Below are 288,358 nucleotides of genomic sequence, written 5' to 3' on the forward strand. Positions count from 1 at the left end.
GCTCACCAAATGAGCGTGACATGAGGAGGTCCCCTAACATGGCAATATAAACACAACCTGAAATATCCCTTCACTGAAAAATCAATGCTGGTCCCTCCTAAAATAAGACCGGAATTGGGCAGAGTTCTTCATACAGACACTTTTAACTGCTGTTGACTGATAAGGAGCTCTGATATCTAATGCCTGTATGTTGCTGTAATGTCAAATCAAATGTTATTGGTCACATACACATGGTTAGCAGATGTTATTAAGAGTATAGCAAAATGCTTGTGTTTCTAGTTCCGACAGTGCAGCAATATATTACTTGTTAGATCTAACCATTCCACAACAAATACCTAATACACACAAATCTTAGTAAGGAATGGAATAAGAATATATAAATATAATTATTAACTGGGTGGTTCGGACCCTGAATTCTGATTGGCTGAAAGCTGTGGTATATCAGTCCGTATACTACGGCTATGACAAAACATTTATTTTTACTGCTCTAATTACATTGGTAACCAGTTTATAATAGCAATAAGGCACCTCAGGGGTTTGTGATATATGACCAATATACCACGGCTAAGGGCTGTCCTAGAACTCCGCGTTGTGTCGTGACTAAGAACAGCCCTTAGCCGTGGTATATTGGCCATATACCGCACCCCCTCAGGCCTTATTGCTTAAATATATGTATGAGCAATGTCAGAGCGGCGTAGGCTAAGATGCAATAGGTAGTATGGAATACAGTATATACACTGCATGTTGCTTTAATGTGACGTTCTACATACGGAGGTACTCACACTTACTGAATGCAAACAGCCTCATATGGAAATGACACAGGAGATGAGAGGTCAAAACATGAAAACATCACAAACATGACGCACACACACTATCAGACACAAACACACACGTAGATCAGAGAGTGAGTCTTACATGCACACCACTGCATCCAGACGACATCATATTTCCTGGAGGGAGGTGTTAGCTCCTGCAGGTTGTAACAGTAGTATGTTTCTATGCGGTCAGCGTCGTCTCCTAGGTACTCCTCATGGGCATGGAGCAGAAAGGCCTCGATCATGTCACACATCTCCATGGTCTCAAAGATGGGCAGGAGGACACCTTTTGATACCCGCCCAATCCCACAACCACAGTCCAGGGCACACTTAGTGTCAGCTTTACCAGGACCCTGTTTGAAGAATGGAATGATACACAAGCATGTACACATTGGTAAATAGACACACTACAGTAATGTAACAGACATTTTAAAATCCTTCCGCACAGGAAAAGTATACACAAACATCAGGCTACCTGGCGTCCTTTGCTATGATCACAGTAATACATATTATTTTTTTCTATACCAGATGTCTGGCCTCTGTAACCCAAAAGCCCAGAGAGCAGAAACAAGCACCATACCTCAGGGTAATGACACTATGAACTTTGACCTTACATAGAAAACAAAAAAATTACTTTGCTTGATTCATGCTCGTTTTAACTTCTTTGCATTTTGTACTCTGACCTCACTCCTCTCCCTCTCTTCCCTGAGGAATGAGGGGGGCCCCAGTCCGTGATTCGGTGAAAGATGGGGCCCGGAGGAACTCTATGGTTGTTGGAGGATGCTTCCTGGTTTGGTGAATTACTGCCATATTGCTCACATAGCTTGTTCTTCAGTTTAACCTGGTTGCATTCTACATCTCCCCACTGTGTTAGGTTTTAATGGAGTTGTCAGGATTAGAATCCAGACTCTGCACAGTAGAGTTTTAGGAGACCAAGGAGTATGACTGAAACATAGTGTTCTCTTCCTCTGTCTAAGCTAAGGATGTCCTTATACAAGAGAGCAGTTGAGCAGTACATGGAACGACGTACTATGAAATGTACATGTGTCTAGTACTATGAAATGTACATGTGTCTAGTACTATGAAATGTACATGTGTCTAGTACTATGAAATGTACATGTGTCTAGTACTATGAAATGTACATGTGTCTAGTACTATGAAATGTAAATGTGTCTAGTACTATGAAATGTACATGTGTCTAGTACTATGAAATGTACATGTGTCTAGTACTATGAAATGTACATGTGTCTAGTACTATGAAATGTAGCCAGCTGTATAACGTTTCGGGTGACCCTAATCTAGGACTGTGTGTGTGTTGCAACTAAATGGAGACTATGCTGTGCAACTAAAACTATATCTGTCATACACAGGGCCTTTGCCATTGTCCATTAATTATAATCCACATAATAGTTCACATTTTCTATTGCTTCAGGATTATTTTCCTGTTGTAGCAATCTGGCTCAAATTAAGATCCTATATCTGTATATTATGTCTGCTCTAACATACAGTGTTGGACAAATGACCTAATTGTCATACCTGAGTAAAAGTAAAGATACTGTAGCCCTTTCCTGCAGTCAAATGACCTTGTTGCCTCATAGGAAGAAAGTTCTTAATATGTTTCATGATATCATAATTAATAAATATGATTTTAAAAAGCCGCAGAAAATCCAGTGTTTCTATGTCAAACGGTTTTATCTTTCAGTCTTCTGGTACTGTATATAAAGTGTAGTATTGGGATGTAAACTCAAAATGTAATACATTTCATCTCTATATCTGACATGGTACAGGTATCTTCTTTTGTTTGAAAGTAGATTTGTTTAAGACTACCCAGAAACACTCTGTGTGACCCTGATTTAGCCAACTGCAGTAAAAGGTTGAATAGAAAATGACTCGAGTAAAAGGGAACTTCGCACAGTGAAATACTACTTGAGTAAAAATCTAAAAGTATTTGGTTTTAAATATACTTAAGTATCAAAAGTAAAAGTATAACTCATTTTAAATTCCTTATATTGATCAAACCAGACGCACAATGTTATTTTTTAATTTACGAATAGCCAGGGGCATACTCAACACCCAGACATAATTTACGAATAGCCAGGGGCATACTCAACACCCAGACATAATTTACGAATAGCCAGGGGCATACTCCAACACCTAGACATAATTTACGAATAGCCAGGGGCATACTCCAACAACCAGACATAATTTACAGACGAAACTTATGTTTAGTGAGTCCTCCAGATCAGAGGCAGTATGGATGACCAGGGATTTTGCTAAGTGTGTGTGTCACGTCCTGACCTTAGTTCCTTTTGTATGTCTCTATTTTAGGTCGGTCAGGGCGTGAGGTGGGGTGGGCATTCTATGTTTTGTTCTTGTGTTTATATTTCTAGGTGTTTGGCCTGGTATGGTTCCCAATCAGAGGCAGCTGTCAATCGTTGTCTCTGATGGAGAACCATACTTAGGCAGCCTGTTTTCCCACTGTTAGTTGTGGGTAGTTGTTGTCTCTGATTGAGAACCATACTTCGGCAGCCTATTTTCCCACTGTTAGTTGTGGGTAGTTGTTGTCTCTGATGGAGAACCATACTTCGGCAGCCTATTTTCCCACTGTTAGTTGTGGGTAGTTGTTGTCTCTGATTGAGAACCATACTTAGGCAGCCTGTTTTCCCACTGTTAGTTGTGGGTAGTTGTTGTCTCTGATGGAGAACCATACTTAGGCAGCCTGTTTTCCCCCTGTTAGTTGTGGGTAGTTGTTGTCTCTGATGGAGAACCATACTTAGGCAGCCTATTTTCCCACTGTTAGTTGTGGGTAGTTGTTGTCTCTGATTGAGAACCATACTTAGGCAGCCTATTTTCCCACTGTTAGTTGTGGGTAGTTGTTGTCTCTGATTGAGAACCATACTTAGGCAGCCTATTTTCCCACTGTTAGTTGTGGGTAGTTGTTGTCTCTGATTGAGAACCATACTTAGACCTTCTGTAGCACAGTTGGTAGAGCATGGCGCTTGTAACGCCAGGGTAGTGGGTTTGATTCCCGGGACCACCCATACGTAGAATGTATGCACACATGACTGTAAGTCGCTTTGGATAAAAGCGTCTGCTAAATGGCATATATTATTATTTATTATATTACTTAGGTAGCCTGTTTTCCCCCTGTTAGTTGTGGGTAGTTGTTGTCTCTGATGGAGAACCATACTTAGGCAGCCTGTTTTCCCCCTGTTAGTTGTGGGTAGTTGTTGTCTCTGATGGAGAACCATACTTAGGTACCCTGTTTTCCCACTCTTGTTTGTGGGTGGTTGTTTTCCGTTTCAGTGTCTTCACCATACGGGACTGTTTCGGTTTTCCTTTATTCGCTTGTTCGTTTGTTTTCTGTGTTCTGTGAAATAAATATGACGAACACTTACCACGCTGCATATTGGTCCGATATTTCCTACTCCTCCTCAGAAGAGGAAGACGACAACCATTACAGTGTGAATTGGAACATTTTCCTGTCCTGCAAAGCATTCAAAATGTAACGAGTTCTTTTGAGTGTCAGGGAAAATGTATGGAGTAAAAAGTACATAATTTTCCTTAAGAATGTAGTAAAGTAAAAGTTGTCAAAAATATAAATAGTAAAGTAAAGTACAGATAGATACCCCAAAACAGTGCTTAAGTAGTACTGTAAAGTGTTTCTACTTAAGTACTTTACACCGATGAGTGTATGTTACCTAAACGCATCATTGTGAAAGTCCCCTGCTTACCGCCCGGTCGAGGAGTAAAGCTTTTCAAGGATATTTTTCTTGTGACTTATTAAATGAAATGGCAGATTATTATAGTCTGGAATGAGTTCAGAACTCTACTGGCAAGGGGAGGTGCAGTAGACAGGTATAGACCAGATCAGAACTCTACTGGCAAGGCTTCCCTTGCAGTAGACAGGTGTGTGTGTGTGTGTTATCAATAATGAGAACCACACCAGATATGACTATCAATAATGAGAACCACACCAGATATGACTATCAATAATGAGAACCACACCAGATATAACTATCAATAATGAGAACCACACCAGATATGACTATCAATAATGAGAACCACACCAGATATGACTATCAATAATGAGAACTACACCAGATATGACTATCAATAATGAGAACTACACCAGATGACTATCAATAATGAGAACCACACCAGAAATGACTATCAATAATGAGAACTTCACCAGATATGACTATCAATAATGAGAACCACACCAGATATGACTATCAATAATGAGAACTACACCAGATGACTATCAATAATGAGAACTTCACCAGATATGACTATCAATAATGAGAACTTCACCAGATATGACTATCAATAATGAGAACCACACCAGATATGACTATCAATAATGAGAACTACACCAGATGACTATCAATAATGAGAACTACACCAGATATGACTATCAATAATGAGAACCACACCAGATATGACTATCAATAATGAGAACTTCACCAGATATGACTATCAATAATGAGAACCACACCAGATATGACTATCAATAATGAGAACCACACCAGATGACTATCAATAATGAGAACCACACCAGATATGACTATCAATAATGAGAACTACACCAGATGACTATCAATAATGAGAACCACACCAGATATGACTATCAATAATGAGAACTTCACCAGATATGACTATCAATAATGAGAACCACACCAGATATGACTATCAATAATGAGAACTACACCAGATGACTATCAATAATGAGAACCACACCAGATATGACTATCAATAATGAGAACTTCACCAGATATGACTATCAATAATGAGAACTACACCAGATATGACTATCAATAATGAGAACCACACCAGATATGACTATCAATAATGAGAACTACACCAGATGACTATCAATAATGAGAACCACACCAGATATGACTATCAATAATGAGAACTTCACCAGATATGACTATCAATAATGAGAACTTCACCAGATATGACTATCAATAATGAGAACCTCACCAGATATGACTATCAATAATGAGAACCACACCAGATATAACTATCAATAATGAGAACTACACCAGATGACTATCAATAATGAGAACCACACCAGATATGACTATCAATAATGAGAACTTCACCAGATATGACTATCAATAATGAGAACCTCACCAGATATGACTATCAATAATGAGAACCACACCAGATATAACTATCAATAATGAGAACTACACCAGATGACTATCAATAATGAGAACCACACCAAATATGACTATCAATAATGAGAACTTCACCAGATATGACTATCAATAATGAGAACCACACCAGATATGACTATCAATAATGAGAACTTCACCAGATATGACTATCAATAATGAGAACCACACCAGATATGACTATCAATAATGAGAACTTCACCAGATATGACTATCAATAATGAGAACCACACCAGATATAACTATCAATAATGAGAACTTCACCAGATATGACTATCAATAATGAGAACTTCACCAGATATGACTATCAATAATGAGAACCACACCAGATATAACTATCAATAATGAGAACTACACCAGATGACTATCAATAATGAGAACCACACCAGATATGACTATCAATAATGAGAACTTCACCAGATATAACTATCAATAATGAGAACTTCACCAGATATGACTATCAATAATGAGAACTTCACCAGATATGACTATCAATAATGAGAACCACACCAGATATAACTATCAATAATGAGAACTACACCAGATGACTATCAATAATGAGAACCACACCAGATATAACTATCAATAATGAGAACTACACCAGATGACTATCAATAATGAGAACCACACCAGATATGACTATCAATAATGAGAACCACACCAGATATGACTATCAATAATGAGAACCACACCAGATATGACTATCAATAATGAGAACCTCACCAGATATGACTATCAATAATGAGAACCACACCAGATATGACTATCAATAATGAGAACCACACCAGATATGACTATCAATAATGAGAACCACACCAGATATGACTATCAATAATGAGAACCACACCAGATATGACTATCAATAATGAGAACCACACCAGATATGACTATCAATAATGAGAACCACACCAGATATGACTATCAATAATGAGAACCACACCAGATATGACTATCAATAATGAGAACTACACCAGATGACTATCAATAATGAGAACCACACCAGATATGACTATCAATAATGAGAACCACACCAGATATGACTATCAATAATGAGAACTTCACCAGATATGACTATCAATAATGAGAACCACACCAGATATGACTATCAATAATGAGAACTTCACCAGATATGACTATCAATAATGAGAACTACACCAGATGACTATCAATAATGAGAACCACACCAGATATGACTATCAATAATGAGAACCACACCAGATATGACTATCAATAATGAGAACTTCACCAGATATGACTATCAATAATGAGAACTTCACCAGATATGACTATCAATAATGAGAACCACACCAGATATAACTATCAATAATGAGAACTACACCAGATGACTATCAATAATGAGAACCACACCAGATATGACTATCAATAATGAGAACCACACCAGATATGACTATCAATAATGAGAACTTCACCAGATATGACTATCAATAATGAGAACCACACCAGATATGACTATCAATAATGAGAACTTCACCAGATATGACTATCAATAATGAGAACTTCACCAGATATGACTATCAATAATGAGAACCACACCAGATATAACTATCAATAATGAGAACTTCACCAGATATGACTATCAATAATGAGAACTTCACCAGATATGACTATCAATAATGAGAACCACACCAGATATAACTATCAATAATGAGAACTACACCAGATGACTATCAATAATGAGAACCACACCAGATATGACTATCAATAATGAGAACTTCACCAGATATGACTATCAATAATGAGAACCACACCAGATATGACTATCAATAATGAGACCTTCACCAGATATGACTATCAATAATGAGAACTTCACCAGATATGACTATCAATAATGAGAACTTCACCAGATATGACTATCAATAATGAGAACTACACCAGATGACTATCAATAATGAGAACTACACCAGATATGACTATCAATAATGAGAACCACACCAGATATGACTATCAATAATGAGAACTTCACCAGATATGACTATCAATAATGAGAACCACACCAGATATGACTATCAATAATGAGAACCACACCAGATATGACTATCAATAATGAGAACCACACCAGATGACTATCAATAATGAGAACCACACCAGATATGACTATCAATAATGAGAACTACACCAGATATGACTATCAATAATGAGAACTACACCAGATGACTATCAATAATGAGAACCACACCAGATATAACTATCAATAATGAGAACTTCACCAGATATGACTATCAATAATGAGAACTTCACCAGATATGACTATCAATAATGAGAACCACACCAGATATAACTATCAATAATGAGAACTACACCAGATGACTATCAATAATGAGAACCACACCAGATATGACTATCAATAATGAGAACTTCACCAGATATGACTATCAATAATGAGAACCACACCAGATATGACTATCAATAATGAGAACCACACCAGATGACTATCAATAATGAGAACTACACCAGATGACTATCAATAATGAGAACCACACCAAATATGACTATCAATAATGAGAACTTCACCAGATATGACTATCAATAATGAGAACCACACCAGATATGACTATCAATAATGAGAACTTCACCAGATATGACTATCAATAATGAGAACCACACCAGATATGACTATCAATAATGAGAACTTCACCAGATATGACTATCAATAATGAGAACCACACCAGATATAACTATCAATAATGAGAACTTCACCAGATATGACTATCAATAATGAGAACTTCACCAGATATGACTATCAATAATGAGAACCACACCAGATATAACTATCAATAATGAGAACTACACCAGATGACTATCAATAATGAGAACCACACCAGATATGACTATCAATAATGAGAACTTCACCAGATATAACTATCAATAATGAGAACTTCACCAGATATGACTATCAATAATGAGAACTTCACCAGATATGACTATCAATAATGAGAACCACACCAGATATAACTATCAATAATGAGAACTACACCAGATGACTATCAATAATGAGAACCACACCAGATATAACTATCAATAATGAGAACTACACCAGATGACTATCAATAATGAGAACCACACCAGATATGACTATCAATAATGAGAACCACACCAGATATGACTATCAATAATGAGAACCACACCAGATATGACTATCAATAATGAGAACCTCACCAGATATGACTATCAATAATGAGAACCACACCAGATATGACTATCAATAATGAGAACCACACCAGATATGACTATCAATAATGAGAACCACACCAGATATGACTATCAATAATGAGAACTTCACCAGATATGACTATCAATAATGAGAACCACACCAGATATGACTATCAATAATGAGAACTTCACCAGATATGACTATCAATAATGAGAACTTCACCAGATATGACTATCAATAATGAGAACTTCACCAGATATGACTATCAATAATGAGAACTACACCAGATGACTATCAATAATGAGAACTACACCAGATATGACTATCAATAATGAGAACCACACCAGATGACTATCAATAATGAGAACTACACCAGATATGACTATCAATAATGAGAACTTCACCAGATATGACTATCAATAATGAGAACCACACCAGATATGACTATCAATAATGAGAACTTCACCAGATATGACTATCAATAATGAGAACTTCACCAGATATGACTATCAATAATGAGAACTTCACCAGATATGACTATCAATAATGAGAACTACACCAGATGACTATCAATAATGAGAACTACACCAGATATGACTATCAATAATGAGAACCACACCAGATATGACTATCAATAATGAGAACTTCACCAGATATGACTATCAATAATGAGAACCACACCAGATATGACTATCAATAATGAGAACCACACCAGATGACTATCAATAATGAGAACCACACCAGATATGACTATCAATAATGAGAACCACACCAGATGACTATCAATAATGAGAACCACACCAGATATGACTATCAATAATGAGAACTACACCAGATGACTATCAATAATGAGAACCACACCAGATATGACTATCAATAATGAGAACTTCACCAGATATGACTATCAATAATGAGAACCACACCAGATATGACTATCAATAATGAGAACTACACCAGATGACTATCAATAATGAGAATCACACCAGATATAACTATCAATAATGAGAACTACACCAGATGACTATCAATAATGAGAACTACACCAGATATGACTATCAATAATGAGAACCACACCAGATATGACTATCAATAATGAGAACTACACCAGATGACTATCAATAATGAGAACTTCACCAGATATGACTATCAATAATGAGAACCACACCAGATATGACTATCAATAATGAGAACTACACCAGATGACTATCAATAATGAGAATCACACCAGATATAACTATCAATAATGAGAACTACACCAGATGACTATCAATAATGAGAACCACACCAGATATGACTATCAATAATGAGAACTTCACCAGATATGACTATCAATAATGAGAACCTCACCAGATATGACTATCAATAATGAGAACCACACCAGATATAACTATCAATAATGAGAACTACACCAGATGACTATCAATAATGAGAACCACACCAAATATGACTATCAATAATGAGAACTTCACCAGATATGACTATCAATAATGAGAACCACACCAGATATGACTATCAATAATGAGAACTTCACCAGATATGACTATCAATAATGAGAACCACACCAGATATGACTATCAATAATGAGAACTTCACCAGATATGACTATCAATAATGAGAACCACACCAGATATAACTATCAATAATGAGAACTTCACCAGATATGACTATCAATAATGAGAACTTCACCAGATATGACTATCAATAATGAGAACCACACCAGATATAACTATCAATAATGAGAACTACACCAGATGACTATCAATAATGAGAACCACACCAGATATGACTATCAATAATGAGAACTTCACCAGATATGACTATCAATAATGAGAACTACACCAGATGACTATCAATAATGAGAACCACACCAGATATAACTATCAATAATGAGAACTACACCAGATATGACTATCAATAATGAGAACCACACCAGATATGACTATCAATAATGAGAACCACACCAGATATGACTATCAATAATGAGAACCACACCAGATATGACTATCAATAATGAGAACCACACCAGATATGACTATCAATAATGAGAACTACACCAGATGACTATCAATAATGAGAACCACACCAGATATGACTATCAATAATGAGAACCACACCAGATATGACTATCAATAATGAGAACTTCACCAGATATGACTATCAATAATGAGAACCACACCAGATATGACTATCAATAATGAGAACTTCACCAGATATGACTATCAATAATGAGAACTACACCAGATGACTATCAATAATGAGAACCACACCAGATATGACTATCAATAATGAGAACCACACCAGATATGACTATCAATAATGAGAACTTCACCAGATATGACTATCAATAATGAGAACTTCACCAGATATGACTATCAATAATGAGAACCACACCAGATATAACTATCAATAATGAGAACTACACCAGATGACTATCAATAATGAGAACCACACCAGATATGACTATCAATAATGAGAACTTCACCAGATATGACTATCAATAATGAGAACCACACCAGATATGACTATCAATAATGAGAACCACACCAGATATGACTATCAATAATGAGAACTTCACCAGATATGACTATCAATAATGAGAACCACACCAGATATGACTATCAATAATGAGAACTTCACCAGATATGACTATCAATAATGAGAACTACACCAGATGACTATCAATAATGAGAACCACACCAGATATGACTATCAATAATGAGAACCACACCAGATATGACTATCAATAATGAGAACTTCACCAGATATGACTATCAATAATGAGAACTTCACCAGATATGACTATCAATAATGAGAACCACACCAGATATAACTATCAATAATGACAACTACACCAGATGACTATCAATAATGAGAACCACACCAGATATGACTATCAATAATGAGAACTTCACCAGATATGACTATCAATAATGAGAACCACACCAGATATGACTATCAATAATGAGAACTTCACCAGATATGACTATCAATAATGAGAACCACACCAGATATGACTATCAATAATGAGAACCACACCAGATATGACTATCAATAATGAGAACTTCACCAGATATGACTATCAATAATGAGAACTTCACCAGATATGACTATCAATAATGAGAACTTCACCAGATATGACTATCAATAATGAGAACTTCACCAGATATGACTATCAATAATGAGAACTTCACCAGATATGACTATCAATAATGAGAACTACACCAGATATGACTATCAATAATGAGAACCACACCAGATGACTATCAATAATGAGAACCACACCAGATATGAATATCAATAATGAGAACCACACCAGATATGACTATCAATAATGAGAACCACACCAGATATAACTATCAATAATGAGAACTACACCAGATATGACTATCAATAATGAGAACCACACCAGATATGACTATCAATAATGAGAACTTCACCAGATATGACTATCAATAATGAGAACTTCACCAGATATGACTATCAATAATGAGAACTTCACCAGATATGACTATCAATAATGAGAACCACACCAGATATAACTATCAATAATGAGAACTACACCAGATGACTATCAATAATGAGAACCACACCAGATATGACTATCAATAATGAGAACTTCACCAGATATGACTATCAATAATGAGAACTTCACCAGATATGACTATCAATAATGAGAACTTCACCAGATATGACTATCAATAATGAGAACCACACCAGATGACTATCAATAATGAGAACCACACCAGATATGACTATCAATAATGAGAACCACACCAGATATGACTATCAATAATGAGAACCACACCAGATATGACTATCAATAATGAGAACCACACCAGATATGACTATCAATAATGAGAACCACACCAGATATGACTATCAATAATGAGAACCACACCAGATATGACTATCAATAATGAGAACTTCACCAGATATGACTATCAATAATGAGAACCACACCAGATATGACTATCAATAATGAGAACTTCACCAGATATAACTCTCAATAATGAGAACTTCACCAGATATGACTATCAATAATGAGAACCACACCAGATATGACTATCAATAATGAGAACTTCACCAGATATGACTATCAATAATGAGAACTACACCAGATGACTATCAATAATGAGAACCACACCAGATATGACTATCAATAATGAGAACCACACCAGATATGACTATCAATAATGAGAACTTCACCAGATATGACTATCAATAATGAGAACTTCACCAGATATGACTATCAATAATGAGAACCACACCAGATATAACTATCAATAATGAGAACTACACCAGATGACTATCAATAATGAGAACCACACCAGATATGACTATCAATAATGAGAACTTCACCAGATATGACTATCAATAATGAGAACCACACCAGATATGACTATCAATAATGAGAACCACACCAGATATGACTATCAATAATGAGAACTTCACCAGATATGACTATCAATAATGAGAACCACACCAGATATGACTATCAATAATGAGAACTTCACCAGATATGACTATCAATAATGAGAACTACACCAGATGACTATCAATAATGAGAACCACACCAGATATGACTATCAATAATGAGAACCACACCAGATATGACTATCAATAATGAGAACTTCACCAGATATGACTATCAATAATGAGAACTTCACCAGATATGACTATCAATAATGAGAACCACACCAGATATAACTATCAATAATGAGAACTACACCAGATGACTATCAATAATGAGAACCACACCAGATATGACTATCAATAATGAGAACTTCACCAGATATGACTATCAATAATGAGAACCACACCAGATATGACTATCAATAATGAGAACTTCACCAGATATGACTATCAATAATGAGAACTTCACCAGATATGACTATCAATAATGAGAACTTCACCAGATATGACTATCAATAATGAGAACCACACCAGATATAACTATCAATAATGAGAACTTCACCAGATATGACTATCAATAATGAGAACTTCACCAGATATGACTATCAATAATGAGAACCACACCAGATATAACTATCAATAATGAGAACTACACCAGATGACTATCAATAATGAGAACCACACCAGATATGACTATCAATAATGAGAACCTCACCAGATATGACTATCAATAATGAGAACCACACCAGATATGACTATCAATAATGAGAACTTCACCAGATATGACTATCAATAATGAGAACTTCACCAGATATGACTATCAATAATGAGAACTTCACCAGATATGACTATCAATAATGAGAACTTCACCAGATATGACTATCAATAATGAGAACTTCACCAGATATGACTATCAATAATGAGAACTTCACCAGATATGACTATCAATAATGAGAACTTCACCAGATATGACTATCAATAATGAGAACTTCACCAGATATGACTATCAATAATGAGAACTTCACCAGATATGACTATCAATAATGAGAACTTCACCAGATATGACTATCAATAATGAGAACTTCACCAGATATGACTATCAATAATGAGAACTTCACCAGATATGACTATCAATAATGAGAACCACACCAGATATAACTATCAATAATGAGAACTACACCAGATGACTATCAATAATGAGAACCACACCAGATATAACTATCAATAATGAGAACTTCACCAGATATGACTATCAATAATGAGAACTTCACCAGATATGACTATCAATAATGAGAACTTCACCAGATATGACTATCAATAATGAGAACCACACCAGATATGACTATCAATAATGAGAACTACACCAGATATGACTATCAATAATGAGAACTTCACCAGATATGACTATCAATAATGAGAACTTCACCAGATATGACTATCAATAATGAGAACTTCACCAGATATGACTATCAATAATGAGAACCACACCAGATATAACTATCAATAATGAGAACTACACCAGATGACTATCAATAATGAGAACCACACCAGATATGACTATCAATAATGAGAACTTCACCAGATATGACTATCAATAATGAGAACTTCACCAGATATGACTATCAATAATGAGAACTTCACCAGATATGACTATCAATAATGAGAACCACACCAGATGACTATCAATAATGAGAACCACACCAGATATGAATATCAATAATGAGAACCACACCAGATATGACTATCAATAATGAGAACCACACCAGATATAACTATCAATAATGAGAACTACACCAGATATGACTATCAATAATGAGAACCACACCAGATATGACTATCAATAATGAGAACTTCACCAGATATGACTATCAATAATGAGAACTTCACCAGATATGACTATCAATAATGAGAACTTCACCAGATATGACTATCAATAATGAGAACTTCACCAGATATGACTATCAATAATGAGAACCACACCAGATGACTATCAATAATGAGAACCACACCAGATATGACTATCAATAATGAGAACCACACCAGATATAACTATCAATAATGAGAACTACACCAGATGACTATCAATAATGAGAACCACACCAGATATGACTATCAATAATGAGAACTTCACCAGATATGACTATCAATAATGAGAACTTCACCAGATATGACTATCAATAATGAGAACTTCACCAGATATGACTATCAATAATGAGAACCACACCAGATGACTATCAATAATGAGAACCACACCAGATATGACTATCAATAATGAGAACCACACCAGATATGACTATCAATAATGAGAACCACACCAGATATGACTATCAATAATGAGAACCACACCAGATATGACTATCAATAATGAGAACCACACCAGATATGACTATCAATAATGAGAACTTCACCAGATATGACTATCAATAATGAGAACCACACCAGATATGACTATCAATAATGAGAACTTCACCAGATATAACTCTCAATAATGAGAACCACACCAGATATGACTATCAATAATGAGAACCACACCAGATATGACTATCAATAATGAGAACTTCACCAGATGACTATCAATAATGAGAACTTCACCAGATATGACTATCAATAATGAGAACTACACCAGATGACTATCAATAATGAGAACCACACCAGATATAACTATCAATAATGAGAACTACACCAGATATGACTATCAATAATGAGAACCACACCAGATGACTATCAATAATGAGAACCACACCAGATATGACTATCAATAATGAGAACCACACCAGATATGACTATCAATAATGAGAACCACACCAGATATGACTATCAATAATGAGAACCACACCAGATATGACTATCAATAATGAGAACCACACCAGATATGACTATCAATAATGAGAACTTCACCAGATATGACTATCAATAATGAGAACTTCACCAGATATAACTATCAATAATGAGAACTTCACCAGATATGACTATCAATAATGAGAACTTCACCAGATATAACTATCAATAATGAGAACCACACCAGATATGACTATCAATAATGAGAACCACACCAGATATGACTATCAATAATGAGAACCACACCAGATATGACTATCAATAATGAGAACTTCACCAGATATGACTATCAATAATGAGAACCACACCAGATATGACTATCAATAATGAGAACCACACCAGATATGACTATCAATAATGAGAACCACACCAGATATAACTATCAATAATGAGAACTTCACCAGATATGACTATCAATAATGAGAACTACACCAGATGACTATCAATAATGAGAACCACACCAGATATGACTATCAATAATGAGAACTTCACCAGATATGACTATCAATAATGAGAACTACACCAGATGACTATAAATAATGAGAACCACACCAGATATGACTATCAATAATGAGAACTTCACCAGATATGACTATCAATAATGAGAACTACACCAGATGACTATCAATAATGAGAACCACACCAGATATGACTATCAATAATGAGAACCACACCAGATATGACTATCAATAATGAGAACCACACCAGATATGACTATCAATAATGAGAACCACACCAGATATGACTATCAATAATGAGAACCACACCAGATATGACTATCAATAATGAGAACCACACCAGATATAACTATCAATAATGAGAACCACACCAGATATAACTATCAATAATGAGAACCACACCAGATATGACTATCAATAATGAGAACCACACCAGATATAACTATCAATAATGAGAACCACACCAGATATGACTATCAATAATGAGAACTTCACCAGATATGACTATCAATAATGAGAACCACACCAGATATGACTATCAATAATGAGAACCACACCAGATGACTATCAATAATGAGAACTTCACCAGATATGACTATCAATAATGAGAACCACACCAGATATAACTATCAATAATGAGAACTTCACCAGATATGACTATCAATAATGAGAACCACACCAGATATGACTATCAATAATGAGAACTACACCAGATGACTATCAATAATGAGAACCACACCAGATATGACTATCAATAATGAGAACCACACCAGATATGACTATCAATAATGAGAACCACACCAGATGACTATCAATAATGAGAACTACACCAGATGACTATCAATAATGAGAACCACACCAGATGACTATCAATAATGAGAACTTCACCAGATATGACTATCAATAATGAGAACTACACCAGATGACTATCAATAATGAGAACCACACCAGATATGACTATCAATAATGAGAACTTCACCAGATATGACTATCAATAATGAGAACTACACCAGATGACTATCAATAATGAGAACCACACCAGATATGACTATCAATAATGAGAACCACACCAGATATGACTATCAATAATGAGAACCACACCAGATATGACTATCAATAATGAGAACCACACCAGATATGACTATCAATAATGAGAACCACACCAGATATAACTATCAATAATGAGAACCACACCAGATATGACTATCAATAATGAGAACCACACCAGATATGACTATCAATAATGAGAACCACACCAGATATGACCGTTAATAGCCTAGTTTCCATGTAACACAAATCCCCATTCATGTAAGTACAGTACACACAGGCACGCACACACATTGACCCTCTCCAGTCTTGTGGACCAGGTGTAACATTGGGGATTAATGTCTGGGGCTCTGGACATGAGGGTGTTGTTACAGAGCCGGCCTGGCAGAAGGTCAAGATGACCATTAGTGACATGATGTGTTCTGGGCAGAGGTACAGCTCCCTTTGTAGATGAGAAGGGATGGACTCTTGGGAGAAGGTATTTTTATAGCAGAAAGATGATGCATTTCATGTCATAAACAGACACTGATACAAATATCAACTTGGGTTCTGTAACACGCTCAGGCTCCGAGGTCACTACCACTCAGTTTTCAACCAAGTCAAAGGTGTCATTTCAGTGACACACGTGTAATGTAGTGTAGACTTACAATAAACCTGCTCAGAAAGTTCCTGGAGCCTTCCAGGTCGATGTGGGAGATCTCAACGAAGTCTCCCATCATCCCCTCCTCTGACGGCTCCACGTCCTCGTAGAACTGCTGCGCCTTGTAGTAGAAGTACTTCTCCCCTTTGATTTTCTCACAGGTCACTGCGAAGAGCTTGACTGTGGGATACACACACACACACACACACACACAGCTGATTGACCTTTTTCCATGGCCATAGTCAAGTGCCATTGTCATGTTATGTCTGTGTGAATAACACTCTTCACCACACTACTGGGGAAGAGGACAAAGTCACGCAGGAGGAACAGGTGTGCTGAAGAACAGAACAGGACACTGGATCACTAACTATGGATAAGAGCTGATGATCTGCCCGAGAGACGCATGACGATAATTTGATTATAAGTCTAAAAATAAGGGTGTTTTCCAACCGCATGATCAGCTGTGGTATGGAGTAAGAGGACTACAGGTATGTGATGTAAACAATATATACGTTGGGACTGTATGCACCCAATGCTTTGATTATAAACTTTTACTGTTCATTTTGATATCCAAGTGCATGACCTTTGACACTGGGGTTCTACTTTTTTCTCACCAGTTAGTAAAATGATTCTATATGTTTCTATTTGTTTTGTAGGTCTTGTTGAGTACAGTATTTCCAGTGAGAGGGACCTTTGGTTAAAACTAGAAGAATCGGCAGACATTTCTCTGGGCTTAGGTGACAGGTGGGGGTCAGGGTGTGGGTCAGGGTCAGGGTGTGGGTCGGGGTAGGGGTCAGGGTTTGGGTCAGGGTGGGGGTCAGGGTGGGGGTCAGGGTGGGGGTCGGGGTGGGGGTCAGGGTAGGGGTCGGGGTAGAGGTCAGGGTAGGGGTCAGGGTAGGGGTCAGGGTGGGAGTCAGGGTGGGGGTCGGGGGAGGGCCGATGCATCTGTCAGCTGGAAACGTGTCACGTCAAAATTTATGGCAACATGATGCAACAATCGCACTCTCAGAGTCTCTGATGTCATTATAAAGTAATTTGCTTCCAATTGGACTCACGCCACAATGCTAAAAAGCACCCGACAGGGAAGAGGTCCAGGAGTGGGAAAATCCACTCCAGACAATCAGAGGTTAAAACCAAGGAGAAGAAGACAGAGGTTAAAACCAAGGAGAAGAAGACAGAGGTTAAAACCAAGGAGAAGAAGACAGAGGTTAAAACCAAGGAGAGGAAGACAATGAGAGGTTAAAACCAAGGAGAAGAAGACAATGAGAGGTTAAAACCAAGGAGAAGAAGACAATGAGAGGTTAAAACCAAGGAGAGGAAGACAGAGGTTAAAACCAAGGAGAGGAAGACAGAGGTTAAAACCAAGGAGAGGAAGACAGAGGTTAAAACCAAGGAGAAGGAGACAGAGGTTAAAACCAAGGAGAAGAAGACAGAGGTGAAAAACCAAGGAGAGGAAGACAGAGGTTAAAACCAAGGAGGGGAAGACAGAGGTTAAAACCAAGGAGAAGAAGACAATGAGAGGTTAAAACCAAGGAGAAGAAGACAATGAGAGGTTAAAACCAAGGAGAAGAAGACAATGAGAGGTTAAAACCAAGGAGAAGAAGACAATGAGAGGTTAAAACCAAGGAGAAGAAGACAGAGGTTAAAACCAAGGAGAGGAAGACAGAGGTTAAAACCAAGGAGAGGAAGACAGAGGTTAAAACCAAGGAGGGGAAGACAGAGGTTAAAACCAAGGAGAAGAAGACAATTAGAGGTTAAAACCAAGGAGAAGAAGACAATGAGAGGTTAAAACCAAGGAGAAGAAGACAATGAGAGGTTAAAACCAAGGAGAGGAAGACAATGAGAGGTTAAAACCAAGGAGAGGAAGACAGAGGTTAAAACCAAGGAGAAGAAGACAGAGGTTAAAACCAAGGAGAGGAAGACAATGAGAGGTTAAAACCAAGGAGAGGAAGACAGAGGTTAAAACCAAGGAGAAGAAGACAGAGGTTAAAACCAAGGAGAGGAAGACAATGAGAGGTTAAAACCAAGGAGAGGAAGACAATGAGAGGTTAAAACCAAGGAGAGGAAGACAGAGGTTAAAACCAAGGAGAAGAAGACAGAGGTTAAAACCAAGGAGAGGAAGACAGAGGTTAAAACCAAGGAGAGGAAGACAGAGGTTAAAACCAAGGAGAGGAAGACAGAGGTTAAAACCAAGGAGAAGAAGACAATCAGAGTATCGAATCAAACATGTCAAGAACATCCAAGACGCCTCAAGTCAGGTGTTCACTTGGCCGAGTAATGTTTGAAGGTCACAAGGCATCAGATGGTATTCTGATACAGTATTGGTGTGCACACTCGGGACGCCTACAGGAGAGAGGGATAAGTATAGTAACACGGTCAAGATGTCACAGAGGACGGGAAGACTGAGTGTGAAAGGTGTCATTCTGCCAGTCAAATGCCATTTTACGGCCAACTTCCCCTATCATCACCCACAATTAGTTCACCTCATTAGTGAAGGGAAAGAGTTTCCAGACTCTGTGACCTTTCATCTGTTTGGACAAACGTCTCCTTCACCAAAGGACTGAATTTCAAAACCAAGAGAATGTCATTAGTCAAGGTAACAATCTGTCGTTTATCAAGGCAGTTAACCCACTGTTCCCTGACATGCAAACCCACTTAACAAGGGTTAACCCACTGTTTGAACAAGGTAACCCACTGTTCTGAACAAGGCAGTTAACCCACTGTCCCTGAACAAGGCAGTTAACCCACTGTTCCCCTGATCAAGGCAGTTAACCCACTGTTCCCCTGAACAAGGCAGTTAACCCACTGTTCCCCTGAACAAGGCAGTTAACCCACTGTTCCCCTGAACAAGGCAGTTAACCCACTGTTCCCCTGAACAAGGCAGTTAACCCACTGTTCCCCTGAACAAGGCAGTTAACCCATATGTTCCCTCTTTCTTTCTCCCTCTCGAACAAGGCCGTGCCCCAGGACTACCTGACATGATGGCTCCTTGCTGTCCCCAGTCCACCTGACTGTGCTGCTGCTCCAGTTTCAACTGAACAATGCTGGTCATTTATGAACATTAACCCACTGTTCCCCGGCACAGCCAGAAGAGGCCTGAACAAGGCCTCTCTGGGTTTCTTCCTAGTTTTGGCCTTTCTAGCCCACTGTTCCCTGAACAAGGCAGTTAGATTTGATTTGATTTGAGTTAACCACTGTTCCCCTGAACAAGGCACCCACTGTTCCCCTGGGCAGTTAACCCACTGTTCCCCTGAACAAGGCAGTTAACCCACTGTTCCCCTGAACAAGGCAGTTAACCCACTGTTCCCCTGATCATGTCAAGCATAGGTGTAATAGGTGGCAGGGAAGTCAGGCGCAGGAGAGTCAAATGGAGTGTAAATATGGAGTCTTTTAATAAAGTTCCACAAGTATGCTCCATAACAATAAATGTACAAACAAACAAAACATGGGTACGAAGACCCGACGCGCACCTATACAAACAATAACACTACACTGACAACAAATCAATCTCTGACAAAGACATGAGGGGAAACAGAGGGTTAAATACACAACAGGTAATGAATGGGATTGAAAACAGGTGTGTGGGAAGACAAGACAAAACCAATGGAAAATGAAAAAAGGATCAATGATGGCTAGAAGACCGGTGACGTCGAACGCCGAGCACCGCCCGAACAAGGAGAGGCAACGACTTCGGCAGAAGTCGTGACAGTACCCCCCGACGCGCGGCTCCAGCTGCGCGTCGACACCGGCCTCGGGGACGACCCGGAGGGCGAGGTGCAGGGCGATCCGGATGGAGACGGTGGAATTCTGATAACATGGAAGGATCTAACACGTCCTCCACCGGAACCCAGCATCTCTCCTCCGGCCCGTACCCCTCCCAGTCCACGAGGTACTGAAGGACCCTCGCCCGACGTCTCGAATCCAAAATGGATCAAACAGAGTACGCCGGAAGCCCCTCGATGTCTAGAGGAGGCGGAGGAACATCACGCACTTCAGCCTCCTGGAGCGGGCCAGCCACCATCGGCCTGAGGAGAGACACATGGAACGAGGGATTAATACGGTAATGAGTGGGTAGTTGTAACCTATAACATACCTCATTCACTCTCCTCAGGACTTTAAACGGCCCCACAAACCGCGGACCCAGCTTCCGGCAGAGCAGGCGAAGGGGCAGGTTTCGGGTCGAGAGCCAGACCCTGTCCCCTGGTGCGAACACTGGGGCCTCACTGCGGCGACAGTCTGCGCCAATTTTCTGGCGCCTTATGGCACGCTGAAGGTGGACGTGGGCTGCCTCCCAGGTTTCCTCAGCGTGCCGAAACCAATTGTCAACCGCAGGGGCCTCGGTCTGGCTCTGATGCCAAGGAGCCAGAACCGGCTGATACCCTAATACACATTGAAAGGGAGTAAGGTTAGTGGAGGAGTGACGTAGCGAGTTCTGAGCCATCTCTGCCCAGGGCACCCGCCCACTCCCCCGGCCGATCCTGGCAATAAGACCGCAGAAACCTACCCACATCCTGGTTAACTCTCTCCACCTGCCCATTACTATCGGGGTGAAAACCTGAGGTAAGACTAACCGAGATCCCCAGACGCTCCATGAACGCCTTCCAGACCCTTGATGTGAACTGGGGACCCCGATCAGACACTATATCCTCAGGCACCCCATAGTGCCGGAAAACGTGTGTAAACAGGGCCTCTGCAGTTTGTAAGGCCGTAGGGAGACTGGGCAAAGGGAGGAGACGACAGGACTTTGAAAACCGATCCTCAACGACCAGGATCGTGGTGTAACCCTGTGAAGGTGGAAGATCAGTCAAAAAATCCACCAACAGGTGCGACCATGGCCGTTGAGGAACGGGTAGAGGTTGTAGCTTACCTCTGGGCAGGTGTCTAGGAGCCTTGCACTGGGCGCACAGCGAACAGGAAGAAACATAAATCCTCACATCCTTAGCTAAAGTGGGCCACCAGTACCTTCCTCCAAGGCAGCGCATCGTCCGACCTATCCCAGGATGACCAGAGGAGGGTGACGTGTGAGCCCAATATATCAATCGGTCGCGGACAGCAGACGGAACGTACAGACGACCAGCTGGACACTCAGGGGAGAAGGCTCTGCACGTGACGCCCGCTCAATGTCCGCGTCCAGCTCCCACACTACCGGCGCCACCAGACACGAAGCTGGGAGTATGGGAGTGGGATCCATGGACCGCTCCTCTGTGTCATACAGCCGAGACAATGCGTCTGCCTTAATGTTCTGGGAGCCTGGTCTGTAAGAAAGAGTAAACACAAAACGATTGAAAAACATGGCCCACCTTGCCTGGCGAGGATTCAATCTCTTCGCCTGCCGGATGTACTCCAGATTGCGGTGGTCAGTCCAGATGAGAAAAGAGTGTTTAGCCCCTCAAGCCAATGCCTCCACACCTTCAAGGCTTCTACGACAGCTAACAGCTCTCGGTTCCCCACATCATAGTTTCGCTCCGCTGGGCTGAGCTTCTTCGAAAAGAAAGCACAGGGGCGAAGCTTCAGTGGCGTACCCGAACGCTGAGAGAGCACTGCTCCTATCCCAGCTTCGGATGCGTCCACCTCCACTATGAATGGCAAAGAGGGATCCGGATGAGCCAGCACAGGCACCGAGGTAAACAGAGTCTTCAGGTGCTCAAAAGCCCTGTTCGCCTCAGCCGACCACTGCAAGCGCACCGGGCCCCCCTTTAGCAGTGAGGTAATGGGAGCTGCCACCTGACCAAAACCCCGGATAAACCTCCGGTAGTAATTGGAAAACCCCAAAAACACTGCAACTCCTTTACCGTGGTTGGAGTCTGCCAATTACGCACGGCTGTAATGCGGTCGCTCTCCATCTCCACTCCTGAAGTGGAAATCCGATGCCCTAGGAAGGAGATGGATTGTTGGAAAAACAAGCATTTCTCAGCCTTGACATATAGATCATGCTCCAACAGGCGACCAAGCACCCTGCGCACCAGGGACACATGCTCGGCGCGTGTAGCAGAGTATATCAGAATATCATCGATATACACCACTACACCCTGCCCGTGCAGGTCCCTGAAGATCTCATCTACAAATGATTGGAAAACTGATGGAGCATTCATCAACCCATATGGCATGACCAGGTACTCATAATGACCTGAGGTAGTGCTAAATGCAGTCTTCCACTCATCACCCTTCTTAATACGCACCAGATTGTTACAGTCATGTGTGCATACATTCTGAGATCCCCACTACCCTTTTGTCTACCAACTGAAAAAGGACGATTGCCCTCCTGGGATCATTAAACTCAATAACCGTATTGATCAGAGGTAGCGGGCAGCTATATTTCACTGTGATTTTATTAAGACCTCGATAATCAATGCACGGGCGTAAACCGCCATCCTTTTTCTTCACAAAACAGAAACTCGAGGAGACGGGTGAAATGGATGGCTGAATGAACCCCTGATGCAGGGATTCAGAGACATGTCTCCATAGCCTCCGTCTCCGCTTGCGACAGGGGATACACGTGACTCTTGGGATATGCAGCGTCTACCAGGAGATCTATCGCACAATCCCCCGTCGATGGGGTGGTAATTGAGTCACCTTCTTTTACAGAAGGCGAGAGCCAAATCGGCATATTCGGGGGAATGCGCACGGTGGAGACCTGGTCTGGACTTTCCACCATAGTAGCACCAACGTAAACCCCTAAACACCTACCTGAGCATTCTCGCGACCACCCCGTGAGAGCCCTCTGTGGCCAAGAAACAGTGGGGTTATGACAAACTAACCAGGGTAGGCCTAGCACCACAGAATACGCAGGAGAATCAATAAGGAAAAGACTAATCTTCTCCTTGTGACCCTCCTGCGTTATCATACACAAAGGTGCGGTAACCTCCCTGATAAACCCTGACCCTAATGGTCGACTATCTAAGGCATGAATAGGGATAGGCATATCCACAGGAACAATAGGGATCCCTAAACTATGAGCTAGACTTTTATTAATGAAATTCCCAGCCGCACCTGAATCAACTAGTGCCTTATACTGGGAATGCAGTGATAAATCAGGAAAAGAGACAGAGACAAACATTAGTGCAGCAGAGGGCTCTGGATGAGAATGGTGCCTACTCACCTGGGGTGACGCCAGAATGCCCTGCCTGCCCTCTCTATTCCCAGAGGAACCAACCCGGCACCGACCAGCAGTGTGCCCTCTGCGACCATGAATGGTGCTCCAGCGGGAACCCCCTCCGGTCTCCCTGCGCACCATCCCTCCCAATTCCATAGGTGGGAGAGAGGGTGCGGGAGGATGGAACAACCAGACCCCGATCTAGACGTCCACGAGTAGCCAGCATGTTGTCCAGCTTGATAGACATGTCCACCAGCTGGTCGAAGGTGAGGGTGGTGTCTCTACAGGCCAGCTCCCGACGGACGTCCTCGCGTAGACTACAACGGTAATGGTCGATCAGGGCCCTGTCGCGCCATCCAGCACCGGCAGCCAAGGTCCTAAACTCCAAAGCAAAATCCTGTGCACTCCTCGTCTCCTGCCTCAGATGATAGAGGAGCTCACCCGCTGCTTTGCCTTCAGGTGGGTGATCGAATACTATCCGGAACTGGCGGGTGAACTCCTCAAAATGGTCCAACGCCGCATCCTCCCTTCTACACACAGCGCTGGCCCATTCCAGGGCTTTCCCGGTGAGGCATGAGATGAGGGCGTAACTCTTCTCACGGTCAGATGGTACTGGGGAGGCCGTGGCTAGATATAAGTTTAGCTTGAGGAGGAAACCCTGGCAGCCGGCAGTATCTCCGTTGTATCCCGTGGGTAGGGATAAATGGATCCTCGATTCCGGAGAGGAAAAAAACATTCACGGGAGATTCCGGTTGTGGTGGTGGTGGCGCTGGAGAAACTCCCTGTCTCTCCCAGCGATCCATTTTCTGGACAATGTGCTCCATGACAGAGCTGATACACTCAAGCTCCTCGCTTGTTCCTGAATGCGTTCCTCCAGGTTCATGGGTATAGTGTCTTCTCCTGCTGACTTCATATATATTGGTCAGAGATTCTGTCAAGCATAGGTGTAATAGGTGGCAGGGAAGTCAGGCGCAGGAGAGTCAAATGGAGTGTAAATATGGAGTCTTTTAATAAAGTTCCACAAGTATGCTCCATAACAATAAATGTACAAACAAACAAAACATGGGTACAAGACCCTACGCGCACCTATACAAACAATAACACTACACTGACAACAAATCAATCTCTGACAAAGACATGAGGGGAAACAGAGGGTTAAATACACAACAGGTAATGAATGGGATTGAAAACAGGTGTGTGGGAAGACAAGACAAAACCAATGGAAAATGAAAAAAGGATCAATGATGGCTAGAAGACCGGTGACGTCGAACGCCGAGCACCGCCCGAACAAGGAGAAGCAACGACTTCGGTAGAAGTCGTGACAGATCAAGGCAGTTAACCCACAGTTCCCCTGAACAAGGCAGTTAACCCACTGTTCCCTTGATCAAGGCAGTTAACCCACTGTTCCCTTGATCAGGGCAGTTAACCCACTGTTCCCCTGAACAAGGCAGTTAACCCACTGTTCCCCTGAACAAGGCAGTTAACCCACTCTTCCCCTGAACAAGGCAGTTAACCCACTGTTCCCCTGAACAAGGCAGTTAACCCACTGTTCCCCTGAACAAGGCAGTTAACCCACTGTTCCCCTGATCAAGGCAGTTAACCCACTGTTCCCCTGAACAAGGCAGTTAACCCACTGTTCCCCTGAACAAGGCAGTTAACCCACTGTTCCCCTGAACAAGGCAGTTAACCCACTGTTCCCCTGAACAAGGCAGTTAACCCACTGTTCCCCTGATCAAGGCAGTTAACCCACTGTTCCCCTGAACAAGGCAGTTAACCCACTGTTCCCCTGAACAAGGCAGTTAACCCACTGTTCCCCTGATCAAGGCAGTTAACCCACTGTTCCCCTGAACAAGGCAGTTAACCCACTGTTCCCCTGAACAAGGCAGTTAACCCACTGTTCCCCTGAACAAGGCAGTTAACCCACTGTTCCCCTGAACAAGGCAGTTAACCCACTGTTCCCCTGAACAAGGCAGTAAACCCACTGTTCCCCTGAACAAGGCAGTTAACCCACTGTTCCCCTGAACAAGGCAGTTAACCCACTGTTCCCCTGAACAAGGCAGTTAACCCACTGTTCCCCTGAACAAGGCAGTTAACCCACTGTTCCCCTGAACAAGGCAGTTAACCCACTGTTCCCCTGAACAAGGCAGTTAACCCACTGTTCCCCTGAACAAGGCAGTTAACCCACTGTTCCCCTGAACAAGGCAGTTAACCCACTGTTCCCCGGTAGGCCGTCATTGTAAATAAAAATTTGTTCTTAACTGACTTGCCTAGTTAAATAAAGGTTAAATAAATAACCAAATAATGAAACTCTGACTGTCATGAATCAAACACCTCTTGACATGACACAGTGCTTATGCACTTCACATGCCATTGATGGGGCTATTCCTGGACAGGTTAGTTTGACCCACTGAAATCTCCAAGAAAATGAGGAAATCAAGTGTGCAGTCATAAATTCACTCTGGCGATCATCTCCGATTTCAGAGCACTCTCATATGATTGTGCCAGAGTGCAGAATAACTGCTACATTTACGAGAGCTCAACACCAGTTGAATATGCCCGGTGTTGGTAAACGTTGTTAAAAAGAAGTTATTACATTGTTGCCAGCAGCACAGTTACGGCCACCAATGCTCTGGATAACATGAAAACAGCCTAACCAGCTCTACTAGGGTGAGTAAAATGGTCAGAGTGAGGTTGTTCTCTCAGTTGTGTCTGGAAGCCAACGTTAGACAGTTAGCTTGGGTGCTTGACTGCCGTAGTGAGGTCAGAACTCTAGGATCAACCCTACTCCTTGGCCAGAGTATCCAGTGTGTTCTCTGAATTCTCCGAGAGCAAAACGCTCTGAATTTACAGGACAATCTGACAGCGCTCTGAATTTACAAATGCCCAGAGCGCACTCTGGTACTCCAAATTTAATTTGCGAACACACACCAAGGCCACTGGACGTACAGTACGAGTATCCTGTCTACACAGTTAGCGCTTCTCTCTCTTTACTATATCATCATGCATTGAGATGCATAGGTTCCACCTCTTGTTTAATCATGATAAATGGTCAGGATGCTGGGATGGTCAGTATGGTTAGATGGTGGGAACATTTTCAACTGATTATAGGACCTGAAATCAGGGTACACCGAGGTGATTGTGAGAGCTATTGATTAGATGAGAGCTATGGATTAGAGTAGGTGCTTGATTGCACATTCTCTCTGTTCTAGGAGCTGGCCAGTATGGTGCCACACCGGACAGCCAAAAAGCACATAGTGTAGTTGGATAATTGGTTTTATTAACGCAGGGAAGTCCCATTAACACCAGTGTCTCTCATATAGCATATTCCCACATAGATCATGTACAGCCTACGGTACAAACTGTATCTCTGCATGCATGTTAAGACTGATTTAACCCTCAAAAGTACACACATGCTCAAACACACCCGTTCCCCCTCACTTTTCCCAGAGCCCGATGAAGGCGGTTGGTGGCGCCCCTGTCCTTACCCAGAGGGATCTGCTCCAGCAGGTACAGGAAGCTGGCGAAGAACTCCATCCTCAGGCTGTGGTGCAAATGGAAGGACAGGCTGTGGCGACACATGGACACATCTGTGTTCTTCCAGCGGTCTCGATGGGCCTGGTGGAGGGCTTGGAACTCCATGTTAGGTGGAGAGCTTGGAGACACCACTGCCCTTTTTGTATCTTCCAGGCTCATTCTTGCCTTGTCCGTATCCAGCGAGGTGTCCATCGCAGAGATTCAGTGTGCGTGAACCGGATGGTCTGTGTGTGTGTGTGACCTAGTGTGCCTGTGGCAGTGTCTCTGCTCGGTGTCCAGTCCAGTCCAGCGAGCGAACAGCGTGTGTGAACCACGCGGTGTGTGTGACCAAGTGTGAAGGTGTTGTTGCTTCTGCGGTGCTGCTATATCTGTGGGTCTGGGGTCCCCTGGTACCTTCTCTGGCAGCAAGGGATCGGCTGTGATCCCATCTTGGGGCAGTGCTGAAAGCTGCACCCCGGCTGCAGGCACGCAGAGTGGCATCCGAGCTTTCAACCCACAAATACCAGCAGCACACAAGATACGTTCTCCCTGCCCCTTACAGCCATATAATGTAGCAGTTATTTTTAGCAGTCTTCTCATGTTTGTATCTATGCATAGCCACAGTGTTCTTGTCTTTGGATGCCTAAGTTACAAAGTGATAGGTCTGCAAAACGTATGGTAGACCATGCATGCATTCACTCAACAACATGTGAATATTTCTACCTATTTAAAGCGTTGAATGGAGACATTTGGACTTAGCTGTGCCTATGCACATGATAAGGCATGGCCAGTCTGTAAATAGTCAGATGCTGAAGCTTTGCCCTAGCCTCTCAGTTTTAGTAGTCGCTGCACTTCTGGTCCAGATATGTGTCAGGCTTATGGTTCAAGAATCTGCTTTGGTCATATGTCTCCAGGGAGATCCCCAATGCGTACGTGCCACTATGTCACTACGCTCAATCAACATTTCAGATCACAAAAAGAAGCCCTTGTGAGTGTTCACGTACTGTACACACACAAACTGTGTGGTCATCGTACACAGCCTTTAACGACCTGGATGTTGATGTACCATGCTCTCTGGAGGAGACCAGAAACAGCACAAGTCTCCATGGGGTCGTTACATCTCAAGAAGCACCAGAAAGAGGATTTCAACACCGACCATCTCAGATTGTTCTGCAATTGTTTCTGTAGTTAGTAACAGATATGATTAGCATTCCTGAAACATTATTTTGTTTAAATATAATTAGATCTCTGAGAAATTAAGCTAATTGATTGCACCCAAATCTTTCAATTAATAGAAGTCAGATAATATTCAATAAATATAGTAGACTACCCAACATCCAATTTGGAACAAACTTCTTCCTACCAATGAGTAAGACATGAGGAAAAAAATCAAACCCACTCACGAACCCCCCCACACCCGTCCCACCCCAGCAACCAGTATACATGATCAGTTCTCTATGTTTAAGCAACTGTATGAAGCTGGGGCTTGTAACAAAGAGATCTTCTAATGAATCTGACAATTCATCTTGATGGTTGTACAGTCGTCTCAAATAAAACTGTGAAGGATCTCTGCGTTACTCTGGACCCTGATCTCTCTTTTGACGAACATATTAAGACTGTTTCAAGGACAGCTTTTTCCATCTATATAACATTGCAAAAATCAGAAACTTTCTGTCCAAAAATGATGCAGACAAATGTATCCATGCTTTTGCCACTTCTAGGTTAGACTACTGCAATCACTGCTGTCTACTTTCCGGCTAACCTGATAAAGTTAGAACCAAAAAATGTGATCATATTACTCCAGTGTTAGCCTCTCTACACTGGCTTCCTTTTAAGGCAAAGGCTGATTTCAAGGTTTTACTGCTAACATACAAAGCATTACATGGGCTTGCTCCTACCTGTCTCTCTGATTTGGTCCTGCCGTACATACCTACACGTACGCTACGGTCACAAGACGCAGGCCTCCTTACTGTCCCTAGAATTTCTAAGCAATCAGTTGGAGGCAGGGCTTTCTCCTATAGAGCTCCATTTTTATGGAATGGTCTGCCTACCCATGTGAGAGACGCAAACTCGGTCTCAACTTTTAAGTCTTTATTGAAGACTCATCTCTTCAGTAAGGTCCTATCATTGAGCGTAGTCTGGCCCAGGAGTGTGAAGGTGAACGGAAAGGCTCTGGAGCAACGAACCGCCCTTGATGTCTCTGCCTGGCCGGTTCCCCTCTCTCCACTGGGATTCTCTGCCTCAAACCCTATTCCAGGGGCTGAGTCACTGGCTTACTGGTGCTCTTCCATGCCATCCCTAGGAGGGGTGCATCACTTGAGTAGGTTGAGTCACTGACATGATCTTCCTGTCTGGGTTGGCGCCCCTCCCCCCCGGGTTGTGCCGTGGGGGAGATCTTTGTGGGCTATACTCGGCCTTGTCTCAGGATGGTTGGTTGGAGATATCCCTCTACTGGTGTGGGGGCGGTGCTTTGGCAAAGTGGGTGGGGTTATATCCTGCCTGTTTGGCCCTGTCCGGGGGTATCGTCGGACGGGGCCACAGTCTCTCCCGACCCCTCCTGTCTAAGCCTCCAGTATTTATGCTGCAATAGTTTGTGTCGGGGGGCTAGGGTCAGTCTGTAATATCTGGAGTATTTCTCCTGTCTTATCCGGTGTCCTGAGTGAATTTAAGTATGCTCTCTCTTTTTCTCTCTTTCTTTCCCTCTTTCTTTCTTTCTTTCTTTCTTTCTCTCGGACCTGAGCCCTAGGACCATGCCTCAGGACTACCTGGCCTGATGACTCCTTGCTGTCCCCAGTCCACCTGGTCGTGCTGCGGCTCCAGTTTCAACTATTCTGCCTGCAGCTATGGAACCCTGACCTGTTCACCGGACGTGCAGAAGACAGCAGGAGCGGTAGAGATACTCTGAATGATCGGCTATGAAGAGCCAACTGACATTTACTCCTGACGTGCTGACCTGTTGCACCCTCTACAACCACTGTGATTATTATTATTTGACCATGCTGGTCATCTATGAACATTTGAACATCTTGGCCATGTTCTGTTATAATCTCCACCCGGCACAGCCAGAAGAGGACTGGCCACCCCTCATAGCCTGGTTCCTCTTTAGGTTTCTTCCTAGGTTCTGGCCTTTCTAGGGAGTTTTTCCTTGCCACCATGCTTCTACACCTGCATTGCTTGCTGTTTGGGATTTTAGGCTGGGTTTCTGTACAGCACTTTGTGACATCAGCTGATGTAAGAAGGGCTTTATAAATACATTTGATTTGATTGATTGTAGTATTGTTTTTTCATACAATGTAATAATGTCTCGAGATGTTTTTTTTTCTATTCAGAGAAATTAGTAATTCCATTCGCTTGCATTATTTACCTTAAAGTATTATATTATTATTATTATTAAAGTAGTGTGAAAGTACCTGAGTTTGACCACTAGATGCAGGTGTTCCAACTAAGCCACCACACATCCATTTCGATGGTTTATTAAATAGATCACAACATTTCCTTTGCAACATTGGGTAGAAAACCAATAGATTTGGCTTATCCTCACAATTTAAGCCAGTCCTCCATGAAAGCGATTCAGTTTGTCCATCTCTTAGCAACCTAATGTTTCAACCCAACTCAATCATCAAGTTTTCAGACGACACCACAGTGGTAGGCCTGGAAAATAACCTCTCACTCAACGTCAACAAAACAAAGGAGGTGATCGTGGACTTCAGGAAACAGCAGAGGGAGCACCGCCCTATCCACATCGATGTGACAGTAGTGGAGGAGGTGGAAAGTTTTAAGTTCCTCTGCGTAAAAATCACGAACAAACTGAAATGGTCCACCCACACAGACAGCGTGGGGAAGAAGGCGCAACAGCGCCTCTTCAACCTCAGGAGGCTGAAGAAATTTGGCTTGTCATCTAAAACGCTGACAGATTTTTACAGATGCACAATCGAGGGCATCCTGCCAGGCTGTATCACCGGTACGGCAACTGCTCCGCCCTCAACCGTAAGGCTCTCCAGAGGGTAGTGAGGTCTGCACAAAGCATCACCAGGGGCAAACTACCTGCCCTCCAGGACACCTACACCACCTACGTCACAGGAAGGCCATAAAGATCATCAAGGACAACAACCACCTGAGCCAATGCCTGTTCACCCCGCTATCATCCAGAAGGCGAGGTCAGTACAGGTGCATCAAAGCTAGGACCGAGAGACTGAAAAACAGCTTCTATCTCAAGACCATCAGACTGTTAAACCGCCATCACTATCACAGACAGGCTGCTGCCAATATACAGACTCAAATCTCTGGCCACTTAAATAAACAGACTTAATAAAGGTATCACGTGTCACTTTAAATGATGCCACTATAATAATGTTTACATATCCTACATTATTAATCTCATGTGTATATATACTGTATTCTACACCATCTACTGCATCTTGTCTATGCCGTTCGGCCATCGCTCATCCATATATTTATATGTATGTATTATCATTCTTCCCTTTACATTTGTGTATAAGGTAGTTGTTGTGAATTTGTTAGATTACTTGTTAGATTTTACTGCACGGTCGGAACTAGAAGCACAAGCATTTTACTACACTCACATTAACATCTGCTAACCATGTGTATGTGACCAAACCATTTGATTTGGTTTGATTTGAATAGTCCAATAAGTGGTAGCTTTCTCACATGAAGACTCAAAACTTTTGATGGAGAAATGGGCTAGGACCTACAGTAGTACCATTACCACTGCAAAACAGTAAATGTTTGGGCCGTTTACCATTGAAGAACATAACATTGAAACTGATGTAGCCTATTTTTTATTTTACTAGGCAAGTCAGTTAAGAACAAATTCTTATTTACAATGGTGGCCTTGTTCAGTGGCAGAAGAACAGATTTTTACGTTGTCAGCTCGGGGATTCGATCTGGCCCAACACTCTGACCACTAGGCTTCCCGCCACTCTGATGGTTTGTTTCTTCAACAAAAATGGTCTATCAGTAAGTAATCCAGACCTTTTTTGAAGGGAATAAACCACACATACAAGGGGGCTGTTTCATGCACACAGATTAAGAGTAAAGGAAGGACAAACTTTGCTTTCATGGAGGACTGGCTTGAATTGTGAGGATGATCATGAGCTAAATCTATTGGGTTTCTACCCAAAGTTGCAAAGGAAATGTTGTGATCTATTTAATAAAACACAAGATACCAGCAAAATGGATTTTAAAAAAGTGTGACGGTATAGCAGGAACAGCGGCATCTAGTTGTCAAAACCCGATACTTCCACAATACTTTATGGTAGATAATGCAGGTGACTTCAATTACTCTTTTCTCTGGACAGGGGAGAAAAAAACCATCACCAGATTCACAGGGAATACATTACTTAGTATGGAGAAGCAATACTCCAAGCCACAGCTTCATATTACTTGTCATACATAAAGAACTGATACTGTATATTGGTTGTTGGGGTATAATGTGAAACTAAATTTATTGAATATTATCTGAATTCTATAATAAATCCTATGAATGTATAGTTTCGTCCAAATTGGATGTTGGGTAGTCTACTATATTTATTGAATATTATTTGAATCCGATGAATTAAAATGGCCAATTTGGGTGCAATCAATTATCTTAATATCTCTGAGATCAAATTAAATTTCAACAAAATAATGTTTCAGGAATGCCAATCTTTCTTGTTTCTAACTACAGAAACGATTTCAGAACACTGAGATGGTGGTCCAAATGCCATGGAATGACTCCATGGCCAATCCTATGAGAATGCCTGCATGATCAACAGTATCAAAGACTCCTCCTTAAATACTCTACTACATAGATTTTACAGTGTCGCCCAGCACATAACCTTATTACAGCACATTGGGAAACTATAGTCCCTCCTTTCACGCAAACACTTCAAAACATGGATTACTTCACAGTAAAATATCTAGTGTAGCGCAATGCCCAGTACATTCTATTACAACCAGAAAACAGTTATGTGCCCGCCATGAGACGCATTCTAATTTGAGAGTGATGACATCACCCGTCACTTTGGAAGGCTAGCTTAAAATGTTGCTCTGACAAGCAAATTCACTTTTGAGTGAAAAGTGCAAATTGGGTAATACAACTTTCTGTCCCTTAAAGACATGTGCTGTCAATATTAATGACCTGTTGACTACAGACTGTATGCCAATTCAGACTGTTGAGGTGATATAGGGCTTGCAGTGTATCTCAACTATATCTCACATGCTTTCTGTACCCTTCATACACTATGTGCAATCATTATTGATTATCTGTGGACTACTTTCAGACTGTTGAATTGTTATACAGTGTATCTTAAACAGGGTTGGAGGCATCCATTTCAGTGCAATAGTCACATAAGGAAATTGATATAAATAAATTAAGACATTTTAATATATTTTAGTTTACTTTAAATGAATTGTCCCTAGTACTGAGCTGTTAGGCCTAAATAATGTTTAGCCAGTGAACTCAAGGGAAAGTTCACATATTTACACCCTGACCTGTAAGGTCCATAGTCAATGTCACCTGACCCTGTGACCTTAGATACCAGACTCTTCTCTTCTATTGGGACATCCATCATGTTTGCTACAGCACTATAAAAAGACAGTCTAAAACAGCCTACCAATCAATCACAACCGTGCTTCTACACTTGCATTGCTTGCTGTTTGGGGTTTTAGACTGGGTTTCTGTACAGCACTTTGAGATATCAGCTGATGTAAGAAGGGCTATATAAATACATTTGATTTGAATAGTCTCAAGGCAGAATAGAAAAGGTTTGAAAATTGATCACTTGCTGGTTCCAAGAAAGAGGGTCTCCGATTGGAATGGTGGCAGGTAGCCTAGTGGTTAAGAGTGCTGGGCCAGTAACCGAACCGACTAGGTGAACAATCTGTGCCCTTGAGCAAAGCACTTAAACATAATAGCTTATGTAAGTCGCTCTAGATAAGAGCATCTGCTAAATTACTGAAACGTATAATTTCAACAATTAAAATGGTTCCTGATAGGAAAGCACTAAACCAAGTCCAACAAAATAGTGAAATTGCAGAATCTGACTATGTCATAACAGAGACCGCATGATTGATGTCATGTTGTTCCTGCATTAGGTCCCTGGGACAACACTTCTGAACTCTGGACAATAGATCTGCTAAACCCATTATACACAGTTCTCCTCCAGACCTACAGATGGCGGTAGGGTGCTCTCTGGCCGACATTTCAACGTTCTATGCATTTGCTGCTTTGCATGCTGGGAAGGGAGTCTCACCCTAGCAACAGCAAGATTATAAACGATGAGAGTTCTCAATTTTAGCTAGGAAACCGTTTGACAATTCAGACGTTTTGTTTACATTTACAGTGAAATCAAATTAAATGTGAGTTTTCCATAATTCCCGAAATGGACAAACTGCAGGCAGAAGATGCACGGTACTTGAAAAGGTAACGTTAGCTAGCCAGCTGTGGCTAGAAAACAGATGCTGATGTTTTGACAATCAGCTGTGACTGATATGTGACGTCGTGGCTCATAATGTATTTTTAAATTATTATTTTTTAAATACATACTTGGTGTATTTTGAGTGCATTCTTTACAGGGACAGTTCACATTAATCAACGTTTAAGTAAAAGTGCCGGTTTTAGCAGTCCATGAGCAGGTTATTAAAAAAATGACAATACATACAAACAATGAGCACCAACAGAGCAACACAGGACAAGCTACAGACACGGAAAGCGGCGATAAACAGCTAGGGATTATGTTCACAAGTCTGATTGGTCTTTAGCCATGTCTTCATGTTTTTTGTGTAAAGGCGCGATAGGTGTTGCACTTGTGTGTGTCTGATGGCAGTGTGTTTTGAGGTATTCAAGCTTACTGTCTAGTAGTGTCTAATGATTTGGTTGTTGGAATTGAATGTTGTAAATCAAAACAGGTTTATCATCCAGATCTTCATCATCATTATCAATTGCCTGGTCATTTCTCTCCATCCATAGGAAAGTAAAACGGGGGAGTTTGGATGTCCACCCGACAGAGAAAGCCCTCGTTGTTCAGTATGAGGTGGAGGCGACTATCCTCGGCGAAATGGGGGACCCGATGGTTGGAGAACGCAAGGAGTGTCAGAAAATGTAGCTAAGCATGGGTCTAATGTAACGTTAGCGAATTACCTACGAAAATTAGATTAGCGTTGAAGTTGTTGTTTTTCCAGTCACTCTCACCTGCACAGTAAGTAGTAATGGGTCGTTCGCAAACGAACGGATCTTTTTGGTGAACGTCGGGAACCGAATTACATCGGCGAAAGAACCGTTCATTTGGCTCCCTGATTTGCATACTGCTACTACTGCTTTTTTAGTTTTCCTGTAGATAAATGACAAATTAAATCAATCCTAATTGCATAAACAATCAATAGTGGCTAGAGCGCGTCAAATCTTGTCCACGCTAAAAAAAAAAATCAGTGCGGAACAATAAAACGTACTTTTTTTGGCAGATTATCTAATACATTGGCCAGGTGAAAATGTATTTGAAATCGCATTTCACGATCAGGCATAATGGTAGCCTACATTTTGGTCTTTACATTGAAGATTAGCAATTGCTTCATGGTTCTAGATTTTTAAGCATTTTGAACGAAGAACCGTTTGGGAGCCTGCTCTTTTACAAAATAGAGCTAAATGAGCCGGTTCACAGAAAATACTCGATGCCCATCACTACTGAACAGGTCCAATGGGTTCTTTTATACATACCATGTTCACCACGAAGTAGAATCCCAGGGGAAACACTGACCAAAATAGTGGTCATTTAGAGTGGTTCTGTAGCTCAGTTGGTAGAGCATGGCGCTTGTAATGCCAGGGTAGTGGGTTCGATTCCCGGGACCACCCATACGTAGAATGTATGCACACATGACTGTAAGTCGCTTTGGATAAAAGCGTCTGTGAAATGGCATATATTATTATTATTATTATTTCCTACCCTGTTACATGATGCTTTAGCTTGAATTTTTGGGGCTTGATCTGTATTTTTTACTTTAGTTTATTTGGTAAATGTTTTCTCAACTCTGTCTTGAACTGCACTGTGGTTAAGGGCTTGTAAACATTTGATTTAGCCTTAACAAAAGATGAAGTCATTGAAAAGTTATTGGAAGGTTTTTTTTTTTTTCTAAGAAAATTGCTCAAAATATGTATTTTCTATTCACAGCATCCGCCTTAAAAGCTTAAACGCCAACACAGACATCACCACCCTGGCTCGCAGGGTGGTGGAGGAATGCAGGCTCATTCATCCATCTAAACTTCCAGAGGTGGAACAACTGCTGTTCTACCTGCAGAACCGCAAGAAGCCAGGTAATGGTTACATCATGGTAACGCCTGGTCCTGACAGGCCGCAGTTGCAGGCTGAATGACTCATTATGTAAATACACGTTCATCATGCTGACTAGTGTCCTTGCTGTGCTGTCCTGCACCTCACAGACAAACAAGAGAAACATTCGCCCAGAGACCTCACACCATTTGAGGGGATGGAGGTAAGGAGAGCGTCAAATATCTGTGTGTGTGTGTGTGACAGTGTGTGTGTGTGACAGTGTGTGTGTGTGTGTGACAGTGTGTGTGTGTGACAGTGTGTGTGTGTCCATTTCTGTGTATTTGATACCATGATTCATTGCATTATTTCTGTGTTATTAATCCTCCTCATTCCTCACCCATACTGTATCTGGGTTGTTGTCAGCTGGATGAGGAGGCCAACATCAACTGCATAGATGACTATGTGGAGCTGCTGTATGAAGACATCCCAGAGAAGGTCAGGGGAGCCACCCTCATTCTCCACCTCGCCCGCAACCCTGACAACCTGGAAGAGCTCCTGCAGAATGGTACGCTCCTTCCTTGAGTTCCTTCCTCATCTGTCACAATGGTATGCCCCAGAGTAATCATATGCTCTATGGACTGGGCATTTTAGAGAATGTCTGTGTTCAAGTATTTTCATGAAAGTAATTTTGAGTACTCGAATACTCACATATAAGCGTGAAACCAGGTTGAAGGCAAAACGTTTGCGGTATGCTATTTGTTGTTCCAATTACTGGTTATACTCGAGTACTTGCACCCATCCCTACTCTGCTCTGCTGGGTGTATGAAAGCTATACAGGCCAGATGCTAACCAAACTCTTAGTGTTATTGGTTGATATAATCCATTCTCTCAGCAGGCAGCCCATCCCATTCATAGGAAAAACACAGCCCAGCCCTTCCTATTCCCTTCCCTGATGACAGAGCTGTTTTCTCTCACAACAGCACAAGGCCATCATCCATTACAACTGTCAGAAGATGGCATGGCTTCATTTGTAACTGTCAATATGCATCACGGGTTCACTTTGTCGTAACGCATCAAGTGGTCAGATGTTGATAATGGTAGAACTGTGAGACCTGGGGTCAGTGAGGAAAGAGGAGAGGACCAGGGGAAATGGAACAACGTGATATGTGTCTTTACAATGAAGGTCACCCATAGCTCAAAGCCATGTGAGCCTGGAACCCCTTACATTCACCCAGGTTCCTTACCTTAACCTCCAACCCCAACCTGACTGTCATCTCTAATTGACTCTTTCCATCACCCCTACTCCATACTTCCCTTCCCAATCCTAACAGTCTGTCCATTTCCTTCAAATAATCCCTTCCCCACTTCCTCGATCACTTCCCTTTCTCCTTGCCCCCCTCTAACCTGACTGTGTGTCTGCTCCTCGTCAGAAACGGCCCTGGGAGCTCTGGCCAGAGTCCTGAGGGAGGACTGGAAACAGAGCGTTGACATGGCAACTACCATTATCTACGTCTTCTTCTGCTTCTCCAGGTACACAATTCCCTCTCTTTCTTCCCTCTCTTTCTTTCCTCTCTCTCTCTCTTTCTTCCCTCTCTTTCCTCTCTCTCTCTCTCTCTTCCTTCTCTCTCTTCCTTCTCTCTCTTTCTTCCCTCTCTTTCCTCTCTCTCTCTTTCTTCCCTCTCTTTCCTCTCTCTCTCTTTCTTCCCTCTCTTTTCTCTCTCTCTCTCTCTCTCTCTCTCTCTCTCTGTCTCTCTCTCTCTCGTGTGTGTGTTCTGACAGAAGTCACACAACTATGACAACATAGACCAAAACCTTACCCTTGAAAGGATGATATATAAACTACATGTCAAGAGCGATTTGAGTTGTGAGCGGATCTAAGCTGTTCTGAAAACTGATAGTCTTTCTTGATCTCGCTTCATGGCAGTGCTATGCTGTTGGGGTTTTACAATGATCTGGTTTGTGTCTGGCTGATTATGAGTAGGAGATAAGAGATACTGTTGGACTCGATGCTTTAAGGTTTTATTTTGGCACAACCTTTTGGGACTAAGCTCTCAGGAGATGGGATCATTTCAATCTGAGCTCCCGATTGTGGTCCAAATAGGTGTTGCATGATGATGAACGATGTGCACTTTTGAATAAGTGGAAGCCTTGTAAACCTTTCCTCTTCCCATCCCCAGTTTCTCCCAGTTTCATGGGCTAGTGACCCACTATAAGATCGGAGCCCTCTGTATGAACATCACTGAACACGAGCTGAAGAGGTACGACCTCTGGCAGGATGAACTGCAGAAGAAGAAGAAGGCTTATATCCTTCAGCTAAGGTCAAAGGTCACATGAAAGATGTTACAATACCTTGCTGCTTCACAGAGTGTCAACACCTCAGGGTCTCTGCTGTCCTCAGTGTTGGCATATCTCTTCATTTGAATCATAATCATAATTATCATAGTATAGAAGGAAAGGCAATGTATAGTTGTTATTCTTTGGACGTTGTAATAGACTGATATAAAACATGTGACTATATCAGTTCTCTATGGTGAGTTGATTGGATCAGTGTAGCAGCAGTACTCCTTCCTTGACTGTTTTCACATGAAGAGGACCCTGACAACCAGAATGTGAAGAAGGAACATGAGAAAGCCTTGAAGAAATACCAGGGCCTCCTGAGCAAGCAGGAGCAGCTTCTACGAGGTACAGTAAAAGTGGTACATTACCATGCCTAGCAGAAGGCCAGTGATGTGTTGAGCAGAAGGCCAGTGATGTGTTGAGCAGAAGGCCAGTGATGTGTTGAGCAGAAGGCCAGTGATGTGTTGAGCAGAAGGCCAGTGATGTGTTGAGCAGAAGGCCAGTGACGTGTTGAGCAGAAGGCCAGCGACGTGTTGAGCAGAAGGCCAGCGACGTGTTGAGCAGAAGGCCAGCGACGTGTTGAGCAGAAGGCCAGCGACGTGTTGAGCAGAAGGCCAGCGACGTGCTGAGCAGAAGGCCAGCGACGTGCTGAGCAGAAGGCCAGCGACGTGCTGAGCAGAAGGCCAGCGACGTGCTGAGCAGAAGGCCAGCGACGTGCTGAGCAGAAGCGCCAGCGAAGGCCAGTGTTGAGCAGAAGGCCAGCGACGTGTTGAAGCAGAAGGCCAGCGACGTGTTGAGCAGAAGGCCAGTGATGTGAAGGCCAGTGATGTGTTGAGCAGAAGGCCAGTGATGTGAAGGCCAGCGATGTGCTGAGCAGAAGGCCAGCGATGTGCTGAGCAGAAGGCCAGCGACGTGCTGAGCAGAAGGCCAGCGATGTGCTGAGCAGAAGGCCAGCGACGTGCTGAGCAGAAGGCCAGCGATGTGCTGAGCAGAAGGCCAGCGACGTGCTGAGCAGAAGGCCAGCGACGTGTTGAGCAGAAGGGCCAGCGACGTGAAGGCCAGCGACGTGAAGGCCAGCGACGTGAAGGCCAGCGACGTGAAGGCCAATGACGTGTTGAGCAGAAGGCCAGTGATGTGAAGGCCAGTGATGTGTTGAGCAGAAGGCCAGTGATGTGAAGGCCAGCGATGTGCTGAGCAGAAGGCCAGCGATGTGCTGAGCAGAAGGCCAGCGATGTGCTGAGCAGAAGGCCAGCGATGTGCTGAGCAGAAGGCCAGCGACGTGCTGAGCAGAAGGCCAGCGACGTGCTGAGCAGCACTGTTAGTGCTTGATAATGCAATGATGTAATAAGCAATAATATTACAATTAATAACATAGTGATTACATTGCATTGTATATTTGGTATATCAGTTATTACATGGTAATAACATGGTGATAACATGACAATATTACATGGTATAACTTCCTTTTACATGTATTATTATGATAATAACATGGTGATTATGTGATAGTATTACATAGTATTCCACATATTTTTTACATTTACATTATTACATAGTATATTTCTATTTAAAAAATGTTTGCAATGGTTATAACGTAGAAATAACAGGTTAGAGCAATATCTAATTCTCAAGTCCCAAGTCCACTCCCTGTGCTCCCCAGTGGCTCTGTACCTGTTGTTAAACCTGGCTGAGGACACACGCACAGAGCTGAAAATGAGGAACAAGAACATCGTCCACATGCTGGTGAAGACCCTGGACCGGGAGGACGAGGAGCTACTGGTGCTCGTGGTCTCCTTCCTCAAGAAACTCAGCATCTTCCTGGAGAACAAGAACGACATGGTGAGGGAGGGAGGGAGAGGGGAAGGGAGGGGGATAGAGAGGAAGGGAGGGGGATAGAGAGGAAGGGAGGGGGATAGAGAGGAAGGGAGGGGGATAGAGAGGAAGGGAGGGGGATAGAGAGGGAGAGGGGGATAGAGAGGGAGGGAGAGAGAGTGGGATAGAGAGGGAGGGAGAGTGGGATAGAGAGGGAGGGAGAGTGGGATAGAGAGGGAGGGAGAGTGGGATGGAGAGTGGGATGGAGAGGGGGATAGAGAGGGAGGGAGAGTGGGATAGAGAGGGAGGGAGAGTGGGATAGAGAGGGAGGGAGAGTGGGATAGAGAGGGAGGGAGAGTGGGATAGAGAGGGAGGGAGAGTGGGATAGAGAGGGAGGGAGAGTGGGATGGAGAGAGGGATGGAGAGTGGGATAGAGAGGGAGGGAGAGTGGGATAGAGAGGGGAGGGAGAGTGGGATAGAGAGGGAGGGAGAGGGGATAGAGAGGGAGGGAGAGTGGGATAGAGAGGGAGGGAGAGTGGGATAGAGAGGGAGGGAGAGTGGGATAGAGAGGGAGGGAGAGTGGGGGGGAGAGGGGGATAGAGAGGATAGAGAGAGGGAGAGGGGATAGAGAAGAGGGAGAGGGGATAGAGAAGAGGGGATAGAGAAGAGGGGATAGAGAAGAGGGGATAGAGAAGAGGGATAGAGAAGAGGGGATAGAGAAGAGGGGATAGAGAAGAGGGATAGAGAAGAGGGATAGAGAGGGGAGAGAGAGGGTAGAGAGAGGGAGAGGGGATAGAGAAGAGGGAGAGGGGATAGAGAGGGGGAGGAATGCAAGGAACGAAGGAGAAGCAATAAAGGCCAGGAGTCTCAACATGGTGAGGAAAATACATGCGAAGTCGCAGGTCCTCCGATTGAGGTCATCTCTAATGGTTTACATTTTGTTTGGGTAAGAGTATTTTTTTTAAATGTCTTCTAGTACAGACTTTAGTGAGTGTAGAGCAGAAGATTACTCTGGGGCATGCCATTGTGTCAGATGAGACTTTAGGCTGTGTAGAGGTGTACTTTCTACCGCGATGTGTTGAGTAACTAGGCTTTTCCCTGGTGTTCAGGCAGAGACTCATGCGGTGGAGAAACTGGCCAGGCTGCTGGCCTGTCATCATGAGAACCTACTGAACACTACCCTGCGTCTGCTCCTCAACCTCTCCTTTGACACAGGCCTCCGCAGCCAGATGGTTCAGGCTGGACTCATCCACAAACTCTCCTTAATGCTAGGTACTGACAGACACAACTCCCTGTGTGTGTTTGAGAGTGTGTATGTTTGTGTGTGCGTTTCAGTATGTCTAAGTAAGTGTGTGTCAGTGTGTGCAGGTGCAGGCTGTTGTAGAGCTGTGGACACAGCGAGGCTGGTTCTGGCTCTGGTGGCCATTAGAAAAATGACTTCCTGAAACAAGATCCAGTGTGTGATTGGTGCTTTAGCTCATCCAGGGGGTCATGTGGCACGGCTGGGAGCATCTGTGATGGGCCCTTTGAAGCCTCTCCAGGGAGGGTCGGGTAACTTGCATAATTAATATAATATATTTGTTAGAATAACACTCTGGGCCCCAGCATAAATGTTGTTTTTGTAGGAGCCGGCCGGAGAGGCTGAGGAGGGGTCTACAGAGATTTGGGAGGGATTTTCTTTCTTTTCTTTTAGAATGAGACATACACATGTGCGCGCGCACCTACGCATACACACATCATGTACAGGCGCACGTCCTGTCCACGCTTAGGCTAAACATAGCTGAATATATCTCATTTTCAGTGGAGGCTGCTGAGGGGAGGACGGCTCATAATAATGGCTGAAACGGAGCGTGAATGGAATGGAATGGCAAACTATGGAAACCATGTGTTAGATGTATTTGACATCATTCCGCTCCAGTCAATACCACGAGTCCGTCCTCCCCAAGATGCCACCAACCTCCTGTGCTGATTTTAGAGAGAGAGAGAGTGTGTGTGTGTGTGTGTGTGTGTGTGTGTGTGTGTGTGTGTGTGTGCGTGTGCGCGAGCGAGCATGCACGCGTGTGATTTCAATCTCAGAAGAATCGAGGCCTTATTAATCATCCTCTAGCCTCTGTGATGTGGTGTCCTTGCCTCTATGTTTGTGTCCAGAGATGCTCCTCTTATCTCCAGAGAGATAACCTGTCTTCTCTGCTCTGTTCTGCTGTGAGGGTGTGAGGTGACGTCTGCCATCCCTCTGATCCCTGTCCCATCAGCCCCCGCTATGGTTTCCCAACCTGGGCTGATAAGATGAAAGGGTGAAGTGTGGGTTACTCCTCCTCTTCACCTTCCTCCTGATCCCTCCATCTCAAGCAGGATTTAGGACCAACTACGACATCTCAATCCTTTCAACCCTTCACCTGACCACTGACTCTTTGTTGTTGACGTGACTATCTGTCATGGGTGCTGCTGAGGTACCACATTTTACAGTCAAGAAAATGCTCCTTATTTATTCCAGAATCATTCCATTGCACTGATTGACTATTGAAGGGACATTTTCTTTATGTTTTTTTTTTTCTTTGAAGATTGAACCAGTATTCTTATTTACTCAATACATTGTACTAACAACAATAGTATACGGTCCACAAAACTGCCCCAGAGACCACTAATGCATGGCGGTGTGATTTTATCAAGGTTGAGTGGTTTTAAATCAGAACAGGGTGTAATTGGAGTTTAGCTCTCCCACTAACTGCCTCTGAACACTCTAGATAATTCTTAACAGCTCCCCACTCTTTCTTTCACTGGGGCTCTAGTGGTGTTTTGAACATTTTTAATGGGGTCTCTCTCTTTCTCCATAAAGGATCCTCCATGTTTCTACCGGTGTAGTGAGGGAGTTTGCCAGGTCAGATGAGTGTGAGTGTGTATAGGTTGAGGGCAACACTAATGAGAAGCACATGTTTATGCCAATCGTGGCACTGCAAAGGCCTGAGCAGCGTAGCTTTATTAAAGGCAGTAAAATTGATGCTTCCTCCTGTTTTCCCAATGAAACCTCCAAGCCGTCTCTTTTCCCTTGTTTCCAGCAGTTCAGTGAGCCCATCTGGTTCCAGTAGGCTGCCTTCCCTGCATGATCCCTGACCACGGCTTAGGACCAGTTAGTACTGGACTGGGTTGCTCTGCTCTGTCAGATCAGTGGTCTCACCATCGCTAGTTCTGTTCTGACTCAATGTGGTCGGCCCCTCTACCTCTACAGACCAGTCTTAAAACTACTTAGGTCCTCAGACGTTTCAGTGACTCCATGGTGTTAGTTAGCTGCCTCTCTGGAGAGGCCTGCATTTGCCCTGCAGTGGTTTGGGTCAAACTCCTAAACACTCTGAGAGAGCAGAGCTACCTGACAGTTTAACACAGAGTCAGAGCCACGTCCTTCAGACTGCTGTAAAATAACCTCCTATAAACCTGCAATAAGAAAATGTTTTCATTGTCTTTGCATAGCTAGCTTTTCTACTACTAAACCATATCGTTTTAGAGTGGTGGTTAACTGTATGTTATTTAACCTGTATTGTAGTGGATGTGTGTGTCGCACACTAGTCTCGTCCCATGAAGCAGAATGTAAGTCTATAGCTCCTCATTCATTTATTAATTTACCTCTGTCTCTCTCTCTGTCTGTCTCTCTGTTTATGTCTCTCTGTCTCTGTGCTTCTCTTCTCTCTCTCTCTGTCTGTCTCTGTCTCTCTCTCTGTCTACGTCTCTCTCTCTGTTTGTCTCTCTGTCTCTGTGCTTCTCTCTCTCTCTGTCTCTGTCTCTGTCTACGTCTCTCGGTCTCTGTGCTTCTCGTCTATGTCTCTCTGTCTATGTCTCTCTCTCTCTGTCTATGTCTCTCTGTCTCTTTGCTTCTCTTCTCTCTCTCTCTCTGTTTATGTTCCAGCTGACGAGAAGCAGGGACAGCTGTGTATGTGCATTCTGTACCACATCAGTGTGGATGACCGATTCAAGTCCATGTTTGCCTACACAAACTGCATACCACAGGTAAGACTGGGTAATGTACACCCAGGGGCCAGGGCTGCAGACCAGACAGCATTAGCATCGAGGCTAACAACCCTGGAATTATTCATGAGAGAGAGAGAGAGGGAGGGGTGGAGAGGGATAGATGGAGAGCCGGGGATGGATGGACAGAGGGGAGGATGGACAGAGAAAGAGAGTGCTTGTGAGAGTGGGAAGAATGGAGAGAGAAAGAGCGGGATGGAGAGAGAGGGGGACGCAGTACATCTGCACCCAAACACCGGAGGACAGCTGACCAGCCTTCACTCTCACTGTGATGAAAGCTCCATTTATTCATACCACTTTTTTCTTTTTACTAATTGGAGCGCTGTATCTAGAAAATTGATTTTGAGTGTTCAACATTTGAGTGATGTCAGAATGGATTTGAGGAGATGTCATATTGATTATGTTATGTCTGATTTCCTGTCAATCTTTTACAGATTACTGAAATGTTTATTCTGTTTGTATTGTAAGATTGGGTGTAAATGCGGGCCAGATGCTCATAAACAGGGTTGTTTGTGTAGTGGTTCGTGTCGCCAGTAGATCTGCCCTGCGGGGTCGGAGTGTCAGAAAGGATGCTGGGTAGCAGCATGACCGGAAATAGACCTTTGACCCCAGGCCCTCTAACCCCCTCCCCTCTAGGGATGGTCTTTTTTTGCCCTTGCTCTTTGGCCATCTCACCAGGCCTATCCAGCTTCCCTCCCCTACCCCTCTCTCTACCAGGCCCTGACTCACCATCTTCCCTCTCTACCAGGCAGGCCTCCCTCTCTTCTGGACAGGTTTCTCCTCACCAGGCAGGCTGACAAGGCTACCTATTTTTTCTACCAGGCCTGACCTGCTCTTTCCTCTCTACCAGGCCATCTCAAGGCATATCCTTCCCTCCCCTGACCCAGCTCTTCTTCTACCAGGCCTGACCCAGCTCTTCTCTCCTGACCCAGCTCTTCTCCTCTCTACCAGGCCTGACCCAGCTCTTCTCCTCTCTACCAGGCCTGACCGAGCTCAGGCCTGACCCAGCTCTTCTCTTGACTCTTCTCCTCTCTACCAGGCCTGACCTAGCTCTTCTCCTCTCTACCAGGCCTGACCCAGCTCTTCTCCTCTCTACCAGGCCTGACCCAGCTCTTCTCCTCTCTACCAGGCAGGCCTGACCTAGCTCTTCTCCTCTCTACCAGGCAGGCCTGACCCAGCTCTTCTCCTCTCTACCAGGCAGGCCTGACCTAGCTCTTCTCCTCTCTACCAGGCCTGACCCAGCTCTTCTCCTCTCTACCAGGCCTGACCCAGCTCTTCTCCTCTCTACCAGGCCTGACCCAGCTCTTCTCCTCTCTACCAGGCCTGACCCAGCTCTTCTCCTCTCTACCAGGCCTGACCCAGCTCTTCTCCTCTCTACCAGGCCTGACCCAGCTCTTCTCCTCTCTACCAGGCCTGACCCAGCTCTTCTCCTCTCTACCAGGCCTGACCTAGCTCTTCTCCTCTCTACAGGCAGGCCTGACCCAGCTCTTCTCCTCTCTACCAGGCAGGCCTGACCCAGCTCTTCTCCTCTCTACCAGGCAGGCCTGACCCAGCTCTTCTCCTCTCTACCAGGCCTGACCTGACCCAGCTCTTCTCCTCTCTACCAGCAGGCCTGACCCAGCTCTTCTCCTCTCTACCAGGCAGGCCTGACCCAGCTCTTCTCCTCTCTACCAGGCAGGCCTGACCCAGCTCTTCTCCTCTCTACCAGGCAGGCCTGACCCAGCTCTTCTCCTCTCTACCAGGCAGGCCTGACCCAGCTCTTCTCCTCTCTACCAGGCCTGACCCAGCTCTTCTCCTCTCTACCAGGCAGGCCTGACCCAGCTCTTCTCCTCTCTACCAGGCAGGCCTGACCCAGCTCTTCTCCTCTCTACCAGGCAGGCCTGACCCAGCTCTTCTCCTCTCTACCAGGCAGGCCTGACCCCCCTCTTCTCCTCTCTACCAGGCCCAGGGGGAGCTCTTCTCCTCTCTAGGTGAGACCAGGAGGAGCTCTTCTCCTCTCTACCAGGCCTGACCCAGGGGCCTGGAGGGGAGGGAGGGGTTGGGTGATAGTGAGGGGGTAGAGGGCAGGAGGGATTAGATCATGAGGGGTGGACTGCAGTGAGTGGTTAGATAGGGAGGGGTGGAGGGCAGGGAGGGGTGGAGGGCAATGAGGGATTAGATCATGAGGGGTGGAGGGCAGTGAGGGGTTAGATGTGGAGGGCAGTGGGGGTGGAGGGCAGTGAGGGGTTAGATAGTGGGGGTGGAGGGCAGTGAGGGGTTAGATAGTGGGGGTGGAGGGCAGTGAGGGATTAGATCATGAGGGCAGTGAGGGATTAGATCATGAGGGGTGGAGGGCAGTGATGGGTTTGATAGGGAGGGCAGTGAGGGGTTTGATAGGGAAGGCAGTGAGTGGTTAGATAGGGAGGGGTGGAGGGCAGTGAGGGGTTAGATGTGGAGGGCAGTGAGGGGTTAGATAGGGAGGGGTGGAGGGCAGTGAGGGGTTAGATGGTGGGGGCGGAGGGCATTGAGGGGTTGGATAGTGGGGGTGGAGGGCAGTGAGGGGTTAGATAGCGAGGGGTAGAGGGAAGTGAGGGGTGGAGAGGTAGAGGGCAGTGAGGGATTAGATCAAGAGGAGTGGAGGGCAGTGAGGGGTTATATAGTGGGGGTGGAGGGCAGTCATGGGTTATATAGTGGGGGTGGAGGGGGATGAGGGGTTATATAGTGGGGGTGGAGAGCAGTGAGGGGTTAGATGGTGGGGGTGGAGGGCAGTGAAGGGTTAGATAGTGTGGGTGGAGAGCAGTGAGGGGTTAGATAGTGAGGGTGGAGGGCAGTGAGGGGTTAGATAGTGGGGGTGGAGGGCAGTGAGGGGTTAGATAGTGAGGGTGTGCTGTGTAGTATGGCGCTAGGCCTCCTCTGGCTGTGCTGTGGTAAATAAGCAGAGGCAGGTGCCAGAGAGTCTAGACGGGGCTGATTTGGGGTCCAGGGCCCCTGGTATGTGATACCCGACTCGGGGCCTGTGTGTGTGTGTGTGTGTGTGTGTGTGTGTGTGTGTGTGTGTGTGTGTGTGTGTGTGTGTGTGTGTGTGTGTGTGTGTGTGTGTGTGTGTGTGTGTGTGTGTGATTGCACACTGCTGACTCCTCACAGGGAGCGGGCCTGCAGTGCCCCTGCTTAAAGCCTTTCCTGTTTAATGTTAAATCAGAGAAGGAGAGCTGGGAGACGGGGAGCAGAGGGCAGGGGCTGTGGGCGACTCGTTTTTGAACCTGTGCCCGCCCAAAGTTGACCTCCAAGGCCGTTTCCTGGTGGCCCCTCTCTCTCTCTCTCTCTCCCTCCCCCTCCCTCTCTCTCCCTCCCCCTCCCTCTCTTGCTCTCTTTTTCTCACTCTCCTCGTTGTCTGTTTGCAAGCCCTTTCAGGTTTCCCCTCCAGGGTCTTGACAGGCACAGACCTGATTAGACAGCAACGAGTGTACTGTACCTCTACCTTTCTGCTCACCTCAGGGTGCCTGTTCCCGTACTCTGCGTTTAACCCAACATGTGTCACCATGGCGACCCACTAAATGACTGTATGGAAGCTATGTAGACCAGTGTCATCAACATGGTGATGATGTGATTCATCTACTCAGCCAATGATGTCGCCAAGCAAACATCCATACACAAACAGTAGAAAGAAAGGCTTGGCAACAGACACCCATAACACACTGACTGACTGCTGGCCAACTATAATGATTGATGATGAATTGGTATTGATGATTGATTGACAGTTGATGAAGATGCTGTTTGAGTGTGGTGAGAGCCACATGGAACCTGAGCTCATCTCCTTCTGCATCAACCTGGCTGCCAACAAGAGGAACGCACAGGTCATCTGTGAAGGTATAACACACACACACACACACACACACACACACACACACACACACACACACACACACACACACACACACACACACACACACACACACACACACACACACACTCACTCCTAATGCTGCTCTCCTGTGCCTAGGTAATGGTCTGAAGATGCTGATGAAGAGGGGTCTGAAGTTAAAGGATGTTCTTATCATGAAGATGATCAGGAACTTGTCACAACATGACGGGCCCACCAAGAACCTCTTCATAGTGAGTACTGAACTTACTCACACTCTTAACACTGATGAGCTTCAACATGCTTAGTATGGATATAGACGGATAAGGCTAGACAGGCTCACATGATCTGTGTTCTAATGCTAGTTACTGAATCCATAGCTACGTGTGTTCTTATGCTAGAAACTGAATCCATAGCTACACTATTAGAACAAATATTGTAGTGCTGAACCCTGCCCTGTGTCTCTATAGTAACCAACCCCCTTCTCGTACCTCATAAGGACTATGTGGGTGACCTAGCGGCTCAGATGGGAGCGGAGGAGAGGGAGGAGTATGTGATAGAGTGTCTGGGGACTCTGGCTAACCTCACCATCCCTGACCTGGACTGGGAACTGGTGCTGAAGGAGTACAACCTGGTGCCCTACCTCAAAGACCACCTCAAACCAGGTAGGCCTCAAAGACCACCCCAAACCAGGTAGGCCTCAAAGACCACCTCAAACCAAGTAGGCATCAAAGGCCACCCCAAACCAGGTAGGCCTCAAAGACCACCCCAAACCAGGTAGGCCTCAAAGACCACCTCAAACCAAGTAGGCATCAAAGGCCACCCCAAACCAGGTAGGCCTCAAAGACCACCCCAAACCAGGTAGGCCTCAAAGACCACCCCAAACCAGGTAGGCCTCAAAGACCACCCCAAACCAGGTAGGCCTCAAAGACCACCTCAAACCAAGTAGGCATCAAAGGCCACCCCAAACCAGGTAGGCCTCAAAGACCACCTCAAACCATGGAGGGAGGGAGGCAGAGAGGGGGATAAAAGTTGGGGGGGACTGATGCTGTAATTTACAGGTGCATTCACCCTGATGAATTTGAGAAAGATGACAAGATGGTGCCAACAGACATGGTTGCCCTGTTTCTAGCTCCTAGACAACTTTTTGTTTGTGTTATTTCTTAAATTATTTGCTCGGAATGTTTCTTGCATTATTACCTACAACCTGGAAATAACTTAGAGAAATTAGATCAGCGGTCACTCACCAGAATTTCAACCAGACGTTCTAATTCCCTGAATTGGATCCTTTGTTTGAACTTCCGAGGCAATTCCGTTCATGCCAGGGGCTGCTCCAAGTCGTCATCCCCGGAAAAGAGGAACAAGGAGTTGGTTCATAGTGAGACTCAGGAAGCATGCATACCATCCACCGCATCCGAGTATATTACGCGCTAACGCTCAGTCCCTGGACAATAAAGTAGACAGGTTTAGGGCGAGGATCTCCTTCCAGAGAGACATCAGGAACTGTTACATACTCTGTTTTACTGAATCATGACTCTCCGGATATGCTGTCCTCGTCCATTCAGCCAGCAGGGTTTTCCATATATCGCGCGGACAGGAAGAAAGAACTCTCAGAGAAAAAGAAAGGCAGAGGTGTATGTTTCATGATTAAGTACTCATGGTGTGATTGTGGTAGCGTACAGGAACTCCAGTTCCTTTGTTCTCCTGATCTGGAGTATCTCACCATCAAATGCCGGCCGCATTACCTCCTGAGAGAATTCTCTTCAGTCATCGTCACGGCCGTATATGTCCACCCCCAAGCCGACTCCGCGACAGCTCTCAAGGAACTACACTGGACTTTGTGCAAACTGGGAACCACATATCCTGAGACTGCGTTTGTTATAGCCTCCATTTTGCTATAGGCAGATACTTAAAAAGAAAATACCCGTAGTAAGGACAGTTTTAATATTGGTCTGACCAATCAGAATCTATGCTTCAAGACTGTTTGATCACGCAGACTGGGAATAGTATTAACGTATACACTGACTCAGTGACTGAGTTCATCAGGTACATAGAGGATGTTGTTCTTACTGTGATGATTAGAACTTATCCAAACCAAAAAATGTGGATAAATGGCAAGCAGCATTCGCTCAAAACTGAAAAGCGCTTAACCATCCCATTAAACCACGCCAAGGTGACTGGGAACACGAACGTGTACAAACAGACCAGCGATGCCCTCTAAGACAATCAAAGAGGCATAACGACAGTACAGGGACAAAGTGTAGTCACAATTCAACGGCTCAAATGCAAGACGTATGAGGCAGAGACAATCACGAATAATAAGGGGAAAGCCAGCCACGTTTTGGACACTGACGCCTTGCTGCCGGACGAGTTAAAAACAAGAGGAATACCTATGTAAGAATCCTGTTCATCAACTACAGCTCAGCCTTCAACACCATAATGCCCTCCAAGCTCATCACTAAACTCAGGGCCCTGGGTTTAAACCCCTCCATGTGCAACTGGATCCAAGACTTCCTGACGGGCCAACCCCAGGTGATGAAGGTAGGTAACAGCACATCCGCCACGCTGTTCATCAACACGGTGGCCCCACAAAAGTGCGTGCTCAGTCCCCTCCTGTACTCTACGTGGCCACGCACATCTCCAACTCAACAGTGGTAGGCCTGATTTGCTAACAACAACGAGACAGCCTACAGGGAGTAGGTGAGGGCCCTGGTGGAGTGGTGCCAGGATAATAACCCTTCCCTCAACGTCAACAAATGAAGGAGATGATATTGGACTTTAGGAGACTGCAGGGAGAGCTCGCCCCCATCCATGTTGAGAGCCCGCCCCCATCCATGTTGAGAGCCTGCCCCCATCCATGTTGAGAGACCGCCCGCATCCATGTTGAGAGACCGCCCGCATCCATGTTGAGAGACCGCCCGCATCCATGTTGAGAGACCGCCCCATCCATGTTGATAGCCCGCCCCATCCATGTTTATAGCCCACCCCCATCCATGTTTATAGCCCACCCCCATCCATGTTGAGAGACCGCCCCCATCCATGTTGAGAGCCCGCCCCCATCCATGTTGAGAGCCCGCCCCCATCCATGTTGAGAGCCCGCCCCATCCATGTTGAGAGCCCGCCCCCATCCATGTTGAGAGCCCGCCCCATCCATGTTGATAGCCCACCCCCATCCATGTTGATAGCCCGCCCCATCCATGTTGAGAGCCCGCCCCCATCCATGTTGATAGCCCACCCCCATCCATGTTGAGAGCCCGCCCCATCCATGTTGATAGCCCGCCCCCATCCATGTTGAGAGCCCGCCCCATCCATGTTGAGAGCCCGCCCCCATCCATGTTGAGAGCCCGCCCCCATCCATGTTGAGAGCCCGCCCCCATCCATGTTGAGAGCCCGCCCCATCCATGTTGATAGCCCGCCCCCATCCATGTTGATAGCCCGCCCCCATCCATGTTGAGAGCCCGCCCCATCCATGTTGAGAGCCCGCCCCCATCCATGTTGATAGCCCGCCCCCATCCATGTTGAGAGCCCACAAGCAAAAACAGGTTTTTAGAAATTTTTGGAAATGTATTAGAAATCAAAAAAACTTATCACATTTACATTATTATTCAGACCCTTTACTCAGTACTTTGTTGAAGCACCTTTGGCAGTGATTACAGCCTCGAGGCTTCTTGGATATGACACTACAAACTCGACACACCTGTATTTGGGGAGTTTCTCCCATTCCTCTCTGCAGATCCTCTCAAGCTCTGTCAGGTTGGATGGGGAGCGTTGCTGCACAGCTATTTTCAGGTCTCTCGAGAAATGTTTGATCAAGTACAAGTCCGGGCTCTGGCTGGCCCACTCAAGGACATTCAGAGACTTGTCCCGAAGCCAGTGCTGTGTTGTCTTGGCTGTGTGCTTATGGATGTTGTCCTGTTGGAAGGTAATCTTTCGCCCCCAGTCTGAGGTCCTGAGCGCTGTGGAACAAGTTTGCATCAAGGATCTCTCTGTACTTTGCTCCGTTCATCTTTCCCTCGATCCTGACTAGTCTCCCATCCCTGCCGCTAAAAAAACATCCACACAGCATGATGCTATGTTCCAAACTCTGATATTGCTTGTTCTGATATTTCTGGATTTCTTTTTTGTGTGTGTATTGTTAGATATTACTGCACTGTTGGAGCTAGAAACTTAAGCATTTAGCTACATCTGCAAAATATGTGTATGCGACCAATAAAATTTGATTTGACAAGTGAAAGCTTTTGGACCATACCAAGTTGAACAAAAGTAGACCCCCAACCTCTCTAACTGATAACCTTCAATAACACTCTCTGTGTCACTGACTGGTCCTACATCATGGGATGATGTTAGAGAGCACACGCACTGGGGCCTGTTACCTTTGACCTTAGTGACCTCTCCCTTCTCAGCTTTGATCTCTTTGAACCCTGACCTCTGCCCCCACCCACCACCAGGCTCGGCAGAGGATGACCTGATCCTAGAGGTGGTGATCATGATAGGGACGGTGTCCATGGATGACTCCTGTGCTGCCACGATGGCCAAGTCTGGCATCATCCCTGCTCTCATCGACCTGCTCAACGGTAGGTATTAGTTAGGACCCATGATCGGTTCCACTCTCTAGAGGGTTAATGTTAAGATAGAGCAGAATGGAGGTTATTCCAGTGAAATACTACATTTTTCAGGGGAGCTCTGTGTCCTGACCTCCATATGTCTGTGCCTGTGTGTCTACCCAACAGAAGGACGATCAGATTGTCTGTGTTGTTTCACCTCTCTCTCTGTCTCTCTCGCTCCCTCCCTATAGCCCAACAGGAGGATGATCAGATTGTCTGTGTTGTTTCACCTCTCTCTGTCTCTCTCTCTCTCACCTTCCCTATAGCCCAACAGGAGGATGATCAGATTGTCTGTGTTGTTTCACCTCTCTCTGTCTCTCTCTCTCACCTTCCCTATAGCCCAACAGGAGGATGATCAGATTGTCTGTGTTGTTTCACCTCTCTCTGTCTCTCTCTCTCACCTTCCCTATAGCCCAACAGGAGGATGATCAGATTGTCTGTGTTGTTTCACCTCTCTCTGTCTCTCTCTCTCTCACCTTCCCTATAGCCCAACAGGAGGATGATCAGATTGTCTGTGTTGTTTCACCTCTCTCTGTCTCTCTCTCGCTCCCTCCCTATAGCCCAACAGGAGGATGATCAGATTGTCTGTGTTGTTTCATCTCTCTCTGTCTCTCTCTCTCACCTTCCCTATAGCCCAACAGGAGGATGATCAGATTGTCTGTGTTGTTTCACCTCTCTCTGTCTCTCTCTCGCTCCCTCCCTATAGCCCAACAGGAGGATGATCAGATTGTCTGTGTTGTTTCACCTCTCTCTGTCTCTCTCTCGCTCCCTCCCTATAGCCCAACAGGAGGATGATCAGATTGTCTGTGTTGTTTCACCTCTCTCTGTCTCTCTCTCTCACCTTCCCTATAGCCCAACAGGAGGATGATCAGATTGTCTGTGTTGTTTCACCTCTCTCTGTCTCTCTCTCTCACCTTCCCTATAGCCCAACAGGAGGATGATCAGATTGTCTGTGTTGTTTCACCTCTCTCTGTCTCTCTCTCTCACCTTCCCTATAGCCCAACAGGAGGATGATCAGATTGTCTGTGTTGTTTCACCTCTCTCTGTCTCTCTCTCTCACCTTCCCTATAGCCCAACAGGAGGATGATCAGATTGTCTGTGTTGTTTCACCTCTCTCTGTCTCTCTCTCTCACCTTCCCTATAGCCCAACAGGAGGATGATGAGTTTGTGTGTCAGATTGTCTATGTGTTGTACCAGATGGTGGTCCACCAGGCCACCAGGGACGTCATCATCAAGGACACACGTATCCTTTCTCTTCCCACAATACAATTCATCTCAGAACTACGGCCCAAATGATCCTTCAATGTCCCACTCCTAAATTACTTCAAACTTCACCCCATAATTACCTCACTCTGTGCTGTATTATGTGTTACCGTGGTAACCAACAGTGCCACCCTATACCATGTCTCTGCTTCTTTCAATGTCGCAGTAAAAATCACCCTATCAATGACCTCAGTGCTCCACACAGTGTAATGCTGTACAGTTGGAATCGGAGGCGGTGTACGTAAAATTGACAAATGGCTTGCGGTAATATTTGCTAGAAGTTTTTCTTTCTGTGGAGAATATTACAGAGGGATCTCTACCAAGTGGTCTGCCTTGGGAGAGGCTTTCTGCTTTACAATATCTCTCTCATCACAGGAAATGTAAGAGTTGTTCATTTGGCCACAGGGCAACTGTCTCGTGTCTCCTTTCAAGAAATGAAAGAGAAAAAGCAGTCTTTCCTCGCTTCTTTCTGTCACTGTGATCTTGATTAAACAGACATCGTTGAATGACGTGTCTGAGGAGAAAGAACAGCAAAATTATAGGGTAAAGGGCTAGAAATGTAGAGAGAGTATCCCTCTCTCCCTCTCTCTGTTGTCCCCTCCCTCCATGTGTTGTCCTCTACTGGACTCCCTCTCTCTCTCCTTTCCTTCCTATGTTGTCCTCTACTGGACTCCCTCTCTCTCTCCTTTCCTTCCTATGTTGTCCTCTACTGGACTCCCTCTCTCTCTCCTTTCCTTCCTATGTTGTCCTCTACTGGACTCCCTCTCTCTCTCCTTTCCTTCCTATGTTGTCCTCTACTGGACTCCCTCTCTCTCTCCTTCCTTCCTATGTTGTCCTCTACTGGACTCCCTCTCTCTCTCCTTTCCTTCCTATGTTGTCCTCTACTGGACTCCCTCTCTCTCTCCTTCCCTTCCTATGTTGTCCTCTACTGGACTCCCTCTCTCTCTCCTTTCCTTCCTATGTTGTCCTCTACTGGACTCCCTCTCTCTCTCCGTTCCTTCCTATGTTGTCCTCTACTGGACTCCCTCTCTCTCTCCTTTCCTTCCTCTGTTGTCCTCTACTAGACTCCCTCCCTTCCTCTGTTGTCCTCTACTAGACTCCCTCCCTTCCTCTGTTGTCCTCTACTAGACTCCCTCCCTTCCTCTGTTGTCCTCTACTGGACTCCCTCCCTCCCTTCCTCTGTTGTCCTCTACTGGACTCCCTCCCTCCCTTCCTCTGTTGTCCTCTACTGGACTCCCTCTCTCTCTCCTTTCCTTCCTCTGTTGTCCTCTACTAGACTCCCTCCCTTCCTCTGTTGTCCTCTACTGGACTCCCTCCCTTCCTCTGTTGTCCTCTACTGGACTCCCTCCCTCCCTTCCTCTGTTGTCCTCTACTGGACTCCCTCCCTCCCTTCCTCTGTTGTCCTCTACTGGACTCCCTCCCTCCCTTCCTCTGTTGTCCTCTACTGGACTCCCTCCCTCCCTTCCTCTGTTGTCCTCTACTGGACTCCCTCCCTCCCTTCCTCTGTTGTCCTCTACTGGACTCCCTCCCTCCCTTCCTCTGTTGTCCTCTACTGGACTCCCTCCCTCCCTTCCTCTGTTGTCCTCTACTGGACTCCCTCCCTCCCTCCCTTCCTCTGTTGTCCTCTACTGGACTCCCTCCCTCCCTTCCTCTGTTGTCCTCTACTGGACTCCCTCCCTCCCTTCCTCTGTTGTCCTCTACTAGGCTCCCTCCCTTCCTCTGTTGTCCTCTACTGGACTGACTCCCTCCCTCCCTTCCTCTGTTGTCCTCTACTGGACTCCCTCTCTCTCTCCTTTCCTTCCTATGTTGTCCTCTACTGGACTCCCTCTCTCTCTCCTTTCCTTCCTATGTTGTCCTCTACTGGACTCCCTCTCTCTCTCCTTTCCTTCCTATGTTGTCCTCTACTGGACTCCCTCCCTCCCTTCCTCTGTTGTCCTCTACTGGACTCCCTCCCTCCCTTCCTCTGTTGTCCTCTACTGGACTCCCTCCCTCCCTTCCTCTGTTGTCCTCTACTGGACTCCCTCCCTCCCTTCCTCTGTTGTCCTCTACTGGACTCCCTCCCTCCCTTCCTCTGTTGTCCTCTACTGGACTCCCTCCCTCCCTTCCTCTGTTGTCCTCTACTGGACTCCCTCCCTCCCTTCCTCTGTTGTCCTCTACTAGGCTCCCTCCCTTCCTCTGTTGTCCTCTACTGGACTGACTCCCTCCCTCCCTTCCTCTGTTGTCCTCTACTGGACTCCCTCTCGCCCTCCCTCCCTCTGTTGTCCTCTACTGGACTCCCTCTCTCCCTTCCTCCCTTCCTCTGTTGTCCTCTACTGGACTCCCTCTCGCCCTCCCTCCCTCCCTCTGTTGTCCTCTACTGGACTCCCTCTCGCCCTCCCTCCCTCCCTCTGTTGTCCTCTACTGGACTCCCTCTCGCCCTCCCTCCCTCTGTTGTCCTCTACTGGACTCCCTCTCGCCCTCCCTCCCTCTGTTGTCCTCTACTGGACTCCCTCTCGCCCTCCCTCCCTCTGTTGTCCTCTACTGGACTCCCTCTCGCCCTCCCTCCCTCTGTTGTCCTCTACTGGACTCCCTCTCGCCCTCCCTCCCTCTGTTGTCCTCTACTGGACTCCCTCTCGCCCTCCCTCCCTTCCTCTGTTGTCCTTTACTGGACTCCCTCTCTCCAGAGGCTCCTGCCTACCTCATTGACCTGATGCACGACAAGAACGCTGAGATACGGAAAGTCTGTAACAACACCCTGGACATCATCGCTGTGAGTACCTGTCCTGTCTGTCTGTCCTGCCTGCCTGCTTCCCTTCCTTCCTTCCTTCCTTCCTTCCTTCCTTCCTTCCTTCCTTCCTTCCTTCCTCTCTAGGCATAATGTCTCATCCCCAAGTTACCCTATATCATGAATGGTTTTCTTCCTGTAATTCTTCTTCCCATTAATTTCTAAATGAAACTGACCTAGCCTATACCTGAGCCAAAATCCTGGTTTTCCTGATCCATTCCTACTTAATGTAGGTAGGCACAGAGGAAATAGTACTGTTCAGATTGCCTGGACTGGGAAACTAAATTCCTGGGTCAGATTTTGATTGACATGTGTGTTTTAAGTTCCAGTCATAGTGTGATCTGTCACAGACCTGAGATCAGTGTAATTAGCAGTAGACTACAGCAAGCCGGGCTGTGGAAGGTAGTGGGGGGAGAGGAAGTGTTTCATTGAAATTATCAGTGAGAACTATTAAGCTGTGAACCACATGAAAGACCAGGACAGGCTCTGGAGAATGTCAGAGCAGAACAGGGAAGGTGAGAGAGAAAGCAGACCCTGCCTTAGAGAGAGACACACACACACACATTCTCACACACTCACTCACACATACTCTCACACACAATCATCAGTCTTCAGAGCCGCAGGCTACCTTAGCAGCACACGCCATTACTGTGTGTTCTTGAATCGTTCCTCTTTGATCACACACACACTCCTCAGAGAGAGAGAGAGAGAAACTTGCGTATAGATGGTTCTTCTCGGTCAGACAGAAACATAATTCATGGGGATATTCTTAGATTCAGATTTTCTCTAAGGAACATTGAGAAATGCTCTGAACATTGTTTTATATCCGCTGACTCCTTTACTCTTAGACATCATGAGCTCAGCTTTCTGGTTATGATGGATTAGGCCTCATATCAAGCCCTTACTACAGACTAATAGTCCTGGGGAAATCAGCAGTGTAGTCATTAATCCACTTTAGCCATGTCATAAGTCTGCACTTTGACAAAAAGTGTCACTGCCACTTTGGGCCCTGCGATGCGACAATGGGTCCGTTTGAGGCCTGGAATGGCTGTCAGCAGGCTCTGCTCTGGGTCTGATGATTAATCTGCAGGGCCTGAACGCATAAGAAGTCCTTTAACTCCCACATGGCCCCCGCAGAGAAAGGAAAACAGAATCTGTGGATGTCCTCAACCTTCCTCAGCCAAGCTACACACACACACACACACACACACACACACACACACACACACACACACACACACACACACACAGCCCCATCGCAGCACCATCCATCGCACCACACCACATTTTTATTAGTAACAGCATCATAAGGGTGCTGGCACACAGAACAGTGCATTGTGGGATTCTTTAGTAGTCTGTGGGGGATCTGACAATCCCTGGATGGAACAATATAGCAGTCAGTGTTTTGGCCCATTCCCCAGCCCTCCCTGATGTCCTGCCAGCCACTCTCCTACAGCTAATTATACTGCTAGTTTAGTTTCCCCAGCCCTCCCTGATGTCCTGCCAGCCACTCTCCTACAGCTAATTATACTGCTAGTTTAGTTTCCCCAGCCCTCCCTGATGTCCTGCCAGCCACTCTCCTACAGCTAATTATACTGCTAGTTTAGTTTCCCAGCCCTCCCTGATGTCCTGCCAGCCACTCTCCTACAGCTAATTATACTGCTAGTTTAGTTTCCCCAGCCCTCCCTGATGTCCTGCCAGCCACTCTCCTACAGCTAATTATACTGTTAGATTAGTTTCCCCAGCCCTCCCTGATGTCCTGCCAGCCACTCCTACTAATTATACTTCTAGTTTAGTTTCCCCAGCCCTCCCTGATGTCTCCTACAGCTAATTATACTGCTAGTTTAGTTTCCCCAGCCCTCCCTGATGTCCTGCCAGCCACACTCCTACAGCTAATTATACTGCTAGTTTAGTTTCCCCAGCCCTCCCTGATGTCCTGCCAGCCACTCTCCTACAGCTAATTATACTGCTAGTTTAGTTTCCCCAGCCCTCCCTGATGTCCTGCCAGCCACTCTCCTACAGCTAATTATACTGCTAGTTTAGTTTCCCCAGCCCTCCCTGATGTCCTGCCAGCCACTCTCCTACAGCTAATTATACTGCTAGTTTAGTTTCCCCAGCCCTCCCTGATGTCCTGCCAGCCACTCTCCTACAGCTAATTATGCTGCTAGTTTAGTTTCCCCAGCCCTCCCTGATGTCCTGCCAGCCACTCTCCTACAGCTAATTATACTGCTAGTTTAGTTTCCCCAGCCCTCCCTGATGTCCTGCCAGCCACTCTCCTACACCTAATTATACTGCTAGTTTAGTTTCCCAGCCCTCCCTGATGTCCTGCCAGCCACACTCCTACAGCTAATTATACTGCTAGTTTAGTTTCCCCAGCCCTCCCTGATGTCCTGCCAGCCACTCTCCTACAGCTAATTATACTGTTAGTTTAGTTTCCCCAGCCCTCCCTGATGTCCTGCCAGCCACTCTCCTACAGCTAATTATACTGCTAGTTTAGTTTCCCAGCCCTCCCTGATGTCCTGCCAGCCACTCTCCTACAGCTAATTATACTGCTAGTTTAGTTTCCCCAGCCCTCCCTGATGTCCTGCCAGCCACTCTCCTACAGCTAATTATACTGTTAGTTTAGTTTCCCCAGCCCTCCCTGATGTCCTGCCAGCCACTCTCCTACAGCTAATTATGCTGCTAGTTTAGTTTCCCAGCCCTCCCTGATGTCCTGCCAGCCACTCTCCTACAGCTAATTATACTGCTAGTTTAGTTTCCCCAGCCCTCCCTGATGTCCTGCCAGCCACTCTCCTACAGCTAATTATACTGTTAGTTTAGTTTCCCCAGCCCTCCCTGATGTCCTGCCAGCCACTCTCCTACAGCTAATTATACTGCTAGTTTAGTTTCCCCAGCCCTCCCTGATGTCCTGCCAGCCACTCTCCTACAGCTAATTATACTGCTAGTTTAGTTTCCCCAGCCCTCCCTGATGTCCTGCCAGCCACTCTCCTACAGCTAATTATACTGTTAGTTTAGTTTCCCCAGCCCTCCCTGATGTCCTGCCAGCCACATTCCTACAGCTAATTATACTGCTAGTTTAGTTTCCCCAGCCCTCCCTGATGTCCTGCCAGCCACTCTCCTACAGCTAATTATACTGCTAGTTTAGTTTCCCCAGCCCTCCCTGATGTCCTGCCAGCCACTCTCCTACAGCTAATTATACTGCTAGTTTAGTTTCCCCAGCCCTCCCTGATGTCCTGCCAGCCACACTCCTACAGCTAATTATACTGCTAGTTTAGTTTCCCCAGCCCTCCCTGATGTCCTGCCAGCCACTCTCCTACAGCTAATTATACTGCTAGTTTAGTTTCCCCAGCCCTCCCTGATGTCCTGCCAGCCACACTCCTACAGCTAATTATACTGCTAGTTTAGTTTCCCCAGCCCTCCCTGATGTCCTGCCAGCCACTCTCCTACAGCTAATTATACTGCTAGTTTAGTTTCCCCAGCCCTCCCTGATGTCCTGCCAGCCACTCTCCTACAGCTAATTATACTGCTAGTTTAGTTTCCCCAGCCCTCCCTGATGTCCTGCCAGCCACTCTCCTACAGCTAATTATACTGTCAGTTTAGTTTCCCCAGCCCTCCCTGATGTCCTGCCAGCCACTCTCCTACAGCTAATTATACTGCTAGTTTAGTTTCCCCAGCCCTCCCTGATGTCCTGCCAGACACTCTCCTACAGCTAATTATACTGCTAGTTTAGTTTCCCCAGCCCTCCCTGATGTCCTGCCAGCCACTCTCCTACAGCTAATTATACTGCTAGTTTAGTTTCCCCAGCCCTCCCTGATGTCCTGCCAGCCACATCTCCTACAGCTAATTATACTGCTAGTTTAGTTTCCCCAGCCCTCCCTGATGTCCTGCCAGCCACTCTCCTACAGCTAATTATACTGCTAGTTTAGTTTCCCAGCCCTCCCTGATGTCCTGCCAGCCACTCTCCTACAGCTAATTATACTGCTAGTTTAGTTTCCCCAGCCCTCCCTGATGTCCTGCCAGCCACTCTCCTACAGCTAATTATACTGCTAGTTTAGTTTCCCCAGCCCTCCCTGATGTCCTGCCAGCCACTCTCCTACAGCTAATTATACTGCTAGTTTAGTTTCCCAGCCCTCCCTGATGTCCTGCCAGCCACTCTCCTACAGCTAATTATACTGCTAGTTTAGTTTCCCCAGCCCTCCCTGATGTCCTGCCAGCCACATTCCTACAGCTAATTATACTGCTAGTTTAGTTTCCCCAGCCCTCCCTGATGTCCTGCCAGCCACTCTCCTACAGCTAATTATACTGCTAGTTTAGTTTCCCCAGCCCTCCCTGATGTCCTGCCAGCCACACTCCTACAGCTAATTATACTGCTAGTTTAGTTTCCCCAGCCCTCCCTGATGTCCTGCCAGCCACTCTCCTACAGCTAATTATACTGCTAGTTTAGTTTCCCCAGCCCTCCCTGATGTCCTGCCAGCCACTCTCCTACAGCTAATTATACTGCTAGTTTAGTTTCCCCAGCCCTCCCTGATGTCCTGCCAGCCACTCTCCTACAGCTAATTATACTGCTAGTTTAGTTTCCCAGCCCTCCCTGATGTCCTGCCAGCCACACTCCTACAGCTAATTATACTGCTAGTTTAGTTTCCCCAGCCCTCCCTGATGTCCTGCCAGCCACTCTCCTACAGCTAATTATACTGCTAGTTTAGTTTCCCCAGCCCTCCCTGATGTCCTGCCAGCCACTCTCCTACAGCTAATTATACTGCTAGTTTAGTTTCCCTACAGCCCTCCTGATGTCCTGCCAGCCACTCTCCTACAGCTAATTATACTGCTAGTTTAGTTTCCCCCTAGCCCTCCCTGATGTCCTGCCAGCCACTCTCCTACAGCTAATTATACTGCTAGTTTAGTTTCCCTGATGTCAGCCCTCCCTGATGTCCTGCCAGCCACTCTCCTACAGCTAATTATACTGCTAGTTTAGTTTCCCCAGCCCTCCCTGATGTCCTGCCAGCCACTCTCCTACAGCTAATTATACTGCTAGTTTAGTTTCCCCAGCCCTCCCTGATGTCCTGCCAGCCACTCTCCTACAGCTAATTATACTGCTAGTTTAGTTTCCCAGCCCTCCCTGATGTCCTGCCAGCCACTCTCCTACAGCTAATTATACTGTTAGTTTAGTTTCCCCAGCCCTCCCTGATGTCCTGCCAGCCACTCTCCTACAGCTAATTATACTGCTAGTTTAGTTTCCCCAGCCCTCCCTGAGTCCTGCCAGCCACTCCAGCTGATGTTTAGTTTCCTGCCAGCCACTCTCCTACAGCTAATTATACTGCTAGTTTAGTTTCCCCAGCCCTCCCTGATGTCCTGCCAGCCACACTCCTACAGCTAATTATACTGTTAGTTTAGTTTCCCAGCCTAGTTTAGTTTGGAGGGTTCACTCTCCTACAGCTAATTATACTGTTAGTTTAGTTTCCCAGGGTTCACTCTCCTACAGATGTCCTGCTAATTATACTGTTAGTTTAGTTTCAGCCACACTCCTACAGCTAATTATACTGCTAGTTTAGTTTCCCCAGCCCTCCCTGATGTCCTGCCAGCCACTCTCCTACAGCTAATTATACTGCTAGTTTAGTTTCCCCAGCCCTCCCTGATGTCCTGCCAGCCACACTCCTACAGCTAATTATGCTGCTAGTTTAGTTTCCCAGCCCTCCCTGATGTCCTGCCAGCCACTCTCCTACAGCTAATTATACTGCTAGTTTAGTTTGCCCTCCCTGATGTCCTGCCAGCCACACTCCTACAGCTAATTATACTGCTAGTTTAGTTTCCCCAGCCCTCCCTGATGTCCTGCCAGCCACTCTCCTACAGCTAATTATACTGTTAGTTTAGTTTGGAGGCTTCACTCTCCTACAGCTAATTATACTGCTAGTTTAGTTTCCCCAGCCCTCCCTGATGTCCTGCCAGCCACTCTCCTACAGCTAATTATACTGTTAGTTTAGTTTCCCTCTCCTAGCCCTTATACCCTGATGTCCTGCCAGCCACTCTCCTACAGCTAATTATACTACTAGTTTAGTTTAGTTTCCCTACAGCCCTCCCTAGTTTAGTGTCCTGCCAGCCACTCTCCTACAGCTAATTATACTGTTAGTTTAGTTTCCCCAGCCCTCCCTGATGTCCTGCCAGCCACACTCCTACAGCTAATTATGCTGCTAGTTTAGTTTCCCCAGCCCTCCCTGATGTCCTGCCAGCCACACTCCTACAGCTAATTATACTGCTAGTTTAGTTTGGAGGGTTCACTCTCCTACAGCTAATTACACTGTTAGTTTAGTTTGGAGGCTTCACTCTCCTACAGCTAATTATACTGTTAGTTTAGTTTGGAGGCTTCACTCTCCTACAGCTAATTACACTGTTAGTTTAGTTTGGAGGGTTCACTCTCCTACAGCTAATTACACTACTAGTTTAGTTTGGAGGGTTCACTCTCCTACAGCTAATTACACTGTTAGTTTAGTTTGGAGGGTTCACTCTCCTACAGCTAATTATAGTGCTAGTTTAGTTTGGGGGCTTCACTCTCCTACAGCTAATTACACTGTTAGTTTAGTTTGGAGGGTTCACTCTCCTACAGCTAATTATAGTGCTAGTTTAGTTTGGGGGCTTCACTCTCCTACAGCTAATTACACTGTTAGTTTAGTTTGGAGGGTTCACTCTCCTACAGCTAATTATAGTGCTAGTTTAGTTTGGAGGGTTCACTCTCCTACAGCTAATTACACTACTAGTTTAGTTTGGAGGGTTCACTCTCCTACAGCTAATTACACTACTAGTTTAGTTTGGAGGCCTCCTGTGTAAAAGGAGAGAATCTGTTTGTTACTAAGGCTGGGATTCAATCAATTGAAGATGGTGTGTGTGTGTGTGTGTGTGTGTGTGTGTGTGTGTGTGTGTGTCTAACCTTCATTATAAACTGGGTGGTTAGACCCCTGAATCCTGATTGGCTGACATTTTTACTGCTCTAATTACGTTGGTAACCAGTTTATAATAGCAGTAAGGCACCTCGGGGGTTTGTGGTATATGGCCAATATACCACACCCCGTCGTGCCTTATTGCTTAAGTAACCCATCCTAATGGCTCTCTCTGTCTCTCTCGCTCTCTCTCTGTCTCCGTCTGTCTTTCTCGCTCTGTTGCTCTCTCTCTCTTGCTGTCTCTCTTGCTGTCTCTCTCTCGCTGTCTCGCACTCTCTGTGTTTGTCTCGCACGCTCTCTGTCTCGTTCGCTCTCTCTTGCTCTCTGTCTTTGTGTCTCTCTCTTTCTCTCTCTCTCTGTCTTCGTCTCTCTTTGTCTTTCTCTCTGTCTCTCTCTGTCTGTGTCTATTTTAGGAGTATGATAAGGAGTGTGAGAGAAAGATCCAGAGTGAGAAGTTCCGCTGGCACAACTCCCAGTGGTTAGAGATGGTGGAGAACAGAGCCATGGGAGACGACGGAGAACCCTTCATGTTTGGAGACGATGGGGAAGCATTCATGCACAACGGAGACATTCTGGAGAGACCCGACCTCTTCTACACCGCAGGTATGGGGGGAGGGAGGGAGACATTCTGGAGAGACCCGACCTCTTCTACACCGCAGGTATGGGGGGAGGGAGGGAGACATTCTGGAGAGACCCGACCTCTTCTACACCGCAGGTATGGGGGGAGGGAGGGAGACATTCTGGAGAGACTCCGACCTCTTCTACACCGCAGGTATGGGGGGAGGGAGGGAGACATTCTGGAGAGACTCGACCTCTTCTACACCGCAGGTATGGGGGAGGGAGGGAGGGAGACATTCTGGAGAGACTCGACCTCTTCTACACCGCAGGTATGGGGGGATAGAGGGAGACATTCTGGAGAGACCCGACCTCTTCTACACCGCAGGTATAGGGGGAGGGAGGGGGAGACATTCTGGAGAGACCCGACCTCTTCTACACCGCAGGTATGGGGGGAGGGAGGGAGGGAGACATTCTGGAGAGACCCGACCTCTTCTACACAGCAGGTATGGGGGAGGGAGGGAGGGAGACATTCTGGAGAGACCCGACCTCTTCTACACCGCAGGTATGGGGGGAGGGAGGGAGACATTCTGGAGAGACCCGACCTCTTCTACACCGCAGGTATGGGGGGAGGGAGGGAGACATTCTGGAGAGACCCGACCTCTTCTACACCGCAGGTATGGGGGGGAGGGAGGGGAGACATTTCTGGGTAGAGACCCTGGACCTCTTCTACACCGCAGGTATGGGGGGAGGGAGGGAGACATTCTGGAGAGACCCGACCTCTTCTACACCGCAGGTATACATGGAGGGAGGGAGACATTCTGGAGAGACCCGACCTCTTCTACACCGCAGGTATGGGGGGAGGGAGGGAGGGAGACATTCTGGAGAGACCCGACCTCTTCTACACCGCAGGTATACATGGAGGGAGGGAGACATTCTGGAGAGACTGACTTTTTCTACACCTTAAGTATACAGGGAGGGAGAGACTAGGAGGGAAGGAGAGGGAGGGGGAGAAAGTGAGGGGGATGTGGTATGGATGAAGTGAGAGAGAGCGAGATGAGAAGTACAGTAGTGAACTTGTCTCTAACGTTGAGGTGTATGTCTCTCTCCCCCCAGATGGGATCATCCCAGCAGATGGTACCATCAGCCCAGAGTTCTTCACAGACTACCAGAACGGAGACATTGGCCAGGCTGGAGGCTTTCCCGGCAGGTGAGCTCATAGTAGGGCAGGGGGTGGACTGGACTTCTATCCCCATCCCCTGGAGGCTCCTTTGGGGGGGTGGACTGGACTTCTATCCCCAATATGTAGCGAGGGAGCAGGATTTAACAGGCCTAATATGTAGACAGGGAGCAGGCTTTAACAGGCCTAATATGTAGACAGGGAGCAGGCTTTAACAGGCCTAATATGTAGACAGGGGCCTAATATGTAGCAGGCTCTAACAGGCTCTACAGGCCTAATATGTAGACTAATATGTAGACAGGGAGCAGGCTCTAACAGGCCTAATATGTAGACAGGGAGCAGGCTTTAACAGGCCTAATATGTAGACAGGGAGCAGGCTTTAACAGGCCTAATATGTAGACAGGGAGCAGGCTTTAACAGGCCTAATATGTAGACAGGGAGCAGGCTTTAACAGGCCTAATATGTAGACAGGGAGCAGGCTTTAACAGGCCTAATATGTAGACAGGGAGCAGGCTTTAACAGGCCTAATATGTAGACAGGGAGCAGGCTTTAACAGGCCTAATATGTAGACAGGGAGCAGGCTTTAACAGGCCTAATATGTAGACAGGGAGCAGGCTTTAACAGGCCTAATATGTAGACAGGGTGCAGGCTTTAACAGGCCTAATATGTAGACAGGGAGCAGGCTCTAACAGGCCTAATATGTAGACAGGGAGCAGGCTTTAACAGGCCTAATATGTAGACAGGGTGCAGGATTTAACAGGCCTAATATGTAGACACGGAGCAGGCTTTAACAGGCCTAATATGTAGACAGGGAGCAGGCTCTAATATGTAGACAGGCAGGCTTTAATATGTAGACAGGGAGCAGGCTTTAACAGGCCTAATATGTAGACAGGGAGCAGGCTTTAACAGGCCTAATATGTAGACAGGGTGCAGGATTTAACAGGCCTAATATGGAGACCGGGAGCAGGCTCTAACAGGCCTAATATGTAGACAGGGAGCAGGCTTTAACAGGCCTAATATGTAGACAGGGAGCAGGCTTTAACAGGCCTAATATGTCGACAGGGTGCAGGATTTAACAGGCCTAATATGTAGACAGGGAAGCAGGCTTTAACAGGCCTAATATGTAGACAGGGAGCAGGCTTTAACAGGCCTAATATGTAGACAGGGAGCAGGCTCTAACAGGCCTAATATGTAGACAGGGAGCAGGCTTTAACAGGCCTAATATGTAGACAGGGAGCAGGCTTTAACAGGCCTAATATGTAGACAGGGAGCAGGCTCTAACAGGCCTAATATGTAGACAGGGAGCAGGCTTTAACAGGCCTAATATGTAGACAGGGAGCAGGCTTTAACAGGCCTAATATGTAGACAGGGAGCAGGCTTTAACAGGCCTAATATGTAGACAGGGAGCAGGCTTTAACAGGCCTAATATGTAGACAGGGAGCAGGATTTAACAGGCCTAATATGTAGACAGGGTGCAGGCTTTAACAGGCCTAATATGTAGACAGGGTGCAGGCTTTAACAGGCCTAATATGTAGACAGGGAGCAGGCTTTAACAGGCCTAATATGTAGACAGGGAGCAGGCTTTAACAGGCCTAATATGTAGACACGGAGCAGGCTTTAACAGGCCTAATATGTAGACAGGGTGCAGGATTTAACAGGCCTAATATGTAGACACGGAGCAGGCTTTAACAGGCCTAATATGTAGACACGGAGCAGGCTCTAACAGGCCTAATATGTAGACACTGAGCAGGCTTTAACAGGCCTAATATGTAGACAGGGAGCAGGCTCTAACAGGCCTAATATGTAGACAGGGAGCAGGATTTAACAGGCCTAATATGTAGACAGGGAGCAGGCTTTAACAGGCCTAATATGTAGACACTGAGCAGGCTCTAACAGGCCTAATATGTAGACAGGGTGCAGGATTTAACAGGCCTAATATGTAGACAGGGTGCAGGATTTAACAGGCCTAATATGTAGACAGGGAGCAGGCTCTAACAGGCCTAATATGTAGACAGGGTGCAGGATTTAACAGGCCTAATATGTAGACAGGGAGCAGGCTCTAACAGGCCTAATATGTAGTGTTGAACACATTTTTAGTTCCTCTACTTTATATGCTGTTAAAATGATGAATAGTTGTGGAAATGGAGAGTTTATTGAGAGTAATTTGTCTTATTTATTATTGAACATCTCCTTGCGTGCGATAAAGCTCGTGTTGAAGGTTTTTTCCTGTGCAAGTATGTTTGTGTTGGCTGCTGTTGAGAGGCTTGCTCTTGAGAGTAGATAGAATGCCACAGTTATTTCAGATTTTAGAGGGAGGGAGGGAGGAACAGAAAGCAAAGAGAGAGCTACGGAAAGGAACAGAGCGAGCGAGTGCATACAAGGCTTTTTCCTCAGCTCTTTGTAACGGATACCTTTTAAATATACAGAGTGAGCTGGGGGAATTGGCGTCTGTGAGAGTGTTTTAATTTGGCCAGTGTACTCCAGAGTGATCCAGGTTAACACAATAACCAAAGCCAGCTCCAGGGCTTATTTTAAACTAGGTGTGAAACATGGTGCGAATGGGGTCTTTTAAATCGTTTTAATACAATCACTGTTATATGTATAAATATGATAACAAGCTATTTTATATGAACTATATAAAATGTCTCTTGTCCCGGGTCGTTGGGAGAGAGTGGCCCAATCCTCAACGGGCTGAGCTCCGCAGGATGAACGAGGGCGTCGTTCGTGTCACCGTGTGGAAAGAGAAGTGTCTGGGTTTCACTATAGGTGCACAACAACATGTGATTGGAGAGTTTCTGACCCACTCAACACGCAGACGGGCGAATCAATGAGTGCTTTGAAAGGCTGTCAGTGAGTGACAGCAAGGCGAGTGAGACAGAGAAAGAGGGAGGGAGGAGGAGCTGATTATTTAGCCCTTGAGCAGTGGGTAGCTGTAACCTGAAGAGTAACAGCCTGGGGAGAGATCAAAGCATTGTGTGGTGAGAGCGAGGGCCGGAGAGAGGTGAGGCTGGAAGAGACAGACGTATGCATGGGCTTGGAGGGAGCAGAGGGTCATGGGCGCAGAGGAAAAGGCCTGATTCTCTTCCTGTGCACTACGGCTCCGCCCCCTGTAGTATGTGTTCCCAATGGCTCACACCTACACCCTCACCCCTACACCCTTACCCCTACACCCTCACCCCTACACCCTTACCCCTACACCCTCACCCCTACACCCTCACACCTACACCCTCACCCCTGCACCCTCACACCTACACCCTCACCAGTACACCCTCACCCCTACACCCTCACCCCTACACCCTCATTCCGGCTTCACTGGGTCCTGTAGGGCCAGGCTGGGAACACTAGGGCCCTTTGTCTGCGAACACAACGCTCCCTCTTAAAATGTCACAACACACGCGCCTGGAATGAAGTGCGAGATGAGCTGATTTATGTCTCACATCACTGTATGAGGAAGTGCGTGAGGGAGTTGTTGATCAACTGGTCTTCTTTATCGTAATGTGGTCATCTGACCTGAGGTCCAGCTGTGTTTCTGTCTCTTTCTCCTAGGCCCAGGGTGTAGTCAGACAGGCAGGCCAGCTATCCAGGCAGCCTGTGAGGCAGACAGGCCAGCTATCCAGGCAGCCTGTGAGGCAGGCAGGCCAGCTATCCAGGCAGCCTGTGAGGCAGGCAGGCCAGCTATCCAGGCAGCCTGTGAGGTAGGCAGGCCAGCTATCCAGGCAGCCTGTGAGGCAGGCAGGCCAGCTATCCAGGCAGCCTGTGAGGCAGGCAGGCCAGCTATCCAGGCAGCCTGTGAGGCAGGCAGGCCAGCTATCCAGGCAGCCTGTGAGGCAGGCAGGCCAGCTATCCAGGCAGCCTGTGAGGCAGGCAGGCCAGCTATCCAGGCAGCCTGTGAGGCAGGCAGGCCAGCTATCCAGGCAGCCTGTGAGGCAGGCAGGCCAGCTATCCAGGCAGCCTGTGAGGCAGGCAGGCCAGCTATCCAGGCAGCCTGTGAGCCGTAGGCAGGCCAGGAAAAATACATATTTCCAGGCAGCCTGTGAGGGTGCGTAGGCAGGATTTGGGTTAAAAACCAGCTATCCAGGCAGCCTGTGAGGCAGGCAGGCCAGCTATCCAGGCAGCCTGTGGAGGGGACAGGCAGGCCAGCTATCCAGGCAGCCTGTGAGGCAGGCAGGCCAGCCATCCAGGCAGCCTGTGAGGCAGGCAGGCCAGCTATCCAGGCAGCCTGTGAGGCAGGCAGGCCAGCTATCCAGGCAGCCTGTGAGGCAGGCAGGCCAGCTATCCAGGCAGCCTGGTGAGGCAGGCAGGCCAGCTATCCAGGCAGCCTGGTGAGGCAGGCAGGCCAGCTGTGATCCAGGCTCCAGGCAGCCCCATGTAACTGAAGAACAGGCAGGCCAGCTATCCAGGCAGCCTGTGAAGCTGGCAGGCCAGCTATCCAGGCAGCCTGTGAGGCAGGCAGGCCGGCCTGCTAGCCAGGCAGCCTGTGAGGTAGGCAGGCCAGCTATCCAGGCAGCCTGTGAGGCAGACAGGCCAGCTATCCAGGCAGCCTGTGAGGCAGGCAGTCAGGCTGTGTTACTCAGAGCTCCAGTGTTTCTCCAGGCTCTTTTAGTCTCTCAAATCCCCCCTGACAGCCGTAGCGTGCGGAAAGGAAAAATACATATTTCTGCCCAGTGAAGGAGGGAGGGATGCATGGGGAAGAGGAGGTGCAGGGTGCGTAACTGATCGCTGGAAGTGATTTGGGTTAAAAACAACACGTAATTATGGGCGCTCGCAGGGGCAAAGCAAACAGCTCGTATTTTAGAGAGCTAGAGGATGTCCGGCCCGGCCCGTGACTGACTGCGTATAGACCAAGAGAGAGGGGGAACGAGTAGGGTGGAGGGGAAGAGAAGGGACATGCTGTCGTTTGTCGAGGGGTTAACTCACTCTGTCTAGTTAACTAACTCACACCCAGTCTGAGGTAACGAGATGGTCGTGTTGACCCGGCCATACAGCTGAACATTCAGACCAGCTGGTCAGAGAAGAGACGACCGACCGTGAAATCAGACAGCTTTTCCTCCTTTGTATCCACACCCCCATGGTAACTGAGTTGTACAGTTGTATCCACACCCCCATGGTAACTGAGTTGTACAGTTGTATCCACACCCCCATGGTAACTGAGTTGTACTGTTTTATCCACACCCCCATGGTAACTGAGTTGTACAGTTGTACCCACACCCCCATGGTAACTGAGTTGTAGCCACACCCCCATGAAGAGTTGTATCCACACCCCATGCTAACTGAGTAGAAGAGTTGTATCCACACCCCAATGGTAACTGATTTGTACAGTTGTATCCACACCCCCATGGTAACTGATTTGTACAGTTGTAGCCACACCCCATGGTAACAGCTGATGTATCCACACCCCCATTGTACAGTTGTAGCCACACCCCCCATGGTAACTGATTTGTACAGTTGTATCCACACCCCCATGGTAACTGATTTGTACAGTTGTAGCCACACCCCCATGGTAACTGATTTGTACAGTTGTAGCCACACCCCCATGGTAACTGAGTAGAACAGTTGTAGCCACACCCCCATGCTAACTGAGTAGAACAGTTGTATCCACACCCCCATGGTAACTGATTTGTACAGTTGTATCCACACCCCCATGGTAACTGATTTGTACAGTTGTAGCCACACCCCCATGGTAACTGATTTGTACAGTTGTAGCCACACCCCCATGGTAACTGACTAGAACAGTTGTAGCCACACCCCCATGGTAACTGAGTTGTACAGTTGTATCCACACCCCCATGGTAACTGATTAGAACAGTTGTAGCCACACCCCCATGGTAACTGAGTAGAACAGTTGCATCCACACCCCCATGGTAACTGAGTTGTACAGTTGTATCCACACCCCCATGGTAACTGAGTAGAACAGTTGCATCCACACCCCCATGGTAACTGAGTAGAAGAGTTGTATCCACACCCCCATGCTAACTGAGTAGAACAGTTGTATCCACACCCCCATGGTAACTGATTTGTACAGTTGTAGCCACACCCCCATGGTAACTGAGTAGAAGAGTTGTATCCACACCCCCATGCTAACTGAGTAGAACAGTTGTATCCACACCCCAATGGTAACTGATTTGTACAGTTGTATCCACACCCCCATGGTAACTGATTTGTACAGTTGTAGCCACACCCCCATGGTAACTGAGTAGAACAGTTGTATTTACACCCCCATGCTAACTGAGTAGAACAGTTGTATCCACACCCCCATGGTAACTGATTTGTACAGTTGTAGCCACACCCCCATGGTAACTGATTTGTACAGTTGTAGCCACACCCCCATAGTAACTGACTAGAACAGTTGTAGCCACACCCCCATGGTGACTGAGTTGTACAGTTGTATCCACACCCCCATGGTAACTGAGTAGAACAGTTGCATCCACACCACCATGGTAACTGAGTAGAACAGTTGCATCCACACCCCCATGGTAACTGAGTAGAAGAGTTGTATCCACACCCCCATGCTAACTGAGTAGAACAGTTGTATCCACACCCCCATGGTAACTGATTTGTACAGTTGTAGCCACACCCCCATGGTAACTGAGTAGAACAGTTGTATCCACACCCCCATGCTAACTGAGTAGAACAGTTGTATCCACACCCCCATGGTAACTGATTTGTACAGTTGTAGCCACACCCCCATGGTAACTGATTTGTACAGTTGTAGCCACACCCCCATAGTAACTGACTAGAACAGTTGCAGCCACACCCCCATGGTAACTGAGTTGTACAGTTGTAGCCACACCCCCATGGTGACTGAGTTGTACAGTTGTATCCACACCCCCATGGTAACTGAGTAGAACAGTTGCATCCACACCACCATGGTAACTGAGTTGTACAGTTGTATCCACACCCCCATGGTAACTGAGTTGTACAGTTGTAGCCACACCCCCATGGTAACTGAGTTGTACAGTTGTAGCCACACCCCCATGGTAACTGAGTTGTACAGTTGCATCCACACCCCCATGGTAACTGAGTTGTACAGTTGCATCCACACCCCCATGGTAACTGATTTGTACAGTTGTATCCACACCCCCATGGTAACTGAGTAGAACAGTTGCATCCACACCCCCATGGTAACTGAGTAGAACAGTTGTATCCACACCCCCATGGTAACTGAGTAGAACAGTTGCATCCACACCCCCATGGTAACTGAGTTGTACAGTTGTATCCACACCCCCATGCTAACTGAGTAGAACAGTTGTATCCACACCCCCATGGTAACTGAGTTGTACAGTTGTATCCACACCCCCATGATAACTGAGTAGAACAGTTGCATCCACACCCCCATGGTAACTGAGTTGTACAGTTGTAGCCACACCCCCATGGTAACTGATTTGTACAGTTGTAGCCACACCCCCATAGTAACTGACTAGAACAGTTGTAGCCACACCCCCATGGTAACTGAGTTGTACAGTTGTATCCACACCCCCATGGTAACTGAGTAGAACAGTTGCATCCACACCCCCATGGTAACTGAGTTGTACAGTTGTATCCACACCCCCATGGTAACTGATTTGTACAGTTGTATCCACACCCCCATGGTAACTGAGTAGAACAGTTGCATCCACACCACCATGGTAACTGAGTTGTACAGTTGTATCCACACCCCCATGGTAACTGAGTTGTACAGTTGTATCCACACCCCCATGGTAACTGAGTTGTACAGTTGTATCCACACCCCCATGGTAACTGATTTGTACAGTTGTATCCACACCCCCATGGTAACTGAGTAGAACAGTTGCATCCACACCACCATGGTAACTGAGTTGTACAGTTGTATCCACACCCCCATGGTAACTGAGTTGTACAGTTGTATCCACACCCCCATGCTAACTTAGTAGAACAGTTGTATCCACACCCCCATGCTAACTGAGTAGAACAGTTGTATCCACACCCCCATGCTAACTGAGTAGAACAGTTGTATCCACACCCCCATGGTAACTGATTTGTACAGTTGTAGCCACACCCCCATGGTAACTGAGTAGAACAGTTGTATTCACACCCCCATGGTAACTGATTTGTACAGTTGTAGCCACACCCCCATGGTAACTGACTAGAACAGTTGTAGCCACACCCCCATGGTAACTGAGTTGTACAGTTGTATCCACACCCCCATGGTAACTGAGTTGTACAGTTGTATCCACACCCCCATGGTAACTGAGTAGAACAGTTGCATCCACACCCCCATGGTAACTGAGTTGTACAGTTGTATCCACACCCCCATGGTAACTGAGTAGAACAGTTGCATCCACACCCCCATGGTAACTGAGTTGTACAGTTGTATCCACACCCCCATGGTAACTGATTTGTACAGTTGTATCCACACCCCCATGGTAACTGAGTAGAACAGTTGCATCCACACCACCATGGTAACTGAGTTGTACAGTTGTATCCACACCCCCATGGTAACTGATTTGTACAGTTGTATCCACACCCCCATGGTAACTGAGTAGAACAGTTGCATCCACACCACCATGGTAACTGAGTTGTACAGTTGTATCCACACCCCCATGGTAACTGATTTGTACAGTTGCATCCACACCCCCATGGTAACTGAGTAGAACAGTTGTATCCACACCCCCATGGTAACTGAGTAGAACAGTTGCATCCACACCACCATGGTAACTGAGTTGTACAGTTGTATCCACACCCCCATGGTAACTGAGTAGAACAGTTGCATCCACACCCCCATGGTAACTGAGTTGTACAGTTGTAACCACACCCCCATGCTAACTTAGTAGAACAGTTGTATCCACACCCCCATGCTAACTGAGTAGAACAGTTGTATCCACACCCCCATGGTAACTGATTTGTACAGTTGTAGCTACACCCCCATGGTAACTGAGTAGAACAGTTGTATTCACACCCCCATGGTAACTGAGTAGAACAGTTGTAGCCACACCCCCATGGTAACTGATTTGTACAGTTGTAGCCACACCCCCATGGTAACTGAGTAGAACAGTTGCATCCACACCCCCATGGTAACTGAGTTGTACAGTTGTATCCACACCCCCATGGTAACTGAGTAGAACAGTTGCATCCACACCCCCATGGTAACTGAGTTGTACAGTTGTATCCACACCCCCATGGTAACTGATTTGTACAGTTGTATCCACACCCCCATGGTAACTGAGTAGAACAGTTGCATCCACACCACCATGGTAACTGAGTTGTACAGTTGTATCCACACCCCCATGGTAACTGATTTGTACAGTTGTATCCACACCCCCATGGTAACTGAGTAGAACAGTTGCATCCACACCACCATGGTAACTGAGTTGTACAGTTGTATCCACACCCCCATGGTAACTGATTTGTACAGTTGCATCCACACCCCCATGGTAACTGAGTAGAACAGTTGTATCCACACCCCCATGGTAACTGAGTAGAACAGTTGCATCCACACCACCATGGTAACTGAGTTGTACAGTTGTATCCACACCCCCATGGTAACTGAGTAGAACAGTTGCATCCACACCCCCATGCTAACTGAGTTGTACAGTTGTATCCACACCCCCATGGTAACTGAGTAGAACAGTTGCATCCACACCCCCATGGTAACTGAGTTGTACAGTTGTAACCACACCCCCATGCTAACTTAGTAGAACAGTTGTATCCACACCCCCATGCTAACTGAGTAGAACAGTTGTATCCACACCCCCATGGTAACTGATTTGTACAGTTGTAGCTACACCCCCATGGTAACTGAGTAGAACAGTTGTATTCACACCCCCATGGTAACTGAGTAGAACAGTTGTAGCCACACCCCCATGGTAACTGATTTGTACAGTTGTAGCCACACCCCCATAGTAACTGACTAGAACAGTTGTAGCCACACCCCCATGGTAACTGAGTTGTACAGTTGTAGCCACACCCCCATGGTAACTGAGTTGTACAGTTGTATCCACACCCCCATGGTAACTGAGTAGAACAGTTTCATCCACACCCCCATGGTAACTGAGTTGTACAGTTGTATCCACACCCCCATGGTAACTGATTTGTACAGTTGTATCCACACCCCCATGGTAACTGAGTAGAACAGTTGCATCCACACCACCATGGTAACTGAGTTGTACAGTTGTATCCACACCCCCATGGTAACTGAGTTGTACAGTTGTAGCCACACCCCCATGGTAACTGAGTTGTACAGTTGTATCCACACCCCCATGGTAACTGATTTGTACAGTTGTATCCACACCCCCATGGTAACTGAGTAGAACAGTTGCATCCACACCACCATGGTAACTGAGTTGTACAGTTGTATCCACACCCCCATGGTAACTGAGTTGTACAGTTGTATCCACACCCCCATGCTAACTTAGTAGAACAGTTATATCCACACCCCCATGCTAACTGAGTAGAACAGTTGTATCCACACCCCCATGGTAACTGAGTAGAACAGTTGCATCCACACCCCCATGGTAACTGAGTTGTACAGTTGTATCCACACCCCCATGGTAACTGATTTGTACAGTTGTATCCACACCCCCATGGTAACTGATTTGTACAGTTGTATCCACACCCCCATGGTAACTGAGTAGAACAGTTGCATCCACACCACCATGGTAACTGAGTTGTACAGTTGTATCCACACCCCCATGGTAACTGATTTGTACAGTTGTATCCACACCCCCATGGTAACTGAGTAGAACAGTTGCATCCACACCCCATGGTAACTGAGTTGTACAGTTGTATCCACACCCCCATGGTAACTGATTTGTACAGTTGTATCCACACCCCCATGGTAACTGAGTAGAAGAGTTGTATCCACACCCCATGCTAACTGAGTAGAACAGTTGCATCCACACCACCATGGTAACTGAGTTGTACAGTTGTATCCACACCCCCATGGTAACTGATTTGTACAGTTGTATCCACACCCCCATGGTAACTGAGTAGAACAGTTGCATCCACACCACCATGGTAACTGAGTTGTACAGTTGTATCCACACCCCCATGGTAACTGAGTAGAACAGTTGCATCCACACCCCCATGCTAACTGAGTTGTACAGTTGTATCCACACCCCCATGGTAACTGAGTAGAACAGTTGCATCCACACCCCCATGGTAACTGAGTTGTACAGTTGTAACCACACCCCCATGCTAACTTAGTAGAACAGTTGTATCCACACCCCCATGCTAACTGAGTAGAACAGTTGTATCCACACCCCCATGGTAACTGATTTGTACAGTTGTAGCTACACCCCCATGGTAACTGAGTAGAACAGTTGTATTCACACCCCCATGGTAACTGATTTGTACAGTTGTATCCACACCCCCATGGTAACTGAGTAGAACAGTTGTATTCACACCCCCATGGTAACTGATTTGTACAGTTGTAGCCACACCCCCATGGTAACTGACTAGAACAGTTGTTGCCACACCCCCATGGTAACTGAGTTGTACAGTTGTATCCACACCCCCATGATAACTGAGTTGTATAGTTGTATCCACACTCCCATGCTAACTGAGTAGAACCGTTGTATCCACACCCCCATATGGTAACTGATTTGTACAGTTGTATCCACACCCCCATGGTAACTGAGTAGAACAGTTGTATCCACACCCCCATGCTAACTGAGTAGAACAGTTGTATCCACACCCCCATGGTAACTGAGTTGTACAGTTGTATCCACACCCCCATGGTAACTGAGTAGAAGAGTTGTAGCCACACCCCCATGCTAACTGAGTAGAACCGTTGTATCCACACCCCCATATGGTAACTGATTTGTACAGTTGTATCCACACTCCCATGCTAACTGAGTAGAACCGTTGTATCCACACCCCCATATGGTAACTGATTTGTACAGTTGTATCCACACCCCCATGGTAACTGAGTAGAAGAGTTGTATCCACACCCCCATGGTAACTGAGTAGAAGAGTTGTATCCACACCCCCATGGTAACTGATTTGTACAGTTGTATCCACACCCCCATGGTAACTGATTTGTACAGTTGTAGCCACACCCCCATGGTAACTGAGTTGTACAGTTGTATCCACACCCCCATGGTAACTGATTTGTACAGTTGTAGCCACACCCCCATGGTAACTGAGTAGAACAGTTGTAGCCACACCCCCATGGTAACTGAGTTGTACAGTTGTATCCACACCCCCATGGTAACTGAGTTGTACAGTTGTAGCCACACCCCCATGGTAACTGAGTTGTACAGTTGTAGCCACACCCCCATGGTAACTGAGTAGAACAGTTGTAGCCACACCCCCATGGTAACTGAGTTGTACAGTTGTATCCACAGCCCCTTTATCATTCCCCAAACAGGCCGGGGTTGTTGGGCGGGTGGAGGGAGGGAACGCAGCTTAGACGTGTCTGGCTGTTGGCCTCCTCTGTAATGGACCTCTGTCTTGACATTTAGCAGTTTTATGTAGTTGCCTGCAACTAGATGTGCCCTGTCACAGAGCTCCATTGTTACGGCAGAACATGTATTGGTGAGATAAATATTGCTTAAAGTTTTATAATGAGCTTATATTTTACCTTCCATTATACCATGACCCCTTCTCTTCTTCCATGTGTTCTGGTTGTGTTGCTGAATGGTTCACTGTCTCAGAGCTCCACCTTGTGGTATCTAAACCCATCTCACATCATGTTGACTCCTGTCTGTGGGGCTGACACATACAGTAGGTGTGCGTGTTTATGTCCCTGCAGTATGAATCCGGATATGTTTGGGCAGTCGACAGTGACCCCTGGACAGCGCCCTGCCACGACCTACGGCACCCGGCCAGACGAGCAGTTCTTCTACAGCTACGCTGGTGCAGCTTCCAGATGAACCAGGTTAACTTCACTATACCACAGAGACTGACTGCAGCTATGTCTCATATAGCCAGGTTAACTTCACTATACCACAGAGACTGACTGCAGCTATGTCTCATATAGCCAGGTTAACTTCACTATACCACAGAGACTGACTGCAGCTATGTCTCATATAGCCAGGTTAACTTCACTATACCACAGAGACTGACTGCAGCTATGTCTCATATAGCCAGGTTAACTTCACTATACCACAGAGACTGACTGCAGCTATGTCTCATCTAGCCAGGTTAACTTCACTATACCACAGAGACTGACTGCAGCTATGTCTCATATAGCCAGGTTAACTTCACTACACCACAGAGACTGACTGCAGCTATGTCTCATATAGCCAGGTTAACTTCACTACACCACAGAGACTGACTGCAGCTATGTCTCATATAGCCAGGTTAACTTCACTATACCACAGAGACTGACTGCAGCTATGTCTCATCTAGCCAGGTTAACTTCACTACACCACAGAGACTGACTGCAGCTATGTCTCATATAGCCAGGTTAACTTCACTACACCACAGAGACTGACTGCAGCTATGTCTCATATAGCCAGGTTAACTTCACTATACCACAGAGACTGACTGCAGCTATGTCTCATATAGCCAGGTTAACTTCACTATACCACAGAGACTGACTGCAGCTATGTCTCATATAGCCAGGTTAACTTCACTACACCACAGAGACTGACTGCAGCTATGTCTCATATAGCCAGGTTAACTTCACTATACCACAGAGACTGACTGCAGCTATGTCTCATATAGCCAGGTTAACTTCACTATACCACAGAGACTGACTGCAGCTATGTCTCATATAGCCAGGTTAACTTCACTATACCACAGAGACTGACTGCAGCTATGTCTCATATAGCCAGGTTAACTTCACTACACCACAGAGACTGACTGCAGCTATGTCTCATATAGCCAGGTTAACTTCACTATACCACAGAGACTGACTGCAGCTATGTCTCATCTAGCCAGGTTAACTTCACTATACCACAGAGACTGACTGCAGCTGCTAACTGTCTCATATAGCCAGGTTAACTTCACTATACCACAGAGACTGACTGCAGCTATGTCTCATATAGCCAGGTTAACTTCACTATACCACAGAGACTGACTGCAGCTATGTCTCATATAGCCAGGTTAACTTCACTATACCACAGAGACTGACTGCAGCTATGTCTCATCTAGCCAGGTTAACTTCACTATACCACAGAGACTGACTGCAGCTATGTCTCATATAGCCAGGTTAACTTCACTATACCACAGAGACTGACTGCAGCTATGTCTCATATAGCCAGGTTAACTTCACTATACCACAGAGACTGACTGCAGCTATGTCTCATATAGCCAGGTTAACTTCACTATACCACAGAGACTGACTGCAGCTATGTCTCATATAGCCAGGTTAACTTCACTATACCACAGAGACTGACTGCAGCTATGTCTCATATAGCCAGGTTAACTTCACTATACCACAGAGACTGACTGCAGCTATATCTCATATAGCCAGGTTAACTTCACTATACCACAGAGACTGACTGCAGCTATGTCTCATATAGCCAGGTTAACTTCACTATACCACAGAGACTGACTGCAGCTATGTCTCATATAGCCAGGTTAACTTCACTATACCACAGAGACTGACTGCAGCTATGTCTCATATAGCCAGGTTAACTTCACTATACCACAGAGACTGACTGCAGCTATGTCTCATCTAGCCAGGTTAACTTCACTATACCACAGAGACTGACTGCAGCTATGTCTCATATAGCCAGGTTAACTTCACTATACCACAGAGACTGACTGCAGCTATGTCTCATATAGCCAGGTTAACTTCACTATACCACAGAGACTGACTGCAGCTATGTCTCATATAGCCAGGTTAACTTCACTATACCACAGAGACTGACTGCAGCTATGTCTCATATAGCCAGGTTAACTTCACTACACCACAGAGACTGACTGCAGCTATGTCTCATATAGCCAGGTTAACTTCACTATACCACAGAGACTGACTGCAGCTATGTCTCATATAGCCAGGTTAACTTCACTATACCACAGAGACTGACTGCAGCTATGTCTCATATAGCCAGGTTAACTTCACTATACCACAGAGACTGACTGCAGCTATGTCTCATATAGCCAGGTTAACTTCACTATACCACAGAGACTGACTGCAGCTATGTCTCATATAGCCAGGTTAACTTCACTATACCACAGAGACTGACTGCAGCTATATCCCATCTAGCCAGGTTAACTTCACTACACCACAGAGACTGACTGCAGCTATATCCCATCTAGCCAGGTTAACTTCACTACACCACAGAGACTGACTGCAGCTATATCCCATCTAGCCAGCTATGCTTTGTGGTCATGAAGGAGTATCAACACTCCTTCCTGTATGTTCAACAGCACCTTGGTATCTCAGCTGATCCCTTCTAGTGCTGTAGTCCAAACTCTAGCAGTGATGTTGTTGCTGTTTTATTGAATGAAAACATCACATCTTAAGCTACCTAAGTGATGTTGTTGCTGTTTTATTGAATGAAAACATCACATCTTAACCTACCTAAGTGATGTTGTTGCTGTTTTATTGAATGAAAACATCACATCTTAAGCTACCTAAGTGATGTTGTTGCTGTTTTATTGAATGAAAACATCACATCTTAAGCTACCTAAGTGATGTTGTTGCTGTTTTATTGAATGAAAACATCACATCTTAACCTACCTAAGTGATGTTGTTGCTGTTTTATTGAATGAAAACATCACATCTTAAGCTACCTAAGTGATGTTGTTGCTGTTTTATTGAATGAAAACATCACATCTTAAGCTACCTAAGTGATGTTGTTGCTGTTTTATTGGAATATTATACATCTCAATGTTCACTGCAAGTATGTATTTCTGTAGCATAATACAACAACACAAACTCAAATTAATTAACTGAATTATTCAATTATACTTTCATGATATATGTTGTACTGGGGTTCATTGTTTTTCTGATCAACGCTACTTTCCATAGGATGTTTTTTTTCCCTCTTCAAATTCCAGAAGGTTGGTTGGTATGGCACAGTCTTATTGTCCACTAGCTGCATGCTGTAACAGGCCATTTTATAGATGACCTCATTCTGGAGACTGACAGTTGAGATGTTCTCCATCTTTTCTGTCTTTGCAGTCTCTCTCTCTCTCTCTCTCTCTCTCTCTCTCTCTCTCTCTTTCTGTCTCTCTCTCTCTATTTCTGTCTCTCTCTCTCTCTTTTAACTGTCTCTCTTATCTTTCTGTCTCTCTCTTCTGTCTCTCTCTCTCTTTCTGTCTGTCTCTCTTTGTCTCTCTCAAATTCTCTTTGTCTCTCTCTCTTTGTCTCTCTCTCTTTGTCTCTCTCTCTTTGTCTCTTTGTCTCTCTTTCTCTCTCTTTCTGTGTCTCTCTCTCTCTCTTTCTGTCTCTCTCTCTTTCTGTCTCTCTCTCTTTCTGTCTCTCTCTCTTTCTGTCTCTCTCTTTGTCTCTCTCTCTCTCTCTCTTTGTCTCTCTCTCTCTTTGTCTCTCTCTCTTTGTCTCTTTGTCTCTCTTTCTCTCTCTCTTTGTCTCTCTCTCTTTGTCTCTTTGTCTCTCTTTCTCTCTCTTTCTGTGTCTCTCTCTTTGTCTCTCTCTCTTTGTCTCTCTCTCTTTGTCTCTCTCTCTTTGTCTCTCTTTGTCTCTTTGTCTCTCTTTCTCTCTCTTTCTGTGTCTCTCTCTCTCTCTTTCTGTCTCCTCACACCACTGGATAGTAATACTGAAAATGTTGTGTGTGGAGTCAGGCACTGAATCGCATCTGAATGTTATTTTCAATGTAGCTTTTTCACTCTACCTTTGTTAGTGGTGGAAATACTTTTTGAATTTGTACAAACATTGAAGGATTGTTTATTTACCTGTGTATATAAATTAACAATTAGTTAGGTTGATACGTAGTGCTCATCAGAAATATCATAAAAGCATTTTTCTGCGGCCAATATTTAAAATAAAGTGTTGAAAACGGACTCTGATTGTAACAGTTAATTGCTTATGATTGTTGTTGAATTGATTGTTTTCAGGTAGTTGTGTGCACCATGAGCACAACTATTCAACCTTCAGTTCTAATGGAAGACAAACACAGTAAATGTGTTGTATTTGTTTTATGGTCAAATAAAAGGGTTATTTTATGTATTTTCCCAACACACAAGCAATGGACGGCTGTCTTGTTTTTGTAGACTTCATACTTTATTTTACAGTATATTTTTCAGACTTGAATATACATACACAAATCCGCATAGCCCCTTCACAAAATGACTGTGTAACGTGTCATGTATGAAAGCACAGGCACTGTTTCAACACGGCTATTAGTCATTCAGGAATAAAGTCACTGGACCAGTCTCCATAGCAACCACGTCCATTGGAAATAGGTGGTAATCATTCTTCATGGAAACAAGGCAGTAGACACGAGGAAAGAACCGTAGAACCTCATCTAGTGGTATCTAGGTGGACTAACTGGTGATTGAGTATGAGCATGCAGTAGACACGAGGAAAGAACCGTAGAACCTCATCTAGTGGTATCTAGGTGGACTAGCTGGTGATTGAGTATGAGCATGCAGTAGACACGAGGAAAGAACCGTAGAACCTCATCTAGTGGTATCTTACTGGTATCTAGGTGGACTAGCTGGTGATTGAGTATGAGAATGCATAACCCTCTATATTAACTGATGAGAAAAATCCTTCAGCAAGTCAAAGCACACAGAATAGAACATCTTCCTCCATATGTAGAACCCTCCCATTGTTACTCAGACCCATTCAATATATGGCAGTGCTGTTGACTTTAAAATGTAACACAAACGGTGACTGAATCATCTTGAATCTATGCATATTCATATGTAGGGACATATAATATTTTTTTAAACATAATGACAAGTGGAGATACTTACACACAATTGCAATAGTCAATTTGATGTGTACCAAATTAATTGGCTTTTTCTTGGTCCCTAACTTGATATTCTATTTATGCCCATATCTCACTACATTAATCTTCTCATAAACACAATTGTATATATTCATATTTTACCACTGAGATTTTATGGAAGCGTGCAGTTTTATGCTTGTGCAACAGTTCAATGTTTGTACTTGATGTTGAGGGTGACCTCAGTCAATACAGTGTTTGGGTTCGACAACGGCGAGGTTATAGTCTATAACATTTTCATACTGTTCACAATTGCAGTGATTTAAAGAATGGGGTCCTTGTCTTCATTTATTCTCTGTGTGATATCAGGCACCTCACTGGCCACCCCTCCCTCATATGGGTAGCGCTAGATTACCTCCTCCACTTCAAACACTGCCACCACCAGGTCCCGGATCTCTTTCACACAGTCCACGGCCCGGGGAGCAGGCTCAGCGGGCTCCACAGCCTGGAGGGCTTCTTTGGTGGGTTCAGCAGCGAGGGTGGCCTGGGAGTCTGGCTGGGGCTGTGGAGGGACTACATTCAAATTGGTTGCTGATGCTACGGTGGAATAAGCACCAGCAGTGACTTCAACGCTAGCTTCTCCGTTAACGCCTCCTGTTGCTTCAGAGACCGGGGCGTCGCTAGGGGGAACAGAGTTACCCTCTGATACTTCTACAGGGGGCTTGGTGTCGATACCGACTGGTGTTTCACCCACGCTGACCTCTACTGCAAGGTTAGAGGTCATAGAAATGCTACACTCCACTCCATTGCACTGTGACACTTTGACCTTATCAGTGGGGGCCGCTGCTCTCGTGACATCATCATCACCAGGGATCTCAATGTCGGAGGGGGCAGACTCGCTCTCTGTATCATCCCCATCATCATGGATAGCGGAGGATGAGGTTGGCACATCCTTGGACTCTGCTGCTGCAGCAAGGCTGGCTTCTGCTGGTGGCGCAGTTACAGGCTGCTCACCACTAGAGGCCGCTACTGGGTCACTGTTAGGAGGAACACTTTCACTCTCAGCCTCTGTCTCAGCCGCTGTCTCAGTAGTGGTGATTGTGAGTGAAGCCATGTGCTCTGCTACTAAGTCTTCAACAGCTATAGGGTCAATGACGGCTACAGGCTTGACAACACAAACAGGGACAGGGGAAGGGTCAGGGACCGGACTGGGAGAAGGGGCTTCGCTTTGTCCTACTGTAGTTAGTACGCCCGTTACTACTGTCTTCTCCACCTCCGCAGCATCTCCAGGGGTGGGCATTTTCTCCGTCTCTGTCTCAGTTAGGACAGGGGTATCCACTTGAGCTGTTTCAGTTGGTTCAGACATGTCCTCCGTTTTTGTCTCAGCCACTACAGGTGTCTCATGTGTACGGACTGTGTTCTCCACCTTGACTAGCTTCTCCACTGGAGCTGCAACAGCAGGTGCAATACTGGCCCCCAGGGCCTCAATCTCTACTGTGGCCCCTGACACCGCCTCCACCTTATTCTGCTCTGCCTTCAACACGGCACTTGGGGGGTCCCCCTGTGCACCCCCAACGAGCGCCAGACCGTTGCTCAGGTCAGGAGAGACAGGCTTAGCTGGTGCTGGTACCTCAGCCTGTGGCTGGGTCTCAGGCTGGGTCTGGATGAAGGTAGAGGTCTGGAGATGTGTGGGGGAGAACGGCACCCTGGCTGGGCTGCTGGGGGTGGATGGGATGGAGGGGAGACTGGAGCGGCTGGTCTGGCTCAGGGGGTCCCTGCTGTCTGTGAACAGGTTGTGTTTCTTTAGGCTGGCTGCGTCCTTCACCACTGCAGATCAAAATAGATAGAGGTTTAGGTAACAATATTAACAACAACAACATTAACAACAACAACTTCAACAACAACATCATTAACAACAACATCATTAACAACAACAACATCATTAAAAACAACAACATCATTAACAACAACAACAACATTATTAACAACATCAACATCATAAACGACTTTAACAACAACATCATTAACAACAACAACAACATTATTAACAACATCAACATCATAAACGACTTTAACAACAACATTAACAGCAACATTAACGACAACATTAACAACAACATCATTAACAAGAACAACAACTTCAATAACAACAAAATCATTAACAACAACAACATTAACAACATCATTAACAACAACAACATCATTAACAACAACAACATTATTAACAACATCAACATCATTAACGACATTAACAACAACATTAACGACAACATCATGAACAACATTCACAACAGCAACATTAACAACATCAAAATGAACAACAACAACATTAACAACATGAACAACAACATTAACAACAACAACATGAACAACATCAACAACAACATGAACATCATTAACAACAACAACATGAACAACATCAACAACAACATAATTAACAACAACAACATGAACAACAACAACATTAACAACATGAACAACAACATCATTAACAACAACAACATCAACAACATCAACAACAACATGAACAACAACAACAACATGAACAACAACATAATTAACAACAACAACACAAACAACAACATCATTAACAACAACATTAACAACAACAACAATTTTAACAACAACAACAACAATATTAACAACAACATTAACAATAACATTGACAACAACAACATCATTAAGAACAACAACAACAACATCATTAACAACAACATCATTAACAACAACAACATTAACATTGACAACAACAACAATATTAACAACAGCATTAACAACAACAATATTAACATTAACAACAACAATATTAACAACAACAACATTAACATTGACAACAACAACAATATTAACAACAACATTAACAACAACAACATTAACATTAACAACAACAATATTAACAACAACAACAGTGATGTAGGTGAATAGAGAGGGTAATGCCTGAAATATGCCTTATATTTGAGTAAGACGAAAGTAATAATTGTCTTATAAAATAATAACTCTGTACCTTTGCTGACTTCCTTGCCCAGACTCTGCAGCAGAATGCCCTCATAGATATTCTCCACATGGATGAAGTTGGAATAGTCTGCATCAATGAACTGTTCAAGACCCTGCAGATCCTAAAGACACAGAGACAATTATTTCCATGGGCTGTTATTTTTTAAACAGTCATGACTTTTAAGGATACTAAGAAGATGAAAAGGTGTGTGTATGTGTGTGTGCATTGTTTACTATACTTGTGAATATCAAAAGTTGTCACAAGAATAGTAAACCAACTAGGATCAGGGAAAATTGTAGTTTGAATGGGAATCAATTTGTTGGTCCTCACAAGTATAGTAAGACATAGCTGTGTGTGTGTTATGGTAAAGGGTACAGTGTGTGTATTGACTGACTGATTTGCAGGTTGGGGCCAGGTTCTTCTTAATATGAGGTAGAGTGATCTCCACCAAGGCCTCCTGAAAGATCCTCTTCCTCACTGTGCTGCTGTCGTAATCATATTGCTGAAACACACACACACAGGTAATTAGCATATAACATGTATTTTGATCCGTACTTGTCTCAGTGAGTTCCTCTTAATAAACAGGTGTAGTGGTGGATAAAAAGCTACCTTGAGCACCATGTGCCTGGACTTCTCCATGGCAGAGCCTACATTGTCTGTGCTGTTTTCTTTGGCCTTGTAGAGTAGCAGCTCAAAGGAGTACGCTGCGTTTTCAATCAGCTGAAACAGGGCACGGGGAGGAAGTTAGCCTCAGTGGCATCAGTGAAAACAAACAAAGAATAAACTGCCAGAATGTCATCTTGGTTAAATGACCCGACTGGTGCCGTACAAATCAATGTTAGAAAGGGTTCATGAACAGTAAATGGAAGACCTGCAAACTTTAAGCTGATGACAAATGACAATGCTGCAGTTAAAGACACAGAGTGAATGACTTCTGTCCCCTGATTTCTACCCACAACTAAAGAGTTATGTATGAGACAATTGAGTGTGTTGTTGTCGTTGCCCCACCTTTAAGGTCAGGCTTGGTTTATTTCTCCGATCCAATATCTCCCTATGAGCCAAGACCCAGCCTGATACCCTCTGGCAGGGCAGTATTGACCAGTCCAAAGTCTAGGTTGGAAACCAAAGGAGACCAGGCATTTACTGTACCATTAGAGCCCCTAGACTTTGGAGTGGTCTGCCAGAGGAGATCAGGCATTTACTGTACCATTAGAGCCCCTAGACTTTGGAGTGGTCTGCCAGAGGAGATCAGGCATTTACTGTACCATTAGAGCCCCTAGACTTTGGAGTGGTCTGCCAGAGGAGATCAGGCATTTACTGTACCATTAGAGCCCCTAGACTTTGGAGTGGTCTGCCAGAGGAGATCAGGCATTTACTGTACCATTAGAGCCCCTAGACTTTGGAGTGGTCTGCCAGAGGAGATCAGGCATTTACTGTACCATTAGAGCCCCTAGACTTTGGAGTGGTCTGCCAGAGGAGATCAGGCTTGCAGATTCAGTGTCTCTTTTTAAATCCCTGTTGAAGACACACTTTTATAAAGATGCTTTTAATGTGTGATTCCAATGTATGATTTGAATTAGCTATATTTTTTTAATTGTCCTTCCTCCTGTATTTATTTATTTGTTTGTGCTTTTTTAAATTATTGGATGATGTGAAGCACTTTGTCACTTGTATTGAAAAGCGCAATTCAAATAAAGTTAATATTATTATTATGAACTTGGAGCTCACCAATGAATAACACAACTAACTGTCCATTAATAGTTAGATCATCAGATCAGTTAGGGCATCATAGTTAGATCTAGTTCTGATTGATTCCCAACAACTGACACGTTGTGAGGAGCATTGATGTCTGGAGAATGTTACTAGGTCACTTAGAGAGGACTGACAGAGAGCAATTTATGATGATTGATCTCGAACCAGTACTGTCTGTGTGTGTGTGTGTGTGTGTGTGTGTGTGTGTGTGTGTGTGTGTGTGTGTGTGTGTGTGTGTGTGTGTGTGTGTGTGTGTGTGTGTGTGTGTGTGTGTGTGTGCGCGTGTACCTGCTGCAGGTCTATCTGGGTGCTGTGGACCAGATTGCTGATGTTGGAGAAGCCAAAACGTTCCTGCAGGTCATGCAGCTGGTTGTGGAGAGAGTTGATCCTCTGGTAACAACTCAACAGGTTGGGCTTACTCAGCTTAGCCAGGGCCTGGAGAGAGGAACGGAGGGAAGGAGAGGGGGATCAGAGGTAAAAAATGAATGACGAGGATGGGAGATAGGAAGGAGTGTGGAAAAAGGAGAGGAACGGAGGGAAGGAGAGGGGAATTTGAGGTAAAAAATGAATGACGAGGATGGGAGATAGGAAGGAGTGTGGAAAAAGGAGAGGAACGGAAAGGAAGAAATGGGTGTGAATGGGATCAGCAGAAACTCCGGGTTTGACGGTAAAGGATTTGAGAAACGATAGCTCAGACAGGATTGTTTAAGGAGGAGAGGAAGTCCACACCTGCTTGAGTTTGTCGGTAACACCGCCCTCCTGGAAGTCCTGACACAGTTGGTCCATCTGGTTGTCACTTAGGAGCCGTGCCTCCTGGAACCCTGAGCTGATTGGTCCCATGAGCTCCTCCAGTATGGAGGCCAGGTAGGGCTGCACGCCCTCCGAACAGAACTTCTCTGCTGGCTCTGATACACTGGCTACAAGAGGAGAGAGTCATTAGCTACTCTGATACACTGGCTACAGGAGGATATAATCATTAGCTACTCTGATACACTGGCTACAGGAGGATATAATCATTAGCTACTCTGATACACTGGCTACAGGAGGATATAATCATTAGCTACTCTGATACACTGGCTACAAGAGGAGATAATCATTAGCTACTCTGATACACTGGCTACAAGAGGAGAGAGTCATTAGCTACTCTGATACACTGACTACAGGAGGATATAATCATTAGCTACTCTGATATACTGGCTACAAGAGGAGATAATCATTAGCTACTCTGATACACTGGCTACAAGAGGAGAGAGTCATTAGCTACTCTGATACACTGACTACAGGAGGAGAGAGGCATTAGCTACTCTGATATACTGGCTACAAGAGGAGATAATCATTAGCTACTCTGATACACTGGCTACAGGAGGATATAATCATTAGCTACTCTGATATACTGGCTACAGGAGGATATAATCATTAGCTACTCTGATACACTGGCTACAAGAGGAGAGAGTCATTAGCTACTCTGATACACTGACTACAGGAGGATATAATCATTAGCTACTCTGATATACTGGCTACAAGAGGAGATAATCATTAGCTACTCTGATACACTGGCTACAAGAGGAGAGAGTCATTAGCTACTCTGATACACTGACTACAGGAGGAGAGAGGCATTAGCTACTCTGATATACTGGCTACAAGAGGAGATAATCATTAGCTACTCTGATACACTGGCTACAAGAGGAGAGAGTCATTAGCTACTCTGATACACTGACTACAGGATGATATAATCATTAGCTACTCTGATACACTGGCTACAGGAGGATATAATCATTAGCTACTCTGATACACTGGCTACAAGAGGAGAGAGGCATTAGCTACTCTGATACACTGACTACAGGAGGATATAATCATTAGCTACTCTGATACACTGGCTACAAGAGGAGAGAGTCATTAGCTACTCTGATACACTGGCTACAGGAGGATATAATCATTAGCTACTCTGATACACTGGCTACAAGAGGAGAGAGTCATTAGCTACTCTGATACACTGACTACAGGAGGATATAATCATTAGCTACTCTGATACACTGGCTACAGGAGGATATAATCATTAGCTACTCTGATACACTGGCTACAAGAGGAGAGAGGCATTAGCTACTCTGATACACTGACTACAGGAGGAGATAATCATTAGCTTCTCTGATACACTGGCTACAGGAGGAGATCATCATTAGTTACTCTGATACACTGGCTACAGGAGGAGATAATCATTAGCTACTCTGATACACTAGCTACAGGAGGATAGAGAGAGTCATTAGCTACTCTGATACACTGGCTACAGGAGGATAGAGAGAGTCATTAGCTACTCTGATACACTGGCTACAGGAGGAGATAATAATTAGCTACTCTGATACACTGGCTATAGGAGGAAAGAGATTCACAGATACAGTGCATTCGGTAAGTTTTCAGACCCCTAGACTTTTTCCACATTTTGTTACGTTACAGCTTTATTCTAAAATGGATTGAAATGTTTTTTTCTCCTCATCATTCTACACACAATATCCCATAATGACAAAGCAAAAACAGGTGTTTAGAAATGTTTACAAATATGTTCAAAATATGAAACTGAAATATCACATTTACATAAGTATTCAGACTGTTTACTCAGTACTTTGTTGAAGCACCTTTTGCAGCCATTACAACCTCAAGTCTTCTTGGGCACACCTGTATTTGCAGAGTTATTCCCATTCTACTCTGCAGATTCTCTCAAGCTCTGTCAGGTTGGATGGGGAGCGTCACTGCACAGCTATTTTCAGGTCTCTCCAGAGATGTTCGATCGCGTTCAAGTCCGGGGTCTGGCTGGGCCACTCAAGGACATTTAGAGACTTGTCCCAAAGCCACTCCTGCCTTGTCTTGGCTGTGTGCTTAGGGTAATTTCATCAAGGATCTCTCTGTACTCTGCTTCGTTCATCTTTCCGCTCGATGCTAACTAGTCTCCCAGTCCCTGCCGCTGAAAAACATCCCCACAGCATTAAATGTCAGGAATTGTGAAAAAACTGAGTTTGAAGTCGGAAGTTTACATACCCCTTAGCCAAACACAAAAAACTCAGTATTTCACAATGCTTGACATTTAATCCTAGTACAAATTCACTGTCTTAGGTCAGTTAGGATCACCACTTTATTTTAAGAATGTGAAATGTTAGAATAATAGTAGTGGTAGTGCTACTAATAGTAGTGCTTCATGGTTGGGATGGTGTTCTTCAGCTTGCAATCCTCCCCCTTTTTCCTCCAAACATAACGATGGTCATTATGGCCAAACTATTATATTTTTGTTTCATCAGACCAGAGGACATTTCTCCAAAAAGTACGATCTTTGTCCCCATGTGCAGTTGCGAACCGTAGTCTGGCTTTTTTTATGGTGGTTTTGGAGCAGTGGCTTCTTCCTTGTTGAGCGGCCTTTCAAGTTATGTTTTACTGTGGATATAGCTACTTTTGTACCTGTTTCCTCCAGAATCTTCACAAGGTCTTTTGCTGTTGGGATCGATTTGCACTTTTCGCACCAAAGTACGTTCATCTCTAGGAGACAGAACGCGTCTTCTTCCTGAGCGGTATGACGGCTGCGTGGTCCCATGGTGTTCATACTTGCGTACTATTGTTTGTAAAGATGAACGTGGTACCTTCAGGTGTTTGGAAATTGCTCCCAAGGATGAGCTTGGGAAGGTCTATAAAAACAATTGTATGTCCTGGCTGATTTCTTTTGATTTTCCCATGATGTCAAGCAAAGAGGTACTGAGTTTGAAGGTAGGCCTTGAAGTGCATCCACAGGTACACCTCCTATTGACTCAAATTATGTCAATTAGCCAATCAGAAGCTTCTAAAGCCATGACATCATTTTCAGGAATTTTCCAAGCTGTTTAAAGGCACAGTCAACTTAGTATATGTAAAGTTCTGACCCACTGGAATTGTGATACAGTGAAGTATAAGTGAAATAATCTGTCTGTAAACAATTTTTGGAAATTACTTGTCTCATGCACGAAGTAGATGTCCCAACCGACTTGCCAAAACTATAGTTTGTTAACAAGAAATTTGTGGAGTGGTTGAAAAATGAGTTTTAATGACTCCAACCTAAGCGTATGTAAACTTCTGACTTCAACTGTAAATAAGGTCATTATGTTTTTCAGTTTAATAAATTACCAAACATTTCTAAAAACCTCTTTTTGCTCTGTGATTATGAGGTATTGTATGTAGATTAATGAGAAAAACAACTATTTTATCAATTTTAGAATAAGGCTGGACAAAATGTGGAAAAAGTCAAGGGGTCTGAATACTTTCCAAATGCACTATTTTTGTTCATTATATTTATTTCCTGGATTCTTGACACAGCTCACTCTAATATATCTACTGTTTTACATATCATTCTTAGTATTTCTTGCTTAAATCCTTCCGAATGCACTGTACATGCCTCAGATCACAAGCTAGGGCTAGGTCAATAGACCAAGATACAGTATGGTACTGAATCACAGTTTGAGCTCTCTCTGGATTTCATGTATAGTGCTTATGTTCTAATAAAACCAGAATATCAAAAAAGTTAGCTTAAGTGCTGCTGTCTAAGTTGGATAATTGTAACTCATTTGATGGAGGGTATTGGCATGGCTCCTGTGTAAACTCTCTGTTTTAATGGAGATCAATATTGTATAAAGCCCAGTGTTCAGAGTTATCTGACCTGGTGAGTGGCATCTGCTGACTCAACAGAGACAGTCAAGCTCACAGGGAGTCAGCTAGGTATCAATGTCAACAACACTGAAAATAACAAAACAATAAGGGGATGAGTCCATAGTTAACCTGCCATGTTAGCTCTCATGTGGATGCACAGTAATAGAGGATAGCATTAGCACCTTCCCTTTCATCTCAAAGCAGTGCTCTCTCTACCTACCTCGGCTGCTGCAGCCAATAAGTACTAATGACCAGGTCCCCCAAGCACACACAGATCAATCACAATGGAATGCTTCAAGTCCTCTGCCTGACAGGCAGCATCTTTGTCTTGCAGTGAGTGAGAGCTGAAAACCCCTGACTCTCTTGCTAAATTGACCCCTATATATGGTTATAGTATAGGGGTGGATTTGGGATTGATTCTCTCTCCAGTGTTAGCAAGTAGTCACCTCGAAGCTTTCCCTCCAGGTAGGTTCTAGAGTGAAGGATCAAGTCCATATCAGAACGTATCAGCACCTCCTGCTGGCAAGCTGCTGTCTTACACTCCTCCTTCAGAACAGACAGCCCCTCCAACAGACACTCCTGCACCAGGATATAAGCTGCTTCTATTGTCTGTGGTGCAGAGGAGAGAGAGGTCAGAGGGTAAGGGTCTAAGATCATGTGTTGTAGTAGCTACTACAGAACAGAAGAGTATGACTCACAGCGAACCACACTCTCTTCCTCTCTGTCTTCTTGGCTTTCAGATGAGGCAGCATATCCTTCTCCAGAGACGGCAACAGCTCCTCCATAACCAAGTTGGCAAGTACCTGTACACACACACACACAATATATATTTGTGAACATCCTAACAAACAGTGTGTGCATATCAAACAGCTACAGTTATCCCCACATAACCCCTGACAAACATACAAACCAGTAAGTGATACTGCAAGCACAACTACACAACGAAACACTCTGGGAGCAACAGCTTTACTCTTGACATTCCAGAACATTCCATACGGTACTAACTATGACGAGAGAGGTGTGAGCACACACACACACACACACACACACACACACACACACACACACACACACACACACACACACACACACACACACACACACAAATAAGTGAATGCGGAGGTGTGTGGGTGCAGTAGGACAATGGTAGCCTCCTAGCAGAAATACTTTAACTCAACTTCCTGGTAGTCTTTCCAGCTATTACAAATGTCCCCTGATCACACAATGGCCCAATTATACTGCCATCAACTAACAGGATGGAGATTCCATTCCTACAGTGCCTTTAAAGGAGAGAGAGATGTTCAAGGGTATAAGTATTCAATGTGTGTTTAAAGCAGAGCCAGGCTGTAATCTACCCTGACATCACTGCCAATCAGCATGTTCCAGGAGTCATAACGGCCCTTCTCTTGTCTGTAGAGGTGGACCGCCTTGAGGAAGGCCTGCACCTCAACCGTCTTCTTCTTTAGGAAGTCTGAGAGAGAGAGAGAGAGAGAGAGAGAGAGAGAGAGAGAGAGAGAGAGAGAGAGAGAGAGAGAGAGAGAGAGAGAGAGAGAGAGAGAGAGAGAATGGTAGAAAGAAGTGTAAGACAGTGGAAAGAAATGTGTGATGCTTGTCTTTTAAGAAGGAAGTCACGCCTGTGTTGTGTTCCAATTCCCTTCTTGTCTCCACAAAGTGTGCACTTACAAAACATTGGGTTGGTGAAAACACGGGCCAGAGGGAGCTTCCACCATATCCCATAAACACGAGAGAGGGGGTGAGTGAGTGAGTGAGTGAGTGCACACTTCAGAGGGAAGGGTAGAGAATTGCAGCCCCAGGCTTAGTTCTACCTGAGCTTTGTGTTTGCTCTCCTCCCTCAGGAGACCGTACATGAAAATGCGATTTAAAATACACTTATGGATCTTTGCTTCAGTGCTGGTGTGGCGAGCCTGCTACCATGGTAACCGTTCGTTCTGGCTGGTTAGTTACCTTGGTTCTGGTGACGGATGCAGTCAGAGAGGATGGAGAGGAAAGCATCTTGACGAGCCTCCTGACGGAAGCAGAAGTAGTAATCTCTACGGTACGGAAGCCTGAGGTACACAGGGAACTGTCCAGGCATGCTGATTGTAGGAGGGGCAAACTCCTCCTTCACATCTGCAATGGAAACACACACACACCACCCTGCTGGTCATACAGTACACACACACCACCCTGCTGGTCATACAGTACACACACACCACCCTGCTGGTCATACAGTACACACACACCACCCTGCTGGTCATACAGTACACACACACCACCCTGCTGGTCATACAGTACACACACACCACCCTGCTGGTCATACAGTACACACACACCACCCTGCTGGTCATACAGTACACACACACACACACCATCCTGCTGGTCATACAGTACACACACACACCATCCTGCTGGTCATACAGTACACACACACACACACACACACCATCCTGCTGGTCATACAGTACACACACACACCATCCTGCTGGTCATACAGTACACACACACCATCCTGCTGGTCATACAGTACACACACACACACACCACCCTGCTGGTCATACAGTACACACACACCATCCTGCTGGTCATACAGTACACACACACACCATCCTGCTGGTCATACAGTACACACACACACACACACACACACACACACCATCCTGCTGGTCATACAGTACACACACACCATCCTGCTGGTCATACAGTACACACACACACCTGCTGGTCATACAGTACACACACACACCATCCTGCTGGTCATACAGTACACACACACACCACCCTGCTGGTCATACAGTACACACACACACCATCCTGCTGGTCATACAGTACACACACACACACCATCCTGCTGGTCATACAGTACACATACAGTACACACACACACACCATCCTGCTGGTCATACAGTACACACACACCATCCTGCTGGTCATACAGTACACACACACACACACCATCCTGCTGGTCATACAGTACACACACACACCATCCTGCTGGTCATACAGTACACACACACACACCATCCTGCTGGTCATACAGTACACACACACACCATCCTGCTGGTCATACAGTACACACACCATCCTGCTGGTCATACAGTACACACACACACACCATCCTGCTGGTCATACAGTACACACACACACCATCCTGCTGGTCATACAGTACACACACATCCTGCTGGTCATACAGTACCATCCTGCTGGTCATACAGTACACACACACACCATCCTGCTGGTCATACAGTACACACACACATCCTGCTGGTCATCCTGCTGGTCATACAGTACACACACACACACCATCCTGCTGGTCATACAGTACAGCTGGTCACAGTACACACACCACCCTGCTGGTCATACAGTACACACACACACACATCCTGCTGGTCATACAGTACACACACACCATCCTGCTGGTCATACAGTACACACACACACCATCCTGCTGGTCATACAGTACACACACACACACACAGTACACACACCATCCTGCTGGTCATACAGTACACACACACCATCCTGCTGGTCATACAGTACACACACACACACACACCCTGCTGGTCATACAGTACACACTGGTCATACAGTACACACACACCATCCTGCTGGTCATACAGTACACACACACACACACACACACACACATCCTGCTGGTCATACAGTACACACACACACACACACTGGTCATACATCCTGCTGGTCATACAGTACACACACACACATCCTGCTGGTCATACAGTACACACACACCACCCTGCTGGTCATACAGTACACACACACACATCCTGCTGGTCATACAGTACACAGTACACCATCCTGCTGGTCACACACACACACACACACACATCCTGCTGGTCATACAGTACACACACACCATCCTGCTGGTCATACAGTACACACACACACCATCCTGCTGGTCATACAGTACACACACACACACACCATCCTGCTGGTCATACAGTACACACACACCATCCTGCTGGTCATACAGTACACACACACACACCATCCTGCTGGTCACACAGTACACACACACCATCCTGCTGGTCATACAGTACACACACACACATCCTGCTGGTCATACAGTACACACACACACCATCCTGCTGGTCATACAGTACACACACACACCATCCTGCTGGTCATACAGTACACACACCATCCTGCCATCCTGCTGGTCATACAGTACACACATACCATCCTGCTGGTCATACCATCCTGCTGGTCATACAGTACACACACACACCATCCTGCTGGTCATACAGTACACACACACACACACCATCCTGCTGGTCATACAGTACACACACACCACCCTGCTGGTCATACAGTACACACACACACCATCCTGCTGGTCATACAGTACACACACACCATCCTGCTGGTCATACAGTACACACACACCACCCTGCTGGTCATACAGTACACACACACCCTGCTGGTCACACACCATCCTGCTGGTCATACAGCTGGTCATACAGTACACACCATCCTGCTGGGTCATAGAGTACACACACACACACACCACCACCTGCTGGTCATACAGTACACACACACACCCTGCTGGTCATACAGTACACACACCATCCTGCTGGTCATAGAGTACACACACACACACACACACCATCCTGCTGGTCATACAGTACACACACACCATCCTGCTGGTCATACAGTACACACACACCATCCTGCTGGTCATACAGTACACACACACCATCCTGCTGGTCTGGTCACACACCCTGCTGGTCATACACACACACCATCCTGCTGGTCATACAGTACACACACACACCATCCTGCTGGTCATACAGTACACACACACCACACACACATCCTGCTGGTCATACAGTACACACACACCACCCTGCTGGTCATACAGTACACACACACACATCCTGCTGGTCATACAGTACACACACACCATCCTGCTGGTCAGTACACACACACCACTGTACACACACACACACCATCCTGCTGGTCATACAGTACACACACACCATCCTGCTGGTCATAGTCACACACACCACCCACCACCCTGCTGGTCATACACACACACACCACCCTGCTGGTCATACAGTACACACACACACCATCCTGCTGGTCATACAGTACACACACACCATCCTGCTGGTCATACAGTACACACACACACACCATCCTGCTGGTCATACAGTACACACACACCACCCTGCTGGTCATACAGTACACACACACACCATCCTGCTGGTCATACAGTACACACACACACACACCATCCTGCTGGTCATACAGTACACACACACCATCCTGCTGGTCATACAGTACACACACCATCATGGTCATACAGTACACACATCCTGCTGGTCATACAGTACACACACACCATCCTGCTGGTCATACAGTACACACACACCATCCTGCTGGTCATACAGTACACACACACCATCCTGCTGGTCATACAGTACACACACACCTACACAATGTGATCTCAAGCTACTGTTACACCCAAACTGGGATGTCTAGCTATTAGTATCACACATATCATGCTGGGCGATAGCATGGGACTTATGACACACACACACGCCAGCCTGCCTGGTTTTGCTAGACAACTAGAAGAACACGCTGGCTGTTCCAAAGGATGAAACAGTGTCACGACTTCGGCCGAAGTCAGTCCCTCTCCTTCTTCGGGCGGCGTTCGGCGGGCGACATCACCGGCTTTCTAGACACCACCGATCCATGTTTCATTTTCATTTTGTTTTGTCTTGATCATACACACCTGGTTTCCATTCCATTCATTATGTTCCTTATTAAACCCTCTGGTTTCCCTCTCTGTTTTGTGCGTTATTGTTTGTCATGTGGGTTCTCGTTGTTCGTGCTGTGGATTATTGTGCTTGTTCCTTGTTGGAATCTTACCTATAATAATAATAATATATGCCATTTAGCAGTACATTTCATGTGTGCATTATTACGTCCCGGGAGAACTGTGTTACAAGCGCCATGCTCTACCAACTGAGCTACAACTGTGTGTACAGAAGACTACCTATTGTTGAGTACATTTTGGATTATTACTCAGAACTGTGTCCTGTGCCTGACTCTGCATTTTTATTTTATTTGACCAACGACCTCACAAACAGCTGATGATCAGGTGTGTATTTTTAAGTTAGTGTTCATCTCTCGTGAGAAAATATATGATCAGATGTGCTACAGAACACAGTATTTATTTCCATCTGTGGACATATTTTACAGGAGAGGTAACGCTGCTTCTCCCAAAGTAGCTTGGACTAAAACATGAAAACCCACTCACTGTGCTCTCTACACGGCTAAAATAAGTTAAGGTGGGAGTTTGGGCAACAACAAAGCATTAGACAGAAATATGGCAACTTTCAAAAGAAGTGTTCGGCATGGCAACAGAGACCAAATGAAATAATCTCCCAACAGTCAAACACAAGCTGTATCAGTGTCCAGGTGTATTATCGGTCCGGTTTTATGAAGACTGGTTTCTCTATGCTTCTGTGTCCCAGTAGGCAGGTTTGGGGTGGCAGGGTAGCCTAGTGGTTAGAGCGTTGGACTTGCAAGTTCAAACCACCGAGCTGACAAGGTACAAATCTGTTTTTCTGCCCCTGAACAGGCAGTTAACCCACTGTTCCTAGGCAGTCATTGAAAATAAGAATTTGTTCTTAACTGACTTGCCTAGTTAAATAAAGGTTAAAAAAAAGGAGGTTTGGACAGACTGTATTTGCATTGGAATTCCACTGGACAAGTAGAACTCCTAGAGAATCCATAGAGACTGAAATAAAGGGATTTGTCTAGTGAGTGTGTAATGTTGTGTAGCAACACAGAGTGTGTAACCTAACCTACACACTATCTACAGAGTGTATATCGTCAGTATATGTCATAATATAGCTGGTAATATAGAGGCACAGTATCGGTAGTCAGTTTTGTTTACTTACTGTAACTCAACTCAATGTCATACACATGGTTGCCCACAACGGACAACCTTCTACATGATCTACTCACTGTTGGTTTCAGAAACAGGGAAGCATTGGTCCACCATGGCCATGTACTTCTCCTCTGTGGTGAGCACAGTGCCTCCTGTTGGTAGCAGCTTGTGGAGAGGGGGCACGCCCTTCACAAAGGTCTGGAACAGAACAGTCATTAGGGCTACTGGATCTTTTTCTGTTATTTATTTAGCTAAAGTATTCATTTTCCGTATGCCACCTATTCACCCATTCAGATAAAATGTTGCCCAATGACTGTGTCCTATCTCATGGTTCCCCAACTGGCAGCTCGTGGGCCCAAATATATACATATATATTTTTATTTTGGAAATCTGTTCCATAGTATTCCCATGGTCGTATACAAATGTAAGGTTTGAAAGTTTTATGTTTTTGTCAAATATTATATCTGTTTGGGCTTCTTGTGGTCAATTTGCAGTCTACAAATGATTTGTAATTATGTTCCAGCCCCCTGACCATCCACTGAATAATTGTTTTTCCTGCATCTGAATCTAGTTGATGGTCCCAGTCCTATATCATGGCTGTTAATAAGACTGTCATAAGAGCGTCCTGCTCACCTCAAAGCTGTCGTGACACTCCAGGCAGTAGTTGGCGCGAACCACCATGTATCTCTCCTTCCACTTCCGGGTATAATCAAAATGGAGGACCTGTTCCTCATACAGCACCTCCCCTGCCTTCGGAGGACCCTGAATAAACAAAGAGATGATGTCATGATGCCATGTCCATCTCCTCAGTGGTAATCAAATCCAAGTTTGAGGCGAAATGCTTATTTTACTAGCTCCTAACAATGCAGTAAAATGTCAAACAAGTATACAAATAATCAAAACGACAACAACAAGAAATCGTGAAATGTTGGGAACGAATCCAATGAACCCAAATAGCACTGTAACAGTAATCCAAATGTAATCTATACGTATGTACACCGTATGAATTTACGGAATAAATACTAAATGACATGGAAAGCAGTAGATATATTAGAATGAGATATGTCAAGAATCCAGTACACACAATATCCTGTAATGACTAAGCAAAAACAGGTTTTATACATTTTTGCAAATTTATAAAAGAATAAACAACTGATATATCACATTTACATAAGTATTCAGACCCTTTACTCAGTACTTTGTTGAAGCACCTTTGGCAGTAATTACAGCCTCGAGTCTTCTTGGGTATGACGCTACAAGCTCGGCACACCTGTATTTGGGGGGTTTCTCCCATTCTTCTCTGCAGATCCTCTCAAGCTCTGTCAGGTTGGATGGGGAGCATTGCTGCACAGCTATTTTCAGGTCTCTCCAGAGATGTTTGATCAGGTTCAAGTCCGGGCTCTGGCTGGGCCACTCAAGGACATTCAGAGACTTGTCTCGAAGCCACTCCTGCATTGTCTTGGCTGTGTGCTTAGGGTCATTGTCCTGGTGGAAGGTGAACCTTCACCCCAGTCTGAGGACCTGAGCACTCTGGACCAGGTTTTCATCAAGGATCTCTCTATACTTTGTTCCGTTCATCTTTCCCTCGATCCTGACTAGTCTCCCAGTCCCTGCCGCTGAAAAACATCTCCACCGCATGGTGTTGCCATCACCATGCTTCACCGTAGGGATGGTGCCAGGTTTCCTCCAGACGAGATGCTTGGCATTCAGGACAAAGAGTTCAATCTTGGTTATATCAGACCAGAGAATCTTGTTCTTTAGTTGCCTTTTGGCAAACTCCAAGCGGGCTGTCATGTGCCTTTTACTGAGAAGTGGCTTCCGTCTGGCCACTCTATCATAAAGGTCTGATTGGTGGAGTGCTGCAAAGATGGTTGTCCTTCTGGAAGGTTCTCCCATATCCACAGAGGAACTCTGGAGCTCTGCCAAAGTGACCATCGGGTTCCTGGTCACCTCCCTGAACAAGGCTGAGGAGTATTTCTGTCTGTAATAAAGCCCTTCTGATTGGCTGGGCCTGGATCCCCAGTGGATGGGTCAGACTCTCATGTGGGTGGGCCTATGCCCTCCCAGGCCCACCCATGGCTGCGCCCCGGCCCAGTCATAAGAAATCCATAGATTAGGACTGAATTTATTTATTTAAATTGACTGATTTCCTTACTGTATGTGAACTGTAACTCAGTGAAATTGTTGCATGTTGCATTTACATTTCTGTTGACTATAAATATGCAGTGTGTATGAACAGTGTAACTAAAATGCAATGTACAGCAGTATAAATAATAGAATGAGCTGTCGAGAATATAGTATTTAAATACACGCTACAAAACCCCATGGCAAAATGGATAGAATTGCAGGAATTTAAGTCACTGAAGACTGGTCCCTTTAATAATGTTTACAGTATATACAGTATAGATACAAATTAGTGGATACACCTGTTAGCCACACCCGTTGCTGACAGGTGTATAAAGCTGAGCACATAGCCATGCAATCTCCATAGACAAACATTGACAGTAGAATGGTCTTACTGAAAAGCGCAGGGACTTTCAATGTGGCACCGTCATAGGATGCCACCTTTCCAACAAGTCAGTTCATCAAATTTCTGCCCTGCTAGATTTGCCCCGGTCAACTGTAAGTGCTGTTATTGTGAAGTGGAAATATCTAGGAGCAACAATGGCTCAGCCACGAAGTGTTAGGCCATACAAGCTCACAGAACGGGACCGCTGAGTGCTGAAGCATGTAAAAATCATCTGTCCTCATTTGCAACACTCACTACAGAGTTCCATACTTCCTCTGGAAGCAACGTCTGCACATGAACTGTTCGTCAGGAGCTTCAAGAAATGGGCTTCCATGGCCAAGCAGCTGCACACAAACCTAAGATCACCATGCGCACTGCTAAAAGTCTGCTGGAGTGGTGTAAAGCTCACCGCCATTGGACTCTGGAGTGATGAGTCACGCTTCACCAACTGGCACCAGCAAACTAATCTGGGTTCGATGGAAGCCAGGAGAACGCTACCTGCCCCAATGCATAGTGCCAACTGTAAAGTTTGGTGGATGAGGAATAATGGTCTGGGGCTGTTTTTCATGGTTCAGGCTAGGCCTCTTAGTTCCAGGGAAGGGAAATCTTAACCCTACAGGATAGAATGACATTCTAGACAATTCTGGACTTCTTGGCAACAGTTTGGAAGGCCCTTTCCTGTTTCAGCATTACACTGCCCCCATACACAAAGCAAGATCCATACAGAAATGCTTTGTCGCGATTGGTGTTGAAGAACCTGACTGGCCTGCACAGAGCCCTGACCTCAACCCCATCAAACACCTTTGGGATGAATTGGAACGCTGACTGCGAGCCAGGCCTAATCGCCCAACATCAGTGCCCGACCTCAGTAATGCTCTTGTGGCTGAATGGAAGCAAGTCCCCGCAGCAATGTTCCAACATCTAGTGAAAAGCCTTCCCAGAAGAATGGAGGATGTTATAGTAGCAAAGGGGGACGAACTCCATATTAATGCCCATGATTTTGGAATGAGATGTTTGACGAGCATGACTTTTGGTCATGTAGTGTATATACATCGAGCAGCAGTCTCTAAGGTGCAGGGTAGCCAGGTATCCGGTGGTAGCCAGATAGTGACATTGTCTATGGTTCAAGGCAGGGTACTGGGCAGAAGCTGGCTAGTGATGACTGTTTTAACAGTCTGATGGCCTGGAGATAGAAGCAGTTTTTCTGTCTTTCAGTCACAGCTTTGATGCACCTGTACTGTGTCCGCCTTATAGATGTTAGCTGGGTGAACAGGTCGTGGCTCAGGTGTCTGAAGTCCTTGATGATCTTCTAGATGTTAGCGGGGTGAACAGGTCGTGGCTCAGGTGTCTGAAGTCCTTGATGATCTTCTTGGCCTTCCTCTGACACCGGGTGCTGTATACTGTATGTCCTGCATGTAAGAAGTATGCCCCCGGTGATGCGTTGGGCTGACTGCACCACCCTCTGGAGAGCCCTGTGGTTGCGAGCGGTACAGGAGCCATGACAGGTGGTGATACAGACTGACAGAATGCTCTCGATGGTGCATCTGTAGAAGTTTGTGAGGGTCTTAGGGGTAACGCCAAATTCATTCCGCCTCCTGAGGTTGAAGGGGCACTGTTGCGCTTTCTTCACCACGCTCTTTGTGTGAAGGGTCTATTTCAGGTCCTCATCGATGTGCATGCGGAGGAACTTGAAGCTTTTGACCCTCTCCACTGCACCCACGTTGGAGAGCGTGCTCTCTCTGCTGTCTCCTGTAGTCCATAATCAGCCCCTTTGTTTTGTTGACTTTGAGGGAGAGGTTATTTTGCTGGCAGCAGTCTGTCAGAGCTCTCACGTCCTGCCTGTATGCTGTCTTGTCGTTGGTAATCAGGCCTTCAACTGTTGTGTCATCAGCTTGGAGAGCACTATGGTGTTGAAGACTGAGCTGTAGTCAATGAACAGCATTCTTCCATATTCCTCTTGTCCAAGTTGGATAGGGCAGTGTGCTGGGCAATGGCAATTGTGTCGTCTGTGGATCTGTTGGGGCGGTATGCAAATTGTAGTGCGTCTTCTAGGGTGTCGGGTAAGGTGGAACAAAGGAGGCTGGTGGGAGGAGCTATAGGAGGATGGGCTCATTGTAATGGCTGGAATGGAACGCAGACACGTGGTTTCCATATGTTTGATACCGTTCCATTTATTCAATTTCAGCCATTACAATGAGCCCGTCCTCCTATTGCTCTTCCCATCAGCCTCCACTGAGGTGGAGGTGATTTGATCCTTAACTAGCTTCTCAAAGCACTTTATGATGACAGAAGTGAGTGCTTCGGGGCGATGGTCATTTAGTTCAGTTACCTTCGGCTTTCTTGGGTACAGGAACAATGGTGGACATCTTGATGCAAGATGGGACAACAGACTGGTATAGGGAGAGATTGAATATGGTCTGCACATACTCTGAGGACAGTTTGGGATGCCGTCTTAGCCGGCAGCCTTGCGAGGATTAGTACGCTTAAATGTCTTACTCATGTTGGTATCTGTACTGATGGCGTAAAAGCCTTGACAGGGAGACAAAGTAGAGGGGTAACGTGCTTGCAAGCAGTTGCTCCCGACGCCACTTGGGTACACTGCAACATCCACCAAAAGGCTCTTGCTGCCAAAGGAATGTCTGACAGCTTGAAAGACGTTTTGGACACTACAGTGAAAATGGTTCAGCAAGGCCCCTGAACTCTCGTGTATTTTCTGTACTATGCAATGATATGGGCAGCGACCATGTAACGCTTTTACAACATACAGAAGTGCGCTGGTTATCAAGGAGAAAAGTATTGACACGTTGTTTTGAATTGAGAGACGAGCTTAAAGTTGTCTTTACTGACCATTTTCACTTGTCTGACCGCTTACACAATGACAAGTTTCTCACACGACTGGTCTATCTGTTTTTTCTCACCTGAATGATCTGAATCTAGGATTACAAGGACTCTCCGCAACTATATTCAATGTGCGGGACAAAATTGAGGCTTTGATTAAGAATTTGGAGCTCTTCTCTGTCTGCATTAACAAGGACAACACACAGGTCTTTCCATTGTATGATTTGTTGTGTGCATATGAACTCAAGCTTACAGACAAGGTCATATGTGATATTGCGAAGCACCTGAGTGAGTTGGGTGCGCAATTACACAGGAACTTTCCCAAAATGGATGACACAAACAACTGGATACGTTATCCCTTTCCTTCCCTGCCTCCAGTCCACTTACCCATATCTGAACAAGAGAGACTCATCGAAATTGCAACAAGCGGTTCTGTGAAAATGTCATTTAATCAGAAGTCACTGCCAGATTTCTGGATTGGGGTATCCCAATCAGAGTATCCTGCCTTGGCAAATCGCACTGTTAAGACACTGATGCCCTTTGCAACCACGTACCTATGTGAGAGTGGCCCTCACTAGCATGAAAACTAAATATAAGCACAGACTGTGTGGAGAAAATCATTTAAGACTGAGACTCTCCAATACAACCCAACATTTGCAGAGTTATGTGCATCCTTTCAAGCACACCATTCTCATTAACCTGTGGTCAGTTATTCACAATTTTTGATTAACAAATAAGGTTTTATATGTAAGATGGTTAAACTAAAGCGCAAAATAATTTATTTTCTTTATATTATTGTATGTGTCCTGGTCCTATAAGAGCTCTTTGTCACTTCCCACAAGCCAGGTTGTGACAAAAACTCAAGCTCATTCTTATGTTTAATAAATGTATCGTATAGTGTGTGTGTGGCAGGCTTACAATGATGGCAAAAAACAACACTTGAGAGTAAGCTGTCCCTGGTGCTAGAGGGGGTACAGCTGGAGGTTGAATGTTTAAAGGGGTACGGGATTATAAAAAGTTTGGGAACCACTGTGTCAGACCAACGTTGAACCGTCCTTACCATTGGTGCTTCCTGCTTAAGTTTCTGCCTTTTGGCAGGGAGGAGCAGAATGGAGGTGTGATCCGATTTGCCGAAGGGAGGGTGGGGGAGGGCCTTGTAGCTGTCCTGGAAGGGAGGCGTGTTCTTTCTACGTCAATGGAGAGATCCATTGAACACACACACACACACAAAACCTCCTTACCCTTTGTTTGAGTAGCTGTTTTATTTTCTCTTTCTGTTGCTCCAGCTCATCCTGGACTTGGGAGAAGAAGACCACAGAGTACTGTCTCCTGTAGTGGGGACTGAACTCCTTCAGCTCTGCGTCCGCACAACCTATTAACAACAACACACAGAAATACAGTAACTATTAGCATTATACAGTAGTAGCAGATAACAGAAATAGCTATGGTAATTCGGTCTAGGGGGGTAGTATTAGTAAGGAAGTGGACAGGGAAGATAAGATCAAAGAGCAGGAAAAGGAGAAGTTCTGATGAGGCTTACTTCATAGACCTTGATTCAGCTTTAAAACTCCTGTGCCTCTGACTGTAACTCCCGCTTTGCTCATCAGTATTTTTCCACTGTGAGCTCTGCCCGTACCGTATCGTCTTACACAACACCTAGACTGCCAGGGAAGTCACTCAAGCCCTTCACACTGACAGACACAAACCAGGTGACATCATAGGGACTGTAGCCTATGTAGGGAATCACAGCACACAGAGCTTAGAGACCACATACGGCAGTCGTTACTGTTCATTACACCCCCTCTATCTCTACTCTCTCTTTCGCTCTTTCTCTCTGCATGAGTAAGTAATTGGGTGTATGTACTGGCCCAATCAGACTGTCTTTCTCTGTGCAGAGGGCCATGCGGTGCTCCAGTCCAAGGCCACCAGACTACCCTCTCAGCATCAAGCAGATCCCTTACACACACACACACGCGCGTGCGCGCACACACACACACACACACACACGCGCGTGCACACACACACACACACACACACACACACACACACACACACACACACACACACACACACACACACACACACACACACACACACACACACACACACACACACACACACACACACACACACACGCTGCTCTACCTCTCTCTGCTGAATGTCAGATCAGACGACTACACACAAACAGTCTCCCATTTCACTTTAGTTTCCACTTAATCATTCCCAGGCAGATCCATGAATATGGATCTAGTTCTGTGGAAAAGCAAAACAGACGGATAGAGGTATGGAGGGAGGGCCTGTGACTCTGTCAATAACAGCATCCTTGCCCAGAGATATTCCATATACTAAGACTGAATCTGTCAGCAGTGCTACAGGTCTCAGAGATCATATTGCTGTACAAGATTATCTAGATGTAATGAGTGTGTCTGTAATGAGTGTGTCTGTTGACTGCACTGTCATTACCTCAGTGTGTAATAGCAGGATGTGTTACAGAAGATACGGAGTGTGTGACCACAGAGCTCAGTGTATCACTATGGAAACAGTTTCATTTTTGAAAAACCTGCTACAGTACAGAACAGCTAAACCCCTCTTTTACCTACTACAGTACAGAACAGCTAAACCCCTCCTCTACCTACTACAGTACAGAACAGCTAACCCCTCCTCTACCTACTACAGTACAGAACAGCTAAACCCCTCCTCTACCTACTACAGTACAGAACAGCTAAACCCCTCCTCTATCTACTACAGTACAGAACAGCTAACCCCCTCCTCTACCTACTACAGTACAGAACAGCTAAACCCCTCCTCTACCTACTACAGTACAGAACAGCTAAACCCCTCTTTTACCTACTACAGTACATAACAGCTAAACCCCTCCTCTACCTACTACAGTACAGAACAGCTAAACCCCTCTACCTACTACAGTACAGAACAGCTAAACCCCTCTTTTACCTACTACAGTACAGAATAGCTAAACCCCTCCTCTACCTACTACAGTACAGAACAGCTGAACCCCTCCTCTACCTACTACAGTACAGAACAGCTAAACCCCTCTTTTACCCACTACAGTACAGAACAGCTAAACCCCTCCTCTACCTACTACAGTACATAACAGCTAAACCCCTCTACCTACTACAGTACAGAACAGCTAAACCCCTCTTTTACCTACTACAGTACAGAATAGCTAAACCCCTCCTCTACCTACTACAGTACAGAACAGCTAAACCCCTCCTCTACCTACTACAGTACAGAACAGCTAAACCCCTCTACCTACTACAGTACAGAACAGCTAAACCCCTCCTCTACCTACTACAGTACATAACAGCTAAACCCCTCTACCTACTACAGTGCAGAACAGCTAAACCCCTCTTCTACCTACTACAGTACAGAACAGCTAACTCCCTCCTCTACCTACTACAGTACATAACAGCTAAACCCCTTGTTTACCTACTACAGTACAGAACAGCTAACTCCCTCGTTTACCTACTACAGTACAGAACAGCTAAACCCCTCCTCTACCTACTACAGTACAGAACAGCTAAACCCCTCTTTTACCTACTACAGTACAGAACAGCTAAACCCCTCCTCTACCTACTACAGTACAGAACAGCTAAACCCCTCCTCTACCTACTACAGTACAGAACAGCTAAACCCCTCTTGTACCTACTACAGTACAGAACAGCTAAACCCCTCCTCTACCTACTACAGTACAGAACAGCTAAACCCCTCGTTTACCTACTACAGTACATAACAGCTAACCCCCTCGTTTACCTACTACAGTACATAACAGCTAAACCCCTCTTTTACCTACTACAGTACAGAACAGCTAACCCCCTTGTTTACCTACTACAGTACATAACAGCTAAACCCCTCCTCTACCTACTACAGTACATAACAGCTAAACCCCTCCTCTACCTACGACAGTACAGAACAGCTAAACCCCTCTTCCTACTACAGAACAGCTAACCCCCTCGTTTACCTACTACAGTACATAACAGCTAAACCCCTCCTCTACCTACTACAGTACAGAACAGCTAAACCCCTCCTCTACCTACTACAGTACAGAACAGCTAAACCCCTCCTCTACCTACTACAGTACAGAACAGCTAAACCCCTCTTTTACCTAAAGTACAGAGCAGAGCCTCACATTATCCATTCAGCTTGGTCCTGCATCATCAACTTTTAAGCTAAAATGTGGATTTAAAAAATATATATTTATGAAATTCCTCCTGTATTCCCTTCCAGCCCGGATGAAATGGAGAACAAAAATGCATTGATGGAAGTTGGATAATGGTGAAATCATTAGAGTGCACGTGTTGAGAGCTCATTATTTGCAACAGTGTGACACAAGTCACTATTATCCAGGACAGGGTATCTGGTGTTATTCACTTAACTGTATCAATAACCAAGAGAGAGAAAGAGAGACAGAGAGATCAACATCTTCAGTGGAACTTCCCCCCCATGAGGCATTGTTGTTTTTTCCTCAGGTCTCCGCTGTTAAACAATAACCTAGTTGAAGGTAGTTCCGTCAACCTTTCTCTGTGTGCCCTAACAAGGCCATTTCCCCACTGATCACTGCAGTGCTTATCAGACTAAAGTCTCCCTTCCTCATATCCACATTCCTCTGGCTACGGCACTCACAGAGTGGATATCCTGCAACATAGAGCCATGACCCAACCCGTAACATTGTTTGCTCCCATTTCATTCAAGATGCTTGTTTGTGTGTGTGTGTGTGTGTGTGTGTGTGTGTGTGTGTGTGTGTGTGTGTGTGTGTGTGTGTGTGTGTGTGTGTGTGTGTGTGTGTGCGTGCGTGCGTGCGTGCGTGTGTGTGTGTGTGTGTGCATTTATCTGTGTGGATGCAGTAGTGTGTAAATGAACAGATTGTCTACATTGTATCAAACTAATGATGTAACTCTGAGTGATCATACTCAGAGTTACATATTACAAGTTTACTATAATACCACCTGACCTGGTGCCAATGCATGGGGAACTTTTTATTTTTTATTTCACCTTTATTTAAAAAGGTAGGCTAGTTGAGAACAAGTTCTCATTTGCAACTGCGACCTGGCTGAAGAGGAAGTATCTGTTTCATGCTTGAAACATGTTTTATTTTGTCTGCATTACACTGAGGCTGGATGTGTCAACCAGTTTGAGGTGTGAGTGGTACCCATCTTCAGGAGTGAAGCAGCGGTCTAAGGCACTGCATTTCAGTGCTAGAGGCGTCACTACAGACCCTGGTTCGATTCCAGGCTGTATCACAACTGGCCATAATTGGGAATCCCATATGGCGGCGCACAATTGGCCCAGCATCGTCTGGGTTAGGGGAGGGTTTGTTCTTGACTGACGTGCCTAGTTAAATAAAGATTCAATAAATTAAATAAAAACGTATTCAGGAGTGTGTAGTGTTTGTGTTGGGGCAGGCTGGAAGAGCAGGACTCTCCAGTGAAACAGGGCTTACTGTGCTGAAGCACTCTTCCACTGAACACTCGTACCATAGCACACAGTCTCAGGCAGACCTAACACAAGGGGTGCATGTTTTGGTCTTTGCCCGAGCGCTATAAAGCTGATCAAATCATCAAAGCTCGATGATTAGTTGATTATTTGAATTAGCTGTCTAGTGCTCGGGCAAAAAACAAAATGTGTACTCCTTGGGGATAAGCTGAGTTAGGCTATATGACACCTATATGACACCTCTCCAGTGCTCTGTATACTTTTAAGCCAACACGGGAGGCTGAAAAAATACTTAGTGGTGGCCAAAGTTCCGGAGCATGTCTTTAACATCGTCCAACACATAATCCATACAATCTATAAAGCCATTCTGTGTAGACCAGACTGTAAAGATGCTGATCGCCAGGCCTGCTTGCCATTCAGGTGACAAGCAGTAAAAGTTCATGTTTATGCCACGTCACTATGTGAGCAGCATTCTAAAGACCATATGTTCAGTCTCTGAAGTAGTGTGTGTTGGTGTAGGTGTGTGTCAACGAGACAGTCTTCTAGTCACTCCCCCCTGCTGGTTGCTAACAGCCTTTCACACACCATTTGCGTGTCTGCTGTGCTTCGAATAGGAAAATACTAATAAACAAATGTTGGTAGTGGTTTTAAATATTGAGCACCCAACAATCAGCAGACCAACCCAGAGCAGGGTCATAGGCAGGAGCTTACACCTGTGTGTTAATGGTGTTGTGTTGTTGGATGGCAAGCTCAACAGGCTTTACATCGCCCATCCACAACCCCATTCATCACCCCATTATGTAAAGGAGCTTCTTCAACCTAGTTCTGTGGAGTAGGTGTTGTCACGGTGAAAAAGGTTTTGTGTTCCGATGAGATTATTTGAATTTTTAGAGGGAGTTTTTTGGGGGATGTGGGTTTGGCTCAATTTACAGAGCATTGGCACACACACACACACACACACACACACACACACACACACACACACACACACACACACACACACACACACACACACACACACACACACACACACACACACACACACACACACACACACACACACACACACACACACACACACACACACACACACACACACACACACACACACACACAGACATAATAAACTGAGTCTGTGCTGCTTTACTGGTGACCAGTGATGTATGTGATAGGAACATGCTTTCCCTACAGGCTTCTTCGGCAGTAGTAGTGTGTGTGCCTGTGGGAGGCCTGTGAAATGACATCAGGGAGCCATGGGATGCTGGGATTCACGAGTGTTATAACAATATAACGTCATCATCGATATTGATGGACTGCCAGAAGCAAGTCCAATATTTCCCCATGGAAGAAATCTCTGGCTCTACACTGTTTAATATAAGACATGACTAGGACGTTGTGCAATCCCATCCACTGCCTGTGTGTGTGTTATGTATTGTACTGTATGTGTGTGTAACACAACTTGATACCACAAGAAGTGTTACTGCCATAGGTTAACTATCATAACCTGGTCCTGCAGTATTACGGAGGTCTGGGGTTGAAGCTGTAACATAGCTTTTTATGAACCATGACTTAAAACAACTTCTAACAACTAGTCACTGTCATTCAAAGTACTAACTGACCTAAACCTGGGCATTGATCATGGGAATGTGTCTAGTGTTGTAGCAGTATCACAGATAGAACAATGAGACAGATAGTTCACCAGATGTATAAATGTGAAGCATCCGCTTGGCGTTTCCACTCACTACCAAATATGGTAGTGGGGAAGCCCAGTGGCCAGCAGTGGGAGAAAATGGAACGAGATGGATTTTGGCTGACATTCCGCAAATTTTCTCATCAATAAAACATTTGATCTCAATACAGTTTTCTGTTTCCAAAACTGAATCAACATTACCCTTTTCCAAAGTTTAAAAACATTGCAATGTTTAGAAGGAGTGAAAAGGCGAATTGAGCTATATGCACAAGCGCAATTTACAGAGTAGGCGTTCCGAAATGGTAATATGTAAATATGTGCTAGAATGTGCCAATAGGATCTCGCTAGCTCCTGCTTGGCTCTGCCCACCTCCTTGTATGTTCTGCCCGCTATGACTCATTTGTTTCCATTTGAAACGACAGGCTGTGGTCTATCTTGGTATAGTTCTAAAAATCTTTGGCAGTACCACACAGTGGCAACATACTAACAAAAACACAGCTTGCCTGTGTGGAAAACATACATTTTCTTCAGGTGATGTCATACCAGCCGACATCCCTTTCATGTGTTGCGCCATAGAAGAGGATTTACTGTGTCATTGTAGTTTGGCTCGGTTCTATCAGATAAAAACAGCCACTTTCATTTATAACAACCATAGTTGCTACTGCACACGGAACTCAACCATACCATGACACAATTCAATAGTCAGACATCGTGCAGAAACTCTTTGCCATTCAAACTGGAAGCTTGATGGCTCAATGTTTGTATGGGAGTTGATTTGTCTTTCTTTGTTTAATACACAGCGCTGACCACTCAGTCAACAAGCCTGAATAAACAACAGGTGGGCTCGCTAGCAGCGCTGCTTAGTCTCTGCAGAAACACTCTAGCTTGAGCCAAGCGTTTGAATATCTCAGAGATTGTGTCATTCCAGCTGGGGGAAACTGGCAACAGCAGAATAATGGCAAGCTGACTATTCATTCAAAGAGAAATAATGCCTGCTAAAAAGAACTTCCTGGAAAAGCAAAAGCTCTAATAATAATGTATCCTGTATTTCTGTGCAATTGGTCATGTTTACATGTTTTGTGTCCTGAGCTCAGAGGACCATGAAGCTCTAGAGTTTACAGGCCAATCACACACCAGTTCAAGTGGCCCAAGGATATGGTTTTCATTTGACTCTGTGCTTTCATAGGCAGCAGCAGCATATGCTCTCTGACTGATTCAGTGTTCATTGTCAGTGATGATTGTCAATGTATATTGATATCATGGATCACACACATTCAGAAGTCAGTTATGTTCTGGAGGGAGCCCGGCTCTGTGACAGTCAGGTAACTGTATATAGTGTCACCTCAGATATTGTTCTTCAGACTTCATCTGACAATTAAAATGAATTCAACATCTTCAAGACTCTTGAGAAGGGTAATGATGACACTTAGTAATGAGAGAAGCTTCATTCTATCGGGTAGGGTTGTCTGTTAGTGAATCATGTACTACCATACAGACACACTCACAACAGGGTGGAACCCACACACCCACAGACAATTCATGGTAATGGAATCACTAGCTCAAACAACTAACCCTGTCTGTACCACTGCCACCCAAATTTGGCCTCTGAGGCTTTTGTTGGAGGAGTAAGGAACGTTATCACAATGAAAAGAGGCATCATCGCTTTGGACAGTGTTATTATTCATATCGGATGATTGTTAATGGTAGAGAATGACATGGCTAAGCACTTTCCATTAGCACCTGCCGCCAAACACAGACACAGACACACACACACACACACACACACACACACACACACACACACACAGTGAATGAGAAATGCATCATCCTTTGTACACTGTCCCCACCCGTATGTTTCTCAATAGTCACCACAGTAACCTGAAGAGAGGTAGAAAGGTAAAACAGGTCCAGTCACTTTTTGACTACTTCTCATTTTTCAGCTGCCTGCAGGGCTAGAATGACTGGAATGACCTGATAAAGCACTGCCAGATACACCTGGACAGACGGACAGACAGGACAGGAAGGCGTGCGGGCGGGACGGACGGACAGACAGTTCCTATACTGTTACTGTATAATTCCCATGACATGAAAGTTAAAGTATGTCTTTGCTGTCAAATATCTAGGCTACTGATATAACATGATGCAGGCTACAGCCACATCTGACCAGACAGTATAGCTATCATCCAGGATGATCCTAACACCAGACGGTATAGCTATCATCCAGGATGATCCTAACACCAGACGGTGTAGCTATCATCCAGGATGATCCTAACACCAGACGGTGTAGCTATCATCCAGGATGATCCTAACACCAGACGGTGTAGCTATCATCCAGGATGATCCTAACACCAGACGGTGTAGCTATCATCCAGGATGATCCTAACACCAGACAGTGTAGCTATCATCCAGGATGATCCTAACACCAGACAGTGTAGCTATCATCCAGGATGATCCTAACACCAGACAGTGTAGCTATCATCCAGGATGATCCTAACACCAGACAGTGTAGCTATCATCCAGGATGATCCTAACACCAGACAGTGTAGTTATCATCCAGGATGATCCTAACACCAGACAGTGTAGTTATCATCCAGGATGATCCTAACACCAGACAGTGTAGCTATCATCCAGGATGATCCTAACACCAGACAGTGTAGCTATCATCCAGGATGATCCTAACACCAGACAGTGTAGCTATCATCCAGGATGATCCTAACACCAGACAGTGTAGCTATCATCCAGGATGATCCTAACACCAGACAGTGTAGCTATCATCCAGGATGATCCTAACACCAGACAGTGTAGTTATCATCCAGGATGATCCTAACACCAGACAGTGTAGCTATCATCCAGGATGATCCTAACACCAGACAGTGTAGCTATCATCCAGGATGATCCTAACACCAGACAGTGTAGTTATCATCCAGGATGATCCTAACACCAGACAGTGTAGCTATCATCCAGGATGATCCTAACACCAGACAGTGTAGCTATCATCCAGGATGATCCTAACACCAGACGGTGTAGCTATCATCCAGGATGATCCTAACACCAGACAGTGTAGCTATCATCCAGGATGATCCTAACACCAGACGGTGTAGTTATCATCCAGGATGATCCTAACACCAGACAGTGTAGCTATCATCCAGGATGATCCTAACACCAGACAGTGTAGCTATCATCCAGGATGATCCTAACACCAGACGGTGTAGTTATCATCCAGGATGATCCTAACACCAGACGGTGTAGCTATCATCCAGGATGATCCTAACACCAGACGGTGTAGTTATGATCTGACATTCCATCCATTTTTTTAAATGTGAGATCTTTCTCAGATGACATTGACAATGCAATTTGTTATTTGCTCATTTTACACGGTAGACTAGGGTCATCTCAAGTGTCATTCAAACATTTACACTGAATCATCCCTATGCTATGTCTCATAGCATGTTGCACATTTCACATTTCACAAAATATTATGCTTTTTAGGCTATTCCAATGTGTGTCGTCCCCCGTCCCCTCCAACAGTCCATGATTTGATTTGAATATCTGTCTTTTCCTGAACAAACATGAGGTAAAAATATTATATGATAAAAAGAAAAACGGGTTCCACGAGTTCAAATCTATTCTGTCAAAGACCAAATCAAGCTAGTAGCCTAAGCTATGTGTCAGTGTGAATCGTGAAGTTAAAAAAAAGTTTAATAAATTGTTTTGTCAAATTTTGTCAATGGAAAACAGAGTGGCATAATCTTACCATAAGCTTACCGTCTCCAGTAAATGTTTACCGCGCTAACGCGTCTATAGTGGAGCGAAAGGTAAGAGCTCACATAATCATTTGAAAAAGCGTCCTTTACCTCTTATGTAGTTGGATTTACTTTCATCCAGGAGACTGGACGGTGATATCCCCATGGTGGCGAGCTGATGTGGACAAGGGTCTACTCTCTGCACGTTGGGTTAACTCCGGTGTAGTCTCTCGTATCAATCGCTGCGTCGCACAGTGTAGATGCCTCTCTCTCTCCCTCTCTCTCCCAGTGACTGTCATTCAATGCCAGCTGTTATTGTGAACTCCCCATCCCACAAGCGCTACTTCCTCGTTCTCGTTAATTCTTTGGACCCTATGCCACTGGCCAAGCACACACCCCCGCAGCCCGACCTCCGTAGCCCCCCCAAGATATATATTATTAAAAGTAAAAATTCTTAAAATTCTAGTAAAAATCTCAGTCTCATAGAAAAATGTATAGAATAGCAAGAAATATGCTTAGAGATTCTGGACAATCCTTGTCCGGAAGGGAAACGTTTATCTTAAAAAATAAGGTTTTTGTTGCATTATTTTAGCTTAAAATTTACATTGTGCAACATTTTTTAATGATCAATTATTACTCATTTCCATGTGATTTATTTCCTGAGAAACTCAAAAAAAGCGTTAACTTTTCTATTATTTGTCAACTTTCTTTCTCCTTGCATTATTGGGAAGGGCTGTTTACCAAGCATGAGAAAAAAATATTGCATTTTATTTGCCTTGTCAACTCAGTCACTGAACAAACGTTTTAATCACTGTTCTGCAACATGTGATGAAACAATGGAAGTATTTGCTGTGCTAGACCTAAGGGATAATGTTTGCTTTATAAATGTTATTTTATGTTCTAAATCTAGAAAAACATGCCAAAATGCTAACGGAATTACCCCTGGAGCATTTAATGGTGCTATAAAACAAGACACAGTGCTATAAATCCTCACTCGGACCTTACGTGGGCCGGTTATACTGCGCTAAGCCAACGCCCTATGTATTCTCCCCCGAAATTCTTTTAGCTTCAAGCCAGCAGGCTCTACTTTTATTTTTGGCAAAATGATAACATCAGTCTAAGTTGTAGGCCTATGGAAAATACTATAGACCTTCTAGTTAACACAACCAGAGACAGCTAGTTATGGGAGCAGCAGCCTTATCCAACTCCCCACAACTAAAAAGCCTACTATGTGCCTGAGCAATCGTTCCTCCCCTCATCCTTCCTTAGGGACATACATTAATGTATTTTATATGTGTGTTTTCACTGTCTCCTCCTCCTCCCTAGCGCCTGTCTCTGAACCATAGGACCCCAGGGAACCATACACTACAGCTACAGTGCCTTCAGAAAGTATTCATAACCTTTGCCTTTTTCCACATTATGTTGTGTTACAGCCTTAATTCATGATTGTGGACTTCAGGAAACAGCAGAGGGAACACCCCCCTATCCACATCGATGGGACAGTAGTGGAGAGGGTAGTAAGTTTTAAGTTCCTCGGCCGTACACATCACAGACAAACTGAATTGGTCCACCCACACAGACAGCATCGTGAAGAAGGCGCAGCAGCGCCTCTTCAACCTCAGGAGGCTGAAGAAATTCGGCTTGTCACCAAAAGCACTCACAAACTTCTACAGATGCACAATCGAGAGCATCCTGTCGGGCTGTATCACCGTCTGGTACGGCAACTGCTCCGCCCACAACCGTAAGGCTCTCCAGAGAGTAGTGAGGTCTGCACAACGCATCACCGGGGGCAAACTACCTGCCCTCCAGGACACCTACACCACCCGATGTCACAGGAAGGCCATAAAGATCATCAAGGACAACAACCACCCGAGCCACTGCCTGTTCACCCCGCTATCATCCAGAAGGCGAGGTCAGTACAGGTGCATCAAAGCAGGGACCGAGAGTCTGAAAAACAGCTTCTATCTCAAGGCCATCAGACTGTTAAACAGCCACCACTAACATTGAGGGACTGCTGCCAACACACTGACTCAACTCCAGCCACTTTAATAATGGGAATTGATGGGAATTGATGTAAAATATATCACTAGTCACTTTAAACAATGCTACTTAATATAATGTTTACATACCCTACATTATTCATCTCATATGTATATACTGTACTCAATACCATCTACTGCATCTTTATGTAATACATGTATCACTAGCCACTTTAAACTCTGCCACTTTGTTTACATACCCTACATTACTCATCTCATATGTATATACTGTACTCGATACCATCTACTGCATCTTGCCTATGCCGCTCTGTACCATCACTCATTCATATATCTTTATGTACATACTCTTTATTCTTTATCCCTTTACACTTGTGTGTATAAGGTAGTCATTTTGGAATTGTTAGTTAGATTACTCGTTGGTTATTACTGCATTGTCGGAACTAGAAGCACAAGCATTTTGCTACACTTGCATTAACATCTACACACAATATGCCATAATGACAAAGTGAAAATATGTTTTTAGAAATATTTCCACATTTATTGAATACAGAAATATCTCATTTACATAAGTATTCACACCACTGCTTCAATGCATGTTTGAATCACCTTTGGCAGCGATTACTCCTGTGAGTCTTTCTGGGTAAGTCTGTAAGAGCTTTGCACACCTGTATTGTACAATATTTGCACATTATTCTTTTTAAACTTCTTCAAGCTCTGTCAAGTTGGTTGTTGATCATTGCTAGACAGCCATTTTAAGTCTTGCCATAGATTTTCAAGCCGATATAAGTTGAAATTGTAACTAGGCCACTCAGAAACATACAATGGCATCTTGGTAAGCAACTCCAGTTTTATCTTTGGCCTTGTGTTTTAGGTTATCGTCCTGCTGAAAGGTGAATTCATCTCCCAGTGTCTGGTGGAAAGCAGACTGAACCAGGATTTGGCTTTGCTAAGCTCCATTCTGTTTATTTTTTATCCTGGAAAAACTCCCATGTCCTTAACGATACAAGCATACCCCATAACACCATGCTGCCACCACTACACTATGCTTGAAAATATGTAGGGTGGTACTTGGTAATGTGTTGTATTGGATTTACTAAAAAGGGAAAAAAGTTATTTGCTTTGCCACATTCTTTGCAGTATTACATTTGTGCCTTGTTGCAGACAGAATGCACGTTCTGGAATATTTTGTACTCAAATCAAATCCCATTTTATCACACGCCGAATACACACGCCGAATACAACAGGTGTATAACTTACAGTGAAATGTTTACTTACCCACCCTTAATCAACTATGTAGTTTAAAGAAAATAGAGTTAAGAAAATATTTACTAAATAAACTAAAGTAAAAAAATAAAAAATAAAAAAACACAATAAGATAAAAAATAATGAGGCTATATACAGGGGGTAATGGTACCGCGTCAGTGTGCGGGGGTACAGGTTATTCGAGGTCATTTGTACATGTAGGTCGGGGTGAAGTGACTATGCATAGATAATAAATAGCGAGTAGCAGCAATGTAGAAACAAAGCGTGTGGGGGGGGTCAATGCAAATGATCTGGGTGGCCATTTGATTAATTGTTCAGCAGTCATTTGGCTTGGAGATAGAAGCTGTTAAGGAGCCTTTTGGACCTAGACTTGGTGCTCCGATGTCGCTTGTACCGGGCTGCACGCACTACCCTCTGTAGCACCTTATGGTCAGATGCCGAGCAGTTGCCATACCAGGCATTGATGCAACCGGCCAGGCTGCTCTTGATGGTGCAGCTGTAGAACTTTTAGAGGATCTGGGGACCCATGCCAAATCTTTTCAGTCTCCTCAGGTGGAAAAGGTGTTGTCGTGCCCTCTTCACGACTTTCTCGGTGTGTTTGGACCATGATAGTTTGTTGGGAATGTGGACACAAATTAACTTGAAACTCTCAACCCACTCCACTACAGCCCCATCGATGTGAATGGGGGCGTGTTCGGCCCTCCTTTTCCTGTAGTCCACAATTATCTCCTTTGTCTTGCTCACATTGAGGGAGAGATTGTTGTCCTGGCACCACACTGCCAGGTCTCTGACGTACCCTATAGGATGTCTCATCGTTGTCGGTGATCAGGCCTACCACCGTCGTGTCGTCAGCAAACTTAATGATGGTGTTGGAGTCGTGCTTGGCCATGCAGTCGTGGGTGAACAGGAAGTACAGGAGGGGACTAAGCACGCACCCCTGAGGTGCCCCTGTTTTGAGGATGAGCGTGGCAGATGTGTTGGTGCCTACTCTTACCACCTGGGGGCAGCCCGTCAGGAATTCCAGGATCCAGTTACAGAGGGAGGTGTTTAGCCCCAAATTCCTTAGCTTAGCGATGATCTTTGAGGGGACTATGGTGTTGAACGCTGAGCTGTAGTCAATGAACAGCATTCTCACATAGGTGTTCATTTTGTCCAGGTGGGAAAGGGCAGTGTGGAGTGCGATTGAGATTGCGTCATCTGTGGATCTGTTGGGGCAGTATGTGAACTAGGATCTAGGGTTTCCAGGAGGATGATGTTGATGTGAGCCATGACCAGCCTTTCAAAGCACTTCATGGCTACCGATGTAGTCATTTAGGCAGGTTTCTTGGGCACAGGGACTATGGTGGTCTGCTTGAAACATGTAGGTATTACAGACTCGGTCAGGGAGAGGTTGAAAATGTTAGTGAAGACACTTGCCAGTTGGTCCACGCATGCTCTGAGTACATGTCCTGGTAATCCATCTGGCCCAGCGGCCTTGTGAATGTTGACCTGTTTAAAGGTCTTGCTCACATCGGCAGCGTGTTCACACAGTCGTCCGGAACAGCTGGTGCTCTCATGCACGCTTCAGTGTTGCTTGCCTCGAAGCGAGCATATAAAGCATTTAGCCCATCTGGTAGACTCACATCACTGGGCAGCTTGCGGCTGAGTTTCCCTTTGTAATCAGTAATAGTGCGCAAGCCCGGGCCACATCTCCCGAACATCAGAGCAGGTGCAGTAGGATTCAATCTTAGCCCTGTATTGACACTTTGCCTGTTTGATCGTTCGTCTGAGGGCATAGTGGGATTTCTTATAAGTGTCCGGATTAGTGCCCTGCTCCTTGAAAGCTGTAGCCTTTAGCTCGTTGCGGAGGTTGCCTGTAATCCATGGCTTCTGGTTGGGAAATGTACATAACGGTCACTGTGGGGACGTCGTTTCGTAGATGTATTTATTGATGAAGCCGGTGACTGAGGTGATATACTTGTGAATGCCATTGGATGAATCCAGGAACATATTCCTGTCTGTGCTGCAAAACAGTCCTGTAGCGTAGCATCCTCGTCATCTGACCTCTTCCGTATTGAGCGAGTCACTGGTACTTCCTGCTTTAGTTTTTGCTTGTAAGCAGGAACCAGGAGGATAGAATTATGGTCAGATTTTCCAAATGGAGGGCCAGGGAGAGCTTTGTATGCATCTCTGTGTGTGGAGTAAAGGTGGTCTAGAGATTTTTTCCTCTGGTTGCACATGTGACATGCTGGTAGAAATGAGGTAAACTGATTTGTTTGCCTGCATTAAAGTCCCTGGCCACTAGGAGCGCCGCTTCTGGATGAGCGTTTTCTTGTTTGTTTATGGCCCTATACAGCTTGTTGAGTGCAGTAAATAGACGGCTACGAAAAATATAGATGAGGTACTCTACCTTAGGACGCTACCTGCATGAATGCATAGTGCCGACTATAAAGTTTGTTGGACGAGGAATAATGTTCTGGGACTGTTTTTCATGGTTCAGGCTTGGCCCCTTAGTTCCAGTGAAGGGAAATCTTAACTCTACAGCATACAATGACATTCTAGATGATTCTGTGCTTCTAATTTTGTGGCAACAGTTTGGGGAAGGCCCTTTCCTGTTTCAGCATGACAATGCCCCCGTGCAGAAAGCTAGGTCTATACAGAAATGGTCTATCAAGATCGATGTTGAAGAATCTGACTGGCCTGCACAGAGCCCTGACCTCAACCCCATCAAACACCTTTGGTATGAATTGGAATGCCGACTGCGAGCCAGGCCTAATCGCCCCAACATCAGTGCCCGACCCCATTAATGCTCTTGTGGCTGAATGGAAGCATGTCCCAGCAGCAGTGTTCCAACATGGAGTGGAAAGTCTTCCCAGAATTGTTGAGGCTGTTAGAGCCGCAAACGGGGGACCAACTCCATATTAATGCCCATGATTTTGGAATGAGATGTTCGACAAGCAGGTGTCCATATACTTTTGGTCATGTAGTATATTTAGGCTTGCCATAACAAAGGAGTTGAATACATTTCAGCTTTTCATTTTTAATTAATTTCTAAACATTTCACCAATATGGGTGTTGTGTGTAGGCCAGTGACACAAAGTCTAAATTGAATCCATTGTATTAAGTGGCCATTTTGGATACAGTATTTCTCCTTGGTGTGACCCGAGGTCTTAGAGTCAAAGGGAATGACTCCATTTCCAAAGGGTAGCTTAGAATTTCACCAGTGAAACACACATATACACACACACACACACACACACACACACACACACACACACACACACACACACACACACACACACACACACACGTGTGTGTGTGTGTTTCACTGATGATATCCAGGGTGAAATTCAGCACCTGACCCCATCTAAATAACACCTTCCAGACAGTTCCTCCTCTCAGAGAGTGACTGTACTGTGTTCACTTGGCTGTAGATGCTGGGATTATGGTAAGGACACACCTACAAGGTTGACTCCTGCAGAAGTCCCAAAACATGTCAGAACCTGTCTCAGTAAAAAATTATGTAAATCAGGGGAATCACTGGGAGGAATGTGAATGTCCATAACTTAAAACGCACATTTACACAGTTGGGCTTCAGGCTTTGCAACAATATTTTATTACCTTTTACCCAGAGTAAAAATGTACATAATAGTTTTAAAAAAAGATGAAAACGGCCACCATTTAAGATGAACTCAGAAAATAAAATTGTAAAGGAATTATTCACAAGAATAATAAATATGAGTCAATGAGCAGAATAGAGGCTATTATCTGTCTGCATTTAACCAATACTTCAGCTCTATTGGAAAAGCAGAACTCTATTAATCTAGAAGCATTGTGAGAGAACATTTACAAAGTACCAGTGATGAATGAAACCAGGAGGAAAATACAAATCAGTGCAGAGTGAGCCACTCTTTACAGCCAGTGTCCCTGCACAGAGAGAAAAGGCCACTCTATTACCTATAGTGTACTACTATGGGCCATGGTCTAAAGTAGTGCACTATATAGGGAATAGGGTTATGGGCCCTGGTCTAAAGTAGTGCACTATATAGGGAATAGGGTTATGGGCCCTGGTCTAAAGTAGTGCACTATATAGGGAATAGGGTTATGGGCCCTAGTCTAAAGTAGTGCACTATATAGGGAATAGGGTTATGGGCCCTGGTCTAAGGTAGTGTACTATATAGGGAATAGGGTGGCATTTGAGACATATGTCACCTCTGAGAGGGAGAGAAGAGGTGATGAGGCCTTGATTCTCCCCAGGGTGGGTCACTCCATAGCCCGTACCGTCTCCTCTGGGTTTTGGGTTGTCGTGGTGTTGGTGTAGGTGGGCACGCTGTATTTGGTGAGCACCGACTTGAACTGGTCCAGCGTGGCGTCGGTCCGCACCCCTGTTGGGTCAAAGTGGGTACGGCTCACTCTGAAGCCCGCCTCCGTCAAGTACTGCAGGAACCTATTCAACCTGGAGAGAGGGAGATGGATTGATGAGAGGAGATAGAACATACATTTACATTGAGATCTTTTGTGTAATAAGACTGTAATAACAAAATATATCCACTAAACCGGATTTAGAACCACAGAGCTCTAAAAGGTGGAAGTTAGAAAACGGATGCCCTTTGACCTCAGGAAATCTTTGTCAAAGTTGTGACATAGTGTTAAGGTTCACTCACTTGGGCATGTTCATGCCTCTGATGCTGTGGCGGTGAATACCGTAGTAGAACGCTGGGTGCTCCAGAGACCCATCTGATTTCAGCTTCTTCACCACGTTACCTGGCTCATCTCCTGTCTTTCTCTTCCCTGTGTTAAAGTAACATTACATCAACATGTTGAGTAACATTACTACAACATGGCATCCAGTCTGAAAAGAGCTAATGTTGTAGACAGGTGAAGGAGCTAATGTTGTAGACAGGTGAAGGAGCTAATGTTGTAGACAGGAGAAGGAGCTAATGTTGTAGACAGGTGAAGGAGCTAATGTTGTAGACAGGAGAAGGAGCTAATGTTGTAGACAGGTGAAGGAGCTAATGTTGTAGACAAGTGAAGGAGCTAATGTTGTAGACAGGAGAAGGAGCTAATGTTGTAGACAGGTGAAGGAGCTAATGTTGTAGACAGGTGAAGGAGCTAATGTTGTAGACAGGTGAAGGAGATAATGTTGTAGACAGGTGAAGGAGCTAATGTTGTAGACAGGAGAAGGAGCTAATGTTGTAGACAGGTGAAGGAGCTAATGTTGTAGACAGGTGAAGGAGCTAATGTTGTAGACAGGTGAAGGAGCTAATGTTGTAGACAGGAGAAGGAGCTAATGTTGTAGACAGGTGAAGGAGCTAATGTTGTAGACAGGTGAAGGAGCTAATGTTGTAGACAGGTGAAGGAGCTAATGTTGTAGACAGGAGAAGGAGCTAATGTTGTAGACAGGTGAAGGAGCTAATGTTGTAGACAGGTGAAGGAGCTAATGTTGTAGACAGGAGAAGGAGCTAATGTTGTAGACAGGTGAAGGAGCTAATGTTGTAGACAGGTGAAGGAGCTAATGTTGTAGACAGGGGAAGGAGCTAATGTTGTAGACAGGAGAAGGAGCTAATGTTGTAGACAGGTGAAGGAGCTAATGTTGTAGACAGGTGAAGGAGCTAATGTTGTAGACAGGTGAAGGAGCTAATGTTGTAGACAGGTGAAGGAGCTAATGTTGTAGACAGGTGAAGGAGCTAATGTTGTAGACAGGTGAAGGAGCTAATGTTGTAGACAGGTGAAGGAGCTAATGTTGTAGACAGGTGAAGGAGCTAATGTTGTAGACAGGAGAAGGAGCTAATGTTGTAGACAGGTGAAGGAGCTAATGTTGTAGACAGGTGAAGGAGCTAATGTTGTAGACAGGTGAAGGAGCTAATGTTGTAGACAGGTGAAGGAGCTAATGTTGTAGACAGGAGAAGGAGCTAATGTTGTAGACAAGTGAAAGAGCTAATGTTGTAGACAGGAGAAGGAGCTAATGTTGTAGACAGGTGAAGGAGCTAATGTTGTAGACAGGAGAAGGAGCTAATGTTGTAGACAGGAGAAGGAGCTAATGTTGTAGACAGGTGAAGGAGCTAATGTTGTAGACAGGTGAAGGAGCTAATGTTGTAGACAGGTGAAGGAGCTAATGTTGTAGACAGGTGAAGGAGCTAATGTTGTAGACAGGAGAAGGAGCTAATGTTGTAGACAGGAGAAGGAGCTAATGTTGTAGACAGGAGAAGGAGCTAATGTTGTAGACAGGTGAAGGAGCTAATGTTGTAGACAGGAGAAGGAGCTAATGTTGTAGACAGGTGAAGGAGCTAATGTTGTAGACAGGTGAAGGAGCTAATGTTGTAGACAGGTGAAGGAGCTAATGTTGTAGACAAGTGAAGGAGCTAATGTTGTAGACAGGTGAAGGAGCTAATGTTGTAGACAGGTGAAGGAGCTAATGTTGTAGACAGGTGAAGGAGCTAATGTTGTAGACAGGTGAAGGAGCTAATGTTGTAGACAGGTGAAGGAGCTAATGTTGTAGACAAGTGAAGGAGCTAATGTTGTAGACAGGTGAAGGAGCTAATGTTGTAGACAGGTGAAGGAGCTAATGTTGTAGACAGGTGAAGGAGCTAATGTTGTAGACAGGTGAAGGAGCTAATGTTGTAGACAGGAGAAGGAGCTAATGTTGTAGACAGGAGAAGGAGCTAATGTTGTAGACAGGAGAAGGAGCTAATGTTGTAGACAGGTGAAGGAGCTAATGTTGTAGACAGGTGAAGGAGCTAATGTTGTAGACAGGAGAAGGAGCTAGTGTTGTAGACAGGAGAAGGAGCTAATGTTGTAGACAGGAGAAGGAGCTAATGTTGTAGACAGGTGAAGGAGCTAATGTTGTAGACAGGTGAAGGAGCTAATGTTGTAGACAGGTGAAGGCCCCTCTCTTTATAACAGAATGTGTGTCTTATTACCTGAGTGGTCAGCGGTGCCCGACTCCTCCACCTTCTGTACCTTGATGACTACACCACATTCCACTGGAGAGTAAACATGCAACATGTCAATAGAATCCCTTCACCACCCGCCCTCTCCACATAGACACACCCACGACCCTGGAGATTACCTTGGTTGATGAGTGCAGTGGGCCCGTGAACAGAGGACTTGAGGGTTGTGCACTCTGACTCACAGATCAGAGTCTTGACCAGAGGCTGAATATCCTCCATACTGTGCTGCACCGCTGCAAACAACATCCTCCTCAGGAACCCGGAGTTAAACAGAGGACCAGACCTGGGAGGGAAAAACATACGTAGGTTCCAGTTAAACACTTCAAGATGGAGGCCAGAACTACTTCACAGGTTCAAATATTGTATATCACCCAATATATGCAAAAAGTTCTACCATAGCGGTCCCAGCTCCACCGCTGTCTTGCCAGGCATGCTTCCATGACAGTTGCAGGGCAGTTGTCTGTACAGGTTTTCTGTAGGGGGAAAAGTGAAAATCATAACTACAGAGTGATTTCAAATTCCCCTCCACATGTACAGTCCTCTCTCCCTATCAGAAACCCCTGAACCATTTCCAGACTTACCCTCTACTCTACTTAACCTTCTTACCCTCCACCATGCTCCCCTGTTTGAGGAACACCCTCTCCTCACACCACTGGCAGTGGATGAGCTGTCTGATCCTCTTGGCTGACTCGTCGGCTTGGGTGGGACCCCTGAGGACTCTGACGACCACCAGGACAAAGTGTTCCACAGCCACCGCCAGCAACACTTCTATGCCCTTATTACAGCGTGCCGCCGCCCTGAAAGCAATACACGCATGAGACAGATCCATGAAATACTACACACTAAAACACACACACACACACACACACACACACACACACACACACACACACACACACACGTTACACTTTCACTGCCAAAAGCATCTCAAAGCCACCCCAAAGAAAAACACACAAGTTAAACAAAGACATACACAATGAAAATGTTACACACAGTCACACACAGCAATTCAGTGGTAAATAAGCTGAGAGTATTTCACCTACCTGGCTACAGTGGCCAGCACCATGCATGCAGCCAGCTCCTTGTAGTATTTCACCTACCTGGCTACAGTGGCCAGCACCATGCGTGCAGCCAGCTCCTTGTAGTATTTCACCTACCTGGCTACAGTGGCCAGCACCATGCGTGCAGCCAGCTCCTTGTAGTATTTCACCTACCTGGCTACAGTGACCAGCACCATGCGTGCAGCCAGCTCCTTGTAGTATTTCACCTACCTGGCTACAGTGGCCAGAACCATGCGTGCAGCCAGCTCCTTGTAGTATTTCACCTACCTGGCTACAGTGACCAGCACCATGCGTGCAGCCAGCTCCTTGTAGTATTTCACCTACCTGGCTACAGTGGCCAGAACCATGCGTGCAGCCAGCTCCTTGTAGTATTTCACCTACCTGGCTACAGTGGCCAGAACCATGCGTGCAGCCAGCTCCTTGTAGTATTTCACCTACCTGGCTACAGTGGCCAGCACCATGCGTGCAGCCAGCTCCTTGTAGTATTTCACCTACCTGGCTACAGTGGCCAGAACCATGCGTGCAGCCAGCTCCTTGTAGTATTTCACCTACCTTGCTACAGTGGCCAGAACCATGCGTGCAGCCAGCTCCTTGTAGTACTCTGTGCGGACTATATTCGAGCCATAGTGGCGCATCGTGACGTTCAGGGACTTAGAGTAGAGGGAGCCCGTGTCCGTGGACGTCACAGAGATGATGCCCAGGTTCCGGATGTTCCGGAAAGCAGAGTCCAGATAATTGACAGCCGTGCCGAACGGGTCCAGGTGTCTGAGGGGGTCACCATGGAAACAGAGGTTGGTTTGTGTTCGGCTTGATGGATAATGTGAGGCGTCTATAGAACCACTGCTGGCCATCATATACTGTAAATAGGGTTATTGTTAGACAAATGTCAAGTCAAACGATAGAGGAGAAAAAGGAGGTGACGTTTCTCGCTACAGAGCTGCACCCCCATCAATAAGACGTTCCTTCCCCATCTCCTCCCACCCCCCCCCATCAATAAGATGTTCCCTCCCCATCTCCTCCCAACCCCCATCAATAAGACGTTCCCGCCCCATCTCCTCCCACCCCCCATCAATAAGACGTTCCTTCCCCATCTCCTCCCACCCCCATCAATAAGACGTTCCTTCCCCCCATCTCCTCCCCCCACCCCCATCAATAAGACGTTCCTTCCCCATCTCCTCCCACCCCCATCAATAAGACGTTCCTTCCCCATCTCCTCCCACCCCCCCATCAATAAGACGTTCCTTCCCCATCTCCTCCCACCCCCCCCATCAATAAGACGTTCCCTCCCCATTTTATTTATTTATTTTAATTTCACCTTTATTTAACCAGGTAGGCTAGTTGAGAAGAAGTTCTCATTTACAACTGCGACCTGGCCATGATAAAGCATAGCAGTGTGAACAGACAACAACACAGAGTTACACATGGAGTAAACAATAAACAACTCAATAACACAGTAGGAAAAAATATATAAACAAATAAAGAGTCTATATACATTGTGTGCAAAAGGCATGAGGAGGTCGGCGAATAATTACAATTTTGCAGATTAACACTGGAGTGATAAATGATCAGATGGTCATGTACAGGTAGAGATATTGGTGTGCAAAAGAGCAGAAAAGTAAATAAATAAAAACAGTATGGGGATGAGGTAGGTAAATTGGGTGGGCTACTTATCGATGGACTATGTACAGCGATCAGTTAGCTGCTCAGATAGCAGATGTTTAAAGTTGGTGAGGGAGATAAAAGTCTCCAACTTCAACGATTTTTGCAATTCGTTCCAGTCACAGGCAGCAGAGTACTGGAAGGAAAGGCAGTCCGCCACAGGATGTTTTGTGCTGGTCGAGGGCAGTCAGGTCTGGAGTGAACCAGGGGCTATATCTGTTCTTCGTTATGCATTTTTTGAACGGAGCATGCTTACCTAAGATGGTGAGGAAGTTACTTTTAAAGAATGACCAGGCATCCTCAAATGATGGGATGAGGTCAATATCCTTTCAGGATACCCGGGCCAGGTCGATTAGAAAGGCCTGCTCGCAGAAGTGTTTTAGGGAGCTTTTGACAGTGATGAGGGGTGGTTATTTGACCGCGGACCCGTAGAGGATACAGGCAATGAGGCAGTGATCGCTGAGATCCTGATTGAAGACAGCGGAGGTGTATTTGGAGGGCCAGTTGGTCAGGATAACGTATATGAGGTGCCCTTGTTTACAGATTTAGGGTTGTACCTGGTGGGGTCCTTGATGATTTGTGTGAAATTGAAGGCATCTAGCTTAGATTGTAGGACTGCCGGGGTGTTAAGCATATCCCAGTTTAAGAAATATATAGAAAAAATACAAAAAGTACACGAGAGGACAAACACTTCTTCACTGCTACGCCATCTTGGTAAGACGTTCCCTCCCCATCTCCTCCCACCCCCCCCCATCAATAAGACGTTCCCTCCCCATCTCCTCCCACCCCCCCCCCATCAATAAGACGTTCCCTCCCCATCTCCTCCCACCCACCCCCATCAATAAGACGTTCCCTCCCCATCTCCTCCCACCCACCCCCATCAATAAGACGTTCCCCATCCCCCCATCTCCTCCCACCCCACCCCCCATCAATAAGACGTTCCTCCCCATCTCCTCCCACCCCCCCCCATCAATAAGACGTTCCCCCCTCCTCCCATCTCAATAAGACTCCCCCCACCCCCACCCCCAATCAATAAGACGTTCCCTCCCCATCTCCTCCCACCCACCCCCCAATCAATAAGACGTTCCCCATCCCCATCTCAATAAGACTCCCCCACCCCCACCCCCCCCATCAATAAGACGTTCCCTCCCCATCTCTCCTCCCACCCACCCCCCATCAATAAGACGTTCCCTCCCCATCTCCTCCACCCCCCCCCACCAATAAGACGTTCCCTCCCCATCTCCTCCCACCCCCCACCAATAAGACGTTCCCTCCCCATCTCCCCCCCATCAATAAGACGTTCCCTCCCCATCTCCTCCCCCCACCCCCCATCAATAAGACGTTCCCTCCCTCCCCATCTCCTCCCCCACCCCCCCATCAATAAGACGTTCCTCCCCATCTCCTCCCACCCCCCCATCAATAAGACGTTCCCTCCCCATCTCCCCCCCCATCAATAAGACGTTCCCTCCCCATCTCCTCCCCCCCCATCTCCCCCATCAATAAGACGTTCCCCATCCCCCCCATCTCCTCCCACACCCCCATCAATAAGACGTTCCCCATCCCCCATCCCCCCCCCATCAATAAGACGGTCCCTCCCCATCCCTCCCACCCCCATCAATAAGACTTTCCCTCCCCATCTCCTCCCAACCCCCCCATCAATAAGTTGTTCCCTCCCCATCTCCTCCCACACCCCCATCAATAAGACGTTCCCTCCCTAACTCCCCCCATCAATAAGACGTTCCCTCACTAACTCCTCCCCCCATCAATAAGACGTTCCCTCCCCATCTCCTCCCACCCCCATCAATAAGACATTCCCGCCCCATTTCCTCCCACCCCCCCCCATCAATAAGACGTTCCCTCCCCATCTCCCCCCCCCCCCCCATCAATAAGACATTCCCTCCCCATCTCCCCCCACCCCCCATCAATAAGACATTCCCCCCATCCCCATCTCCTCCCACCCCCCATCAATAAGACGTTCCCTCCCCATCTCCTCCCACCCCCCCATCAATAAGACGTTCCCTCCCCATCTCCTCCCACCCCCATCAATAAGACATTCCCTCCCCATCTCCTCCCACCCCCATCAATAAGACGTTCCCTCCCCATCTCCTCCCACCCCCATCAATAAGACATTCCCTCCCCATCTCCTCCCACCCCCATCAATAAGACATTCCCGCCCCATCTCCTCCCACCCCCATCAATAAGACGTTCCCTCCCCATCCCCCCATCTCAATAAGACTCCCACCCCCCCCATCAATAAGACGTTCCCTCCCCATCTCCTCCCACCCCCATCAATAAGACGTTCCCTCCCCATCTCCTCCCACCCCCATCAATAAGACGTTCCCTCCCCATCTCCTCCCACCCCCATCAATAAGACGTTCCCACCCTAACTCCCCCCAGCAATAAGACGTTCCCTCCCTAGCTCCTCCTACTCACATGTAGTCAAAAGACCTCAGGTGCATGATAACGTTGGCATCCATCTTGGCGACCTCCACGGTAGCGATGGGCACCCCGTCCACATCCCCCGCCCCCCCGTCAGGGACACGGGATGACCCCCGCGACCCCTCCACCCGGATGTGGTTGAGGTTGCAGTTCTCGCGGATCATCTTGACACACACTTCATTGATGTCGGTTATGGTCACCTTGACGGCGTTCCGCAGGTGCTTGGCCCACTGGAGTCCCATAATGCCTGTGGCTCCAAACGCATCCAGACTCTCCAACGGGTTCCTCTCCTCAGCCAGGACCGCCAGGGAACAGAATACTAGCTGCCTGTAACACACACACACACACAAACACTTTCAGTCAGTCACTGTTATTTTACGAAACCAAATGAAATGTAACATTGTTGAAGAGGATATTGTTTGACCTGTTGGTCTTCATCTTGCGGTTGAAGTAGGTGTCAGTCTTCTGTGGGGTCGTATGGTTGGGCATGAGCTGAACATTGGTCCCCAGCTCTTTCATTATCTCATAGGCCTGTCCAGATGGAGCTGTCAACCAATGAGTAAAAGGCGAGAGAATACATTTTCAATCTGCATTTCCAACTGTGTATAGAAGGGTTGTGTTTTGGGTTTTGGTCAAGGTTGAGTATTTACATTTAACTAGCCAAGTCAGTAAAGAACAAATTCGTATTTACAATGACGGCATAGGAACAATGGGTGAACTGCCTTGTTCAGGGGCAGAGCGACAGATTTTTACCTTGTCAGCTCGGGGATTTGATCTACAAACCTTTCGGTTACAGGCCCAACACTCTAACCACTAGGCTACCTGCTGCCCCTAGTATAAATCAATCAATCAAATGTATTTATCGTCAAAGTGCTATACAGAAACTTTGGTTTCGTGTTTCGTTTAAGGTTGGTGAGAGTTCACCTGGCTCTTCAAAGGGCACATCAGAGCTGCCTGAGTAGCTGGCCTCAGTCTCTCCCTTGTTGACGTGGCGTTTCAGGTGACTGATCATGTCCGTCTTACGGGCGATGGTGACTGAACACACTACACAGTGGTAATGTGCCACCAGCCTGCCTGGAGCCTGGGGGAGAACACATACACACACGGTCATCATAGTACCATGCTTCATACAGTAACACACACACACACACACACACCATAGTACCATGCTTCATACAGTAACACACACACACACACACACACACACACACACACACACACACGCTTCGTAACTTTCATGCAATTAGAGTTGATTTGGAAAGAAAAAATAAAGACAAGTGGCCCTCAGTCATTTCTAGTGTTGGTTATCAGGTGTGATGGACAGAGTCTCACCTGGTCTCCATTGGGGCTGGGGCTGGGCCTCAGCTGTCTGCAGGGCAGGTGACAGATGCACATCTTCTGACCTGTGGGTGGAGGGGGGTCAGAGGTTATTGTAGGTCATCATCAGGGAACATCGTACTACCAGTTGACGCCATATCCCTTGAAAACCTTCCCATAACTGTACTGCTGCTAGCACTGAGGTATCATTTAACTCCAGTTACACTTAACTGACTGTCATATTATTCACTGTCAATCTTTACCAGTGATTGCTTAGGAATAGGAAGCCTAAATCTATACAAGTAACACAACTCACTCAATGACTTTCCTAAAGCATTTCTGCTCACATCCGGCAGATAGTCTAGCAGTTAAGAGTGTTGGGCCAGTAACCAAAAGGTCGCTGGTTCGAATCTCCGAGCCAACTAGGTGAAAAAGATGTGCCCTTCAGCAAGGCACCTTAACCCTAATTGCTCTGGATAAGAGAGTCTCCTAAATAACTAAAGTATAAATATAAAATACATCCTACTTGGCAAACACTAGTTCACTTAAATTATGTGGAATAGACATTAAATTGACATATGTGCCCAGTGGGATAGCTCTGACTACCATTCATATGGAACTTGGTAAGTACTGATCCTCTCACTATCCAAGAACCTGTTAACACCTACATAGAGCTGAGTCAACCAAGCCATGTGCTAATGGCAGAGACTCAGCAGGTGGGAAGACCACAACATCAGTTCGTGTGTGTGTGTGTGTGTGTGTGTGTGTGTGTGTGTGTGTGTGTGTGTGTGTGTGTGTGTGTGTGTGTGTGTGTGTGTGTGTGTGTGCATACTGTAGTAGACAGTATAGCAATATAATTTTGTATGGTGATGATGGTACCTTCAAACTCCACATAGACCTTCCAGTGGAGGTTCTGGAGGTGGCGTCGTAGCTTGTGGCTGTAGCAGGCCTTAAACTTCTCCTCAGGGCATAGTGGACACGCCTTCCTCCCAGCTGTGGAAAACAGAGATAGAACAATGAGATTGGAACTAGTAAATACAAAAGCATAGGAGGGAAGACTATTTATATACTTTTTAAGAAAGATTATCTTGCCTCCGTTTAGGTCGGTCAGCACCTCCAGGCCCTCTAGTTTGGTCTGGATAGAGATGTGTCTATCTGTAACATTAGTATTTAAAGGATCGTTAAACAAAATCCTATTCTCGTGGTCATACTCATCATCTAGAATCAAAGGCAACTGAATGCATTCAAATAATGTATGTGTACTGGACTCATTTCTGGGTCCATATACAGTGAATGGTGTTCTTATTACCACTGATTGTGGTTGATGGTTTGGCATCATTGTCCCCTGCCAGTGCCTCAGTCTTCCCCACAGTACTACTGGCTGAAGATGCATCATCCTCAGCAGGCTGTCTCTCTTCTGGGACCAGTGTGTCTGAGACTCCACCACCTAATGGACAAGTTTAGACTGGACTAGATCAGAATATCATACCCCAAATGATTCATAGACAGTAATTTCAAATATTTATAGTGGGAAATAATGAATTATGTGTTTTTCCCAAGATTTGTTGAGTCACAGAACTTAGTGATGCTCATAGCCCCTTAGACAACATCAATGTTAAAAGGTTACCTGTTTTCTAAATGAGAAACATGCACTGGACTAAAATATTTCCTATGTGATTTTCCTTCGTATTTTAAAATTGTCTTTGGGGAAGGGGGGGGCAATATAGAATTAAATGTGCGGTGTGATGATGTACGTAGGTTGGGTTCGAAATTGTGAACCGCTGCAACCCCTACGGTCCTATTGCGGAGCTCCGTGACCAGACCATTGCTACGTAAAATATAAAACGAGGACAAATGTTGATCGAAGTATTTAATCAATACAATGTGAAGACAGTTCGATAAATGTACGTTATTTGTAATAGCTACGATTTTCACGGCAGGTTATTTCCTGTTATCAAGATTATTTACTACTAGGTCCCATGGTGGAGCTCCGTGGTGAGGCCCTCATTTACTTCAGCAGTTAAAAAGTCGAAATCAATGCATATTTACCTCATAATAAGGATGCTGGATGTATATTGTATTGTGTATAAATTAATATTGTCTTTAGTTTTCACTCAAATATAGACAGTCGTAGTTTTCGAACCTTTTATATCGACGTCCTCCTGGTGTAGTTGTTCGGCGTCTGCTTCCTTGAGCTCCGCCATTTTACTAAAGTAGAGAGAAATACGCAGGCTATGCTTTTTACTCCCCCTACGCAAATTGCGTAAACCTTCATTTTAATCACTTTTTATTATTTGAAGACAACATTTTTGCAAGAAATAACTAGATAATAATTATAGAATAGGATAACAAAATGAAAACATCTATGATGTCTGGGTTAAATATATACATTAACTTTCTACGCAATCACTTGATTGTCCTTAAAGGGGCAATCAGCAGTTGCTACATACATTTTTGGATATACATTAATGATATGTACCTATAGATTAAAAAATATATGTAACTTATATATGCCTAATTGGCATAGTTTAACGGTCTTACCCCATCACAACTCAAAATATTTACATTGTTTAACTCCAATGTTGGTAAACAAAGTAAATGTAAACAAACACTGTATAGCCTCAAAACATGGTTAAACTATAATACTAATATAATGGATGGTCAGTTCTTGCAACCATAGCTTGGTCTATGAATATGAGAGCGATTGCATTTCTCCAGCCCCATCCCTCAACTTTTAACCGAAACAGAGTGGTAGGTTCGATTTGCTATTGTTTCAACTGATTAGCCCTTTAAGCAAAACATGAGAAATATATTATGAACAATCTACTATCTTTTATATTAACCTTTGTCCACTATATAAAAATTCACATTTCTGAACCGTCAAATATGTAAGTCTAGAAACTACACATCCCATGATCCTCCAGAACCTCTGTTTCCGTTCAATCTGACGTGTACGGATGTTTTCTGACAGTGGTCTACTCAGTAGCCCAAGGTAAGCGTGATTGTAGGGCTTTAGCAAACCGTTTTATTATCTAATTTAAATGCATTTGTCAATGAAAGTTTCTCACATTTTGATAAAACCAGTGTTGTGCACACATTCAGTAAGTTCATTATGAGTGTCGTGGGTATACCACACGTGATGAAGTTGATTTGGAACAATTGCTAGCTCGCTAACCTAGATAGGCTCTCCTAACGTCAGTAACTGGAACTCTGCTGTAACTGACAGATCATTCTAAGATAGCTGACTTAGTTATATACATTGAAGTGAATATTCAATAACCTTGATTTTACTGGGTATGTATTCATTTAGCTACATTCACATAACTCTATTTGAGCACTTAGCCTCATGTTTCTTCTCCATGCTTCCCTACAAATTACATTCAGACTGTATTGTATCACATTGCGTAAGTAGCTAGCCAATGAGAGAACTTGAAGTATCTCTCAGGGATATGAAGTATCTCTGTGAGGTCAAAACATTAACTCCAGTCTCCATTGGAAGTTGGATTCAGAGATGATATGTCTTGTATTTTTCTTTGAATGAAGGATTCTGTTATAAGAAGAGAACATCTCAGCTGCTATTTTGTTCATTTGCTGTATAGGTTTCTCTTATTTAACAGGGATTTTCTACCAAGATGTCAAAGAAGTCCAAGAAGAAGAAGAAGCAGAAGAAGGAGAAGGAGAAGGAGACAAATAAGTTATCTTTTTCCTCCAGTGAGGTGAGGAGTTTTATGACATTTATTGTGACCTCAGAGTCTTCTCTTACATCTCTTGCTAGGAGTGTTAACCAAGGCTAAAAGTGTTTTTTGTTTGTTTGTGTCTTTAATCAAGCATTCGTCACAGAAGGAAAAGGGCACCAAGAAACGCAGTCGTGCAGAGGGGAAGCACCATGGCAGCTGTTCTTCAGAGGAGAAACGGGGAAGAGAGAAAAGAGTTAGCCACTCCACCCCAGGGAACAGTGCAGCAGGGAGCAGTCATGAGAAAGACCGGGAGTTCAAAAAAGCTCTCTACAGACTGGAGAAAACGTCGCAGGGTGCAGCCGAGGGAAAAAACGCCTGTCCTCTTGGAACCCCTCCTCAGGACAGCGCTGTGAGGAAGAGTTGCCCCAGCCAGGATGGGTCGGCTACCACCGCGGTCAAGACCGCAGACAGGGTGTCTTCCAAACCAGTCAGCAGTCTGAGCGCGAATAAGACCCAGTCCCAAAATGTGGAGAAGATCCTTACGTTCCAGGGAAGCTCCAGTAAGCCATCTGACAAGAGCCCCTCCAAAACAGCCTCGAGCAGACTGACGACCAGTCCCAGGTCCCTCATGGCCCAGCTGAAGGAGCAGAGGAAGACGCTGGTGAAAAGGAGATCCAGACCTGAGGAGAAGCCTGGCATTGGGAAGGACCACACCTCCAAAGGTAGGAGCTACCAGGACCCCCAACTGTCCCTGTCACTGGCTGAAGAGATGAGGGAGAAGAGGAGGAAGCTAGTGAAGAGGAGATCTGAAGAAGAAAAGGAGGATGTTTTAAAGGCTAAACGGGACAAGAGTGGAGCAAAATCCTATAGTCTTCCCTCTAACAACACCACCACCACAAAGCAGTCCTCCAGCTCTACTAAAAACGCTACCTTTGAGAAAATCTCAAACACAGCAAGACATAGGCCTACCGCCCAAAAGCAGAGGAACGTGTCTGATCTGTCCAAAACATCAGCAACATCTAAGTCCACGTGTGCGGAGGTACAGATGCCGCTACCCAAACCTCAGCTGCCTCTCAATTTTAAGATCCCAAAGAAGTCCAAACTTGTGCCACTGCCAGTTAATAGAGCCATCTGGGGGGGTGACCAGGAGGATGATAACGACAATAAGCCCATCAGTGCTAGAGTGAAGGTGGTGTCTCCTGCTTCTAGGCTTTCTCACCAGACAGGAAGTACGTCCAAACTTTGGACACCAAGGAGTGTGTCCAAATCTCTGAACTCCAAAGACGGTGTGTCTGCTGCTGTGAACAGAAACAAGCAGCACAAATGTGAAACGGTTCCAGAATCTTCCAAAGGTTCTAAAGAATTACGGCCCAGGTCAGCTCAGGGAATTACGGCCCAGGTGCCATCACCACCCTGTAACAGAACAATTTCCCCTGAAGATTATATAGAAGTCTATGATAATGACCAAGAGGTAGGTTTCTCAACATCATGACCAATTATTGATATAGGTGTGTCTGTAAGCTTGCATTAAGTGTGTGTGTGTGTGTGTGTGTGTGTTAGATGCAGCTGGTGGAGGAGCTCCATCTGGCCCGCAGTGAGAAGAGGCTGGAGCTGAATGTGGTGGAGATCTATGGAGAACTCACCAGCATGGACATCGACCCATCAGAGGAGGGCATCACATTCACACTCAGTGAGAGAACCACCACTAACAACCCCTCCACACATACAAGCCAAACAATTACACAGAGGCACTATGCCGTGACCCAAGTGTTTTAATAGAAGGTGTTTAAGACATTAGGTTTGTCCCGTCAGTGCCTTCCTCCTCAGTATGCACATAAGGCCATTGGAGACTGACTCAGTATTAAAACCCTGCTCTCTGCTCACCTGTGTAGGTAAAGAGGAGGATCTTCAGCAGGAACTGATCATTGTCCTGGACACCAACATCCTTCTCAGTCACCTAGACTTTGTCAAGAAGATGAGGTCACACGGCCTTGGAGGTGTGTGGAAGGGACACTGTTTAAAATTAGATTAAATAAATACCGCTACCCCAATTACAATCACTCATAGAACACACTTCTCCTTTTGATCAACTCTCTCCTTCATCTCCCTGCGCCTCCTCAACCTTCCCCTATCCCCCCTCCATCTCCCCTCTCCTCCTCCCTTCTTCATCAACCTTCTCCTATTCCCCCTCCGTCTCCCCTCTCCTCCACCCTTCTTTCTTAACCTTCTCCTCCTCCCTTCTTCCTCAACCTTCCCCTATCCCCCCTCCATCTCCCCTCTCCTCCTCCCTTCTTTCTCAACCTTCTCCTATTCCCCCTCCATCTCCCCTCTCCTCCACCCTTCTTTCTTAACCTTCTCCTCCTCCCTTCTTCCTCAACCTTCCCCTATTCCCCCTCCATCTCCCCTCTCCTCCTCCCTTCTTCCTCAACCTTCCCCTATCCCCCCTCCATCTCCCCTCTCCCCCACCCTTCTTTCTTAACCTTCTCCTATTCCCCCTCCATCTCCCCTCTCCTCCACCCTTCTTTCTTAACCTTCTCCTCCTCCCTTCTTCCTCAACCTTCCCCTATCCCCCTCCATCTCCCCTCTCCTCCTCCCTTCTTTCTCAACCTTCTCCTATTCCCCCTCTGTCTCCCCTCTCCTCCCTTCTTCATCAACCTTCCCCTATCCCCCCTCCATCTCCCCTCTCCTCCTCCCTTCTTTCTCAACCTTCTCCTATTCCCCCTCTGTCTCCCCTCTCCTCCCTTCTTCCTCAACCTTCCCCTATCCCCCCTCCATCTCCCCTCTCCTCCTCCCTTCTTCCTCAACCTTCCCCTATCCCCCCTCCATCTCCCCTCTCCTCCACCCTTCTTTCTTAACCTTCTCCTATTCCCCCTCTGTCTCCCCACTCCTCCTTTCTTCCCCTATCCCCCCTCCATCTCCCCTCTCCTCCACCCTTCTTTCTTAACCTTCTCCTATTCCCCCTCTGTCTCCCCTCTCCTCCCTTCTTCCTCAACCTTCCCCTATCCCCCCTCCATCTCCCCTCTCCTCCTCCCTTCTTCCTCAACCTTCCCCTATCCCCCCTCCATCTCCCCTCTCCTTCTCCCTTCTTTCTCAACCTTCTCCTATTCCCCCTCCGTCTCCCCTCTCCTCCTCCCTTCTTCCTCAACCTTCCCCTATCCACCCTCCATCTCCCCTCTCCTCCTCCCTTCTTTCTCAACCTTCTCCTCCTCCCTTCTTCCTCAACCTTCCCCTATTCCCCCTCTGTCTCCCTCCTCCCTTCTTCATCAACCTTCTCCTATTCCCCCTCCATCTCCCCTCTCCTCCCTTCTTCCTCAACCTTCTCCTATTCCCCCTCCGTCTCCCCTCTCCTCCTCCCTTCTTCCTCAACCTTCCCCTATCCCCCCTCCATCTCCCCTCTCCTCCTCCCTTCTTCCTCAACCTTCTCCTATTCCCCCTCCATCTCCCCTCTCCTCCTCCCTTCTTTCTCAACCTTCTCCTCCTCCCTTCTTCCTCAACCTTCTCCTATTCCCCCTCCGTCTCCCCTCTCCTCCTCCCTTCTTCCTCAACCTTCCCCTATCCCCCCTCCATCTCCTCCCTTCTTCCTCAACCTTCCCCTATCCCCCCTCCATCTCCCCTCTCCTCCTCCCTTCTTCCTCAACCTTCCCCTATTCCCCCTCCATCTCCCCTCTCCCCCCTTCCCCCCCATCTCTCCTGCCATCCTCCCAAACCTCTCCTCTTCTTCCTCCCCCACTTCTCTTTGTTCTCCACCACTTTTCCTCATCTCTCCTCCCTCATCTGTCCTCTCCCACCTCTCCCTCCTCTCCCTCAGCTCTAGGTCTCCCCACAGTGCTCGTACCCTGGGTGGTACTACAGGAGCTAGACTCTCTGAAGAACAGGAAGAGGCTGTCCAGCTCTGTAGCCCACCTGGCCATACCTGCCGTTCATTACATCTACACCTGCCTGAAGAGCCAGGAGCCTCGACTCTGGGGCCAGTCCATGCAGCAGGCCTCTCAGAGCAGCCGTGAGTCCTATGTATTCCCTCCATTGGCACGGACTGAACAATAGTTCCTCTGGACTGCCACCTGCTGGCAATAGCAGCACAGGGCTATTTCAACTCGGTGCATGCAGCATCAGAAAACTACTTGTTTCAATGACGAGCAGAGTCGCGCTAGTAGAATCTCTCCCTATCTGCAGAACCTCTGCCAAACTCTGTTTTACCTGTCGGCAGTAACTAGCAGGTTCACCTCTCTGTCTTCAGCCTCTCTGATGGTCATGACGCATGTCTCCTGTTCTCTCTCTCAATTTAATTGACCTTATTGACATGGCAAGTTATTTCTTACATTGTCAAAGTATACATATCGAAAAATATATATTTATCTCTCTCGCTCTCTCTGACAGAGGAACTCAATGCTGAGAATAATGACGACAGAGTGCTGCAGTGCTGCCTGCAATACCAGAGTCTTTACCCAGAGGGTGCTCTCATCCTTTGCACGTGAGTCCACTCCCACCCCCCTGCTGCAGTGTGTCTGCCTGTCTTTCCTCTGCAGATACACGCAGGTTTGACAGTGTGTGTGCCTGTCTGGAGATACATGCAGGAAAGGTTTGACAGTGTGTGTGCCTGTCTGGAGATACAAGCAGGAAAGGCTTGACAGTGTGTGTGCCTGTCTGGAGTTACATGCAGGAAAGGTTTGACAGTGTGTGTGTGTGCCTGTCTGGAGATACATGCAGGAAAGGTTTGACAGTGTGTGTGTGTGCCTGTCTGGAGATACATGCAGGAAAGGTTTGACAGTGTGTGTGTGTGCCTGTCTGGAGATACATGCAGGAAAGGTTTGACAGTGTGTGTGTGTGCCTGTCTGGAGATACATGCAGGAAAGGTTTGACAGTGTGTGTGCGTGCCTGTCTGGAGATACACGCAGGAAAGGCTTGACAGTGTGTGTGCCTGTCTGGAGATACACGCAGGAAAGGCTTGACAGTGTGTGTGCCTGTCTGGAGATACACGCAGGAAAGGTTTGACAGTGTGTGTGCCTGTCTGGAGATACACGCAGGAAAGGTTTGACAGTGTGTGTGCCTGTCTGGAGATACACGCAGGAAAGGTTTGACAGTGTGTGTGCGAGCCTGTCTGGAGATACACGCAGGAAAGGTTTGACAGTGTGTGTGCCTGTCTGGAGATACACGCAGGAAAGGTTTGACAGTATGTGTGCCTGTCTGGAGATAGTTCTGCATGTGATATGGTGCTGTTTGAAAGCGATACTGCTTGTCATCAGTATTCACTTCTTCATTTCACAAAGGTTTCCTTTACAAGAGGCCTCACACTGTCTGGTCACACACACACACACTCTCACACTTACTCACTCTGTCTCACTGTGTGTGACGTGCATTTGTAGCAATATCTTTCTGTCTGGTTGATTTTGATTGTGTATGTGTCCACAGTAATGATAAGAACCTGTGTAGTAAGGCCTTGCTGAGTGGGGTGAAGGCTTTCGGTAAGGCTGACCTGTTGGAGGAGGTAGACAGGCTCAAAACGCCTGGTGTCCACAACCTGACCCCTGTCAGCACACAGACACAAACCCTCACCTGCACCCCGAGCCAGACCCGTGACCACCAGAAACCCAGCCCCTTCCCAGGCCGGCAGCAGAATGAACAGAGCAGGAGTGATGGAGGGAAAGGGAGAGAAATGGAAGAGAAGAGAAATAAGGCTGCAGAAGAGGCCCGGGAGCTGAGCAGCTGTGTGTCAGTACTGGAGGACTGTCTGAAAGAGGCGCTGTCTCAGGTGCTGGAGATTGAGATGAAGGCAGCCTATGAAGAACTGTGGACAGAGGTAAACTCCACAATCTTCTGGTCAATTCCAAATCAGCCAATTGGCTGTGTCCAGATTATCCACCTTTTGCACAATCTCTGTCATCGATTTTACTATGATGGAAACTCCCTCCAGCCGTTGCCTACCCCAGTCCCATGCTTTTCAATCCATAATAGGGAGGGTGCAAGTGCACACTTCAGGAAAAGTGTGGAGAATCGGGACGCAGCCTTGGCCTCTGAAAGGAATCAGCAGATTGGTAGATGTGGAATTGTGCTCAGTGTTTCCCCTCTGACTTTGTTCAGCAGTAGTAGTGAGGGTAGTGAGGGTGTGGGTGTCATGTTTTTTGCAGTGGTCCCAACAATTTAGCAATAAAAGTGACTCTAAAATGGCAAAAGACATTCAACAATAAATTCCTATTGGGCAAAACATATTCCAAAACAAGTGCAAGTTTTTATAGTCACAAGATGTAGTCATTGTGTGTAAGGATATATATGGAAATACTGTCAAATAGAAGATGATATTCTCTACTGTCACCTAAAAATGAACATTCTATCTCATATAAAATGCTTGGGTATAGAGCCCCCCAAAAATAAAAAATGTTCCTCAGCGTCCAGAGACATGGGTGGGAGTGTATATACAGAGAGGAAGCTTGAACTACGTAAAGTGATCAGATGTTAGTTATAATTTTGTAACCTACATTTTTGTTTGGAAATGATAGATCGTATATCTGAAACCGCCCTGGACTCTTGAAGACCTTCTGCAGTGTTTCAAGAAACACTGGATCTCTGTTTTTGGCAACATTGTCCCTCGAAATCTGCAGCAATCCCTGGAAAACCTTCACAACTACTTCTTCTCAGGTGAGAAACCATGACATCACTGTCAGATTACAGCACTCTCAAAATGCAATCAATATCCCTCTTTGGGAACTACAAATGTAAATGAGATGTTATCTAGTGCAACACATATTTTCTCAGTTTCTGAGACTTATGTTTTTGTTATACATTGTCCAAATAAACTATAAATAATGGGGGAAAAAACAATAAAATGTTGTGTACTTTGAACACTTTGATGGAAACTAGTACATTTGCATGCTAATAAAATAAAATAAAATAAAATAAAATAAAATAAATAGTGATATCCCTTAAAATGGGCCCAGTGAACTCTGCTGCAAATAGAGTTCTCCCTGGCTAAAGCACAGTGCTATACTGCCTACACCAGCGCTCCTACTGCTCTACAGAACTATATTCAGAATAAGGCTCTGCAGAGAAGTGTGTCAGAAGCAAAATGCTGACTGAGTGGTTAACTGCAGTAGCCATACTAAACATGCTGCTCAGTGTTGCCATGGCTCTGTTTGTCGTTATATTACATCAGCAGCTGTAGTGTGAGTGTGTGTTCCCCTGTTCATCATGCTCTCTCTAGCATGACCCCTCCCTATTCTAATCTTGGGTGGACCAGCCAGGACTCTTAGAGAGTTGAGAGGAAGGGAGGGATGAACGCTATCTATCAAAGAATCCAGAAGTGGAAACTACTGCAGTGTGTTACTGTTTGTGTTTAGTGTTTGTTTGTGTGTGTGTGTGTGTGTGTGTGTGTGTGTGTGTGTGTAGGTGGATGTGCACGGAGGAGAAGTGACATCGGTATAAACAGACACACACAAACCTTTAATTCCTACAAGTCTTCCTATTCTCCATTAAATATACTGGCTTTGGTTAAATAACTGCTGTACTGTCAGGACAAACTGGCTCTGGTTAAATAACTACTGTACTGTCAGGACAAACTGGCTCTGGTTAAATAACTACTGTACTGTCAGGACAAACTGGCTCTGGTTAAATAACTACTGTACTGTCAGGACAAACTGGCTCTGGTTAAATAACTACTGTACTGTCAGGACAAACTGGCTCTGGTTAAATAACTACTGTACTGTCAGGACAAACTGGCTCTGGTTAAATAACTACTGTACTGTCAGGACAAACTGGCTCTGGTTAAATAACTACTGTACTGTCAGGACAAACTGGCTCTGGTTAAATAACTACTGTACTGTCAGGACAAACTGGCTCTGGTTAAATAACTACTGTACTGTCAGGACAAACTGGCTCTGGTTAAATAACTACTGTACTGTCAGGACAAACTGGCTCTGGTTAAATAACTACTGTAAGGACAAACTGGCTCTGGTTAAATAACTACTGTACTGTCAGGACAAACTGGCTCTGGTTAAATAACTACTGTACTGTCAGGACAAACTGGCTCTGGTTAAATAACTACTGTACTGTCAGGACAAACTGGCTCTGGTTAAATAACTACTGTACTGTCAGGACAAACTGGCTCTGGTTAAATAACTACTGTACTGTCAGGACAAACTGGCTCTGGTTAAATAACTACTGTACTGTCAGGACAAACTCTCTGGTTAAACAACTACTGTACTGTCAGGACAAACTGTGGGGTTGCTTACAATTGGCTTCTGTGTTTCTCATTGACGTATGTGCGTGCGTGACTACATGTGATTTTGTGTGTGTGTGTGTGTCAGGTTATGTCTGTACAAAGTGTGTGTGTGTGTGTGTACTCTGACGTTCTGGTCTCTCTCCTTAGGTAAATCAGTAGAGCGTAGCACTACAGTGCTGGCTCTGTATGAGGCTAGAGAGCTGCTGCAGGCCTTCGGCTGCAGGTCAGACTACGATGGGCGTGTCCAACCAGCCCTCGCCTCCCTGAGCACCCTGCTGCAGAGAATACTCCCTCAGGTACGCTGCCTGGAGCTCATTCAGGACTGCAACGTCACACGGTGGCAAATCCCTTTTCTTTATGTTTTGGACCCAAGTTGTCCAAAGTTGTTCAAACTTATTTGCATAGTATTCTTGTGTGTTTCTTTTACAGTTTTACCGTTGAGCTCTCGTCTAAAGAGACATTGCAATGTTTGTACTTGTTTACAAATGGCAATTAAATTTAACTTAAAGTTGATCTTGGTATGTAGCCAGAGAAAGTCTCAGAGGAGACCCACACCAGTGACGGTGACACCCTCATGGCGGAGGAGGAGGAGGAGGAGGAGGAGAAACAGACCACGCCTGCTCGGGTGTCACACCAGGAAGTGTGGGTGATGTTTGAGAACATCTGGAACAATGTGTGTGGGATCAGGTGAGCAGATGATACGGAGTTCATGTTTAGGACCTGTGGAGATGAGCCCATAGTTGGGAAGGCAGGGTCCTAAAGACTAGTATTTCTAACATGCATTCTAAAGACTGTGCCTGTTAAAAGGTATGTTAGTATAAGAGGTCATTGTGCTTTGTTCAGCTCTGCTGTTTTCGCCGCTCTCCGCTTTGACCCGGGCGCCATAGAAACCAACCAGCCAGTAGAGGGTCCTCCCCTTCCCCAGGACGCCATCTCCTGTCTGCACAGACTATCTACTGCTGTCAGACAACTGCTACATGCCTTTACCAGGTCAGTTATACCATACTGTACTCCCTCCATTCTGACAGTACAGTAGTTCTCTCCTGTCTGCACAAACTATCCACTGCTGTCAGACAACTGCTAAATGCCTTTACCAGGTGAGAAACCTGACATATCTCTCACCTTAAACACCTGCAAACCTTGTAACTGTTAGGACCAGGACTGGTGACCACTACCACCCCAAGCTTAGCCTTACCATATTCAATGACGCTGAATCACCCACCTGTTCCAGACTAAGGATGTGTTTGAAGGAGCGATTGCATATTGCCCAGAAATGGGACAAGCGTGATGTCGTCACAGTAGAGCTCCTGTCTTGACTTGTCCGTCTGGTGTCACACTCTCCTCTCTGCTAGACTCACTGCCATTCAGGCCAGGGGAAGATAATAGCGAGGCTGCAGACAATCGGCAATCAGTAACACTTTCACATTATGTCACTGACGGTTGCTATGGTGATGACGTTATTTAAAAAAGCAGCGGTCACATCCCAGCAGTCACGGGGTCACTGAAATCGTTCATGTTATGGTTGATGGCTCATTGTGATGTTTCTATTCGTTCTAAAGAGTGGCTTTCTCCTGGACAGCCAAATGTCCTCGCCTTGTTTTCCACTACATTGGCTAGCTTCTCCTTCATCAAGAATTGGGGAATAGGATTGAAAGTAAGGCATGCTGCTGTGCACACAGACACAGCCTTTAACGGGGGTCCGGTTTGGTTGGTGTATGGTGTCCCCTCAGTCAGGAACGCTGGGACATTTGTCTCTTTCAACAGTAACTATGAACATTCTGCCTCATTGTAGTTTCAGTTTGAACCCAACCAGTGGTGTGTTCATGAATTTAACCTTTATTTAACTCGGGTCAGCTTTCTCCATTTGAAATCTTTCCTTAACGTTAGAATGATTCCACAATACTGATGACGGATCAGCTCCTAGAGTGATATTGTCACCCATGGCTGCAAATATGGATGTGGCTTATTGTAATTCTTACCCTATAATAATGCACTGAATCATTACACACGTTAGGCTACACATCAACAAATATATTGAGGCAAAAATCACAAATAGCATTATTATATATTTTTTTTAAACTAAATTCAATGAACATAACATTTATTTCAATATCATTGAAATAATATAGGCCTATGTAGTCTATACTCTAGGTAGGCTGTTTATCTTTCAATGCAGTCATCTTTTAATTTGAAGCATCTGTTTATCCTTCGCTTGTTTGTAATGATTGTAAAGACATTGGCAACTTTGTATTTGTAATCAACTTGGTTGTCGGTGGTCAAAAATGGGGCTCTTGCTGTGACTGTATTACCAGTGGTCATGAAGGCAGTCAAATTCCATGTGATTGTTTAGCCACGGTAATTAGGCTTCTCCAAGCTCTGATGCAGGTTGCTGGTCATTAGTTTGCTAACTGCCTGGTACTCGGCACTCTATTGACATCAATGCAAATGTAATTGAAATTCTAATCAAACACTTCATGAGTGCCCATGAGCTCATGTTGTGCAACATTTCTATAGGCTATGCAATTGCGTGAGAAAATAGTGATGGCCTCTAATAAAAATAGGAGGCCCCATAGGCTTTCTATAGGCTAGGCCTACTATATTTAATTCTGAACTTTCCTAATATTAAGCACATTGCTTATATTTATAACAGGAGTATAGCCTACCTGGCTGGCATGAAAATGAACCATGGGAAAAGCGTCCTCCATCCGTTATTTAAGTGTATAGATGACATGTGTTTTTCCCCTGGCCCTGTTTCCATACAGGTGCATGATAATTGTTCATTCTAAATATAAACAAATTGACACATATATTATTTATTATATGTAAAGACAAGATTAATTCAACAATAGTCTGATTGGTGTCAATATTATCCTATCGCTTTGAATGATATATTATCAATTGTGAATGATGTCCAGCTTGAAGGCAAGAAACAATGCCATTTTTTTGCAACATTTTTTAATCATAGTCGCACACCTCATGTAGCCTTGCCCATAGGCCTATATGTTTTGATAAGGTTTATATCACAATTTGTGGCCAAATAACGTCTTAAAATGAAGGGCATTAATCCGCTTTACAAGAGGTGTAGACCCTAACTGGCATATAGAAGCAGGGCGTTTCAAGTTTGGGGAAGATTCATCTTCACCATTATAATGCACCTTTTTATAATAAAAACATTACATACATAATCGCATTTGCGGTCACTTTTGATAATGGTGTTTTCCCGCTAATGGAACATTTGCACTTATAGCTTACTGCCATGTGCGCTTATAATGTGAAGAAATAGCCTAGTAGTTTATCACATTTTAAGCTAAACGTTCTGATCCATTATGTAAAATAGTTTGTTTGATGCTAGTGGTTGTATTAGTTTGGGATCTATCACGTCCCACAACTGTCCCAGACCATGTTTGGAATATTTATTTCTCACACAGAAAAGAGGTAGGTAAACTTAGGTAAACTTTTGTACTATGGGGATAGTAGATTGACAGGCTAGTGCTTTTGCTGTTTGTTAGGCCTAATCTTGTTGGCTGACAAAGTAAATGTGGATAGTTCTTTCAATATCTTCAATATGCATGCAGTTGCATCCTCAAAGTGTCTGTCTTCACTTGTAGCCTGTGAGAAATACCCGATCACGTGATGGAGAGCCATATGAGTGAGAGGTGCTTCGGAGTACGCTGCACTCTGGGAGAAGGGAACAACGGCCACTGGCCACAAAAGGCATGGATCTCTTTAGGGTGCATTATGGCCGCGCAAAGGGGATGCCACCATTAAATTTGAATTGTAAATTGTGAATGAGAGACAGGCAGTGTATACAGCCTGCGCAAGTTCCAGTTTGTTCAGGGCCCCCTCTGAGTTCCCGAAAGTCTGTTTCTTTCCTGCTGCACGTGATGTTGATTTGAATAAAGTCCATGGTATTTCTGTACTGTACACATTAGGCAGAACAGGTGGTTGGTTAGAAATGGAACAGACAAGCCCATAAACGAAGATGACTTTCATGTATGCCCATCTGTAGGAAGTTTGGGTGAGGTGTGTGTGTGTTGAAGCTGCTCCTATGTGGTTACCTAGGAGACAGACCGACAGTAGCTCTTACAGTAGCTAGCAGTGACGCATCATCACAGCCCATAACCCAACCCCCCCCCCAAGTCCCTGCCGGGAGAAAATATGTATAATGCAGACAGATTTAGCCTGCAGAAATGACTTTCCTTCCTCTCCCTCCACCATCTCTCTATCTCTCTCAATTCATAAGGTGCTGTATTGGCATGAGAAACATGTTTACGTTTCCAAAGCAAGTGAAATAGACAAACAAAAGGGAAATAAACAATAAAACATATACAGTAAACATTACAACAGTTTTAAAAGAATATAGACATTTCAAATGTTATATTATTGTTAATGTCGTAACAATGTGCAAATAGTTGTAGTTCAAAAGGGAAAATAAATAAAGAGAAAGATATAGGTTGTATTTAGAATGGTGTTTGTGCTCCACTTGTTACCCTTTTCTCATGGCAACCTTTCTCTCTCTCTCTCTCTCCATATTTACACTATACAGTCTAGAAGTATTTGAATTACCCCTTCTATCACTTCATTTTCCCTAGTTCATTTCCTCTGTTACTTACTTAATGACAGTGTGTGGTGTGTCCCTCCACTAATCAGACCCTGGCTGTTTTGTAGGGTTCTGTCAACAGACAGCTGTCTAGAAGATGCCCAGGCTCTCCTTTCCTTCATCCATTCCAGTGAGGTTAGTATTTCTAACTCCTAGTAACCTCTGTCCGGTGGTCACACCTCATCTGAGATCATTCATGTTTCATTTTTCCAGCTCCCAGTTTTTTGGCAGGGTGAATGAAGGTTTGTCATCCACATGGACATTGTAGGATTAATTCATTCTAAATGTTAATAGGATTGCAATGTTACATCACATGTATTGCCCAGCTGATTGGGCTCAATCTTAATACTGTAAGTGACTTGTGCTTTAGATTGCTGCCATGGAGCCCAGGTTCACTGCCAAAGACCTGTTGGACTGTCTCTCACAGCACGAGTACAGGTGGGTGGAGAAAAACATACACAACTACACTCACATACGCACAATTGGCTTTGTCACACCAATGCACCTGGGAGAGTGGAGAATGACCTCCCACAATAACACCAATGCACCTGGGAGAGTGGAGAATGACCTCCCACAATAACACCAATACACCTGGGAGAGTGGAGAATGACCTCTCACAATAACACCAATGCACCTGGGAGAGTGGAGAATGACCTCCCACAATAACACCAATACACCTGGGAGAGTGGAGAATGACCTCTCACAATAGCACCAATACACCTGGGAGAGTGGAGAATGACCTCCCACAATAACACCAATACACCTGGGAGAGTGGAGAATGACCTCCCACAATAACACCAATACACCTGGGAGAGTGGAGAATGACCTCCCACAATAACACCAATACACCTGGGAGAGTGGAGAATGACCTCCCACAATAACACCAATACACCTGGGGGAGTGGAGAATGACCTCCCAGTGAGGATAAATGTTCTAGTTAACAGGATATCCAGCGAGTAACCAGGGTGGTCTAGTCCAGTTGTTCCCAACCTTTTTTGGTTACTGTACCACAAACTGAATTTTGCTCTGCTCGGAGTACCCCTGAAGTACTCCCTCGTGTGCATTTTACCAGTCTTCTCAAGTACCCCGTTTAGCTAGGCCTTGGACCCCTGTTTGGGAACCACTGGTCTAGCCCACTCATGTGTAGTAAGTGTCTTTGATGATAGCATGCCTAGGCAGGTCTCTGACATGTAGTGTATTCAGAAAGTATTCAGACCCCTTGACTTTTTACACATTTTGTTACGTTATAGCCCTATTCTAAAATGGATTACATTGTTTTTTTTTCTCATTAATCCAAACACAATACCCCATAATTACTGCCAAAGCACCTTTGGCAGTAATTACAGCCTCGAGTCTTCTTGGGGATGACTCTACAAGCTTGACAGACCTGTATTTGGGGAGTTTCTCCCATTCTTCTCTGCAGATCCTCTCAAGCTCTGTCAGGTTGGATGGGGAGTGTCGCTGCACAGCTATTTTCAGGTCTCTCCAGAGATGTTCAAGTCCGGGTTCTGGCTGGGCCACTCACGGACATTCAGAGACTTGTCCCGAAGCCACTCCTGCGTTGTCTTGGCTGTGTACTTAGGGTCGTTGTTCTGTTGGAAGGTGAACCCTCGCACCAGTCTGAGGTCCTGAGCGCTCTGGAGCAGGTTTTCATTAAGGATTTCTCTGTACTTTGCTCCGTTCATCTTTCCCTCGATCCTGACTAGTCTCCCAGTCCCTGCCACTGAAAAACATCCCCACAGCATGATGCTGCCACCACCATGCTTCACCATAGGGATGGTGCCAGCATTCCTCCAGACGTGACGCTTGGCATTCAGGCCAAGTAGTTCAATCTTGGCTTCATCAGACCAGAGAATCGTGCTCCTCATGGTCTGTGAGTCCTTTTTTAGGGGCCTTTTGGCAAACTCCATGTGGCTGTCAGGTCACAGTTGTAAATGAGAACTACTTCTCAACTAGCTTAACTGGTTAAATAAAGGTGAAATAAAAAAAAACGGCTAACTTTTACAGGGGAGTGGATTCCGTCTGGCCACTCTACCATTAAGGTAAAGTGGCCAGTGCTGCACAGATGGTTGTCCTTCTGGAAGGTTCTCCCATCTCCACAGAGGAACTCTGGAGCTCTGTCAGAGGGACCATAGGGTTCTGGTCACCTCCATGACCAAGGCCCTTTTCCCCCAATTGCTCAGTTTGACCTAGTGGCCAGCTCTAGGAAGAGTCTTGGTGGTTCCAAACTTCTTCCATTTAAGAATGATGGATGTTCTTGGGACATTCAATGCTGCAGAAATATTTTGGTACCCTTCCCCAGATCTGTGCCTCGACACAATCCTGTCTCGGCGCTCTAAGGATAATTCCTTCAACCCCATGACTTGGTTTTTGCTCTGACACACTGTCAACTGTGGGACCTTATATAGACAGGTGTGTGCCTTTCCAAATCATGTCCAATCAATTGAAATTTCCACAGGTGGACTTCAATCAAGTTGTAGAAACATCTCAAGGATGATCAATGGAAACAGGATGCACCCGAGCTCAATTTCGAGTCTCATAGCAAAGGGTCTGAATACTTATGTACATAAGGTATTTATTTTTTATAAATTGGCAAAACAATTCTACAAACCTGTTTTTGCTTTGCCATATATAGGGTATTGTGTGTAGATTGATGAGGATAAAAAAAACGATTGAATCAATTTTAGAATAAGGCTGTAACGTAACAAAAATGTGTCAAGGGGTCTGAATACTTTCCGAATGCAATTTAGAAATAAGAATGAATTGAATGGGCAACCCTGAAAATTGACTGGTGAACTCCCAATTGCTTTCCATGGTATTTTGGAATGTTCTGTCAACTGATGCTGGGTTGCCATGGTAATGTAGAATGTTCATTCAAATGCGTGAGCCACATCAGTTAGCTTCAATGTATTTTTTGAAATGTCAGTTGAGTTGACTCAACAAATCACATCACAGATTGAAAGGCTCGCTTCCTGCTTTAACTTCCTGGCATGGGTACACCCAAAATGGCTGCCAGTCTACCCATTATGTCGTAGTCATTTTTAGTCATAATTTTTTTCGATGGTAGCTGAAGCATGGGGCTAGGAGTCTAGTTTCACCTCATTGTGACATCACAATCACCTCCCTCCCAGTGGAACTATCACAACCCTGATTGCCATGCCAGCCATTCTAGTCGCCGTGCCAGCGACTCTTTTTCTGAAATTCTTAGCCATAATCCCATTTTACAGTCCTATCTCTGATGATCTACCCAGGAAAGAGCAACAACAACAAAAAGCACATTAATATATATGTAGCCTTAGAAATAAGGTTCATGAAATCAATAACTTGCTAACATCAGATAACAACATTAATAAATTAGCCATTTCTGAGACTCATTTAGATAATTCCTTTGATACAGCAGTAGCAATACAAGGATATAACATCTACAGTCGTATGAAAAAGTTTGGGCACCCCTCTGAGGCTGCATAATAATTTACTCTGTCGTCACAGAAAATGATCACAGTGGCATGCCATTTATTTTCTAATAAAAGCTGAGTACTGGGGTATTGTCCAGACAAAGATTTTTAATGTAGCAAAATTAAGTTGAATGAAATGAAATCAGATGTGAAAAATAGGCTATGCAAAAATGTGGGCACCCTTGTCATTCTGTTGATTTGAATACTTTTAACTACTTAGCACTGATTAATTGGAACACACAATTGGTTTGGTGAGCTCATTAAGCCTTGAACTTCATAGACAAGTGCATCCAATCATGAGAAAAGGTATTTAAGGCCAATTGCAAGTTGTTGTTCTCTTTGACTCGCCTCTGAAGAGTGGCAACATGGGGGCCTCAAAACAACTCTCAAATGACCTGAAAACAAAGTCTGTTCAACATTATGGTTTAGAGGAAGGCTACAAAAAGCTATCGCAGAGATTTAAGCTGTCAGGAAGACCACAGGCACAGTTGTTGTTAAGGCTAGAAGTGGCAGGCCAAGTAAAATATCGGAAAGGTGGTGAGAACGGTCAAAAACAGCCCACAGACCACCTCCAAAGACCTACAACATCATCTTGCTGCAGATGGTGTCACTGTGCATCATTCAACAATTCAGCGCACTTTGCACAAGGAGAAGCTGTATGGGAGAGTGATGCGGAAGAAGCCTTTTCTGCACACACGCCACAAACAGAGTCGCTTACGGTTTGCAAACGCACATTTGGACAAGCCAGCTTCATTTTGGAATAAGATGCTGGGGACTGATGAAACAAAGATTGAGTTATTTGGTCATAACAAGGGACGTTATGCATGGCGGCAAAAGAACACAGCGTTCCAAAAAAAACATTTGCTACCGACAGTAACATTTGGTGGGGGTTCCATCATGCTGTGGGGCTGTGTGGCCAGTGCCGGTACTGGGAATCTTGTTAAAGTTGAGGGTCGCATGGATTCCACTCAATATCAGCAGATTCTTGGGAATAATGTTGAAGAATCAATCACAAAGTTGAAGTTACGCCGGGGCTGGATATTTCAACAAGACAACGACCCAAAACACTGCTCAAAATCTACCCAGGCATTTATGCAGAGGAACAAGTACAATGTTCTGGAATGGCCATCCCAGTCCCCTGACCTGAATATCATTGAGAATCTGTGGGATGATTTGAAGCGGGCTGTCCATGCTCAGCAACCATCAAACCTAACTGAACTGGAGATGTTTTGTAAGGAGCAATGGTCCAAAATACCTTAATCCAGAGTCCAGACAGACACTTATTAGAGGCTATGGGAAGTGTCTAGAGGCTGTTATTTTAGCAAAAGGAAGCTCTACTAAATATTGATGTAATTTTTCTATTGGGATGCCCAAATTTATGCACCTGTCTAATTTTGTTTTGATGCATATTGCACATTTTCTGTTAATCCAATAAACCTCATTTCACTACTGAAATATTACGGTGTCCATAAATTATTTGATAGATCAGAATGAAATTGCTGATCCAAACACCCAATTATTTATAAATGGAAATTGTCAGGGGTGCCCAAACTTTTTCATACGACTGTACAAAAGAGACAGGGATGCTTATGGGGGAGGTGTTGCTTTAATCTGAGCCTAGAGGAAAGTGTTTGTCCTCAGACCTGGATGGAAGCCAAAAGTCATTCCGCTACCCAAGAATGGCAAAGCGGCATTTACTTGTTAGTGACGCACGGGTTGACTCATAACCCGTAGTCCTCACGGTTATATCCGCAGGGTGGACAGTTTTAGGGTCATTTTAAATGTTGTGTGGCTGAAGGGCGGTTGGGTTACGGGCGGGTTGAATAAACAGAAACAATAGATTAAAAGATCAATAAATGTACAGTACCAGTCAGTTACTAGTTACTATTTTCTACATTGTAGAATAATAGTGAAGACATCAACTATGATATAACACATATGGAATCATGTAGTAACCAAAAACGTGTTATCTAATATATTTTAGATTCCTCAAAATAGTGACTCTTGGCCTTGATGACAGCTTTGCACACTCTTGGCATTCTCTCAACCAGCTTCACCTGGTTTGTTTTTCCAACAGTCGTAAAGGAGTTCCCACGTATGCTGATCACTTGTTGGCTGCTTTTCCTTCACTCTGTGGTCCAACTCATCCCAAACCATCTCAATTGGGTTGAGGTCGGGTGATTGTGGAGGCCAGGTCAACTGATGCAGCACTCCATCACTCTCCTTCTTGGTCACATAGCTCTTACACAGCCTGGAGGTGTGTTGGGTCAACTGACCTGCCTAGTTAAATAAAGGTAAAATAAAATAAGCGTAAACCAGATGGGATGATGTATCTCTGCAGAATTCTGTGGTAGCCATGCTGGTTAAGAGTGCCTTGAATTCTAAATAAATCAGACAGTGTCACCAGCAAAGCACCATCACACCACCTCCTCCATGCTTCACAGTGGGAACCACACCTCCTCCTCCATGCTTCACAGTGGGAACCACACATGCGGAGATCATCCGTTCACAGACAAGGCGTTTGGAACCAAACATTTCTTCATGCGCAGTATCTAACAAGTGGACTCATCAGACCAAACAACAGATTTCCTCTTGTCTAATGTCCATTGCTTGTGTTTCTTGGCTTGTGTTTCTTGGCCCAAGCAAGTCTCTTCTTCTTATTAGGCCTTAAGGCCTGAGTCACGCAGTCTCTTCTGAACAGTTGATGTTGAGATGTATCAGTTACTTGAACTCTGAAGTATTTATTTGGGGTGAAATTTCTGAGGCTGTAATGAACTTATTCTCTGCAGCGGAGGTCACTCTGGGTCTTCCTTTCCTGTGGCGGTCCTCATGAGAGCCAGTTTCATCAAAGAGCTTGAGGGTTTTTGGAACTGCACTTGAAGACATTTTCAAAGTTCTTTATAAAGTAATGAAGGCCTGTTGTTTCTCTTTGTTAGACTGAGTTAGGATCACCACTTTATTTTAATAATGTGAAATGTCAGAATAATAGTAGAGTGATTTATTTCAGCTTTTATTTCTTTCATCACATTCCCAGTGGGTCAGAAGTTTACATACACTCATTTGGTAGCATTGCTTTTAAATAGTTTAACTTGGGTCAAACGTTTTGCGTAGCCTTCCACAAGCTTCCCACAATAAGTTGGGTGAATTTTGGCCCATTCCTCCTGACAGAGCTGGTGTATCTGAGTCAGGTTTGTAGGCCTCTTTGTTCGCACACGCTTTTTCAGTTCTGCCCACACATTTTCTATAGGATTGAGCTCAGGGCTTTGTGATGGCAACTCCAATATCTTGACTTTGTTGTCCTTAAGCTATTTTGCCACAAATTTGGAAGTATGCTTGGGGTCATTGTCCATTTGGAAGACCCATTTGCGACCAAGCTTTATCTTCCTGACTGATGTCTTGAGATGTTGCTTCAATATCGCCACATAATGTTCCTTCCTCATGCCATCTATTTTGTGAAGTGCACCAGTTCCTCCTGCAGCGAAGCACCCCCACAACATGATGCTGCCACCCCCGTGCTTAACAGTTCGGATGGTGTTCTTCGGCTTGCAATCCTCCCCCTTTTTCCTCCAAACATAATGATGGTCATTATGGCCAAACGGTTCTATTTTTGTTTCATCAGACCAGAGGACATTTCTCCAGAAAGTACGTACTTCCTCATGTGCAGTTGCAAATCTTAATCTGGCTTTTTTATGGCGGTTTTTGAGAAGTGGCTTCTTTCTTGCTGAGCGGCCTTTCAGGTTATGTCAATATAGGACTCGTTTTACTGTGGATATAGATACTTTTGTACCCGTTTCCTCCAGAATCTTCACAAGGTCATTTGCTGTTGTTCTGGGATTGATTTGCACTTTTTGCACCAAAGTACGTTCATCTCTAGGAGACAGAACGTGTCTCCTTCCTGAGCGGTATGACAGCTGTGTGGTCCCATTGCGTACTATTGTTTGTACAGATGAACGTGGTACCTTCTTCAAGTGTTTGGAAATTGCTCCCAAGGATGAACCAGACTTGTGGAGGTCTACAATGTTTTTTCTGAGGTCTTGGCTGATTTCTTTTGATTTTGTTATGATGTCAAGCAAAGAGGCACTGAGTTTGAAGGTAGGCCTTGAAATACATCCACAGGTACATCTCCAATTGACTCAAATTGTGTCAATTAGCCTATCAGAAGCTTCTAAAGCCATGACATAATTTTCTGGAATTTTCCAAGCTGTTTAACGGCACGTGTATGTCTGTAAACAATTTTTGGCAAAATTACTTGTCATGCACACAAGAATGTCCTAACCGACTTGCATTTTTTAAACATTTTATAAAATTGATCTGTTATTTTACCAGATAAGTTCTCATTTACAGCAACGACCTGGGGAATAGTTACAGGGGAGAAGAGGGGGATGAATGAGCCAATTGTAAACTGGGGATTATTAGGTGATCGTGATGGTTTGAGGGCCAGATTAGGAATTTAGCCAGGACATCAGGGTTATCACCCCTACTCTTACGATAAGTGCCATGGGATCTTTAATGACCTCAGAGAGTCAGAGCACCCGTTTAACGTCCCATCCGAAAGACCGCACCCTACACAGGGCAGTGTCCCCAATCTCTGCCCTGGGGCATTTGGATCTTTTTTTTAGACCAGAGGAAAGAGTGCCTCCTCCTGGCCCTCCAACACCACATCCAGCAGCGTCTATTCTCCCATCCAGGGACTGACCAGGACCAACCCTGCTTAGCTTCAGAAGCAAGCCAGCAGTGGTATGCAGGGTGGTATAGTTTGTTAACAAGAAATTTGTGGAGTGGTTGAAAAATTAGTTTTAATGACGCCAACCTAAGTGTATGTTAACTTCCCACTTCAACTCTATGTACATGTAGGTAGAGTTAAAGTGACTAATGACTATGCATAGATTATAAACAGTGAGTAGCAGCAGCGTACAAGAGAGGTCTGGGTAGCCCTTTTGATTAGCTGTTCAGGAGTCCAAAAAAATCACTCTTTATTTTAAAAGCTGCAAAGGGAGGGTTGAAAATAAAGAGAAGGGCCAGGAAAGTAATGATTGGAAAGATCTGTTGAAGTGGTAAAAGAGGATGATAGCAGTGTTATGTGTGATGATTGCGAGGAGCTATACAATTTCGACAGTCACAAGACGGGACTTCGAATAGGCCTATGGCATGTCAAGGGAACTGTAGCCTACTGTTTAGAAGGGTTCAATGGAAACTGAAATCTGGACACTGATGGCAGGCCTTAATAATAACTCCTGCAGAATTAAGAATTTCTTGCAGTAAAATGATTCACCAAATGTAGGCAACATTTGGACTTGAGAACAGGAGTGGAGGAATATGATTTCTGTATTTCTGTATTTTGAGAGAATGCAATGTTCAGTTAGATACCATCTGTAGAGGTGCTGTCTTCGTCATAAAAATTGATAGTATTTCAACCACATAAAATATGCATTGAAGCCAAACTGAAATCTTAACAAAAACATGTTGGGTCATTTTCACAGTTTTCTTTTTCCTAACAACCGGTCAAACTGATGTCGTTTGGACATTTTCTTTGGTGTTGAGTTATTGTATTTTTCCCCCGAGTCCCGAAACATCTTTGCTCTGTGGAAGATGACAGAGAATTTTACTGATGTCAAATAGATTAAAGCATTCTATTACTATTCTGTCGAGTAAGGGTTCATTCAATCTTCTAGGGCAGCATCTTATGACATCTAATTTATAGACAAGTGGACTAAGAAATAGCCTACCAAAATGTTGGCAATTATAAGCAGATATGTATCTAAATCAAGCAACAAAAAAATATATCTATTTGCTGGTTAGGGTTGAGTGCGGGCCTCAGATTTTCATTTTTATCACATATAATCATGCGGATGGGTTATTATCAATTTCAGGTGGGTGAACAAACAGCTGATCCGCGCACCACTATTACTTGAATCTAACAGCCAATCTATCAGCTTGCTGCTGGGGAAAAAACGTGTTTGACTAAATACAATGCTAACAACAGTCATTCATCATGCTTATAGAGGAGAGCACTCAACATGTACTGCATTGTCAGAAATTATAGATAATTGGTTGAAAGAAATTGATAACATTGTGGGAGCTGTACTGTCAGTGCAGCCTTTGATATTGTTGACCATAACCTATTGTTGAAAAAACGTATGTGTTATGGTTTTTTAACCTCTGCCGTATCGTGGATTCAGAGCCATCTATTTAATAGAACAGAGGGTTTTCTTTTAATGGAAGCTTCTCTGTTAAACATGTAAAGTGTGGTGTACAGCAGGGCAGCTCTCTTGGTCCTCTACTCTTCTCTATTTTTACCAATGACCTTTCCACTGGCATTAGACAAAGCCTGTGTGTCCATGTATGCTGATGATTCAAGCCTTTATGCATCAGCAACCACAGCTAGTGAAGTCACTGCAACCCTAAACAAACAAAGAGTTGCAGTTAGTTTTAGAATGGGTAGTCAGTAATAAGCTGGTCCTAAACATTTCTAAAACTAAGAGTATTGTATTTGGTACAAATCATTCCCTAAATTCTAGACCTCAGCTGAATATGGTAATAAATAGTGTGGCTGTTGAACACGTTGATGAGACTAAATTACTTGGTGTTACCTTAGATTGTAAACTCTCATGGTCAAAACATATAGATTCAATGGTTGTAAAGATGAGGAGAGGTCTGTCTGTGATAAATAAATGCTCTGCATTTTTGACACCACACTCCACAATGCAAGTCCTACAGGCTCTAGTTTTATCTTGATTATTGTCCGGTCATATGGTCAAGTGCTGCAAAGAAGGGACTAGTTAAGCTGCAGCTTGTACCGAACAGAGCGACACATTTTGCTCTTCATTGTAGTCAGAGGGCTAATATCAATACTAGATTGACTAAATCCCTTTTTATTTTATTTTTGATGTGTTGGAAACTCAATTGATTACATAGTCAACTTACACACCGTACTGACACACACACTTACCCGTCCAGACATGCCACCAGGGGTCTTTTCACAGTCCCCAGGTCCAGAACAAATTCAAGGAAATGTACAGTATTATACAGAGCCATGATTGCATGGAACTCCCTTCCATCTCATATATAGCAAGTGAAAAGCAAACCTGGTTTTAAAAACCAAAATAAAGCACCTCTCCCCCATGTGACCTACTTTTTGTGTGAATTCACTGACATGTAACTGATAGATACATTTAACAACATTATCAGGTATTGTGTGTAAGGTATTTTGTTTGTAATGTATTTTTTGTTATGTGTCAGACCCCAATAAGACTAGCTGTCGCCATTGGTGTCTGCTAATGGGGACTGTGCACTTGAACAGTCAAATACGTTATCAAACGTTTTTGTGTCATACTCGATAACTTTAAATGCATTATCCACGTGTGGTTGTATTATGTAAATAAATCTATAAGGTTATTGCTTATTCAATAGGAAATATGACTTTGTATTGGATTTGCAGATTCTTGGTCTTTTTTTAGAGGCATCACCATATTGGTTAGAATAGAGAAGGTGATTTGCATGCAAATCTGGTCATGCATATACACTATATATACGTAAATATGTGGATTTGGCTATTTCAGCCACACCCATTGCTGACAGGTGTGTAAAATCCAGCACACAGCCATGCAATCTCCACAGACAAACATTGGCAGTGGAATGGCCTTAGTGAAGAGCTCAGTTACTTTCAACGTGGCATCGTTATAGGATTCGACCTTTCCAACAACTCAGTTTGTCCAAATTTCTGCCCTTCTATAGCTTCCCCGGTCAACTGTAAGTGCTGTTGTTGTGTGGTGTAAACATTTTAGAAGCAACAACGGCTCAGCCGCGAAGTGGTAGACCACACAAGCTCACAGAACGGGACCGCCGAGTGCTGAAGTGTGTTGCGTGTAAAAAATTGTCTCTCCTCGGTTGTAACACTCACTACCGAGTTGTAATTGCCTCTGGAAGCAACGTCAGCTAAATAACTGTTTGTCAGGAGCTTCATGACATGGGTTTCCATGGCTGAGCAGCCGCACACAAGCCTAAGATCACCATGTGCAATGCCAAGCGTCGGTTGGAGTGGTGTAAAGCTCACCGCCATTGGACTCTGGAGCAATGAAAACAATTTATCTGGAGTGATGAATCACACTTCACCATCTGGCAGTTCGATGGACGAATCTGCCTTTGGTGGATGCCAGGACAACGCTACCTGCCCCAATTCATAGTGCCGACTGTAAAGTTTGGTGGAGGAGGTCTGGGACTGTTTTTCATGGTCCGGGCTAGGTCCCTAAGGGAGAAGGGAAATCCTAGAGATACAGCATACTAGATGATTCTGTGCTTCCAACTTTATGGAAGGCCCTTTCCTATTTCAGCATGACAATGCCCCCGTGCACAAAGCAAGGTCCATACAGAAATGCTTTGTCGAGATCGGTGTGGAAGAACTTGACTGGCCTGCACAGCGGCCTGACCTCAACAACATTGAACACTTTTGGGATGAATTGGAACGCCGACTTCGAGCCATGCCTAATCGCGCCAACATCAGTGCCCGACTCTCTAATGTATTGTATTGTATTGTATTGTTGTGTGTAGTAGGCCAGTGACAAAGAAATGTAATTCAATTTTAAAATCAGCCTGTAACAACCAAATGTGGAAAAAGTCAAAGGGTGTGACTACTTTCTGAAGGCGCTGTCTGTATGAAAAAACAGCTCTCCGGGAAGTCGGTCATCAACCTCCCTGACATATCAGCCTGTCGGTCACCTTTCCATACACACAGTCTATCTTGTTATACATATGTTACACACAAACTCACACTCTGTCCAATGTCCACTCCACACGCATTCATTTGGTCTTCAGAGCCTTGTCTACACACACGTCAGTCATGGGGAAAGGTGTGTGTGTGGTTGTCATGGCCCAGTAGGGCTTGTCATCGTGCTGTAGGGTCAGTGGCTTTACTCACACAGAGGGGAGTGCCGTCTAGCAGGGGATTAGGTGACGTCACACGCCTGACTAGACCTTCAACCACTGCCCTTCATCTCACCCTGTACACTGTCCACACACAGTTAGCATTTATTGTGTGCGTTTGCCTCTGTGTTTGTGTGTGTCTGTGTGCCTCTGTGTGTTTTCCGGCATAGAGTTTAACCTGTCTCTCTGTTCTCTTACATAATTAATTCCCTCAGACACAACCTTAAACACTGCCGTCTTATCACAGTCAGTCACCGGCCACCGCTGGCTACATGGAGGTTATGTCATCAACACACGTTAGAGATCAACAGCTCAGTCAGTCACACAGACAGAAACACCGGAGAGTGTGATGCGGTGTGTTGTGTGTGTTGCCCAGCCAGACAACCTTCAGCTGAGGGTGAGCTGTCAGAATTCAGAGGGGAAAATAACCACTTCCGAGTCAAGAGTTCTACCATCCTTTGTAAGGCAATTCAGTTCCATTCCGTTTGTTTTATAAGTGACCTTTTTAGAGGGCATTTGTGTACATTGTAAATGAGTATGGTGCAGTTTCTTATTAACATATGAACCAGTAGTACTTGTACTCAATTCCAAAGCAAAGGTTATTTTCCCACCTGCTGAATGGAAAAAGAACTCCTTTCTGAACTTCTCCTGTATTTGAAAGGTTATGACACGGTTTCCATAATAACCAGTAGGGGTTGTGAACAGAGCACTCAAAGAAGAGGAAATTATTCCTGAATCACCACTAAATCATTATTATACTGCCTCATTACATTGACATAAATGATGCTATTATTATTAATAGATTTCTGCCGTGTTCCTGTTCTGCTGATGATTACAGTTGGAGTCGGACCATTTGTTTGATTAAAACTAAAAACATGGGTGCTTGGCTAATTCATTTCCACAGAAGACTTAAATATACCTCTGAAACATTACAGGGTTCACACAAAGTTCTTGAGGTGCTTAAAGTACTTGAATTTGGCACTCTGAAATGCAAGTACTGGAATTAAAATGAGAGGAGCACAGATAATGATCAAATATGTTTATGAAAAATATTAGAAAAATGTGTCAATTGTGACATGCCTTTCATGCCTAGTAATCCAGCTGAGGTGGTCTTTCTCACGATAAAAATAGATGTTGTTTAACACTTTTTACTGTGTATTCTTCAAACATCTCCACTCCGTACCTCCATATATCCCTGAGAGACACAGAGACAGAGATGGAGAGGTGTTTCAGACGAACTGAAGCGTGAATCCACATCTGATGTGACAGGCAGCCCAGTGCCACGTGGGAGAAGCTTAGAAAGGAGGGCAGAGCCATCGGTCCGTACTGAAACCTGCCATCTCTCTACGGTTACATAAACACCACAGCACAGAGGAGGGGGCAGATTCCTCTCTTTCTTTCCCTGTTATGTAACGTCCCGATGGGAACAAAGAGAGAGGAGGAAACGAACCAGCAACAAGCGTCCTCAGTGTCTCTAATGGGAGACGACATAGAGGGCCACTTTGTGTGCATGTGCACATGGATTCCATTGGTCCTGCAGTTAGAGACGTGCTGTGTACACGTCAGACCAATACTCTCATTTGAAGAGAACAACATCACAATAAGACACTGAGCTGGTCAAATGCTGACAAAACCGCAATTGTGAAATGATGTAACCCCATGGAGAACAGCCATGTGTTTTTGGTTCACATTGTGGTGTTCTAAATGTTCTCAGTATGTGTCGGCGCGCGCTCGCTCAGCCATCTAAAGAGGGCATAGTCTCCTGTTGTGTTCTACCGTGCCTTGGGGCAGGAGTCACTGGACTACTCCATTGTGTTCTACCGTGCCTTGGGGCAGGAGTCACTGGACTACTCCATTGTGTTCTACCGTGCCTTGGGGCAGGTAGTCACTGGACTACTCCATTAATTTCACAGGAAGGGACACATTCTGGATAGTGGCATTGCTCTCTTTCTCCCTCTCACTCTGTCTCTCTCTCTCCTATTCTCTCTCTCTCCTATTCTCTCTCTCTCTCTTTCCTCTCTCACTTTCTCTCTCTTTCTCCCTCTCTCTCTCTCTCTCTTCCCTCTCCTCTCTCTCTCTCTCTCTCTCTCTCTCTCTCTCTCTCTCTCTTTCCTCTCTCTCTCTTTCTCTCTCTCTCTCTCTCCTTCCTCTCTCTCTTTCTCCCTCTCACTCTATCTCTCGCTCGCTCTCTCTCTCTCTCTCTCTCTCTCTCAATTCAATTCAAGGGGCTTTATTGGCATGGGAAACATGTGTTAACATTGCCAAAGCAAGTGAGGTAGACAACATACAAAGTGAATATATAAAGTGAAAAACAACAAAAATTAACAGTAAACATTACACATACAGAAGTTTAAAAACAGTAAAGACATTACAAATGTCATATTATATATATATATACAATGTACAAATAGTTAAAGGACACAAGATAAAATGAATAAGCATAAATATGGGTTGTATTTACAATGGTGTTTGTTCTTCACTGGTTGCCCTTTTCTCGTGGCAACAGGTCACAAATCTTGCTGCTGTGATGGCACACTGTGGAATTTCACCCAAAAGATATGGGAGTTTTTCAAAATTGGATTTGTTTTCGAATTCTCCTCTATTCTCTCTCTCTGGCTACTCTATTCCCCCTGTGTCCTTCAATTCAATTCAAAGGGCTTTATTGGCATGGGAAAATGTTTACATTGCCAAAGCAAGTGAAGTAGATAATAAACAAAAGTGAAATAAACAACAACAAAATGAACAGTACACATTACACTCACAAAAGTGCCAAAGGAATAAAGACATTTCAAATGTCATTTGGCTATACACAGGGTTGTAACGATGTGCAAATAGTTCAAGTACAAAAGGGGAAATAAATAAATATAAATATGGGTTGTATTTACAATGGTGTTTGTTCTTCACTCGTTTCCCTTTTCTTGTGGCAACTGGTCACAAATCTTGCTGCTGTGATGGCACACTGTGGTATTTCACCCACTAGATATTTCACCCACTAGATATGGGAGTTTATCAAAAATTGATTTGTTTTCAAATTCTTTGTGGGTCTGTGTAATCTGAGGGAAATATGTGTCTCTAATATGGTCATACATTGGGCAGGAGGTTAGGAAGTGCAGCTCAGTTTCCACCTCACTTTGTGGGCAGTGTGCACATAGCCTGTCTTCTCTTGAGAGCCAGGTCTGCCTACGGCGGCCTTTCTCAATAGCAAGGCTATGCTCACTGAGTCTGTACATAGTCAAAGCTTTCCTTAAGTTTGGGTCAGTCACAGTGGTCAGGTATTCTGCCACTGTGTACTCTCTGTTTAGGGCCAAATAGCATTCCAGTTGGCTCATTTTTTTTTGTTAATTCTTTCCAATGTGTCAAGTAATTATCTTTTTGTTTTCTCATGATTTGGTTGTGTCTAATTGTGTTGCTGTCCAGGGGCTCTGTGGGGTCTGTTTGTGAACAAAGCCCCAGGACCAGCTTGCTTATGGGACAATTCTCCAGGTTAATCTCTCTGTAGGTGATGGCTTTGTTATGGAAGGTTTGGGAATCGCTTCCTTTTAGGTGGTTGTAGAATTCAACATCTTTTTCCTGGATTTTTATAATTAGCGGGTATCAGCCTAATTCTGCTCTGCGTGCATTTTTTGGTGTTTTACGTTGTACACTGAGGATATTTTTGCAGAATTCTGCATGCAGAGTCTCAATCTGGTGTTTGTCCCATTTTGTGAATTCTTGGTTGGTGAGCAGACCCCAGACCTCACAACCATAATGGGTTCTATAACTGATTCAACAATTTTTTAGCTAGATCCTAAGTGGTATGTTGAATTTTCTTTCCTTTGATGGTGTAGAAGGCCCTTCTTGCCTTGTCTGTCAGATCATTCTCAGCCGAGGTATGTATAGTTGTTGTGTTCTCCAGGGCAACGGTGTCTAGATGGAATTTGTATTTGTGGTCCGGGCAACTGGACCTTTTTTGGAACATCATTATTTTTGTCTTACTGAGATTCACTTAAGGGGCCCAGGTCTGACAGAATCTGTGCAGAAGCTCTATGTGCTGCTGTAGGCCCTCCTTGGTGGGTGCTGCTGTAGGCCCACCTTGGTGGGTGCTGCTGTAGGCCCTCCTTGGTGGGTGCTGCTGTAGGCCCTCCTTGGTGGGTGCTGCTGTAGGCCCACCTTGGTGGGTGCTGCTGTAGGCCCTCCTTGGTGGGTGCTGCTGTAGGCCCACCTTGGTGGGTGCTGCTGTAGGCCCTCCTTGGTGGGTGCTGCTGTAGGCCCTCCTTGGTGGGTGCTGCTGTAGGCCCTCCTTGGTGGGTGCTGCTGTAGGCCCTCCTTGGTGGGTGCTGCTGTAGGCCCTCCTTGGTGGGTGCTGCTGTATGCCCTCCTTGGTGGGTGCTGCTGTAGGCCCTCCTTGGTGGGTGCTGCTGTAGGCCCTCCTTGGTGGGTGCTGCTGTATGCCCTCCTTGGTTGGGGACAGAAGCACCAGATCATCAGCAAACAGTAGACATTTAACTTCAGATTCTAGTAGGTTGAGGCCGGGTGCTGCAGACTTCCAGTGTCATCGCCAATTAGTTGATATGTATGTTGAAGAGGGTGGGGCTCAAGCTGCATCCCTGTATCACCCCACGGCCCTGTGGAAAGAAATGTGTGTGTTTTTTGCCAATTTTAACCTCACATTTGTTGTTTGTGTACATGGATTTTATAATGTTGAAAGGTTTTCCTCCAAAACCACTTTCAATCTATTTGTATAGCAGACCCTCATGCCAAATTGAGTCAAAAGCTTTTTCGAAATCAACAAAGCAGGAGAAGACTTGGCTTTGTTTTCTAGTCTCTCTCTCCTCTATTCTCTTCTATTCTCTCTCTCTCTTCTATTCACTCTCTCTCTCTCTCTCCTATTCCATCTCTCTCGCTTCTATTACCTCTCTCTCTCTTCTATTCCCCCTCTCTCTCTTCTATTCACTCTCTCTCTCTCTCTCCTATTCCATCTCTCTCTCTTCTAATTCCCTCTCTCTCTCTTCTATTCCCCCTCTCTCTCTTCTATTCACTCTCTCTCTCTCTCCTATTCCATCTCTCTCTCTTCTATTCCCTCTCTCTCTCTTCTATTCCCCCTCTCTCTCTTCTATTCACTCTCTCTCTCTCTCTCTCCTATTCCATCTCTCTCTCTTCTATTCCCTCTCTCTCTCTTCTATTCCCCCTCTCTCTCTTCTATTCACTCTCTCTCTCTCTCTCCTATTCCATCTCTCTCTCTCTCTCCTATTCCATCTCTCTCTCTTCTATTCCCTCTCTCTCTCCTATTCCATCTCCCTCTCCTATTCCATCTCCCTCTCTTCTATTCCCTCTCTCTTCTATTCCCTCTCTCTCTTCTATTCTCTCTCTCTCTCTCTCTCTCTCTCTCTCTCTCTCTCTCTCTCTCTCTCTCTCTCTCTCTCTCTCTCTCTCTCTCTCTCTCTCTCTCTCTCTCTCTCTCTCTCTCTCTCTCTCTCTCTCTCACTCACTTTTCTATTCTATTCTATTCCTCTCTCTCTCTCTCTCTTTTCTATTCTCTCTCTCTTCTCTCCCTTGGTCTTTCTTTCCCTTTCTTTCTTTTCCTCTTTCTTTGTCTGACCTGTGTGTGTTTTGGATCAGGCCTGTGTTTGTGTGTTCTAGTTCTGACCTGTGTGTGTTTTGGATCAGGCCTGTGTTTGTGTGTTCTAGTTCTGACCTGTGTGTGTTTTGGATCAGGCCTGTGTTTGTGTGTTCTAGTTCTGACCTGTGTGTGTTTTGGATCAGGCCTGTGTTTGTGTGTTCTAGTTCTGACCTGTGTGTGTTTTGGATCAGGCCTGTGTTTGTGTGTTCTAGTTCTGACCTGTGTGTGTTTTGGATCAGGCCTGTGTTTGTGTGTTCTAGTTCTGACCTGTGTGTGTTTTGGATCAGGCCTGTGTTTGTGTGTTCTAGTTCTGACCTGTGTGTGTTTTGGATCAGGCCTGTGTTTGTGTGTTCTAGTTCTGACCTGTGTGTGTTTTGGATCAGGCCTGTGTTTGTGTGTTCTAGTTCTGACCTGTGTGTGTTTTGGATCAGGCCTGTGTTTGTGTGTTCTAGTTCTGACCTGTGTGTGTTTTGGATCAGGCCTGTGTTTGTGTGTTCTAGTTCTGACCTGTGTGTGTTTTGCATCAGGCCTGTGTTTGTGTGTTCTAGTTCTGACCTGTGTGTGTTTTGGATCAGGCCTGTGTTTGTGTGTTCTAGTTCTGACCTGTGTGTGTTTTGGATCAGGCCTGTGTTTGTGTGTTCTAGTTCTGACCTGTGTGTGTTTTGGATCAGGCCTGTGTTTGTGTGTTCTAGTTCTGACCTGTGTGTGTTTTGGATCAGGCCTGTGTTTGTGTGTTCTAGTTCTGACCTGTGTGTGTTTTGCATCAGGCCTGTGTTTGTGTGTTCCAGTTCTAACGTGTGTGTGTGTGTGTGTGTGTGTGTGTGTGTGTGTGTGTGTGTGTGTGTGTGTGTGTGTGTGTGTGTGTGTGTGTTCACAGGGAGAAGCTGTGTGTGGGGGGGACCCAGTTGGCAGAGCTGAACATCAGTCTAGAGCGCTGCGCTGAGGCCACGTCCCGGCAGGTCACACCAAGCACCTGGCCCTGATTGGACCACAACCAGGAAGTTTGGACTAAAACATCCTACCAGAGGCCTCAAATTGCATCATATAACAACTCAACAACTTTACTTGAAGCCACTGTTTTCATATGGAGCTGACCTATTTCATTCAGCACCTTTTCTGACTTAATTTAGTTTCTTGTGTGTGGATGTTGGTGTAGAGCAGTGGTCAGTGGATAAAGCCTTGTGTTCCTATTTTCTTTATTTATGGGCTGCTTCCCAAATGCCCAATAGGGCTCTGGTCTAAAGTAGTGCACTATATAAGGAAAAGGGCTCTGGTCTAAAGTAGTGCACTATATAAGGAAAAGGGCTCTGGTCTAAAGTAGTGCACTATATAAGGAAAAGGGCTCTGGTCTAAAGTAGTGCACTATATAAGGAAAAGGGCTCTGGTCTAAAGTAGTGCACTATATAAGGAAAAGGGCTCTGGTCTAAAGTAGTGCACTATATAAGGAAAAGGGCTCTGGTCTAAAGTAGTGCACTATATAAGGAAAAGGGCTCTGGTCTAAAGTAGTGCACTATATAAGGAAAAGGGCTCTGGTCTAAAGTAGTGTACTATATAGGAAAAGGGCTCTGGTCTAAAATAGTGTACTATATAAGGAAAAGGGCTCTGGTCTAAAGTAGTGCACTATATAAGGAAAATGGCTCTGGTCTAAAGTAGTGCACTATATAAGGAAAAGGGCTCTGGTCTAAAGTAGTGCACTATATAAGGAAAAGGGCTCTGGTCTAAAGTAGTGCACTATATAAGGAAAAGGGCTCTGGTCTAAAGTAGTGCACTATATAAGGAAAAGGGCTCTGGTCTAAAGTAGTGCACTATATAAGGAAAAGGGCTCTGGTCTAAAGTAGTGCACTATATAAGGAAAAGGGCTCTGGTCTAAAGTAGTGCACTATATAAGGAAAAGGGCTCTGGTCTAAAGTAGTGCACTATATAAGGAAAAGGGCTCTGGTCTAAAGTAGTGCACTATATAAGGAAAAGGGCTCTGGTCTAAAGTAGTGTACTATATAGGGAAAAGGGCTCTGGTCTAAAATAGTGTACTATATAAGGAAAAGGGCTCTGGTCTAAAGTAGTGCACTATATAAGGAAAAGGGCTCTGGTCTAAAGTAGTGCACTATATAAGGAAAAGGGCTCTGGTCTAAAGTAGTGCACTATATAAGGAAAAGGGCTCTGGTCTAAAGTAGTGCACTATATAAGGAAAAGGGCTCTGGTCTAAAGTAGTGCACTATATAAGGAAAAGGGCTCTGGTCTAAAGTAGTGCACTATATAAGGAAAAGGGCTCTGGTCTAAAGTAGTGCACTATATAAGGAAAAGGGCTCTGGTCTAAAGTAGTGCACTATATAGGGAAAGGGGCTCTGGTCTAAAATAGTGTACTATATAGGGAAAAGGGCTCTGGTCTAAAGTAGTGTACTATATAGGGAAAAAGGCTCTGGTCTAAAGTAGTGTACTATATAGGGAAAAGGGCTCTGGTCTAAAGTAGTGCACTATATAAGGAAAAGGGCTCTGGTCTAAAGTAGTGCACTATATAGGGAAAGGGGCTCTGGTCTAAAATAGTGTACTATATAAGGAAAAGGGCTCTGGTCTAAAGTAGTGTACTATATAGGGAAAAGGGCTCTGGTCTAAACTAGTGCACTATATAGGGAAAAGGGCTCTGGTCTAAAGTAGTGTACTATATAAGGAAAAGGGCTCTGGTCTAAAGTAGTGTACTATATAGGGAAAAGGGCTCTGGTCTAAAGTAGTGCACTATATAAGGAAAAGGGCTCTGGTCTAAAGTAGTGCACTATATAGGGAAAGGGGCTCTGGTCTAAAATAGTGTACTATATAGGGAAAAGGGCTCTGGTCTAAAGTAGTGTACTATATAAGGAAAAGGGCTCTGGTCTAAAGTAGTGCACTATATAAGGAAAAGGGCTCTGGTCTAAAGTAGTGCACTATATAGGGAAAGGGGCTCTGGTCTAAAATAGTGTACTATATAGGGAAAAGGGCTCTGGTCTAAAGTAGTGTACTATATAAGGAAAAGGGCTCTGGTCTAAAGTAGTGCACTATATAAGGAAAAGGGCTCTGGTCTAAAGTAGTGCACTATATAGGGAAAGGGGCTCTGGTCTAAAATAGTGTACTATATAGGGAAAAGGGCTCTGGTCTAAAGTAGTGTACTATATAAGGAAAAGGGCTCTGGTCTAAAGTAGTGTACTATATAGGGAAAAGGGCTCTGGTCTAAAGTAGTGCACTATATAGGGAAAAGGGCTCTGGTCTAAAGTAGTGTACTATATAGGGAAAAGGGCTCTGGTCTAAAGTAGTGTACTATATAGGGAAAAGGGCTCTGGTCTAAAGTAGTGCACTATATAAGGAAAAGGGCTCTGGTCTAAAGTAGTGCACTATATAGGGAAAGGGGCTCTGGTCTAAAATAGTGTACTATATAGGGAAAAGGGCTCTGGTCTAAAGTAGTGTACTATATAAGGAAAAGGGCTCTGGTCTAAAGTAGTGTACTATATAGGGAAAAGGGCTCTGGTCTAAAGTAGTGCACTATATAAGGAAAAGGGCTCTGGTCTAAAGTAGTGTACTATACAAGGAAAAGGGCTCTGGTCTAAAGTAGTGCACTATATAAGGAAAAGGGCTCTGGTCTAAAGTAGTGCACTATATAGGGAAAGGGGCTCTGGTCTAAAATAGTGTACTATATAGGGAAAAGGGCTCTGGTCTAAAGTAGTGTACTATATAGGGAAAAGGGCTCTGGTCTAAAGTAGTGTACTATATAGGGGAAAGGGCTCTGGTCTAAAGTAGTGCACTATATAAGGAAAAGGGCTCTGGTCTAAAGTAGTGTACTATATAGGGAAAAGGGCTCTGGTCTAAAGTAGTGTACTATATAGGGAAAAGGGCTCTGGTCTAAAGTAGTGCACTATATAAGGAAAAGGGCTCTGGTCTAAAGTAGTGTACTATATAGGGAAAAGGGCTCTGGTCTAAAGTAGTGTACTATATAGGGAATAGGGTGCCATTTTGCTGTTTCTGGTGCTTCCTACAGTAGCCGTTTTGGGCCTCAATCTCTTCACCATCTCTACACAACAGTGTGTTAGTGGGGATATGGATCTTCCAAATATGTTGTTATCCTCACACAGACCAGGTTTCCATCCAACCATTTAATGCGAATGAATGACCTGACTTCTGAAAGTCATTACCGGTCTGATGGAAACAGGATGTGCCGGTAAAATGTTATAAATCCCGACAGAGAATTTGTTCGTTCGACATGGTGGGATGTTTTTGTGTCTGTAAAATTAATTATAAGAGAAATCCGGGTGGAAATGCCTTTATGCGCAAATATTGATATAATAACCATCATATGGAAGTATGCTTGGAGTCACGCGATAAAATGATGTGTGATGCTCCCACTAGGACTCAGGAAACCATGCAGTTTATTAGGCTACAGACTAAACAAGTTATAATGAACTTCACAGGGTTGTGAAAGTGCCCGTGATGAGCTTGATGCTTCTTTCCAATACTCTGGTGACATGATGATCAATGTGGCTCCATAATAATCTCATCATGCAAGTAGCCTTCCAGCACTGTGTCTGAGAGCAGTTGGTTAGAGAGCACGTGTCAAGACCAGAGTGGGCACATTTGCTATAGAATGCAACAGTTTTTGTGACAAAACCATCAGTAGAGTTGAAAATGTGATGGAACCCTATTGAACTTGTATTTTTCATTCGCTACATGGGACTTTAACCACAAACCTTATTCTTATGTGCGCTATGTCATCACGCACAGACTGATGGAAACGTCTCGGCTGGGAAAATGCCTATATTATTTTATGCAGATTGATGAATATTCACATGAAAATCTGTCGCAAATTGGATGGAAACCTCGCTACTGGATTGGAATGTTTACACATACAGAATGGCAGTTTTTTCTGATCTGTCTAAACTCTGTCATCATGCTACTCTCACTGTTACTATGACCTATGACCTTAAATTGTAGTGTGGGTTTCCACTTTCAGCTTGCTGTGCTGTTTTTAACGAGGACCTACACGATAAACCCACATTCTATACAAAAAGACATGACTGCTCACATCCATGATTGAGCCAACATCATCTCCATATTCCTCAGCATTCAGTATTTTTTTCATTTTCTTTATTTACCTTTGTTTAACTAGGCAAGTCAGTTAAGATCAAGTTCTTGGGCTCCCCGAGTGGCGCAGTGGTCTAAGGCACCATATCACAGCGCTAGCTGTGCCACTAGAGATTCTGGGTTCGAGTCCAGGCTCTGTCGCAGCCGACCGGGAGACACATGGGGCGACCATGACATCATCTTAATATTCCTTTTGCACCATAAGTGGTACGCCAGGTGATGTAATGAATGGTGATTTTGGCTGTCAATGCTCTCCCAGGCTGTGACTTACACAGGGAGTCAGACGGTTCAACGTGACATGAACTATGCTGTCTGTTATGGCATCATGGCTTTGCCGTAGGCTTATGATATGACCGTCTCAGGCCTGTTGATATTTATCTTGGATGTGTTCATTTGTAAAGATGTAAATAGTTAAATTAAAGCACCTATTTTTGTTTGAACAACAATGTACAATTTATTCTAACTCTTGTTATATGATGCATTAATGTTTTTGAATTGAATCTGACTTGAGTTGCGTTATTGTCACATTACACACAACTATAAAGCACAGTGTGGAACAGTGTGCTGCAGCTGACCCAGCTGAGGGGAGTATGAGTCCAATGGCCATGACATCAGTTGTGATGGCTGAGATTACACTCTGCAGTGTGAAGCAGAGCGCCTACACGTCATACAGTGGGGTGTTTGTTCGGAGGGGGTCAAAGTGAAACTGCAGTGTGAAGCAGAGCTCCTACATGTCATACAGTGGGGTGTTTGTTCGGAGGGGGTCAAAGTGAAACTGCAGTGCTGCACTGAACTTCTTGGGAGATTCTCAACCGATAAGTGGTTGAAGAGCGTGTCAATTTGTTATTCGGGAAAACGGAGTAAGCTCCCCTCGGCAGCTAGCGCGGAAGTGTTTTTAAAATTCGCCACACCCCCTTTTCAATCAGCTGTCGTTTTTCTTCGAGGAGAAAAGCATGTAACCATGTAAAACCACTCTGGGCCTCCCGGGTGCCGCGGTGGTCTAAGGCCCCTACGGGCTCTAGCGACTACGTTCCTCAATAACTTTTTACCTTTTACAAAAGCAGGTGAGGAGAGGACGCGAGATTCTCCCCGTGCCTCAGAAACCACAGATACTTGACATCCTGTAGATTAGATGATAGGTCCAACGTTGAGGATTGGTCTAATCTCACAGTTAGTGAACCTTATTTAATGCTGTATTATTACAAACCTCCCTTTGATATGATAAATCATGTGTGACCCTAACCCTAGCTAAGGCCTCGATTCATTCCGATCTGCTCGCTATAGCGTGCTTGACATTTAAAGGTCATTTCCAATTGAGCCTACATATGCAGTGTTTACCGTGAATGCAGCCTCCGCGAATTTTCTTTAAAAGTGCATAGCCGAACAGGGCCGAACAAATTGAATCCTGGTTTAAAGCCCATATAATCCCTATGGGTGCTGAGCCTATGTCTCTCCTCTGCCTCTGACAGTATGTCTGACAGTATCTGATTCACTGTGAAAAGGGTTTCACTCTACTCAATTACAATGGTATTATTTGTCGCAAATTATGTTTTGTTTTTTTCGCCTTCACAAAGATGCACACCCCAGAGGATGAATACTTCCTTTCTCCATCTCATAACTCTCAGGAAAGGAAGGGCACCACACCTTGGGATCAGTTCAATACAGCCTTCTCTGTTCACAGGTAAAGGAAAACAACGGGTTTATCATCATGCAGTGTTTTCTAGTTAAAAAGTAGTGTCTGCTGTAGCCTAGGCATCCAGCCATTTTCCTGGTGAAGGGTACAAAAAAAGAATATAGACAGACACAAATAAGTACCGGTACCCTCACACTGTTGAATGCCTTCTATTCTCTGGTTCCCCCAATAAAGATGTGATGGGGGGAATAGTCAAATTAATCGTCACTCAGATAGGACCATAGAATTAGAATTCTATTCCTATGGGTAGGTCATTGTTTGACATGGCCTGGCCAAAGGCCATGACCTCTCAGTTCAGCAGGAAGTGCTGCCCTCGACCCAACCCTTCTGGCTCACTCAGTTGCCTACTTCCCCCAGCCAGGTTGTGACGTGATTGGCCTACTTCCCCAGCCAGGTTGTGACGTGATTGGCTTACTTCCCCCAGCTAGGTTGTGACGTGATTGACAGGTTTATTGCCTGACTGTTCAGATTACAAGAGGCCATTTTGTGAATTGACTACAGAGGGGGGAGGAGGGATTAGTGAATGAACAGAACGTGCAGTGGAGAAGGAAAGAATTAGTGGTCTTTAACGGACAGGTGTTAGGTACCCAATGGAAGAATTGCAATTGCATACGACTCGCCTCCTCTCCTCGCCTCCTCAAAACCCATTGGATGAGAAAGCCAGAGGTCCCTCCCCTCTGACCTTCTCCTCCAATGGGTTTTGAGAAGGAGGTGAGGCGAGAGGACGAGAGGAGTATGCAATTGAGATTCTCCCAATGTCTACTCAGGTGCAGCTTGGTTCACCCACCAATCCTTTAGAGATCATGTGACCAGATTGACCGGGTCTCCCTATTCTTCTCTCCCTCCTTCTGCAGGTACACTAAATTTAGTCTAATCTCTCCAAAATTAGACTGTAATGGGAACAGAAAAAGCCCTCTTAGTGAGGTAGGTAGGTAGATATTCATGTCCCAGTGGAAACTAAGTGGTAGAGAAGCTTAGATTCCTGCAGAGACCATGCTGCTAGTCACCTGCCAGAAGTTCTTGCTTGTGCAGAGAGAAGAGATGGTGGGAGAAAGAGGAGGGGCGAGAGAGCGAGAGAAATGCTATATTTGGTAATAGTATACTGTTAAAAATGATTTGTTTCAATTGATTATTTCTAGACATAAAGTTACATGGGCTTATTCAAGCTCTATCAACTTTAAAATTCAAGCCTTTCTAACTTACATCAAATGTACATTGACTAATAAAAGGTAGTTAAGTCAACTTCACCATTTGTCAGTATAACATACTATTATTCATAGTTTAATCAATTTCAACTTTAGTTATATCAACTTTAAATGTAGAGTTATACTAACACAGAATGTATTATATTTTCAATGAATCTAACTTACTTTCGGGTTAAGTAGAGTGCCTTCAGAAAGTATTCATAACCCACATTTGTTGTGATACGGCCTGAATTCAAAATGGATTCAATCAATGTTTTTCTCTCACCCATCTACACACAATAACCCATAATGACAGTGAAATGTGTTTTTAGAACTTGAACAATCCTGTGTTCTTGGGGACCTTCAATGCTGCAGAAATGTTTTGGTACCCTTCCCAAGATCTGTGCCTCGACAAAATCCTGTCTTGGAGCTCTACAGACAATTCCTTCGACCTCATGGCTTGGTTTTTGCTCTGACATGCACTGACTGTCAACTGTGGAACTTTATATAGACAGGTGTGTGCCTTTCCAAATCATGTCCAATCAATTGAATTTACCACAGGTGGACTCCAAGTTGTAGAAAGAAACATCTCAAGGATGATCAATAGAAACAGGATGCACCGGAGCTCAATTGCAAGTCTCATAGCAAAGGGTCTGAATACTTAAGTAAATAAGGTATTTCTGTTTTTAATACATTAATCTAAATTCTATAAAACAGTTTTAGCTTTGTCATTATGGGGTATTGTGTGTAGATTTCTGAAGAAAAAAAAATATTTAATCCATTTTAGAATAAGGCTGTAACGAAAGGTGGAAAAAGTCAAGGGCTCTGAATACTTTTCGAAGGGACTGTAAATGAGATATTTCTGTATTTCAATTACTATAAATGTACAAATCTAAAAACATGTTTTCACTTTGTTATAATAGGGTATTGCGTGTAGATGGGTGAGAAAACATTATGTCATCCATTTGAATTCAGGCTGTAACACAACATAATGTGGAATATGTCAAGGGGTATGAATACTTTCTGAAAGCACTCAATTTAGTCTCTTGCACATGTGTGAGCTTTTCCACCAGTTTCAAAACTGGCAATATACTAATGTCATGTAATGTCAACCCATCCAACAGCTACAATGACATTTTCAGAAACGGTTACATTACCTTTTTACTTGTTAAATGTGGATGTTTATCTACCTTCGTTGACTGCAATAACTGAAGTCTCTGGATAAAAGGGTCTGCTAAATGACCAAAATGTACAGTTGCAAAACATGGTGACCTTCAACGCTGCAGAAATGTTTTGGTACCCTTCCCAAGATGTATGCCTCGACACAATCCTATTATTCTAATAGCTCCACCCCACAAAACTAAGTCATCTGAACAGCAGTTATGTTGTTTCCAATTGATTAGATTTTTTTGGTTGTGAATTTCTAATTTGATTATACACAATCTTTATTGATTCAACTTAGTTACATACTGTAAGTATAGACAAGACAAGTTGTTGTTGAACTTAATTTCCAATCAACACAACTTGTTGCTTCCGTAAATTTGATTGTGTAATTGTGTCCTGGGGGATTAAGTGGTGACTTGCAACGCCCAATTGATGAAAAGTTTAAGTAGAAGTATAATCAGTAGAAGTATAGAAGTATAATCAGAGTATAGTATAGAAGTATAATCAGGTGGTTCTTTCATTAGAACAGGGTGGTATACGTGACACATCGTGACCCACGTGACCCATCGCCACACTACCTAAAAGACAGAACGTTTGACAGTCACAGCTCTAACAAACAAGGTGTGTGTTCCGTTTTGCTTCAATGTTTGCTGCGTTGTGTGACGTTTTGTACGGAACGGCACATTCCCCTAAAACGGTGCACATAATTCTTCAACAGCCTTTGAGGTACGTTTGGTGGGTGTGGCCTGAACAATATGGGTGTGACTATTTGAAATCACAGAACTCGTGCAGCACACCATACGGCCACCATAAATCATTTTTTCCCCAACTGGTCGTTCAGTACAGAATCGTTTCCGTTGAATTCAGCGTTGCACACCTTTCCGTCATACTGAACGCACCCCAGTCAAACCCAAGTCAGCTCTAGTACGGTATTCATTGGAAAAAGAAAAGTACAAGAGCACACGCCGTCAGGTTGAAATGGTTTATTAGTTCAGGAATATCAGCGTGTTACAAATGTGATACAGGACCTTCTAAAATCAAAGAAGAAAATGTCAAAAGCCAAATGTCTGAACCCCTTTTAAAACACCACACAAGAAATAAAGAAAACAGCATCTCTACAAATAGTGAATTAGTCAAAACGCAGTAACAAAATATGTGGTTAGAACAAGCACAGAAGCATGGTTGGTTGTGTGTGTGTGTGTGTGTGTGTGTGTGTGTGTGTGTGTGTGTGTGTGTGTGTGTTCGCGTTGTTACTAAACTGACACTGGTCTCATTTGATGACTCAGTTGTCATGTGCGTCAGCTACTTCTTCTATTGGTAAATCAGCAGTGTATAAAAATATTTCAAAAAGGCCATCATTAAAGATTGGAAAAGCAAAATCAAGCTTTAGTTTAAATGACAAAGCCATGATGGGAGTGACCCTCTTTCTTTGAATAAGGCTTCAAACTGCATATCTTTAAATGTGTGTGGGAGTTAAAATGACAGTTTAAAATGGAAACAACTATTCAGAATCACCTTCTAAATCAAGTCAACCCAAAGTTTTCCAGTACCATCACCCATCCTGACCAGTAGGTCCAAGGTAGTGTTGAGATGATCAAAACAGTAGCTTCTTCTCAGAAAACAATACAACCTTTCAACAACAACAAAAAACTAAATTGCACTAAAGGTGTATTAAATGTTGGCATTCTTAAGACAAAAAGGAAAATATATACAGCACGAAAAATATTGTATGCAAAAGGCTTAATGTTGCTTTCGGCAACCCCCCCCCACCCAAATACTCCAGTCTTCACTGAAGACCCCCTGCCAAAATGGTTCCCCTGTCCCCTTCCTCCCACTCACCCACGGAACATCATGAAACACGATTATGTCACTAAGCCTGTTAGTTTGGGAAAGGTACCCCCCCCACCCCCATTGATCTCTGACCCTTCCTTAACCCTCAGGCGGAGGAGGAGAGGGCATCGGCGCAGTCGCTCCACTCATCCGTCTCGGGGTCGTAAACCTCCAGCGTGTTCAGGAAGTTGTTTCCGTCAAAGCCACCCATGGCGCAGATGAAATCACCCAGCACGGCGACACCCGCATTGCTGCGTGCCACGGTCATGCTACCGAGCATCCTCCACTCGTTGCGGGCTGGGTCGTACACCTCAACACAGCGCAGGGCATGGGAGCCATCAAACCCACCAACCACGAAAAGCTTCCCTAGAGACGGGAAGAGAAGGAGATAGCGACAAGGAGAGAGAAGGGTCAACACAAATCTGAGCAATGATTTGGATATTTCTGCCAAATTCCAAGGTCGCAACCAAAGCAAACTGTATCCCCACCCCAGTGAACCCATGACCCTATACACGGTAATCCCCAGTTTAGAGCAGACCATAGAACCAGAATGCTATATTTCTATGGAGAAGTGTCTTACCAGCGTAGACGGCCACCCCAGCCCCCCTGCGGGCCACGTTCATGGGGGAGATCAGGGTCCAGGTGTTGTTCTCGGGGTTGTAACGCTCCACTGTGTTCAGGCAGTTCCACGACTCGGCACCTCCAATCACGTACATGAAGCCATCTAGCTCACACACCGCAGCCTGGTGCCTCCCTAGGTGAACAGAGTTAACGCCACACTTGAATCACTTTTCACATTCACAGGCCAACTCAAAACTGTTCCGGTTCTTCACTGACACAGTACACGCAATAAATGATAAGCACCATTAGTAAAGGCTTCCATCCTGGTGACAAGACAAAGAAGTCCGTTACCTGGAACCTTTTCCTCAGTGTACACTATGAGAGGTATAGGTACAGTCTGTGTAGAGCAGAGGAGGCTGGTGACGGCCGGCCGCCCAACAACCTGCCCGCTTGACCCTATCCCCTCCTCTCTTCTCCAGACCATTTCCGGAGACCTTCTCCCTTACCTCACCTCGCTCATCAACTCATCCCTGACCGCTGGCTACGTCCCTTCCGTCTTCAAGAGAGCGAGAGTTGCACCCATTCTGAAAAAAACCTACACTCGATCCCTCCGATGTCAACAACTACAGACCAGTATCCCTTCTTTCTTTTCTCTCCAAAACTCTTGAACGTGCCGTCCTTGGCCAGCTCTACCGCTATCTCTCTCAGAATGACCTTCTTGATCCAAATCAGTCAGGTTTCAAGACTAGTCATTCAACTGAGACTGCTCTTCTCTGCATCACGGAGGCGCTCCGCACTGCTAAAGCTAACTCTCTCTCCTCTGCTCTCATCCTTCTAGACCTATCGGCTGCCTTCGATACTGTGAACCATCAGATCCTCCTCTCCACCCTCTCCGAGTTGGGCATCTCCGGCGCGGCCCACGCTTGGATTGCGTCCTACCTGACAGGTCGCTCCTACCAGGTGGCGTGGCGAGAATCTGTCTCCTCACCACGCTCTCTCACCACTGGTGTCCCCCAGGGCTCTGTTCTAGGCCCTCTCCTATTCTCGCTATACACCAAGTCACTTGACTCTGTCATAACCTCACATGGTCTCTCCTATCATTGCTATGCAGACGAAACACAATTAATCTTCTCCTTTCCCCCTTCTGATGACCAGGTGGCGAATCGCATCTCTGCATGTCTGGCAGACATATCAGTGTGGATGACGGATCACCACCTCAAGCTGAACCTCGGCAAGACGGAGCTGCTCTTCCTCCCGGGGAAGGACTGCCCGTTCCATGATCTCGCCATCACGGTTGACAACTCCATTGTGTCCTCCTCCCAGAGCGCTAAGAACCTTGGCGTGATCCTGGACAACACCCTGTCGTTCTCAACTAACATCAAGGCAGTGGCCCGTTCCTGTAGGTTCATGCTCTACAACTTCCGCAGAGTACGACCCTGCCTCACACAGGAAGCGGCGCAGGTCCTAATCCAGGCACTTGTCATCTCCCGTCTGGATTACTGCAACTCGCTGTTGGCTGGGCTCCCTGCCTGTGCCATTAAACCCCTACAACTCATCCAGAACGCCGCAGCCCGTCTGGTGTTCAACCTTCCCAAGTTCTCTCACGTCACCGCGCTCCTCCGCTCTCTCCACTGGCTTCCAGTTGAAGCTCGCATCCGCTACAAGACCATGGTGCTTGCCTACGGAGCTGTGAGGGGAACGGCACCTCAGTACCTCCAGGCTCTGATCAGGCCCTACACCCAAACAAGGGCACTGCGTTCATCCACCTCTGGCCTGCTCGCCTCCCTACCACTGAGGAAGTACAGTTCCCGCTCAGCCCAGTCAAAACTGTTCGCTGCTCTGGCCCCCAATGGTGGAACAAACTCCCTCACGACGCCAGGACAGCGGAGTCAATCACCACCTTCCGGAGACACCTGAAACCCCACCTCTTTAAGGAATACCTAGGATAGGATAAGTAATCCTTCTCACCCCCCAAAAGATTTAGATGCACTATTGTAAAGTGGCTGTTCTACTGGATGTCATAAGGTGAATGCACCAATTTGTAAGTCGCTGTGGATAAGAGCGTCTGCTAAATGACTTAAATGTAAATGTGGGAGGAGCTTGAAGTGGACGGGTTCATTGTAATGGCCGGAATGGAGATACGAAACGGAGTAAAACGTGATTTCCATATGCGTGATGTTTCACAACGTTCCATTTATTCCATTCCAGCCATTACAATGAGCCCGTCCTCCTATAGCTCCGTAGTATATGTGTGGTATAGGTGCTTACTGATGTTGAGGGGAGCACAGTTTTTCCAGGTCTTGGTCACAGGGTCAAAAGCGTCACAGTTCTTCAGGCCTTTCTGCCCACAGGGGTCTGACCCTCCCACCACAAACAGCTTGTTGTTCAATGAGCAGACACCTGCGTTGCAGCGGTTGGTCCGGAGCTCGGGCACCTGAGCCCACGTGTCAGTGTGCGGATCGTAAGTCTCCCCACAGCTCAGCTCGTCCGAATGGCCGTTGGAGCCGCCCATCACGTACAGCTGACCCTATGAGAGATGAGAGGAGACAGAGGGACAGGTCAGAGACAGAGGGACAGGTCAGACAAGCACCTGTCAGTCCTATGAAATTAGGGGTCAACGGTCAGGGTCGTACCATAAGCACTGCCATCTGGAAGCGAGCCCTGGGAGTCCGCATGGGAGCGGTGAAGGTCCAGCAGTCGTCTTTGGGATCGTAACACTCCACCGTCCTCAGGCACTCCTCTCGGTTATACCCTCCTAGAGACGGAAAATACACAGAGGACACCAGGTCAGCCTGGGTCTACAGAACCCTTAATATGAGCATACAGCTCACACAGAGGACACCAGGTCAGTCTGGGCCTACAGAACCCTTAATATGAGCATACAGCTCACACAGAGGACACCAGGTCAGTCTGGGTCTACATAACCCTTAATATGAGTATACAGCTCACACAGAGGACACCAGGTCAGTCTGGGTCTACAGAACCCTTAATATGAGCATACAGCTCACACAGAGGACACCAGGTCAGTCTGGGCCTACAGAACCCTTAATATGAGCATACAGCTCACACAGAGGACACCAGGTCAGCCTGGGTCTACAGAACCCTTAATATGAGCATACAGCTCACACAGAGGACACCAGGTCAGTCTGGGCCTACAGAACCCTTAATATGAGCATACAGCTCACACAGAGGACATCAGGTCAGTCTGGGCCTACAGAACCCGTAATATGAGCATACAGCTCACACAGAGGACACCAGGTCAACCTGGGCCTACAGAACCCTTAATATGAGCATACAGCTCACACAGAGGACACCAGGTCAGTCTGGGCCTACAGAACCCTTAATATGAGCATACAGCTCACACAGAGGACACCAGGTCAGTCTGGGCCTACAGAACCCTTAATATGAGCATATAGCTCACGCAGAGGACACCAGGTCAGTCTGGGTCTACAGAACCCTTAATATGAGCATACAGCTCACACAGAGGACACCAGCTCAACCTGGGCCTACAGAACCCTTAATATGAGCATACAGCTCACACAGAGGACACCAGGCCAATCTGGGCCTACAGAACCCTTAATATGAGCATTCAGCTCACACAGAGGACACCAGGTCAGTCTGGGCCTACAGAACCCTTAATATGAGCATACAGCTCACACAGAGGACACCAGGTCAGTCTGGGCCTACAGAACCCTTAATATGAGCATTCAGCTCACACAGAGGACACCAGGTCAGTCTGGGTCTACAGAACCCTTAATATGAGCATACAGCTCACACAGAGGACACCAGGTCAGTCTGGGCCCACAGAACCCTTAATATGAGCATACAGCTCAAACAGAAGACACCAGGTCAGTCTGGGTCTACAGAACCCTTAATATGAGCATACAGCTCACACAGAGGACACCAGGTCAGCCTGGGTCTACAGAACCCTTAATATGAGCATACAGCTCACACAGAGGACACCAGGTCAGTCTGGGTCTACAGAACCCTTAATATGAGCATACAGCTCACACAGAGGACACCAGGTCAGTCTGGGTCTACAGAACCCTTAATATGAGCATACAGCTCACACAGAGGACACCAGGTCAGTCTGGGTCTACAGAACCCTTAATATGAGCATACAGCTCACACAGAGGACACCAGGTCAGTCTGGGTCTACAGAACCCTTAATATGAGCATACAGCTCACACAGAGGACACCAGGTCAGTCTGGGTCTACAGAACCCTTAATATGAGCATACAGCTCACACAGAGGACATCAGGTCAGTCTGGGCCTACAGAACCCTTAATATGAGCATACAGCTCAAACAGAAGACACCAGGTCAGTCTGGGCCTACAGAACCCTTAATATGAGCATTCAGCTCACACAGAGGACACCAGGTCAGTCTGGGTCTACAGAACCCTTAATATGAGCATACAGCTCACACAGAGGACACCAGGTCAGTCTGGGCCTACAGAACCCTTAATATGAGTATACAGCTCACACAGAGGACACCAGGTCAGTCTGGGTCTACAGAACCCTTAATATGAGCATACAGCTCACACAGAGGACACCAGGTAAGTCTGGGTCTACAGAACCCTTAATATGAGCATACAGCTCACACAGAGGACACCAGGTCAGTCTGGGTCTACAGAACCCTTAATATGAGCATACAGCTCACACAGAGGACACCAGGCCAATCTGGGCCTACAGAACCCTTAATATGAGCATACAGCTCAAACAGAAGACACCAGGTCAGTCTGGGCCTACAGAACCCTTAATATGAGCATACAGCTCACACAGAAGACACCAGGTCAGTCTGGGCCTAGAGAACCCTTAATATGAGCATATAGCTCAAACAGAAGACACCAGGCCAGTCTGGGCCTACAGAACCCTTAATATGAGCATACAGCTCACACAGAAGACACCAGGTCAGTCTGGGCCTAGAGAACCCTTAATATGAGCATATAGCTCAAACAGAAGACACCAGGTCAGTCTGGGCCTAGAGAACCCTTAATATGAGCATATAGCTCAAACAGAAGACACCAGGTCAGTCTGGGCCTAGAGAACCCTTAATATGAGCATATAGCTCAAACAGAAGACACCAGGTCAGTCTGGGCCTAGAGAACCCTTAATATGAGCATATAGCTCAAACAGAAGACACCAGGTCAGTCTGGGCCTAGAGAACCCTTAATATGAGCATATAGCTCAAACAGAAGACACCAGGTCAGTCTGGGCCTAGATAAGCCTTTATATGAGCTTACAGAGCAAACATATTTGTATACAACTTGATTGGAGTCCACCTGTGGTAAATTCAATTGATTAAACATGATTTGGAAAGGCACACATCTGTGTATATAAAGGTCCCATCGTTGTCAGAGCAAAAACCAAGCCATGAGGTTGAAGGAATTGCCCGTAGAGCTCCGAGACAGGATTGTGTCGAGGCGCAGATCTAGGGAAGGGTACCCAAAAATTTCAGCAGCATGCCCTAGAACACAGTGGCCTCCATCATTCTTAAATGGAATAAGTTTGGAACCACAAAGACTCTTCCTAGAACTGGCCGCCCGGCCAAACTGAGAAATCGGGAAGAACGGCATTGGTCAGGGAGGTGACCAAGAACCCGATGGTCACTCTGACAGAGCTCCAGAGTTCCTCTGTGGAGATGGGAGAACCTTACAGAAGGACAACCATCTGTGCAGCACTCCACCAATCAGACCTTTATGGTAGAGTGGCCAGACAGAAGCCACTCCTCAGTAAAAGGCACATAACAGCCCGCTTGGAGTTTGCCAAAAGGCACCTAAAGTACTCAGACGATGAGAAACAAGATTATCTGGTCTGATGAAACCAAGATTGAACTCTCTGGCCTGAATGCCAAGCGTCACGTCTGGAGGAAACCTGGCACCATTGCTACGATGAAGTATTGTGGTGGCAGCATCATGCTGTGGGCATGTTTTTCAGCGGCAGGGACTGGGAGACTAGTCAGGATTGAGGGAAAGATGAATGGAGCAAAGTACAGGGAGATCCTTGATGAAAACCTGATCCAGATCGCTCAGGGCCTCAGACTGGGGCAAAAGTTCACCTTCCAAAGGGACAACGACCCTAAGCACACATCCAAAACAACACAGGAGTGACTTCGGAACAAGTCTCTGAATGTCCTTGAGTGGCCCTGCCAGAGCCTGGACTTGAACCCGATCTAATATCTCTGGAGAGACCGGAAAATACCTGTGCTCCCCATCCAACCTGACAGAGCTTGAGAGGATCTGCAGTGAAGAATGGGAGAAAGTCCCCAAATACAGGTGTGCTAAGCTTGTAGCATCATACCCAAGAATACTTGAGCCTGTAATTGCTGCAAAAGATGCTTCAACAATGTACTGAGTAAAGGGTCTGAATACTTATGTAAATATCCATTTTTTAAATATATATATTTTATTTTTATAAAAACATATTATTGTAGCAAACATTTCTAAAAATCTGGGATATTGGGATATTGTGTGTTGATTGATGAGGGAAAAAAACTATTTAAACAATTGTAGAATAAGGCTGCAACATAACAAAATGTGGAAAAGTCAAGGGGTCTGAATAATTTCCGAATGCACTGTAGATGACATGGTGACATTAGTTGTGAGTGACAGGACAGGGCTGATTTGAAGGATCCGAGACTGGGGACCGGTCAGTACCAGTCTCCAGATAGAGGCTCAGTGGCTGGTTAACTAATAGCTCTATCTTGCTGTGAAGAGATTATATCTTAATGAGAATAACCTGTATAAATAAAAGGTTAAATTGACAATGGTTAAAATCTCCGTACCTGCAGCGATGAGCCTGCCGTGCAGGGTGGCAGTGCCCAGGCCAGAGCGGGCATAGTGCATGGTGGTCAACGGGTGTTCCTCCAGCTCCTCAGGCTGGGCCTCGAAGCTGAGGCTCTTCATCAGACAGGGTGTGGCAGAGGGAGAGCTCTGGGGAGAGCTACGGCCATGCAGGAAGATCACACACAACACTCCATCCAGCACAGCCAGACACAGGTAAGTGTTGTCTGTGGAGAGAGAGAGAGGAGGGGGAGAGAGGAGAGGGAGCGAGACAGAGAGAGAGACAGAGAGAGGGGGGAGGGAGAGAGAGAGAAGAGGGGTACAGAGGAGATAGAGGGGGGAGGTTAGAGAGAGCGAGAAGAGGGGGAGAGAGAGAGAGAAGAGGGGTAGAGAGGAGAGAGAGGAGGGGGGAGGTTAGAGAGGGAGAGAAGAGGGGGAGAGAGAGAAGGGTGAGAGAGAGAGGAAGGGGAAAGAGAGGGGGAGGGAGGGAGTGCCATGAGTGGAGGTGATGGTAATAACTAAAGTCAAAAACAAAGTTCTTATGCTATTCATACACATTATGTTATACACCTGCTACGTTAATGTTTTAAGTATCCTGATATTCATGTTATTAAGGTGCTATCACTCTGATGTTAGTACACCTGCGCCGTAGTCTCACTGGAGATGGACCTGATCTGAGCATGATGGCGACTATGTACTGTGGAAATACACTGAAGGGAACTCTGTTAAACTGGAATCTAGTTGTTGTCATTTTGAGTTAACACACCCACTCCTCCGTTAAGTCTTCAAACATCCGACACACACACACACACACACACACACACACACACACACACACACACACACACACACACACACACACACACACACACACACACACACACACACACTTACTGGTGGTCTTCTCGGAGGCAATATACTTCCACTCTCTCCTGCAGGGTGTGTTGGAGGAGGAGCCGGGGGGCGAGGTGCTGCCGGAGGAGCTGGAGCTCAGCTGTCTCTGGGTGTTGCTGTTCTCACGAAGGGGCTTTTTCTGCAACAGCACAACCAATGCAGATACAGTACAGAAACCCAGCCAGAGGGAAGATTCACATAATCTCCTACAGGCTACAACACCAGTTGGCTGCAGAGCACACACTCTACAAGCGGGCCTGAAATGGACTAATCCTGGCTTTGAACCCGGCCTAGAACTACACCCAACAGTCTTTTAGCAGTGCCGAGTAGTCCCCCAGAAACAGTTCAAACCAATCTGCAACCCATTTAAACCATCTAAACAAGCTGAAAGACGGCACAGACACAGGGTAGACTTGACCAACGAAGAAGCAGCTACATACTCAAAACACACAAAACATTTTGTGATCAGAACCCAATCTCCAAAAGACTAGACTCAATTGATCTGAGAACCAGTCTAGTGTGCAACGGAGCTACCCAAGCAGGTGTAGTGTTCCTAGGTTTTACACACTAACCGGCTGTACCCTTCTTGCCAGGCTACATAAGGTGGATAGAGGCCAGGTTGGGCCAAGTGGAACAGAGTTAGCCCAGGATAGGGGCGGGTTGTGTACCTGCACAAACTGGATGTGGTCCTCTGCACCAACACCAAACACCCCATGTTCCTCAATGATGAGAGCGCCATCGAGCAGCTTGTGGTCGGCTGAATAGTACAGCGTTTGCACCTGCAAGACACACAGCGACACAACACCCATGTGGCAGGCTGTCTCCATGGCAACACACAGCAAAGCAGCACCCCGGGCAACACAGGAGGGAGGGGGAAGAGGGTGAGGAAGGTTCCGGTTGGTCTGTCGTCACCGGTAGGAGCCAAGGCCTCTTTATCAACATGGACACACAGTTGAAGGAACGCAGGTGGTTACAGTGACTGCAGGGACATACACAACATCTGCAGGTGCTGCTCCTGTGCAGACCCTTCCCTTCATAACATCTAAAAAAGGAGGAGGGGGGAGTTGGTAAAGATGAAGCATCTGGAAACGTCTTCAGTCCTCATGACCTCAATGCTTGGAAAACCCACGGTTGGCTGAGGAAGTTGGTCATTATAATTGCATGGAAAAGGGCACTGCAGCTTCTGATGTAAATCCATGAGTTATGATTACGTGGAAGACAAAGCTTTTACATACATTATTGTTTCATACAAATAGTTCATAAATAAAACATGAAATTAGAGACATTTTCAAACAAAATGACAGTGGGCATTGAGATAGTGTAGAATAGAATATGCTTGAGCAGAGAACCATTTCAAAAGCTTCTTTACGGTTATGGTTAAATGGCCGGCATTCTGCCCTTGCCTACTTAAAGGACATCTCTTGGTTCTAAAAATGGGTTAATATTAAACTCTTCATTGAATAGTGAATCATGAAGGGAGTACCGAGTATGGGGGGGGGTGCAATCATGGTTATGTGCTATGCAGATGGTATTTTCCGTGGTTATGGGTTTCTGTACGTGGATATGGGTTTCTGTGAGTAGGTATGGGTTTCTGTGAGTGGATATGGGTTTCTGTGAGTGGATATGGGTTTCTGTGAGTGGATATGGGTTTCTGTGAGTGGATATGGGTTTCTGTGAGTGGATATTGGTTTCTGTGAGTGGATATGGGTTTCTGTGAGTGGGTATGGGTTTCTGTGAGTGGGTATGGATTTCTGTGAGTGGATATGGGTTTCTGTGAGTGGGTATGGGTTTCTGTGAGTGGGTATGGGTTTCTGTGAGTGGGTATGGGTTTCTGTGAGTGGATATGGGTTTCTGTGAGTGGGTATGGGTTTCTGTGAGTGGATATGGGTTTTTGTGAGTGGATATGGGTTTCTGTGAGTGGATATGGGTTTCTGTGAGTGGATATGGGTTTCTGTGAGTGGGTATGGGTTTCTGTGAGTGGGTATGGGTTTCTGTGAGTGGATATGGGTTTCTGTGAGTGGATATGGGTTTCTGTGAGTGGATATGGGTTTCTGTGAGTGGATATGGGTTTCTGTGAGTGGGTATGGGTTTCTGTGAGTGGATATGGGTTTCTGTGAGTGGATATGGGTTTCTGTGAGTGGATATGGGTTTTTGTGAGTGGATATGGGTTTCTGTGAGTGGATATGGGTTTCTGTGAGTGGATATGGGTTTCTGTGAGTGGATATGGGTTTCTGTGAGTGGATATGGGTTTCTGTGAGTGGATATGGGTTTTTGTGAGTGGATATGGGTTTCTGTGAGTGGATATGGGTTTCTGTGAGTGGATATGGGTTGTTAGTGGAATGTAAGTCAATTAAGTTGTATGCATACTTTACAAAATGTAAATATGTGTAAGCTAAGTAGGCCTGTGTGTGTGTGTGTGTGTGTGTGTGTGTGTGTGTGTGTGTGTGTGTGTGTGTGTGTGTGTGTGTGTGTGTGTGTGTGTGGTGTGTGTGTGTGTGTGTAGACAGATGGGAGCACAGTGTTGCTTTGGCTGTAGAAAGAGAAAGAGGGGGGCTCCTCCTATCCTCCCTCTGTTCTCTCTGTTTCTCCCTGACTCATTACCCTGGCGGCTCAGTCTTGGCTCTTCAGTCTGCTCTCCTGCTGCTGTTAATAAACCTGGAGGAGAGACAAATCAACGGGGAGGAACATTCGTTAGTACTGGAGCGCTCGCTGACACACACACGCACACACCTGCTCAGAAAGAGAAGGGGATCAGTGGGACAGAACAGAGTGAGGGCCCTGCTCACATCTTTCAATGCAAAAGAGAATAGAGCAAAAGTCAAGACACTGTAGGTGGATCCAACTGATCACTAAAACAGAACAGCAACACAGGTCTATCTCTGCTCACCTCTAGTTTGATGTATGGCCAGGTACACTGTACTGCAGAACTAAACATTAGGAAAGAAAATGAGAAAAAAGGAAAGAACAAAAAAGAACCACCAAACAGTCCTAACACAGCGTGCCACGACGTCGGGTTTGGATCAGTGCCTTAAGTCGTCCGCATGCTTCCCATTTTGTTCGTGTTGGACTTTGGGGGGAAAACTTGGGCTGTTCGGGCACACCATTTTTCCCCCTCTCTCTCTCTCCCGAGGCTAGCCGAAGTCGGAAGCCGAAGTCTACGTCCCCTCGTTTAGCGATTGGTCAATAGTAGGGATTCTTCAATAAAGTGTCTGTTGTCATTTAACGAGAGATGACTCGCCCTCATGCACATTCTTTCACTTGAGAAAGCGCCTCCCGAGTCAGGTGCAAAATTGCGAGACAAAGATATCCTCAACAAAAATGTCAAAATTAATGACAGATTTCTTGAGTCGTCATAGATTAATTCAGACTATTTTGATGAAGTGTATACTGGCTACGGGGTCTCAAAATAGACAGTACTATTGACACTTTTTTCTCATTTTTCAAGTGAAGGTCTTTTAAGGGAGTATGAGAGCACAGGGAGTATGAGCGGTGCTCAGCGCCAGCTGACCTGAAGCATGCGGATGCCTTTAACGACTTGCTAAAGGAAAACGAGAGAGGGAGGGAAGGCGGGGAGGGTTATGTGGTGGATTAGTGCAAGCTAAACTCCTGCTACAGTACTGACCTCCTCCATCAGTCTATCCAGTTGACCTCCGTTCTCCCACAAACTGCGCTGGACCCAGTTGAGCACCTTGTTGTAGAGCTTGCCATTGCTGGGCAGGCTCAGGCTGTCTTCCAGCATTACTTCTAACTGTAGACAGACACAAGAGGAGACCAGTCAAAAATAGGTTAGAAAAAGCCATCTAGGATCAACCATGGCTAGGGTGTGCTTCGTTCATACCACAAATCACAAGACACTGAATCATTATTGAACCATCATAGTCTAGCTGTTACAAAGAAATGTTGTGTTTCACCTCAAACTAGAGACCAATCAAAACCAGTAACTGGGAATTCCAAAGTACATTCTGCAGCACCGAAGGTAATACACTATCTAGGGTTGTGACAGTCAATGGAATTTTCAAAGACGGTTATTGGCCAGACAAATGACAGCAGTCACCGTAATAACTGTTTTTGTTGTTTTAACTTCTTTGGGACTGGGGGGCAGTATTGAGTAGCTTGGATAAAAAGGTGCCCAGAGTAAACTGTCTGCTTCTCAGGCCTAAAAGCCTAGAATATTCATATAATTAGTAGATTTGGATAGAAAACACTCTGAGGTTTCTAAAACGGTTTGAACGATGTATGTGAGTATAACAGAACTCATATGGCACGCAAAAACCTGAGAAAAAATCCAACCAGGAAGTGGGAAATCTGAGGTTTGTAGTTTTTCAAGTCATTGCCTTTCGAATATACAGTGTCTATGGGGTCATATTGCAGGCTTCCACTAGATGTCAACAGTTTTTAGAACCTTGTTTGAGGCTTCTACTGTGAAGGAGGGGGGAATGAGAGCTGATTGAGTCAGGTGTCTGGCAGAGTGCCATGAGCTCAGTCTTGCGCACTCCCGTGAGTTAGCTTTGCATATCTACAGACAAAGAAATTCTCCGGTTGAAATATTATTGAAGGTTTATGATAAAAAAAAATCCTAAAGATTGATTCTATACTTCGTTTGACATGTTTCTACGAACTGTAATAGGACTTTTCGTCTGAACTTTCGCCTGGACTTGCCCGTGCCTCCTGAGTTTGGATTTGTGCACTAAACGTGCAAACAAAAAGGAGGTATTTGGACGTAAATTATGGACTTTATTGAACAAAACAAACATGTATTGTGGAACTGGGATTCCTGTGAGTGCTTTCTGATGAAGATTATCAAGGGTAAGTGAATATTTATAATGCTATTTCTGACTTCTGTTGACTCCACAACATGGCGCATATCTGCATGGCTTGTTTTCGTGTCTGAGCGCCGTACTCAGATTATTGCACGCCGTGCTTTTTCTGTAAAGTGTTTTTATGAGTATTTCTGTAAATTGATGTGGCTCTCTGCAAAATCACCGGATGTTTTGGAACTACTGAACATAACGCGCCAATGTAAACTGAGATTTCTGGATATAAATACGAACTTTATCGAACAAAACATACATGTATTGTGTAACATGAAGTCATATGAGTGTCATCTGATGAAGATCATCAAAGGTTAGTGATTCATTTTACCTCTTTCTGCTTTTTGTGACTCCTCTATTTGGCTGGAAAAATGGCTGTGTTTTTCTGTGACCTAACATATTCGTTTGGTGTGCTTCCGTCGTAAAGCCATTTTGAAATCGGACACGGTGGCTGGATGTACAAGTTTATCTTTAAAATGGTGTAAAATACTTGTATGTTTGAAGAATTTGTATTATGTGGTTTCTGTTGTTTTGAATTTGGCGCCCTGCAATTTCACTGGCTGTTGGCGAGGTGGGACGCTACCGTCCCACATATCCCAGAGAGGTTAAGATGCACATTTTCTCTCCTCCTCCGCTCCTGGTCGCATGTGCGCCATAGAAATAGAATAGATAGAACGGGAATCCCCATTCGAGTCAATGATGCCATAATGGGTGGGCTGGCACCCATTGCGATTGTACCCATAGGAGTAAAGCAGGAAGTAAAAGCATGAAGTGTACCCATCAATCTGTGCTGTGATTTGGTGATTCAACTCAACTGACATTACAAAAATAACATAATTTGAATGAACATTCTACATTACCATGGAAGTTATTGTATCACAATATCCGGCAGCCATTGCGAGTGTAGCCATGAGTTTACCAGTCAAATTGGCAGGGTTAGAGGTTCCAGGACTGTTTTATTAATTATATTTCTATGTGTGTTGCTGCAGCACGGAGGTGTTGCCTAGGGAAATGGAGACTCGTTTGCTACATGTCACGTTCTGACCTTAGTTCCTTTGTTTTAGTATGGTCAGGGCGTGAGTTGGGGTGGGCAGTCCATGTTGGTTTTTGAGTTCGGCCTAGTATGGTTCTCAATCAGAGGCAGCTGACAATTGTTGTCCCTGATTGAGAATCATACTTGGATAGCCTGGTTTTCACTTTTGGTTTGTGGGTGTTTGTTTTCCGTGTGAGTGTTTGGTCCACACGGTACTGTTTCGGTTTTCGTTTGTTCACTTTATTGTTTTGTATTTCAGTGTTCAGTTTGTTTCATTAACTATTACATCATGAACACTTACCACGCTGTGCTTTGGTCCTCACCTTCTTCCACCGACGACAACCCTTACACTACAACACCACGGTTATTTTATTTTCATGTCTGTCTTCATCCGTAACCGCTGGTTACACAGTCATTGTGCCAGCCCTAATAATAATGCAACTAACTGTATTTGAAAGCCCTGAGTAACAAGCTGCGTTAAACCCACATTAACCGATACTTCATCACAGATAATCTAAATTAACGCATTTTGAGCCAGGATCAAATACTGTTTCTGTGTAAAAGCAAAAATGGGAGCTAATGATTTAGATACAAATGTCCACCAAGACATTAAATAATTGTACATATTGGGTGAGATTCAGAGGAGGAACAATTCCCACTAAGATTATTTACCTATGTTTGTCCTCCAACGGTCATTAGAGCAATCAGTTGATGACTCCTAGACAAGATAAAGACCAGTATAACTACTGCAGCAAGGCTGCTCAACAGAGCAGGGACGATGAAACCGAAAATGACCAACACCGACATTGAGGGTTGGACATTAACACCCGCGACCCGTCAAATGAGAGTAGATTTTGTCATTGGTGGGTAAAGAAGGTCTATTTCTCCAGTCACGTTGGCAGGTGATCACACAGACCATTTGGGAACCGTTAAAAAATACAAATAAATCCAAAGGCCATATGTAGAAGTTAGTGGAATTGATAAGAAAGGCTACTAAAAGTCTGACTTGTCCTTGTGTTTCTTGGCTAATTATATTGTTTTGTTCACAACCTAACATTAGGTTGTTGTCAATGTTAGATTGAGTTTGCCGCAACGGTCTGCTGCTGGGAAGACATCAGTCAGATTTTTTTCATCACAGACAAGTGAGTGCCCAAGTTACCACGGTAACGGCCAGTCCCTCAAAGTGGCCGCTGAACATTTGTCTCAACTAATGATTGTGCTTGACTGAGCATGGATCACTCCTAAAAACTTTTATTTCTTATAATTAAAACACTAAAATATTCTGTTCTCCTCGATGTATTTGTGTGCCTCTACATTTCTACTTAGGAGCATATCATGTACTCCTTGTAAAACATGTCAGTGCAGAGCTCTGAACTATATTAATAAATTAGCTGTATCATTCAGCCTTTTGTGGCAGGGCAGGAACTTTGTTGATTCTTCATGCTCATTTGTAGAACTCCATCTGTTTTTAATATTGGATTTAAATGATTTATTTTAACATGTATTGGTTAAAGGACGCAGGTCACAAAAGTGTACCCCATTTCTTCTTACTAGTAATACATACAGTCATTTAGAAAAACAGAAAGCATGCTCATGTGTTTTTTTTTATGGTCTCAAAAAACATTTTTGTGTATGAGTGTCTGGTAGGTTTTTTAAATTTCTACCTGCCACAGTGGCTGGTGGACCAAAAAGGTCATTTCCCACCCTGCCGACATTACCTTCCTCTTTCCGAAGCATTTTGTCTACGGCGGTAATTTTGCTACACAACGTTCCTGTAGATCGTTCTAAAACCATTATTTGTTCAACAGTAATAGCCTATGCATTATGATGATTCCTGCTATGAAAGTATCTGCCTGTCCCTGTTTCCCTGTCTGCTGCTGTGTGAGCGATCCACTCTCACTCCCTCTCCCCACTGTGTGCACAGAGGTGGGAGAGATGCATACTGAGAAGAGAGATGCATTCTGATTGAGGGAAAAATAGTTTAACAGCTTTCTGTGAGTGTATCATTTATTTCTCACCTCTTAATATTGAGTTCATGCCACCACCTTACATCCGGAGTAGGCGGTAGTATGGTTTTTATTATAATATGGTTTTGATTAGAGTTTTGACATAAGCCAAAATGTACTGATAGATATGCAAAAAGATGTCGTAAAATACTGTGAAGAGCCCCAAAACAAAAATCGCCCAGCTCAACTGCTCAACCCAGCATCATAATATATCTTCTCATATTCATTTTAGGACGCTTTGCCATGTAAGAATCTAAAGAAAGTACAACTACATAAATCTTAATATTCTAATATTCTGTGCTTTCTCAAGTCCTCAGGGCCCACCAGTGCTTCCATTTATTTGATGTATCCCAACACCAGCACACCTGGTTTCTAAATGAATAGCAGATTGCTGATTAGTTGACTGTTCCTGGAGTTAGAATGGATCACATACTGTATGTACATGGACCGACAGGTGGACCCTGTAGACTGGGTTTAGAAAGTTTGCTGGGGACGGCTCACCTTGAGGCGGGGCAGTTTGAGGAAGTCCTCTTGCTCTGAGACCTCCAGCAGGTGTTCCTGGATGTAGGCGTCGATCTTGGCCAGCATGCGGCCATCTCCCATGCAGCTTGCAAAGTTACGGAAAGAGATGGCGGTCTGGGAATCCATCTTAGACAGCAGGTAGTCGCCACAGATCTGACCAATCAGAGATAAGTGTGAAACTCTGACCATTGGGACTGCATTAAAAACGTACAATATGGAGTATCAGTAATTGAAACAAGAGAAAGATCCTACCTGCTTGACTCGTTCCATCTTGAGCCTTTTGGCTGCAGAGTAGACCTCCTTAACCAATGCCTTATCCGCCTTCAACCTGACAGACAGCAGACAACCAGTAGTCAGTCAGACAGGTGAGGAGCATAGTGAAAGGTCTCCTGGGTCAGCAGAGCAGTGAAAGGCCTGGAAATTCTTAACAAAGCCTATGACTCTGCTCATTCCACAATGTGTATTAGAAGATGTATACTCACTGGGCAGTGTAGGCATAGTGTAGGGGTCAGAGGTCACGGTACTTACTGAGCAGTGTAGGCGTAGTTGAGCAGGATCTCCACAGCCTCTGGGTCCAGGTCTTCGAAGGTGACGTGGGACACGCCGTGAGCCTCGATGTCGCTGTTGAAGATCTCAAATAGATAGGGGCTACAGCAGGCCAGCACAGCACGGTGGGCCATCAACTCATGACCACACACCTACAAAGGACAAAAGGTCAGGGGTCAAACTATACAGATCCTTCTTTAGAGGTTATATCAATGAAGCAGAAACACATTTGAGAAAGTGTGAGTGTCAGGGAGACAGTGGATTTGAAGAGAGATGAGTGTGGGGACTAGGGTTTGGCGATGTAGTCTTATCGTGATTATGTACCCATAAAACATTGTGATATATGACGCTGCCGCCCCTATTGCCCCTATGCAACTGGGCAAAAGATAATGTTTTTGAAAGCCTGTGCAGAGGCTAAGTGCAGGCAGTGTCAAATATTTTGTAATGTTCTTTTCTGGTAGAGGAACAGAACAGGTTTGTGTGTATTTGTCTAGTGTGCTAATGACGGAGCAGTGACTGTCTGAGGAAAAGACTGTTTTTAACGTAGTGAGCTGGGTTATAGGACTACATCATGATGGAACAGGCTGTCTTAACGTAGTGAGCTGGGTTATAGGACTACATCATGATGGAACAGGCTGTCTTAACGTAGTGAGCTAGGTTATAGGACTACATCATGATGGAACAGGCTGTCTTAACGTAGTGAGCTAGGTTATAGGACTACATCATGATGGAACAGGCTGTCTTAACGTAGTGAGCTGGGTTATAGGACTACATCATGATGGAACAGGTTGTCTTAACGTAGTGAGCTAGGTTATAGGACTCCATCATGATGGAACAGGCTGTCTTAACGTAGTGAGCTGGGTTATAGGACTACATCAAGATGGACCAGGCTGTCTTAACGTAGTGAGCTAGGTTATAGGACTACATCATGATGGAACAGGCTGTCTTAACGTAGTGAGCTGGGTTATAGGACTACATCAAGATGGACCAGGCTGTCTTAACGTAGTGAGCTGGGTTATAGGACTACATCATGATGGAACAGGTTGTCTTAACGTAGTGAGCTAGGTTATAGGACTCCATCATGATGGAACAGGCTGTCTTAACGTAGTGAGCTAGGTTATAGGACTACATCATGATGGAACAGGCTGTCTTAACGTAGTGAGCTAGGTTATAGGACTACATCAGGATGGAACAGGCTGTCTTAACGTAGTGAGCTGGGTTATAGGACTCCATCATGATGGAACAGGCTGTCTTAACGTAGTGAGCTAGGTTATAGGACTACATCATGATGGAACAGGCTGTCTTAACGTAGTGAGCTAGGTTATAGGACTACATCAGGATGGAACAGGCTGTCTTAACGTAGTGAGCTGGGTTATAGGACTACATCATGATGGAACAGGCTGTCTTAACGTAGTGAGCTAGGTTATAGGACTACATCATGATGGAACAGGCTGTCTTAACGTAGTGAGCTGGGTTATAGGACTACATCATGATGGAACAGGCTGTCTTAACGTAGTGAGCTGGGTTATAGGACTACATCATGATGGAACAGGCTGTCTTAACGTAGTGAGCTGGGTTATAGGACTACATCATGATGGAACAGGCTGTCTTAACGTAGTGAGCTGGGTTATAGGACTACATCATGATGGAACAGGTTGTCTTAACGTAGTGAGCTAGGTTATAGGACTCCATCATGATGGAACAGGCTGTCTTAACGTAGTGAGCTAGGTTATAGGACTACATCATGATGGAACAGGCTGTCTTAACGTAGTGAGCTAGGTTATAGGACTACATCATGATGGAACAGGCTGTCTTAACGTAGTGAGCTGGGTTATAGGACTACATCATGATGGAACAGGCTGTCTTAACGTAGTGAGCTAGGTTATAGGACTACATCATGATGGAACAGGCTGTCTTAACGTAGTGAGCTGGGTTATAGGACTACATCATGATGGAACAGGCTGTCTTAACGTAGTGAGCTGGGTTATAGGACTACATCAAGATGGACCAGGCTGTCTTAACGTAGTGAGCTGGGTTATAGGACTACATCATGATGGAACAGGCTGTCTTAACGTAGTGAGCTAGGTTATAGGACTCCATCAGGATGGAACAGGCTGTCTTAACGTAGTGAGCTGGGTTATAGGACTACATCATGATGGACCAGGCTGTCTTAACGTAGTGAGCTAGGTTATAGGACTACATCATGATGGAACAGGCTGTCTTAACGTAGTGAGCTGGGTTATAGGACTACATCATGATGGAACAGGCTGTCTTAACGTAGTGAGCTGGGTTATAGGACTACATTATGATGGAACAGGCTGTCTTAACGTAGTGAGCTGGGTTATAGGACTACATCATGATGGAACAGGCTGTCTTAACGTAGTGAGCTAGGTTATAGGACTACATCATGATGGAACAGGCTGTCTTAACGTAGTGAGCTAGGTTATAGGACTACATCATGATGGAACAGGCTGTCTTAACGTAGTGAGCTAGGTTATAGGACTACATCATGATGGAACAGGCTGTCTTAACGTAGTGAGCTGGGTTATAGGACTACATCATGATGGAACAGGCTGTCTTAACGTAGTGAGCTGGGTTATAGGACTACATCATGATGGAACAGGCTGTCTTAACGTAGTGAGCTGGGTTATAGGACTACATCATGATGGAACAGGCTGTCTTAACGTAGTGAGCTAGGTTATAGGACTACATCAAGATGGACCAGGCTGTCTTAACGTAGTGAGCTAGGTTATAGGACTACATCATGATGGAACAGGCTGTCTTAACGTAGTGAGCTAGGTTATAGGACCACATCAGGATGGAACAGGCTGTCTTAACGTAGTGAGCTAGGTTATAGGACTACATCATGATGGAACAGGCTGTCTTAACGTAGTGAGCTGGGTTATAGGACTACATCATGATGAGGAACAGGCTGTCTTAACGTAGTGAGCTAGGTTATAGGACTACATCATGATGAAACAGGCTGTCTTAACGTAGTGAGCTGGGTTATAGGACTACATCATGATGGAACAGGCTGTCTTAACGTAGTGAGCTAGGTTATAGGACTACATCAGGATGGAACAGGCTGTCTTAACGTAGTGAGCTAGGTTATAGGACTACATCATGATGGAACAGGCTGTCTTAACGTAGTGAGCTAGGTTATAGGACTACATCATGATGGAACAGGCTGTCTTAACGTAGTGAGCTAGGTTATAGGACTACATCATGATGAGGAACAGGCTGTCTTAACGTAGTGAGCTAGGTTATAGGACTACATCATGATGGAACAGGCTGTCTTAACGTAGTGAGCTGGGTTATAGGACTACATCATGATGGAACAGGCTGTCTTAACGTAGTGAGCTAGGTTATAGGACTACATCAGGATGGAACAGTGACTGTCTGGTGAGAAATAATATTATTTGTTCTATCCATCATAAAGCTGTAAATGAGAATAGACTGTGCTATAGACTTTCTTTCTTGTCATTTTTTAAAGCAACAAAACTTCGACAAAACCTTTGTCTTGAATATTTGGGAAATAAGTGAATGTTTATAACTTTAATTTGTCTAAAAGCTTTTATGATTGGCCATTAAGAGGCCAGGTTATTGGCCATTTGGTTTTCAATCTTGCATTTGAGGGATTTACCCAGCCCGCATGGGTCCTTTTCTTCTTAATAAGCTTAAACTTGTCATTACATTGGAAACGCCGTAACATTCATTGTTTGATCGGGAAAAAGCCATGCTTAAAACGACGAAGGGTAACCTTCAGTCACATTCATAGCCTATCGAATGGAGAGAAGGGAATATAGGCTACGTTTTTTAAATTGCGACACAAGATAGTTAAAGAGTATCCGTTATAAAAAATGTAATACATGGTTTAAACTATAGCCTAATGCCCATGCATACAACAGAGTGAGGGAAACAATGTTTTCTGCCCTAGTGGGGACAAATGAAGACAGAGACAAATGGGGCAGGAAATGGTGGAAAGGCCCAGTCAAAGAGGATGAGTGACATGAGTAGTCAGAAGAGAGAATAACTTCAGAACTAGCAGAACACACACACACACACTGGAAAAGTGATGTACTTGTAAAGGATATTGTTTAAAACCATGTCTAAAAATGTACAAAATAAAAAAAGGGTACTTTTGATATATTCATGTTGTTATGTTAAATAAACAATTGTGATTTCTTTCTTCTTCAGAATCTGGACATACTCCACATGTTAAAACACACTATAAGGAGTATAATGACTCCACATGTTAAAGCACACTATAAGGAGTATAATGACTCCATATGTTAAAACACACTATAAGGAGTATAATGACTCCATATGTTAAAGCACACTATAAGGAGTATAATGACTCCACATGTTAAAACACACTATAAGGAGTATAATGACTCCATATGTTAAAGCACACTATAAGGAGTATAATGACTCCACATGTTAAAACACACTATAAGGAGTATAATGACTCCACATGTTAAAACACACTATAAGGAGTATAATGACTCCACATGTTAAAACACACTATAAGGAGTATAATGACTCCACATGTTAAAACACACTATAAGGAGTATAATGACTCCACTTGTTAAAGCACACTATAAGGAGTATAATGACTCCACATGTTAAAACACACTATAAGGAGTATAATGACTCCACATGTTAAAACACACTATAAGGAGTATAATGACTCCACATGTTAAAACACACTATAAGGAGTATAATGACTCCACATGTTAAAGCACACTATAAGGAGTATAATGACTCCACATGTTAAAACACACTATAAGGAGTATAATGACTCCATATGTTAAAACACACTATAAGGAGTATAATGACTCCATATGTTAAAGCACACTATAAGGAGTATAATGACTCCACATGTTAAAACACACTATAAGGAGTATAATGACTCCATATGTTAAAGCACACTATAAGGAGTATAATGACTCCACATGTTAAAACACACTATAAGGAGTATAATGACTCCACATGTTAAAGCACACTATAAGGAGTATAATGACTCCACATGTTAAAACACACTATAAGGAGTATAATGACTCCACATGTTAAAACACACTATAAGGAGTATAATGATTCCATATGTTAAAACACACTATAAGGAGTATAATGACTCCACATGTTAAAACACACTATAAGGAGTATAATGACTCCACATGTTAAAGCACACTATAAGGAGTATAATGACTACACATGTTAATACACACTATAAGGAGTATAATGACTCCATATGTTAAAGCACACTATAAGGAGTATAATGACTCCACATGTTAAAACACACTATAAGGAGTATAATGACTCCACATGTTAAAACACACTATAAGGAGTATAATGACTCCACATGTTAAAACACACTATAAGGAGTATAATGACTCCACATGTTAAAACACACTATAAGGAGTATAATGACCCCACATGTTGTCTGCATCATGTACACTTCACACATCACAGGGTCTTACAGGAGGCATGTACAGGTCTAAGAAGGGCCTAAAATGGCCTCTTTTATAAGAGTTGTATAAGAGTTATCTCAAAGCTCTCATAGCTTTATCATGATTTTGTCAGAAATGGTTTGTGATACAAATGTAAAAAAGCAGATAAAAACATCCTTCCTCTCAATTAAGTTTCTATGTGAGAATTTCCAGAACAATCTGAGATACCAGAAATATTTGTGGGTCTTCTGGAGTGGAATTGCCCCAATAAGAGCCACAAAATAAGAGCAAGAGAGGGATGGAGAGAGAGGATAGTAATGTAACCCGATCGCTCGCTCCTGAAGAAAAGTACTACAACATCATTATGACATCAACAGGAAACTGGATACTAAATATTGAACTCCTGTCCAATGAGATTTGATCTTAATTACTCCGTCTAAATTTTCATTGTTTCTTTTTACACATCACACTAGCTTTACTGACAGGGAAATATCTAGCTTTGAGGATGGTGGATCATAGGATCAAACATGTGGTTGGCTTTAGGACAAACGGTTTTGCCTAGCAAAGGAGTACAAGTTGTCAAGAGCTCTAATCTAGAAAAAAACCTCCGGCTCTGTATGTCACATCCTCCTACTCCCACTCTCCTTCACACTCCCACTCTCCTTCACACTCCTCCACACTCCCACTCTCCTTCACACTCCTCCTCCCCTTCACACTCCCACTCTCCTTCACACTCCTCCACACTCCCACTCTCCTTCACACTCCCCCTCTCCTTCACTCTCCTCCTCCCCTTCACACTCCTCCACACTCCCACTCTCCTTCACACTCCCACTCTCCTTCACACTCCTCCTCCCCTTCACACTCCTCCACACTCCCACTCTTCTTCACACTCCCCCTCCCCTTCACACTCCTCCTCCCCTTCACACTCCTCCTCCCCTTCACACTCCTCCACACTCCCTCTCCTTCACACTCCTCCTCCCCTTCACACTCCCACTCTCCTCTCCCCCTCCCCTTCACACTCCCCCTCTCCTCTCCTTCACTCTCCCGCTCCTTCACCCCCCTCGTGTCACAGGTGCTCTGATTATGATTTGCATTTTTTATTTGAATATCCTTCATTTAACCAGAAAGTCACATTGACATTTAGATCTCGTTTTCATGTGAGCCTTTACCAAGGAGGATTAAAAGACAGAGAGAGATCTTCACGTACCTGCAGTCGCACGTCACAGAACTGTCCGCTCTTTCTCAGGGCGTTCATTTTGGCCACAGTGGAATCCAGGAAAGTCTCATCTTCAAAGATCAGATAACCGTTGGAAATCATCTTTACTGCTTAATGTTGGGGGCAGAGCCTGACGAGTGAGGGATGGAGGACAGACATCACAGTAACATCTACATTTAGTTTTTTTGTGACAAACTTTTTTTATTTCGTTTTGTCATTTTCTTTTCCCATAAAGTTTGCCTCCCACCCCTTCCCATCCCACCCAGCAATGTTGCCCACCCATCAATCCCCCGAGTCTCCCCTTACACCCTCCCCCCACAACGACCAATGGCATTGTTCATAATAACTTGTTTAATTAATTCATAATCACAATGAGGATTTGGATTAGGCACATGTGCATTGTGTGTGTGTAATCTGCCTCATGCATTAGTAATAATTGCCTTACCTAATACAGAATGACGTAACTCCGGGGACTGTTACTGGTACCAGTAGACCAACAGGGGACGATGGGAGAGAAGACAAAGGCAAAGTAGACAGAGACCACAAGGGAACCCAAGTCTTCTCTACCAGCGGAGGAGGAGGGGTGGGGGCAATGCCAGTCGTCCAGAGGGGTGTGAGCCGGGGGGAGCCGCACCGATGCAAACTATCAGGCTTGAAGCGACTGTAATCAAGTCCTCAGGATCCCGTTGGCTATAGAGTCAAACTTTTTCTGTGTTGGTCGTGCATTATAACCTGGAGGAGAGAGAGGAGGGACAAGAGGAGAGAGAGGAGAGATAAGAGAGGAGAGGAGAGAGAGTAGGGACAAGAGAAGAGAGGAGGACCAAGAATACATTTGTCAACTAGATTCCACAAAACTGCAGTGCACACAGAGAGATAGAATAGCAACCACTGGTTTGAAATTAAACATTTAATTACTTATATTCAAAAATAAAGTATGATCAGAGCACGAAGGTCTGAAGTCAACCCACGTGTTGAAACCGGCCTCATGGCATCTCCACTAGGCAGGCAGATTGACCCTCTGCAGTCAAGTCACTAAAATAGTCCCTCAGTAGCATTAAGCCCCTCCCTCCCCTTTCCCACTCCTTCAGTGTCCCTCTCTCAAGTCTTTTCCAGGCATGTGGCCTTTTGTAGTAAGGCCTGCCCCCTCTCAGATCCCTGCCATGCCCCCTCTACTACGTGCCAACCAGCCCAGCCCAGCCCAGCCACCAGCTCCTAATCAGTCTCAAACTGCCCCTCAAATCCCTGCCATGCCCCCTCTACTACGTGCCAACCAGCCCAGCCCAGCCACCAGCTCCTAATCAGTCTCAAACTGCCCCTCAGATCCCTGCCCTGCCCCCTCTACTACGTGCCAACCAGCCCAGCCACCAGCTCCCAATCAGTCTCAAACTGCCCCTCAGATCCCTGCCATGCCCCCTCTACTACATGCCAACCAGCCCAGCCCAGCCAACCAGCTCCTAATCAGTCTCAAACTGCCCCTCAGATCCCTGCCATGCCCCCTCTACTACATGCCAACCAGCCCAGCCCAGCCACCAGCTCCTAATCAGTCTGAAACCGCCCCTCAGATCCCTGCCATGCCCCCTCTACTACATGCCAACCAGCCCAGCCACCAGCTCCTAATCAGTCTCAAACTGCCCCTCAGATCCCTGCCCTGCCCCCTCTACTACGTGCCAACCAGCCCAGCCACCAGCTCCCAATCAGTCTCAAACTGCCCCTCAGATCCCTGCCATGCCCCCTCTACTACATGCCAACCAGCCCAGCCCAGCCACCAGCTCCTAATCAGTCTCAAACTGCCACTCAGATCCCTGCCCTGCCCCCTCTACTACATGCCAACCAGCCCAGCCCAGCCACCAGCTCCTAATCAGTCTCAAACTGCCTCTCAGATCCCTGCCATGCCCCTCTACTACGTGCCAACCAGGCCAGCCACCAGCTCCTAATCAGTCTCAAACTGCCCCTCAGATCCCTGCCATGCCCCCTCTACTACATGCCAACCAGCCCAGCCCAGCCACCAGCTCCTAATCAGTCTCAAACTGCCTCTCAGATCCCTGCCCTGCCCCCTCTACTACGTGCCAACCAGCCCAGCCACCAGCTCCTAATCAGTCTCAAACTGCCTCTCAGATCCCTGCCATGCCCCCTCTACTACGTGCCAACCAGCCCAGCCCAGCCACCAGCTCCTAATCAGTCTCAAACCGCCCCTCAGATCCCTGCCATGCCCCCTCTACTACATGCCAACCAGCCCAGCCACCAGCTCCTAATCAGTCTCAAACTGCCCCTCAGATCCCTGCCCCCTCTACTACATGCCAACCAGCCCAGCCACCAGCTCCTAATCAGTCTCAAACTGCCCCTCAGATCCCTGCCCTGCCCCCTCTACTACGTGCCAGCCCAGCCCAGCCACCAGCTCCTAATCAGACTCAAACTGCCCCTCAGATCCCTGCCATGCCCCCTCTACTATGTGCCAACCAGCCCAGCCCAGCCACCAGCTCCTAATCAGTCTCAAACTGCCCCTCAGATCCCTGCCCCCTCTACTACATGCCAACCAGCCCAGCCCAGCCACCAGCTCCTAATCAGTCTCAAACTGCCCCTCAGATCCCTGCCCTGCCCCCTCTACTACGTGCCAGCCCAGCCACCAGCTCCTAATCAGACTCAAACTGCCCCTCAGATCCCTGCCATGCCCCCTCTACTACGTGCCAACCAGCCCAGCCCAGCCACCAGCTCCTAATCAGTCTCAAACTGCCCCTCAGATCCCTGCCATGCCCCCTCTACTACATGCCAACCAGCCCAGCCACCAACTCCTAATCAGTCTCAAACTGCCCCTCAGATCCCTGCCCTGCCCCCTCTACTACGTGCCAACCAGCCCAGCCACCAGCTCCTAATCAGACTCAAACTGCCCCTCAGATTTTATGGGGGGCCTAAAATGTACTTTTGGGTCCACCAGCCACTCAGATTATTTTTTTTACTAGACAAAATATTTTTGGGCCATACTTACAGAAAAAACACAACGGATGCTTTGTAATGTTTCGAAAACAAGAAATGTATTAGTAAGACGTACCGTGGTATATTGCTACATTTAATTTTTTTGTGGCCTGAGTCTTTTAATCAAAATATCAGATGAAAACATTTTCAGCTGCCCCTTTAAGGGCGGGAGGTTACCGTGGTAACCGTGCCACTGGAGCCCTGTCACTGTGTGAGAGATTTGGCATCTGACTATGGCCTGTCACTATCAGTTGAAGCAGCAGACCCAAACTAACGTTGAAACACAACAGAGCTTGTGAACAAAAACAATGTGCATAGCCAAGAAACATGAGGACAATATCTCACTTTGTAGACTTTTGAGTAAATTAGACCAACTTTAATGCCTGTTTACAGCTTCTCCAAAAATAAATCCATCAGCACTTCATTCATTGCGCACCAGCTCCCCACCTCTCAGTATGAATTAATCAAGGGTTTCCCAAACTCGGTCCTGAGTGTCCTAGATGATAGATCACAAGAATTCTAATGGTTTTATCACAGTGGAGACATGGAAGGAGAGGGAGCGTAGAAGCTGCTACATATTAAAATTGGAGGTCGACCGATTATGATTTTTCAACGCTGATACCGATTATTGGAGGACCAAAAAAAGCCGATACCGATTAAAAATATGTATTTGTAAGAATGACAATTACAACAATATTGAATGAACACTTATTTTAACTTAATATAATACATCAATAAAATCAATTTAGCCTCAAATAAATAATGAAACATGTTCAATTTAGTTTAAATAATGCAAAAACACAGTGTTGGAGAAGAAAGTAAAAGTGCAATATGTGCCATGTAAAAAAGCTAACGTTTAAGTTCCTTGCTCAGAACATGAGAACATATGAAAGCTGGTGGTTCCTTTTAACATGAGTCTTCAATATTCCCAGGTAAGAAGACAATTTCTCGCTATACGATTTGTATTTCATATACCTTTGACGATTGGATGTTCTTATAGGCACTTTAGTATTGCCAGTGTAACAGTATAGCTTCCGTCCCTCTCCTCGCTCCTCCCTGGACTCGAACCAGGAACAGAACGGCAACAGCCACCCTCGAAGCAGCGTTACCCATGCAGAGCAATGGGAACAACCACTCCAAGTCTCAGAGCGAGTGATGTCACTGATTGAAACTCTATTAGCGCACACCCCGCTAACTAGCTAGCCATTTCACATCGGTTACACCAGCCTAATCTCGGGAGTTGATAGGCTTGAAGTCATAAACAGCGCAATGCTTGAAACACAGCGAAGAGCTGCTGGCAAACACACGAAAGTGCTGTTTGAATGAATGCTTACAAGCATTGCAAAATAAATGTACACATACCGGTTATGCAATCATTGCACTCACACTCGCGTCTGCGTAGCCTACTATAAAATAGGTGTCTTGAGTGCGATAAGGGCTCTGGAAATCAGCGTCAGCATCTTGTCTGCTAGATGACCAAAACAAGGCTATGCAGCAATAGGCTTCTACAAGCCACTGCTGAGGTTACTGTCTTTTTAAAGATTGTGTTCCACGATAAAATATAACCAGGCGATATTAAGATTTCAATAAATGAATCTCCAATGGCACTTGCTTTTTAATTGACTGAATATTCAGTGAGTGTACAAAACATTGGGAACACACCCTTGTGCCACCAGAACAGCCTCAATTCAATGGGGGCATGGACTCTACAAGGTGTCGAAAGCGTTCCACTGGGATGCTGGCCCATGTTGACCCCAATGCTTCACACAATTGTGTCAACCACTATAACTATAACTAATGTTATAGCCAACCTAACTTTAATGTTATAGCCAACCTAACTTTAATGTTATAGCCAACCTAACTTTAATGTTATAGCCAATCTAACGTAATGTTATAGCCAATCTAACCTAACTGCTGTCACTGGTGCTGATAACTATGGTGCTCAACAAGTCGCCTTGAGTGTTGTGTTGTGTGTCTGACTGTCCACCTCTTCAGGAACCACCACTTCACTCTTAAAACCGCCATTAAGACCATGTGTGAAAGCCTTTTCTGAAGCCTCAGCTGGTTGTGTGTGTGAGACTTTCCTCCTCTCCAGGAACCACCACTTCAGTCCCAACAGCAGACAACAGTTGTATGTGACACCAGTTATCAGTGAAGATGCACCATTGATTCCCACTGTCATGGCAGACTGAAGAAAAGCTTTAAAAGCCCCTGGGTCGACATCGGCGGTGTAGCCACAAGCCAGCCATGGCCATTTGAGTCGATAGGGCTTAAAACGATCACACTCGGGGGAATGGAATACTCCTTTATGTTAAACATAAATGCCTTATTCTGCTCTGGCTAGACGGATGCAGCTGAGCTCCCAGTCCCAGGATCTAATCTTAGACCTGAGATTTATAGAAGTAGCCAGTCAGCCTTGTGGCGAATCCTATCCGACTCTCCTATCACACTGGGCCTTCATTCAACAAAGCCGCTTTTGAGTGTAACTAAACCATAGGGCAAAAAAAACTTAACTTAAAAAAATCTTAATCTGTTGGTTTCTTGGCAACAGAGCACGGGGAGGTAAATGATAGATGATCGTACTGGGAAGACCTGGTTGGATCAGCTTTATGACCTGTGTCTGTCTGCCTGTGGCTGTGTGGTCCACTTGGTTAGCTGATGACCAGCAGTATCTGCTATCACTTGCCTAGCGCCCTATAAAACGAGGACGGAATCACAGAATTCAGACATTAAAAAGGAATTCAACAATATTCCAAAATGAAAATTAACTAAAAGTATTGAACTTTATTAGAACATTCATTAAAGGCCCAGTGCAGGAAAAAGCGTGATTTTTCTGTGTTTTATATATATTTCAACACTATGGGGATGGAATAATACTGTGAAATTGATCATGCCCTTTCACCTAAAATGTCTGCCTGTTTTGATGGAGATAAAACCAGTTGCATTGGACCTTTAATTTACCCAAGATTATTCGAAGACATGAACAAAACGCATCAGTGATTCATATTTTCCTTAAACTTTACGAAGAGGCAACGAAATGCCCTGTCTGTGTGGTTTTCACGTTTGTCTACTACTTTGTGTAGCCTTTAGCGATGATGCTAACGCAATGACAACCATTTTCTGATAGACGGAAAGGCTTTCCAAAAAACCTTCTCAATGAAATGCTAACTTCAAAGTAGCTCATGTCTACCTGGCAGAATGATATCATGATTATTTACATCAATCCAGTAGCCATTTGTTTCACAAACTCTGCAATAAAATGAGCGCCACAGAAACGTCGCTAACCAAACCGTTTCTGGCGGGCGTGCACTTGAATTAAAGGGTGACTAACCCAGACCTCAAAAGTGACTAACCCAGACCTCAAAAGTGACTAACCCAGACCTCAAAAGTGACTAACCCAGACCTCAAAAGTGACTAACCCAGACCTCAAAAGTGACTAACCCAGACCTCAAAAGTGACTAACCCAGACCTCAAAAGTGACTAACCCAGACCTCAAAAGTGGTCTCCTGGTGTGGTTTAAGAAATGTTGTAGACTTAGAACATCTAACTTTGTGGTTTTCCTATTACAAATGTGGTGATTTAGAGCGAAAACCTGAAAAACAAAACTGGAGAAAACTGAATTTGGGGAAGAACTAAATGGAATCGGGCAAAATAAACAGATTTTATGATGGCGTTTTAGAGCTACTAAGAAAGACCTTCCTCTTACTGAAGCATTATGCACATGTCGGTACGTTCCTGTAGATCGTTCTAAAACCATTATTTGTTCAACAGTAATAGCCTATGCATTATGATGATTCCTGCTATGAAAGTATCTGCCTGTCCCTGTTTCCCTGTCTGCTGCTGTGTGAGCGATCCACTCTCACTCCCTCTCCCCACTGTGTGCGCAGAGGTGGGAGAGATGCATGCTGAGAAGCACAAACATTCATCAGAATGCAATTGTGGGAAAATACAGTTGTTTTCAAAGCAACTACTATTGTTCTAGTTACAGAGAGGAGAGTCACAGCTTTCTGTGAGTACACAGTTGCAGTCGGAAGTTTACATACACCTTAGTCAAATACATTTAATCTCAGTTTCACAATTCCTGACAAGTAAAAATTCCCTGTCTTAGGTCAGTTAGGATCACCACTTTATTTTAATTATGTGAAATTTCAGAATAATAGTAGAGAGAATTAATTATTTCAGCTTTTATTCCTTGCATCACATTCCCAGTGGGTTAGAAGTTTACATACACTCAATTAGTATTTGGTAGCATTGCCTTTAAATAGTTTAACTTGGGTCAAATGTTTCAGGTAGCCTTCCCCAAGCTTCCCACAATAAGTTGGGTGAATTTTGGGGCATTCCTCCTGATAGAGCTGGTGTAACTGAGTCAGGTTTATAGGCCTCCTTGCTAGAACACGCTTTTTCAGTTCTGCCCACAAATTTTCAATAAAATTGATGTCAGGATTTTGTGATGGCCACTACAATACGTTGACTTCGTTGTCCTTAAGCCATTTTCCACAAATTTGGAAGTATGCTTGGGGTCATTGTCCATTTGGAAGACCCATTTGCGACCAAGCTTTATCTTCCTGACTGATGTCTTGAGATGTTGCTTCAATATATCCACATAATAATTACCTGCCTCATGATGCCATCTATTTTGTGAAGTGCACCAGTCCCTCCTGCAGCATAGCACCCCCACAACATGATGCTGCCACCCCAGTGTTTCACGGTTGGGATGGTGTTCTTCAGCTTGCAAGCCTCCCCCTTTTTGCCTTCAAACATAATGGTGGTCATTATGGCCAAACAGTTATATTTTGGTTTCATCAGACCAGAGGACATTTCTCCAAAAAGTACGATCTTCGTCCCCATGTGCAGTTGCAAACCATCGTCTGGCTTTTTATGGCGGTTTTGGAGCAGTGGCTTCTTCCTTGCTGAGCGGCCTTTCAGGTTATGTCGATATAGGACTTGTTTTACTGTGGATATAGGTACTTTTGTACCCGTTTCCTACAGCATCTTCACAAGGTCCTTTGCTGTTGTTCTGGGATTGATTTGCACTTTTCCCACCAAAGTACGTTAATCTCTAGGAGACAGAACGCGTCTCCCTCCTTAGCAGTATGACGGCTGCATGGTCCCATGGTGTTCATACTTGCGTACTATTGTTTGTACAGATGAACATGGTACCTTCAGGCATTTGGAAATGGCTCCCAAGGATGAGCCAGACTTGTGGAGGTCTACAATTTTTTCTGAGGTCTTGGCTGATTTATTTGGATTTTCCCATGATGTCAAGCAAAGAGGCACCGAGTTTGGAGGTAGGCCTTGAAATACATCGATAGGTACACCTCCAATTGACTCAAATTATGCCAATTAGCCTATCAGAAGCTTCTAAAGCTTCGCTGTTTAAAAGGCACAGTCAGCTTAGTGCATGTAAACTTCTGAACCACTGGAATTGTGACACAGTGAATTATAAGTGAAATACCTGTGTCCTGCACAGAGTAGATATCCAAAACCGACTTGTCAAAAATATAGTTTGTTAACAAGAAATTTGTGGAGTGGTTGAAAAACTAGTTTTAATGACTCCAAACTAAGTGTATGTAAACTTCCGACTTCAACTGTATAATGCATTTCTCACTTCTTAATATATAATATAGCATAAAGGTCTATATGAATTCCCTGGATATGTTAGCTGAAATGGCTTACTGTTTTAAATCATAGGCTACCATCTCTGTGGCCTTACTTGGCACTGGAAGAAAAATAGTGTCTCGAACCTTGTCGCCAGGCCTCGAATGTCTGGCCATGGCCGTTGATGCCTCCTAGTGTGGGCTTAATGTCCCATAAAAATAATCCATGCCTTGCAGTCAAATTGGCCCCTGTGCCTATGGGCTGAATATAGTAATTATAATTCCCTTCCCCTCGGATGCCAGTCGCCCTGCTCCGAAGCACCTCTTACTCACGTCTCTCTCAGATATCTCAATTCTCAAGGGCATCGCAGCTCTGAAGTAGGCTTCTAGGAAAGACCGACACATCAGGGATGCAACGATGCGCGTCTTTCTTATCAAATTCAGAGGTGCACATTGACGATGTTAGGAGAACTGTCCACATTTACCCCTCGTCAACCAACAAGACGTGTAACGAAAAGCAAAAGCACTCGCCTATGTCTATCTAATCAACAATTTAAATCAATTTTAAAATAAGGCTGTAACATAACAAAATGTGGAAAAAGTCAAGGGGTTTGAATACTTTGAGAAATAACCATTTTCACATACAGTGAAATGTCTTGTGGGAAAAGAGAGAATATGAGGATTTCCAATGTCGATGATGTCATTAGAAACACATGTTCCTTTATATATATTTTTTTTTTACTACTGTTTCTACTGTTTTGTAGACACGTGCAATTTTCACATATGTTGATGTTGGGGTGGTGCTTGTCAGGAGTACAGGACGAGGAAGAAAAGAAACTATGAAAAATGCATTGTATTGCTGTGGAAAAGAACAGCATGTCACATGACTTACACCAGACTGAGGAACAGTCTACATCTGGTGCATTGCATTGCTGTGGAAAAGAACAGCATGTCACATGACTTACACCAGACTGAGGCACAGTCTACATCTGGTGCATTGTATTGCTGTGGAAAAGAACAGCATGTCACATGACTTACACCAGACTGAGGCACAGTCTACATCTGGTGCATTGCATTGCTGTGGAAAAGAACAGCATGTCACATGACTTACACCAGACTGAGGCACGGTCCAGAACATCTGGTATGTTTTTTAACCTGGTGGTGTCTTCCACCAACTCTCGGTGCGTGTGTGTGTGTTAGAATGGTGGATGTGCCATAGCTTGCATGCAGAATGAAGTGACAAGAGTGAGCCAGACTGGTTAGAAGATGGAATGTGTGTGTGTGTATATGTCTGTGTCTAAGCAAGTTAGCAATAGTTGAATCAAGGGTCTGTTTGTACACCAGTTTACAGTATGTACAGTGTGTGTTGTAGGTCAGTGAGGGCACAGCCCCCCGTCTGTACAGATGTGGGTTGGTCGGCCCACCAACAGTTGTGCAACATCTGTCAGGAGACTCCTGAATGCACCACAGCTTCTCTGCTCCTTTCCTGTCCCCTCCCCTTTATTCCCTCCTCCTCCTACTCTCTTCTCTCCATTCACTCCCCCGCCCTCTGATCCATCCCTATCTCCTGCCTGCCTCATTCTCCTAAATCACTCTCCTCCTTCTCCCCCCCCTATACTTCTCTTCCCCACCTCGCTCTCTGCTCCTTCCACAGCTCTCCACCTTTCTTTAACAGGTTGTCCTTGTTAAAAGTTCATTTGTGGAATTTCTTTCCTTCTTAATACGTTTGAGCCAATCAGTTGTGTTGTGACAAGGAAGGGGTGGTATACAGAAGATAGCCCTATTTGGTAAGAGACCAAATTCATATTACAGCTCAAATCAGCAAGTGAAATGACAGTCCATCACGAAGTTCTGTCAATCAGTAACATTTCAAGAACTTTTAAAGTTTCTTCAAGTGCAGTCGCAAAGACCATCAAATATGATGAAACTGGCTCTCATGAGGACTGCCACATATGTCCTTTGGTCTGATGAGTCCAAATCTGCGATTTTTGGTTCCAACCGCCGTGTCTTTGTGAGACGCAGAGTAGGCGAACGGATGATCTCCGCGTATGTGGTTCCCACCGTGAAGCATGGAGGAGGAGGTGTGATGGTGATTTGCTGGTGACACTGTCTGTGATTTATTTAGAATGCAAGGCACACTTAACCAGCATGGCTACCACAGTATTCTGCAGCAATACGCCAACCCATCTGGATTGCTCTTAGTGGGACTATCATTTGTTTTTCAACAGGAAAATGACCAAACACACCTCCAGGCTGTGTAAGAGCTATTGACCAAGGAGAGTGATGGAGTGCTGCGTCAGATGACCTGGCCTCCATAATCACCTGACCTCAACCCAATTGAGATGGTTTGGGATGAGTTGGACCACAGAGTGAAGGAAAAGCAGCCAACAAGTGCTCAACATATGTGGGAGCTCCTTCAAGACTTTTGGAAAAGAATTCCAGGTGAAGTTGGTTGAGAGAATGCCAAGAGTCTGAAAATCTGTCTTCAAGGCAAAGGGTTGAAGAATCTCAAATTTGTTTAGCACTTTTTTGGTTACTACATGATTCCATATGTTTGATGTCTTCACTATTATTTGACAATGTAGAAAATAGTATAAATAAAGAAAAGCCCTTGAATGTATAGGTGTGTCCAAACTTTTTACTGGTATTGTATAAAGTCTTCATAAAGCACAGTGAGTTATAGACCACAAACATTCAGCATGCCAACCCTGTTAGTCTGTCTACATTTCAGGGGTTGATTATGCGTGAATGATAAGCAAAATTAGCTAACCCCGTTCCTTCCCTTTAGACATCTGTTTTAACCTTTAAGATCAGGTGGCCAGGAGTAGAATACAGAACAATCTTCTGTCCAGCTGGCTCTATACATAGTGTTGGTTGGGCACAGAGGCTGAACGATAAACTCAACCTTCATGCCCCTGCTAGAGTACAGTACACTAACTGGAGACTGTAGTAAGGAGAGTGTAGAGACGAGAGGAAATATACATTAATAAGAGTAGACACTGGTAAGAACTTTCACATGAACTAGACTGTTCGTTTTGGGAAATCACAGCAGTCAAGGGGACGACTTGATCACACCAGGCCGAATCTTTGGGAAGACAAGGAGGGTGTCGATAAGCGAGACCGACTGGGAAAGACGAGAGAGAAATGAAGCAACAGTTAGATTGCGGTACAGACAGACAGGCTGGTAGAGAAACAGGCAGGGGAGAAAGAAAGAGATACTGCCATAGAGGGTTACTAGTTTTCTAAACGTTTTTTCTCTCGGTTTCCATCTGACTGTTAAATCACAATGGTGCAGAAAACAGACAACAATTAGAAGTCCCCAGAATGCTAAAGCCAGGCCACAGCGGAACATAATGACATCCCGAGCAGTAGGCTAGTATTGCCACGCCCACATTTTCACATTCTAGTATTTCCACCCATTATATAAATGACAAATACAGCAAGCTAAGCCGGGGTGTAAAAATCAACCATTGAGGTTTTATTTTCACAGAAACCAGAGCATTGGATATCATGAAGATACTTAGACCACATATTGCGATGTGAGGTGCTAGAGAGACTGGAGTATCTTTAAGGCCAGGCAACACACCCTCGTAGGGGGGGAAAAATGGCCCTGAAAATTATATCACAATAACGTTTTACCAGTTGAATGTAGACACAAACATACAACTTTTTTGTATTACAATGTTTTTGAAAAATTGTATAAAAATATGCAAATTGGGTGATATCATATGCACATATTTGCATATCACATAAATCCATTTTTCTGGACACTGGATGAAGTCAGTCTAAATATTTTGGTTTAATTTTGTTAAGATACTCCAAGACCAGACTTGTCCACAGCAGATTGCAGATAAATACTTTTTTCTTCTTTGTAAAATACTAAAGACGTGTGCGTAAAAATGCATTTTGTTTTTTTATACAACATATCAACAATTCCCTCTGAGCAAGTCTGGAGAACATATCTAAGAAATGGCAGTTAAAGACAACTACACTGAATTTAGAACAATGCCCATTTAGACCCCATCACCATCTTTAAAGTAAGTTACTAAATATAGTCCACTTTGTAACACTATAAAATCGGCTTTTAAAATGGGCAATTTTATGTAATGAGCTTTGAAATGATTGATGTATGTTCATTTTAAAGTGGTTAATATTTATTGTAATATTGATGACAGTAGTATGATAAACTAAATATACATTTTCATTAAATTTGACATTTTTATATTAGCTTTTTGGAAATACTAATTAATACCAACAAATCCAAAATTGATAGGTAAATGCAAATCTATTTTCAGTCTGTGACATTAAAGAAAAATTCCACCCAAAACAACTCATTCCTTTAATTTACACTGTTACATAACAATATGTGAGAACAATATATTTTGTGAACAAATGTTTCATTTTGACATTATAATAAGGTTAGTAACAACATGGAAAATCGTTGTGGAAATCTGTTGCAGCTCAAGTCGAATACAAAATCTACAATGCAATTCTCTCTTTAGTCTGGCTAGCTACGAAGCTAGCAAACATAGCTACACACAATAATACCCAAGACAATAGCAGCATGTCAAGTCGGTAGTTGCTGTAAAATCGCCTAAAACCACGGTATCAATCTAGGAATCTACCATCTCACCATGTTCGCAACCTCAGAAATACTTTTGAGGAGATGGGAAACGGTGTCCATTCTACGTCTATGGGCCACGTGGTGCATTCTGGGCGATCGTGGAACAAGGAGCGCTCTCCTAAAAGGAGTGAAAGGGAGTCTATGGGGCGCTAGCGCAAAACCCCAACATTTGCAGAAATTTCGTCAACAAGAAGTACATTACAGTTCTATGACGCAAGATAAATAACTTGCCATCTGTAATATCGTATAGCTTTGGAATTGTGACATTACGTACTTCAGAGGAAAATAGGCCATTTTCTCCACATATACACCGACTTTGAAGAAGGGATTGCGTGACTGTTAGCTTAGCAACCGGGTGAAGAAGCATGACATCGTGAACACGATTGGTCGACACTGCTGGGTTCTGCGTTATACGTTCCTTAATTCATTGGATTCCTATCTATCTCCTTTCTATAATATATTTGGCAACAGCACCATGCAATGCACCCTAGCCTAAAGACAGACAAATAGGACACATGTGCTAGACCCTCCTTTAAAATACACATTTCTCGTGGTAGGAATATCACAAACATATGATCAATGGCTCATTCGAGAGGAGACATTCTCCTGGAGTTATGACATCAGCCAGTATTAAAATCTGACAATATTTTAAAACGTTTTTTTGCGTCAAACCGGACGGATTTCTGCTTGCTTGAACCACAATAACCCAGATACAAAAGAAAACATTAAATGACCCAGGGAATCACTCAGAGATGCACAAAAACAATATACCATTCAAAATGGGCGAACCTTTCCTCTAAATAATGACAAGAGCAACACGGAATAAAATAGTGGTACAATGTATCAATCTCGAAAGGGGAAAAGGACAAATTGTACCCATGTGTTGCCACGCTGCCAACAGTCGGTGGGCAGTCCCAGAGAGCGTAACAACCGTCCCTCTGAGATGATAGGTCCATTCTGAAGCAGTTCTATTGGCTGGCTCGCGCGCATTGGTCTGGGCGCGCGCATAACGCACATTGGCGCATGCTTGCATCATATTGTGCCCGCCATAGAGAGAGAGAGAGTAGACCACAGCCCCCGGCATTATGACTAGTCTGTCTTTGTCTACCCACCGGGACCCTACTATCCGAATGTAGGTCAGTGGAGCCAAAATCTCATCAGCTTGACTTTACACGACTAACTACGCACGCACAAAATAATAACACGATGCGACGACTGTGTATTACAAAAGAGGAAAACGGAACGATACCAGTTAACATTAGCTCTTTTGTGGCAGGTCTGCCCGGTAAACTTTGCAGAGCTCAGCTACCCCCATTTTGCCAGCCAGTGAGAACGTGTCCGGACAAGCGAATTCACAAATCAATATGTACAGATGGTAGGTTTTTGCAAGAAAGACAAACAATTGGCATGCGGTGCAGCATAATAACAACGGATTCATTTCTGATAAATTGTCATTGCACTAACCGCTGTGTTGCCAACGACACACTCGTGTCCATCCGTTCCGCGTCCTCCCGCTATAAGGCGGGAAGATGCAATGTAACAACAATGTAACAACCATCGCCGATTCAGGTTAAAACATCGACAGTCAAGTAAAGACTATTTTAGATCTAGAACAACGACCTCACAGAGGTCAGCGTATAAAACCAAGTAAACCACCTCGTTTGGTCAAGTTAAAATGTTTGCATATAAACTAACCCTTTTCCTAATCTAATTATCCTATTATTGCCTAACCTGCTGCGTAAATCCTAATCTGCTATAAAAAGTCAAATCTGACGTTCATTTTACAAAAACTGGATCCCTGTTAGCCATGACCACGTCGTTTGCAACCATTTCCTCCAGTAGCCTACGTACAGTACACGATGTAGCCTACAATGACAATCCTCTAGCTATATTTTGCAGAAATAATTGCTTACCTCGGGCTTTTGACAGCAGATGGTGATAGACATATTTAATGTAAATTCAGAGTTGTCTGTGTGGGTACAGCGAATACGATGCAGTTGGCACGGTTGAGTTTTCTCAGGTCCCTCTCGCTCTGTCCCTCTGGCTCTCCAATGTGACTGAAGCACAGGCAAGTTGAATGAGCAGTGTCTGGGTTGCTCTAGCGCGTTCAAAAAAACACTGGCAAGTGCCACCCTGCCGGTGACGTAGCAACGTCTAGGCCCGCCTGCGAAAAAGTACGTACATCCAGGCGGGGCGGCAAGTAGTTGTGTAATGAATAGATGTCTAAAACAGGCCTATATTTCTCCAACTTCTTCTGTATCTGCCGGAAAGTATAATTTAATTTAATCACTTTACTTTAGACTTTGATTAAGTCATAGGACATACTGCTACTGATTTGGACTGATTTGATAGCAGGCCTATTGCTTGCCTTATAAATCAGACTATTATACCAATTATTGTTATACTATCAAACAAAGCACTGTAAAAACGTGGAAATCTTACTTACAAGCCAGATTGTTGAATAAAAATACATTTGAACTTACTCTACGGGGTTGTATGTGCGTTAGGTCCCTCAGCTGGTCAGATTTGAGACAAAATATGCACAGGGAATTATTATTTACCCACTTTTTAGACCGCTGGTACTGCCGTTTAAAGGTCACCTGGGACATGCGCAAAACCATGTAAACGCCTGCATGACATCGGTAAGTATGCATACATTGCGTACAAGTACTTCTGTGCTTAGGTCGTGAGCAATTAACTTGATTGTCACTCACAGAGACCAACTTTTTGAAGTTCATTTAATAATAATGTGGATATTTTTTTCTCAAATTTAGACCAGCTGAAGGACCAACCAGCAGAGTAAGTTCAAGTCTATTTTGATTCAACATTCTTGACAGACAACGTATTATTTTTTTTTTCAATGTAATTGTGTTACAACATCATCACAAATCGGGACAAGCCTACTGTATACTGCCTACTGATGGTGATTAGTCTTGTATACTGACTAGATGTAGGCTAGAGCCGCTAGACCTGAGCCCGACTCTCCTATGAGTACCTTGTTGTTCCTCTCCTGATGAGGCCTCATGAGATGATAGGAGATCCTGTCCCTGAGAGCCGCTATCCCCTACAGACATCATCATCATCAGGGAGGAAGGCATACCTTCAGATAGATCCCTGCATGGTTGCTAAGACCTTATACTAGTCTACTGTACTCTACAGTGATTAGATCAGATTAAGGGATCACAAACTGTAGCCACATGAGCCTCATGCTAGTTAGCCTGTGTCAGCCCTGCAGCGTTCTGTAACCTGGCTCCTCCCGCCCACTGATTCAGTGACAGTAAAGGCACAATAGAGTTGAGCCAAAGCCCTACTGTAGAAGAGCTCTGCCTGTCCTTTGTATGTAAGACCATAGGGCTAGCCTAACAACCAAACCCAGGTGGGTAGTCAACACACAGATCAAATTTGTCAAAACAGTGGTGTATGGTGTCTGAGTGGGATGAATCAAGGGATCATGGCAAAACAGAACAGTGGTGTGGGGGCTGTGCTTTGGCAAAGTGGGTGGGGTTATATCCTTCCTGTTTGGCCCTGTCCGGGGATGTCCTCGGATGGGGCCACAGTGTCTCCTGTCCCCTCCTGTCTCAGCCTCCAGTATTTATGCTGCAGTAGTTTGTGTCGGGGGGCTAGGGTCAGTTTGTTATATCTGGAGTACTTCTCCTGTCCTATTCGGTGTCCTGTGTGAATCTAAGTGTGCATTCTCTAATTCTCTCCTTCTTTCTTTCTCTCTCTCGGAGGACCTGAGCCCTAGGACCATGCCCCAGGACTACCTGACATGATGACTCCTTGCTGTCCCCAGTCCACCTGGCCATGCTGCTGCTCCAGTTTCAACTGACCTGAGCCCTAGGACCATGCCCCAGGACTACCTGACATGATGACTCCTTGCTGTCCCCGGTCCACCTGACTGTGCTGCTGCTCCAGTTTCAACTGTTCTGCCTTGTTATTATTCGACCATGCTGGTCATTTATGAACATTTGAACATCTTGGCCATGTTCTGTTATAATCTCCACCCGGCACAGCCAGAAGAGGACGGGCCACCCCACATATGCTCTCTCTAATTCTCTCTTTCTTTCTCTCTCTCGGAGGACCTGAGCCCTAGGACCGTGCCCCAGGACTACCTGACATGATGACTCCTTGCTGTCCCCGGTCCACCTGACTGTGCTGCTGCTCCAGTTTCAACTGTTCTGCCTTGTTATTATTCGACCATGCTGGTCATTTATGAACATTTGAACATCTTGGCCATGTTCTGTTATAATCTCCACCCAGCTCAGCCAGAAGAGGACTGGCCACCCCACATAGCCTGGTTCCTCTCTAGGTTTCTTCCTAGGTTTTGGCCTTTCTAGGGAGTTTTTCCTAGCCACTGTGCTTCTACACCTGCATTGCTTGCTGTTTGGGGTTTTAGGCTGGGTTTCTGTACAGCACTTTGAGATATCAGCTGATGTACGAAGGGCTATATAAATACATTTGATTTGATTTGGTTGGTGCAGGTTGGTATTTAGGCATGGAGACATCGTCATTGTCACGCTGGCTATTACCAACGTAGGGAGATGTCACATTCCTGACTGAGTGAGAGCCTATAGTGTATTAAAACGGTCTTATTCAGGACTCAGGCAATGTGTGTTTGATTTGGTCATGCTCTTTACAGAGGCTTTGAAATGGAGGACCTGTTGCTAGGCAGTCTGCTCAGCGTTCTCTGTTTATCGCTGACAAACAATGTATGCCTGCATCAGATATCACCTGGTTCCTTACCCTTTTGTGTGTATGCATAATGTCCTGACTTTGGTAGGGAGGGACACACTTGACATTTACAAGACAGAAGACCCAAACTCATCGTCAAATCAAATCAAAGTTTATTTGTCACGTGCACTGAATACAACGGGTGTAGACCTTATAGTGAAATGCTAACTTACAGGCTCTAACCAACAGTGCAAAAAAAGGTATTAGGTGAACAATAGGTAAGTAATAAATAAAAACAGTAAAAAGACAGTGAAAAATAACAGTAGCGAGGGTACATACAGTAGCGAGGCTATAACAGTAGTGAGGCTACATACAGTAGGGAGGCTATAACAGTAGCGAGGCTATAACAGTAGCGAGGCTACATACAGTAGTGAGGCTACATACAGTCGCGAGGCTATAACAGTAGCGAGGCTACATACAGTAGTGAGGCTACATACAGTCGCGAGGCTATAACAGTAGCGAGGCTATATACCGGCACCGGTTATTCGGGCTGATTGAGGTAGTATGTACATATGGTTAAAGTGACTATGCATATATGATAAACAGAGAGTAGCAGTAGCATAAAAAGAGGGGTTGGTGGGTGGCGGGACACAATGCAGATAGCCCGGTTAGCCAATGTGCGGGGGCACTGGTTGGTCGCGCCAATTGATATAGTATGTACATGAATCTATAGTTAAAGTGACTATGCATATATGATAAACAGAGAGTAGCAGCAGTGTAAAAGAGGGGTTGGGGGGGGGTACACAATGTAAATAGTCCGGGTAGCCATTTCATTACCTGGTCAGGAGTCTTATGGTTTGGGGGTAAAAACTGTTGAGAAGCCTTTTTGTCCTAGACTTGGCACTCCGGTACCGCTTGCTATGCGGTAGTAGAGAGAGCAGTCTATAGTCAATTGCCATACCAGGCAGTGATGCAACCAGGATGCTCTCGATGTTGCACCTATATAACTTTTTGATGATCTGAGGACCCATGACAAATCTTTTTAGTTTCCTGCAAGGGAATAGGCTTTGTTGTGCCCTCTTCACAACTGTCTTGGTGTGTTTGGACCAATCTAGTTTGTTGTTGATGTGGACACCAAGGAACTTGAAGCTCTCAACCTGCTCCACTACAGCCCCGTCGATGAGAATGGGGGCGTGCTCGGTCCTCCTTTTCCTGTAGTCCACAATCATCTCCTTAGTCTTGGTTACGTTGAGGGATAGGTTGTTATTCTGCCACCACCCGGCCAGGTCTCTGACCTCCTCCCTATAGGCTGTCTCGTCGTTATCAGTGATCAGACCTACCACTGTTGTGTCGTCTGCAAACTTAATGATGGTGTTGGAGTCGTGCCTGGCCATGCAGTCGTGGGTGAACAGGAAGTACAGGAGGGGACTGAGCACACACCCATGAGGGGCTCCAGTGTTGTGGATCAGCGTGGCAGATGTGTTGCTACCTACCCTCACCACCTGGGGGCGGCCCGTCAAGAAGTCCAGGATCCAGTTGCAGGGAGGTGTTTAGTCCCAGGATCCTTCGCTTAGTGATGAACTTTGAGGATACTATGGTGTTGAAGGCTGAGCTGTAGTCAATGAATAGCATTCTCACATAGGTGTTCCTTTTGTCCAGGTGGGAAAGGGCAGTGTGGAGTGAAATAGAGATTGCATCATCTGTGGATCTGTTTTGGCGGTATGCAAATTGGAGTGGGTTTAGGGTTTCTGGGATAATGGTGTTGATGTGAACCATTACCAGCCTTTCAAAGCACTTCATGTCTACGGACGTGAGTGCTACGGGTCTGTAGTCATTTAGGCAGGTTGCCTTCATGTTCTTGGGCACAGAGACTATGGTGTTCTGCTTGAAACATGTTGGTATTACAGACTCATTCAGGGACACGTTGAAAATGTCAGTGAAGACACCTGCCAGGATGCTCACAGCAAAACAAAACAAACCTGCCACACAATCATAATAGAGAACATGTATATTTATTAGTTGAACTTAGTTTTTAACTATTTTCAAAGGTTTGAATGTGGTTTGAAATTAAGAACCATATTCAATACCAATCAAAAGTTTGGACACACACTACTCATTCAATGGTTTTTCTTTATTTTTACTATTTTCTACATCGTAGAATAATAGTAAAGACATTAAAACTATGAAATAACATATGTGGAATAATGTAGTAACCAAAAAAGTGATACAAAAATGAAAATATATTTTAGATTCTTCAAGGTAGCCACGCTTTGCCTTTATGACAGCTTTGTACACTCTTATTCTCTCAACCAGCTTCATGAGGAATGATTTTATTAACAGTCTTGAAGGAATTCCCACATATGCTGGACACTTGTTGGCTGCTTTTCCTTCACTCTGTGGTCCATCTCAATTGGGTTGAGGTTGGGTGTTTGTGGAGGCCAAGCCATCTGATGCAACACTCCATCACTCTCCTGGTCAAATAGCCCTTACACAGCCTGGAGGTGTGTTTGTCCTGTTGAAAAACAAATGATAGTCGCAGTAAGTGCAAACCAGACGGGATGGTGTATCGCTGCAGAATGCTGTGGTAGCTACGCTGTTTAAGCGCATCTTGAATTCTAAATAAATCACAGACAGTGTCATCAGCAAAGCACCATCACACCTCCTCCTCCATGTTTCACGGTGGGAACCACACATGCGGACATCATCCGTTCACCTACTCTGTGTCTCACAAAGACACGGCGATTGGAACCAAAAATCTCAAATTTGGATGCATCAGACCAAAGGACAGATTTCCACCTATCTAATGTCCATTGCTCTTGTTTCTTGGCCCAATCAAGTCTCTTCTTATTATTGGCGTCTTGTAGTTGTGGTTTCTTTGCAGCAATTCGACTATGAAGGCCTGATTCATGCAGTCTCCTCTGAACAGTTAATGTGTCATGCCCTGACCTTAGAGAGCCTTTTTAGGTCTCTCTTTTGGTTTGGTCAGGGTGGGATTTGGGTGGGCATTCTATGTTCTTTATTTCTTTGTTTATGGCCGAGTGTGGTTCCCAATCAGAGGCAGCTGTCTATCGTTGTCTATGATTGGGGATCATACTTAGGCAGTCCTTTTCCCTCCTTCTGTGTGGGATCTTGTTTTTTGTTTGTGTGCAGGTAGTTTGCAAAACGAAGCTGTTCGGTCGTTGTATTCTTTATTGTTTTGTCTTTTCTAAAGTTTCATTTTGTTAATAAATTATGTGGAACTCAAAGAACGCTGTGCCTTGGTCTCATCCTTCCGACGACACCCGTTACAGAAGATCCCACCACAAAAAGACCAATCAGCGTTTCCTGGAGGAATGGATATGGGAGGAGATACTGGAAGGCAAGAGACCCTGGGCACAGGCTGGTGAATATCGCCGTCCTAAGGAGGAGCTGGAAGCAGCAAAGCCGGAACGGCGACACTACGAGGAGTTGGCTGAACGAGGTGTGCACGAGAGGCAGCCCCAGAATTTTTTTTGGGGGGGGCACACGGGGAGATTGGCGGAGTCAGGTGATAGACCTGAGCCAACTTCCCGTGCTTGCTGTGGGGAGAGAGTGACCGGGCAGGCACCGTGTTATGTGGTAAAGCGCGCTGTGTCTCCAGTGCGCACTCATAGCCCGGTGCGCTATATTCCAGCACCCCGCATCGGCCGGGCTAGAGTGGGCATCCAGCCTGGATGGATGGTGCCGGCTCAGCGCTCCTGGCCTCCAGTGCATTTCTTAGGCCCAGGTTATCCTGCGCCAGCTCTACGCACGGTGTCCCCGGTTCGCCAGCACAGCCCAATGCGGCCTGTTCCAGCTCCCCGCAATTGCCGGTCTACAGGGGGTATCCAGCCAGGACGAGTTGTGCTAGCTCTGAGCTCGCGACCTCCAGTGCGCCTCCACGGTCCAGTGTATCCGGCGCCGGCTCTGCGCAAGGTGTCTCCAATGCGCCTGCACAGCCCAGTGCGACCTGTGTAAGCGCCTCGAACGTGCAGGGCTGAAGTGGGTATCCAGCCAGGATGGGTTGTGCCTGCTCCACGAACGAAGCCTCCAGTGATGATCAATGGCACGAAGCCTCCAGTGATGATCCATGGCACAAAGCCTCCAGTGATGATCCATGGCACGAAGCCTCCTGTGATGATCCATGGCACGAAGCCTCCAGTGATGATCCATGGCACGAAGCCTCCAGTGATGATCCATGGCACGAAGCCTCCAGTGATGATCCATGGCACGAAGCCTCCAGTGATGATCCATGGCACGAAGCCTCCAGAGACGGTCCCCGGTCCGGAGCCTCCAGCGACGGTCTCCGGTCCGGAGCCCCCAGCAATGGTCTCCGGTCCAGGGCCCTCAGTGACGGTCCCCGGTCCGGGGACCGCGGCGACAGGCGACGGTCCCCGGCCGGAGTCCTCACTTTTGGGGGGGACTGATTTGGGTGGGCATTCTATGTTCTTTATTTCTTTGTTTCTGGCCGAGTGTGGTTCCCAATCAGAGGCAGCTGTAATTTATCTTCTTTATCTTCTGTATACCACTCCTACCTTGTGGCTCAAATGCATTAAGTGGTAAAGAAATTCCACAAATGAACTTTTAACAAGGCACACCTGTTAAAAGGGGCGGCAGGGTAGCCTTGTGTTTAGAGCGTTGGACTAGTAACCGGAAGGTTGCAAGTTCAAACCCCCAAGCTGAGAAGTTACAAATCTGTCGTTCTGCCCCTGAACAGGCAGTTAACCCACTGTTCCTAGGCAGTCATTGAAAATAAGAATTTGTTCTTAACTGACTTGCCTGGTTAAATAAAGGTCAAATTAAAAAAAATTGAAATGCATTCCAGTTGATGCAAGCTGGTTGAGATAATGCCAAGAGTGTGCAATGTTATCATCAAGGCAAAGGGTAGCTACTTTGAAGAATCAAAATTTTGGAATATATTTTGATTCGTTTTTATATTTTTTGCGGTACTACATGATTCCATATGTGACATTTCATCGTTTTGATGTCTTCACTATTATTCTACAATGTAGAAAATAGTAAAAATAAAGAGAAGCCCTTGAATAAGTATATGAGTTCAAACTTGACTGGAGCTGTGTGTATATACACTCCTGAGCTGAGTGTCATTACTTGCAGATAACTTGTTTCCTTCGCCACCTTAAAGATTCCCCTCACAGCAGATCAAAAGTACTGCTACAGCAGAGGACACTTTTCAAGTTGTGATGGAGGTGAATGAGGTTTCCTTGGCAGCACTTTGTCTCCCCAGAGAGAGGCTGAGAGCCAGTGGTGACATCACATGGGCTCAGTCAGGGAGAGGTGTGCTGACAACAGCTGAACAAGCCCAGCCAGCAGCCTCAGCTTGAATCAGTCTCAGACCCACTATAAGCACTATTCACTTTCTCCTGCACACGCACACGCACGCACACCTAATCCTATCCTACAGCCATAGGTTAAATTCCAACCCTCCCCCTCCTTGAAGTGTGTACTCGTTCACCCTCTGTGATTAATTAAAGGTTTGCAGTTTTACAATTTTGTTTCACCTTTATTTAACCAGGTAGGCCAGTTGAGAACAAGTTCTCATTTACAACTGTGACCTGGCATTGATGTACCGTACATAGAGTCTTGTCTATCATATACCCAATGCTTTTTTAAATCTTCTAGGGAATGTGAACCTGCACTTTAGTGGAGAATTGGAATGTTACTTTAGACTGCCTGTAGCATAATCAAGCAACGCAGCTCCCCTCCTCTCTCTCCAGCAGCAACACCAGATCTCAGTGGCCCCCAAAAGGTTCAGTGGGGCTTCACATATGAGCCTTGACAAGAGCCGTATGAATATTTCAGCTATGTCTCGTTCTGGCACGTGGCAGGTGCTGATGGCTGTGCTGCTGGCATTTTCTGATTAAGACTTCCTGCAGCGGAAGACATACCCTGATCTGAACACAGATGCACTACCTCAAAGTTTCACAAATTCTGTCCTCGGGACCCCTGACACTACAAAGCAGATTCAAATTATCAAAGCTTGATGATGTTTTGAACCAGCTGTGCACCCCTTGGGGTCCGAAGGACCGAGTTTGAGAAACCTTTTCTACCGACTCCAGAAGAATCCTTTTTCAAATCATGCGAGAAAAATATTGCATTTTATTTGGAATGGCAAACCAGATCAAGTTGAATCGGTATATTTATATAACGAACATGAGTTTGGAGGGTTAAAAATATGAACTATTAAGGCATTAAACCTCTCTCTTAAAGCCTTCATTATACCAAAATGATATCGAAATCCAAACTGGTTTTCCAGCAGGCTACTAAGAGAGGCACATCCAATGTTCAAAAGGGGGCTTTTTGTTGTTATACATCTTCTGATGAATTGACAATGGAACCCTTTTAAATGATCCACCCCTTTTAAATGATCCCCCCTTTTAAATGATCCCCCTCTTTTAAATGATCCCCCTCTTTTAAATGATCCCCCTTTTAAATGATCCCCCCTTTTAAATGATCCCCCCCTTTTAAATGATCCCCCCTTTTAAATGATCCCCCTCTTTTAAATGATCCCCCCCTTTTAAATGACCCCCCCTTTTAAATGATCCCCCCCTTTTAAATGATCCCCCCCTTTTAAATGATCCCCCTCTTTTAAATGATCCCCCTTTTAAATGATCCCCCTTTTAAATGATCCCCCCTTTTAAATGATCCCCCTTTTAAATGATCCCCCCCTTTTAAATGATCCCCCCTTTTAAATGATCCCCCCTTTTAAATGATCCCCCCCCTTTTAAATGAAGCCACATAGATTTGGTTACAAGTCCAATGCCATCCTCCAGAAGAGGCTAAACAAATATTAGAGCAAATTATAAGGCTAAAAAAATATAAGTAAGGTATATTGTTTCTGAATTGTAAATAAAGACTGTAAAATTATGTAACACAAGCAATTAACAAAGGTCTATAGAGAGGTATGTTTAATGCAAAAGTATAACCAACTCATTGCAGTTCAGCCACAAAAATGGAAGAGGCAATTACTCAAAAGAGAAAGGAATGTATTGGTTTGCCTGCTTCCAATGAAAAACCATGCATGGATTAAAATGACTAGTATAAATCATTAAATGTTTCAGTTTAACTCAAGTTTGAGAGTTTTGGGAACTAAGATAATTGGGAACAGATTTTTGATGTCCCAATACTGTAGCATTGGGTTTATGAACTGATATACAAAACAACAATTGATGCATCAATTCATTATTTTCAATTTAAACTATATATTATATATTATATAAAATTCTCACAACAGAAATAATTCTCAATATATGGGGCATTGAACAGTAAGCCCTGTGCAGACTGCCACAAGGAAACAGATAATCTTTTTTGATACTGTCCTTCAGTGGTTCACTTTTACAATTTAGTAGTCACTTTTCCAGAGTGACTGCATAGATTTTTGTTTGGGTCTCCTCATGTGAATTGAACCCACAACCCTGGCATTGCAAGCTCTATTCTCTTCCAACTGAGCCACACAGGACAACGCATGGTATTTTGGAGTCAGGTCCAGGAGTGGTTGTGAAGTCATAACGTCTGTGTTCAGATGGACTGACAAACAGCACTGTTAGGAGATCTGAAAAACCTTGATCAATTAATGGGAAATATGATTATACTCTTAGGTAAAATATACATTTTTAGGGCAATCTTGGTAGAATTGGTACAAATAGAGAGGTTCACGACCCTCGTAAGAATCCACAGTTAAATAAAAGGATGTATTGCAAAAGGAAATTGTAAAATGGTAGTGTAGTATGAAAGATGGGTTAGTCTGTGGACATCTAAGGGTTGGAATTAAGATCAGAGTGTACTGTATATGTGCTCGAAGATAAATGTTAGTTTACTCCAATCAGGGGAGGGGTGGTAGGGTTAGGGAAAAAATAGGGGGAATGTATTGTGACCAGAATGAGCTAATGTATTCTAGAACTCGTCTAGGTTTTTTTAAACTGGTTTGTGCCTGGTTTAATGGAATGGAATATGAGAATGGTGTCATAAGAGCTAAGTCACATGGTGTTCTGATAACGAACTGATAAACTGTAACAAACTCTCTCACTCATGACTAACGCACCGTATGACCTTGACGAATGTGAGGCAGTGGGATTGTGTATCTTGCTCTGTTCATTGCTCCAGAGTAGGAATGACATAATTTTTTCTGTGTTCAAATTGTGTTTGCTGAAAGGGTCCAGAGGGTCAGAGAGATAAATATTATAGTGCAAGAGGTGCTGCCAGGTCATATAGATTTTTCTCAATTGTATAGTACCTTATGTCAACTTTGAACCCAAAATATCTGACAGGTGGAAGTTTTACATAGGACTCTAGGCCATTGAAGCACTGTACCATTAAAGTTAATAGACCCAAACTGAAAACATTGTGTCCACTTCACTGAGCCAAAGTCTTGTCGAAAACGATTGATTTTAGACAAAATAACCATTTACCATTTTGTAGACATAATAATCAATCAATAAAATAAATGATTGAACATTACAGTTCATCCTATCCTATTTTCCGCCCTGGTGATTCAATCAACAGCGACACAATTCGAATGTGTCTGTTAACTGACTAGTGAAACTGAGTCTGTGGCGCAATGGTGTCTGTTGCTCCATCAACGTGGTCATTAATTTAACAGTGTCCATTTTAATGGTGTAGCTGTTAAACCATTATGGCTGTCACAGAAGTCTCAGACTCTTCTTCCGTCCACTTTTATATTTCGTGAAATATTTCAGATATTTTATTCATATTTTTACTATTTAATAAGTAAAGCTCTATCTTCTATAGTCCTAAAAGTCGTGTCAAAAGTCAGTGTGACTGAGTGTCCTGATGACAGTATGATGACAGATACCAGTTTGTTCCTGAATCGAGTGTTCCTCTTTCATAGCTGGTTCTTTGTTATGGAACCTCCCTTCCTTTCCACTGAACTAAATATTATAGTTCCAAGCAAGGCTGGTCTTTCAGGTTTCTGTTTAAATAAAATCATCCTCACCATGCACATTCCTTATTTTCTTCAGTGCTCAGTTGGAAGGAACGGTCTTCCAAGCTCATACATCTCTAAGCTCACAATCAATTTGTATGCCTAATAATGACTGTATTAACATTTACCAAGCATCTCACTTACCAGTGAAGCTGGAGTGGAGTGTGCATTCCTCACTGCCTGAGTGACTGAGAGGTGAATGGGTTTTTACAGAGGAACTAAAAGTGGAACTGTGATTGGGGGAGGGGGGTGCCAAGACCTCCCCTTATCCCCCTGACCTGAGATACTGTGTAGACTATCAGCCTGCTACACTAGTCCTCCATTTACCCAGAGTCAGAACTTATATGGTCTTTCCCAGGTATTGGGTAAAGTTTATTGACAAATCTATAGATGACTTAGGACATAGTAATAGTCCATTGTGATTGGTAGCAGGGGTCCGAGTGGACGTGAGCAGCATGAGAAGCCCAGTAGTCATGTGAGTAGCATGGGGACACAGGCTACAGATAAACAATCCCTGATGTGTCTGTTGATACTATAACTACTGTGACCTGAGGGGTATAGAACAAAGCAGGATCAAGGAGTTAGCCAGATAACTAGCCTAAATATCGTGATGTAACTTTACATTTTCTCGAAAGATAAGCTTGAAATGGGCATTCTCTAATTGACTCAACAACCAAAAACACATATAAGTTTTGCTTTCTTAATGAACCGGAAAATCCACAATTATTTCTGGCTATGTATCAAAGTTAGCTTGCTAAATTATTGATCCGAAGGGGTATTCCACATTTGTTGTGTTACAGCCTGAATTCCAAATTGATTAAAAAAAAATCTCACCCAATAACCCGTAATGATTAAGGAATTCTTGTTGTTGTTGAGAAATATGCACATTTATTGTGAATGAAATACAGAAATATCTCATTTACATTAGTTTTCACACCCCTGAGTTAATACATGTTAAAATCCCCTTTAGCAGCGATTACAGCTGTAAGTCTTTCTGGGTGAGTCTCTAAGAGCTTTGCACACTTGGATTGTACAATATTTGCCCATTTATTATTTTCTAAATTCTTCAAGCGCTGTCAAATTGGTTGTTGATCATTGCTAGACAGCCATTTTCAAGTCTTGCCATGAATTTTCAAGCAGATGTAGGTTAACTTGGAAAGCAACTCCAGTGTAGATTTGGCTTTGTAATTTAGGTTGACCCGCTGAAAGGTGAATTAATTTCCCAGTATCTGGTGGAGAGCAGACTGAAGCAGGTTTTCCTCTAAGATATTGCCTGTGCTTAGCTCCATTCCATTTTTTTGAATCCTGAAATACTCCCTAGTTCGTAACGATTACAAGCATACCCGTAAGATGATGCAGCCACCACTATGCTTGAAAATGTTGAGAGTGGTACTCAGTAATGTATTGGATTTGCCCCAAACTTAACGCTTCATATGCAGGACATAAAATGTATTGCTTTGCCACAGTTTTTGCAGTATTATTTTAGTGCCTTGTTGCAGGATGCATGTTTTGGAATATTTCTTTCTGTACTGGCTACCTTCTTTTCACTCTGTCAATTAGATTAATATTGTGGAGGAACTACAATGTTGCTGATCCATCCTCAGTTTTCTCCTATCACAGCCATTAAACTCTGTAACTGTTTTAAAGTCACTATTGGCCTCATCATGATGAAATCCCTGAGAGGTTTCCTTCCTCTCCGGTAACTGAGGTAGGAAGGACGCCTGTATCTCTGTAGTGACTGGGTTTATTGATACACCATCCAAAGTGTTATTAATAACTTCACCATATTCAAAGGGATATTCAGTGTCAACTTTTGTTTTGAACCCTGTTCTATGCGAGACATTGGAAAACCTCCCTGGTATTTGTGGTTAAATCTGTGTCTGGAATTCACTGCTCGACTAAGGGACCGTATAAGTAATTGTATGCATGGGGTACAGAGATTAGGTATTAATTTAAAAATCATGTTAAACAATTCTATTGCACACAGAGTGAGTCTATGAAACGTATTATGTGACTTGTTAAGGACATCTTTTCTCCTGAACTTATTTAGGCTTGCCATAACAAAGGGTTCTTAAATAAGCATTTTACTACACTCTCAATAACATCTGCTAAACATGTGTATGTGACCAATACAATTTGATTTGATTTTATATACTTATTGACTCTTCAGCTTTTCATTTTTTATTAATATGTCAAAATTAAAATTGAACATATTTTCACTTTGACATTTTGGGGTATTGTGTGTAGGCCAGTGACAAAAAAATCTCAATTTAATCCATTTTAAATTCAGGCTGTAACACAACAAAATGTGGGAAAAGTGAAGGGGTGTGAATACTTTCTGAAGCTAGATTTGCCCAGGCTTTTCTGAAATTACTTCAGTTCGCTTCACATTCCAGCTCAGGCTTCATCCGTACTACAACTGTGGATATTGCTCCTTCGCCTGCCGCTAACCTAACTCTAGCAGGCTTGTAACTGCGCGTGGCTAGTCGAACGCCGAACTCTTCATTGAGAAAATGCTGAAATAAGAATGTGCTTTTGTGTTCTTATCAACGCACACAGCACCCGTTTCCCTAATTCTATCGCTAAAATACTTGTATAACGTCATATGAAAGTTTTACGGTGCGCGAACTTTCAAATAGATTCTGTTACTGCTAAATATGTAATGCGATTTAAAAAATTAAAAAATAAACATTGATTAATAAAATATTTAATCGGTCGTCTTCCTCAAATGAAGGGGATGATGAAGCAATGTTTGCGAAAGTGAGGGAATCTGATTTCATTGGTTCTCAACTCGCAGCTCAGATACTTCATTCAGGATAAATGTAGTTAACCTTGAGTAGCCTACCCCGGAGCAGGACAGTTCTGAAGCATTCATAGCCATATAAATTAACCTGACTAAAAGGTGAGCCACTTTCATGGTACCGGTTATCCAGAGTTGGATCTCGGTTGACCAAAGTTACCTCGCTAACTCCTCAAACCACTCTGCTAGTACACCCCTCAAGTCTGCCTCCACTCTTTACCTTTAAGGCTGATGCGAGACCCCAGTTACCCCCGATGCACCCATCCGGGTGCAAGACATGAGTGTTAGGCCTCTTTAGAGGTACACAGAGTCCCTTTACGTTTGTGCCTCCATCTCTGTCTTCTCTCTCTAATGGGCGTAAGCCAAAAGGGCAAACACACACACACACACACACACACACACACACACACACACACACACACACACACACACACACACACACACACACACACACACACACACACACACACACACACACACACACACACACACACACACACACACACACACACACGCACAACAAGTTGATGTTCTATTTGGCTCACACAATTCAGCTAAATCCCTGTTCTTTTTTTGTTGTTGGTACACTTACACTCATTTTGGTAAAAGCTTCAGTAAGTGGTGCTTAATTATACTATGCACCAGTAATTTGGCTCTCTATCTCAATAATCGCCATGACGACCAGACATTTTAATGCCTCACTCAAATGTAGGTGCTTATATTAACATAAGAGCAGACGTGTCGTCATTAGATGAATTAAAAGTAGCCAACTTGCATGCTCTCTTTCCTCTACCTCAATCCTCCCATTTGGCAAAAACGGGTTGAATCGGTGTTGTTTCCATGTCATTTCAACAAAAACATGAAATATGATGGCGTTGAAACAACGGGGAAAACTGATTGGATTTTAAAAAGTTATTAACGTAGGGGAATTTCACATTTTTTCACCCAACTTAATACCTAAATCCCATGACATGGTGAAATGTTTGGTTGATTTCACACTGAATTCATGTTCGTCAACAACTAACCAAAATTAAATGAAACTACACATTGAAATGACATCTGTGCCCAATGTCTCTTCTCATCTCCCCTTTCTCCAAGCTCTCTCTCTCTGCTCCCTGCCTATTTTCTTGTAAAGTAGTGGTTATTTGGCTATGGTCTACGAGCAAATGGTCCTCACTGCATATGAACAGGTTTTCTAAAAGGCCAGGGGTCATATCCACAAAGCAGCTCAGAATAGAACATTGGTCATTCAACAGTGTCTCTTAAACTTTTGACGATTATTTCACAAGGCCAATTTCACACGATATGCCTAAATAGCCTACTTACAACCACTAAGCTAATAAAACCTATAACCTTTTACTGCAGTGGGCTATATCAGGGTCACACAGAGTGTTTATTGGTAGTCATAAATATGGTCAAGTCATTTGACTGCAGGAAAGAGCTACTTAATTTACATCATGTTATTTCAAGTTATCCTTTTGGAGCTAAATATCACATTATTAAAAAATATATTCCTAAATTGGAAATACATATAAGTTGGGCATCTTTATTAACTTTTGATTGTGATCGTTAAAAATGATAAACCTATGAAATGTTTTTTTTTGCAACATTATCGCAAGTGGCTTGATGCCTAGCTGCTGTGCCAAAGCTAGTTAGAGCTGCTGAGGAGTGAAGAGCAGTGTGCTAATATAGTGCTAATAGTAAACATATTAATCTTTTGACAATCACTTGTAGTATAATGCTGGCTTCAAATGCTTGTTGGAAACTGCTTCTACACCTGCATTGCTTGAAATCAGGTTTTAGGCAGGGTTTCTGTACAGCACTTTGTGACATCAGCTGATGTAAGAAGGGCTTAATAAATACATTTGATTGAACTGGGAAGTCCGACATGATTGTGTTCAAACAATGATCTCTATAAACCCTGGATTGCTTATAGTATGTATTGGCAGTGCTTGACTTGGACTGAAATAGATGCTGGTCCTGTTTATATTTAGGTGTATATGCAATTTTTTGCGCACGGGAGGTACAAAAGGCATATTTTTTTTGTATATATTTTTTATTTAACATTTATTTAACTAGGCACGTCAGTTAAGAATACATTGTTATTTACAATGACGCTCTACCAAAAGGCAAAAGGCCTCCTGTCGAGGATGGGATTAAAAATGATGGGATTAAAAATACAAATAAATTAAATAAAAATATAGGACAAAACACACATCACGACAAGCGAGACAACACAACACTACAGGCAGCCTATTGGGTAGAGTGTTGGGCTAGTAACCGAAAGGTTGCAAGATCTAATCCCCAAGCTGACAAAATTAAAAAATCTGTCGTTCTGCCCCTGAACAAGGCAGTTAACCCACTGTTCCTAGGCTGTCATTGGAAATAAGAAATGGTTCTTAACTGACTTGCCTGGTTAAATAAAGGTAACATAAAGAGAGACCTAAGGCAACAACATAGCATGGCAGCAACACATGACAACACAAATAAGAATATGCAAGGAAGAATGTGGTAAAAATGTGCCTGTTTGTAAGGGGGTCATATAAATGTTGCCCATTTTATTTGTTACAGGCAAAATAACGTAACAAAAAAGCAGTATGTGAGGAACAGGAGCTCAAGCAGTAGAACATTTGAGGTGCCGGTACTTAGCTCCAGTGAGCTCCTGCCCAATTCAAGCACTGTGTATTGGCCATTGAGAGACTTTGAAGCCACTGGTTGGCCATATTGGCACTCCCAAATAGGAGCAGTCCTCGAAAGGAATGGATGGAATTCAACAGTATTTCAATTAAATGTTTCAATGACATAATTACATGTATTTGGCTAACAATATAATTGAAAAGTATGCATTAATGTGTATGTAATATAAATGTGGAAAAAAACTAATGTAGATATTAATAAAATGATTTCTATAGCTTCCAAAATATGTTTTATAATGGTGGAGGAGTTCCAAGATGGAGGCACGGTGGTTTCAATACAGTGCCCCCAATCCGTCATGAATCAGCTCTCTCCACTGGCTTCCAGTTGAAGCTCGCATCCGCTACAAGACCATGGTGCTTGCCTACGGAGCTGTGAGGGGAACGGCACCTCAGTACCTCCAGGCTCTGATCAGGCCCTACACCCAAACAAGGGCGCTGCGTTCATCCACCTCAGGCTTGCTCGCCTCCCTACCACTGAGGAACTAAGTTCCCGCTCAGCCCAGTCAAAACTGTTCGCTTCTGGCTCCCCAATGGTGGAACACACTCCCTCACGACGCCAGGACAGCGGAGTCAATCACCACCTTCCGGAGACACCTGAAACCCCACCTCTTTAAGGAATACCTAGGATAGGATAAAGTAATCCTTCTCACCCCCCTTAAAAGATTTAGATGCACTATTGTAAAGTGGCTGTTCCAGTGATGCTTTGGAGAAATGATTAAAACAATACGATGTCATAAGGTGAATGCACCAATTTGTAAGTCGCTCTGGATAAGAGCGTTGCTAAATGACTTAAATGTAAATGTAAACCACACCGCGCGTTCGATAGCGCTACAACAAAGTTGTCAAATTGTCCATTGGTAATCAACTGTGGTGAACTGTTATTTTGTGCTTTGGGAAGAAAAACAATTTTAATGTAAAATAATCCAATGTCATTAGAACAACCTTTTTTACAGTCATTTGTCACAGAACAACACCCCAGAAACCTTGATATATAAAAGGGATGGCAATTCACGGTTGACTTGTGTCCTCCTCCCAGAGCGCTAAGAACCTTGGCGTGATCCTGGACAACACCCTGTCGTTCTCAACTAACATCAAGGCGGTGGCCCGTTCCTGTAGGTTCATGCACTACAACATCCGCAGAGTATGACCCTGCCTCACACAGGAAGCGGCGCAGGTCCTAATCCAGGCACTTGTCATCTCCGTCTGGATTACTGCAACTCGCTGTTGGCTGGGCTCCTGCCTGTGCCATTAAACCCCTACAACTCATCCAGAACGCCGCAGCCCGTCTGGTGTTCAACCTTTCCAAGTTCTCTCACGTCACCCCGTCCTCCGCTCTCTCCACTGGCTTCCAGTTGAAGCTCGCATCTGCTACAAGACCATGGTGCTTGCCTAAGCTGTGAGGGGAACGGCACCTCAGTACCTCCAGGCTCTGATCAGGCCCTACACCCAAACAAGGGCACTGCGTTCATCCACCTCTGGCCTGCTCGCCTCCCTACCACTGAGGAAGTACAGTTCCCGCTCAGCCCAGTCAAAACTGATCGCTGCTCTGGCTCCCCAATGGTGGAACACACTCCCTCACGACGCCAGGACAGCGGAGTCAATCACCACCTTCCGGAGACACCTGAAACCCCACCTCTTTAAGGAATACCTAGGATAGGATAAAGTAATCCTTCTCACCCCCCCCCCATTAGGAACTTAAAAGATTTAGATGCACTATTGTAAAGTGGCTGTTCCACTGGATGTCATAAGGTGAATGCACCAATTTGTAAGTCGCTCTGGATAAGAGCGTCTGCTAAATGACTTAAATGTAAATGTAAACCACACCGCGCGTCATCGATAGCGCTACAACAAAGGAGTGCGTTCGTAAATTGTCCATTGGTAATCAACTGTGGTGAACTGTTATTTTGTGCTTTGGGGAAGAAAAACAATTTTAATGTAAAATAATCCAATGTCATTAGAACAACCTTTTTTACAGTCATTTGTCACAGAACAACACCCCAGAAACCTTGATATATAAAAAGGGATGGCAATCGCCATCACGAAACTCCATTGTGTCCTCCTCCCAGAGCGCTAAGAACCTTCCTGGACAACACCCTGTCTTAAACATCAAGGCGGTGGCCCGTTCCTGAATGCACTACAACATCCGCAGAGTATGACCCTGCCTCACACAGGAAGCGGCGCAGGTCTAATCCAGGCACTTGTCATCTCCCGTCTGGAACTGCAACTACTGGGCTTGCCTGTGCCATTAAACCCCTACAACTCATCCAGATAACTGGCTTCCAGTTGAAGCTCGCATCTGCTACAAGACCATGGTGCTTGCCTATGTGAAAGTACCTCCAGGCTCTGATCAGGCCCTACACCCAAACAAGGGCACTGCGTTCATCCACCTCTGGCCTGCTCGCCTCCCTACCACTGAGGAAGTACAGTTCCCGCTCAGCCCAGTCAAAACTGATCGCTGCTCTGGCTCCCCAATGGTGGAACACACTCCCTCACGACGCCAGGACAGCGGAGTCAATCACCACCTTCCGGAGACACCTGAAACCCCACCTCTTTAAGGAATACCTAGGATAGGATAAAGTAATCCTTCTCACCCCCCTTAAAAGATTTAGATGCACTATTGTAAAGTGGCTGTTCCACTGGATGTCATAAGGTGAATGCACCAATTTGTAAGTCGCTCTGAATAAGAGCGTCTGCTAAATGACTTAAATGTAAATGTAAATGTAATTAGGGTTGACCCCCCACCACCCCCCAGAGATGTCCCACTTTTGTTTTAACCCTAAACTGGCACACCTGATTCAATTAGTCAAAGGCTTTATGATTAGTTAACTAATTTAATCAGGTGTTCCAGTTTAGGGTTAATATCAAAATTATAAATGTTTGGGGGGGGTCTAGGAGTGGGTTGGGAAACCCTGAGTTTGTATATAAATCAATGTGTTAAAGTGCTTTTGGAGTCGGAGAAATGATTAAAACAATACGATTTTAGCTAGCTTGATAAGCTTGTGTAACATTGCTAATAATACAGTTTTCTAGCTTGCTTAACGATCACAATTTGGTCATACTAGCTATATTATCCATATTGAAGGCCTAAATAGTTGTCAAAGTGATTTGTTGTCATCTTTTGGTTGAAAAGGTCTGAAACTCTACAACTTGGGTAATAACCTTTTCTCCGAGTCTCCAACTTGGGTAATAACCTTTTCTCTGAGTCTCCAACTTGGGTAATAACCTTTTCTCTGAGTCTCCAACTTGGGTAATAACCTTTTCTCTGAGTCTCCAACTTGGGTAATAACCTTTTCTCTGAGTCTCCAACTTGGGTAATAACCTTTTCTCTGAGTCTCCAACTTGGGTAATAACCTTTTCTCTGAGTCTCCAACTTGGGTAATAACCTTTTCTCTGAGTCTACAACTTGGGTAATAACCTTTTCTCTGAGTCTCCAACTTGGGTAATAACCTTTTCTCTGAGTCTCCAACTTGGGTAATAACCTTTTCTCTGAGTCTCCAACTTGGGTAATAACCTTTTCTCTGAGTCTCCAACTTGGGTAATAACCTTTTCTCTGAGTCTCCAACTTGGGTAATAACCTTTTCTCTGAGTCTCCAACTTGCACGGTCATTCAAGTGAAGTTTCCCATTAGGAACTAGGAGCGTCCAAAAGCTCTGATAGCATGTGAATGTGGCATATTTCATAGTATTCCCTTAAAGAGTGACTGTCCCCTAAAAAGCAACTTGTTTTGAAAAAGTGATGATGGGGAAGCTGCTCTGAAAATATAGTTTACCAAGCTACCAATTACTTCACACTGAAAGAAGTTAAACTACACTAAAGCTACTATTAAGAAAAAATGAAGTTTACTTAACTAAAGTTACTTTGAAATAGTACTGTAGTTCACTATCCAAACTACTTTGTTAATAATTATCCAATCTAAATCTGAAATGCTATAGAATACAAAATCGCAAGAACATATCACTCTGTTGTCAGATGTTAACCGAATGTGTAATTTATCCTATTAAACACAATACCTATGTTTCAAATGAGAATTAAACAGGTCTGATGACAAAAAAGAAAGGAAATGATTGCCTACTTCACCCATATATATATATATATATATATTTTTTTTTAAAGTAGTGTGTAGTTCCAGTAGCTAGCTACACCGCTGCATGGCAAAAAAACAACATTAAATACTGAAAACACGACCAAGATTGGAATTTAGTTGAACTACCACAAAGCTACTGCAAAATGTAGTTTCATTACTAGTTGAACTACATGTAGTTCACTACTGGGTTTATTTCAATCCTGTCCACATCTGGCAGCACCGAAGTCATCATTCATTCAGAGCACAGCTGCATGTGACCAGATCGTAATGCACAGAGTCAATTTGGTTTGACATTGGATATCCTTATGGGGCTCGTTAGGGACCATCAGTAAATTACACAATGTACAGGGGACAATATTTTAAAATGTCAATAGCTCCACATTTCAATGACTTAAAACCTCAAGCCAACTTTAAATTGTAGAAATTCATATACAAATATTGAAAGCATTTAATCAGACAACTAAAAGATGTGCAACATGAAAATATTGAAATTTATTGACATCCCTAACTAATCCCATATGCAATCCAATGTCAGACCAACTTTACCCCCCTATTATCATAACCTGTTATGTAAACAAACCATCTGTGCTGACAAATCATCACTATCACAAAACCGGCCTTAGCGTTCCTCCCGGACAAGAACCGGGTGCCTTTTTTGGCCGACAGTGAAGTCGGCTGAAAACAACAGTGCCATAGGTTAAGCACGTGGAGTAATGAAAAGGATTCTGTGTTTTTACATGCAAAAGTGATTGCTTTTGATAAAACGTGTTACATCTTCCCTATGAAAAATAGTTTGAAAATTCAAAAATACACTACCGTACAAAAGTTTGGGGTAAATTAGAAATGTCCTTGTTTTTGAAAGAAAAGCATTTTTTTTGTCCATTAAATTATCATAAAATTGATCAGAAACACAGTGTAGACATTGTTAATGTTGTAAATGACTATTGTAGCTGGAAACTGCGGATTAAAATGCTAAACTTGGATTAGATAACACAACGTGCCATTGGAACACAGGAGTGATGGTTGCTGATAATGGATCTCTGTACGCCTATGTAGATATTCCATTAGATATTCCATTCCAGCTACAATAATCATTCACAACATTAACCATGTCTATACTGTATTTCTGGTCAATTTTATGATATTTTAATGGACAAAAAATGTCTAAGTGACCCCCAAACTTTTGAACAGTAGTGTACGTTTAATTAATGGAAACATTTTCTGAAAGATGCATCATGCTGCCTTGTTGACAACATGATTGAGCAGTGCTCTTGCCTCAATGCTTTTGCTCATACATGTCACGGGCCAGAGCCCAGTGCACCCCGGTTCAGCTTAATCAAAATCCATCAATGTCACTGAGAGTCACTACATTTCCCCCTTTGTGCTACCTCAAACTGTTGTGATTACCAACTGAGTATATTTTAATCCTTGCTCAGAGTGTCTTAACCATAATCATCCTTAATAATTGTTTGTTTTAAAGCTAAAATCTTTAGTTATATAGTTATATACTGTATACCCATTGATTCTTGAAGAATATAACTTATAAATGTTTAATGATCTTAGTTCAACTGTCACACCTCATCAGAACACAAAATATAATCTAAAATTTACTCCAGTCTTTATAAACAATGTAAATGTAAACAAACACTGTATAGCCTCAAAAAATGGTTATAACTATACTTTTTTATATCATGAATGGTAAGTCCTTGCATCCAGAGCTCTGTCCACGAATTTGAGAGTGGTTACATTTCTCCAGGCCCATCTCTCAGATGTTTTACTAAAACAAAGGCAGGGTGTCCACTTTGTTATTGTTTCAATTAAGAGTTCGAGCTTTAAAACAGGTTTTAACAGGATTTCTGAGATATTTTCTGAGAAGCTTTGTGAATACAGGCCCTGATGTGAAAACTGTCCAAACGTTTACCCAACAGGCTATGTACGGGCTAACCAACTCTCTTCCTTACACACACACACAGTAGGGGTATGTTTTCCTTGAGTGATTCTCGGAAAGGGTCAGAGGTCATCCCCTAAGATTCTGGCCACGTGCAGAGAGAAAATGTTATGAACGATCATCCCCCAACCAAGCCCCCCCTCCCACCTACACCCATCTCTGAAAAGGCTGCAGTATACTGGGAGTACAACAGAACCACAGCTCACACTCAATACAGTACTTCAGGATAAAACTGCACACTATCGTCAACATAAAATCAGCACACCTCTAACACACCCTCCTAGACGACACAATTTCTCTTCAATGCCCTTATGAAGTGGTAAAATGGTGATTGAGATGTATTAGACCCGGAACGACCCCAGAGTCTCAGAGAACAGATCAACGAGACCTCAGATCAATGAGAGACCATATCGACCGGTTATTTAGTCTACAATAATAATCATCCTCATCAGCCCATTGGCCAATGTTCTCTCTAAACTGCACAGGGGGCAGTAGCCCGGGACTGCTGCGAAGCTCACCCTTGATTGCTGCACAGAAGAACTATCAGCCCACAGAAAGAAGCACTCAACTTTCTAGAGTTTACCCTGTTAGTTAACACTATCAATGTTTCCCTTTACTATGGCAATTGTGATCAAATCAATGCAATATTAGCCACTTGTATTTCAGCATACCGAATCAAAAACAAACCATGCAAGAGATTTTGTTGTAGGCAGAACGCATCGGAGTAGGATTCTATTGCACAAGACTCAGCCTGCACTCTACACAGATCAGTGCGGCATAACCAATCAGAGCTGCAGTAGGCCTATATGCAAATAGTTATAGATAATTTGTAGCCAGCAATAGGGGAGTGATTGCTTCCTATAAGAGCACAAAACCTGTACATTTCTAGACATCTTTGAAAAGTGAATCAGGTAAAGAGCTTTTTTTTTGTCTTGAAGAGGGGCATTGTTGTATTTTGAGACAGGCTTGAATAAGCTAAGTAGCCAATAGGCAGAGGATAGCATAACGTGTCTGATTCTCTGTAATAATGGTATGGGAAAAAATATGAATTTTATTTTGTAAAGTGGTTTCTTGCATCAAACAACACAAAAACATTTTCAGTCACCTCCTTGTGTGAAGGACAAGTGGATAAACCGGTTCATGTCAAGTCCTGCATGTTAATAAAACAAGTCTCATGGAATGGAGGCCTACATTAAACACCACAGATTGGCTGCTACTGTAGGCTGAACGATAGAACAGCTATTTCCATGTTAAAATGTTATGGGATGCATTTTCTCCATTGTTTTTGGTAGGTCTACATTATGGTAGGCCTACATTCCTAGGCCACTGTTAAAACTGTCATTTAAAGTGGGTACAGCCTCAGTGTTCACAGTAAACTGGCTCAAATTAAAATCCTACATCTCTAATGAGCTTTTTAGAGTCCCACTGCTCTTTTTTCAACAGCAAACTGTGTCTATGGAGGAAACAGAGTTTGTTGGAGCTGTTTGCTCTACATGTGGCTAGATGATCACTCTCTACTTTTCTTAAATAAGTGGTTAGTTGTATATCACCCCTCGTTATTTTAGGAGCGTTGTTTTTGTGTGATGTCTAAAAGCCCAGAAAGGGTGTGAAAATTAAAGGGAGAGTTAACCCAAATGACAAAATGACACTGGTTTTTATCTTACCCAGTCTATGGACAGCAATTCATGCTTTGGTTTAGTTCCCCTGTTCCTGTTTCCACATGCTAACGTTTTCACATTTGTAGCACAAACATTTTCACGCATCATTTTCAAATCACCTATGTGACTTTGTTGAGCTTCACAATCAATTTGAAATGCTTTTGGATGATTTGGACATGACACTGGTCTATTGCTGCACAGAATGAGCCCATGCAACTTCAATGACTTGTTAAGCAAATTGTTACTCCTGAACTTATTTATGCTTGCCATAAGAAAGCGGTTGAATACTTATTGACTCCACCTTTTCATTTTTATTAAATTGTAAAAATGTCTTCAAACATCATTCCACTTTAACATTATGGGGTATTGTGTGTAGGCCTGTGACAAAACATATATAAATTGAATCCATTTTAAATTCAGGCTGAAACACAACAAAATGTGGAAAAATAACAACTTGAACAATTGTACACTGTACAATTTGGATGGTGTATCAATACACCCAGTCACGACAAAGATACAGGCGTCCTTCCTAACTCAGTTGTCAGAGAGGAAGGAAACCACTCGGGGATTTCACCATGAGGCCAATGGTGACTTTAAAACAGTTACAGAGTTTAATGGCTGTGAAAGGAGAAAAATTGAAGATGGATCAACAACATTGTAGTTAATCGACAATACTAACCTAAATGACAGAGTGGAAGAAGGAAGCCTGTACTGTTGAAAAATATTCCATAACATGTGTCCTGTTTGCAACAAGGCACTGAAGTAAAACTGCAAAAAAATGTGACAAAGAAATCAACGTTATATTCTGAATACAAAGCTTTATGTTTGGGGCAAATCCAACATTCTGTATCACTGACAACCACTTTTCACCTTTTCAAGCATGGTTGTGGCTGCATCATGTTAAGGGTCTGCTTGTCATCGTCAAGGACAAAGGAGTTTTTTTTCAGGATTAAAAACGGAATGGAGCTAAGCACTGGCAAAATGCTAGAGGAAAACCTGTTTCAGTCTGCTTTCCAGCATTTACTGGTAGACAAAATGCACCTTTCAGCAGGACAATAATCTAAAACACAAGGCCAATATACACTGGTGTTGCTTACCAAGGTGACATTGAACGTTCCTGAGGGGCGTAGTTATAGTTTTGACTTAAATCGTCTTGAAAATATATGGCAAGACTTGAAAATTACTGCCTAGCAATGATTAACAACCAGTTTGATAGAGCTTGATTTTTTTTAAAGAGTAATGTGCAAATATTGTACAATCCATGTGTGCAAAGCTCTTAGAGACTTGCCAAGAAAGACTCACAGCTGTAATCGCTGCCAAAGGTGATCGTAACATGTTTTAACTCAGGGGTGTGAATACTTATGTAAATAAGGTATATTTCTGTATTTAATTTTCAATAAATGTGTAAAAATGTCTAAAAACATGTTTTCACTTTGCCGTTATGGGCTATTGTGTGTAGATGGGTGAAAAACAAAATATATTTAATCCACTTTGAATTCAAACTGTAACACAACAAACTGTGCAATAAGGGGTATGAATATTTTCTGAAGGCACTGTGGTAACTGCCAAAAATAAAGGAAACACTTGAGTAAATGAGGGGTACAAAGTATATTAAAAGCAGATGCTTCCACAAAGGTGTAGTTCCTGAGTTAATTAAACAACTAACATCCCATCATGCTTAGGGTCATGTATAAAAATGGCTACCATGGCTAGAAGAAGAGATCTCAGTGACTTTGAAAGGGGGGTCTCAAAGGAGCATAGATGGTTTAAAGTGTCTGTCTGTCTGTCTGTCTGTCTGTCTGTCTGTCTGTCTGTCTGTCTGTCTGTCTGTCTGTCTGTCTGTCTGTCTGTCTGTCTGTCTGTCTGTCTGTCTGTCTGTCTGTCTGTTAGTGTGCGTCAGTCAACAGAACTCAGCCCAGTTATTGAAGCTGTTCTGGCTGCTTGTGGTGGCCCAACATCCTGTTAAGACATTGTGTTGGTGTTTCCTTTATTTTGTCTGTTACCTGTAATTTTCCACAAAAGAGAGATTCACATGCAGGCTAATAATTCCCTCGGTACATTCAGAGGTCAACCAACTGAAACTGTAGCTAAGAGGTAATGGTGCAATAGCATTCCTCTGGTGTTAACCCTGTGGCTGAAGGTAACCCTAAAACAGGGGGTTTGGAAATATGACCTAGATACATACATTAGACCAAGGCCACAGTTTAACACACACACATACATACATACATACATACATACATACATACATACATACATACATACATACATACATACATACATACATACATACACACACACACACACACACACACACACACACACACACACACACACACACACACACACACACACACACACACACACACACACACACACACACACACACACACACACACACACACACACACACACACACACACACACACATACATACATACATACATACATACATACATACATACATACATACATACATACATACATACATACATAGAGAGAAAGAGGGGTTGGAAGAAGGGGTCTGTGTGTCAGAAATAGGGTCAATAAAGAGTTAAACTTTGAACCAGTGTGTGCCTCCACTTCACCTTGAGCCCAGAAAGCCCATCCAGCTTTGAGCAGAGCCCCCCTCGTCTCCCCCTGCTACTCCAGAACTGCTCATGTATGCATTATGAGGTGAGGGATGCGGAAGTCGGAAGGTCATTTGACTATATGAATTCAAGTGAGATTACTTCAAGACAGTTCAGGCCACTTTAGAAGTGCTGTGACTGCACTTCAGCCTATATGACCACCCAACTGCATAAGGTTCAAGTCCCTGGATCAATGAAACACACCGGTGTATCCCGTGTCTGGGTTTGAATTCGCACCCTGTGATGGCACAAGCCCTGCTCTGCCCTGTGTGCTGATTCGGTTATGACTATTACATACTGCTCATTTGGCCGTTACCAGTTATTGATGTAATTTTGAAGTTATTTCCTTCAGATTGTGCATTTATTTAGAGTGCTTACTTTGTGTTTGTTCTTTAATGGTGCCGCCATAGATATAGTGGCTGCGGCTTCTCGAAGCTCCGCTCTATCATGTCTGCATTCTATAGGAGGCTTGCTCATGGTTGCTCGAGAAGCGCGCACACTTTTTCCCACGGGTTCTGTCATTTTTTGGGGTCGCGGGATGCTGGCCTTCTAGGCAGAGTTGCAAAGAAAAAGCCATATCTCAGACTGGCCAACAAAAAGAAAAGATCAAGATGGGCAAAAGAACACAGACACTGGACAGATGAACTCTGCCTAGAAGGCCAGCATCCTGGAGTCACCTCTTCACTGTTGAGACTGGTGTTTTGCAGGTACTATTTAATAAAGCTGCCAGTTGAGGACTAGTGAGGCGTCTGTTTCTCAAACTAGACACTCTAATGTACTTGTCCTCTTGCTCATTTGTGCACCAGGGCCTCCCACTCCTCTTTCTATTCTGGTTACGGTCAGTTCTGTTCTGTGAAAGGACTAATACACAGCGTTGTACCAGATCTTCAGTTTCTTGGCAATTTCTTGCATGGAATAGCTTTAATTTCTCAGAACAAAAATAGACTAACGAGTTTCAGAAGAAAGTGGTTTGTTTTTGGCCATTTTAAGGCTCACGGGGAGTGTGGCCAAGTCAGGTAGGAGACCTGAGCCAACTCCTCGTGCTTACCATGGAGAAAGAGGGACCGGGCAGGCACCGGGGCGGTACATAGCAGCGCCTCGTATCGGCCGGGCAAGGTTGGGCATTGAGCCAGGTGCCATGAAGCCGGCTCAGCGCATCTGGTCTCCAGTGCGTCTCCTCAGGCCGGGGTACATGGCACCAGCCCTACGCATGGTGTCCCCGGTTCGCCAGCACAGGGCGTGAGTTGGGTGGGTTGTCTATGTTCCGTTTTCTATGTTGTGTTTTTGCGTTTGGCCTGGTATGGTTCTCAATCAGAGGCAGGTGTCGTTAGTTGTCTCTGATTGAGAATCATACTTAGGTAGCCTTTTCCCACTTGTGTTTCGTGGGTGTTTATTTTCTGTCTTTGTGTATGTCACTAGACAGGACTGTTTCGTTTCGTATCATTCTCATTGTTATTTTTGTTTTAGTGTTCTGCGCTTTGGTTCGATCCTTGCGACTCTTCCTCCTCAGAAGAGGACGAGCTTTACATTTATTGCTTCTTTAATCAGATCAACAGTTTTCAGCTGTGCTAAAATAATTGCAAAAGGGTTTTCTAATGATCAATTAGCCTTTTAAAATGATAAACTTGGATTAGCTAACACAATGTGCCATTGGTACACAGGAGTGAAAGGTTGCTGATAAATGGGCCTCTGTATGCCTATGTAGATATCCCATTTAAAAAATCAGCAGTTTCCAGCTACAATAGTCATTTACAACATTAACAATGTCTGCACTGTATTTCTGATCAATTTGATGTTATTTTAATGGACAAAAAATGTACTGACCCCAAACTTTTTAACGGTAGTGTATATATTTTTTAAATGGCATTTAATGTACTCCTACGTGCCTGCCTGCCCTCAAAACCAAAAGACAATTTTAGGCCTACTTTTTCACACAATGCAACATTGGCATATCTTGATTTCTTCTCTGTTGCCTATCATGTTGAACAACCATTGGCTTGTTACTAGGTGAGCTGAGACAGTTTGACAGCAGAGCCATCAATATAGCACTTCCTAATGTAGGCTACAGTAAGACCTTTAGTAGCTACAGCGGCGCTTAGGAGGGCGCACATCTTGCTGGATCCTGCTCGACTTTGCTGTTTTATGGCTATTTTTGCATTAATTATTACTTTGTTTGCTAAATATTGGACAATAAATTGTGCCATCCTGTATTATACTTGTGCTAAAGTGTTTATTCTATTCTACTGAGCCACTTACTTTATGTTCGTATTCTTTTGAATGATTTCTTATTGTTGTTGCATTGTCGAGAAGGAACCGGCAAGTAAGGATTTCATTGGATAGTGTATACCATGTGACTTGAAACTAAATCTGTAACAGGATATGTGATTCTCCATATCACCGTTACAGCTTCGCTAGTGTAAAGTTTAGCAGGTAGTAAACTTCTTTTTTTAAATGCGGAAAGATTTTAAATCCACGTTTTGTATCAAGTGAGGAATGCTTCTTGCATGTGTGTAGATCTTTCTTTTGGTTGTACTGTGTGACGAGCTGTCATCTACATCTACACATGACAGCGGAGCATAGAAATGACCAGTTTCTGAAAAGATGTCAGGAAATGGAAGATGTCTGGCTGCTGAAATGGTGAGGGAATTCCTCACTCAGTGAAAAACGTGGATTTAATATGTTTCCAAATTTTCTCTGTGTTTTTATTTATTTTTACCACCTGCAACTGGACACGGACATTCACAAGACACACTGTTATTCTGAATAAAGAAACAAAGAAAGCAAGTAAAGGTTAGCCAAAAATCTCCTGATTACAGCTAAACAGCAGCTTATGTGTATCAGTTTTGCTTCTGTCCCTCTCCTTTCCCCAACGTGAGCTTGAACCAGGGACCTTCTGAACTCATCAACAACTACCTCTCACGAAGAATCATTAACTATCGCTCCACAAAAGCCACGGCCAGGGAAACAAATTCTTCAAGGTGACGGCCGAGATCCTTTTAACTGAGTAAATACGGATAGCCACAATTGCTTCCACTACATGTTGGTGCTAGCAAGCAGGCTAGATAGTGCTAGGTGTCAGCAGCCAATCCAGTAAGGGCTGGAAGCTATATTGAGCTTCGATAGGACACAATGTCGCAGAGTATCTGCATAAAGTTGAACTTTCCCCAACTTTGGTACCACCCTGTTCACATCCCTCGCCCATGTTGGCATCGGCCAATGGTCCCTACACCCACTTCACTTCCTACATTGAAAATGAATAGGCTTCTGTTGTTTCATCGCTCTCAACGTGTTATGCTGATCTCTTGTGTCGGAGCGAGTGAAGTCATCAATTCAAATCAAACTTTATTTGTCACATGCGCCGAATACAACAAGTGTGGACTTTACTGTGAAATGCTTAGTTACAAGCCCTTAACCAACAGTGCAGTTCAAGAAGAAGAAAATATTTACCAAGTTGACTAAAATAAAAAGTAACACAATAAGAATAACATTATGAGGCTATCAACAGGGGGCACTGGTACCGAGTCAGTGTGCGGGGGTACAGGCTAGTTGAGATAATCTGTACATTTAGGAGGGGGCGAAGTGACTATGCATAGGTAACAAACAAACAGTGAGTAGCAGCAGTGTACAAAAGGGAGAGGGGGTCAATGTAAATTGTCCTGTGGCGATTTGATGAATTGTTTAGCAGTCTTACGGCTTGGGGGTAGAAGCTGTTAAGGAGCCTTTTGGTCCTTGACTTGGCGCTCCGGTACCGCTTGCTGTGCGGTAGCAGAGAAAACAGTCTATAACTTGGGTGACTGGAGTCTCTGACAATTTTATGGGCTTTCCTCTGACACCTCCTATAATATAAGTCCTGGATAGCAGGAAGCTTGGCCCCTGATGTACCGGGCCATTCGCACTACCCTCTGTAGTGCCTTACACCCAGATGCCAAGCAGTTGCCATACAAGGTGGTGATGCAACCGGTCAGGATGCTCTCGATGGTGCAGCTGTAGAAGATTTTGAGGATCCGGGGACCCATGACAAATTTTTTCAGTCTCCTGAGGGGGAAAAGGTTTTGTCGTGCCCTCTTCATGACTGTCTTGGTGTGTTTGGACCATGATTTTTCGTTGGTGATGTGATGTTTGCCACGCAGTCGTGGGTGAACAGGGAATACAGGAGGGGACTAAGTACACACCCCTGAGGGGCCCCAGTGTTAAGGATTAGCATGGCACACATGTTGTTGCCTACTCTTACCACCTGGGGGCTGACAGGAAGTCCAGGATCCAGTTGCAGAGGGAGGTGTTTAGTCTCAGAGTCCTTAGCTTAGTGATGAGCTTCGTGGGCACTATGGTGTTGAACGCTGTCAATTAACAGCATTCTCACATAGGTGACCACATAGGTGGTCAGGGAGAGGTTGAAAATGTGAGTGAAGACACTTGACAGTTGGTCCGCACATGCTTTGAGTACACGTCCTGGTAATCTGTCTGACCCATCGGCTTTGTGAATATTGACCTGTTTAAAGGTTTTGTTCACATTGGCTATCGAAAGCGTTATCACACGGTCAACCAGAAAAGCTGGTGCTCTGGTGCATGCTTCAGTGCAATTGAAACTCTACTAGCTCGCACCACTAAATAGCTAGCCATTTCACACCGGTTAAATATTCATTACCTCAGAAAGCTCTGCTGTGCTTCATGTTTACATAGCTAGACCTACAATAGCTGGTGTGTAAGGGGTGATAGGACAAGCTTGTGCAGGAAGTACCTGGGGATATTTGCACACCACTGCTGCTGCTCAGTATTCAGAACTTCACCTGCCCTGGATCGTGGCCTCCTAATGATGGGTGCTTCCTGGGTTAGGATTAGTGGTGAGACAACAGAGATGGCCCATCTAGAAATCTGATGGTGGGATTTTTGTTTACAAAACACGAGACACGTAAGCTACCGATAACAAGTATGTTAAGTTTATGGTCATTTGAAGTATTTGGATTCACTGACCATAAATAGTGCTGTTTGGTATTTCTCTCTCACTCTGCCCTATTATATTATACCGGTGCGGTTGAGTGGAACAAACTACCACAGCAAATCAAAGCCATGCCGACCAGAATTTAATTTCAAAAGAAAGTCAAAAGCCGGCTAATGATTGAGCAATAAAAAGACAATTATAAATCTGTATGTAATGTATCTGTATCGATGTTGCCGAATGTTGTCATGTTTTTACTCCATGGAATGTAGGAACCACAATAGAAATAAGTCTCTGATTTTATTGTGATATCCCTGTCACCTTATCAAAATGTACAATACCAGTCAAAAGTTTAGACATACCTACTCATTCCAGGGTTTTTCTCTATTTTTTACTATTTTCTACATTGTAGAATAATAGTGAAAACATCAAAACTATGAAATAACACATATGGAATCATGTAGTAACCAAAAAAATTGTTAAGCAAATCAAAATATTTTATATTTGAGATTCTTCAAAGTAGCCACCCTGCAGTCGTTCTGTATATTGTCCTCTGTCTCACTTCTCAAGTTAATTCTCACGTTTTTACCTCCGTCCTTTATTGTGGTTAGAATAACCAGGTTTTTAGTCTTATTTATTTTTTACTTTTGAAAAGTTATTTCCCTGTATAGGTGTCACAGCATGGTGTGTTCAGCTCCACCTTCCTCCCCACCTCATGTCCTACACTGGCTGTAATCCTCAGGCCCTGCAGTCTATGGTGCTGACCAACAGCTGGGTAAGTGTGTGTGCTTGAATACACAAGGATTACGGCATGCATGAATGGTCAGTCCACACACACACACACACACACACACACACACACACACACACACACACACACACACACACACACACACACACACACACACACACACACACACACACACACACACACACACACACACACACACACACACACACAGAGAGAGAGATGTTTAGCATGTTTTTACAATAAGATAGATTTTGAGTTAAATCAACTTTGATTTTTCGGCAAGGACAAATACAGGGTACTACCCTCCACGACAACCTTCACTCCAAACCAAAACTCCAAACCGACAACCTCATTTTGAACAAAATTACCTGTAAGGATTCCTACTACCAAAGATTCTTGCTCTGGCAAACAAACAGAAACCTGAAAACACCATCCAACCTGGAACTGAGTGAGTAATGTTTAGTCTGAATCTACATTTAAAGCCAAGAAGAAAAATACATGACAATAGTTTTTTAACTTTATAAGGACTGAATGCTAAGTTAAGGCTACCAAGCTAGGACATAACACTTCAGTGAGGTGTGAAGTGAGGTGTCAAAGCCCTTGAAACCAACAATGGCAGGAGAGTTTCACAGCCGACCCCACCCAAATGCAGAGGCCTTTGAAGCCCCCTCCTGCGGTCCAGAGGTCATTACAATACAGTACCCTCTGGATGTAAGAACTGAGAAGACACGAAAAGAATGCAAAATTTTCATTTTGGAAAATCAAGAGACACTTTTTGCTGACTGCTATAAAAATGGGAACATAATCAACTTAATCTTCCACACAGACCATGGCGCAGTGCTATATTAACTATCAAAATAAATAAAGTCGCATACTCCATATATAAACTACCAGCAATTTAATGGGTATTTACAAACCTTTCGGCATCACTGTGCCTTCCTCAGGGTAATGTCAGGAATACTTGAACCAGGTTATGTAGACAAACAGTGCAATTAGTGCATGGCTTTCGACTTTCGTCTCTCCCAAGCCCGTACGGGAGTTTTAGCGATGAGACAAGATAGTAACTACTAACAATTGGATACCACGAAATTGGGGAGAAAAGGGGGTAAAATTAAATAAATAAAAAACTTTTTTTTTTTCAAAGGCGGGTCTATGACGCCAGATCATGTCTCTGCTCACAGGGGCGAGCCAATGACTTAGTTCAACTTTAAAGGGAATAAAATGGTCTTTCATTAAAGGTTTAAAATCACCTTACATCATTTCACAAATAGTTTCATCTTTACTCATTCATTTTATTGTCATGTTCTGACCTTAGTTCCTTTGTTTTGTCTTTGTTTTAGTATGGTCAGGGCGTGAGTTGGGGTGGGCAGTCTATGTTCCTTTTTCTATAATTTGTGACTCTGAGTTTGGCCTGGTATGGTTCTCAATTAGAGGCAACTGTCAATCGTTGTCCCTGATTGAGAACCATACTTACGTAGCCTGGTTTCACTTTTGAGTTGTGGGTGATTGTTTCCTGTGTGTTCCACACGGAACTGTTTCGGTTTGTTATTTTTGTATTTTTTCGTGTTCAGTTTGTTCTATTAAATATGGACACTTACCACGCTGCGCATTGGTCCTCTTCTCCTTCATACGACGACCGTTACATTTATACAAGAATTAGATACCTGTGTTCTCGGTTTGTCCGTTGCCAGTTCGTCTTGTTTGTCAAGTCAACCAGCGTTTTTGTTTCTCAGCTCCTGCTTTTTCCAGTCTCTCTTTTTCTCGACATGTCTGCATCTGGGTCTTACCTTGATTCCCGATAGACACATTGGAAATAATTAACAAATAACAGAGCAAACTAGAATGCTATTTGGCCCTTAACAGAGAGTACACAATGGCAGAATACCTGACCACTGTGACTGACCCAAACTTAAGGAAAGCTTTGACTATGTACAGACAGTGAGCATAGCCTTGCTATTGAGAAAGACCGCCGTAGGCAGACCTGGCTCTCAAGAGAACACAGGCTATGTGCACACTGCCCACAAAATGAGGTGGAAACTGAGCTGAACTTCCTAACCTCATGCCAAACGTATGACCATATTAGAGACACATATTTCCCTCAGGTTACACAGATCCACAAAGAATTTGAAAACAAACTCCTGTAACGCTCAATTAGTGAATGGGTGTGGAGTCAGACGCAGAGAGCAAAGGATGGGTGTGGAGTCAGGCGCAGAGAGCAAAGGATGGGTGTGGAGTCAGGCGCAGAGAGCAAAGGATGGGTGTGGAGTCAGGCGCAGAGAGCAAAGGATGGGTGTGGAGTCAGGCGCAGAGAGCAAAGGATGGGTGTGGAGTCAGGTGCAAGAGCAAAGGATGGGTGGGTGGGTGTGGAGTCAGGCAGAGAGCAAAGATGGGTGTGGAGCAAAGGAAAGGATGGGTGTGGAGTCAGGCGCAGAGAGCAAAGGATGGGTGTGGAGTCAGGCGCAGAGAGCAAAGGATGGGTGTGGAGTCAGGCGCAGAGAGCAAAGGATGGGTGTGGAGTCAGGTGCAGAGAGCAAAGGATGGGTGTGGAGTCAGGTGCAGAGAGCAAAGGATGGGTGTGGAGTCAGGCGCAGAGAGCAAAGGATGGGTGTGGAGGTGCAGAGAGCAAAGGATGGGTGTGGAGTCAGGCGCAGAGCAAAGGATGGGTGTGGAGTCAGGCAAAGCAGAGAGCAAAGGATGGGTGTGGAGTCAGGCAAAGGATGGGTGTGGAGTCAGAGAGCAAAGGATGGGTGTGGAGTCAGGCGCAGAGAGCAAAGGATGGGTGTGGAGTCAGGCGCAGAGAGCAAAGGATGGGTGTGGAGTCAGGCGCAGAGAGCAAAGGATGGGTGTGGAGTCAGGCGCAGAGAACAAAGGATGGGTGTGGAGTCAGGCGCAGAGAGCAAAGGATGGGTGTGGAGTCAGGCAAAGGATGGGTGTGGAGTCAGAGAGAGCAAAGGATGGGTGTGGAGTCAGGCGCAGAGGATGGGTGTGGAGTCAAGAGGATGGGTGTGGAGTCAGGCGCAGAGAGCAAAGGATGGGTGTGGAGTCAGGCGCAGAGAGCAAAGGATGGGTGTGGAGTCAGGCGAGAGCAAAGGATGGGTGTGGAGTCAGCAAAGGATGGGTGTGGAGTCAGGCGCAGAGAGCAAAGGATGGGTGTGGAGTCAGGCGCAGAGAGCAAAGGATGGGTGTGGAGTCAGGCGCAGAGAGCAAAGGATGGGTGTGGAGTCAGGCGCAGAGAGCAAAGGATGGGTGTGGAGTCAGGCGCAGAGAGCAAAGAGGGTGGAGCAAGAGGATGGGTGTGGAGTCAGGCGCAGAGAGCAAAGGATGGGTGTGGAGTCAGGCGCAGAGAGCAAGAGAGAAAGGATGGGTGTGGAGTCAGGCGCAGAGAGCAAAGGATGGGTGTGGAGTCAGGCGCAGAGGCAAAGGATGGGTGTGGAGTCAGGCGCAGAGAGCAAAGGATGGGTGTGGAGTCAGGCGCAGAGAGCAAAGGATGGGTGTGGAGTCAGGCGCAGAGAGCAAAGGATGGGTGTGGAGTCAGGCGCAGAGAGCAAAGGATGGGTGTGGAGTCAGGCGCAGAGAGCAAAGGATGGGTGTGGAGTCAGGCGCAGAGAGCAAAGGATGGGTGTGGAGTCAGGCGCAGAGAGCAAAGGATGGGTGTGGAGTCAGGCGCAGAGAGCAAAGGATGGGTGTGGAGTCAGGCGCAGAGAGCAAAGGATGGGTGTGGAGTCAGGCGCAGAGAGAGCAAAGGATGGGTGTGGAGTCAGGCAAAGCAGAGAGCAAAGGATGGGTGTGGAGTCAGGCGCAGAGAAAGGATGGGTGTGGAGTCAAAGGCAAAGGATGGGTGTGGAGTCAGGCGCAGAGAGCAAAGGATGGGTGTGGAGTCAGGCGCAGAGAGCAAAGGATGGGTGTGGAGTCAGGCGCAGAGAGCAAAGGATGGGTGTGGAGTCAGGCGCAGAGAGCAAAGGATGGGTGTGGAGTCAGGCGCAGAGAGCAAAGGATGGGTGTGGAGTCAGGCGCAGAGAGCAAAGGATGGGTGTGGAGTCAGGCGCAGAGAGCAAAGGATGGGTGTGGAGTCAGGCGCAGAGAGCAAAGGATGCGGGAAAAAACACGCTTTAATGTCCAAAATCAAAAAGAACAAAATAGTTATACCCAACACAGGCGTAACTATTACTACAATAAGTACCCTTAGGTAAAAATACCAGGACAGCGAGAAAACCCAACAAAACACTAACACCTCTCACAAATACAGAAGAACAAGCCCGCACAAACAGAAGCGGGCTAAATGAACTTAAATAACCCCACCCTAACAACCAAACAATGAACAGGTGAAAACAATTAGACAAAACCAAACGAACACGGAACAAAGGATCGGTGGCAGCTAGTAGACCGGCGACGACGACCGCCGAGCGCCACCCGAACAAGAAGTGTCAGGCATATGTGTATAGGTGGCAGGGAAGTCAGGCGCAGGAGAGTCAAACGGAGTGTAAAATGGAGTCTTTTAATAATGTCCTAGTAACATGCTCCACAACACTAAACAGGAAAAGAACATAAACAAAATATGGGTACGAAGACCCGTCGCGCATCTATACAAGAAACAACACTACACTGATAATAAACAATCTCTGACAAAGACATGAGGGGAAACAGAGGGTTAAATACACAACAGTGTCAGGATTTGGCCAGGGTTGTTCCGGTTTTTGGTCACTAGATGCCCCCATTGTGCCTTTTGACCTTTTGTTTTCCCTTGATCCCCATTATTATTTGCACCTGTGCCTCGTTTCCCCTGATTGTATTTAAACCCTTTGTTTTCCTCTGTTCTTTGCTCTGTGTTTTTTTGTTAGCACCCAGCCCTAGTACTCTGAGAACTCTTGTTGATCCCGGTGGACTCTCTTGTGGAATTCTGTTTTTTGTTCTTGTTTGTTTGTTTTTTGAGTATCTTTTGAGGCTTTTTGTGCTTTACCTTCCACCTTGTGGATTTACCTTTTTTGTCTTGGAGGATTTCCTTTGTTCTTGTAGGATTCCTTTTGAGGTTGTGGAGTTACATGTTTTCCTGAAGAACTTCACTTTTTACTTCATTAAATACACCGTCTCAAGTACTGCTGTGTCTGCCTCATCTTCTGGGTTCTGCCGACTATTCGTGGCTCAGTTGGTTAAGTGACTGTTTCTCACTCCGGAGACCTGGGTTCGTAACCGGGTCCTGACACAACAGGTAATGAATGGGATTGAAAACAGGTGTGTGGGAAGACAAGACAAAACCAATGGAAAATGAAAAATGGATCAATGATGGCTAGAAGACCGGTGACGCCAAGCACCACCCGAACAAGGAGAGGCAACGTCTTCGGCAGAAGTCGTGACAAGAAGGGGAGCCACCTTCGGTAATATTCGTGACACTCCCATATCTATTGGGTGAAATACAACAATTTTTTTGCACATAATATGACATTTATAATGTCTTTATTCTTTTGGAACTTTTGTGAGTATAATGTTTACTGTTAATTTGTATTGTTTATTTAACTTTAGTTTATTATCTAGATCTCTTGCTTTGGCAATGTTAACATATGCTTCCCATGAAAACAAAGCCTATTAAATTGACAAAGGTGAGGCTCAGTAGACTGGCTTTTGTCTCATTATCTGGTCTTTCAGTGGTGCATCACATGCCTCTCGCTCTCTCGCTCTCTCACTCTCTCTCCTGAAGCAGCTTGAGCAGAAATACAGCCCTCACTGTGATTTATTTATGGACCAAGGCCACCAGGCTCAATCTGTAACAAAGTGTAATACAATGATGAATCTGCTGTGCTCACAATAACATAACACATTTCATTGGATCTGTATACTGTTGTGTTCTACTTTCTCTGAATGTATACATTGTATACAATATCACTGTGTGTGTGTGGTCCTGTGTAGCTCATTTGGTAGAGTATGGTGCTTGCAAAGCTAGGGTTGTTAGTTTGATTCCCACGGGGAACCAGTACGAAAAAAGTATGAAATTGCTTCCACTCGCTACTGCGTGTTGCTCTGGATAAGAGCGCCTGCTAAATTACTCAAATGTATTTGTGTGTCCATACGAATATAGGAGAAATGGAGACATCTTCCAAGGCCATGGAGGCTGTCCCCTTCCTTCACCAATATCAGCAGGATTTAATGTCACACAGACACAGTATGAGGCTACCTATGGGGACCTTGCTACTGTGTCACTTGTCATGTGTACAGTTGCCAGAAAGGAAGGAAACTGCTTAGTGATTTTTACCATGAGACCAATGGGGACTTTAAAACAGTTACAGAGTTTAATGGCTGTGATAGGAGAAAACTGAGGATGGATCAACAACATTGTAGTTACTCCACAATACTCACCTTAATGACAGAGTGAAAAGAAGGAAGTCTGTACAGAATACAACTATTCCTAAACATCCATCCTGTTTGCAACAAGGCACTAAAGTAATACTGCAAAATAAATGTGGCAAAGCAATTTGTTTTTTGTCCAAAATACAAAGTGTTATTTTGGGGGCAAATCCAACACAACAAATCACTGAGTACCACTCTTCATATTTCCAAGCATGGGTTTGGCTACAAATTCACCTTTCAGCAGGACAACTACCTACATTGAGGGGGAAAAGTATTTGATCCCCTGCTGATTTCGTATGTTTGCCCACTGACAAAGAAATGATCAGTCTAATTTTAATGGTAGGTTTATTTGAACAGTGAGAGACAGAATAACAACAAAAAAATCCAGAAAAACACATGTCAAAAATGTTATAAATTTATTTGCATTTTAATGAGGGAAATAAGTGTTTGACCCCCTTTCAATCAGAAAGATTTCTGGCTCCCAGGTGTCTTTTATAGAGGTAACGAGCTGAGATTAGGAGCACACTGTTAAAGGGAGTGCTCCTAATCTCAGTTTGTTACCTGAAATAAAATACATCTGTCCACAGAAGCAATCAATCAATCAGATTCCAAACTCTCCACCATGGCCAAGACCAAAGAGCTCTCCAAGGATGTCAGGGACAAGATTGTAGACCTACATAAGGCTAGAATGGGCTACAAGACCATCGCCAAGCAGCTTGGTGAGAAGGTGACAACAGTTGGTGCGATTATTTGCAAATGGAAGTAACACAAAATAACTGTCATTCTCCCTCGGGGGCTCCATGCAAGATCTCTCCTCATGGAGTTGCAATGATCATGAGAATGGTGAGGAATCAGCCCAGAACTACACAGGAGGATCTTGTCAATGATTTCAAGGCAGCTGGGACCATAGTCACCAAGAAAACAATTGGCAACACACTACGCCGTGAAGGACTGAAATCCTGCAGCGCCCGCAAGGTCCCCCTGCTCAAGAAAGCACATATACATACCCATCTGAAGTTTGCCAATGAACATCTGAATGATTCAGAGGACAACTGGGTGAAAGTGTTGAGGTCAGATGAGACCAAAATGGAGCTCTTTGGCATCAACTCAACTCGCCGTGTTTGGAGGAGGAGGAATGCTGCCTATGACCCCAAGAACCTCATCCCCACTGTCAAACATGGAGGTGGAAACATTATGCTTTGGGGGTGTTTTTCTGCAAAAGGGACAGGACAACTTCACCGCATCAAAGGGACAATGGGCGGGGCCATGTACTGTCAAATATTGGGTGTGAACCTCCTTCCCTCAGCCAGGGCATTGAAAATGGGTCGTGGATGGGTATTCCAGCATGACAATGACCCAAAAACACACAGCCAAGGCAACAAAGGATTGGCTCAAGAAGAAGCACATTAAGGTCCTGGAGTGGCCTAGCCAGTCTCTAGACCTTAATCCCATAGAAAATCTGTGGAGGGAGCTGAAGGTTTGAGTTGCCAAACGTCAGCTTCAAAACCTTAATGACTTGGAGAAGATCTGCAAAGAGGAGTGGGACAAAATCCCTCCTGAGATGTGTGCAAACCTGGTGGCCGACTACAAGAAACGTCTGATCTCTGTGATTTTTTTTATTTTTTATTTTTTTATTTCACCTTTATTTAACCAGGTAGGCTAGTTGAGAACAAGTTCTCATTTGCAACTGCGACCTGGACAAGATAAAGCATAGCAGTGTGAACAGACAACACAGAGTTACACATGGAGTAAACAATTAGCAAGTCAATAACACAGTACAAAAAATGGGCAGTCTATGTACAATGTGTGCAAAAGGCATGAGGAGGTAGGCGAATAATACAATTTTGCAGATTAACACTGGAGTGATAAATGATCAGATGGTCATGTACAGGTAGAGATATTGGTGTGCAAAAGAGCAGAAAAGTACATAAATAAAAACAGTATAAAAACAGTATGGGAATGAGGTAGGTGAAAATGGGTGGGCTATTTACCTATAGACTATGTACAGCTGCAGCGATCGGTTAGCTGCTCGGATAGCTGATGTTTGAAGTTGGTGAGGGAGATAAAAGTCTCCAACTTCAGCGATTTTTGCAATTCGTTCCAGTCACAGGCAGCAGAGTACTGGAACGAAAGGCGGCCAAATGAGGTGTTGGCTTTAGGGATGATCAGTGAGATACACCTGCTGGAGCGCGTGCTACAGATGGGTGTTGCCATCGTGACCAGTGAACTGAGATAAGGCGGAGCTTTACCTAGCATGGACTTGTAGATGACCTGAGCCAGTGGGTCTGGCGACGAATATGTTGTGAGGGCCAGCCGACTAGAGCATACAAGTCGCAGTGGTGGGTGGTATAAGGTGCTTTAGTGACAAAACGGATGGCACTGTGATAGACTGCATCCAGTTTGCTGAGTAGAGTGTTGGAAGCCATTTTGTAGATGACATCGCCGAAGTCGAGGATCGGTAGGATAGTCAGTTTTACTAGGGTAAGCTTGGCAGCGTGAGTGAAGGAGGCTTTGTTGCGGAATAGAAAGCCGACTCTTGATTTGATTTTCGATTGGAGATGTTTGATGTGAGTCTGGAAGGAGAGTTTGCAGTCTAGCCAGACACCTAGGTACTTATAGATGTCCACATATTCAAGGTCGGAACCATCCAGGGTGGTGATGCTAGTCAGGCATGCGGGTGCAGGCAGCGATCGGTTGAAAAGCATGCATTTGGTTTTACTCACGTTTAAGAGCAGTTGGAGGCCACGGAAGGAGTGCTGTATGGCATTGAAGCTCGTTTGGAGGTTTGATAGCACAGTGTCCAATGACGGGCCGAAAGTATATAGAATGGTGTCGTCTGCGTAGAGGTGGATCAGGGAATCGCCCGCAGCAAGAGCAACATCATTGATATATACAGAGAAAAGAGTCGGCCCGAGAATTGAACCCTGTGGCACCCCCATAGAGACTGCCAGAGGACCGGACAGCATGCCCTCCGATTTGACACACTGAACTCTGTCTGCAAAGTAATTGGTGAACCAGGCAAGGCAGTCATCCGAAAAACCGAGGCTGTTGAGTCTGCCGATAAGAATATGGTGATTGACAGAGTCGAAAGCCTTGGCGAGGTCGATGAAGACGGCTGCACAGTACTGTCTTTTATCGATGGCGGTTATGATATCGTTTAGTACCTTGATTGCCAAGGGTTTTGCCACCAAGTACTAAGTCATGTTTTGCAGAGGGGTCAAATACTTATTTCCCTCATTAAAATGCAAATCAATTTATAACATTTTTGACATGTGTTTCTCTAGATTTTGTTGTTGTTACTCTGTCTTTCACTGTTCAAATAAACCTACCATTAAAATTATAGACTGATCATTTCTTTGTTAGTAGGCAAACGTACAAAATCAGCAGGGGATCAAATAGACTTTTTTCCCCTCACTGTAAACCACAAGGACAAATCTACAGTTGCTTACCAAGACTACATTGAATGTTCCTGAGTGGCCTAGTTACAGTTTTGACTTAAATGGGCTTCAAAATCTATGACAAGACTTGAAAATGGTTTTCTAGCAAGAACTTGACAGAGCTTGAAGAATGTTTTAAAGAACAGCTCTAATCGCTGCCAAATGTGTTTCTAACATGTATTGTCTCAAGGGGGTGAATACTTATCTAATGAAGATATATTAGCGTTTTATTTTCATAAATGTTTTATAAATGTTGGAATTTTTCTTCCACTTTAACTTTACAGAGTATTTTGTGTAGATCGTTGACCAAAAATGACAATTTAAATCCATTTTAATCGCACTTTGTAACACACAAAAAAAGAAAATAATTCAAGGGTTGTGAATACTTCCAGAAGGCACTGTAAATCCTCTCTCCTTATCCCTAGTCCCTATGTTGCACCATCTCCATGGTGAAGAATATCAATGCCCTGAGCAGCCTGTGTCCCCTGTCGCCACGTAAACAGGGTGAGGCTCTGAATATGAATTCTTCATTACGGGTGGCTGTTCTGTGTCGTTCACGCTGAACCTTGTTTAGCATAATTATCAAATGCTAATGAATGCTGTTGGGTAACTGTGGGTTGTTTAGTCACATCACAGGGTGTTCTCTGTGTGTGTGTGTGTGTGTGTGTGTGTGTGTGTGTGTGTGTGTGTGTGTGTGTGTGTGTGTGTGTGTCGGGTCAAAGTCAGAGGAAAGGGTCTGTTTTTCCAGGGGTTCTACAGGCAATGAAGTAGCGGCATTTAGGCTAGCGGTTAGAGCGTTGGGCCAGTAAACAAAAGGTCACCAGTTCAAATCCTAGAGCTGACAAGGTGAAAAATATTTTGATCTGCACTTGAGCAAGGCACTTAATCCTAATTGCTTCCGGTGTCTTTCGTGTGTTTTCTAGAGGAGCCGGCCCATTAATATGACACTGGTCTGTTTGATCTTGGTGTTTACTTCTGGTGTTGGTTTTATTTTATGAATACTAAACATAATCTAGTGCTGTAACTGGAAAGATCTCGCCAAAACAAAGCTATAGTATTACAGATTACGTTTCCCCTCCCTTGTCAACTCTTCTAATTCATTTAATCTACTCATAACCACTTTCAACTATACTGAGCAAAAATATATGTAAATTATGTAAAGTGTTGGTCACATGTTTTTTGAGGTGAAGTAAAAAGATCCCGGAAATGTTCCATATGTACAAAAAGCTTATTTCTCTTAAATGTGTTTACACCCCAGTTTGTGAGCATTTCTCCTTTGACAGTATAATCCATCCACCTGACAGGTATGGCATATCAAGAAGCTGATTAAACAGCATGATCATTACACAGGTAATGACAATACACGGCCACTCTAAAATGTACAGTTTTTCCACACAACACAATGCCACAGATGTATCAAGTTTGGAGGGAGCGTGCAATTGGCATGCTGACTGCAGGAATGTCCAACAGAACTGTTGCCACAGAATGTCATGTTAATTTCTCTACCATAAGCCGCCACCAACTTAATTTTAGAGAATTAGGCAGTACATCCAACCGGCCTCAAAACCACAGACCACGTGTAACCATGTCAGCCCAGGACCTCCACATCTGGCTTCTTCCCCTACGGGATCGTCTGAGGGGGGGGGGGGCTGAGGAGTATTTCTGTCTGTAATAAAGCCCTTTTGTTGGCAAAAACTCATCATGATTAGCTGGGCCTGGCTCCCTAGTGGGTGGGCCCATGCCTTCCCGGGCCCACCCATGGCTGTGCCCCTGCCCAGTCATATGTTTGGTTCACTTCCTCATCTAGTCGCAGGCTGTCAAAGACAATCATATTAACAAATGAAATGCTTGTTGTGCTAGATGTTTGCTATTTTTATCTTCCTGTTCAGCCTGTTCTCTCTCTCCCCTGTTATGTAACAGACTGGTTAACATTGGTTTGTCTTCTTCCTTAAGACCATAGGGATTCAGGATATACTGATTTAGAGTGTTGTACAATGTGTTGCTATAAGATTGTCAGCTGTGTCATACAATGTGTTGCTATAAGAATGTCAGCTGTGTTATATGTGTTGCTATAAGATTGTCAGCTGTGTTATATGTTTTGCTATAAGATTGTCAGCTGTGTTATGTGTTGCTATAAGATTGTCAGCTGTGTCATACAATGTGTTGCTATAAGAATGTCAGCTGTGTTATATGTTTTGCTTCCGTGTTGATTTGTAGTGGGCAGCTACTGTAAGAACAAGCTAGATGACTCTGAGGAGTGTCAACCCCACAGACACACGCACACACAGACACACGCAGACACAAAGAGAAACACAAACATTCACATACAGAACACTGGATGGAACATACCATTTCCTGTTTAGAATTCCGCAGCAGAACATTTGTGGTGGTAGTGGTAGACGCAGCAGAGCAAGACCCTGGGAAGAGGCCGGTTGTCACCTTGGCCTTGGTACTGCTGTCCGGCTCAGGGTCATGCCTGGGAACCTGTGGTGTCAGGAGCTCCTGTGGGATCACAACTTGGAATATTATGGGAAAAGGTGACTATTGTTTCCCAGACATCCTATGCTTATGTTTTACTGCTATTTAAGCCTTTGTATCCACAATCCAACTAGGTTTTCTGTGTGTGTGTGTCTTTCCCTCCCCCTTTCCCTCCCATCATTTACACTCCATTCCCATATCCTGCTGCATCACTCTTTCCTTTCATTGTATCCCTCCAGCCCACAGGTTCCACTTGACATATTCCCACAGGAGACCGCTGCCCTGCTACTGACCCCTCTGACAGCTAACATCAATCTGACAGTTAGATCAGCAGATGGATGGAAGAAAAGAAGGACGTACAGTTGAAGTCGGAAGTTTACATACACTTATGTTGGAGTCATTAAAACTTGTTTTTCAACCACTCCACAAATTTCTTGTTAACAAACTATAGTTTCGGCAAGTAGGTTAGGACTTTAGGTCACGCACTTTTACACAAGTAATTTTTCCAACAATTGTTTACAGACAGATTATTTCACTTATAATTCACTGTATCACAATTCCAGTGGGTCAGAAGTTTACATACACTAAGTTGATAGCTTCTCATGGCTTCTGATAGGCTAATTGACATCATTTGAATCAATTGGAGGTGTACCTGTGGATGTATTTCAAGGCCTACCTTCAAACTCAGTGCATCTTTGCTTGACATCATGGGAAAATCAAAAGAAATCAGCCAAGACCTACAAAAACAATTGTAGACCTCCACAAGTCTGGTTCATCCTTGGGAGCAATTTCCAAACGCCTGAAGATACCACGTTCATCTGTACAAACAATAGTACACAAGTATAAACACCAAGGGTAAGGCTTGCAAGCCAATTATGTTGTGGGGGTGCTTTGCTGCACGAGGGACTGGTGCACTTCACAAAATAGATGGCATCATGAGGTAGGAAAATTATGTGGATTTATTGAAGCAACATCCCAAGACATCAGTCAGGAAGATAAAGCTTGGTCGCAAATGGGTCTTCCAAATGGACAATGACCCCAAGCATATTTCCAAAGTTATGGCAAAATGGCTTAAGGACAACAAAGTCAAGGTATGGGGGTGGCCATCACAAAGCCCTGACCTCAATTCCATAGAACATTTGTGTGCAGAACTGAAAAAGCTTGTGCGAGCAAGGAGGCCTTCAAACCTGACTCAGTTACACCATCTCTGTCAGGAGGAATGGGCCACAATGCACCCAACTTATTGTTGGAAACTTGTAGAAGGCTTTCCAAAATGTTTGACCCAAGATAAACAATTTAAAGGTAATGCTACCAAATACTAATTGAGTGTATGTAAACTTCTGACCTGAGCTGAGTGTGGGTTGGGGGCAAGCAGAGAGTAGGTTGGGGGCAAGCAGAGAGTAGGTTGGGGGCAGGCAGAGAGTAGGTTGGGGGCAAGCAGAGAGTAGGTTGGGGGCAGGCAGAGCGTAGGTTGGGGGCAAGCAGAGAGTAGGTTGGGGGCAGGCAGAGGGTAGGTTGAGGGCAAGCAGAGAGTAGGTTGGGGGCAAGCAGAGAGTAGGTTGGGGGCAGGCAGAGCGTAGGTTGGGGGCAAGCAGAGAGTAGGTTGGGGGCAAGCAGAGAGTAGGTTGGGGGCAGGCAGAGAGTAGGTTGGGGGCAGGCAGAGAGTAGGTTGGGGGCAGGCAGTGAGTAGGTTGGGGGCAGGCAGAGAGTAGGTTGGGGGCAAGCAGAGAGTAGGTTGGGGGCAGGCAGTGAGTAGGTTGGGGGCAGGCAGAAAGTAGGTTGGGGGCAAGCAGAGAGTAGGTTGGGGGCAGGCAGAGAATAGTTTGGGGGCAGACAGAGAGTAGGTTGGGGGCAGGCAGTGAGTAGGTTGGGGGCAGGCAGAGAGTAGGTTGGGGGCAGGCAGAGAGTAGGTTGGGGGCAAGCAGAGAGTAGGTTGGGGGCAGGCAAAGAGTAGGTTAGGGACAAGCAGAGAGTAGGTTGGGGGCAGGCAAAGAGTAGGTTAGGGACAAGCAGAGAGTAGGTTGGGGGCCGACAGAGAGTAGGTTGGGGGCAAGCAGAGAGTAGGTTGGGGGCAGGCAGAGAGTAGGTTGGGGGCAAGCAGAGAGTAGGTTGGGGGCAAGCAGAGAGTAGGTTGGGGGCAAGCAGAGAGTAGGTTGGGGGCAGGCAGAGATTAGGTTGGGGGCAGGCAGAGAGTAGGTTGGGGGCAAGCAGAGAGTAGGTTGGGGGCAAGCAGAGAGTAGGTTGGGGGCAAGCAGAGAGTAGGTTGGGGCAGGCAGAGAGTAGGTTGGGGGCAGGCAGAGAGTGGGTTGGGGGCAGGCAGAGAGTAGGTTGGGGGCAGGCAGAGAGTGGGTTGGGGGCAGACAGAGAGTAGGTTGGGGGCAAGCAGAGAGTAGGTTGGGGGCAAGCAGAGAGTAGGTTGGGGGCAAGCAGAGAGTAGGTTGGGGGCAGACAGAGAGAAGGTTGGGGGCAAGCAGAGAGTAGGTTGGGGGCAAGCAGAGAGTAGGTTGGGGGCAAGCAGAGAGGAGGTTGGGGGCAGACAGAGAGTAGGTTGGAGGCAGGCAGAGAGTAGGTTGGGGGCAGACTTGATTGCACAGCCTTTGGCCAAGATAACTGCTGACAAACGCTTCTTGTAGCCCTCAGTGAGCTTGCTGCACCTTTCTACTTGCAATTTCGCCACTTTTCAGTAGCAAATTGCTCTAATTCTTCAATGTTTAAAGGTTTGCCCTCCACCAACTGCTGTTTTCAGATCTCGCTATAGGTATTGTATGTGATTCAGAACTGGACTCTTCACTGGCTACTCCAGAACAGTCCAGCGTTTCTTCTTGAACCATTCCTGGGTGCCTTTTGACGTGTGTTTGGGGTCATTGTCCTGCTGGCAGACCCACAACCTTCAATGAAGACCCAGTTTTTGGACACCGGTTTGAACATTGGAGGCAGCAAATCTCCCCCATGTTTGATTGTAGGGAGAGTGTTCTTTACATTTAATGTTTCATTTGGTTGTCTGTAAACACAGTGCTGATCTGTGTTGCCAAAGAGCTCTAATTTTGTTTCATTAATCCACAGAACATTTTCCCCAGGATTCCAATGTTTACCAACGAGCAAATGAAGCATTCAAAAAAAAAAAACCTCCAAAGGGGAGGATCGATAGTGCTGTGTGCTGTGTGCTGTGTGCTCTGTGCTCTGTGCTGTGTGCTGTGTGCTCTGTGCTGTGTGCTGTGTGCTCTGTGCTCTGTGCTGTGTGCTGTGTGCTGTGTGCTCTGTGCTGTGTGCTGTGTGCTGTGTGCTGTGTGCTGTGTGCTGTGTGCTGTGTGCTCTGTGCTGTGTGCTGTGTGCTGTGTGCTCTGTGCTGTGTGCTGTGTGCTGTGTGCTGTGTGCTCTGTGCTCTGTGCTGTGTGCTGTGTGCTGTGTGCTCTGTGCTGTGTGCTGTGTGCTGTGTGCTGTGTGCTGTGTGCTGTGTGCTGTGTGCTGTGTGCTGTGTGCTGTGTGCTGTGTGCTGTGTGCTGTGTGCTGTGTGCTGTGTGCTGTGTGCTGTGTGCTGTGTGCTGTGTGCTGTGTGCTGTGTGCTGTGTGCTGTGTGCTCTGTGCTGTGGCGACACTTTGCTGCCTCTGGTACTGGGGGCCTTGAATGTGTGCAAGACATCATGAAAACGCTTTCCTGTCCATGTCAAACAAAGCGTGCAGGTTGAATGCTTTTTTTCACACACACACACACACACACACACACACACACACACACACACACACACACACACACACACACACACACACACACACACACACACACACACACACACACACACACACACACACACACAGACACGTCATTACCGGGACTCGGGACCTACAGTAGGGAGAGGAGGAATGTGCAAACTGTACAGAACGACGAAGCGAGAGAACGAGAACAGGACAATAACAGAGCAGTTTTTTTATCTGGTATTGGATGGGATTCAGATGGCAGCTGGACAGCATTCCTTCAGACCTAATCAGTGTGGCAGTTAGTATTTGTGTGTCTCTCTCTCAATTCAATGTCAATGTAAGGGGTTTTATTGGGAAACGTATGTTTACATTGCCAAAGCAAGTGAAATAGGTCAACAAAATTGAAATAAACAATAAAAAATGAACTGTAAAATAATTAAGACATTTCAAATGTCATTATGTCTACATAGTGTTGTCTCTCTCTCTCTCATCTTTACACAATTTCTCCCTCAATCTCTGCCTCACTCTTCATTCTCTGCTCTTTCTGTTTCTCCATCCACCTGTCCCACATTTTCTGTGCCCCCTGCCCCCCTCTCTCTTTGTCCCTCTTTCCCCTACCTATCTCTGCGTGGACCTCTCTCCCCCTACATCTCTCGATGTTCCACTTGTTTCTCATTATTTACAAACAACCCCCCTCATAAAGAGAGTAGGGGACAAAGAAAATACCACATTCATCATTTCAGCCCTTTTGTGTGTGTGTGTGTGTGTGTGTGTGTGTGTGTGTGTGTGTGTGTGTGTGTGTGTGTGTGTGTGTGTGTGTGTGTGTGTGTGTGAGAGACTGCCGGTGTGAGTGTGCTCAACTGGCCTGGTGAGCCATGCCGGGACACAAATGTTTTTTGATGGGTAGATTAGATGGTGTGTAATCCCTGGGATTAGGGGTATTGAATAACGGAGCGCAGGGCCCTGGGCTTCCATTCTGCTGGAGGGCTGGACCATGGGATCATGTGTTGTGTGTGTTTGGGAGACAGTAAGGGGTCTTGTGTGTGTGTCAGTAACGCCTTGCTGTCGGGTGAGGCAGAGGTCATCATCAGGCAATTACTGCTTGATGACTGGACTGAATGTCCACAGTGTCAACAGTGATACCAACCCAAACACATACTAATACTCAGACCCACATGACCTGTATTCCCAGTCATGTGAAATCCATGGATTAATATATATTTCAATTGAATGATTTCCTTATATGAACTGTAACTCAGTAAAATCATTGAAATTGTTGCATGTTGCGTTGATATATTTGTTCAGTATAAGTTCTGCAACCACAGACCTTCTCCAGCTGTTCCTGGGTCTTCCTGGTTTCCCTTTTCCCTGTGGGTTCCAGGATAGAGCTTGTCTGGTCGTGTTGGTGGGTGGTTTTCTGAAGGTGTTCCCGATCCATCCCCGTTTTCTGAGTTTTATTTCAGTGTATACACACACACACACACACACACACACACACACACACACACACACACACACACACACACACACACACACACACACACACACACACACACACACACACACACACACACACACACACACACTTACTGTACATACTCATACAAACACACCTTGAACAAACAAAGCAAGTTCAAATCAGACTATTATCTCAGTGATATACAGTGCCTTGCGAAAGTATTCGGCCCCCTTGAACTTTGCGACCTTTTGCCACATTTCAGGCTTCAAACATAAAGATATAAAACTGTATTTTTTTGTGAAGAATCAACAACAAGTGGGACACAATCATGAAGCGGAACGACATTTATTGGATATTTCAAACTTTTTTAACAAATCAAAAAATGAAAAATTGGGCGTGCAAAATTATTCAGCCCCCTTAAGTTAATACTTTGTAGCGCCACCTTTTGCTGCGATTACAGCTGTAAGTCGCTTGGGGTATGTCTCTATCAGTTTTGCAGAGAAAATGATGAAACACGTTGAAGCACGTTTCTGATAATACTTCAGTTCGTCTGGGGCGCATATTTTATTTGGTTCAAATACTGTCTGCATGCATATCAGTGTCAAAGATAACACATTACACTTGCATTTTCTCAAGATGCTGAAAGAAATCATATTTCTCCACTTCTGTTTCCGAGCCAAAATTAACATTTGTTATTTTAATTTTACTGCAAGAAATGCATAATTCTGCATGAGTTTATATTATATCGGCCTACAGTCAGTGTCCAGATTTCAGTTACTATTCCATTCAACCCATATTAATTTAAATGAGGAATATTCTGTTTATTCATGGATACATGGACTCTCGTGAGCGATATATCAAACGTGTATGTTAACAATTTATACTGAATAAGACCTTAAACAGGAACGTGAAGCGTGAAGAAAATGCAGTGCTCACATGCACTACACAAAAACAAGATCCCACAAAGCACAAAGGGGCAATGGCTACCTAAATATGATCCCCAATCAGAGACAACGATAAACAGCTGCCTCTGATTGGGCCCCATACCAAGCCAACATAGAAATATAATTACCTAGATGACCCACCCTAGTCACACCCCGACCTAACCAACATAGAGAATAAAAAGCTCTTATGGTCAGGGCGTTTGTTCTGAAAATGTTCTCTGAACTATTTAAGAATGTTCCCAATGTAAAACCAGTTGGAGAATGTTCCTAGAACATTACCAAAATTGAAATTAAACTGAACCATGCTAGAACTTTTGGGAAACGTTCTGTTAATTAAAGTAATGAAATACTAAGAAAACTTGTCAAGTTCCTTAAACTGGGCTGAGAATGTTCCAAAGCCAAGCAACTCTCCTGCACCATTCCCAAAAAGTTGTGGGAAGGTTGTATGCAAAATAACCATAGGACAACCACGTTCTAACCAAACTCTAAGAAACATATGGTTCTCAAAACGTTATGTGCCAGCTGGGAATTGTTTAGCTGGTTTGAAGCTTGGTATTGAATGGGGCTTAAAAAAACAACCTCTCACTCAACGTCAACAAAACAAAGGAGATGATTGTGGACTTCAGGAAACAGCAGAGGGAGCAGCCCCCTATCCACATCGAAGGGACAGCAGTTGAGAAGGTGGAAAGTTTTATGTTCCTGTGCGTACACATCACAGACAAACTGAAATGGTCCACCCACGCAGATAGTGTGGTGAAGAAGGCGCAACAGTACCTCGGCTACCTCAGGAGGCTGAAGAAATTTGGCTTGTCACTCAAAACCCTGACAAACCTTTACAGATGCACAATCGAGGGCATCCTGTTGTGCTGTATCACAGCCTGATATGGCAAATTCACCGCCCTCAACTGCAAGGCTCTCCAGAGGGTGGTGTGGTCTGCACAACGCATTACCGGGGGCACACTACCTGCCCTCCATGACACCTACAGCACCTGATGTCACAGGAAGGCCAAAAAACAACTGTCCATCAGTGTTGAGAAAGAGAGAGAGAGAGAATTGCTACTCATCACTACTAATTGGGATGTTTCACTACTGGTGAACACTACATATTTCCTAATCAAATCAGTACGTAATTCTCCCTTAATTCTCCATTAATTCTCCCTTAATGACCACTGTGTAACTACTGAGCTTTCGGGTATCTATTATAAATATATGTGAGTATGGTCCTTCTGTAGCTCAGTTGGTAGAGCATGGCGCTTGTAACGCCAGGGTAGTGGGTTCGATTCCCGGGACCACCCATACGTAGAATGTATGCACACATGACTGTAAGTCACTTTGGATAAAAGCGTCTGCTAAATGGCATATATTACTATTATTTATTTATTATCTAAAACCAACACAATTCCAACATGTTAACTATTGAATTACTACGTAATGCCTACACATTATTGCCTGCTCAATCCCTATAGAATTACTGTGGACATTTCTGTGTGTGGTGTTGTTACTACTGATCACTATGGGTCGCGGGTCCCATATGTGGTCACCTGATTTGAAAATGGGGTCAAATAAAATCTAATTTCATTGTTCACATTCCTTGTGTTTAGCAGATGTTATTGCGGGTGTAGCTAAATTCTTGTGCTTCTAGCTTCAACAGTGCAGAAGTATCTAAGTAATATCTAACAGTTTCACAACATATACCGCAAAATACACGTAAATCTAAGTAAGGAATGGATTAAGAATATATATACATACAGTGGGGAGAACAAGTATTTTTTACACTGCCGATTTTGCAGGTTTTCCTACTTACAAAGCAGAGAGCCGGAATTCTTACTGGTTGGTAGGTGATCAAATACTTATGTCATGCAATAAAATGCAAATTAATTACTTAGAAATCATACAATGTGATTTTCTGGATTTTTGTTTTAGATTCCGTCTCTCACAGTTGAAGTGTACCTATCATAAAAATGACAGACCTCTACATGCTTTGTAAGTAGGAAAACCTGCAAAATCAGCAGTGTATCAAATACTTGTATATGTCAGAGAACCATTGGACTAAGATACAGTGGCATAGTATAGAGTACAGTACATACATATGTATACATAGTATAGAGTACAGTACATACATATGTATACATAGTATAGAGTACAGTACATACATATGTATACATAGTATAGAGTACAGTACATACATATGTATACATAGTATAGAGTACAGTACATACATATGTATACATAGTAAAGTACAGTATATACATATGTATACATAGTATAGAGTACAGTTTATACATATGAGATGAGTAATGCTAAATACGGATACATTAGTAAACTAGCTAGTGTTTCATTTCCTTAAAATGGCCAGTGATTCCTAATCTATGTCTATAGGCAGCAGCCTCCGATGTGCTGGAGATGGCTGTTTAACAGTCAGTGGTGTGGTATAGAATACAATTACAGTATATACATATGAAATCGGTGATGCCATATGTATAGGATAGGGGTGTGCTCCCTCTGTTGTTTCCCGAAGTCTACAATCATCGCAGGAGAAACTCTAAAATTAAATAAAAATAATTGTGTTTAGTTCATAGAACCAAAGTCATTCTAAGCTTTGTTGGAATGCAATCACCCCAAGTCCTCTTTCCTCTTTTTTCCATGATTTTTGTTAAATAATGGAAAACCTTCTGTAAATAGAGAATGGGAAGCTAAAGGTATTTATGGACTCTGATATGATTGATGACAACAATATGAGATCATTTGAACAACTCAGAAATGAATTAAATCTACCCAATAAAGACTTCCTACTCACAAATAAGGCAAACATTTTCTGAATTACTGAATTGTAAAGGTTTCAAGTTTGAATGTCACATGTGCAAGTACAGTTCCTTTCTTGCAAACTCAAAACCCAACAATGCAATAATCAATAACAATGTAATACTAGAAGAAAAATAAACACAGGAAATAAGAAAAAATATGAAGAACACAATAAGTAGGTAAGTAAGCATACTATATACATGGTCAGAAAACAAGCTTATTGAAATGTTTCAGTCCAAAAGTCATATTGTAACGGCGTTCGTCTGTCGAAACAGAGTCGGACCAAAATGCGCCGTGGTGGTTACTCATGTTCTTTAATGAAAATATGTACTATACATGAAATAACTATATATATATATATATATATATATATACAAAACAACAAACGGAACGAGAAAACCTATACAGCCTGTCTGGTGAACAACTATACAGAGACAGGAACAATCACCCACGAAAAACACTCACAGAATATGGCTGCCTAAATATGGTTCCCAATCAGAGACAAAGATAAATCACCTGACTCTGATTGAGAAATGCCTCAGGCAGCCATAGACTAATTAGTCACCCCACAAAACCCCAAGACAAAAAACACACCACAATAACCCATGTCACACCCTGGCCTGACCAAATAAATAAAGAAAACACAAAATACTAAGACCAAGGCGTGACAGAACCCCCCCGTAAGGTGCAGACTCCCGGACGCACCTCAAAACCATAGGGAGGGTCCGGGTGTGCGTCTGTCTATGGTGGCGACTCCGGCTCGGGACGTGGACCCCACTCCATAAATGTCTTCGTTCCTCCCCCTCGCGTCCTGGGATAGTCCACCCTCGCCGCCGACCATGGCCTAGTAGTCCTCACCCAGAACCCCACTGGACTGAGGGGCAGCTCGTGACTGAGGGGCAGCTCGGGACTGAGGCAGCTCGGGTCTGAGGGGTAGCTCGGGACTGAGGGGAAGCTCGGGACTGAGGGGAAGCTCGGGACTGAGGGGCAGCTCGGGACTGAGGGGCGGCTCGGGACTGAGGGGCAGCTCGGGACTGAGGGGCAGCTCAGCACTGAGGGGAAGCCCAGCACTGAGAGGAAGCTCAGCACTGAGAGGAAGCTCAGCACTGAGGGAAAGCCCAGCACTGAGGGGAAGCCCAGCACTGAGAGGAAGTTCAGCACTGAGAGGAAGCTCAGCACTGAGAGGAAGCTCAGGCAGGTAGTTTGCTCTGGCAGATCCTGGCTGGCTGGCGGATCTGGAAGAGTCTGGTTGACTGGCAGATCTGGAAGAGTCTGGTTGACTGGCAGATCTGGAAGAGTCTGGTTGACTGGCAGATCTGAAAGAGTCTGGCTGACTGGCAGCTCTGGCTGCTCCATGCAGACTGGCAGCTCTGGCTGCTCTATACAGACTGACAGCTCTGGCTGCTCCATGCAGACTGACAGCTCTGGCTGCTCCCTGCAGACTGACAGCTCTGGCTGCTCCATGCAGACTGACAGCTCTGGCTGCTCCATGCAGGCTGGCAGCTCAGGCTGCTCCATGCAGGCTGGCAGCTCAGGCTGCTCCATGCAGGCTGGCAGCTCTGGCTGCGCTGAACAGGCAGGAGACTTCAGCAGCGCTGTAGAGGAGGAAGGCTCTGGCAGCGCTGAACATGCAGGAGACTCCGGCAGCGCAGGAGAGGAGGAAAGCTCTGGCTGCGATAAACAGGCGGGAGACTCCGACAGCACAGGAGAGGAGGAAAGCGCTGGCTGCGCTGAACAAGCGAGAGGCTCCGGCAGCGCTAAACAGGTGGGAGACTCCGACAGCACTGGAGAGGAGAAAGGCTCTGGCTGCGCTGAACAAGCGAGGCGCACTGAAGGCCTGATGCGTGGTGCTGGAACTGGTTGTACTGGACCGAGGACACACACAGGAAGCCTGGTGCGGGGAGCTGCCACCGGAGGACTGGTGTGGAGGTGGCACTGGATAGACCGGACCGTGCAGGCGCACTGGAGCTCTTGAGCACCGAGCCTGCCCAATCTTACCTGGCTCGATGCCCACTCTCGCCCGGCCAATACGAAGAGCTGGTATGTACCGCACCGGGCTATGCACCCGCACTGGAGACACCGTGCGCTCCATAGCATAACACGGTGCCTGCCCGGTCTCTCTAGCCCCCGGTAAGCACAGGGAGTTTGCGCAGGTCTCCTACCTGGCATAGCCATACTCCCTGTAAGCCAACCCCCAATACATTTTTGGGGCTGACTCTCAGGCTTTCATCCGCTTCGTCGTGCTGCCTCTTCATACCAGCGCCTCTCCGCTTTCGTCGCCTCCAGTTCTTCTTTGGGGCGTCGATATTCACCAGGCTGTGCCCAGGGTCCTTTTCCGTCCAACATCTCCTCCCAAGTCCAGAAGTCCTTTGATCGCTGCTCCTCACGATTAACAGGGGGAGTTGGCTCAGGTCTGAACCCTGACTCTGCCACACTCTCTCTGAGTCCCTCCCCCCAACACATTTTTGGGGCTGACTTTCGGTTTTATTTCTGCGCCGCCGTGCTTTTCTCTTCGACTCCATTCTCCTATAGCCTTCTTCGCACTGCTCCAGCGAATCCCAGGCGGGCTCCGGCACTCTCTCTGGGTCGACCGCCCACCTGTCTATTTCCTCCCAAGTCGTATACTCTATACTCCTGCTGTCCATAATGTCCTCCCATGTCCATTCCTCCTTTCGCTGCTTCCGCTGTCGCTGTTGCCTGTTACCACGCTGCTTGGTCCGGGTGTGGTGGGTGATTCTGTAACGGCGTTCGTCTGTCGAAACAGAGTCGGACCAAAATGCGGCGTGGTGGTTACTCATGTTCTTTAATGGAAATAGAACGATACATGAAATAACTATATATATATATATATACAAAACAACAAAAGGAATGAGAAAACCTATACAGCCTGTCTGGTGAACAACTATACAGAGACAGGAACAATCACCCACGAAAACACTCACAGAATATGGCTGCCTAAATATGGTTCCCAATCAGAGACAAAGATAAATCACCTGACTCTGATTGAGAAATGCCTCAGGCAGCCATAGACTAATTAGTCACCCCACAAAACCCCAAGACAAAAAACACACCACAATAACCCATGTCACACCCTGGCCTGACCAAATAAATAAAGAAAACACAAAATACTAAGACCAAGGCGTGACACATATAGCTAAAATCTGTAATAACTCCAGATATTTTGTATGCCAAGGTGTACAAGAGAATTATTTGGGTGTGCACCTCTCTTCTGAAACATACCTGGAAAAAACATGTATGGTGTTCAAATTGGTTCTGAATAAATTAAACAGTTTTACATTTCTGCATAGAGTATACCTGGGGCGGCAGGGTAGCCTAGTGGTTAGAGCGTTGGACTAGTAATGTTGCAAGTTCAAACCCCCGAGCTGACAAGGTACAAATCTGTCGTTCTGCCCCTGAACAGGCAGTTAACCCACTGTTCCTAGGCCGTCATTGAAAATAAGAATTTGTTCTTAACTGACTTGCCTAGTTTAAATAAAGGTAAAATTTAAAATGTAAAAATCTGACCACGAGGACATTGAAACTCATGCAACCTTCTCTGTCTGACAAATGTCGGCACTGTAGTGGGGGAAATGGCCAATGGATACATATGATCTGGAATTGACCTAAATGAATCCGATACTGGTCCATGGTATTGAAATCTGTTTCAGCCACTAATGGAATATCATCCCCTTTGGACCCAGTCTATTGAATCATCTGGGAAACTTTAAAGGAAGTGAATAAGTGTAATAATATAAGTGAATAAGTAATAATAAGTGAAAAATATTGTGTGTATGAATCTCCCTTGCGAGTATGTGTGCTAAATGTCTCCTTGCATTAAACTGGAACAACACTGATGTTGTTTCAGAGGAAATGTACCTTGACACACTGATGTTGGAAAACCTGTCCTGTAATTTGAAACACGTTTATTCACGTGGTAATAAATGGTGAAATACAATAACATTCTGATTACTGATGTCCACCTCTTCCAATGACTGAGGATTGATGTGTTGATGCCTGAGACCTGGATGTGGATCGGTCTTGGGCCAGGAAGCACTCTGCCCACCTCTTCCAATGACTGAGGGTTGATGTGTTGATGCCTGAGACCTGGACGTGGATCGGTCTTGGGCCAGGAAGCACTCTGCCCACCTCTTCCAATGACAGAGGGTTGATGCCTGAGACCTGGACGTGGATCGGTCTTGGGCCAGGAAGCACTCTGCCCACCTCTTCCAATGACAGAGGGTTGATGCCTGAGACCTGGATGTGGATCGGTCTTGGGCCAGGAAGCACTCTTCCAATGACAGAGGGTTGATGTGTTGATGCCTGAGACCTGGACGTGGATCGGTCTTGGGCCAGGAAGCACTCTGCCCACCTCTTCCAATGACAGAGGGTTGATGTGTTGATGCCTGAGACCTGGACGTGGATCGGTCTTGGGCCAGGAAGCACTCTGCCCACCTCTTCCAATGACAGAGGGTTGATGCCTGAGACCTGGACGTGGATCGGTCTTGGGCCAGGAAGCACTCTGCCCACCTCTTCCAATGACAGAGGGTTGATGCCTGAGACCTGGACGTGGATCGGTCTTGGGCCAGGAAGCACTCTGCCCACCTCTTCCAATGACTGAGGGTTGATGTGTTGATGCCTGAGACCTTGATGTTGATCGGTCTTGGGCCAGGAAGCACTCTGCCCACCTCTTCCAATGACTGAGGGTTGATGCCTGAGACCTTGATGTTGATCGGTCTTGGGCCAGGAAGCACTCTGCCCACCTCTTCCAATGACTGAGGGTTGATGTGTTGATGCCTGAGACCTTGATGTTGATCGGTCTTGGGCCAGGAAGCACTCTTCCAATGACAGGAAGCACTCTTCCAATGACAGAGGGTTGATGCCTGAGACCTGGACATGGATCGGTCTTGGGCCAGGAAGCACTCTGCCCATCTCTTCCAATGACTGAGGGTTGATGTGTTGATGCCTGAGACCTGGACGTGGATCGGTCTTGGGCCAGGAAGCATTCTGCCCACCTCTTCCAATGACAGAGGGTTGATGTGTTGATGCCTGAGACCTGGACGTGGATCGGTCTTGGGCCAGGAAGCACTCTGCCCACCTCTTCCAATGACAGAGGGTTGATGCCTGAGACCTTGATGTTGGATCGGTCTTGGGCCAGGAAGCACTCTGCCCACCTCTTCCAATGACAGAGGGTTGATGTGTTGATGCCTGAGACCTGGACGTGGATCGGTCTTGGGCCAGGACCTCTGCCCACCTCTTCCAATGACTGAGGGTTGATGTGTTGATGCCTGAGACCTTGATGTTGATCGGTCTTGGGCCAGGAAGCACTCTTCCAATGACAGGAAGCACTCTTCCAATGACAGAGGGTTGATGCCTGAGACCTGGACATGGATCGGTCTTGGGCCAGGAAGCACTCTGCCCGCCTACCAATATGAACATAATGTACATTTGCATACAAACACACATACTTATTAGCTAGCATGACGAAGACAGAGGATACATAGCTACATTTCAGTGGGGATAGCAAACAGCTAGGCTAAACGCAATAGTGTTTTGGCTAGCAATCCTTTTGATCTGGTAAAAGTGATATAAATGGCTAAACAACAACATGAAAATATTCATAAAACATAAAGGAAAGTTAAGCTTATACATCGTGCCAGTATATGAGCTATGAAAGGCAGGATGACGATTGATGGAAGATGATTACATTCGGGATTGTCAAAAACAGTAGCTAGCTAACAACAACCAACTACTTTCAGCTTTGTCTTCTTCTGCGGTTGCGAAAAGACGGTGTAGTCTGGCTGTAGTTTTGTGACTACTTACAGTGCATACGGAAAGTATTCAGACCACTTGACTTTTTCCACATTTTGTTACGTTACAGTGTCACGACTTCCGCCGAAGTCGGTCCCTCTCCTTGTTTGGGCGAAGTTCGGCGGTCAACATCGCCGATCCACCTTTCATTTTCCATTTGTTTTGTCTTGTCTTCCCACACACCCGGTTTCAATTCCATCATTACATGTTGTGTATTTAACCCTCTGTTCCCCCCATGTCCTTGTCCGGAATTGTTTATTGTAGTGCTAGTGCACGTTATGCTGGTGTGTACAGGGGTTTGTTTAGCCATTGTATTTGTTGTTCTGTTAATGGTGGTTTTATTTATTAAACTGCACCGTTGTAAATCAGTTTTTGCTCTCCTGCGCCTGACTTCTCTGCCGCCAGTACGCACCCTCTACATACAGCCTTATTCTAAAATGTATTCAATTGTATTTTTTCCCCCATCAATCACACAATAGCCCATAATGACGAAACAAAAACTGATTTCTATAAATATTTGCAAATTGAACTGAAAAAAAAAAAATGAAATATGACATTTACATAAGTATTCAGACCCTTTACTCAGTACTTTTTTGAAGCACCTTTGGCAGCGATTAAAGCCTCGAGGCTTCTTGGATATGACGCTACAAGCTCTGTCAGGTTGGATGGGGAGCGTCACTGCCCGTGGCACTTGGCATTCAGGTCAAAGAGTTCAATCTTAGTTTCATCAGACCAGAGAATCTTGTTTCTCATGCTCTGAGAGTCTATAGATGCCTTTTGGCAAACTCCAAGCAGGCTGTCATGTGCCTTTTACTGAGGAGAGGCTTCCGTCTGGCCACTCTACCATAAAGGCCTGATTGTTGGAGTGATGCAGAGATGATTGTCCTTCTGGGTGGTTCTCCCTTCTCCACAGAGGAACTCTGGAGCTCTACCATCAGGTCCTTGGTCACCTCCCTGACCAAGCCCCTTCTCCCCCCATTGCTCAGTTTGGCCGGGAGGCCAGCTCTAGGAAGAGTCTTGGTTGTTCCAAACTTCTTTCATTTAAGAATGATGGAGGCAAATCTGTCTTTGGGGACCTTCAATGCTGCAGAAATGTTTTGGTACCCTTCTCCAGATCTGTGCCTTGACACAATCCTGTCTCGGAGCTCTACAGACAACACCTTCGACCTCATGGCTTGGTTTGTGGGACCTTATGTAGACAGGTGTGTGCCTTTCCAAATCATGTCAATTAATTTAATTTACCACAGGTGGACTCCAGTCTAGATATAGAAACATCTCAAGGATGATCAATCGAAGCAGGATCCACCTGAGCTTAATTTCGAGTCTCATAGCAAAGGGTCTGAATACTTATGTAAATAAGCTATTTTATTTCACCTTTATTTAACCAGGTAGGCAAGTTGAGAACAAGTTCTCATTTACAACTGCGACCTGGCCAAGATAAAGCACAGCAGTTCGACAGATACAACGACACAGAGTTACACATGGAGTAAAACAAACATACAGTCAATAATACAGTATAAACAAGTCTATATACAATGTGAGCAAATGAGGTGAGAAGGGAGGTAAAGGCAAAAAAGGCCATGGTGGCAAAGTAAATACAATATAGCAAGTAAAAGACTGGAATGGTAGTTTTGCAATGGAAGAATGTGCAAAGTAGAAATAAAAATAATGGGGTGCAAAGGAGCAAAATAAATAAATTAAATACAGTTGGGAAAAAGGTAGTTGTTTGGGCTAAATTATAGGTGTGCTATGTACTGGTGCAGTAATCTGTGAGCTGCTCTGACAGTTGGTGCTTAAAGCTAGTGAGGGAGATAAGTGTTTCCATTTTCAGAGATTTTTGTTGTTCGTTCCAGTCATTTTATTATTTCAGTTATTTACTTTTAATACATTAACAAATTAAATCTTTGTTTTCTATTTGTCATTATGGGGTATTGTGTTTAGATTGATGAGGAACAACATTTATTTAATCAATTTTAGATTAAGGCTGTAATGTAACAAAATGTGGAAAAAGTCAAGGGGTCTGAATACTTTCCGAGGGCACTGGATATACTACCAACATCAAGTAGTAAAAATCTCAACCTGATTATTATTGGAAACACTACAGTTTTAGGAACACATGCATTTCGCTACCCCTGCAATAATGTCTGCTAAATCGATTTTTACTCTACTTGTGTATCTGGAGTACTGCAGAAACAACACATTTACTACACAATCCCTACAAGTCTCTACATAGTCACTACTGCACGAATGGGTTTTGTGTAATAATTCAGTAGTACTTCTTCATCAGGGCAGGCGACCGTGAGGAGGTGAATGTTTCTTGGCCCGACATTGGAAACAGAAGCAGGCTACTTATTGTCCATTTTCTCTCTGTGACTCCTGCTTCTCCTCTCTCCGGTTTCCTTTCCTTCATCCCTTTGTGCTGGTTTTGGCCACAGTCGAGTAGTCTGTACAGTTGGTGTCTAAAACAACAGTTGTGTGACTTGGAACTGCACGTGCCTTAAGGCTAGTTACCTAAGAAATGGTATGTTGTGCAATCAAAGGCTTGTTTATTTGGTTTGGATCACTAATATTCTTATCCAACCATCTTCTGGCAAGCTTCACCATGAAAAACCACCAGACCAGATCCAGTCTGACTGCCTCTTACACAGGCCTGGCTCTGTCCAGGGTGGCTTAGAGAGAGAGTTAGAACTTGAAGTATGCCAAAGACAAGCACTGAGAGTGAACTGGATAAGCCAAGATAGTTGAAGTTACACTGTAGGATAAGGTTCAAACTTTTAGTGGCATCTAGTAGCTTTCCAAGGATTAGTGATGTGGTGGATTGACTGATGGCTGAGACATTGACATCGCTTGCCTGTCTCCTAGTTTTAACAACTATCCAGCATTACCTTAGAGGAATTGCACTGAAATTCTCTCTCTCTCTCACTCCCTCTCTCTCTCAATTCAATTAAATTCAATTTCAATTCAAGGGCTTTATTGGCATGGGAAACATGTGTTAACATTGCCAAAGCAAGTGAGGTAGACAACATACAAAGTGAATATATAAGGTGAAAAACAACAAAAATGAACAGTAAACATTACACATACAGAAGTTTCAAAACAGTAAAGACATTACAAATGTCATATTATATATATATATATATATACAATGTACAAATAGTTAAAGGACACAAGATAAAATAAATAAGCATAAATATGGGTTGTATTTACAATGGTGTTTGTTCTTCACTGGTTGCCCTTTTCTCGTGGCAACAGGTCACAAATCTTGCTGCTGTGATGGCACACTGTGGAATTTCACCCAGTAGATATGGGAGTTTTTCAAAATTGGATTTGTTTTGGAATTCTTTGTGGATCTGTGTGATCTGGGGGAAATATGTATCTCTAATATGGTCATACATTGGGCAGGAGGTTAGGAAGTGCAGCTCAGTTTCCACCTCATTTTGTGGGCAGTGAGCACATAGCCTGTCTTCTCTTGAGAGCCATGTCTGCCTACGGCGGCCTTTCTCACTAGCAAGGCTATGCTCACTGAGTCTGTACATAGTCAAAGCTTTCCTTAATTTTGGGTCAGTCACAGTGGTCAGGTATTCTGCCGCTGTGTACTCTCTGTGTAGGGCCAAATAGCATTCTAGTTTGCTCTGTTTTTTTGTTAATTCTTTCCAATGTGTTAAGTAATTATCTTTTTGTTTTCTCATGATTTGGTTGGGTCTAATTGTGCTGTTGTCCTGGGGCTCTGTAGGGTGTGTTTGTGTTTGTGAACAGAGCCCCAGGACCAGCTTGCTTAGGGGACTCTTCTCCAGGTTCATCTCTCTGTAGGTGATGGCTTTGTTATGGAAGGTTTGTGAATCGCTTCCTTTTAGGTGGTTGTAGAATTTAATGGCTCTTTTCTGGATTTTGATAATTAGTGGGTATCGGCCTAATTCTGCTCTGCATGCATTATTTGGTGTTTTACGTTGTACACGGAGGATATTTTTGCAGAATTCTGCGTGCAGTCTCAATTTGGTGTTTGTCCCATTTTGTGAAGTCTTGGTTGGTGAGCGGACCCCAGACCTCACAACCATAAAGGGCAATGGGCTCTATGACTGATTCAAGTATTTTTAGCCAAATCCTAATTGGTATGTTGAAATGTATGTTTCTTTTGATGGCATAGAATGCCCTTCTTGCCTTGTCTCTCAGATCGTTCAGATCTCTCTCTCTCTCTCTCTCTCTCTCTCTCTCTCTCTCTCTCTCTCTCTCTCTCTCTCTCTCTCTCTCTCTCTCTCTCTCTCTCTCTCTCTCTCTCTCTCCTTCTCTCTCTCTCCTTCTCTCTCTCTCTCTCTCTCTCTCTCTCTCTTGCTCCCTCTCCTCCCTCTCTCCTCTCTCCTCTCTCCCTCTCTCTCTCTCTCTCTCTCTCTCCTCTCTCTCCCTCTCTCTCCTTCTCTCTCTCTCTCTCTCTCTCTTCTCTCTCTCTCCTTCTCTCTCTCTCTCTCTTGCTCCTCTCTCTCTCTCTCTCTCTCTCTCTCTCTCTCTCTCTCTCTCTCTCTCTCTCTCTCTCTCTCTCACCCTCTCTCTCTCTCTCTCTCTCTCTCTCTCTCTCCTCTCTCTCTCTCTCTCTCTCTCTCTCCCCTCTCTCTCTCTCTCCTTCTCTCTCTCCTTCTCTCTCTCTCTCTCTCTTGCTCCCTCTCTCCCTCCCTCTCTCCCTCTCTCTCTCTCTCTCTCTCTCTCTCTCTCTCTCTCTCTCTCTCTCTCTCTCTCTCTCTCTCCTTCTCTCTCTCTCCTTCTCTCTCTCTCTTTCTTTCTCTCTCTCTCTCTCTCTCTCTCTCTTTCTTGCTCTCTCTCTCTCTCTCTCTCTCTCTCTCTCTCTCTCTCTCTCTCTGTGTAATTAAGAAATTGCTTGAATTACCCTATGTCCTGTGTAATATATTTACTTGTTTATTTTATTTAACCTTTATTTAACTAGGCAAGTCAGTTAAGATCAAAGTCTTATTTACAAAGATGGCCTACCAAAAGACAAAGGGCCTCCTGCGGGGGCGGGGGCTGGGATAACATTATATATATAGGACAAAACACACATCACGACAAGAGAAACAACACAACACTACATAAAGAGAGACCTAAGACAATAACATAGCATGGTAGCAACACAACATGACAACAACATGGTAGCAACACAACATGGTGCAAACATGATTGGGCACAGACAACAGCACAAAGGGAAAGAAAGTAGAGACAACACAACACTACATAAAGAGAGACCTAAGACAACAACACAACATGGTAGCAACACAACATGGTGCAAACATGATTGGGCACAGACAACAGCACAAAGGGAAAGAAAGTAGAGACAATACATCACTACATAAAGAGAGACCTAAGACAACAACACAACATGGTAGCAACACAACATGGTAGCAACACAACATGGTGCAAACATGATTGGGCACAGACAACAGCACAAAGGGAAAGAAAGTAGAGACAACACAACACTACATAAAGAGAGACCTAAGACAACAACACAACATGGTAGCAACACAACATGGTAGCAACACAACATGGTGCAAACATGATTGGGCACAGACAACAGCACAAAGGGAAAGAAAGTAGAGACAACACAACACTACATAAAGAGAGACCTAAGACAACAACACAACATGGTAGCAACACAACATGGTGCAAACATGATTGGGCACAGACAACAGCACAAAGGGAAAGAAAGTAGAGACAACACAACACTACATAAAGAGAGACCTAAGACAACAACACAACATGGTAGCAACACAACATGGTGCAAACATGATTGGGCACAGACAACAGCACAAAGAGAAAGAAAGTAGAGACAATACATCACTACATAAAGAGAGACCTAAGACAACAACACAACATGGTAGCAACACAACGTGGTGAAAACATTATTGGGCACAGACAACAGCACAAAGGGAAAGTAGAGACAACCATCCATCACGCAAAACAGACACAATTGTCAGTAAGTGTCCATGATTGAGTCTTTGACTTAAGAGATTGAGATAAAACTGTCTAGTTTGAGTGTTTGTCGCTAGCTGCAGCGAACTGAAAAGAGGAGCGGACCAGGGATGTGTGTGCTTTGGGGACCTTTAACAGAATGTGTCTGGCAGAACGGGTGTTGTATGTGGAGGATGAGGACTGCAGTAGATATGTCAGATAGGGGGGATTGAGGCCTAAGAGGGCCCACTGGCATCAACCAGTGGGTCTTGTGACGGGTATACAGAGATGACCAGTTTACAGAGGAGTATAGAGTGCAGTGATGTGTCCTATAAGGAGCATTGGTGGCAAATCTGATCGCCGAATGGTAAAGAACATCTAGCCGCTCCAGAGCACCCTTACCTGCCGATCAATAAATTATGTGTCTGTAATCTAGCATTGGTAGGATGGTCATCTGAATCAGGGTTAGTTTGGCAGCTGGGGTGAAAGAGGAGCGATTACAATAGAGTAAACCAAGTCTAGATTTAACTTTAGCCTGCAGCTTTGATATGGTGCTGAGAGATATAGAATATAGTATTCCTGGTTGTTGTTCTGCTTGGATGCTTTCCATAGCCTGTGTTATGTCATGCCATGTATACAGCTGATTTGCATGTTTCTAAGTTTGTTTATCATGCAAAATGGTCGTTCACAGGCTGTAGCTCTAACATTATTTGAATGCATGTGTCTGGGTTTGTGTGGTTTGGGCTCCTATTTGAATCTTTCCATGAGGTTCTATGTCCCAGAATGTCAATCCTGTGGACAATTGACCCCCGCCCCCCCTTATTTTTCTCTCTTGCCCTTCAATTATTTTTCTCTCTCTTCCCCCCCTTCTCTGTAGTAGATGAGTAGCCTATCACATGTGCTTGCTTTGCTCCAGCCAATCCCTCACCACATGTTTTGAGGCTCGACACCAGTCTCAATATTCTAATTGTCAATGACCCTGCCTTTCTTCCTGATTTTTCAGGCTGATTCCATTCAGAGTGCATCAGCCACAAGCATCCCCATGATCAATACTTAGCCACCCTGAACACTGCGGTGAGAATAACAAATGACACTGGCTCCCCCTGGTGTCCAGACATCTGAACTCCTATTAGACTTTGACCCATCATGGTCAATACAAAGGCATTGGTTGCCCATATCTAGATGCATTTGATGAAACGCAATATATTTGTTTGTGAAAATGTTATGATCCTTTCTATTGCTCTCTCTTAGGGCGTGTGAGAGGTGTGTGAAAAGGTGTGTGAGAGGTGTGTGAAAAGGTGTGTGGAAAAGGTGTGTGAGAGGTGTGTGAAAAGGTGTGTGAGAGGTGTGTGAGAGGTGTGTGAAAAGGTGTGTGAGAGGTGTGTGAAAAGGTGTGTGAGAGGTGTGTGAAAAGGTGTGTGAGAGGTGTATGAGAGGTGTGTGAAAAGGTGTTTGAGAGGTGTGTGAAAAGGTGTGTGAGAGTTGTGTGAGAGGTGTGTGAGAGGTGTGTGAAAAGGTGTGTGAGAGGTGTGTGAAAAGGGGTGTGAGAGGTGTGTGAGAGGTGTGTGAAAAGGTGTGTGAAAAGGTGTGTGAGAGTTGTGTGAAAAGGTGTGTGAGAGGTGTATGAGAGATGTGTGAAAAGGTGTGTGAAAAGGTGTGTGAAAAGGAGTGAGTTCTTGTCGGTGGGAAAAGCGCTGCTTCCTCGATACAGTCAGTCGTCAGATGAAAGCAGATCTATTTTCAGATATCTCCAACCAGCTGGTAGTCTGTGATCTCCTCAGAGCCTGACAAAAAACATGCATCAGGATTTTTTTTTATGATGTTCATTTGTTTTATGTGCCATTAATCAACATTCATATCATATCATAAACAATTGCCAGTAGCAATACTGCACATCTCAGCAGCATCTTCTGAAGGATTGCTTTTGGGGCGGCAGAGGAAAACAAATGTAGCACAACTAAAGAATCCCTCGTAGGCCTACTATATCCCGCTGAATTCCTCAGTCTTCACAGAGGAAGCAGGTCATTCATTATGTGCAACTGCCTTAAGCCTTCAGACTGACTCAGTCTGCTTTGTACTATCACGTTAAGCCCCCAGGTCACGGTTTCATTTAGTTCTGTGGGTTCAGTGAGGGGAGAAGAGTCTGAGTTAGTAGTAGCAGAGTGGTAATGATCCCTGGAATGTGTGGCTATAGATTAAGCCTATGTTTAAACATGGGGTTTAGAAGACACAGTCAATCTACTAATTACATTTGTTTCAGTCTGTATTCTGCCTAAGTGAAATTAGCATTCTACAACAATAGATTTCTTATTTTAATATGTTCAGTTGAAGATCAACTAATCAGTGTAATGGGGCTATGAATGTCCCTTTGCACAACATGTATCCTGAAGACTGTGTAGGCCTTTGCAAGTGACTTGGTCTCCTTTACCATTTTTATGAAGAATGTGCATGAAACACTCTGTCTGTCCATGGCAGCTCACTGAGCTGTGAAATTGGCCAAGTTGTCTATCTCCGTCCTCTGCTCTGATCTCTTCTCTCTCCTCCTCCCCTCCTCCCGTCTCTCCTCCTCCCTCCCCCTCCTCCAGTCTCTCCTCCTTCCTCTCGCCCCTCCTCCAGTCTCTCCTCTCCCTCCCTCCCTCCCTCCCTCCCTCCCTCCCTCCCCCCTCCCTCCCTCCCTCCCTCCCTCCCTCCCTCCCTCCCTCCCTCCCTCCAGTCTCTCCCTCCTCCCTCCCTCCTCCAGTCTCTCCTCCTCCCTCCCTCCCTCCTCCAGTCTCTCCTCCTTCCTCTCCCCCTCCTCCAGTCTCCCCCTCCCTCCCTCCCTCCCTCCCTCCCTCCCCTCCCTCCCTCCCTCCCTCCCTCCCTCCCTCCCTCCCTCCCTCCCTCCCTCCCTCCCTCCCTCCCTCCCTCCCTCCCTCCCTCCCTCCCTCCCTCCCTCCCTCCCTCCCTCCTCCAGTCTCTCCTCCTCCCTCCCTCCTCCAGTCTCTCCTCCTCCCTCCCTCCCTCCTCCAGTCTCTCCTCCTCCTCCTCCTCCCTCCCTCCCTCCCTCCTCCCTTCCTTGCCATTCCACTGCCCCAGTAAATCCCTGGGGCTCTAATTTAAGCCACTATATCTTACAATGTGTATTAAGTCCCTTCCTGGCCCTGTGCGGCACCTTCCGGCCCCACAAA

At 44.6% G+C, this 288,358-nt stretch overlaps 6 protein-coding genes and 4 long non-coding RNA genes across 65 annotated transcripts in view; 4 read left to right on the forward strand and 6 right to left on the reverse strand.

Moving 5' to 3' along the window:
* Positions 1-29,665, reverse strand: part of ntmt2 (N-terminal Xaa-Pro-Lys N-methyltransferase) — a 30,637-nt gene extending 972 nt beyond the window's left edge. Inside the window, exons 1-3 of the mRNA XM_052463506.1 lie at positions 29,145-29,665; positions 18,574-18,746; positions 916-1,168 (exon numbers count right to left, since the gene is read on the reverse strand). Coding sequence (XP_052319466.1) covers positions 916-1,168; positions 18,574-18,746; positions 29,145-29,385 — 667 coding nt within the window. The 5' untranslated portion in view covers positions 29,386-29,665. The remainder of the gene's footprint in view (positions 1-915; positions 1,169-18,573; positions 18,747-29,144) is intronic.
* A 6,746-nt stretch (positions 29,666-36,411) lies between these two features.
* Positions 36,412-83,846, forward strand: kifap3a (kinesin-associated protein 3a). Of its 50 annotated transcripts, none has more exons than XM_052463544.1 (22): positions 36,412-36,595; positions 37,142-37,273; positions 38,337-38,479; positions 38,606-38,658; positions 38,859-39,000; positions 39,866-39,965; positions 40,613-40,737; positions 41,019-41,117; positions 42,433-42,611; positions 43,694-43,856; positions 46,483-46,583; positions 50,339-50,447; positions 50,581-50,693; positions 50,939-51,104; positions 54,888-55,013; positions 56,188-56,286; positions 58,970-59,055; positions 66,413-66,602; positions 67,671-67,764; positions 80,443-81,575; positions 82,270-82,322; positions 82,482-83,846. In XM_052463544.1, exons 1-20 carry the CDS (start codon positions 36,555-36,557, stop codon positions 80,561-80,563), a joined length of 2,382 nt encoding a protein of 793 aa, XP_052319504.1. In that variant the 5' UTR covers positions 36,412-36,554; the 3' UTR covers positions 80,564-81,575; positions 82,270-82,322; positions 82,482-83,846. The 50 variants fall into 50 exon arrangements, with proteins under 50 accessions (XP_052319504.1, XP_052319523.1, XP_052319671.1 ...); XM_052463563.1 differs by lacking the exon at positions 82,270-82,322 and having other exon boundaries at positions 80,443-81,469; positions 81,523-81,575; XM_052463711.1 differs by having other exon boundaries at positions 80,443-81,310; positions 82,270-82,375; positions 82,906-83,846.
* LOC127907627 (uncharacterized) lies at positions 55,020-55,989 on the reverse strand. Its single transcript, XR_008065200.1, has 3 exons — positions 55,862-55,989; positions 55,349-55,494; positions 55,020-55,273 (listed from the first exon to the last, which is right to left on the reverse strand). It is a non-coding gene; the product is annotated as an uncharacterized LOC127907627 (long non-coding RNA).
* Positions 83,847-84,806: 960 nt separating the features above from the next.
* On the reverse strand, positions 84,807-118,382 carry niban1a (niban apoptosis regulator 1a). Of its 3 annotated transcripts, XR_008065201.1 has the most exons (15): positions 118,166-118,382; positions 108,412-108,542; positions 102,457-102,585; positions 101,901-102,021; positions 96,870-97,034; positions 96,260-96,375; positions 95,603-95,707; positions 95,351-95,513; positions 90,975-91,162; positions 90,534-90,680; positions 89,103-89,213; positions 88,888-88,995; positions 88,503-88,614; positions 85,147-87,325; positions 84,807-85,067 (listed from the first exon to the last, which is right to left on the reverse strand). XR_008065201.1 is itself a non-coding variant. In XM_052463741.1 (14 exons), the coding sequence occupies exons 1-14, from the start codon at positions 118,218-118,220 to the stop codon at positions 85,905-85,907; spliced, it is 3,072 nt and encodes a 1,023-aa protein (XP_052319701.1). In that variant the 5' UTR covers positions 118,221-118,382; the 3' UTR covers positions 84,807-85,904. The 3 variants fall into 3 exon arrangements, 2 of the variants coding, with proteins under 2 accessions (XP_052319701.1, XP_052319707.1); XM_052463741.1 differs by having other exon boundaries at positions 84,807-87,325; XM_052463747.1 differs by lacking the exon at positions 118,166-118,382 and adding an exon at positions 108,711-108,803 and having other exon boundaries at positions 84,807-87,325.
* Positions 97,775-100,143, reverse strand: LOC127907628 (uncharacterized). The gene is made up of 3 exons (XR_008065202.1): positions 100,025-100,143; positions 98,973-99,067; positions 97,775-98,079 (listed from the first exon to the last, which is right to left on the reverse strand). It is a non-coding gene; the product is annotated as an uncharacterized LOC127907628 (long non-coding RNA).
* Positions 118,383-124,883: 6,501 nt separating the features above from the next.
* trmt1l (tRNA methyltransferase 1-like) lies at positions 124,884-137,385 on the reverse strand. Its single transcript, XM_052463758.1, has 16 exons — positions 137,264-137,385; positions 136,866-136,930; positions 136,032-136,169; positions 135,815-135,877; positions 135,602-135,715; positions 134,738-134,808; positions 134,330-134,486; positions 133,830-133,950; positions 133,400-133,732; positions 129,860-130,072; positions 128,853-129,043; positions 128,641-128,719; positions 128,366-128,529; positions 128,217-128,279; positions 125,961-126,087; positions 124,884-125,752 (listed from the first exon to the last, which is right to left on the reverse strand). Exons 1-16 carry the CDS (start codon positions 137,266-137,268, stop codon positions 125,560-125,562), a joined length of 2,097 nt encoding a protein of 698 aa, XP_052319718.1. The 5' UTR covers positions 137,269-137,385; the 3' UTR covers positions 124,884-125,559.
* Positions 137,386-137,640: 255 nt separating this feature from the next.
* swt1 (SWT1 RNA endoribonuclease homolog) lies at positions 137,641-170,733 on the forward strand. The gene is made up of 15 exons (XM_052463762.1): positions 137,641-137,714; positions 138,340-138,438; positions 138,551-139,870; positions 139,960-140,089; positions 140,292-140,396; positions 142,208-142,399; positions 142,777-142,870; positions 143,809-144,196; positions 144,894-145,032; positions 146,759-146,907; positions 147,138-147,298; positions 147,455-147,601; positions 151,280-151,346; positions 151,582-151,649; positions 170,062-170,733. Exons 2-15 carry the CDS (start codon positions 138,355-138,357, stop codon positions 170,165-170,167), a joined length of 3,150 nt encoding a protein of 1,049 aa, XP_052319722.1. The 5' UTR covers positions 137,641-137,714; positions 138,340-138,354; the 3' UTR covers positions 170,168-170,733.
* An 8,560-nt stretch (positions 170,734-179,293) lies between these two features.
* ivns1abpa (influenza virus NS1A binding protein a) lies at positions 179,294-230,958 on the reverse strand. Of its 2 annotated transcripts, none has more exons than XM_052463774.1 (14): positions 230,939-230,958; positions 204,422-204,708; positions 203,968-204,106; positions 197,293-197,462; positions 197,017-197,092; positions 196,744-196,917; positions 192,015-192,140; positions 189,061-189,171; positions 188,393-188,531; positions 187,501-187,725; positions 183,350-183,471; positions 182,985-183,243; positions 180,736-180,909; positions 179,294-180,521 (listed from the first exon to the last, which is right to left on the reverse strand). In XM_052463774.1, the coding sequence occupies exons 3-14, from the start codon at positions 204,076-204,078 to the stop codon at positions 180,262-180,264; spliced, it is 1,947 nt and encodes a 648-aa protein (XP_052319734.1). In that variant the 5' UTR covers positions 204,079-204,106; positions 204,422-204,708; positions 230,939-230,958; the 3' UTR covers positions 179,294-180,261. The 2 variants fall into 2 exon arrangements, with proteins under 2 accessions (XP_052319734.1, XP_052319729.1); XM_052463769.1 differs by lacking the exon at positions 230,939-230,958 and adding an exon at positions 219,081-219,244.
* LOC127907630 (uncharacterized) lies at positions 183,478-186,671 on the forward strand. Of its 4 annotated transcripts, none has more exons than XR_008065215.1 (3): positions 183,478-184,505; positions 184,683-184,918; positions 185,332-186,671. It is a non-coding gene; the product is annotated as an uncharacterized LOC127907630 (long non-coding RNA). The 4 variants fall into 4 exon arrangements; XR_008065211.1 differs by having other exon boundaries at positions 184,683-185,272; positions 185,332-185,418; XR_008065213.1 differs by having other exon boundaries at positions 184,683-185,154; positions 185,332-185,418.
* LOC127907631 (uncharacterized) lies at positions 219,411-221,766 on the forward strand. Its single transcript, XR_008065217.1, has 3 exons — positions 219,411-219,809; positions 219,942-219,966; positions 220,899-221,766. It is a non-coding gene; the product is annotated as an uncharacterized LOC127907631 (long non-coding RNA).
* Positions 230,959-288,358: the final 57,400 nt, after the last annotated feature.

The sequence above is a fragment of the Oncorhynchus keta genome, chromosome 1 (genome assembly GCF_023373465.1).
Source record: "Oncorhynchus keta strain PuntledgeMale-10-30-2019 chromosome 1, Oket_V2, whole genome shotgun sequence".
In the NCBI taxonomy this organism is placed as follows: domain Eukaryota; kingdom Metazoa; phylum Chordata; class Actinopteri; order Salmoniformes; family Salmonidae; genus Oncorhynchus; species Oncorhynchus keta.

Excerpts from the sequence above, each read along its gene's own strand:
- kifap3a (XM_052463511.1), top strand. The coding sequence starts at position 36,555 with ATGGACAAACTGCAGGCAGAAGATGCACGGTACTTGAAAAG. Across the intron at positions 37,274-38,336 it reads CGCAAGGAGTGTCAGAAAAT|CATCCGCCTTAAAAGCTTAA; the intron begins GTAGCTAAGCAT and ends TTCTATTCACAG. Across the intron at positions 56,287-58,969 it reads CGTCATCATCAAGGACACAC|AGGCTCCTGCCTACCTCATT; the intron begins GTATCCTTTCTC and ends CCCTCTCTCCAG.
- niban1a (XM_052463741.1), bottom strand. The coding sequence starts at position 118,220 with ATGGGGATATCACCGTCCAGTCTCCTGGATGAAAGTAAATCCAACTAC. Across the intron at positions 95,708-96,259 it reads TGATTGGCAGTGATGTCAGG|GTACTTGCCAACTTGGTTAT; the intron begins GTAGATTACAGC and ends GTGTGTGTACAG. Across the intron at positions 87,326-88,502 it reads GGGCAAGGAAGTCAGCAAAG|TGGTGAAGGACGCAGCCAGC; the intron begins GTACAGAGTTAT and ends TTTGATCTGCAG.
- trmt1l (XM_052463758.1), bottom strand. Across the intron at positions 128,530-128,640 it reads GTGGAGCTGGGACCGCTATG|GTCTGGTCCTCTGTTTAACT; the intron begins GTAGAACTTTTT and ends TTTCCCTCCCAG. Across the intron at positions 128,280-128,365 it reads CACTGCACTCATCAACCAAG|TGGAATGTGGTGTAGTCATC; the intron begins GTAATCTCCAGG and ends TTTACTCTCCAG.
- swt1 (XM_052463762.1), top strand. The coding sequence starts at position 138,355 with ATGTCAAAGAAGTCCAAGAAGAAGAAGAAGCAGAAGAAGGAGAAGGAG. Across the intron at positions 138,439-138,550 it reads TATCTTTTTCCTCCAGTGAG|CATTCGTCACAGAAGGAAAA; the intron begins GTGAGGAGTTTT and ends TCTTTAATCAAG. Across the intron at positions 142,871-143,808 it reads GGTGCTCTCATCCTTTGCAC|TAATGATAAGAACCTGTGTA; the intron begins GTGAGTCCACTC and ends ATGTGTCCACAG.
- ivns1abpa (XM_052463774.1), bottom strand. The coding sequence starts at position 204,078 with ATGATTTCCAACGGTTATCTGATCTTTGAAGATGAGACTTTCCTGGAT. Across the intron at positions 192,141-196,743 it reads TCAAACTGCCCCGCCTCAAG|TTAGAAGTAATGCTGGAAGA; the intron begins GTGAGCCGTCCC and ends GTCTGTCTACAG. Across the intron at positions 187,726-188,392 it reads TGCCTCCGAGAAGACCACCA|ACAACACTTACCTGTGTCTG; the intron begins GTAAGTGTGTGT and ends CTCTCTCCACAG.